The sequence below is a fragment of the Phyllostomus hastatus genome, unplaced genomic scaffold (genome assembly GCF_019186645.2).
Source record: "Phyllostomus hastatus isolate PE091 unplaced genomic scaffold, TTU_PhHast_1.1 phas_contig_86, whole genome shotgun sequence".
NCBI classification, from domain to species: domain Eukaryota; kingdom Metazoa; phylum Chordata; class Mammalia; order Chiroptera; family Phyllostomidae; genus Phyllostomus; species Phyllostomus hastatus.
Window position 1 is genome coordinate 33849050 of NW_025333977.1, and position 288358 is coordinate 34137407.

The window sequence follows — 288358 nt, forward strand, 5'->3', positions numbered from 1 at the left end:
TATATAGGTAAGGAACACGTTTTAAGTGATTGGGAGCCCTCGGAGTTTGTCAGAAGGGGAAGTGGCTGCTGTGGAACCCATGCGTTCCCCTCCATCTGTCCCTGCTGGGCTCTGATGGCCGCCCCCAACAGCCTGACTGACCAACTCTTCATTGCTGAGGCCACTTGGGCTTCCGGTGGCCACCTCCGCCAGACCCCACAGGTCTATGAACACGGGGCTGCTGGAGGGGCAGCACTGCTCACCCCACCTTTTCAGACCCCCGGGGTGCTTTCAACTGGGCTCTGGGGAGGCCCAGGAACCTCTCCCCCTGACTTGTTGGGCATATTATCCTCCCCATTTCTTTCCTAAAGATAAACTCTTTCCCTGGCCAGGCTTCAAGTTCATTTACGACAGGGGCTGGTCTCACCTAGCTTTATCCGCAGCCAATCCATCCCTCTGGTTCTGTGATTCTCACACTTGAGCGTGACCGGATGTCACCTGGAGGGCTGGCTGAAACAACCACTGGGCCCCACCCCCAGAGTCTGACTTAGCGTGGACCCCCAGGGATCTGCATTTCTAAAAATTCCCAGGTAATAATGCTGCTACCAGTCTGGGGACTGTGCTTAGCTTCTCCCAGAGACCTTTGAGGAGATGCCCTCCTCCTCAGAGTAGCTTCCCAGCCCCGACTGTGTGTGTGCAGCTTGAGTCCCCAAGCCCCTTGAGTCCCCATGCCCCTCAGAGCAGAGCTCAGCTGACGCTTTGGTGGAGGGGGTGGGAGGGGCAGGCGAGGCTTGTTAAAAACAAGACACCATGACACCAGGATCTTGTTAGCTGGATATATTTCATTTTTTTTTGTTTGTTTTTGTTTTTGTCACAGAACACTGTTTGCAGTAGAGGAAACGGGCATTGCAGTCTGGTGGTTAAACGGCTTGTTCACATAAACCAGTACTTGTTCATCCTTTAGCGCAAAAAGCCCAATGGCACGTACCCTATTGAAATCCAGGACATCTCCGACATTTTGTTTTTCTTTGTCATCTTTTTTTTGTTTTTAATACACGTTTTCAAGGTGTGTCCAAAAGAAGGCCACGTGGGCTCCTGGCCAGCGGAAGACAAGTGATGGGAACAGCTGTCGCACACTTGGACTGTCCCCTTCTCCGGGCTGGCAGCTGGTGTCTTCGTTTTTTCTCCAACTCATTTTTATTAAAAAAATAAAAAAATGCTCCAACTATTAGTTTTACAAAATCTCTAAGGGAAACACAAGAGCAAGGTGCTGAGGTAAAAAACACCTGAGGTAGCTTTTTTTTGTGTGTTTTTCTCGTTAAAAAAATCTGTAAATTTAACGCCCTGGGCCAACGACCTCATGTAAATTGCTATTTTCTTCCACATTTTTTTTTAAAAAGAAAGAAACCATTTTGCTGAAAATCGATGGCTTATACACCAAAATGTAAAAAGACAAAATATATTCTTTCTTTGCAGAATTTGTGTTTGGTTTGTCTGACGGGTTCCTGTTTTCCTCTTCCAAAATGCTAGGACAAGTACCACTGACTCTTGTTCTTTTGAGTAACCAAGTGTGAGCTGAGGCTGGTTTGTGTGTCGCTTTTGTTCCTTTTGTGCGATGTGATACTCAGAGCACTGCTTTGCCTGGGGGTAGGGGGTGCAGACAGAGTGGAACTGAGACAGAGGGGTGCGGGGATTAAAAAGAATGGGCATGGAGGGGAAGGGGGAAGGGTGCGGAGAAAGGACACGGGGGAAACAGAGACAGAATTACATAGCAGTATGCAAAAACCAGTTCAAAACCTGTGAAGCAAAGAGAAATGGCCGTGTGGGCTAGACAGGGATGAAGAGAGACACAGTTTCCTCTTCAGAGAGACGGTATCCCTTCTGTTGACATACACAGGTGATCCAGAACTGCTGTGAGCGCCTTTTTGCCGAGATTGCCCTCTGGGTGAATTTTGTGTGTGGGTGGCCTCGAAGCTCCTTACTAACCCATTGGACCTCCCAAAGAATGACTTTAGTCTTTAAAGTCTAGAAAAGCCTGCTTTCTCTTTACAAAGAAAAAAAAAATTAATACTTGATTAAAAATTGGAGTTAGTTGAGTTATTTGATATATTATTTCTAAAATATATTAACGCTGCAGGCACCCTGTGTAACCCACAGGCCACGTAGCTTAACATCTTTTGCCTTCTAATATGTACACACATGTACAGAGACAATTTCCCACAGAAAAAGAAAAGGGTGTGAATTTTGCTTTGCTTCGAACACATTCACCTATGTTAGTTCAACTAAAAGGGATAGCGTGGTGGGGGTTAAGGAGAGATCCGAGTGGATGGTGAAGTGGATGGCTGGGAAGCCTGCAGAGGCCCTGGGGGGTGGCAGGAGGCCGGCCGGTGGCCCCACTGACCTCCACCTCCCTCCCACCCCGCCCCTGGCCCCTCGGAGCCTCAGGGCCTCTGCAGAGTCCCCGGTGCCTCCGCAGACTTCTCGTTCCTCAGGATGGTCTTTGGTTTGCTCCCGATGTGGCTGGCTGTGTTTGGTCTCGTTCTGTCAGGTGTTGGAAGGGCTACATTCATCCGTGGTTGTGCTGGTGCCTGTGGGAGCCTCACTTGCTGCGCTGTGAGGCGACTCCCTGAGGATACTTCTGCTCCTGCTGCTTCACCTGTTGCACAATTTCCCTGATCTTGCGCTGTGCAGTCTGCAGTGGGGGGGGGGGGGGGGGTTGGGGACAGGGGAGAAGAAGGAACCCAGTTGTGAGGATAAGCGGTGGAGGTGGGGCTTGGGGAAAGGAGGAGGTAGGCTCACAAAGTGTCACCCACCCGCTGAACCCCTTCCTATGGGGGCCTTTTCTGCCTGGAAGGAATGTGGCAGAGTTCCTCCCCCCAAGGCTGCTAGGAAAGGATAAGCGGGTGGAGCCCCAAAAGCTTTCAGCAAATTGCTGGACAGACAGGCCAGGGAGCAGGAGTAGGAACCAGTGACCAGGACGCCCCCTGCCAACCACACACACTTCATCCTCCAGTGCTGCGCACATTTCCCCAGTGACCGGGGAGAATGTTAGGAATATGACAGTAAGTGAAATGGAGAAGCAGTGATAAGCTGCAGCACACCCTCCACCCTGAACAACTGAAGAAAACATGTGAACTCAAACTTGACCCCTCACCCCAGTCCAGCGTTCCCACTGCAGGGAGACCCCTGCACACAGAACTGCAGGAACCTGGAGGCTCAGACACACTCCAGGGAGCGGCTTTGCCAAGACAGTCAGGCCTCCCGGCAGAGGCACAGGCCTGGGAGGGCTCAGACGGACCTTCCGCATAAGCCTAGCTTAGCCTGCCTTTGCCAGCTTGAGGCAAGGACCAAGGGTGCCCTATCCCGAAACCCAACCATCGAAACCCATGGAAAAGCACTAGGCCACAGGGTACAGAGCCACTGGCCCTTCTGAATAAAGACAAGCAGCTGTGTGGAGGCCATGTCCTGATGGGGGGCCAGCTAAGGAACTCGAGGGTCTCTTGTGACAGCACTGATGCTGAATGGAGCTTTCGGCACCCAGGGTGGTTATCGGGGCTCAGCTGGGGAGCCCCAAGGGCGGGCCTTGCTGGTGTGTGTGGCTTCCAGCAGAGCAAGGCTGTGATCAAAGCCTGAGTAGGAGGGTGAGGGAGCCGAGATCTCACACCGGGGTGTTTCAGGGACTTGACTCCAAAGTTCAATACTCTTTTTCCAACTCCTCTAGCATGCCTGGGGCCAGCCGTGCACAGGAGGCCTGGAACAATCTCCCTGGCCCTGCGGGCTGTGCCTGAGGAGCCAGGGAGAGGTTCCACCTGTGGGGGGCAAGGTAGGGTGGTGGGGTGTGTGTGCAGGGGCTGTGGCCGCCCGACAGGCCACCAACAGCGCAGAAACGAACAGAGACTGGCAAGAAACACCAGGCCCTCACAGCACAGGTACCTGGCTAGCAAAGAAATGCCCGATGATTCTGACGATCACTTCCTCATTTTCATCTGGCGTTTGGTCACGAGGCACGATGACTTCTGCACTGGTTAGGTTCTGCAATTCATTCACCTGTGACGGGAGAGCATGGTTTGAACTGCTCACCTGTGCTTCAAGCTAGCACACCCCTGCCCTGGTCACCTGTGGCCACGCTAGTTTGGACCACGGGAGGCCCCATGACAGGGAGACAGAATCCAGCCCCTGAGTCCATGGAGCCGCTTCTGGGGCTGAACCCTCACTCTGGACATGCCGTCACTGTGGTTCCCGCACATGCTCACAGTGACCCCGGGCTTCCCAGTCACCCGGGGATGAAAACCTCGACTGGACATGCTCTTCCGGGTGCCACCTCTGAGCCGAAACACTGAACCTTCCTTTTGAAGGATGCTCTGCTCTCTTCCCTGCTCTTCATTTGCATTCTGGCCTGAGTCCTGCCTATGCTGCCCCCACCTCTGGGTTGTCATGTCCTCTCCCTGCCACTCCTGGGCCTGGGTCCACCTCTTTGTGAAGCCCCCTGCCCATGCTGACCTTGCCTCATCTACACCCCATCTCCTGCACTTGGGGGTCCCACCCCTGCCTCCCTGGGACGACACCTCCTGAGGGCCTGCACCATGGCTCCTGGCCCCGTCACAGCACTCAGCACGCCCACGCAGGGGGGACAGCTGACAGTCTCTGGACATGGAAGGACTCAGGATTCTACTCCCTGTGGCCTCATCTGCTTTCAGCTTGCCTAGAGCCCGGGGTGTGTGCTGGTGGGTGGGGGCCGCATTCCTGGACAGAGGGACTAACCGGCACGCCAAGCAACTTGACTCCTTTGTAAGGTACCTCATTATGTCTAGAAGTGGGCTTTGATTCCTCTAAGGGTTTTTATGTAAAGAGAAAACAGGGCACACACACTCACTCACTCACTCATTCACTCACTCAGGACCACAGAGAACTCCCAAATTCCTGCCCCCTGACACAGCCCCCTGCCCACCTGGGTCTGACGGGCGGCTCATTTTGAAAGGCTGCAGAGCTCATTCTCTGATGCTTTTCAAATTACCCTGTGGTATGACCCCCTCCAGGTTAAAAACCTTGATTGTTTTGTTAAAAACTGTTTCCTTCTCGCCCACCACCCCGCTGCTGAACTAGCTCCCCAGCAGCAGGTGTCCAGATGTGGAAACCACAGGAAGACTGGATCTGCGGGGAGGCGGGGGTGGGGGTGGGGGGTGTCTGAGCCCGGGGCAGCCGTGGGGAGGGTCTGAGGAGCAGAGAGGAGGACACCAGAGGCCGCGGGCCCGGAGCCTGTGTGTCAGTGGGGATGGTGATCTGCCAAGCGGGTGCACCCTGGGCGGGACCCCACTCCGGGTCAGCTTCCTGCTGATGTGTGTGGATGCAGAGCCAGCAGGAGGCAGCCTCCCCGTGTTCAGGGAGCAGCCACCACTCCAGCCCCAGCATGAGCCGAGCGAGGTGCAGGACCCTGGCGTCTTGGGCACACGCACTGGGCTCAGGCAGCAGCGTGGATCTGGGATCCCCGACTCCGGAGTGCTGCCGATTACACTGGTGTTCTTGAAGGGCCCCCCGCCTCGGAGGCCCAGGGGGGAGTCTGGCCAGGCAGGGCGACGGCCCGCAGACGAAGCCAGCTCAGAGCGCACTTACGGTTTTGCCGCCCTTGCCGATCACCCGGCCAGCTGTGGAAGAGGGCACTCTGATGTGGGCTTCCAGCTTCACCTCTTCTTTGGGGTTAAAGAAGTTTTCTTCCTTCAGTTTCCCAAAGATCCGCCCCTGGGCCTGAGAGCAAGATGTGACCGATGAACCTTGCAGCCACCTCGAGTCAGCAGTGCAGCTGCTGGAGTCACGAGCCCAGCAACGGCACGGCCCAGCCCCAGACTCACTCGGACCGGGGGCCGGGGCCATGTGCCCCGCTTTGGCTCGGGCACGTGCCTGGCAGTGCCAGCACTGTGCAAGGTGTGCAGGAGTACCTGAGCGTCTTCACGGTTTGCACACGCTCACACCTTTGGCAGCTGTCCATATGCTGGGGTGGGGGGTAGTGAGGGGCAGAACCGTGTGCCATTTCTGCATCCCTAGCACCTACAGACGCTTGCGTGAACGGATTCACTGGGGGAATCCTTAACTCCCTCCCAGCACGGTCTGCCCAAGCCTGGTTACTGCGGGATGGCGGTGAGGGCAGCGGGGATGGGACTCTATGAGCCTGATCTTGCTGCTCAGTGTCTAACTGCAAAGCCAGTGTAGCCAAGTGGTTACTGTTCTTAGGAAAAGAAAAAAAACAAACCCTAAAAAAACTGAGATACCATTTAAATTACCTAAAATTCACCATTTTAAAGAGTACACTTCAGTGTTTTGGTATATTCACTTCACTGTACAACCATCACCGCCCTCCAGGATGCTGCCGCCCCCTCCCCAGTAACAGCCGCTGTGCGCAGCGAGTCCCGGCCCTCCCCGCCCCGGCCCCGGCTGCCACTACTCTGCTCTCTGTCTGCCTGGACTCGCCCGTCCCGGACATCCCACACACGTGGGGCCACACGGTCCACGGCCTTTCCTGTCAGCCTCCTCTCGGTGTGACCTGCCCCGGCTCCCCCCCCCGCCGCTGTGGTGCGTATCAGGGTGCCGGTCCTTTCTCCGGCTGCGGAATAGTCTATCGTGCGGGTTACTGTTCTGGAGCGGTTCCGCGTGTTAGTTTCAGCTTCTCAAATTTTAAATATTTTTAATGATAAGGATTATCCTTTCATAAATATTTTTGTTAGGAAACTCAAGTCATAATTTTCCTTGGGGAGAGAAAAGGGCAAAAAAACCCAACCAAATAAAACCCCGGCGCGCCCGCCTCCCCTCGCAGCGTCTCTGCGCCCCCGCAGCCGGGAGGGCAGCCGTGGCCACAGGGGCCCGAGACACGCTTCCTCACAACCACGGCTGAGGGGGCAGTGAGTCGGAGGAGGCGCTGTTCGAACTGGGCGCAGGCAGACGACCCGCTGGTCCCCGGGAGAGAGGGGGTGGGGAGGGCTCCGAGCGGAGGGAACAGCCTGGAGCGCGGAGGCCAGGGTGCGTCTGAGACCAGGAAGTAGCAAAGAGCCTTGAACATGCCTCTGAGGTGGCTGCTGCCTGCAGAACGGCCCTCGGTTCCCGCCAACAGGCTGCCCTGTGCTGTGGCCTGCAGGGCTCAGGTAGCCCTTGGCACTGACCTTGAACTGGGCTTCGGGGGGCCCGGTGATGATGACCATCCTTTCGCTGACGTCTGGGCCTTCCGCCGGGGCGATCTGCAGGTCACAGGAAAGGACAATGCTGCTGCCTGGCTGCGGGCCCCAGCCCCTCTCGTCAGGGTGGCTGGCGCTCACGCTAGTAAGGGACTATGGGGCTCTGCCTCTGCTTCGTCTGACCCCTGCTGCCTCCACTCTGGGGCTCGGGAAGTCACGGCCAGTCACGGCCGTAGTGCTCAGGGCCCATTTTTGGAGTCTGGCCGCCCAGGGAGGGTTGGCAGCGGGTCAGTAGTTGCTGCCTGCCCCTGCCCCGAGCACCAGCAGGAACTGGCTGCCTTCCACCGAGGGAGTCAAAAGCTCTAGGAAAAGGGAGGTACAGACTGTGCCAACTGACCCAGGGCCCAGGGGGAGGAAGGCTCAGTCCACAGAGGCCTTAACGTGGAGGCGGCTCGCCGGAAAGGTAACTGTGCTCTACTTCTCGGCTCCCAGGGCGGTCGGCTGTGCGTGACAGGGAGCTGGGGCGGGGGCAGCTAGGAGGCAGGCTGAAAGGCTAATTCTCAATTCACGTTGACCCAGTCAATTCTGCCATCCTGTCCACTTCCCAGTGGCTCATGGCTGCCTGGCTCAGATGCTGCAAGAAACCCACCCCCCCTCTCAATTGTCCGGCATCCACCAGCCCAGACCCGAGGTCTGAGCACAGGGCGTGACTCTGGCTTCACAGCGGCACTCCACGGGCAAACCCTCCGAGGACCAGGAATGCAGACCCCGTTTTACGAGGGAAGCAGATGGCACCCAGAGAGGTGAGGTGACTGCCAAGATCACAGGGCTGAAGCAAGGCCAGGCATCGGGTACCCCTGGCTGGCAGTGTCGACAGGAATTTGTGTGGGGCTCTGGAGCCTGCGCACCAGATGCCGTGTGGCACAGGGAGCGATGGGAGCTCTGTGTTTGCCTGTAACCAGTGTCTCTCGGCGTGTGCACCTCCCAGCCTCGGCTCCCCCCACCCACATATTAGTTAGTTAGAAAGCTGTCCCCCTGCCTGTCGGCCTCAAACGTGCCACTGGTTGTGGCCTCGGACCCCTGGAGAGGCAGCCAGTTGGAATTCCCTGGAGTGAGACCTTGCTGCAGAGACAGATGCTTTCAGAAGCCTGCCAGGGTAAAGGGCATCTAGCAAGAACCAGGTCGACTTTAAAAAGCAGGAATCTTCTCTCACATACACTTGGCTCCTCTCCTCTTCCTTACCGCTCTAGGCAGAGGCAGAGGCTGAGGAAGGAGCGGGCTGTTAGCCCAGCAGAGCAGACACCCCGCACGCCACCAGGCTGCAGAGCCCAGCCTGTCCTCCTGGTCCAGCCCTGCTGTCTCTGCCCATCTCAGAGGTCACCAGCAAAGTGACAGACCACCACTTAACCTTTGAGGACATGAGGACTGGTAGGGAATGAGCCTGGTATGGCACCCAGGCAGCTGACACAGTGGGGAAACACGGGACCAGAAATCAGACAGCCTGGTCAAATCTCGGCGTTCACATTCACTAGCTCTGCGGCCTCTGCTACATCACTGGTGCCTCTGAACCCCGGTTCCTCAGACACAATGGTAAATGGAGGGCTACTGCTGCAGTTAGCGCCAGTAGGTGCTCAGTGTCCCACAGAGCAAGAGAATGTATACCCGAGAGCCAGTCCCGCCACCCACCTGCCTTGCTGTGTCCCCGTACCTCTCTAACGGTCCCTTAGGGGGAAAAGGGAGGATTTGATGAGACGGTCCCTCAAGTCCTTTTCAGTTGAAACCCTCTCATTCCATCTCCTGAGTGGTACCTCAGACCACAGGACTGAACACTGGGAAAGGCCTTTGGGGTGTGGCCAGCCCAGCGTCTTCCACGCCTTACCTGCCCCACCACGAGGGCGGGGCCAGCACAACTCGGGCCAGGGTCTCACCTGCAACCCCACCACTCCCCCCCCCGCAACACCTGAGGGCTCTCATCTAGACCATCCACTCTGCAGTTGGGATAAATGAGTCCTGGAAGGGGAAATGGTTTACCTAAATAAAATTCTTTTATGGTCTCACTGCGATCTTCGTTCTGCATTACTCAGAGTGTTTTGTTTTTGTTTTTTTTTTCTCCAGCACACTTGCTGTGGGAGAAATTCCAGCTCTTCTTGGAGAGAAAGTATAAGCCTTCTTTCTCTCCAAGTCATGAGACTTCTGGTGCAGAATTCCGGGCTGTCCCGTGGCAGCAAACTATTTTACGTAACAACGGAAACTCTGTTTCCGAAAGTGTTTCACGAGGCTTGGGACGTGCTCGGCATTCTGCCCCAGAGTCAGAGCTGATAGCTGGGCTTGGAGCCGGACCAGGGGCACATAATCCTCCCCTTTCAGCTTCTCTGACATTCTTCACATTGTGCTCGAGGAGGCAGGATGTGGATGCGTAAGGGCAGCTACGCCTGTGCCCACAACCATCCCCATGAATCAGGGGCCTTCCTTCCGAGCCTCCTGCGGCCTGGGGCTTCTCATCGGGCTGTGCCACCAGCCCCATATTTATCTATGTTTTATCACCTGTCGCTTTCAAAGAGGTTTGCACTCAAACTACTTTTTTTTCAGAGTTCAAGGGTTTGTGAAGTGGACACTAGTTAATAAAGCACCGAAGCGCTGAAACCTGCTCAGTATACAATTCTCCACTTACGCTCACTCCCTTAGTTGGGGAAAATCCCTCCGCCTCAGAGGGAGGACAATGGCAACCCAAGGAGAACTGGGATGGCTGATCTATTACACGAATGTTCTTTTCCTAATTCAGTTGTTAGTTGGACAGAAATAGTTCTGGAGGCCGACTTTTCAGCTGGTGCGGGACTGTCCCCGGAGGGCGCAGAAGCTGCCATCCTCCGAGGGCGGGACGAAAGGAGCAAGGGCCGAGGGTGGGGAGAAGGAAGGAGGTGGAAGGGGGGTTACAAAAGGCTGTTGAGAGCAGCTTTACCTTGATGGAGGCCCCCGCGAATCTCGCCAGCTGCTTAATGTGCGCCCCCTTCTTCCCGATGATGGCCCCCACGGCCTGGGTTGGGATGAAGAGATTCACGATCTCCTGCTCCGGGTACTGCAGGGGCAACACAAGACAGAAGACATTCCAGGAAGTTACCGCGCATCTCCTTTGAGCCACGTGGTGGGGTGTCCCCGGGGCCCAGAACATGGCCAGAAGGGTGCACGGGTTTTACTGCAGCCGAGGGCTCTGCGGGCGGGACGCTTCAAGGAGGAAGCAGAACACAAGCACGTGAGACACGACAATCCAAACGCAAGCTCCTCTAGAGCCTCTGCATGTGCTGGACACAGAACGTTCTCCATTCACAGGTTTTCTGTCACTCGCCCAAGTGTTTCACCCGTCTTCATCCAGGAAATCAACTAAACGTACAGGGCCTGAGCGTAGGGCGCAGAGCCGCTTTGTCAGAGGGAACGGGAAGCTGCCCGTCCGCCCTGCAGCCAGGAGTGGCACTTTCCCCAGAGTGGTACCGCATTCAAAATAAGGCGGCCACTAAACCTGCCCGGTGACAGCCCAGAGGGACACGGGCGAGGCCACAGGGACCTGTGCTGCAGGGGTACGCAGAAATAGAAGGACCCCCCCTTTGCTGGACCTGCTTCAAAGACCTTTGAAAACTCTGGCCTTCAGCCCAACACCAGCTCCCCGTCCGACCTGCAGGACTGTGAGCATCAGCGGGACCAGCAGGACTGTGAGCATCAGCGGGACCAGGACCGGGACTGGCCACCGCCTCGAAGACCCTCTAGTGCACTGGGGCGCTGGCCCGTCCAGTGTGCTTCTGGCCTGCCAGGTGTCATCCCCGGACGACCTGGCACCACAGGGCCCGGCGCCCACAGGCACTCACAGGCGCACGTTCGCCAGTCGGTCCACCCAGGACAGCATGGTGCCAGCCCCAGGGGCGAGGGAGAGGGGCGGGTGGGGCTGAAGGAGGGGCACTTACGGAGTGGTGATGCGGAAACGGGCCGAACTGGTGAGGGGGGTACAAGCTGGAGAAGTATCCAGAGTGTGTCTGCAGTGGGAGAGAAAGCGTCAGTCAGCGGTGCCCTGGGGGGCACTCACCAAACTCAGGGCAGCAAGATTGCTGCGCACAGCACAGCTCTCTGCACCGCCACCTGGCCAAGCTCTCACCCTGCTCCACCTGGCCCTGCACAGCACATGGGGCTGGGCAGTGTTGAGCGCTTCCAGCTGGGCCGTGCTTTGGACTCCTGGGAACTTACCCCGGAGCCAGTGCACACTCGGGCACGGCCCCCACTCACACCCACAGGGTCGGAGAGTGCCAGGGACACACCCAAGACTTACACAAAACACGCAAACACGCTCCTGGGCAGTCAGGCCAGCGAGCTCCATCAGAGTGTTTCAGAAGGAAGAGGGAGATCAAGAAAAGATAAACTCAGAGAGAGGCTGGGAGGAGAGAAAGAGAATGAATGAACGTATGGTGTGTGAGTGTGGGGGAGGGGCACAGGGACGGGAAGGCTGATGTGGATGGAAGAAAACAGAGCTATTAGGGAAGTTGCAATTAAGAAGGAGCTGCTTTCCTACTGAACACCTACTGTGCACTAGTCTGTGATAGATACTTTGTGTCTGTTATGAAACTCTCCTGACCCTGACTGTAGTCCGTAAAACAGGAATATGTCTGACTTTACATACATATTCCTATAGACTGGACACTGGCCAGAGTCCCAAAGTCTAGTCAACAGCATTTTACATAAGGCCAAGTACACGCTGCCACACCTGTCACCGGCTCTGAGCACCGATCCCTCAGGCCCGCCCTGCAAGGTAACCTCCAGGAAGATCGTCCTGACATCGGTAAGACACAGGCACAGCTTGGCAGTGAGGGGACCTAGCTCTCACCCGAGAGCCATGGAGCAAGTCTCGTGGGACCCTCCACCTCCTGAACCCCCAGTGGGACTCGGAGCTCTGGGCACAACTTCGCCTTATGACACATTGGGACAAAATGAAACTGTTCCCCGTTTTGAGCTTGGAGAGTGGACTGGCTTTGCAGGGAGAGAGATAAGCACTATTGGGTGTGTCTCCCAAGGGTGCTCTAGGTGCCTGGGGGGCAGCTTATGGAAGGAGGGAACCAACTCATTTCTGTAGGAGCCTTTGCTTTTTCAGACTTAGAGGCGGCAGCAGCACCTCCTGGCCACAAGAGGGGGCTATAAGACCAGCCTTCTCTCTTCCAAGTTTTGAAAGGAAGCTAAGTGACCAGGTTTGTCAGACTTGGTCCTGTTCTTCTAGAAGAGCATCAGCTCTGGACCCGTCTCTGTGCAGGTCCCTGTTCTTCGGGTTGTCCTGGGCCATGGAGGGTGGGTGGAGAATTCCTGCAGAGTTTCTGCTCAAAGCTCTACCTTGGGGAAAGGACATGCCTGCCCGCTTCCCACCAGGACAGCCTTTTCTTTAGCCCTTATAGCAGAAATAATTCTTCCCTGAATTGTAATTTGCTTTTTCCTCACAAAAACTCAAGTGAGGTCAAGAATACACAGGCCACAGTGTGGCTGCTATTCTGGATTCAAATACTAACAACATAAACACTATTACATTTAGATTTACTGCTTTGTATTCATGAATTCCTACAGCTGGAAAACTGAGTGCAGACAAGTTCATTCTACCTGAGGCGCTGCCATCTGTGTGCATAGGCTGGGTTTGGGAGTCGGAAGACTCAGAAGACCTGACATGGAAGCACTAGCTCTTTATAAGCTGGAATAATTTATTCAGCCTTGCTGAGCCCCATCCACAAATGGATTAAAATAATATTTAGATCTTATAATATTGTTGAGGATTCATTCAATCATCATGCATGCAAAAGATATTTGAGCATCTACTATGTGTGTAGCACTGTTCTAGGGGCTGGGACACTACTCAGACGGAGGTCACACTGCTGCCATGGGTCTTATGTTCTGCTGGGGAGGCAGACAAGGGCTGTGAAAAAAGTGAACAGGACGACGTGAGGAAGGGGAGCTGGGGCGATGAGGGGGAGGGGATGGCGGCGTTGGTTGGAGTGGTCCCGGAGGGCTCCTGGAGGAGGCAGCCTCTGAGGTAGGAAGAGGTGGAGCCTTGTGCAAGGCACTGGGGAGGGAACATTCGAAGCACAGTTCTTAGAGATCCAGAGCTAGGGCAGGGGTTGGTCTGTTTCAAAAACAGAAAGCAGGCCCTTAGAGCAGTAGCAGGAGTCCACATGGCAGGACGTGCTGGGGAGGCAGGCAGGGCGAGGTCACGCAGGGCCTTGTGGGCCTGGTTTGGACATGGATTTGACCCCAAGTACAAGGGATGCCACTGAAAGATGTGACGTGGCATTCAGTAAGGTCACAGGAATGAAGACTCTATCACCAGGCACTGTGTGGCTGAATGGATGAGTACTTACTTACACCAAACACATGGCTTATCAGGGCATACTTTCTATTTCCCACCCGCCCAAGCCTGCACGGCATCTACAACCTCGGGTGGGAAGGGCCTTTGCAAACATGCTTAGACAGAATGGTCAGAAGAATCACCTGTCAACAACTGAATAAATGTTCTCTTTAATGTTTCCCATTAAAGGTTGTAGCCATTTGAGGAACCAAGGTTGCAGGGAAGGGGGTTCAGAGTGGAACCCCCAACCCCAATATGGCAGTTGGGCTCCCTGTCTCAGTTTGAGGGTCCCAGCTGTTTTCTGACAGAGAAGGTACTTTATTTTTGAGTGTTTCAAAAGCATTACGACACTGGGGAAGGGGACAGGAGGGGCGACAGTGAAGGTGCCACTGCCAGGGGCACCCCACGCCCTGCCAACAGACAAGCAGCAGGGGAGCGGCCACTCCAATCCACAGTTCATTTCCCGATCTGAGTTTGGGGGAACCGGGGCCTGCTTTTCCTCTAGGCCTGACTGTGTGGGGCGGCAGAGGGGGGCGGGCAGCAGGTAGAGAAGCACATATCAAACACTCTTGTGAAAATTAAAGAGGGAATTAGAAACAGTTGGGCTGCTTTTCCCAGCAGAACTGTCGGGTCCTCAGTTCCAAACTGTTTCATATGACCACCTGCTGCATGACTTAGATGCTCCTCTGCGTCATGAAGAAATCGGGGGGAGGCAATGGAGAGGGCAGGGTCAGGCATACAAATCACGTTAGAAAATTTAAGTAGCTTTAGCATGAAGACAGAATCATGACATTCTGCAAAGGGGGCAGGTGCCCCCCCTGGGAACTGGGGACACACACACGGGACTGGGAAGGGTGGCAGAGTCGGCTGGAGGGGTCAAGGGTCGGGGTCATGGGCAGAGCTTTCCAAGACTCAGAAAGTGCACCGTTCTACCCTGGTTTGTCCGAGTCCCTCCTCACATTCCTGTTTTATCCACCTCTGTGCGCTCTCCTAGGATGACCTCCGGAGCTGACGGAACTGGTAACACAGCAGGAGGTAGAGCCAAGGTTTGAGTACAGATCCCCGTCTGATTTTGCAGCCTATGGTCTTGACCACCGCACCCAATACTGCTCACCTGAAACATTCCCAATTCCCCGGTCAGGCGGGGCCCACGGTGCACGTTATAAGAAAGCTCTAATACGTTTAGGTGTCAGGGCTCTGTTGAGTTTATGTAAATACATGAAAGGAAAACTAAAATTCCTTAAACATTTGTAGAGATAACGGCATGAAAGAGGGGAACAAGGCAAGCAAATGACCCCCGTGAATCACCTCAGGAAAGAGGGAGAATTCCTGCTTCAAGTCTGCCTGACTTCCTGGTGGGACTCAAGAAGACAGTGCTTGAGTAGACTGCGATGGGAAAACACCAACCAGAGAACCAGAATGATCTTGGAAATTAGAAACGTGATTAGTGAAGTAAAAACTCAACAGCACCATATAAACAGCAGAACAGACACCTCAGAAAAGCCAACTGGAGCCTTAGAAGATTAAGGCCTTCAAAACAGAAAGATGGAATTACAGACACGAAGGGAGTGCAAAGACCTACTATCCGTGACGTGGGAACTCCAGAGAGAGAGAGAGTGCAGTGGAGTTAGGAGAAGCAATATTAAAACTAACCACAGGAGCAAAAGATTTTCCCGAGCCGAAGAAAATCTTGAACCTGTAGATCGAAGGACTCAGATTCAGATTTCTGAATTCCAAGGGTAAAGGCAAAATAATACAAAAGGCAAACCTCTTACAGACGGAAAAAGCAGCTCACCTACAAAAGAACGAGAACGATGCTGGTTGTGCACTCACCTGAAAAACCAAATGCAGAATGTTTTCAAAGTTCCAAGGGAACCCTGACCCTAGCATTTCTAAATACCCAGTTGGACTTTCATTCATGAGTGAGGGGAAAAGAAAGGCATTTTCAGAATAGAAAGGTGTAAAAATTATACTACTTATGTATTATTCCTGAAAAAAAAATAGTTTGAGGGAGTATTCCAAACAAACAGAAACTAATAACTCAAAAAAATCAGAGGGTACGTAACGCAAGAAACTGTCTGCAGTGAGCAAAGAAACCAGTAAAAGTATATCGTTAATTCTAAATAACCGTGGATTATGAGATTGTGTATTCGTTAAGGAAAAAAGCTGATTTGGACTGAAATTCGAGATCATTTCTAGAATAAGATGGCCAAACACATTAATACACAAAACCTGTTAGAAATAAAGAATTTGATGAAATCATAATCATAGTGGCAGAACAGTAAACTGCTTTGAAAGTTGAAGTCACACAGAGAAAAAAAAACTTTCTGTAGAGGTTACGAGCCATAAACTGGACGCTTGCCTTTACTGCTGCAAACCCAGCTTTGAAGCCCAGCAGCAGACGGTGCCTCCTCCCAAATGCCCAGGATTTAAAAAAACTGATCGTGGATGAGCAAGGCCACAAAAACCAGAATGTTCCCATCACATTCTCTGCATACGAAGCACAGGAAACAATTGCAAGATAACAAAAAAGAAACACTTAACTGCTTAGAAACTTAAAGAAATGGAAAAAGTCCTAGCAAATCCAAGTTAGGAAAAAAAAAGAGAGAAAACACAAATATACAGCCATGGGTAAGAGAAGGTTTACAGTTATAATACAAATAAATGATGTAACAATAAATAAGTAACACAAGAAAAACTGTGTTTCACATGCTCACAACGGTAAACCTACTTTTGCCCACACCTGTACAGTGTGAGGAAGTGAAAGAGATACAACCACAAGTGTGGAGATTTAAAAGGCAGTGGTCTGCTCTGTACAACATGATGCCAATACATATAAAAAGACAGATGGAATGAATACTTTCATAGGAAAATATAAATCAACAAAACCATGTCAAAACCTATTAATAAATTGAAAAGCTTACTAGTGCTAGAGGCCCAGATGTTTCACGAAGTAGTCTTATCAAATCTTCAAGAAGCAGAAAACACCCACATATTCTCTCATTTTCCCACGCACAGTAAAAGGTAGTCATCCTTCCAATTCACTCTTGGAGGGATAAATAACCCCGCTGTTAAAACTGTCAAAGAGAACATAAAACCACAGTGATCGCAGTGTGGAACAAGACAGGTGGTGGAAGAGCGTCCAGGGGCCTTGAAGTGGGAATTCTGTGCATGACAAAGCTGACATTTCGAATCGAGTGATAAAATGGTATCTTACTCCATAAATGATTTCAGGAAAATTGGCTCTCTGTTTAGGGGAAAAAAGTCAGATCCCTATCTCAAAGTGTAAGTCAAAATAAATTCCCTTTGTGTTACAGACATAAATATAAGCAAAAATTCCCCCAAATCAGCCACTAAACAGTATTGTAAGACAACACAGGGGTGAAAGAAGGCTTCTTCCTTAGCATGACACTGAAAGCAAGAAGTCTGTCCATGAAGGGAAATATCACTTATCTAGCTACTTTAATTCTTAAAATCTCTGCATGAATTCTGTTGAAGGGAAATCTGTAAGAATTTAAATTGCATCTACCCTTTGATATAGTAATTCCAATCTTAGAGAATTTTCTTTTGCATATACTTACACACTTGTGCCAAGACTTATGTATACAGATACTCCTTTTGACACTCTGTAGCAGAGAAAAGCTGGACACAACCCAAACCTCTCAAAATCGTGTCCTGGTTAGAAAACTAGAGCAAAATTCATTCAATGGAATAGTAAGTAGCCATTGAAGAGAAACAGGTCTAGCAATGGAAAGATGCCCATAAAGAGTAAAGAAATAACTTGTAATTCACTGCGCATGACACGATCCCATTCATACATTTCAACAACACAACTGGAGGTACACTGAGAAAACATTTCAATATACGTGTAAACGTAGCAGCGCTGTACTTCTGGAGAGGGGCTGTTGGGTAAACTTGAGAAGAAAGGCTGAAGGGAAACATGTACATTTTACTTGATGCAATCATTTGTTTCAAAGTGTATTTATTTTAAATCACTACGGCACAGGACACCGCAGGTAACGCAAAGGGAAATGAGAAGTGGTTGGACATTTACAACACGACACGTGGTTAGCAGTTTTAGTGTGTGATCAGCTGTTACAGATCATTAAGAAAAAGGTGGGAAATAAAGATGATGACCCCTATTTTAGATGATTAGTTTTAGAAATGGTTTGCTTTATTATGCCTTTTCCCCACCATTTGTGTTGTTAGGGTGGAGAGAGGGTACCTGGCTTTATGTTACCTGCTGAGGCAGTATGCACATTTTTTTTTAAGATTTTATATTTTTAGAGAGAGAGGGAGGGAGAAAAATGTCAACGTGTGGTTGCCTCCTGAGCACCTCCTACTAGGGACCTGGTCCACAACCCAGGTGTGTGCCCTGATTGGGAATCAAACCAGCAACCCTTTGGCCGCAGGCCCAACCCACTGAGCCACACCAGCCAGGGCAGTATACACAGTCTTTCTGCTAAGAAGTGAGGTGGATTTCAATAACATGGAGTTGTACCACGCTTGGTCATTCTCAAATCTCACAGCAAAGATACAGGGACATGCACCTCCCACAGCTCTCAAGCTCCTGGGAGCAGCCACAGTCCTTCCTGACTCACCTCAAGCTCCTTCTAACACATACACACACACACCCCAGCTCCTTCACACACACACACCAGCTCCAACACACACATACCCCAGTTCCCTGTCACACACACGTACACACACCCCAGCTCCCTCTAACACCCCCCGCCCAGTTCCCTGTCTCTCTCTCTCTCACACACACAGCCCCCACCTCCCTCTTACATACCACACACACACAGCTCAATATTGGGCCCTATCCTTAGTTTAAGGGAAAACGGATATCACTCTAAATAAATGATACGAAGATTTAGAAATGACTCAGAAGATCTGCATATAAACAAGACTGCAGAAATGCGTAAGTTCTTGTGACTAAGGACACGGGTGCCAATTCAGGTCAGCATTTTGTTGGCAGAAGAGCAGAGGGGTCCACCCTGTCTCTCTACAGATACTCCTAGGAATTCTCCCTCTGCAAGGCCTGTACCCGAGACCCCCATTCAAAAAAAGGGGTGGCTAGGGTGATGTTCACCACCCTGGTTCTTCCCATTTAAACAATATAAACATTGGGAGAAAGAAAGTTTTGCTTCAAAAATAAGTTGTATGTATGGACAATTCAGAATTAAAAAAGCTGTCAAGTCCTCTGAACCCCAACTTGGTAATGTACTGATTCTGAACAATGCTTGGGAGCAGGAGCAACAAGTAGAAAACTGGTAAAATTCACATTTCTTGTTATTAATTGTAATTCAGACAATAAATGGTTATTGAGAACCCAGTAAATGCCAGGCACTGTGCTAAGTATTTTGAAACGAACACTGTGGATTATTTTCTTTTAAAAACTACCCACTATTAAAATATAATGCATCAGCATTGTAGATATAGGTGGGAAAGAGACACCCTAATACTTTAATAAATGAACAATATTCATGAAGATTTAATTTGAGCTAACAAATCCTTTTGGACAATAAATAGGCTTATCGTTAGTGAATTTGCTAGTGGTTTCTTTCCTAGACAAGACACACAGCATGTTTAAGAGCACCTGTGTAGAGGAGGGCTAGGCAACATTAACCTCTCTCTGAGGAAGAAGCCCTAGGAAGCGCTGGACTCTGCCCACAGTCATCTACGAGTATGGCCTCCAAGTTAGAGCTTTAGCAGAGCCACGCTGCTGCCTGGAGGTGCCTGGAGCAGAGCAAGCCCCTGAATGCTGAGCTACTTACAGCGAAGGGGTGGTAGGGGGGAGCGGGGGGAGCTCCTCGGGGCCCTGGTGGCGGAGGCAGCACGGACAGTCCTGTTGAAAAGATGCCAAGTGCGCTGAGGTTCAACCCCGGGATCAGATTGGCTTGTTGCTGGGAACAGAAATGGAGAAAAAGATGAGGGGAGGAGACCTGAGCCCCAGCTGGCCTGGGTCAACCTCCACCTCCGGTCTGGACGGCACCAGTGACTCCTGATGAGCTCCGCCCTGGCCCTGTGGACCCTCTCCCCACCCTGCTGCTGGGGTGGGCTCCCCAAACCTCAACTTGACCACTCCATTCCTTCGAAGTTCCTCTGCCATTCTTGAGAGTATCTACACATCTTAACAGCAAACAGGGCTCTTCCTGGGGACCCCAACCTGCCCTGTCCTGGTCCTCTCTCACCTCTGGGCTGTGCGCCCTTTGTCCACCCTGTGAGGAATGAGCTTCTCTCTCTCCTCACTTCACCTGAGCTTAGGTGTCTTCTTACCCAGGAAGCCTTCTCTCTCCCCAAAGGTTTCGGCTCGAATGCCCTTTTTGTGCTCTCCTGACATTCTGGTGTTTCTTTAAAAGAGCGCCCGTCCCACACATGCAGATCACCTGTGCAGGTGCTGCCCTGCCCCCTTCAGACCACAACTTCTTATGAACAGAGACTGCCTGACCTGGTGGTATGTGCTCAGTGCTGGGGCAGAGCAAGTGCTCAGTAAGTATTTGTGGAATGGAAATGCTTTAAACATGCTGGATTTCTAGTCTTTTTGTAACTCTGTCCGGGGAAGGAGCAGGCCCTTCATCGGGACAGCACGCATGCGTGTAACCTCCATCATCCAGATTCAGGCTGGTTCACAACTCTGGCTTGTGCCCCATTTAGTTGCCAGCTTCGTGGTCATCTTGCTGGTTTATTTCACATTTAAACATGGGGATGCTCATAGACTAGAGGCTAGGTGGTCCCCCCACCACTTTAAGGTTTTTTCATGAAGGTTGTGTAAAGGTTAGCTTATTCCTGCACCTTCTAATTTTCCCTTCCTTGTATTTGCCCTTTTCCTTTCCTAGATGGCAAGACCTGGTTTTACATTCCAAGATCTCTCAGTCGAGTGAAGACTGCCTCGCTGGGGCGAGTGCCCGCACTAACAGCTGTCTGGCTGGCTCCCTCCCGTTGCGCTTGTTCAACGTGGATGGCAGCTTGCTTTCTGTGAACTGGACTATTCTGCCAACTCACTGTCCTTTGTAAAGTCCCTGTACAGCCTGAACGCTGTCATCCTCTCGGATGAGCCTGACTGAACACTGTACTTCTGCCCCAGCTCTTTGGAAAGAGAATCATGATCTTCCTGTGAATGTGGGAAGATGCATCCAAAGGCTTTCTGCGGTTCTCGCTCTGGGCAGAAGTCAGAAGGGACTAAACTTCATTTCGGCCAGTGGCGCTTCAGTGATGGCCGCACAAGTGATGGCACTGAGGTCTGATGACACAGCCCTTCAAAGGCACAGAGGTGTGGTCACTCACTCTGGCCTGTGTCCACCTTGCCCACCCTCTGTCTCCCCATACTGCTTCTATTTTTTTAAATCTGTGGCTAGGGTCACCTAGTAACTTGCCTTCTTTTAGAACGTTTGATATAGTAGAGCCAGGATCCTCAACCTTTACCCAACGTAATATACAAAATCTAGTAGTTTCGTCGTTCACCTATCAACGTGTGGCTTTGGGACAGACTTGAATGAATCTCAGGCTCAGAGGACAACGATGGGAGCACCCAGACCCTTTTGGAGAAAGAGATGTTTATTGTAAGACGTCAAATGCCAAGAGATGATGATGAGATCACTGGATGATACTTCCACAGACAGACACACACGGATGGGGAGCGCAGGCCACGCTGGGGTCCTCTCCCCATCCTGTCTCTGGAGTGCCATGTGGTGAGGGCTGCTAGGGCGGGGGACACAGCCCTGACCCGAGGAAGGGAGCAGGGACCGTGGGATGTGCTGCAGTGAGGGAATGGGGTTTAGCCCACACAGCTCTGTCAGCACCCACTCCCCTGTGAAATGGCACCAGGCTTGCGATTTGCTGCAGGGCATCCACAGGGGCAGAGAAGTGGGTGGCGGTCCAGATGCAACAAAACAGGCCAGGAGCTGGTAACTGTCGAGGCTGAACTACGGACGTGTGAGGGCTTATCACAGCATCCTTCCCTCTTCAGTATATGTTAGAGAATCATTATCATAGAAAATAAAAACATTTACTGAGTGGAGCCTTGCCGATCGACAAATATTTTTAAGGCTTCTGATGCCAGACTGGGGTCTCCCTATTACCACGTGGGAACTAGATAGCAGTTAACAGGAAGAAACACTCTGTTAGGAGAATTAGGGCTGAGGTGGCTGACAACATGTATTGCACGGGTGGCAAACACAAGGCCCCCCACCTTGTTTTATCCACAGCCCGGCACCTTGTTTCTACCCGGCGGCACTGCCGAGCTCTTGCTTAACTGTTAAGGAGCAGTTACATTTACACAGCCCTAAAGTTACATTCGGCCCTTTGAAAGAGACCACCAGGCTGAAATGGCCCCCGGTGAAAATGAGTTTGACACTGCTGATTAATTGGGTCACCTAAAAGAGCAGATCAATAAGCAGGAAATAAAAATCAGAAGTTAATTTTAAAATATTTAATTTTTAAATTGGAAAGTGAAAAAAATCCCACTTTCCTAGCATACCGGCTATTTTTCTTTCTCTAGGTAGCCTTCCAGTCATTTTGACCCATACTACTTCACATAACTGTAACCCTAGTTACAAACTCTTTCATATATTCTTTTCTAACTGACACGATATGGTAGACAATTCCTCATTTTAAAATCTTCCAAGTTACGACTTTAATGGCTTCGCACTATTTTGTCCAGTGCATTTATCATAATTTACTAGTTGGTCTCCTGATTATTGTAATGCCCCTGCTCCAAGAAGGCAGGAATAAGTAACTGCCTACCTATTTTGAGGTGCTTCTTCACTATGTGAATGACAACTATTCTCAGAGAGGCTTGGGTTCCCCCCGAAAACACAGGTGAAAACCCACAGAAGGCAGCATCAGGCACTTACATTAACAGCCAGCATATCATTCTCGAAGGCCTCACGCAGCTTCTTCATAATCTCCGTCTCGGCGTGGGCACAGGCCGCGACCGTGCCCTTCACAGTGATGGTTCTCTCGGGGTTGTAAATGCTCAAGTCCTGCAAGCTGGCCACCGGGAGAGAAAGAGAAATTTCCTGTTTTCAAAAGGAAAAATAAATCCCAGAGGATCACAAACAAGTCTTGGTGGAAAAGGTGGGGGAGAAGACTGGCTTTCCTCATCAGATTCTGTGGTACGGAATACCTGCTATTTTACCTCAAATCTTTGCAGTGATTTAGATCCTGTCTGTAGTAAAATATGTTCGTAACTATTTATGTATTTGTTTTTGTGGAGATAGTTACATCACTTGTAATTACAGTCCCATTTTATAGAAAAGCAGACGAAAATGCCGAGAGTCTCCCTCACGGGGCACAATGAATCTGAATGAGTGGCTTACGATGAGATCGTTATCTTGGTCCCAGTCTCATGTTCGATTTTCTTCAGATTTCTGCCTTCTTTTCCAATAAGTCTTCCAACCAAGCCATTGTGGGCCAAGATTTTCAGAGGAATCTCTTCAGCTCTAAAAGAGACAATCAACAATTTAACATTTAAAGTGGACACAGCAGTTGCTGCCCAAGAGCTATTACCCTGTGTTTTTTAATTCTTACAAACAGAAGCTGTTTTGTTTAGGTACCAAGTGGTGATGGGCTTAAGAGGAGGACTTCCTTACTAATGCCAGTGCGTGGCTTCTCATTAACACAAGCCAAGTCATTATAATTATACTCCCTTGCTGTGATTGGGTGGCAATAAGTCCATGAGGTAGATATGGCCATTGAGGTACAAGTAGAATTCTGCTGGGTGACTTTAGGAAGGTTTTCTTTGCTCTTAAAAAGGAACAAAGGTTGATGACATTAGTCAGATGGCCGACTAGAAAGCTTCAGGTCCTCCTACCCCCACAGAGACACCAAGTTCATAACAAAAGACAAGTCGAAATACTTCTGTGAGAACCCTAGGGAGCAGCTGAGATGCTATAGCACCCAGGCTATTATAAAACCAAGAAGGGAGTCCAGAAAAAGGGGAAGGAAAATTGTGGTATTTGGTGAGCCTGTTCATGCTCCTTCTGCTACACAGCATAGTGAGGAGCAACTGAGAAGCAATTCTTCCTACCAGGGCTCCTCCCTTTAAAACAAAAAGACTGGACCATGAGCCCAATACTCTGGTTTGTCTGAGGGCTGCCCAAGAGATTGGTTTCTCTTACTCCTGAAGTGGAGTGCTGACTAGACTGGCTCCGAGTCTGGAAGGTGCTGAAAACAGAGGTAGAGTAGGTTAGGGCTGCAGTTACACAGTCAGAAGCCAGGGGGAGAAAGAGATCAAAGAAGGTTTAAGGGATCTAGAACCTGCAGCCCAGCTGATTAGTAAAGGTCTTCCCCTGAATGAAGCTAATATTCAGACCGAAGGGTGTTTTGTTTTTTTTTAAATGTCTAAATCCCAGTGAAGAAATTACAAGGACTAAAAAGAAATAGGGAAACATGGACTATTTGAAGAATCAAAATAAAACTCCAGAGACTGACCCGAAAGAAATGCAGACCTACGAACTACCTGACAAAGAATGTAAAATAACTCAATGACCTAAAAGAGAACACAAATGACTAAATGAAATCAGAAAAATGATGTGAACAGAATGAGAACCAATAATGAGACAGAAACTATAAAAAACAACCTAACAAATAATAAAGCTAAAGATTACAATAACTGAACTAAAAATTTCATTTAAAAGGTTCAACAACAGACATAAACAGGCAAAATAAAATATCCACAAATTTGGGAGACTAGTCATTTGAAATCATCAAGCCAGAGGAGAAAAAAAATGCAGAAAAGCAAAGAGAGGCTAAGAAACTTGGGAGATCCTATAAAATGGATTGGTGTATGTATCACAAGAATCCACAAAAAGAGAATGAAAGAGTGAAGAGCTTATTTGAAAAAAGAATGACAGAAAACTTTCCAAATCTAAGGAAAGAAATAAACATATAGATATAAGAAGCTCAAAAACTTCCAACTAGCGTAAATCCAAAGAGAACCACACTGAGGTACATTATAACCCCAGCATGTAAGGTCAAAACCAAAGGACAATCCTTTTTAAAAAACTGTTTTTTAAACTTATTTTTAGAGAGAAGGGAAGGGAGGGAGAAGGAGAGGGAGAGAAACATCAATTCATGAAAGAAACATCAATCGGATGCCTCTCACACACCCCCAACCGGGGACCGGCCCACAACCCAGGCATGTGCCCCAACTGGGAATCAAAATGGTGACCTTTCAGTTTCCAGCCTGGTGCCTGATCCACCGAGCCACACCAGCCAGGACACAAAAACAATCTTGATAGCAGCAAGATAAAAGTGATTAGTAACATACCCAGGAGTTTCCATATTATCGGTGGATTTCTCAGCAGAAACTTTGCAGGCCAGAAGAGAGTGGGATGATACATTCAAACTGCTAAAAGAAAAAACTGTCAACCACGAATACTGTTTCTGGCAAACTGTCCTTCGAAAATGAAGGAGAAATTAAGACTTTCCCAGATAAACAAAAGCTGAGGGAGTTTATTACTATTTGAACAGCTCTACAAGAAATGCCAAAGGGCATCCTTTAAATTAAAATGAAAAGACAGTAGATAGCAACACAAAGCCATATGAAAATATAAGATTCTCTAATAAAAATACACAAATACAGTAACCTGCACTATAGTAACTTTGATGCATAAAATTTAAATGACAAAAACAAAGGTAAATATGTTAATGGGTATACAATACATAAAAATTAAATTGTGCCATCAATAGTGAAGTAGAGGTAGAAGAAGGTACAAGGGGAATGGATAAATGGTGATGGAAGGAGACTTGACCTAGGGTAGTGAATACATAATACAATATACAAATGATGTACTACAGAATTATATACCTACATAGTTTTATTAACCAAAGCCACCCTAATATTCAATTAAAAAAAGTAGAGGGTGGAACTCTACTCCTTGTAAAGGAGTAGAGTTCCTAATGTAAATGAAGTTAAGTTGTTCTCAGATTAAAATAGAATGTTGTAATTTTAAGATGTCTTATATAACTGCAGTGATATATATATATATATATATATATATATATACACACACACACACACACACACATACATACACACCCTTACAAAATATACACAAAAGGAAATGAAAAGGAATCAAAGCATATCACTGAAAAAGAAAACACCCAGAAACGAAGACACAAAGGATGGCAGTAAGAAAGGAGAGGAGGGACAATAAAGCTACAAGACACAGAAAAACAAGTGAACAAAGTGGCAATTCTCAGTCTCCTCTATTAGTGTTCACTTTAAATGCTAAGGGATTAAACTCCCCAATCAAAACATAGCTGAATGATCAAAAATCTAAATAAAATCAAATCTCAAATCAACAATTTTATACCTCAAGAAAATAGAAAAATAAAGGAGACCCAAACTAATATGAAGAAAGCAATAATAAAGATTAGAACAGAAATGAGCAGAATAGAGACAAAAGAAAAAAATAAAACCAAGAGTTTGTTTTTCTGAAAAGGTAAACAAAATCGACAACTCAGCTAGGTGAACTAAGAAAAAAGAGAACACTCGTATAAAGTGAAAAAATAAAAGAGAGGACATCCCAACTGATGCCACAGAAACAAAAAGTGATTATACGAGAACACGCTCAACAGTCACACACCAACAAATTGTATAGCCTAGAAGAAACAAATAAATTCCCAGAAACAAAGAAACTACCAAGATCAAAACATGAACAGAAAATCTGAACAGACAAATAATGAGTAAGGAAACTGAGTAAATAATCAAAAACCTCCCAACATGGAAATGCCCAGGTTAGATGACTAAAATCAGTCTTTCTCCACCTCTTCCAAAAGACTGAAAAGAAGTGAACACGTCCAAGCTCATTCTATGAGGCCAGCTTTACTCTAATACTAAAGCCAAATGAGACACCTTCAACAAAAACAAAACAAACAAAAAACTACTGACCAACATTCCCAACAAGAATGTTGATGCAAAAATACCTGAAGAATGATCATCGGATTGAATTTGAAAGCATGTAAGAAGGATACACACAATGACCAAGTGGGATGTACTCCTGGAAGGCCAGGGTAGCTCAATATATAAAAATCAATCAATGTAATGCACCACAATAACAAAATGAGAAACAAAACCCACATGATCGCCTTGATAGAAAAAAAGCATTTGACAAAGTTTAACACCTTTTCATGTTAAAAACACTCAACAATCTAGGAACAGAATAAAACTACCTAAACATAATAAATGTCATTTGTGAAAACTCCACAATGAACTTTGTATTCAATGGTGAAAGACTGAAAGTTTTTCCTCTAAGATTAGGAACAAACAGGATGCCTGCTCTCACCACTTCCATTCAACATAGTAGTGGATGTCCCAGCCAGAGTAATTAGTTAAAGAAAAGAAATAACAGTATCTCAATTGGAAAGGAAGTAAAATTATCTCTATTCACAGATGACATGATCTTCTACATTAAAAATCCTAAAGATTCCACAAAAAGCTGTTAGAATACACTAATTCAACAATGTCATGGGATATTGTGTTTCTATCCACTAAAAATAAACAATCTGAAAGACAAATTAAACAAATAATTTCATTTATAATAGCATCATAAAGAAAAAAATATTTAGGAATAAACCTAACCAAGGAAGTAAAAGACTTATACACTAAAACTACAAGACACTGCTGGAAGAAATAAAAGACAAGAGAAAACAATGGAAAGATATCCTACATTCACGGACTGGAAGACTTAATACTGTTTCAATGTTCACCCTACCTAAAGTGCTACAGATGCAATGCAATCCCTATCAAAATCTCAGTGGCAATTTTTGCAGAAAGAGAAAAATTCATTCTAAAATTTGCATGGAATTTCAAGGGACCTTTAACAGTCAACCAATTTTGAAAAAGAACAATGCTGGAGAACTCATTTCAAATGTATTACAAAGCTATAGTAATCAAAACAGTGAGATGTTGGTATCAAGACAGACAAACCAATGAAATAGAGATCCTAGAAATAAACCCTCACATATATGGTCACATGATCTTTGGCATGTGTGACAAAGCAACACAATGGGGAAAAGACAGTTTTCTTCAACAAACAGTGTTGGGAAAACTGGATATGCATAAGAAAAAAAAATGAGGCTGGACCCTTATCTTACTCCATATACAAAAATTAACTGAAAATGTTTTAAAGACTTAAATGTAAAACTGAAAACTACAATATTCCTAGAGAAAACACATGGGGGAAGTTTCATGACACTGAACTTTGCAATGTTTTTTTTAAAAATATATTTTATTAATTATGCTATTACAGCTGTCCCATTTCCCCCCTTCATTCCCCTCCACCCTGCACACCCTCTCCCACCCACATTCCCTTCCTTTAGTTCCTATGACCCACATGTGTCATAAGTTCTCTAGCTTCTACATTTCCCATACTATTCTTGCCCTCCCCCTGTCTATTTTCTACCTACCATCTATGCTACTTATTCTCTATACCTTTTCCCCCCTCTCTCCTCCTCCCACTCCCCTGTTGCTAACACTCCATGTGATCTCCATTTATATGGTTCTGTTCCTGTTCTAGTTGTTTGCTAAGTTTCTTTTTGCCTTTGTTTTAGGTGCGGTTGTTAATAATTGTAGGTTTACTGTCATTTTACTATACATTTTTTTATCTTCTTTTTCTTAGATAAGTCTCTTTAACATTTCATAAAATAAGAGCTTGGTGATGATGAACTCCTTTAACTTGACCTTATCTGGGAAGCACTTTACCTGCCCTTCCATTCTAAATGAAAGCTTTGCTGCATAGAGCAATCTGGGATGTAGGTCCTTGTCCTTCATGACTTGGAATACTTCTTTCCAGCCCCTTCTTGCCTGCAAGGTTTCTTTTGAGAAATCAGCTGACAGTCTGATGGGAACTCCTTTGTAGGTTACTATCTCCTTGTCTCTTGCTGCTTCTAGGATTCTCTCCTTCATTTTTACTTTGGATAATATCATTATGATGTGCCTTGGTGTGTTCCTTCTTGGGTCCAACTTCTTTGGGACTCTCTGAGCTTTCTGGACTTCCTGGAAGTCTATTTCCTTGGCCAGAATGGGGAAGTTCTCCTTTATTATTTGTTCAAATAAGTTTTCCACTGGTTGCTCTTCCTCTTCCCCTTCTGGTACCCCAATAATTTGGATGTTGGAACATTTAAAGGTGTCCTGGAGGTTCCTAAGCCTCTCCTCATTTTTTTGAATTCTTATTTCTTCATTCTTTTCTGGTTGTTTTTTTTTCTTCCTTCTGGTCCACACCATTGATTTGAGTACCAGTTTCCTTCCCAACACTATTTGTTACCTGTGCATTTTCCTACATTTCTCTTATCGTAGCCTGAATTTGTTCATCTAATTTGCTACCAAAATCAACCAAATCTGTGAGCATCTTGACCACCAGTGCTTTGAACTGTGCATCTGATAGGTTGGATATCTCTTGGTCGCTTAAAAAAACTGGCTCTGGGGCTTTTAATTCTGTTTGAGCCATCTTTTTAAATTTTTTTCCTTTGGTCTGGATGCACCTGTTATGTACAAGGGGCGGAGCCTTAGGTGTTCACGAGGGTGGGGCACCTCAGTCGCTGGGTTGTGAGGTTGTATATGTGAGTGCGGGTCCGAGAGGGAACAATGGTGCTTGCTCCGCTCTTTGTGGGACCTCAGTCCCTTTCACTGCTTCCCCCGAGCAAACTGGGCCCCTCTGGTGTCAGTTCCCGTGTAGGTGGGCTTGTGCACACTGTGGGACCCTCTAAGGACCTCTCCTGAGAGGCTGGGAGTCCCTCCCTGCTCCTCAATCCCCACAGTGTCCTCAAACAGTGCCCCAAGGCTCTATTTCCCAGCACTGGGATCCTGGGTTGTGTGCAGTGCCTTGCTTCACAATCGCCACCTTGCTGGGTCTCCTGCTTGCCACCCCTCAGCTGGGGTCTGCCAGCTGCCACTTGCGCACTCAGGGTCCACCTGCTGCGGTTTTGCGTGCAGATGCCTCACGTGCCCGGTCCCAACGGTCTCCGCTCTCCATGTTGCAACCAGCGCCCAGCTGCCCGACTCCACCCCTCCTACCAGTCTGGATGAACATGTCTATTTTCCTGGCTGTCCGACTTCCATTCAGATCAATTTTCTGTCAGATCTGGTTGTTATCTTGTTTCTAAATTGTTGCTGACCTTATTTTGGTTATGCAATGAGGCACAGTGTGTCTACCTATGCCTCCATCTTGGCTAGAACACAATGGTTTCTTTTTTTAAAAATTTCTTTATTGACTTTTAAAGAGAGAGAGAGAGAGAAAAATATTGATGTGTTGCTCCATTTATTTATGCATTCATTGGTTGATTCCAGGGGGATCAAACCCACAACCTTGGAGTTTGGGACAATGCTTTAACCAACTGAGCTACCCAGCCAGGGCCTCAGTGGTAGATTCTTATATGTGTTTTGACCACAGACAGAACCCCCACCTTGGCGTATTCGGATGGGGCTCTAACCAACTGAGCTACTTAACCAGGACCTGCAGTGGTATCATTCTGGATATGATACCAAAGCATAAGCAATGAAAATAAAAAAGAAATAGGACTATATGAAACTTAAAAACTTTTCTGCATCAAAAAATATAAACAATAGTGAAAAGACAGTCTATGGAATGAAAGAAAATATTTGCAAATCATATATCTGATAGGGGATTAATATCCAGAATATATAAAGAACTCCTACAACTCAACAATAAAAAAATCAAATAATCTGTTTGAAAATGTGCAAAGGGCTTGACAGACATTTCTCCAAAATGATCTGCAAATGCCAAAAAACATAAAAAGGATGCTCAATGTCACCATCATAAAAGAAATGCAGACAGCCCTGGCTGGTATGGCTCAGTGGATTGAGTATCAGCCTGTGAACCAAAGGGTCACTGGTTTGATTCCCAGTCTAGGGCACATGCCTGGGTTGTTGGTCAGGTCCCCAGTAGGGGGCACACGAGAGGCAACCACACACTGATGTTTCTCTCCCTCTCTTTCTCTGTTCCTTCCCCTATATAGAATAAATAAAATCTTTTTAAAAATAGGATAGATGGCTTCTATTTAAAAAAAAATGCAAACAAAAACCCACAATGAGTTACTGTGAATACAAAATACTACCTCATTCCCATTAGTTTGGCTATCAAAATAACAGAAAATAATAAGTTTTTTTGTTGGTGAGAATGTAGAGAAATCAAAACCCTTGTGCACTGTTGGTAGGAGTGTAAGATGGTACAACTGCTATGGAAAATGGTATGGAGGCCTCACGAAAAAATTAAAATAGAACTACTATATGACCCAGCAATTCCCTTCTAGGTATTTATCCAAGAGAATTAGGAGCAAGGTCTCAAAGAGATCTTCACACCCATGGCAGTAACAGCACTTCACAATGGCTGAGAGGCGAAAGCGACCCAAATCAGCAATGGACGAGTGAATAGACAGAACGTGGTATATACCTACAATGAAACGTCATGCAGCCGTAAAAAGGGAGGAAATCCTGCCACATGCTACCATGTGGATGAATCTTAAGGGTATCGTGTAAAGTGAAAAAGCCAGTCACAAAAAGACAAATACTGTTCGATTCCACTTATCTGAGTTCTCTAAAGCAGTCAAATTCATGGGAACAAAAAGCAGAGTGGCGGCTACCAGGGTGGGGATGGAGGGAGTGGGGGAAACAGGAGTTGTTTAATGGCCACAGAGTTTCAGTTTCGCAAGATGAGAATGTTCTGGAGACCTGATTCACAACTATGTGAATATACTCAACACTACTGAACTAAACACATAAAAATGGTTAAGATGGTAAATTGCATGTTATGTTACCACGAAGAAAAAAAAAGAAGCTTTGTCTGTCAACTTCTGAATATTATTCTGTGGGGACACAAGGTCTGAAACCACTACAGCTATCTTGTCATCGCCAGGAAAGTAACAGACACCCCGAAGAAGGAAAAACAGAAAGAAAGTCACAGGCTTTGAGTCCACGATTCAACTGACCTTGGAGTTGCTCTACCCTTAGGACGTCTTATTACGTGGCATGATAATGGGTTCTTATTGCTTAAGCCACTTATGTTTTCTGTTACTGAAATCGAAAGGATCTAACAGATGCATTATTACTGCCTTAAAGTAAGGGGATGCAATTTTGGGAGGGCAGGCATTTCTGGGGGGTGGGGGGGTCAGTTTTGTTGAATGGCACGTAGAAAGTGCCTGGCACATAGTAATATTCGATAAATGAATAAAAAGAAAGTTTAGGATCCCTCTTCCCCTACATCCTCCACCTCTTACCGCCCTCAGGGCTCAGTTTACATGGCACTTACACAGGGAGACCTTCTTTGAAACCCCCAAACCTCCTGCTGTGGCCCCTAAAACCTTGATTAGGGCCTCCAGTAATAACCAGTCATTTCCCCACTGTGAGCACGCTCCATGGCTGTGCGTAACTACACACTGGTGGGGCTGTTCAGTGGACGCCTCTCCCAGCAGACCGTGAGCTCCATGAAAGCAGGAACCGGGTCTTGTTCACGACCGAAGCCTCGACCCCCGCACAGCGCCAAGCACACTGGACACTCGACACATGCATTTCCATGACATTCACGCTCCATCTTGGCTCTACACAAAAACTTAAAAATCCAATGTAGAAATCAGTCATTTTGATTATTTAGAATATTGAAAGTTGCTTGTACCCAGGTTGAAGGACCAAAGAGGGTGTTAATTTGTGAAGTTTGCAAGAACTTGGATGAGGGAGGGGCTTCTTAAAGTTAAGCCGTGGAATTTGGGTGGGCTTCAAAAGCCTGAAATAAAGTAAATAATTCCTAAGTGAAAGGTTAGAAACCTGAGAATAGATTTGTAGTGTTTTTCTTTTCAGGACTACTCCCACGTTTGTGGTTTTGGAACACTCCTATTTGACATTATTTCTGAATTAATTTTATATTCACTCCATCCCTCAGTGCTTCTCTGTAAAGCTGCCACCAATGCCCATAAGTGGATTTTGCCAATCTGACATGGAGCCTTTTTTATTACATTATCTATTCCGTTACCATTAATTCGTTTGTAATACAAAGAAAATTGCTTTTGTAAGAACTATATTTACTCTTCAAATTGGTACAACACTCAGGAATCCTAAGAAGTATTTTGTAAAAGAATAGAAAGTGAAGGACATGGAAGGGGAAAAAACGGAAGAATAAAAGCAGCCACTTGGATACCAATTTCTACTACTAATGGAAATGCAATCCAGTTTTTAAAGGGTGTAAGTGGTTTAGGAGCAAGTGACAAAAACCTTTCCCAGAACGGTAAATGATGGTTTTGATGATAATGTACCTTCTCTGTATCTCCACTACCCAATGCATTAGCCATACAGGGGACTGTTCAAATTTGAATAAATTTAAAAAAAATAGGTTCCATATCACACTAGCCACGTTTCAAGCACTCAATACCACCACATGACAAGTGGCTACTGCACTGAATGGTGCAGACGTGAAGCATTTCCATCACTGCATGACATTGGCAGCCCGGGTCTAGGTATCTCTACCAGTAATTATTACCAGTGAGTGACGAAAGCATTAGGATCACCAAGCGATATGTACAGGAGGAGAAACAGCCATATTATAAATACACAAGATCTGTTTCCCACTGTATTCTCTTTGGAAACAAATTCTTAAAAATAATCCTTCCCCCCTCCCTTTGCTTAGTAATAGAGTCAGAGCTTGTGAAAAATGTCTCGGGCTCAGTGAATGAGCACCTGCTCTTATTCTCTGTGGAGCGGTCCGGGCATCACGCACAAACTTACAGTTTGGTCTCGTCAGCCTCTTTCTGCATGATTTCGAGAATCATGCGGCATGCTTCAGAGGTCCCCTCTGGGGTGGCATGGATGGTGACGGGCTTCTCTGCAGCCCCCGAGTTTTCCTTCCTATGGATGTCTACCCTGTGGGGAAAGAATCAGGAGCCATAGCACAGCGTCATCTGGGATAGGATCCTAGTTAGTCCCGAGACAGCACCGCACCAGCCAACGCACAGCGAGGACCCAGACAGACAAGGGAGTGTCATCAGCATGTTTGCAACCAATGCCATTCTCCAAGAAGGCAGCAAGCAGCGCAGGGGGTCTTGTGCCAAACTTGAGTTCTTTGCAGCTCCATTTAGAAGGGAATATTTCAGACAGGCGTGCTGTGGGACAAAGGCACCCAGCCAACTTGGTAACGAAGTATTTTGTGTCATTTTCAAATGATCGTAGAAGTGGAGAGTAAAGTAAGCAGGATAATTCTGTACACTGGCACAGTGCAACTCTCTGAACTGATTGCAGTTTTTAAAAGCCATATGTTAATCCAAATCCAAACACCAAATTCAAGTGAGCTTTATATATTTGAGTGTAGATAGAAAACAGAGGTATGCCCTCTCTCTCTGCCTGAGTTTTGGTTTCCTAACTACTGACAGCCTCCCAAGCTCTTAAAGCTAATGGTTCAAAAGTTTGATGACTTGATCAGACTTCTTGGGGTAGTCATAGCTCTATTTGATTTGTTAACTTTCAAAATCACATAATTAATTGTATCCCCTTTTACTCTGACTGTTAGAAAGCCCAGAAGCCCAGATCCAAGTCTTTGACCTATTTCTAAAAAATGGGCACACACTTTGAGGACTAACCTCACTTCTATTTAAACTTGTTGCACTTTTAAAGCCACTTGAAACAATTTTTGGAACAAAAAGACATACAAATAAAAACCACTTTCCTAGTGAAGTGAACTTAGAGGGGGAAAAAACAGCTGACTTTAAAATACAAGGATCACCAGAGAGTACTTTCCCTCTCTCCTATCTCTTCATCTCATTCCTGTGATTATGAACTCTGGGACTCAAGCACATTTCCATATCGGGGGAGTAACTCAGACGCATTACAGAAAGTAGTGTTTGCTCTTTCATGTTACAAGACACTCAATGCATGACCCAAATGAAAGGCCCTAGGCATGTAGCTAACTAATATTTGTCAGTTATTTGGTGCTTTGCAATTTAAGTGCTTTCATCATGATTATTACATTCAATCTACCTGGCTATCCTAGTTCTCACAATAATCTTGGCTTACAGAAGAAGCAATTGATGGTCAGGGAGGAAAAAATTCAAGATCATAAAGCCATTAAGTGGTCAAACTTGAACATGGGTGTTTGTTTTGAAGTCCTGTGCTTTCTTTGCTACATCATGTGTGGTCATATGAACATACAAAAATCAACAACTCCACATGGCCTTTTAAGCACTATAATTCCCACTACCAGTTCAATCTCCCTAAACAGACAGGAAACTAAATATAGGGCAAATGTACTTTATTTCTTGCCACATATAGCAGTGATTCACCTACTTCCTTTATGTATGCAGCTATTTGTGAGTCTTCCTAGGTGTCCGCAAAGAATGGCTACCACCCAGCACTCTGACTGTGCAGAGGAGGTACGAGCTAAAATAAATGGGTTCTAGGATCCCACAAAGCTCCATACGTCTTCTGTTTTAGAAATAAATGCATTCAAAAGCATTAGTTTGCTTATAAGAGTAATTCTTTGTTGTGAGGTCATTAGTACCTTCTTCGTGAACCTTTAGTGTTTGGGGTATAAACTTTAGGCGACTGGCATGAAAGCTCATTAAAGGCCCCAGCTTTCTGTTAGTCTGTTAATAGTTCTGTTCCAAGAAGCCACTATCCCATACAGCACAGCCCCCCACTGCTGATGCAAGCAATAGCCACATGAGGATGGCTGGGACCCACCAGCACTCAGGAGACCCCTCAGAAGGAAGCAAAGGAAGCCCCGGAGGCACGTACCGGGACTGGGTCTGCTTAGTGATGTTCTTTATGGTCAAGCCCTCCTTTCCGATGATGGCACCAACAAACTGGGTGGGGACCAGGATCCGAAGCGGGAAATCAATCTGTCTGGCCTGAGAAGAGCCCCCAGGGGCGTGGCCTTGCTCCCTGGAAGAGTGGTCCCCACGCTGGGCTCGCTGAGGGGGCGAAGGGGAGCTCACCTCTTCATCCGGGATGTAGGAAATCTTGAAGGAGTAGTTCTCAAACTGATGCCCGCTTAGCTTCTCGATGGCTCTGAAATGCAGAAGGAACCGCGAGCTTCGTTAGAGAGCAACGTCAGAGAAGACCCTCCAGATCACTGGACTGGCTCATTTACTCTCCTGCACTGGCTGCCTGTGTGAACGCCCCTAATCCCTGCTGCAGATGCAGCGCTGAGCATGACAGATGCCACCTCCGCATCTGTCTCAGTGGGTCTCAGTGGTCGTCGCTGACAGTCAATCACAATCTACAGGTCTGGTCAGACTTGATACGCAGTTAAGCTTTCTGCTTTTTTCTCCACCCAAGGCAATCTCCTGCTTATCAAAGACTCTTTAATGCCAGTGTGAAATTATGACTTATTTTTATCATAATATATATTATTGAAAATCAAGATGCAAATAACTACCAATGAGAAAAAGTCCTAACATCTATCTCTTATTTTTCTTAAATATAAATCTATTACTTATAAAAATAAATTAATATCACATGTTCCTCTTCTAACCTTTAAAAAATTAATATACCAAACACTCTCCAAGTCATTCAATGTACTTCAATTTAATTTTTACTGGCTATATAACATTCTGTTGATTTACCATGTCTTTTGCAAATTATCTTCCATTGTTTTTTATATACATATATTTTTACTTATATAAAGGTCAGTCTTTTGCTATTATATTCAGTGTTGCCATGGGCATCTTTGCAACCACAACCTTGCACACAGGGTAAATTCCCGGTGGAGTTGCTGCATCAGAGAGCACGCAGGACTCTAACATTAAGTGTTTGTTACCCAGTGTCCTTCTGAGAAGATTTCAATACTTACTACCCTATAGCAGTTAAGAGAACATTGGTTTCCCTGAGTCCTCAAAAGCACAGAATATTATTAACTAAAAATACTTATTAATTTTCTAGGGAATGAATAATATCCTACTACTGCATTTTAAAATTTCACATGAGGTGGAATAACTTTTTTACATGTTTCCTGCAGCATGTGAAATGAATAACCCTATCATATTGGTCAATGTTTAGGGTTTGTGAATTTATTACAAAGCAGCAGCTTTTGATTTCAATAAAAGCAACAATGTAATATGCACAGATGCCCTGCCTACGTGGCAGCCGGACAAGAACTGTGAAGGTGAGTCACTGGTGTAGCTCCTGCTTACATATGCAAGCAGAAGTCAGGAGCAAAATGCATTATTGCCTTTTTCAACACAAAATTTACTTTTTGAAAACAGCATGAAAATGTGTTAAATAGTGTCTTCACGTGTGATGAAACCTTGAAAAGGAAATAAATCTGTTATCCTGGGATGTATAACCAAGGGTACGCCACATCCATAAAGCATAACCACATGTGACCATATTCTAGCGACAATGACCAGACAGGCACTTCAAGAACCTCCTTGAAAAAGGAACTAGGCTTTGGAAAAAACCTCAATTCCGTGTCTGTTAAGAGCCAAGCTCAAAGCTAACCACTACAGAAGCGCTGCCGTCACGAGAGGGGATGAGAAGTAAATGGGGACCGGAAGAAGAACCCCGGCCAGGCGCTCCTCGACAACCACCACCAGACACTGCTCCTGCTGTTGCTGTCACCGAGGGGGGGTTCCCCTTTTTATAGTACACAGAGGAAGAACTGATGCTCTGATATCCGTTCAGTTAATGTGGGTAAAAATAGGCTGTGCTTCTTTATCCTGGGGCCCGAAGGAAATTCCAGGTTAAAGTGGCTCCCGGTGGCTGGCAAAGCAGAGTCTCTCTAGGGGACAGGGTCATGCAGCTGGGGCTCTCGACTCCCAACTACATCCAGACACAGCTCCCACCTCAGTTTGGAGGCCACGCCTCAACATTTTTTTCAGGAGAGTTTCTGCACAATCAACAAACAGACATCCTGGTGCCAACGCCCAGGAGTTCCAGGGACGTGTCAAAGAGCTGCACCTTTTCAGAAAAGGTCTGTAAGCATGAGACTCAATGGAATTCAAAGACAACTCCCCAAAACATGGAAAAGGAAGCCCAGAGCCACTTACGTTTTTGCTTCTTCTCTTGTTGCGTACGTGACGTTGACAACGGCAGTTTCTGTGTCTGTGTTCACTAGGAAAGAGAGAAAAATTACATTGTCACAGGAAGAAAAGCTGCCACCCTCTGGCTCAACGTAGACAGACTTACTTTAGAGAAAAGAGGCACAAAAAAATTCACTGCCTCGACTCGAGAGTTCTACCGATCTCTATCTTTGTTCACGTGCATTCGTAGTCATTTGCAATCACTTGTATACATGACTCGAAGCTGTATTTTCACTTATTTTATAAACACTCTTGCATGGGTACACATATGTGTACATTATCTTTGTATTTTTTATTTTTAATGCCTATGTAAAATTGCAGTAACTGCAACATGATTTTTGCCTAACCATTCCTCGAACATTGACAAATGAGTCCCCATGTCTGCTATTCTAAAAAGTGTTGCTGGAAACCACCTTTGTTGGAAACATTGATTCGAGTTCTTCTGAATTACTTTTTTAGACCAAATACACAAGAAAAAAATAAATGGGTAAGAAAGCATAATACTTGTAATATGTATTTTCAAATTACTTTCCTAAAAGTTTATATCAATTTATTGTACTGTATCACTATTATGGTATAAGTTTTGTTAAATCTGTATTTAATTTTAAATAAGTGGATATAGAGAGTAATAACAAAGTATTTTAATTTTAATTCTTCATTCATTGATAAGATTGAATTACTACTTTTGTTTCTCTTTGAACTCCTTGGTTGTGTGAGTTAAACCTAGTAAGTGTGTACAATAAATAAAGAAAACTGATAATCCCAACTCATTTGGAGAAAGAGGAGATCACACATGCAAAAAATGGCTAATAAGAAATCACTCTTGTGAGTTGGCTTATCTTAGCTCAAAATCGCTTGCTTCTTCTCCCAAAGTCAGAAGTTAAAAATAAGTCCAGAAGAAGCAAGATAAAATGTTCTCACTCCAATTCAGTAAACTTAAAAGAAAAATATTGATTTTCCCTAAACAAGCTGACATGATTAAATCAAATCTTGCCTTTAAAGCATTTAAGCTATTGAGAGACCTAGTGTTAACAACATCAAGTTAAGGATAATTCAAGAAGACCACAATAAAGCTACTTTTCAATGTAATAACAAAACCCTATAGTATAGAGATTCTTAACCTTGGATCTACACTAGAGCTTCAGGAATTCTATAACCTGACCCTTCCCACACCACCCAAAGACTCAAATTTGTGGATATATTAATTTTTCTGGTTTATAATTTCTATGAGATTCTCAAAAAGGTTAAAGACCACTGTTAAAGATACTGTTTATCCATTAACTTCAAAGCAGCCACCACACCGCTGTGGGGAGGGAACGTGTAATCCTTACAAAGAATTGTCGCTACAGTCACATGTCGTAAGCATGAGCCCAGCCCTGGCCTTTGCCCGGGGAGGGCTCCAGCTGCTCTCCCACTCACCCAGGGCAGCTCTCGCAGAGCAAAACAGGGGGTGTGCAGCCTACAGCCGTCCACTCTCAGCGCTGACACAGAATGCGAAAGTGGTTTCCTCTTTGCTGCTTTCTAGTGCTACAAATAAGGCTGCAGACTCCCAAAAAGGGAGCGAGGGCTGGGTCTGAACTTCCTGAATAAAGCTATCTACTTAGGACTCTCAGATTCAGATTTTCTCACTCCTTAGCCATATTCGCTGTTCTTCTGAGATGTTTGTCTTCAGGGACTCAGACGGTGCTTTGACTCTTCAAAGAACTGAGCTCCATTCAAATAATGTATTTCATCAGACATAAAAGCTTTACAATAAAGTTTCTTAAAACTTCTGAGAATGTCTTCTTGCTGAACCAGGAATCAACTAGGAAACAGAACAAAACAGCAGCTCCACACCTCCCTCGGGCAGCGGTGAGGCAGGTGGACGGTGGGCACACATGCTCGGGGAGCCCCCAGAGACCAGATACAGTTCTTCCTCGCACGCCATTGTCTTGAATCTATAACACGGTCTTAGCTAGCAACTTTCACGGGTTCGTGTCTGTAAGGCCATCTTGCCTACTACACGCAATCCTGATCAGAATGTTTTCTTCTCCATACTGAGGGAAATGTGTAATAAGAACCAAGATACAGAATCTTTATAAATCATGTCTTCTCTCTGAGCTCTTTCCCTTCACCTTTGGGCACAGGCAGTCAGCAGCATGACACTGAATAATGATATTTTTAATATTCATGACGTGAAAAACATCTCAATAATCACTACGTGACAGCTATTATGTTAATTATCCTGGCAGATAGAACAGGCTGCATATGTGAAAACAGGTTCTCTGTGATTTTTCCTATGTGAACCTTACCCCTTCAGGTTATGCATGGCTCCACTGTCCACAAATACCTCACACAGATCACTTTGGGTGCCGACTGTTCAGTGATACAGAATGAGCAGGATTTATTCTTGCCCTTTTACACATGTGCAAACTGTGTCAGTGAGGTCAAGTGACTTTTCCAAGGGCTCACAGTAAGTGATTGGATTCACATTCTGCTTTTTAAGACAACACAAAAATAATCTTTACATATGTTACTACCTGTCATATCAGGACCTTGGAATCTCCTTTTCTGTGACTCTGAAAGAGCTACATAATACATCAGCAATAGGCACTCACTGTTTTCTTTTTAAAACCATGGTATTCCATGTCACAGAAGGTAAAAACAAGGGCAGCAGAAGAATACAAGGGGGAAACCCCCCAAAACCCCGCAAAGTGGACCCCTTGTAGTATAGGCTTCCCATGCTAGGTGGGTGTTGTAGGAACCCATCTGTATCATTGTACCAGCTGGCATTGTTGTGAGAGGCTGTGTTTGACTTCAGTGAATTATTTTTAACACGTTTGCCCATTTCATGACGGGTGATTTACACTGAGTGCACCTGCCTACACCACACTGAGTGTTCAGCAGTTTTGACCAAATGTGGCATGAACCCTCTGCCCCACCCTCCCTATTCACCCGATCTCACTCCAAGTGACTTTTTTTCTTTTCCTGGATGAAATAAAAGTCCTCAAAGGGAAACATTTTTGTGACATGGAAGAGGTGAAAGAAAAACAGCAGAAGCACTAAAAGGCATCAAAAGATGGGTTCGAAAACTGTTTTGAGTAGTGGAAAAAACATCTCTATAGGTGTACTGCATCAAATGGAGAGTACTTTGTAGGTGATTGAAGTTTAAACATGTAGAATACACAATTTTTTATAAATATACTCCCCCTTTGGGGGGGTTCTCCCATGTATTTTCTAGGTATTTATAACATTATTCCCAAGACAGTGGCTCTCAAACTTGAATGTACACAAAAACCACTTGGGAGTACTTGTTTAAAACACCGATTCCTGAACTCTTGCCCCAGAAAGTCTTACATTGTAGGTCTACGGTGAACCCTGGGAATATGCATTTCTAGAAGCACTCCAGCAGATTCTGGTGTAAGAGTCCTATTTATGGAGAAAAACTCACTCCAACACATGAGAGATCTGTTTTTCTTAGCCAGGAAGAAAGCTGTAACAGTGTAAATCCAATTGCTTCCACGCAGGTCGCAGGTCACATCATCCCAGCCCGACAGTGTGTGTCTAGGGCTTGAGCTCATGAGGGAGTATATTTTTTAAAGATTTTATTTATTTATTTTTAGAGAGGGGGGAAGAGAGGGAGAAAGAGCAGGAGAAAACCAGCAATGTGTGATTGCCTCTTGCACGCCCCCTACTGGGGACCTGCCCTGACTGGAAATTGAACCAGTAACCCTTTGGTTCGCAGGCCAGCCCTCAATCCCCTGAGCCACACCAGCAAGGGCACATTATGCAGTATTAAAAAATAGCCTGCCAAGTTATTATATATTCCTTGAAAAAACAAATTATATAGTTATGGATATACATATACACACACCTCTCACACACAGATATATGAACATATACTCTAAGAAGCTTGTTTCAAAGGAGTCTGGACTATTTCTTCCAGGAGTTGACCCAGCCTACAAGAAATAACACAACATTCCTCTCAAAATTTGGTAAGCTGATTTCCTCACTCATTACCTTGTTCGACATTTTCCACTGTCCCGTACTGAGCCAAAAGTCCATCCAATACCTGCAAAAGAGAGCTTCAGTGTGAGAGTGGGAAAACAAGATTGTATTTGCAAACATGGTACTGTGGTTACCCTGAGCAAATGAATTACAGTAAAACAGGGACGGTTATGGTAATAATATAACTGAATTGGTATTTCAGGTCTTCCACAAAAGCAATAAGAACTGAATAAATATGTGGGACTTTCATTTGCTTATTGACTCTCAAAATATCTATTTACTGCAATTATAGCAGAATTTCAGAATCTCAGTAACTGCCAGTCACGTCCATCACGATGGCTGGAACCTGTCTACTGGTCTTGAAATGAGAAGCAGAATAAAGTACAAAGCTCACTTTTCCTTGAAAACTTTCACCACCTTCCTTTCATTTTCTCTCAGGAATCTCCTTATTTTACAAAGCACTGGGGTGTGTATGTTTCAGTAATAAAAAGGTTTTTTTTTTTTTTAAGTAATGAAAATTTTAGACAGAATGTTCTCTTTTCTTTATGGTTATTTTGATTTCGTTTGGTTTGGGGAATAAAACACCAGGCAGTTTATTTTTAAATAATGCAATAAGGCCACTCCTCAGATTCTATCTTACTTCATTTTAAGGTAGCAATCTTATATGAAGTTTCGCAACTCAGAAAATGCATCTTAACTGTTATTCATAGCAATTAATTCAAACTAAACAAAAATACCTGCTCAAACTAACAAAGAACTTCCTATTTTTCTTGGTTTTCTGTGGATTTTATCTTTTTATAATCATAATTTGGAAAGGTAAAAATCTTTCTACAAACTCATGAGAGAAAAATCACAAAGCAGGTACACACTGGGTTTCACAGTTTGTTGGTGCCTGAGGAGACAGAACCTGAGAGAGCAAAGCGCATATCCTGCATGATGAAGGAGACAGATACAACCGCGAATTCATGGCAGATCATGCACATTAGGGTACTGAAAACAGTGGGACAAGTCTGAGGACCTCTAACTCCTAAATGTGAAAGGAAACTAAAAGATAGAGAAAATGCCTTGTTAGCCCATTAAAAAGGAAAGAAAGCAGGAAGACAGGAAAAACAGAAGTGACACTGGCTTACTTCCCACTGCAGGTGAGGAGGGATGTTTCGAATCTGAATTTTTCTGCTCCTGTAAAAATAAAAGCACAGACTATATAACACCTTCTCCAGGATATGAACTTTAAAAACAGGCTTCATGTGAGTTCACTTTCCCACTCTGCTCACAGAGGAATCAGCAATAGATTCCCACTGTGAATCATGACCATCATGTTTTAAGGTTTTCAGTTACTTTGTGGAAAAAGTTAAAAACAAATCCAAGAAGTCAGAACAAGCTAAACTGTTGAATGCCGATTTGCCTTTCCGATGTCCTACCACAGTGGTTAGAATTTAAATCGCCATACAGGTTCTAATATAGGTTTATCACCTTCCTCCTCAAAATGTATGGTGCTGCGATTGACCCCATTTCAAAAGGGACCTAAGCTCAAACATGATGGATGAAATCACATATATAATGTGCTTAAACAAGATCAGGTTCAGTCTACCCCTTATTTAACAGTGCACATCTTTTTTAAAAATTATTATTTTTGAATAGATAATAGTCATAATTCAAAAATTAGAATACTATAAAAAGGTACACTAAAGTCTTACTCCCACTCACCCCCAGAAATAAACACTTTTACTTGCTGCTTGTGCATCCTTTGGTTTCTTCATGCAAATGACAGCAAATACAAAACTGAATCTTATTTTTTCCTTTTCTTGCAGAAATGTTAGCATGTTCCACACACTGGTATCTTTTTTTCTCCCCACCTCATAGTAATACCTTAGAGATCTTTCTGTGTTGGTAGATAGAGAGCGTCCTCATTCTGTTTTATAACCTGAGTGTATTGAAGTGCATTTAACCCACCCCCACTGCCGAACATTTGGGTCTTCTGCTCTTTTATTCAGAGGATTTTTTGGGGTTTGTTTTTCTAGGATATCCTGCTGGTCTGATAACAGTGATTTAGATGGTTTCTTGTTTTTACTTAAGTATTACAATTAGATAGATTTAACATGCATGAGACCATGTTAGATCCTGGGAAGAAAACACAAATCAGCATTCAAATATGAGAGAGATCATTTTAATGGAAGGGCTTCACACAGAAATCCCCAAAATATCTGTTCTGGGGTTGCAAGAGAAGGAATATGATGACCACTTTTTCTTTTCTGTTGGTGTCGAGGGCACCAAATAGTGGCTATATAAGCCTGGTGTTTCTCCATGCTTTCACTTGGGCAATAGCTTCGGGAAGAAAGGCTACCATTCCTACAGAGAGGAAAAAGGAACGAGAAGGAGGTATAAGATACAGGAAATGGGGAAACATTGAAATAAATGAGGGGCTCCAGTGTTTCCAGACCTTTATTGAATAAGGGAGGCACCACTTGCATGGATCCCATGCACTACTTGACTATGACTATGGTATGACCTCTAATCTTGTATCAGGATAGGAAGGAGGAAGTAGAACTCATTTCTACCTCTATGCTATGAAGGCTCTATTCTGACACTGCTTTGGGCAAGAGTTGATAACAACACCGCTGACACCGCCCCACACAGTGGCTACATGGAATGCTCCAGAGAAGGTGTCAGAGGCCTACTTATTTATAGAAAAGGCATCAGAATTTGCAAGAAAACTGAATATTTCTAAAGAAAAATACTGCACCTCCAAGAATAAACACTGACTCCAGCAGCAAAGCAAGAATTTACTGGTAGAAAATTCTTCTACTGGAAGAAACTCATGCAACAGACACAAAGAGATCTGAACAAAGACAGCTACTCTGTTTGTAATAACAAGGATGACAAAAACTCTAAATTGTTACCAACGGGGAGATGAACAATTCATAGTACAGCCACAATATGGAACACCATACAGCTGTTAAAAAGAACAATAAAGACGTATGTGCTCTGCCATAAAGAACTCTGGAAAGCATAGATACAAGAAAAGAACTAACTATAGGTTAAGTTGATTCTGTCTTCTAAAGTGCACAAAGCAAAATTGTGTTACATGTAAGTGCGTGGAAAAAGGCAGCTACAAAGGCAGATTCGGTTGGTAAAAGGGGATATGTACTTTTTATTGAGCTACTTCTGTCTTATTTGCTTTTTTGAAAAATGAGAATGCATTCATGTCTTAATCTTGTTTAGAAAAATTAATGATTTAAAACTTAACTAGTGCTGTTTTAATGAATATAAAAGATTAAACCTGCTTAAATACAAAAAAAGAAAACCCAAACACCTTTTTTTTTTCATAATTAGATTTGGCGTTCTTCTTGAAATATGATTTGGCAGATTATTAATTGATTTGGCAAACCCCTTGTTCTAGTGCAAAAGTAGTCAAATCCTGCCCAGTCTGGATCATCCCAAATCCTAACTAAACGGGTCCAAAACCATGATGCTTGCCTGTAATATCTCATGTAGAGACCCCACACCACGCAATCAGTTCAGTAAGTAAATGGAATGTTCACTGAGCAGGATTCTAGGAACAATCATCTCTGAAAAGCTGGTGTGTAGCATCTCTAATCTTAGATCAGGATGGAGAAGAAGAAAAGGAACCTAGAACTAAACAAGGGAAATGGCAATCACTGTAGTACTACCTATTAAAATGGAGCCCCATCAGGTCACTTGGGAGACTATGCTGAGATTATCTTTCAGGATCAGCAGTGATCAGGATCTCTGCAATATATCTTCGAACTCCCGTGGCATCATTTGGATGACACACCTTCTCTTCAAGGTACTCAGGACACCTGCAAGGGACTTCTAGTGCACTTCAAAACCTAGTTCACTCTAGCAAACATTTCCAGGGTGTGTCCAGGCAGAACTGTTTCTTCTGCACTCATTAGCTTTTACAAAGCAGCTCAGTCTTTCCTGTAATTACTTATCTGATGACACTGCCCACCCCGCTGGTCTCCTCCAGGGCAGGCTCCTTGTTGACAGTGTCGGTGCAGCACAGGGGCGAGCACATAGGGTAGAAAAGGAGAACATGGAACCCAGTGGGCTGAGAAAAGCCCCGCCACTGCCCGCTACAGTCTGTTTATGGGGACGCCACCCAGGAAGGCAAACTGTCTCTCCTTTGCCAGGTAGTCAAGAGGAGAGGAAATGGAGTTCTTTCCCTATTTCCTTTAGAAAAAAAGAAAAATAAAACAGCATTTGGCTCAGTCTCTAACAACAAATGTAGATCTTTCTCCCTTTGAAATACATAAAATATGCCCTGCTTTTTTTTTTAAAGCCAAGCTTTTACAAAATAACTTAGGAAAGTAATTGGGTATAAGAAAATAATTATTTGTTCCTTTAAAAAAATAGAAAAGTATTATCGTTCCTTTATTTTCAAAGAAAATCAAGCTTCTCTAAATAGACATAAATGACATTTCTCATCCTCAGAGCTTCGGAACTCTTGAGCAATCTCTCCTGGCTGGGCTATCTTCTGTTTTGTGTTTCCCTTCTCTCCCCCAGCCATCCCACACTTGGCTGCCAGTGACTTTCTAAAGGCAAATATAACCAGTTACTCCTGTCTTTGGAGAATAGCTCCCTATCACCACACCCAAATTCCGTCTCATGACCGGGTTACTGCCCCCTTCTCCATCTCTTTGTCGTTAAAACAATTTTGCCCCATCAAACTGCTCAAACTGGGTGTGCCTACTCCTTCACCAACAATAGTGTATCATACCTATAGTTTACATGCGTGCCAGGCCTGAGCCTTCAATACTCTCTGTTATACCTTAAAAACAAGAATAAAGAGAGCAGTAGAGAGCATGAGTTTTGATTTTTTTCACTTAAAAAACATTTATTTGTTTATGTTTAGAGAGAGGGGAAGGGAGAAAGAGGAAGAGAAACATCAATGTGTGGTTGCCTCTTGTGCACCCCCTACTGGGAACCTGGGCCTGCAACCCAGGCACGTGCCCTGACTGGGAATCAAACTGGCGACCCTTTGGTTTGCAGGCCAGTGCTCAATCCACTGAGCCACACCAGCCAGGGCTGATTTCTTTCTTTCTTTCTTTTTTCCATTTTAAATGAAAGTAGAATAAAGCCTATAGTCAAGCAGAGAGTGTCCTTTAGTGTGGATGGATATATAGACTCCTTCCCCATGGCTTTGGGATTCAGGAACTCAGCATTTCCTGTTCTCCTGTTCAAGTAAGCTAAACTAAATGTTTTGGGTAGAAAAGGGCAAGAATCTTAGGCTCCACACTACCAGAAAAAGGAGAATCCAGTTAACCCTTGAACAGCATGAGTGTGAACTGCACAGGTCCCCTTACACACAGACTCTTTTTCCCCCCAATAAATATACAGTCAGACCTCTGTATCCCCAGAATTTGCGTTTGTGAATTCAATCAACCATGGATCAAAAATATGCTTTTTGATCTATGGTTGGGAATCCATGGATGCAGAGGGCCAACTGTATGTATTGTTCTATGCCGTTTTATATAAGGACTCGAGCATCCACAGATTTTGGTATCTGCAGGGATTCCTAGGACCAATCCTCTACAGATACCAAGGGACAACTGCAGTTAAGTTTTTAGTGAATAGAAGTCATATGTAGTTTTTTTGACTGTGTGAGTGTTGGCACCCAACCCCCATGTTTTTCAAGGGTCGACTGTATAGCCCCAGAGCCATTGTGCTTGTCCAGGGAGCTGGCACATCACTGATTCTGTATTCTGGTTAACTGCTGACTGGGGTATCCACATGCAGATTATCCAATTTTAAAGAGCTGCAAGACAAACTATACTTAGCCTTAGCTCACCTAACTTTAACTAATTTAAATTGTTGGTTTCCAAGGCTCTTCAACATAGAACTACATCAGGGTACTTTTTAATGAATATATGGTCTTTGTACTATAGATAGCCAGAGGAACCAGGTTCCACTTGAATGTATTTCAGATAAACTAGATGCCCACTGTTATGAATTTCAAGGGCCTGGCAGATATTATTTTCTGTGGTAGAATTTGTTGCTTAAAATAACTGGGCAATCAACCGGGAAATAAAAATCACAATCATTTGTTGAGAAATCTGTAATTCTGCAGAACCATTTTACCTATATTTTAAAAAGCGTAAAATGCCAGCATGCATATGGGGAAGATAATGCCACAGTTTTCAGGCATATGTTCAATTAGTCACAGGTCTGATCAGCCACCTTAAGAACTTTAACTCAAGCTTTGGCCATGCTGGGGGCCTGAGTAGAGAAACAAGTTAACATAAATCGTGGGAACCCAGCGCACAGAATCTCAAGTTGCGTTTAAAAATTAAGTCAGCTAAGGCTCAGAGGATCCCTGGATAAACTGCAAGAGAAGCAACAGAGACAGCAAAGAGATTCCTATGAGAGAGTGTTTGGGATTCAATGAGAGATTCTCCTCAACTAGGTCCCACTTGTTTCCATAGCAATTCAGAGCTCCATCAGGTGACACATAGAGAGAAATTACAGCATCATGGATGGATTGTGCATTACCTATAAGAGAGGCAAGTGTGCTGACTCCAAGGACTGTGGGAAAGTTGAGATGGAAACCACCAGAGCTCTGGGCCATACCTCTCCCTCTAGCACTACAGTCAGACTCCACTACAGCCCACGTCCTCATTAGTATGTGTTTGAGGCACTTTGTCTGTTACCCATTCCTCATTAGTTCTGAAAGTTCCCCTTAAAACTTCTGAACATTCTGTACAAGAGACATCCTGTGCTAAACTGAACTAGGACCTAGGGCTCCTCAGGGAAGCAAATGAATGACTGGTGATAGCCAAATCCAATCCTCTACTCAACTGTCTCTCAAAGTTCTTGTGTTCATTTGTCTTCTTCCCACCTCCCCCCACCTCGCCCAAACACGAGGCAGAGCACAGGGAATGATTACGAGTCAATAAAATAAACTGCTTACAAAATTATTAAGAACAATTGCCTCTGCCTCTATGGAATCTAAAATAAATTTAGTATAATAGTTATTAGAAAACTAAATGCTTCCAACACAAAAACTGTTGAAAAGTAAATAAAAGGAGTTTTTGTATTTTTTTTTTTGAGGAGGAAAAAAAACATGTAGTGAGAGTCCCATGAATATGATCAGTGTTGTGGGCCAAATCATAAAATGATTAAATCAGATACTACTGTGGAGGCTTGTTATAAAGGTTTTGAGCCAGGAGAATTGAGGTTATGAACCCAGGAATTTCCCTTGCTCTATAAATGCGTGTCCACAGAACCATAAATCCTCAAGCAGCTCCAACATGCTCCTGCGTTATGAGCATTCAGGCACAGGATCTCTTGAAAGTCCACAGCTTGAATGGCACAGAAGTCACAGAAATGACAAGAAGGGTCTGAGATGTTGTGCCTGTTTGCTTCCTATTCCCTCTCAAAGAGTCTACTAGCTCTTGAAAAAGCGCCTTGATTTTTAAGAGGTTGCTAACACAATTCCAGATTTCCCTTCTGAGAAATATCAGTGATTCTTAACTCTTATTGGAAGAGGTCGAAGGGGAAAAGGGAAAAGCCAGTGAGATTAGATGGTGATGAGATGTCCGTACGATGTCAGGTCAGGCTCCTAACTCCTGGGCAAGCTGGTAAGGAATTTCTCTCCTGGGTTGGGGTACAATAAATAGACTTTGCATAAAAAGACATCAAGTTCCACTCCAACTTCAGTATTCTACGCATCTTTTGGAGTGAGTATAAGACAAAGGTTAAAATCATCTGTTAAAAGGAATCAGGATGCTTGACTGTAGATTGAACACAAAACACTGGCCTAGTGAAGTAGGTAGCCAGATTTCTCAGAAATTCAGTATTTTAGCTGTTTAAAAAGGAAGTCAACATGTAAATTTTTCTCTTTGTAAGTTCATATCCAGTTTGTGGACAATCCCTATATATCATACCACCGTTCCCATGTGCTGTTCCTCTCCTTAACTCATTCTGTGACAATACAGAGAAAGAAACAGTCTTAGCTCTAGTTTTACCAGAATTTCTCCATGGGCTTCACGGAACACTCTCTCTTCTCAATCTCCCAAATTATTTTATTTGATGAAGTTAATGAAGTTTCAGAGGTACACCCCAAACACTTGTCACAGTGTTTTCAGCAGGAACTTTCCCCGAACCACCACTACTACAATACTTACGGTAATGCATGCTAAACATCTCACTAAGCCTTACCACGCCACCAGGAGCAGACATTGTTATCCCCATTTTTCAGATAGGTAACTGAGGACTTGATATGTTCCTCGTTTGAGTGTCACAGCTAGGGAATGATTATTTTTGACTTATGGTGTAAAAATTTAAATCCTCACTCTTAAAATCACTCTGGAATTGTCAATTCTGCAATAACAAAATTTATGTCTTATACATATATTTCAAGATGCGCTCCCTCTGGCAAATCCTAGGAAAATGGGTCCTAAGGATGAACTTCTAGCTTTCCCCTGTGTCAATACCACTGTAGACTCTCAGACCAAAAACGTCTCCAGGAAGAGTTAGTTTGGAAATTTCACCATGGTGGCTCACTCTTTGTTCCTCGAAAGAATTTACTGAAATATAAATGCCCCTGGGAGAGGGTAATAAAGGCATTAACTAGTAAACTCCTCCACAGGGTCATGTGACCCCTAGCTAACAGGCTCTCGTGGCCTGTGGCTGGAAGCTGAGCAGGCCTGCAAGCCGAGAAAGCCTGTGCCCCAATCCGGGCTGTGCTGAACCTCACGGGACAAGACACAGTGTGAGAACCCTCCCTAAAATATGGACTGCTGAATGGAGAAGAGGGGAGTGAATCACAGACAGGAAGACAAAGTCCTCAGAAAGCTAGGACATTCTTGTGCGCCTCCGTACAAACATGCATTTAGATTCAGAACGGTGAGATTCTGCAAGGTAAATCTCAGTCTTTGTGAGCCAAGAAATCTGCATGCCAGCTTCAAGCTTTTCTAGATCCAACCCAAGGAAGAACTGAAAGCATTTTCTTTAATGCTTATATGCTGCTGTGATGAAGATTCCAGTTACCAAAACCAAATTGTGTTTCGTAGAGAAGTTATTAATTACTCTTAGAAGGCCTTCATTTCAACTCATTATTAGTAATTAAGACTAACCAGGATAAGAACATTTTCACATCAAAATTTGAGCCCAGATATACATATAAACATGATGCAATACAAGTTTTGAGCATATAAATGCTTGCCTTGTGTGGCTCACGGTAAATACAAAATCATCTTTGTAAAGGCAAAGGGAGCCACGTGCCTAGCCAGCAACAACTGTGCCATCCTTTCAGCATCTCTTCCTGTCCAAATAATTGTTTTCTCTTTAGTTCTCCAAACTGCACTCAAATCTGTTCCCTCCCTCCCTCCCTTTTCTGCCTACCTGAGTCTTTTTCATTTCTTTTTTCCTCCTCAGCCCAAGTAGCATCTAGAACACAGCAGGTACCAGACAATCAGCAAATTCTCCAGGAGCATGTGTTACTGACAGCTGGCTCCTTTTTCCTGGCGCATTCCACCCCATATTCTCCCAACTGCACGAACAAGTGCCTATTGAAGACACTGACTGGTCTCTAACCAAGTCAATTTCTTTCACTCCAGTTATGCTCGAGCTCAATACAATGGGCTGCTGACTGGAAAACATAGGGGAAGACATTTCCTGACACAGAAGCCACTGCACACACTTCCTGTGATTCGATAGAATGACTCATGTGGAGGTGGTGTTTTCTTCCTGAAGACAAGAAGGACAGTGGCATGCCTTGACTAACTGAAGAACTACTTTCACAGTTAACGAACACTCAAGCCAGAAGCTGTGAGTCCTCACTGTTTGGGAATGAGTGATGAACAGACAGCATTTTACTTCTGAAAAGAAGACACTATTTCCAGCGGTTATGAAAGACTTTGATCTTACTCATTACAGTTGGGATGATAATCAAGGAGAATTAAATTCATCTCTAATAGAGCCCCTAGATTTCAAGTAAGCAGAGACAGGCAGGAGAGAGCCAGCCAAATTACACGCCTCATAAAGGAACTCCTTCCCCATGTGGTGGGAGATCAGAGAGCATTCACCATTATCTCACCCACGCTGAGGACTGGGCTGGCGTGAACAATCCAAACCACCCCAGACCCAAATGTTCTGCCTGGAGGTGAAATACTGGACATTTTATCTGACTGCTGGAGACCAGAGTGATTTCTAAGACTGATTCACTAAACACCTACTATATGCAAAGCACTTAGTTTTAGGTTCTGGGATACAGTAGTAACAAAAGACAAATGTCCTTACATTACTTACCATCTAGTAAACAAACAAACCAAGACAATATTGACCTCAGCAACCCTTAGAAGTCTCTAGTTAATTTCAATGAAACAAAAGAACAAACTTTGGAGCTGGTCCCTTGATACAATGAAATCTTCAAGGAAAAAGGCTTTCTCTGCTATTTCCTAGCTTGTATTTTTAGTTAGAAGTGAACCAAATATCTTTTAATACCTATTTCTGCACAGAATCCTTAAAATGTGATTGCAGGTAGTAAATAGCAACACTCAAGGCCTTGTTTCCAAGCTCCAGGAGAAGTTAAAGCTCGGGCAAGCATTTCTGTGTATGGCAGCAGTGAGACACCTGTATTCCCACAAAGGGGGGTAAAAGCTTTCCTTGTCACCCAGGTCTGCCCCTTGGCACTTAACCCCCTGAGGCTTCTTCTGCTACCTCATAGGGTGCTCTGGAGAAAACAAAAAGACCGTAAGAAGAGCTATTTTCAAAATTGGAAGAGGAGTCAGAAAAATAACTTCTCACACAACACCAATAAAAAAATAAAAGTAGTTCACAGGATACAAAGAAAAAAATCAATGAACATCTTTAATATCTCATAAACTGTTGTTGAAAAAAAAGGAAGATCATTAGCTCTCAGAACTAATGTTACATGATTTGAATACAATGAAATTCACTTTGCAAAACCTTGAAAACAGCCAACTTTAAAAACAGATGAGTGAATTGGGGGAAAATGGCATATAAATTATTCTTATTTGAAAAATAATTCATCATCTAAATGAAGATTCATCTTACAATCCCTTCACATCGATTCTGAAATGAGGCAAATTAGCAGGGAGTTAACTCCAAATACACAGATTGGATTCATAACCAATTTTAGGAGACTAGACTTCCACAGAGAAATTTTTCCAGGGGTGCTGACAGAAATGCTACATCCCTAAACTGTATCCTTCCTGAACAATGCACATCCTACCCCTGCCCCTGCATTCTAACCTAGTGACGAGTGCACAGCAGTTGCTCAGGAAGTCTGATGAAACAATGAGTGCACGTGACAGGGTTAACATCTCTGGCGCTGAAACATGGGATTCTTTCCAGCTGCTGATTCACACTCTCTTCTGAGTTCCCTGTCTTACAAAGACAGTAAACCAAGCATCTGTCTCAGTTGGTTTCTCACTTATCATCACTTCCTCTCAAGCCAGCACCAACAGCCGGGTGGGCCCCAGCAGAACCCATCCAGCAATGGGAAGTTGCACAGAGGAGTCAATACCTGACTTGAATAAAGGTGAACCTACCTGGCTCAGCAGGTGCCCAGAGGAGGTTGATTCCATTTCTTATCTCTTCTCCCTTCCCTGGAGGCACCCAGGGTTGCCTCCTACTTCAGGGACCCTGTTCCTTTCTTTGTAGGGAGCCAGGTCCTCAGCAGCATTAACTGAGGGAGGGAAGAGATTTAGCAGGTGCCCTCCCCTCAGCTGTTCACAGACTCCCAGCCTCCTTGCAATTTTGATGAACTTTTGCCCCCTTCTCTCATTGGTCTCTCGCCAAACCCCACGGAATTATGAGAAAGTACTCCAGTAAACTGCAGTGCACTCTACAAATGAGGGCATTAAGGTTATTTTGATAGAAGCACACCACTCTCAAACTCCCCTTGCTTCTCTCATTCCCAGCTTTGGTACTCATGTGCCCAGGAGAGCTGGCACCTGGGTTTCTTTTGTGAATGAACCCAGCTTTACCTCATGAGTCACCAGAAGGTGATCAATTAGAAGGCACTGCATGGAGCCAATATTGAACCAGCAGAGAAGCTACTATACTAAATCCTCTGTGGATTCCGCTAAAGACCTAGTTCAGGATAATTTCAGAAGCTGAGAAGTATGACTAGCAAACCAATAGATTATGCTTCATTTAAGAGCACCCTGATTATCGCACTTAATTCAGAGTGCTTTTGTTCTTTGGAGGAAAATACAAAATTTTTAATATTCAAGAAGCAAAGACACCTGTGTAAATGCAAACACCTTTATTTACTAATGTCTAAACAAAGCAAAAGGCCTTGCTTTCTTAGAGAACAATAATTTTAAAAATATATAAATTTAAATATATCCCCTGGATTTTCTAACTTGATAATTCTTCCCCACCCCTAATTACACAAAGGAGAAGAAGAGGGGGAGGAACAATGAGCTGAGAACCAGAAATCAGGGTTTGAATTCCAGCAGTACCTTGGGCAAGCTGTCAAAGACAGGTGCTGAGCCAGTCATTTAACCTCTCTGGTCAGTATCTCAGGCATTAGCCAATTCAGAGAAGTTAGCAGGCAGTTAAGTTAGGCAAGACTCTTTCCAAATCCAAGATTCACTTCATTTTGGCAGTAAAACAGAACTATCACAGAGAGAAGGTAAGGAGAAACAAGAAGGAAGCTAAGAAATTTGAAAACCTAGGTGATATGGGAAAATTTCTGGAAAAATATAATTATCCAAAACTCAATAAAAAGAAGCAAAAAGCCTGAACAGACCAATAACAGCAGATGAAATTGAAGCAGTAATCAAAAAACTCCCAACACACAAAAGTCCGGGTCCAGATGGTTTCACAGGAGAATTCTACAAAGCATTTAAGGAAGAGCTAGCCCCTATCCTCCACAGACTATTCCAAAAAATCCAGAATGATGAAAGACTCCCAAATTCTTTTTATGAAGCCAGCATCATCCTAATCCCAAAACCAGATAAAGACACAACAAAGAAAGAAAACTTAAGGCCAATATCACTGATGAACATAGATGCTAAAATCCTCAACAAAATATTGGCAAACCGCATCTAACAATACATTAAAAAGATCATACACCATGACCAAGTGGGATTCATCCCAGGGATGCAAGGATGGTTCAATATTCACAAATCAGTAAATGTAATACATCACATAAACAAAAGCAAAGACAAAAATCACATGATCATACCAATAGATGCAGAAAAAGCATTTGATAAGGTACAGCACCCATTTATGATAAAAACACTCAGCAAAGTCGGAATAATGGGAGCATTCCTAAACATAATAAAGGCCATATATGAGAGACCTACAGCCAACATCATACTCAATGGGCAAAAACTAAAATCTTTTCCACTAAGATCAGGAACAAGAGAAGGTTGTCCACTTTCACCATTTTTATTCAATATAGTATTGGAAGTTTTAGCCACAGCGATCAGACAAGAAAAGGAAATATAAGGCATCCAAATCAGAAAGGATGAAACAAAACTGTCATTGTTTGCAGATGACATGATAGTGTACGTAGAAAATCCTATAGACTCTACCAAAAAACTGCTTGACCTAATAAATGAATTTGGCAAAACAGCAGGATACAAAGTCAATATCCAGAAATCAAAGGCATTTTTGTATACCAACAATGAAACAACAGAAGCAGAAATCAAGAAAAAAATCCCATTTGATATAGCAAAAAGAAAAATAAAATACCTAGAAATAAATCTAATCAAGGAAGTAAAAGACCTGTATACAGAAAACTACACAACACTGAAGAAAGAAATTAAGAAAGACACAAACAAATGGAAACATATACCGTGTTCATGGATTGGAAGAATTAACATTATCAAAATGCCCATACTACCCAAAGCAATGTACAGATTCAATGCAATACCTATTAAAGTACCAATGTCATATTTTACAGACATAGAACAAACATTTCAAAAATTTGTATGGAACCATTAAATGACCCTGAATAGCTGCTGCAATTTTGAGAAAGAAAAACAAAGCAGGAGGGATCACAATACCTGATATCAAACTGTATTACAAGTCCACTGTAATCAAAACAGCCTACTACTGGCATAAGAACAGACATATGGACCAATGGAACAGAACAGAGAGCCCAGAAATAAGCCCAAGTCTCTATGGCCAATTAATATTCGACAAAGGGGGCAGCAACATAAAATGGAGTAAAACAGTCTCTTCAACAAATGGTGTTGGGGGACCTGGACAGCTACATGCAAAAAACCAAAACCCGAGCACCAACTTACATCATACACAAAAATAAAGTCAAGGTGGATAAAAGACTTAAATATAAGCCATGTCATCATTAAAGTCCTAGAGGAGAACATAGGCAGGAAAATCTCAGATATTTCACGCAGAAACTTTTTTACTGGTATGTCCCCCAGAGCAAGGGACATAAAGGAAAAAATAAACAAATGGGATCTCATCAAAATAAAAAGCTTCTGCACAGCTAAAGGAAACAGTATTAAAATAAAAAGAGAACCAACTGTATGGGAAAACATATTTGCCAATGATACCTCAGACAAGGGTTTAATCTCCAAAATATATAAAGAACTTACACGACTCCACTCTAAGAAGACAAGCAACCTAATTAAAAAATGGGCAAAGGACTTGAACAGACACTTCTCCAAGGAGGACATATGGAGGATCCAGAGACACATGAAAAGATGCTCAATATCGCTAGCTATTAGAAAGATGCAAATTAAAACCACAATGAGATACCACTTTACACCAGTCAGAATGGCCATCATAAACATAGCAACAAACAACAAGTGTTGGAGAGGTTGTGGAGAAAAGGGGACCCCAGTGCACTTTTGGTGGGATTGCAGACTGATACAACCACTATGGAAAACAGTATGGAATTTTCTCAAAAAACTAAAAATGGATCTGCCTTTTGACCCAGCAATTCCACTGCTAGGATTATATCCTAAGAACCCTGAAACACCAATCCAAAAGAACCTATGCACCCCAATGTTCATAGCAGCACAATTTACAATAGCCAAGTGCTGGAAGCAACCTAGATGCCCATCAGTAAATGAATGGATCAAAAAACTGTAGTACATTTACACAATGGGATTCTATGCAGCAGAAAGAAAAAAGGAGCTCCTACCCTTTGCAAAAGCATGGATGCAACTGGAAAGCATTATGCTAAGCGAAATAAGCCAGGCGGTGAAAGACAAATACCATATGATCTCACTTTTAACAGGAACCTAAAGAACAAAACAAAGAAACAAGCAAAATATAACCAAAGACACTGAAATAGAGAACAGTCTGACAGTGTTCAGAGGGGAGAGGAGAGGGAGTTTCAGGGGAATTTCAGGGGAAAAGGGGAAGGGTTTACAGGAAGAAGTATAAAGGACACATGGATAAAAACTAGGGGCAGGTGGAAATGGGAGGGAGGAAGGAAGGGCTGGGTGGGTGGGTTGGGATGGGAGTAAAAGATAGAAAATTGTACTGCAACAACAATTAAACCAAAAAATATTTAAAAAATAAGTTAAAAAATTAAAATAGTGACAATAAAAAAAAGAAGGAAGAATAGAGACTGAATTTTTAAAAAGTCATCTCAAGAAATCTTACCTTTTCTTTGGGTCACAATTTTTTAAATTTCTCCAAAGCCTTTATTTTTTAAAAATTTTTTACTGTATTTTATTGATTATGCTACTATCCTGATTTTTCCCCCTTTGCCTCCCTCCACCCAGTACCCCCTATTCCCTCAGGCAATCCCTACACCATTGCTCATGTCCATGGGTTCGGTGTGTAAGTTCTTCGGCTACTCTATTTCCTATATTGTACTTTACATTCACGTGGCTATTCTGTAACTGCCTATTTGTATTTCTTAATTCCCTCACCTCTTCACCCACTCCCCCCCCCCAAATCTGGCAACTTCTGTTAACTAACTTTTTTCTTTTAAGAGTCTCTCTTTATCTTTAACCTTTGGCCTTTTAATTATGATGTGTCTTGAAGTGGGCCTCTTTGTATCCATCATAATTGGGATTCTCTGTGCTTCCTGGGTTTGCACATCTATTTCCTTCACCAAATTAAGGAAGTTTTCTTTCACTATTTTTTCCAGATAGATTTCCAATTTCTTGCTCTTTCTCTTCTCCTTCTGGCACCTCTGTGAGGTGAACATTGGACCTCTTAAAGTTGTTCCAGAGGCTGTTTATACTATCCTTATTTTCTTGGATTCTTTTTCCTTCTTGTTGTTCTGTGTGGTTGTTTTTTGCTTCCTTATGTTCCAAATCATTGGTTTGATTTTCAGCTTCATCCACTCCACTGTTGTTTCTCTGTAAATTGTTATTTATTTCAATTAATGTGTCCTTCCTTTCTGATTGGGTCTTTTTTATGCTGCTGAGGTCCTCACTAAGTTCCTTAGGCATCCTTATAACTAGTGTTTTGAACTCTGCATCTGATAGATTGCTTATCTCCATTTCCTTCAGCTCTTTTTCTGGAGTTTTGATCTGTACTTTCATTTGGGCCATGTTTCCCTGTCTCAACTTGGCAGCCTTCCTGTGTTTGTTTCTATGTATTAGGTAGAGCTGCTTTGACTCTGTATCTTGATAGTGTGGCCTAATGTAGTAAGTGTACTGTAGGATCCAGTGGCACAGCCTTCCCTATCACCCAAGCTGGGTACTCAAGGTGCATCCTTTGTGTGGGCTGAGCACACCCTTCTCTTGTAGTTGAGCCTTGGCTGCTGCTGGCAGATCAATGCGAGGGATTTACCCAGGCCAGTCAGCTGCAAGGGCTGGCTGGGGTCACAATTTTTAGGTTAGATGGCAAAGTTCATAGTATTTTATAACTGGGTGGCTTACAATCCAAAAATAGTGAGTCTATGACTTTACCTATGATAAAACCCATCTCTACAGCCACACTTTATCCCATTTCTTTCTTTTTCTATCTTACTGCAAAAAGCTTTGTTTATACTTTCATTACCACTGAAGTTACTCAAGGTACGTGGGTTTTGAGGCATAATGTTATTTCACAAAATTTACTATGAATGGAGGGCATGACACAGCCAAGTAGGAGCCTGTCCATTTCCTATAGGTATATGTAGGTCTTGGCATGTAACCGAATGAGGAGACTATAATTGCCTCCAAAGAATTCCATTCATGTCATAAACTGGAGGATCAAAGCTTATGTTTCCACTACACAGAAACAGAGCTCTGGCCCATAATTCATATATTGGTTAAACAGTATTTTAGTGATACTCTACTTACTACTGCAACCTTGATCTAAATAACTCTGTAAAGACGGCATTTATATTTTTAAAGTAAACATGCTTTATAGCAGCCGATAAGAGAAAGTTAGGACATGGTACATGCATTGGAAAAGCAGCAGTGTTCAGCTTTATTTAATGGAAACACCACTAGAGAACTGTGCAGGGCTTTCAATGGTCTAGGCAACAGTGAGTAAGAGAGACTTCAATGGCAGAGGGGGTGGGGGTGTGTGGTAGATATCAGGATGAAGAGTGTTTATATTACATGGCACTCTTCTTAGTGATTTTGAAAATCTCCGCAAATTTGTACACTTATATCTACCACTCAACTGGCTTCTTAAAACAAATATTTTAGAAATAAGTACTATGTATTCTTTGCACAAAGTTCAAAAGGTATCAAAATAAAATATGGTAGGAAAATTCACCCTTCTACACCTATCCTTCAGCCCTCCAATTCTTTTTTTTAAAAAGATTTTATTTATTTATTTCTAGGCAGAGGAGAAGGGAGGGAGAAAGAAAGGGAGAAAAACATTGATGTAAGAGAAGCACTGATTGGCTGCCTCTCACAGGCTCCCTACTGGGGACCTGGCCCAAAAGTCAGGCATGTGCCCTGACTGGGAATCCAATGGCGGCTTTCTGCTCCGTGGTCACTGCCCAACCCCCAAAACCACACCAGTGAGGGTGGCCCTCCAATTCTTGACACCAGCTTTTTAATTATTACAGAGTGTTCTAAACAAAAGCAAAATACAATTATTAATGGTCTGTGTATATGCTTTTTTCACTTGGAGATTGTTTCATATCCACACACAAGAGCTATAGCATTCTTTTCAACAGTGATATAATATTCAATTTTATGAATGTACCACAATTAATTCAACTGGTACCCTACTGAGGGGCATATGATGTTTCTAATCTGCAGCTATTTCCAGAAAACCAAAAGCATTGGAATGGATGTCTGTCTGCCTATCGATCTAATTTTGCACACGTGCGAGTGTATTTTGGAAGATAATCTCACAGAAATGGAATAACTGGGTCAGAGGACTATACATCAGTAATGTCAGCATACAAATACAGTGTTGTTTCCCCACATGTCTGGAAACCCAGTTATCAAATTTTGACTTCTGCCCATTTATAGGTAAAAAATACAACCTTATTTGCATTTTAATTATGAACGAGGTTGATCATTTTTCACGTTAAAGAACCAACTCCACGTCAACCACCCTGGAAAACTCCACAGAATCCTTCCCTGCTTTTATTCAATATGGTCTCAGGTGACTCCAAGTTTGATTAATTTCCTTCATTTCATTTGTTTGACAACCCCCTGCTGAGCACTCACGATGCTGGACACCAGAGCGACAGGTGAAAAGTGCGTTCCCCATCATGAGGTGCTCACATCTGAACACTGCCAAGCAAGCAGTCAGGGCACCCTGTGTGCCATACTGCCACGACACAGGCCTGCGCCACACTGGAGGGTAGCAGGTGGCCAGAGAGACAGAAGGAAAACCTGGCAGGGCCCCCAGGGAAGGCAATGCCTCAGCTGAGTCCTGAGCAGGAGGAGGCAGAATGGGCCGGGTGAACAAAGGTAAGGGTTGAGAGCACAGAGGGGTCCAGACAGGCCTCTTCTTAGAAGCCTCTAAGTCAAGGGGATGAGGTGCACAAAGACATTGCGCCAGGGCACCTGGTGTGGGAGAAGGGGAGATGGTTCCACGGAAGGTCAAGGGAGCAGACTGGAGAGGCCGGCAGGAGTGAGATTAGGAAGTTGAGAATCCTTTTGCCAGGCCCCAAATGGAATCAGTGAACCCCACCAGGGTCCGTGAACACCAGCGAAACACTGGGAGACACGTACACATAGCCCAGCATTCACCCTTCCTTCAGAAGCTTTTTTCCTCTATGGACGTCCCTTCTCAGAGAAGAGAGCCCTGTGGCTCTGAGTGTGTGGGTGCAAGTATAATTCTGCCCAGTGGCTGTGCGCACCCCACCACTGGGGCAGTCTACTGAATCCCTCACCTGCCTTCTGCACAGGGCTGCCAGCGCCACGTCACCAACACGTTAAGTGCCTCTTTGTCTTAACGCATCTCACCAACTACTATTGTAATACTTTTCTGTTCCCAGAAGGTATTTTCCACGCCTTGAGTGCAACAGATAGATTTACTAAAACTAGTAAGAGAGTTTTAGGTTAGTGGAAGACATGACTGAATGACAGGGTTGTTTTAAAACAAATACACTAGAATTTTTATCTTTTAAATCTACCTGAAAAATGCCTCCAAAGTAATGCCCTGTTTACTTACTGCAATCATGATTCCTCTGCCTAACATATTTTTGGAATTCTCTTATTGATATTTTCTGCCACATCTATCCAATCAACACTGATTTAACTGATTTGCCTTTAGTCTGTACTGCAATCTCATGAACATGCTCGGTGCTGACACAGAACATGCCCCTCTTCCTCCTCTTTCTATAACCAACAGAAACAAAACAAAACTCAGAGGCCTCCTGATGCTTCTGCTGACAGCAAAGAACACAGCTCCATGGGGAAGAGGCTGCCTTGTTCGCCTCTTTAGGTGCTAGGACTGCTGGGCTGGCCACCATGCCCATGTCACCAACCTCTTATCATAAAGGACTCACCCCCACTTTCCTCCAGGGAGGTTTGAGAGGTGCAGTACCAAGGAGAATAACACCCCGGCTGTCCCGAGCTCCCTGCTCTGGTTAGGAGAGGGCATTTTCTCATGCTGGGACATGGCGGGCAGGCAACCACATCAGTGATCATCAGAAGGGAGTCCGGGGGCATTCTTCATTTCCAGGTCATGTCTGGTTAACATTAGTTGCCAGAATCCAAATTTCATGTCAACTGAGGGTAGTCTGCCCAGCTTGGCAGGGTCAGTGCCCTCACAGCCCCGAGCTAGTGCCTTGTTTGTTGCATTTATCACAACCCTCTGTTTCAATCTCTGCTGCCGAGCCAGACTCTGCAGCCCTGTGATTTGCTCATCCCACCATCTAGCGCTCCGCACGCTCCAGGGATGATTATACACAAGTAAACAGACTGCAGGCGTGGCTGCTCTCTAAGACCATGTAATCAGGCCCTCAATTCAACCCACTCTGGTCAGGCCAGATCATCTGAACATGAAGGGACTGACCACTCTCTCTCTGACCAGGGTCCTTGCAGCCCTTCGATGGAGACAGAGCTCTGAGAGAAAGCTCTTTCCCCAAAGGTTTGATAACACTCACCCCCCAGACTATTGGGAGGTCATGGACAGAAAGTCAGGCCAGGTATCAGGACTGCTGGCGTGGGGCCACCACTCAGGTATGTGACCGTGGCAGGTTACTTAATTTCTCTGGGGCCAGAAGGCCTCTTTCTATAGCCACCCCCCGCCCCCCGCCCCAGTGTGGAGAAGTGTCCAGTCCTGCCGGCTGTCTTCCATCAAGGACAGAACTGATGCCTATTCCTCCTGCAGAAATATGTACCAGGACTAACTTGTCTAGGCAAAAACAGAAAACAAAAATAACAACAAAAAGAAAACCTCTGAAGAAGGTTTTCTGTGCTATGAGTGGTTTATTCTGATAATAAAATGCAGAGAAGTTTTAGAAATCTTCATTCAATGACACAGACAGACAGACTTTAATCTGTGAGCCGAGAAAAATAGTTTGAAAAGGCTGGAAGAAAAGAACCCCATGGCTAAGAGTTTGTGAAAACACCTACAGACAAAAGTTCTAAGGGGAAGACTGTGGATCAGCGGGATCACGGGAGGTGGAGAGTGAGCTCTGAAGCTTCGCAATGGCAGAGAACTGACTGGCTCAAGGGCGGATGGTGCAGACTGCGGCTGCAGGAGGGGACACGGAGGAACCCGAGCGACACTGAAGTCAACGGAGGGCAAGGAGACCCATTTATGCCCCAGGCCCGTGCCAATGCGGACAGCCTAGAGTTTCTGGATGTGAAGCAGGGACCACCAAGATTTGTTAGAAATTACAAGGTAAAAAACCCTGGTCTTGGGTGGCAGAGAGAAGGAACAGGAATGACATTTCCCATCCCCTTCACTGACAGTTGCATACAAGCTGCAAAGGCAAAGGGGTGATGTGGGCAGAAGCCCCGCCAAGCTGCCAACCAGTCTCCGCCTTTCCAACGACTCAGGCAGGGAGGCCAGGGAGACAGGACACCACAACCTGCTGCCCAACGTACTGCCAACGATGAACACTGGGGCAGACTTTACTATTATTACAAGGCATTTCACACACATCATCTCATTTAATTCTCACGGGGGTCAGTGGCCAGAAGAGAATTTAAGTAACTTGTCCATGTCTTTCAGCTGTGATGCAATTATAGAAATCCATAGGCCAATTACAGAAGTTTCATGAATACTGTTGTGAAACTTGTGAATTTGCAGGGATTCCAAGGACCACAGTGCCCATGCAAGGGACAGTTATTGTGTCGGATGCTTTACGAACACCAACTGCAGTGTCTGAAAGAGCCCCACGCTGGCTTCCCCCTGGCCCAGACAATCAATACCCGACTCCTACTTGCTGTGTCCATGAAAGGGGGCTAAGTACTGTCTCCACTTTGCAGCTGAGGAACTTAAGGTGAAGCCAGGAATTAGAACACAGGTCTGTCTCACACCCAGATCACTAGTCCTTTCATCCTGGCAGTGCATTTAGGGGGCACGTGAGATGCAGGGTTCCATGTAATGGCTGCAGGAAGCAAGCAAACACAGCATTTTTTTAAAAATGCACATTTCACTTATTTCTAATATTTCTTTTTACATCAAGAAAAAGTTCTCAGTTTGGGGCTGGACAGTCTTTAATACCTCTGCAATACTAATCTTCCTCCCCTTTTAAATTTATTTTAATTTTTTAGAGAGAGGAAGGGAGGGAAAGAGAGGAGAGAAACACTGACGTAAGAAACACTGATTGGTCATGTCCCAAGTGGGGAAAGAGCCCTGAACTGGGAATCAGACCCTCGACCTTTCTGTTTAGGGAACAAAGCTCCAACCGAATGAACCACACTGGCCGCAGCTTTCCTCCCTCTTTTAAAGAAAGGTGATGGGCTTAGAAGCTTCCAAGTAGCAACAGTAGCTAGAATTTAGTAACTTTGTTTTCAGTGTACTTTATTTTTATGGTTATTGTTTATTTCTTGCAAATGGTACTGGTTTTCCATTTATATAATGATACAAATTTTCTTTTTAATATATTAGGTTAAAGTTTTTCAAGGGGGATCGTTTTTGAAAAGAGAATATTAAGTAGAGATATCAGTGCAGGCGGTAGAGAGAGCACATGCAGAAAACATGAGAGCAGTACACATGTGGCTGAAATCTGGAAATGCTGCTCTGTTGTACTGCCCTTCAGAACACAAGTGCTTTTGCCAAGTTTTGAACCAGTGGTCCTTTGTGGGTAGAGCAAATGGGACAAGTAATGTTCTCCAGAACCCTCAGATCTGAAGCTGCAAGGTTCCTAGCTGGGCACATCCCAAACATGATCTCCTGCCTGGACTACAATGAATATCATAGGCTGGCCGTTGGTTACATGAACAGGTGTCAGGAGTAGATATTACCAGGTGTGTGACCTGGGTAGGGTCAGCAAACTATGGCCTGTGGGCTACATCCAGCCCAAAGCCTACTTTTGCAAATAAAGCTTTATTGAAACATTCATTTGTTTACATATTCTCTATAGCCACTTTCCTACTACAATGGCAGGGTTGAGTGGTTGTAACAGAAGCCACATGGGCCACAAAGCCTAAGATATTTACTAACTGACCCTTAACCCTTAACAAAAAAAATTGGTGACCTTTGCACTAGAAGGACAGGCATCGAAATTGAGAAGATCAGGGCCAAGGAAAAGTGTGAATGTAGTTTGGCTGGAGCAATAACTTTAGCAGAAATTAAGTCAGAAACTCCTTTCTAGAATAGGCAGATGGATAGAAAGAAGTATGAGTGGAAAACTGAGAGCAAAGTCCATGACCAAAACTTTAGAGCTCTGGCTGGTGTAGCTCAGTGGACTGAGCATAGACCTGCGAACCAAAGGGTCACTGGTTCAATTCCCAGTCAGGGCACATGCCTGGGTTGCAGGCCAGGTCCCCTGTACAGGGCAGGTAAGAGGCAACCACACACTGATGTTTCTTTCCCTCTCTTCCCCTCTCTCTAAAAATAAATAAATAAAATCTTAGGAAAGAAAAGAAAAAAAAAAAAAAAGCAAATACCCTGGCTGGTGTGGCTCAGTGGAATGAACGCTGGCCTGCAAACCAAAAGGTCACCGGTTCACTTCCCAGTAAAGGCACATGCCTGGGTTGCGGGCCGGGTCCCCAGTGGGGGATGCACAAGAGGCAATCACATATTGATATTTCTCTCCCTCTCTCTCTCCCTCTCTCTAAACATAAATAAATGAAATCTTAAAAAAAAAAAAAACCTTGAGAAACAAAGAAGATGAATGAGGAGGGGTGGGATAACCCACAGATATGGTCTTGCATCTTTAGAGTCAAGAGCCACCCCTTTAGTGGGCTTTTCTGGGCTTCCCAGGCCTGCCCAACAAGCTGCCCTTTGCAGTTTAAAGAAGTCATGTCCCTGAGAAGCCAGGGCCCGAATCGTGCCTCCGGGTAGTGCTCAGTGCAGACCACGACGGGATCCCGACGGTCAGAGCTGACTCTGGGTGGGGAGAAGACAGAACACACTATGTCTACACAAAGGCAACAGGGCACATCCAATGGGGAGACAGATGAGTACTAAGTTGGGACAACGGCAGAGGCCTTATCTAACAGGGTTTTCACCGTGAAGAGTCCGCACTAGTGCAGTAGGCTCTGGGAGATCTTTGCAGGCATTTGAGCAGGGCAGTCACGTGTAATTCCAGTTATTTGCTGTGACAAATACAAGATACTACCGATCTTTGACTAGCAACAATATAAAAGGCAAAAGGACGGGGTTTGCTAGAATGAAAGTGTTAATAAGATGGCTGCCACTAGCAGTGAGAGAATCTGCTGTAGACACAGGCTCAAAACCACCAGCTCATGTGCTTCACTGCATTTGCATGGACATTCCTGTGAGCTCAGCAGGAAGCAGGCAGCGATGACCTTGAAGTGACTAGGAGCTTTGCCTGGAGAGTGAAGGTTGGAGCACAAAGGAGTAAGTCTTGATAGAGAAACTCAAATGAGAAGCTGTATTGGATCCACGGAGCACTAACACATACTTAAACTTGGGGTCAGGGGTGGGGAGTGGATGATTTGTGGGGGTTTTTGCCAACCTGCACAGTGTGAATACTCTCACCATGACTAATTTGAAGTGACTAATGTGATGTCACCAAATGGAAGTTGGGAAGAGATGCCCGCCATAGACTCCGGTGAGCGGAGGAGCTATAGCGGCCTCCAGAAAAGCAGTGGAACTCCGGTGTGATGCTCACAGCATGCCTCACCTGGAGGGTGGGAAAGACACTGACAGCCCCTCAGAAGCCATGCTGCTGAAACCCCTCCTCCCACCCAGCTATGCAGAGACTGCGCTCACAGCTGCTCTTCTCAGAGGTTTCTTTTTGAAGAACCTGTTTCAGATCTCAGAATAACTTCAGAATGTCCTGCAGATCAGGACACCGAGACCCAGGGTTTCAGAAAAGCTCACCTGGGGGCTACCTGGAAGGGCTGAAATTACACTTTGCAGGGTCAGAAGCAAACTCGGAAAGTGAACAGGCAGCAACTGTGCAGTGAGAAGGTACAAATGGCCAAGCGACACCAAGGTGCAACAGACACAGGGCCGGAAAACTACCCCAGGGGGAGTCTGGTCACAGGAGAGAAAAACAAAGGTCTCCAGGGAAGCTGTGCACCTGTATTTGTGTGTGAATTTCACCAGTTAATGTCACATGTGCAGGGAGAAGCTCATATTCTCTCCTTCCAAGTGGTTTCTTTCCTCTCTCTTAATATTACTGCTAGGGTTAAAACTTTAAACTTTGCTATCTCCTTACCTCAGCCAGTGATTTATAAATTTTATTGGAAATCTATTCTCTAAAAACTGTATTTTCATGCTGGTTTCCTCCAGACTAATAAAATGCTGTTTATCTATCTAGATCTCAAGTAGGTCTCTCCTGCACCTGTCTTCCTCCTCCCTCTCTGCCCACTCCCCTCCCTCCTTCGCCTTCATCTGAAAGGACACGAACACCGCCCAGTGAGTTCCCTCTGTCATCAGAACTGGCAGACCCTGGGGAAAATTCACCCACGTCAGCATTCTTCCCGACTCTTCCTGCTCACAGAGAACGCTCCTCTGGCAAGTCAGGGCAGCCTTCGGTCTGTTTGTGTGGTGCTTTTCTCCTGGGTGGCAGACAGACCCTGCCTCCCTCCTATTTGCCAACCCCTCACCGCTAACCAGCTTCTCTGGCAGCCCTCAGAAACTTCCAGGTGCTGTGTGTGTGGACACCCATCTTGTAGGGGGTGAAACTGAGGCACAAAAAGAGGCAATCACTGTCAGGACATGCCACAGGAGTGAGGTATGAAATAAGAGGGATTCACAGGTTATTTTCAAAAGCCAAAGAAGAGGATCGTGCAACAAGAACTGGATCATACCTTACACGGGCATTGCCTCCCTTCACCAGCCAGTTGTGCAATGGCCCTCTAACGAGGGGCAACACAGACAGATTTAAGTTTTCAATATGATGTCATTCTGTGCTTGCTGGAGGCAGCCCAGTGAGCAGGGAAGTAGGTGACAGGTGGCAGGGTGGAAACGGAACTGAGGTGAGAGGCTTGTATGATGCAGACAGGAATATCAAACTAAGAATAATCGACCTGGTCAAGGGTGCACGGACTCCAGGAAACAACCCTCGGCTCCATTCACGCGCAGCTCACTGGGAAACGGCAGGAACGACCTCTTTCCGTCAGGGCTGGCGGGGCTAGAACTCAGGCCGGCGGCTGCGTAACTGTGTAAATCCATGTATATGTGTGTATGCGCATATACAGTAGGTAGCCCCCCTGATTCCCCACCGTTTCACTTTCTGTGGTTTTGGTGACTCCTGGTCAACTGCGATCTGAAAAAATTAAATGGGAAACTCCCAAGATAAACGATTCCTAAGTTTTCCATTGTGTGCCATTCTGAGAAGTGGGAGGAGATTGCAGACGCTCCTGCTCTGTCCCGTCCAGTGAGCACATCATCCCCCTGCCCGGCACACCCTTGCTTCCCGCCCCTGGTCACGTGGCAGCGGTACGGTTATCAGCTCGACTGGCATGGTATCGCAGTGCTTGTGTTCAAGAGACCCTTATATTGGTTAGCAATGGCCCCAAATCACCAGAGTAGTGATGCTGGCCATTCAGATTTGCCGAAGAGAAGCCCCAACGTGCTCCCTCCCTTTCAGTGAAAAGGTGAGAAAGTGTACAGTAAGATTTTGAGAAGACAGAGGCCACATTCACATACGTGTTATTACACGTAGTCTATTGTTATAATTGTTCTATCTTACTATTAGTTGTTATTAACCTCTTACTGTGCCCAGTTTATCAATTAATCTTTATCACAGGCATGGAAGTATGGGGACAACCACAGCACGTATATGGTCCAGTACCATTCGTGGCTTCAGGCATCCACTGGGGGGTCCTAGAACATACTCCCTCTGTGGATAAGGGAGGACTACTGTACATTATACACAAATTATTACACATAATTATGTGATCATAATTGAGTTACAAGAACCTACTGTGTCAGGGTATTTTCGAGACCAGGCTTTTATTATAAAGGAAAACTGTTAGCCATAAAAACATTATGTTCCCTCTTTCCCAAAGACATATGTTGTTTGTCTTGCTTCTGCTAATTAACAGTTGAAAATTGTTGAAATGTTTCTTGTTGGCTAAACGGGAGAGAAGACAATGACATCGATGGAGACTTACACATCTTGAGAATTAGGGTCCGCTGAGGCTTATGTGGCACAAGGGGAGGGTCTGCGGACGTGTTCACGATGCCACCAAATCTCACCAACCGCAGCCCCTGCCAGGGGCACATTCAAAACTGTGCAAGCAACTAAATTTTTATCCTTAGGAAATGATGATATGGGATTATATTTTCTTTTTAAAAATATTTTATTTATTTTTATAGAGAGGGGAGGGAGGGAGAGAATATCAATGTGTGGTTGCCTCTCGCATGCCCCCTACTGGGGACCTGGCCCACAACCCAGTCATGTGCTCTGAGTGGGAACTGAACCAGCAACCTTTTGGTTTGCAGGCCAGCACTCAATCCACTGAGCCACACCAGCCAGGGCGGGATCATATTTTCAACACTTAGAATTTCCTGCCTGGCTCCATGGCCATCTGCAGGCAAAAGCTTATCAGGTAAAGTTGTCCTCACAGAGTACTAGGGCTGGGAAGGTCCTTGGGAGACCCCTTCATTTCATAAATAAAGGACACTGCGTCCCAGGGAAGTGATTTGTCCGAACATACACAGTAGTTTGTTTGTTTTTTTTTATGAGAAGCCACATCTTCTAAAGTATGCCCACCCTACATCTCTGTTGGCAGCGCCCACCCCAGTCACTCCTTTATAGACAGGAGCAAGTCCTGGTGTGCCAGGGACCGCGCCGGCCACCTCAGGAGGATCTGCCTGTCTTTGATATGCCCAGCTGGGAGCATATCAAAGGTGAATGCCACCCGGTTTGCTCCCTGCTGGAGCTCCCAAGCAAGTGAGGGTCCCATGGCACTAACAACAGATGAGCACAGGATGGGGTGGAAACCATCCTTGAAGAATGTACAGGGAACTCTGAAAGCTCAGAGGAGGGGCCGTAACCAGCCTTGAGAGAGGGGGTAGAACCTGACCTGCATCTTGAAGGAAGAGTCGGCGTTATCCGGGTAAAGAACGGGAGCAAAGGGCATCCATCCTGAAGAGAAAACAGCATGAGCGAGGTCGGGAGGCAACACCAGGTAAGCTAAGCAGGTTCAGGCCGGGCAATCCTAGAGAAACCAAAGGGGCCAAACCAAGCTAGGAGCCAAGCTACGTGCAGATAAACAAACCCCTGTAACTCTAAGTGAGGCTGCAGTGAGCACAAGGTCAAAGCAAACACGTGCTGGAGCCAAGGAGTCCTAAGTGGGCACAAGGACCGGGCGGGAGCAAACAGGTTGGGGGAGGCCGGAAGAGGCAGCGAGCCTCTCAGAGAGCAAAGGAGCAGAAGAGCTGGGCTGAGGCCCGAGGAGGCGAAACAGGCAGACACAGAGTCGGTCTCCAGCATCACCCTCTGGGCTCTCCTTGCCCAGTGCAGCCATCTGAGGTCCAAGGACTAAGCTGGCTTGGGCCGTCAGCCACGAGTCTTGTTTCCCTTGAGTTGTGGGCCCTCCAGGACTGTACCTGGACATGTAGGGAGACCAGAGCCTAAACTATTAACAAAACTAAGTCCTAGTAAGATTTTATAACTGCTCTCCTTTTCTCCCTCTCTCCCTGGACCTGGGCTTTTGCCCTGATAGAGGTTGACAACATAGCCTGGAGGTTAAGATCTGAGCCAGGGTTCTGCATTCAAACCCTACCCAGTCATTTACTGCCTGGGTGACCCTTGACAAAGCTGCTTTAACCTCCCTGACTCAGGTGACTCGTGAACTCTCAGAATTGTTAGATTAGATGAGAATGGACAGAAGGTCTTTTAACGGTGCCTGGGAGTATTCTGTGACCGGTACTCTTGAGTTCTATTTAAAAGGTAAGCTGGGCCATTGCCCTGGCCGACTGGCTCAGTGGGTTGGAGTGTCATCCCATACACCAGAAAGGTTGTGGGTTTGATCCCCAGTCAGGGCAAACACCTAGGTTGTGGGTCCAATCCCCAGTTGGAGCATATGTGGGCGGCAACCGATAGATGTTTTCTCTCTCACATTGATGTGTTGTTTTTTTTTACTCCACCCCTCTAAAATCAATTTTTTAAAAACCCTTGGTTGAGAACAAAAAAAAAAAAAAGAAAAAGAAAGGTAAGTTGGGTCATCTTTTAAAGGAACTTTGATATCAGGCTAGACTTTGTGGCAGACTGTAGTTTCCAAAGACGATGGCAACAAAACCACCCACATGCTTTTGTGATGTGACTATCACACCCCTCCCATTGAGAAATAGGCTTCTGTGTTCCCTCCCTTTGAATCCAAACAGGTTTTTGACCACAGCAACAGGGGCAGTGTGTGGCTTCTGAAGCTAGGCCATGCCCGGCCTCTCTTAGAAATGCTGTTTCTTGGAACCCAGCCACCACGCTGTGAGGAAGCACAAGCAACCACATGGAGAGACCACTGTTCCGGCTGACAGCTCCAGCTGAGGTCCCAGACAGCAGCCAGCATCAAATCGCCGAAGATATGAACAAGCGAGCCCTCAAATATCAGGCCACCCGAGCCTTTGAATCTTCCCAGCAGAGGCCCAGACATCACAGAACAGAGACAAGCTGATCCCCTGCGCCCTTCCAAATTCCTGAGCCAGAGAGTGATCTGGGAGTCCCAAAATTGGTGGTCGTTTTATGTCACTTAGTTTGGGTCTGTTGCACAGCAATAGATTATCATTGTAATTGTTTTAAGGCAGTAGGGGGCCATGGAAAATTTGAGGGTGGTGCAAAAGCAAGATCAAGGTTTCCAGGTCAGAAGGCTAACCCGACTGCAGAAGGTTGAGGCGGAGGGCAGAGGGACCTAGCAGGAGAGCTCTGGTGCAATGTGGTGGCCCTGTGTGATAGAAGCCTGAATGTGGGGGTGGGCTGGAGTGGGGGGTTGTTTAGGGGGACACTTCGATGTAAGGGTTGAGGGAAAGAGTTCAAATGGCTCCAAGGTTTGAACTGATGGTGAAGCCCCTGACAAAATTGGGTTGATCTAAAGGGGAGACTCACTTTTTTTTCAGGTTGGTAGTTAGGGGAGAGGAGAGAAAGTGGACTCCACTCTTAAGTATGTGAAATCTGCACGATGTCAGGATAATCTGAGAAGCGTCATGCGAGTAGTTAGAAACTCAGGACTAGAAGCTGAACACTGGTTTTGGTTAAAATCTTTAAAAATGGGTGTGATTACCTTGAGATTATGCTGAGAAAAGGTCTTAACCTCCACCTACACTTAGGGGAAGAGCAGACAAGAAGGACCAGTTTGGGTCAGTCACAGAGGCAGAACTCTGGGAGTATAATGTCACAACCATGTTTTGGAAAGATGTGATCACTGTTAGTGCCAAATGCTGCAGAGGTCAAAGAAACAAAATACTGACAAAAGGGACCAAAGCCAAAAAGGGGATCAGGAAGGGACCCAGGGTCCAAAAAGGGCATTTCCCCCTCTGACCAAAAGTGGAATCAGACACACAAGCCAAAGCTGCAATAAGACAAAGCCTGCTTAGTACATCGGTCTCTAGACTACATTCAGGTAGACAATTCCCAGTGTGTCTGGAAAGGGGAAGTGGACAGACACTGTTAAAATGAGATGGTGGAATTCGCACTCCTCAGGTTCTAACGTGGTTACAGCTACACCTGCCACTCATCTACCTCACAAAGATAACGCACAGATCAGACTCCTGTAATATGCTTTGCGTTCCCTGGCACGTAGTAGATCCAATACCTATCTTTCAGCATTCAAGAGGAACTGCTCCTAGCAGGTGTTGAACTCCAGAGCATTCCTGTGAGGTAAATATTATCACTGGAGGAGGAAACAGAGGCCACACAGCAAGTCAAAAGCCAAGGCAAGATTAGAACAGGGCCTGCTTTCCGTGTGGCGAAGGCCAGTTGGCTGGATTCCCCTCGTGTCAGTCATAGATACTTTGATCTGCGCCACGGAAGAGGCTTGTTTCTGGGGAGGTTGTGAAAACAGATTCATTAATGACCATAAGGTTCTCTGAAACTTATTGACGGGGGGGGGGGGATATGGAAAAAGGTGCAGCCACCCAGATTGTAGAAACAATCAAATACATTCCAGGAACAGTGGGGATTCTATGAACGGCAAGGGAGATTAGGGCACTGGGGAAATCAGTCTGGGTGGTAAGGAGCGGGGAAGGGCCTCGGAGAGGTGGCCCTGGGCCAGCTGTGCCACACACGGCTTCCCTCTGCCTCCCCACCCTGGGCAGCAGACACAACATGAAGGGGCTGGGGGGCAGCCCGTGGGCTACTCCCAGGTTGAATTGATGAGCAACAGAACAGGACCGTGGGGCAGAGGGGATCTGGATCGGAGCACCTGGGGGTCCCCAGAAATGGTGGCGAGGGGTGATGCTTTGGGAAATATGTTCCTTGAAGTCCTGAAGAAGAAACAGCATTGCAATTCTTCTAGGGCTGTATCTACCTTTTCCTAAAACTTCAACTTCTTAATAAAAGTAAAAAAGCAACAAAAACACTGTTTGAGTTGTAGTTAGGCCCTTATTATAACTTAACAGGGATGGAGTTCAAGATAAATGAAGCGGACCTGGGGAAGATAACTGGCATTTAGTGAGTGCCTACCATTCAGCTACCTCTTTTAGTATTTACGACCCCCTCAGGAGGTAGTGGCCACCCGATTTTACAGATTTTACAGGGCCGAGAGGAGAGGCTCAGGGAGGTCAATCCTTCCCCGGAGGCCATGCAGCCAGTTTACAGGAGAGCCGGGGCCTGAGCCCCGCCAGGCTCACTGTAGAGCTCCGGTTCGTTTCTGTGCACTGCACCGCCTACTTCCCAGGAGCCTCGAGCTCAGCGTCAGTCAGGTCTAAACTAATGATATTTATTGTGCCGCCACCCCAGAGACGACTGCACCACCATAAAATGGGAGAATGTGTAGGGAGAGGCACTTACTCGTGTTTACAATTCACACAGATGCAGTGCCCGGGACCAATCCCAGTGGATGAGAGGCAAAGTTACTGTCACTCCTCCCCTCTCCCAGGAGCCCTCACTCCACACTCTCACTCCACTCTGGCTATCCAATGGACCCCCTCGCTGCGCTGGGGTCCCCCCCACCCACAATCCTTTCATCAAGTACTATCCTTCTCCATTCCTTCAGAGCTTTAACTCAGTTGGCAAGAGCTGTTACGATAACTAGATAAACCAATCCCTGCTAAGTTGGTAGTGAATATACTGTCCCTTCTAGGATGTGGGGTTTCACTCAGTTAAGATGTGTTTTGGCACCAGAGGGTACAGAAGAGTAACCACAGTGGTGGGCATGCCAAGCATTCTGGAAGACTGACAGAGGAGACAGCTTCTGGGCCTTTGGGCATCTCCCCAGAAAATAAATCAATCAGCTAGGTACCTTTACCAATAACCACTGATGGTTTCACTATTAGGCAGATTAATTCTCTTAATAAAGCAGATACTCTTGTTATGCCCATTTTACAGAGAGGAAATAGTCACAGAGAGGTTCAGTACCCTCTCTAAATCACACAGCTAACCAGCAGCAGGCGCAGGATTTACACCCAGGCCATCTGGACCCTGAGTCATGCTCTGAACTCCTGCCCTCATTCGACAGGTTAAAAACCAGAATTTATTTATGAGAAAGTGTGTATTTATTCTGACATGTTTAAACTTTGCTCATCTTCAAAGTACTATTTGATGCAATACACCTATCGAGATGTTTTTCCCACTGCTCAAAACAGTTTTTGAACTTGTTGATTTTCATGCCTTTTAGTACTCCTATTGTTTTTTGTTTGACCTCTTCCACATCAGCAAAACTTTTCCCTTTGAGGACTTTTTTCATCCAGGGAAACAAAAAAAAGTCACTCGGAGTGACCCTGAGTGAATAGGGAGGGTGGGGAATGGGGGTCATGCTGTTTTTAGTCAAAAGCTGCTGAACACTCAGCTGCATGTGGGCAAGTGCTTGTAAATCACCCACCATGACATGGGCAAATGTGTTGAAAGAGCCTACAAAAAAATTCACTGAAGCGAAATGCAGCCTCTCACGACACCAGCTGGTGCGCTGATACAGATGGGTTCCTAGAACACTCACCTAGTGGGGGAAGCCTGTACTACAAGAAGCCTGCTCTCTAGGAGATAATTCCAGTGTTTTTTTTGGTCCCCCCTCATATTTCTCAAAGTGTGATTTGCAAACCCTAGAGATTCCCAGGACCCTTTCATGGGTTCCATAGGGCTAAAACTGTTTTCCTAATACCACCAAAATGTTACTTCCTTTTTTCCACTGTGCTGATACTTGCATAGATGGTGAAAAAGCAATAGTGGGCAAAACTGCTAGAACCTTAGCACGAATCAAGGCAATGGCAGCAAAGCACACTGGGAGTTACAATATTCTCAGTGTTATACATTCTCAGTAAAGCAGTCCTTGATAAGCAGGAAAAATCACTAATTTTTCAAAATCTTGACCTTGCAATACGGATCTTTTAAAAACTGTCTGTGTGACAAAATGGAAAGTATGCATGAAGCACGTCTGCATGCTGAAGTAAGATGTCTCATGGAAAGGCATCTGTGTGACTGCTGGGGCTGTACGCTTACATGGCCACTTGCTTCACGGATACTATTTTTATTTGACAACTATGGTTGTTCAGAACTGGGCATTTGACATTCTTAAAAATGAATGAGGTGAGCCTATTACTTCAAGAAAAACAACTGACAGTATTTGTTACTAAAGATGAAGTATGACCTCTCAAGCAAAAATCCAGTTTGGAAAACATGTATTTACCATCAGGAGCTTGTAGCGCCCATGTTTAAAGACTGCTGGGAGGAGACTGGTCATGACGGGGATGACTGCAACACTTTTGATACTGTGCAATGCAACATGCCTGTATTTGGAAGATCTAACTAGTTCAGTGAGCCAATATTTTCTATGTATGATGTTGATGTTACAGAATCCTGCATTAGTAAAAACTGTATGATGTTACAAAATCCTGCATTAGTAAAAATGCAGGATTCTAATGTAACAACAGAATGAAGTTCATTCATACAGTTTCAGATACTATATGGCAACTAGCCTTTAAAAGCTACTAATTGTCATCCAGGCTGACATGGCTCAGTGGATTGAGCATCGTCCTGAGAACCAAAAGGTAGCTGGTTTGATACCCAGTCAGGGCACATGCCTAGGCTGTGGGTCAGGTCCCCAGTTGCCGATATGTGAAAAGTAACTTGGCTGATGTCTCTTTCCCTCTTCCTCCCTCCCTTCCTCTCTCTCTGGAAAACAAACAAACAAACAAACAAACACCTACGACTGTATTTTGCCATGTATAATGCACTCCTGTGTTTGCCGAGCACCTATACTGCACAACCACATTTTTGGCCTGAACTTTCAGGACAAAGTTTTTTGGTTTTAATTTTCTTCCAATTATTTATTTATATTTAGATACTTATTTTCTGTATTATAAAGAAATTTTAACATTTATTTTCGAACTTATGCTACAAGAAATTTTATGTAACAAATAATACAAAACATAAGAGCAGACACAAGGCATTTCAGGCACTACCCATGTATAATGCTCATCCTTATTTTCCCCTAAAATTTGGGCAAACAGTGCACATTGTCCAGGGCAAAATATGTAACTGTCAAGTTTTGGTGTAGTATCAAAGAATACCCATAATTATCTGAAAAGGCTATTAAAATACTCTTCTAACTACATATCTGGGTAAGCCCAGATTTTCCTCTAATACTTTAACCCAAATAATAAATTACATCAGGTTGAATACAGAAGCAGATATGCAAATCCAAACGCTCCCTCTTGAGCAAGGCATAAAGATTTGCAAAAACAAAAGCGTAAACTATACCACTTTTCTCACTTAGTTTTGGCTTTATAAAACAGTTATTTTTAATCAAGTGTTATTTACATTAACATGCAAATGTTTCACAACTGTTATGAAGTCAATTAACAAATACTTTCAAACTTTCTTAGTTTTAACATGGCAAATATCAAAAGCTCTCTGGAGTCCTCAACAGTGAGTAAGAGCATAAAGGGGTCCAGAGGCAAGGGTTTGAAAACCGCTGCCGGGCAGCATGAAATGCAGAAGGGAAGCCAAAGGAACACACTGTGCCGCCGCCGCATCTGTCTCCAGGTGAGAGGGAACCGTGAGTAGCCGCCATGAATTCAAGGGCTTCTCAGCAAGTCAAGTCAGGGCTCAACTTCTCCTTAGGCTTTGTGGCTCAGAGCACTGGGTTCTGATACTTGCTGACGTGGTTCGTCTGGGAGTGGGAGGCCTCGCAAGCCAGAAGCCTGTCTGAATTCTCGCACTTTGCTCAGTACTTGGCACACAGAGTGAAAATCAAAAAAGACCTGTTCGGTTAACGAAATGGATGAACTCCCTACCTCGCACTACTAGCAACCTGACTGACTCCTCCAGGGGAAGACCACCGGCCAACGAAAATGGAGAGTACAGGTTTTTTTAGTGTTTCTCAGTACGTTATTCAACAGACATTTTGATTCACTACCAAGCCCTTGTCGGTTAGATTGGTGTGAATCCCGAAACCGTAGAAGTAGGAGCCAATCCAAGACATGCTCTCCCTGCACCCTCCCTGCACCGCAAGGGGCCTCCCGTGCACTCTGGCCTCTCTCTGTGATACCAGGGACACGGGCTCTCTAAAACTAATGAAATGCTTTTAAGCAGCCAGATTGGAAGAAAAAAGTTTTTAATAAAAATGCAGAGCATATAAAGCCAACTGCTACATGATCGAGGACTTCGTAATTCAATTAGGGAAAAAGCTTCTTCTCCAAATTTAATGTAAGCAATGGGTGGGAATAAAGGATGTTGAGTCAGCTAATCCCCTGTGTACCAATAGACAATGCAACATGTATAAATTATGAAAAAATTTCACACAGCTCAGGATGTTACAGCTTCTTTCTGGAATGCTGCTACTGTCCTGCTAATCCCTCGCCCACAACTGCTCTCTTACCCTGTCATTCACCTGCCTCTTCCCTCCCTTCTGCCTTCCCTAGTTCTGCTGCTTCCCACCTCTATTCGCGTAGGAACTAAGGATTAATAATGCTGATAGGCATGAGACATTCACAGCCTTGTAAGGTGCTGCCAAGGAATGTGACCTTTTTTCCTTATCTATACAGAGTTTGGAAATCACCTATTCTAATTTCCTCCTTTTACTAGAGGGGAAACTGAGAGAAATAATATTGTGACTGAAATGTTATATTTTGTCACTTTATTTGTTTCAGGAAAACTGGTGCCAAGGAAGACGGGTTGGCTATAGGTAAATGGGGGGAAGAAACAGAGGAATGGTTAAGAAGAGTGTCGGCATTCATTCAACACCATTTACTGAGCATCTACTATATGCAGGGTACCACAGGCCCTTTGCTAGCACAGGCAGAGAGAGAAAGCCCTAAGTATGTATTTAAACATTTAACAGATATGAAAGCAGAGCAGAAAAAAGGAAGCAGAAAGAAACACAGAAAAGAAAGCAAAATAAATACAGTAGTCTAGGAAAATTAAAAACAACAACAAAGAAAAACCCTGGCAAGACTCTCTGTGAAAGCAACAAGAAAGAAACAGAGGAAAACCTAACACATGTATTCTGATTAAAGAAAAAAATGTAGTATCTCACTGCATGCAAAACTGAGTAAAGCCTAGGCAATTCGTTCATAATGCAATTTAAGGACTTGTTTAGAAAGGGTGTGTGCATTTATTAGTGGGAAAGGATTTCTGATGACAATTGAAATATTGGATGACAATTCAAGTATTTTTCGGAAAACTCTCTTAACCCCTTCACTTTGCCACAAGAGGGTGCACAATTCCTTATTATTAAAGTAACCAAGGAAAACCTTAAATTCCTCCATGCAGCTGCCCACCTCTGCTGGGCACCTCTCCCCCCAGCCCAGAGCCTCAGGTGTAAGAAGCACCTGCACATTCAGGTGTGTTATCTCCGTTCACGACAATACCTCATGTAATTCTAACAATGGATCTGTGAAGACTGGTAGGGGGAAAAGTGTAACCCTGTTTTAGAGATGAGGAAACACAGAGTCAGTGAAGTGACTTGCCTAAGGGCAGGGAGATGATAATGTTACTAGAACTCAAACTGAAACTAATAGTCTTCTGATTCCCAAATCCCACATACATTCTTATTTACCGATAAGAGCAAAATCAAAACCCATCCTGCAGTCGTTCAGTGCCTGTATCCATCCATTTTACATTTTCTCAGCAAAGAGTTATATGCTGGGCAGATGAGGAGGCTCTGCTCAACTTCCCAGCCGTTAAAGGCTCTTTTCTAAAAAGTGTGTGTTAACACCTGGCAATTACTTTTACAGGTTTCCAATGAGGTGTGAAGTGTGCTGACACTGGTCCACAGTACCCAACCTATGGCAGCACCCACATGGACGAGAGTCATTTTAACACATTGCGTACCGCTCACGAGGTTTCTGGTGTTTCACGTGCCATCTGTTAAGGACCACTCACGAGTTTTCTCGTGTTTTGTGCACCATCTATTATGGACTTTAGATGTCAACACACTGTCTTGTCCACATCGAATGAAGCAATCTCATTGGTGGAAACCGTGCAGGTCAATCTATAAAAAACTATATAATTGCACAAACCCATAAAGCATTGCAGTTACATTGTATTTTGGTCATTCGAATAGTCTTTGTCTTCAAGTTCCTGGCACTTTTAGGAATGCCCTCTCTCAGAAAAAGGAAGGAAACCAATGAAACTGATACACTTCCGGAAGTATTTAACGATAATTTATCAGATATTCCTAGTGAGATCGAAGATGCGGATGACTATTTTGATGATTCTGGAGACGATTCTACTGATTCTACTGACAGTGAAATTACTAGACCTGTGAGGAAGTGCAAGGTGGCAGTGCTTTCAAGTGATTCCGACACTGACGAAGCTACTGATAACTGTTGGTCTGAAACTGACACACCACCATGCTTACAAACGTTTGAAGGTCATACTGGGGTCACTACATTTCCATCTCAGTGTGACTCTGTACTCTCTGTGACCAATCTCTTTTTTGGTGATGAATTGTTTGAGAAGTTGTGCAAAGAGCTGTCCAACTATCACAATCAAACCGCAATGAAACGCAAAACATCTAGAACACTAACGTGGTCTCCATTTACACAGAAGGACATCAAGAAATTCCTTGGCCTAGTTATTCTGATGGGTCAAACAAGAAAAGATAGCTTTTAAAAGACTATTGGTCAACAGATCCTTTGATATGTACCCCTATATTTCCACAGACAATAAGTCGCCATAGATTTGAGCAAATATGGACATTCTGGCATTTCAATGATAATGTCAAAATGGACAGTCGAGCGGGGAGACTTTTCAAGATCCAACCTGTGCTGGATTATTTCCTGCATAAATTTCGAACAATATACAAACCAAAGCAACAGCTGTCTTTGGACGAGGGAATGATTCCATGGAGAAGACGTTTAAAATTTCCTACATACAACCCAGCGAAGATAACAAAATACGGTTTACTTGTTCAGATGGTGTGCGAGAGTGACACCAGCTATATCTGCAACATGGAGATATACACTGCTGAAGGAAAGAAATTGCAAGAAACTGTTCTTTCAGTCCTTGGACCCTATCTTGGCATATGGCCCTGTATTTACCAGGATAATTATTACAATGCTACATCTACTGCTGAATTGCTGCTACGGAACAAAATTAGAGTCTGTGGGACTATTAGGGAGAGTAGAGGTTTACCGCCAAATTTGAAAATGGAAACATCAAGAATGAAGAAAGGTGACATAATATTTTCCAGAAAAGGCGATATTCTTCTAGCACGGAAAGACAAGCGGGTTGTCTGAATGATATCAACGATCCATGACACTTCTGTCTCGACAACAGGAAAAAAATAATAGAAAAATGGGAGAGAATATTGTAAAACCTACCTGCATCAAGGAATACAATGCCCACATGAAAGGCACTGACCATGCAGATCAATTCCTTTCGGGTTGTTGCAGTCTAAGGAAAACAATGAAATGGACCAAAAAAGTAGTGCTGTACCTTATAAAACTGTGGACTTTTCAATCCATTTAGAGTGTACAACATCCTCAATCCACAAGCAAAAATGAAGTATAAACAGTTTCTCCTATCAGTGGCAAGAGATTGGATAATGGATGAGAATAATGAAGGCTCTCTGGAACCAGAGACAAATCTGCCCAGCCCTTTCCCTGGGGGTGCAAGGAGAGCACTTCGTAAAGATCCACCCAAAAGGTTGTCAGGTGATATGAAGCAGCATGAACCTACATGTATTCCAGCGAGTGGAAAGAAAAAATTCCCTACGAGAGCCTGCAGAGTTTGTGCCGCCCATGGAAAAAGGAGCGAATTTAGATAGTTAAGTAAATTTTGTTTGGTCCCTCTTCATAGAGGAAAATGTTTTACGCAGTACCATACGTTAAAAAAGTACAAGGAACTTTAATTGTTTAATTAGTTGTTTGTTTCTGTAAATAAAAATGTTTTAATTATTGAAAAACAACACCTGAAGTGCATTATGATCTGTAGTTATGATGATTTAAATAACGTGCAGTTTGCCCAAAAACATGTGGTCCCTGGTGTATGTCTTAGAGATTTCTATGCGGTACGCAATGTGTTAAGTGTTGCTTACAACACGGAAATCAACTGTACACTCAACTTTGGACAAATGTTAGGAGATTCAGGCTAAAATATTACTCCAAAGACCTTCTTTTATGAGAGACAGTACTGCACAGTGGTTAAGGATGTGAACTTGGCAGCCAGACTACCTGAGTTCAAATCCAGGTTTTGTCACTTACTGTGGGACCTTTGACAATCCCTGGACTCCCATGAGTCTCCGGCTCCCTCTACTGAATGGAGAGAAGGGCAGGGCCTACCCCGGAGTGTAATAGTGAGGATACAGCCACTACGCCCAAGCACACACACACTCACAGAGTAAACTTTCAAGTGAAAAACAAAACAAAAACAAAACAGTGCTTAATCTAAAAGGGCAGACAAAAATATTAATTATAGTGATTATTAAAGAAAACCATTTTATGTGCTTTATGTCACAGTAAAACTGTATTTTATGAAAATATATACCCTTGAAAAGTACATTTAAATCCCTTAAGAATCTATGTGTACAGTAAATTATACCTTAAAGAATTTAGAGCATAAAATACAAATTGCTAAGGAGTATATGGCTCTCATATCTTTGCTGTTTGACACTGTTTCTCAGACCTACAGTAAATCTGATGCCAAGTCTGGGTCCAGAAAGACAGGCTGACTGCGGAGCTCCTCTGGGAGGAGGTGGGCCTTCCGCCGGGGAGGGGACGCTCTCTGTCCTGGGAACCTGGAGACTCTGCTACCAATCCACAGCCGTAGCTCCTCAATCCCTCTAAAAATCCACCTTTTCTCTTTCCTTCCTACTACCATGGCCGCAATTCATCTTCTTCCCATCGTGGACTCCTAACTGCCACGGAAGTGGGGCTCATCAAGCGTGTTTGAATGAGGGCCTAAGTGGGGCTGGGAACAGTGACACCAAAGGAGAAAGCTGCAAAGGTGCGGTGGTGGCAGGCGGGGGGGCGGGTGGAGGAGGGAGCGGGTGGCGATATTAGTTCACAAACGGGATACATGCACTTTGTTCACAGACCTCCTAGCTCAGCCCTAACTTGGTAACATGCTAGGACACTCCATGCTAATTTGATATGTTAAGTGTCTTCCCTCTCTCTCAGAATGTTTTCCTAGTGGCTGTGTCACAGATCCACGGGGACCCTGGATCACCTCTTTCCAGTCTGGGTCAGTTTAGCATGTCAAACTCACGAGATCATTAAGTCTGGCTGCTCCTGCACCTGGTGGAAGCCGCTCTGGTACCTCTGGGTCTAAAATGGCACTGGGCCTAGCCTCACTAGAGGTCACGTGGGCTCAGAGGTGGGGTGGCCCGCACCTTCACAGTTCTGAGTGCCTTCTAGATCCTTCCAAGGGCCCCCCAACAGACCTCTTCCCATTCCAAACATCACACGCCTTTTGAGACTGCCCTCTCAATTCTTGTTTAGTTTGGACATCTCCCTTGCCTAACTCCTGTGGGGCAGAGATAAATCCATGGCTACATACCAATGAAAGGCAAATACCTTTACAGCTTTGACCTCAGATTTTATTTTATGTCCCCACGGGCTCTGGTGCCCCTTCTGGGGACAAGACTTCACATACACATGTGCAAGATCACTTCCTACCTGTATGACTGCGGTATTTACTGCACCCAATGAAGGACTGCATTGCCTCCTAGGTTCCCCCTGGAGTGCTGCCACCTGATTATCCAAGGTGGCTGTTAATTTTATAGTAAAGGAGACTCCTCTGTATCTTGCTCACAACCAGAAATTCCCAATAAGGGGCACTGAGAGAGGAATCAGTCACCTGATGGCTGAACTCTTAGGGTTTCATTTAGGCTTCACTGAGAGCCTGCAAGGTTGGGCTGCACAAAGTTGGGGACGTGCCTGAGTTTGGCTTCTAGGAGACTGTAATAAGATTCTTCCTTTTGACCCTGATATGCAAAACTGTGCAATCAGAACTGGGTGGCAAATCCATGCTAGGAAGGGCCATGATCTCAGCCATCAAAATTAGAACTAGAAGAGCCCTCCCCAAATGCAGGCAGGACAGCTCAGTCATAAATACTTCCTACACAGGGCTTTTGATACTTCTCTTGGGATTACGATTTACAAGCCAAGTCTCTCCATGAAAATAGCTATCCTTAGTGTTGAACATTAATTTTTATTTCTTTTTACATAGTGCTTTGATAGGTTCTAAATATATTTTCTCTTTCCATGATGTTTACATCCCTCACATTCTTAGAGGCTGTTATCATATCCCCTTTAATCATCTTTTGGCCAAGCTATACATACTCAGCTCCTTTTATCTGTCCCATGTCCTTCCTTCCAGCAGTGTTGGCTCCTCTTTCAATTCCTTCTAATCTGCCTACATCTTTCTGGAACTGATGCACACCCTCCCTTAAAGAACATTTGAGGCCCTCCCTGTTTCCTAAGAGTTCTCCAAAGACTCCAGTAGTAAAAAGGACATTGGCCCAGAAAGTAGAAGTGGCAGTTCGAATCCTGGCTCTGCTCCAAGCCTCAGCTGTCCCTTCTATAAAAGGGCAGTGACACCTCTTCTGATTTGACCAACAGAACATAACATTTAATTTTGCAGATTGCAAAATACTGTGCATGAGGACTGTGTGCATACATTACTCATATCATTTTAAAAGCATAAAGAAAGAAAAATAAGATTGGAAACGAGTATGTCAAGTAATAGTTGTTAAACCTTGTGGTGGCATCAGAAATAATGGTTACATTAATCTGTGTACTTGGCGCTTTTTAATTTAAGCAATTACTCATTGTTCATTCAGTAAAGATATACACTGAAGCTCTACCAAATGTGAGACAACAGGCTGGATATATGGGAGAACATAAAACAAGGACTCCAAGAAGTTATCATTATCATTCCGAGTTCTTAGGGACTTACTGCTTGGTTTGAATCACATAATTATCAGAAAGTTATTAAGGTCTGGCTGCTATACCTTTTAAATTTTTATTTTTGTTTATTCTTAGAGAAAGGGGGTGGGAGGAAGAAAACATTGATGTGTAAGAGAAACATTGATTGGTTGCCTCTCACATGCATCCCAACTGGGAACCGAGCCCGCAACCCAGGCATGTGTCCTGAGCGGGAATCAAACCGCCGACCTTGCACTTTGCAGGATGACACCCAGCCCACTGAGCTACACTGGTTAGGGCTGCTGCTGTACCTTTAAAAATATTTTTTCATGGTATAGTAATTGACATATAACAGCTGTACTTTGGATTATGCTTTCTATTATAACATTGAGGTGATTTTTATTCCTTTCTTTAAAATAGATAATAAGAAATAGGGGCTGGGTGAGGATTAAAAAAAATAGATAATAAGAAATAAAATTATGAGGTCAAATGGTGTGCTCATATTTAAACCTCTAATTTCCAAACAGTTTCCCAGAAAGGGTGCACTAATTTATACCCTCACCACCAATGTACGAGTGTCTCTTACCATACCATGGCCATCGTCGGGCATTATCTTTTTTCCCATCTACTGAACTGGTTTTTGAAATCATAAACAAAAACATGATAAATTCCAAAATATATTTATTTCTACCAACACTTGGTATCTATTTTTATGTCACTTTAAGTGTTCATTCAACAGGGTCTTTGAGTGTCTATTACTGGTTAGACCATAAAGATGGACCCCAGGGCTCATAATCCAGTGTAAAAGATTAACACCAGTACATACAGAACACAGTGGGAAGTGATTCTTCCTTGAGAAGTACTTGTAAAGCACACAAACAACACAGACAAGGAAGCCAGGAGAGCAGCAGGGAGGCTGGAACAAAGCGGTGACACTGACACAAGTTGGGTTCTGAAGGATGAGCACGTCTTCACCAGAGAAGGGAGAAGGAAGAAGCGCAATCAGGCAGGGAACCAGCCATTGGTCTTTGCAGCCACTATACTGCTCTCCCAGGAAATGTTTTATTATGTGAAGTTTTAGCAATGCAGATGCAAGCCTCCTGGGTAGCTTCATTATTTTCACCTCCCTCTACCCTGTGCAGTTGTGTTTCTGTCCATGCAAAAAGCAGTCAGCATATCTTCCTGCTCCTTCGCCCAACAACCAAGGGTGCAAGATTCCTGCTGCTTCCCTCACAGAGGACACAGAGTCTCAGAAGTGGGTAGGAAGCCGGTTAGTTGAATACAAACTTTAAACATTGGACCGTGGAGCTTTAAGAGGATCTTTAACTCTTCAAGATCCTTAAATAGTTTCTCAACTATTGAGTAGGTGGGAGGGTATATAAAGTAGAGGAATAACTTTCCTTTCTACTCCTAGAAAAACAATTGGACCTATGCAAAATCTAGTTTAAAAATACATTAAAAACATATTAATGGCGTCAGATCATTTTCTTTTGTTAAATTTTATTTTAATCATTGTTCAAGTGCAGTTTTCTGCCTTTTACTCCCATCCCAGCCCACCCACCCATCCCTCCCCATTTCCCTCCCATTACCACCCCCTTGATTTTGTCCATGTACCCTTTAAATTTGTTACTGTAAACCCTTCCCATTCTCCCCTGAAATTCCCTAGATCATTTTCAAATAATAAAAATACTCCTAAAAAGCTGCCATTTTACGTGTTTTCACATGTCATTAGTGGCAAATATACATACTCTTATCTGGGATTTAACAGTTCTAAAAAACAAACTCTTGTGGAAGATGGTTTCAGCAGCACACTTTTACAAAGGGAGGGAGTGCGAGAGAGTATGCTAGGTTAAAAGCCTCTAACTTATCCCAGAATTTTCAAAGCCAAAACACCTCTCCAGGCCACTAATCCTCTGGTGTTTAAATTGCAGAGGATTTAAATAGAACTGGCAGAAAATCACATACAAAGGGCCTTTGGTCTTTTATAAATTAGAAAATGGCTTTTGAATTACTTTGTCAATTATTTTCTTTTAAATTTAAGCCCTTCAAATTGTGCCCAATGGCTCAAGTATCTCCCCAAAGGCTTTGTTATCAAAAGGCAAATAGATCTCCCCCTGAATCTAAAAGCCTGGCTTTCTCCTAGCTCCCCAGGAATCACCACCACCTGCTGGAAAGCAGCTGAGCTTGGCCAGGAGCAGACACTCTGAGGCTGAGCCCATGATGGGGACAGCTTCTCTGGCCAGGGAGCTCTGGCCAGAGAAGCAACCATGTGGAACTACGGTTTCTGCCCAGCTCCACGATGCAGCCCTGATCCTAGCCAAGGCTCCAGGCCACGATTCACAGATCATGCATGTGCTCAGATATGGAAAAGTATGTCACTTCATCTGTATGCATGGACAAAGAATGGTGACTGTGGCAGGCCGAGGGGGTATAGGGAAGATAAATGATAATGGGCAAAAATATAATAAAAAGTAAAATAAAGATTTTTTAAAGGAAAGCATAAAAAAGCCCTGGCTGGTGTAACTCAGTGGATTGAGCGCGGGCTGCGAACCAAAGGGTCGCCAGTTCGATTCCCAGTCAGGGCACTTGCCTGGGTTGCAGGCCAGATCCCCAGTGGGGGACATGTGAGAGGCAACCACACATTTCATTGATGTTTCTCCCTCCCTTCCCCCTCTCTAAAAATAAACAAATAAAATCTTTAAAAAAATGAAAGCATAAAAAAAATAAGATATCACCAGATTTTATCAATTTGGGATTTTTTTTTCTATCTTTCTTTTATTTTTTCAATTGTCAAAAAACAAATGGGACCCTCAGAGACATATGCCCACACAATTTTCACTGGCTTGAAAAATAAATCTCTTGTTTTGTTTGTAAATTTAGAATAGATGTTACACAAGGTGAAAAATAAGACATTTGCCTGTTAATTAACTCATTCATCATTTAATCAACAACCCCCTACTATGTGCTAGACACTGTGCTGGGTCGAGGATGCGAAGGGAGCAATACACACGCAGTTCCTGCTCACAGCACATGCAGTCCCGTGCAGACCAAGCCCGTTTCTCCTTGGCACTCAGTTTCTGTGCGCTGGGTTTCTGGCAGAACTGCACCAGGCTATTATATCAATCTGATACGTTCACTGTCAGGTCTCTTCACCTACCAGCCTTAGCAGTACTGCTGCTTGAAGTCTTTTTTCAGTTTTATACTAAGTTAAAATTAAATGCCCATTCTGTGTCAAATATCAAATGAACCCATTTTCTGTATATTATTGAACATAATCCTTTGAGCTAGTTAGTTTATCACCGCTTTTTCACACGTGAGGAAACCAAGCTCAGAACCACTGGCGACTTGCCTAAAGTCTTATACCTATTACAGAGCCAGGATGTAAAACCTGGTTCTGCTGGACCAGAACTTAAGTTCTTGACTGCTTAGGAACTGTTCTACTAAGGGCACAGGGGCACAATGCTCCCATGTCCTCTTAGAGGTATGTCCAGAAAGCTACTGGTTTGCAGACATCTTCCCAGACCACCGATGATTGATTTTATAAACCCAACAGTAGCATATGGAGAATACCCTGCTGCCAGCAGAAGCACAATTTTGAAGCTACTGGTTATAAAGTTTGATTTTTATTAAACTTCTTTTATTAAACTCCCACAGCTAACTTCATTTCTTTCCTCTCAGGATCCATGGGCTAATGTGTCTGACTGATAAACACACAAGAGAAAGAACTGGTATCGATAGTGAGCGGCACCTGAACCCTGAATCACTATTCTTTGTCACTATCAGAAAACCTGGAATTCCCCCTGAACAACATTCCTGGGCCCCTGGGAGTGCAGATAAGGTGGACTCACAAGCCAGAACAGGAAGCTGTGGGAAGGGTGACAACAAGAACCGGTCATTAGGATGACAAAAATAACAACAGAGCCCACTTCTTGAGCACGGTGACCTGTCCACTCACACAGGGCCCTGTACCCAGACGGGTCTTCTTGCACTTGGTTATTAAGGAATTCTTCATAATTTTGACTGTGAATATGTGTTTTGTCACTGAAGTCAAGTGGGACCGGGGAGCTTGTGTGAGAGCAGAGGAGACAGGTACAATGTGCATGCTGCCACTCCTTCTCACCCCATTTGCACAGCACGCTCAGGATGCCCTCTGAGCACAGAATTCATGAGAACCCACCATGTGTAGGATTTCAGCAAGACTCAGGGCAAGTACAAGCAAGGTAAGCATGTGATGTCTACACTGAATAAATGAAGGTGCAGCCCCACGAAGACACACTTTCCCATGGAACCAGAACTTGCTTTGAATGTTGGAAGAAGTCAACGGCATTCTAAGAAACATGAACAACCAAGGAGCCCCATTATATGCCTTCTTACTCATGTTACCTTCCCATGCTGGCCAACCACTCACAGCAAAGAGGATGCAAAAGGAAAGGAAAAGATAGTTCCTTTTACATTATCCCCAGTGTTAGTTAAGCTGAAGGTTAATGCTGGTGGAATGTGCTCACATTGAATGAAATAAAAACAGCTGCGTTGGTTTGCTGCACCATTTCCACTCTTCCAGGAAGAACAATGTATGAGGCACAAAATGCAAATATTGTAGTTTTTGTCATTCTGCATATGAGCTAAATGCTCTTATATTTGCATTTTAAACTAGCATTGTAAAATATAAAGGTGAACAGTAACATTTGTAAGAATTAAAAATTTTAAACTTTCCTTTCCTTAGAATGACATAAAAATATACCAAGTCAGGGTAGAGAACATGAAAGAAATTTTAAAAAGCTTTATTTTTTACCGACTTGAACAACACGTTTCCCCTGCTTTTTGAACAAGGACCCCACATTTTCATTCTGTGACAGGCCCCGCAAATCACAGAGAGGCCTTGTGGCAGCAGTGGACAAAAGGGCTAAATGATGGTTAGTTCATGGCCTGCTTCCAGTCGAGCTTCCAATCGAAAGGTAGACGACTAATTCAATAACGAAGCAAAAACAATGCATGGAGTTCCAATTCTGGTGAAATCAACTAATCAACAACACACACAACTTTCTTCCACCATCTGCAACAACCAAGGAAGTCACTGAAAAGCAAGGCTCTTCAGACCGAAATGCAGAAAAGAGGTTTTTACATCAAGTCAGTCACTGGTGCTTTCCAGGTCCAAGGCTGTGCCTCAGGCTTCCCTGGGAGGGCAGAACATGCAGCCTGGACAACTGGTTTGACGGATACGTATTCAGTGCAACCGTCCGTGTGACTGACCAGCCTCGGAATCCAGCAGCGACACTGGTGACGTGCACCTGTCCTATTTGTCACTTTAGAGGAAAGAGATAACTCTTTATGTTTGGTGGATGTTTTAAGATTTAATAAGCACAAGCACTTTCGTATACGAGCTTATTTTATCCCTACCATAGCCATGGAAGGGACTCGGCCAAAACAGCTTTAATAAAAGTTTTACCGTCAGTATTTCAATGATAAAAAGTCATGCTGCTTTTAATGTTCTTGACCTGGATAGTGGTTACACAGGTATCCAATTTAGATTCATTCATTAAACCTCACATGTGTTTTGTGTACTTTTGTGTATGATATAGTCTGCATTAAAAAAAAGAACAGCCCTGGCTGGCGTAGCTCAGTGGATTGAGCGCGGGCTGCAAACCAAAGTGTTGCAGGTTCGATTCCCAGTCAGGGTACATGCCTGGGTTGCAGGCCATGATCCCCAGCAACCACACATTGATGTTTCTCTCTCTTTCTCCCTCCCTTCCCTCTCTAAAAATAAATAAATAACATCTTAAAAAAAAGAGAAAAGTTTCTTATTTAAAAAAAAAAGAACGAAAGGTAAATAAATGTTCACTACAGGAAATGACAAAAGAAAGTTAAAATCTCCTATAACTGCATCAAGAGAAACCATTAACAACTTGATACTTTCCCTTCTTTATTCTTATAGAACTGAAATGCTTTCTGTAACGTTTTGCCTTTTTCTTCAACACACTGTATTTTTACACAGCATGAAAAATTGAAAAAAAATCAACACAGTATTTCTTAACAAAGATAAACCCTAGTTTCTGTAACCAACTGCCTATTGATGGATACTTAGGTTGTTTCTAATTTCTTCCCCAAATCACCAGAGAGTGCTTATCTCTCTTCTACAGAAAAGGAGCAGCTCTCGGAGGCTGATGCCCTGATTTGCTACACTTGCTACACGCAGAACCAGGAGAGGCTGCGGCTCACTGGGCGGGGAGGCTTGTTCCTCTCCTCTCCATAGGCTGCTCTGTGTCTCCTCCCATCACAAGGGTTCCACTTGACAAATCAAAGGGGAAAACAGTGAGAGACAATCCACCCCTAACCCTTTCCCATGATCTATGTCTCAACCCTAAAAAGGGTCACAATCCACTCAGTTCAGGAAGGATGTGTTTCTCTGGTGCCCGGTGTGAGAGGAAGAGCCCCCTGGCTGTCCCTCTGAGGTGTGCGGACAGGCCTGGCTACTTGGGAGGCTAGGCAGGGAGAATAAACTTTTCAGAGGTGCAAAGGTTGCAGGGTTCGAGGTTAGGAGGGAGGTTCTATAAATATTTACTGAACAAAACCCTGCCTGTTAACTGGTGACAGAGCAAGGTGTGGTTTTCCTTCCCGCCCCCGGAGATGCCTGGGAAAGCTGGTCAGACAAACTAGTGAGAAATGCAGCCCAGCCAAGATGGAACAGAGAGACACAAGAATGCCTAATATGATTCAGGAAATGAGTCCAAACATCTTCTGTCCTCTCCCCCGAGCCCCCACAACTCCCACCCCTAGTCACTGAGGCCGGAAACCATAGAGGAGAAGACACTCATAAACAAAATACTGACCACAAAAATGAGAGCCCAGAGTTGCTGGCCAAACAAATGGCTCTGGCCACAGTACACAGTTTAGCTGTTTCCCAACAGGTTGAAATATCATTGGCATCATTTAACACTGCAAAAGCCACTCTGCGGAAACAAAAATCCTGAGCTGTGGGGAGGCTGGACACAGAGAAAATGTCCCAGATTACCTGTGGGTTGGTGGGTGGCCTGCAAGTTCTCTTTCTGGCACGGCCATGTCCATTCCTTTATAATCCTTGTTACCTGAAGTAGCCAAGAGCCTAGCTCTGACATGACGACTTTCCTTCAGGTAGAACCACAGCCAAACCACCCTGGGCTCAAGAGAATCGATCCTACCACCTAAGGACCCCGGAAACAGTGATTCCAAAACCTACTGGAAAACACAAAAATGTTGACACCTTACTGAGAAACCCTAACCCCTACCCAGCCCCCAAAATAAGCCCATTTTTTTCATTTAACTTGAAATACAGTCTATGTGACGAATTTTGCTTGGGGACATCCTGAGTCAGTGGGGGCCAGCCAAAGAAACAGGAAGTCACTTTCCAGAGCTGCGGAAACCACAGTGCACCTGGCTGCTCACAGGGACCGTGGACATAAAACCTGCTGGTCCCAAACATCAGCGTGCCCAAGGGCAGGCGCTCCCAATAGCAGGCACTGCTCTGCCCCAGGTGGAGCTGCTTCTCACCTGGGCAGCTCCATGTCCTCCCGGTAACAGCAGGATCAATCTACTTAACGATGATTCATTATTTTCCTGCGTAACACTGGAGAAACCAGCTCGGGTATGGTTTCTAGTCTTTCTAGCACTGGATCCAAACTCACACTGAATGTTCTTTCCTCCTGGATTAAAAAAAGCCAGCTCCTACAAACATGGATATGAGGCATAATCTGATTTATAGGCCTTGTGGGCCTTCTGTGAGGTACAGCAAAAATAGAGATAAAGTCAACAAGAAGCACACATCTTATTATGCTGGCAAGATACTTATTTATAACTTCTATTTAAATGATAGATTCTTGGAGGTAGGGATTCCCGCTGATATTACCTGAAATAATTCATAGAAGAGCAGAAAATACTCTCATGTTTGGAAGTAGGACCAGAAAAGGACCTCTCTAATGTTTTCAGTTGAAAAGCCACATCTGACCATGCTAGGTTTGAGTGCAGGCTCTTTTTCATGCCTGGCCTGCCTTCTTTCGGAAGTGTGATTGGGCAAAAAAGCAAAACAGAAAACAAACAAAAGCCAAAACCAGGTAAAACCAAGACACAAGCCACAGACCTAGAAAAGAGCAAAATGAAAAATTTCCCAGTCACTAAGCGTTGAAGATAATTATCTAGTTGTAAATCAATGGCATCACTATGTTTGAATTTTCTAGGATTCTCATTCTTCCAAAATTAATTACCCACTTATTTATAGCTTCTAAATTTTTACCGACGTCTAGCAATTTATAAGTAGATACTCTTTGACTTTGAAGAAATTTAGATTCTAAGATGTTAACATATTTAAAAGCTATGGTAATAAGTAATATCCTGACATCACTTCTCACTATCCTTAAGTTTTGGTTCAGTCACCAACTCTGGGCTTGGAGGTTCGCTGTTCTAGGTGCTTTGTTTTTAGAGGATTTTAAAAAATAGTATGTGGACAGCTCCGGCCAGTGTGGCTCAGTTGGTTGGGCATCATCTCACAAACCAAAAGGTCACCAGTTTGATTCCTGATCAGGGCACATGCCTGGGCTGTGTGCTGGGTCCCTGGTCAGGGCAAGTACGGAAAGCAACCAATTAATGTTTTTCTCTCACATTGATGTTTCTCTCCCTTTCTCTTTCCCCCTCCCTCTAAAATTAAAAATTAAAAAAATATGCGGACCTGACTAGTTTCTTTAATAGGTTGGGATGTTCCAAATGTGGTGACAAAAGTTTCCCGGCTATCACTTTTTTAGGGGATCCTATTCAGTCTGTCCTTGGCAGCAGCAAAAAAAAAAAAAAAAAAAAAAAGAGAGGAAAGAATAATGGGCTGGCACCACAGACACACTGTCAGGTGTAGGATCACTGCCTGCCTGTGTTCAGTGTGATTGTGAGCAGGTACTATTGTGCCCTAACACCAGAAGCAACGACTGGCCAACAGAAAATATGTCACAAAGCCTGCTGCTGCTACTACCGCAGGAAGTCAAACAGCAACCTTTTCAAGTACCAGTTCACTTTCCTGTCAATAATAGGTTATGTAGAAGCTCTCCTTCAAGGTAGAGAATTTGTTTCATTTCCAGAAACTCCTAACCAGCAAATTCTAGACCAGCAGTACGAAGTAGTAAGGCACAATATGTAACAATCAATAGAAGCTGATCTAGAATATACCAGCTGTTGTCCCCCAGCTGAGAAGAAGAAAGTAGAAGCATAGAAAGAATCTGAGGGGTCTGCTGATGACAGGGGTTATGGCCTTTTTTGACTGAACCTTTTTTGTAAAACACCTAATATAAAGCTGAACTCTGAAAAAAATACACCATGAGGCTTCCCCCAACCTCCCCACATAGCCTGCACCGTGGCAACCCTGTGTCAGAGGGTCTGGCTGTCCTGACGTAATTGAAAAACCAACCTGGTAAGTCCCACTTTGTGAAAACTGTTCCTCAAAAGTTGCTGACACAAAGAACTCCAATGTCACCAATAATCTCCGAAATTCCTTAAGACCCTCTTACCTCTCCTACAGCCATTAAAGTTATTTTAAAATATGTATAGTAATTTAAGAACGTCTCCCGTTTCCTGCTTGATTGTATTGGGAATGGTGATGTAACTTAAACGTGTACATGCCAAGGCTGCATTGTAAATGGTTAATTACCTGCTAGTTTATTTATTAGACTCTTGGCCTTAAAACAAAGAAATGCCAGGAGGGAAAGAAACCCCAAGAAGTTGGGGGTCATCACTTGAAAATCCAATTCACTTAGCAATATTAAAATGCATAATCAATTACTGATTAGACACTAATGATTATAATGAATGCTGGAGTCTATGGCTCAAACAGTCAATTAGGGTCGATACAAGAAGTACAGACACTTAGTGAATGGGCTCATCACTCTTCTAATGGAGACGGGTCCCTGCTCCTCAGACCCTGGGATGGTCCATCCCGGAATCTCTGTGGTAACCCTTGGGCCACGCCCCCCTCACAGGTGTGTATTGAAAAGCTCTGAAAACTAGTAATACTCTAAACACAGGTTCATCTTTTATAACTGTTGCTTCTTCCTCTCGGTAACTTTGAGAAAAAACAACAACTTAAGGTTGTTTTACTAACCAGTGTGGGGAAAAAAAAACAGGGCTTACAATTGAATTTGTAATTAGCCAGGATATAATCTCTCACTGAAAGGCAAAGGCACTGTTACAATTAGCAAAGTTGCAGTGCAGCAAAAAGGTCCCTGGTATCAGGCCAAGAACATGAACTGGCCTGGCTCAGATAGGAAAGAGCCTGTTCCTGAGATAAATCAGGCAAGGACACATCTTCAACAAAAATGAAAACTACACCAAAAGCAACAATGGCATCTTGGCTTTTGGTCCTTCTGCTGATTTAATATGTCACTATAAACTCTTTAAAAGTAGGGATGATATCGTAGGCCAGTTGTTTTAAACTGTAGCCCACATCGGCGCTCCCTGGAGGACAGAACACACAGGCTGCAGGACCCACTTCCAGACTTTCTGATACAACAGCTCTGGAGTGAGCCTGAGAGTCTGCACATCTAACTAAGTTCCTAGTTGATGGTAAGGGGACCCCTGGTTGATGGTAAGGGGACCACACTTCTCCTGGCCTTTGACACTGGGAGTTTATTATCTGTTGATCCTTAATCCACGTATTATATAAACCTCTCTGGATGTTGAGACATTCCGAAAAATTCCTCTAGCCTAGGAACCATACCACCTGTGATAACATGTATCCTGTCTCCTAGAGGTTCAAGTTTTAGAATAAGAGGCACCTGGGTTCGAGTCTTGGCTCTTTCCCTTACTACACTGTAAGTCTTTGGGCAAATAAATCTCTAAGACACTGTTTCCTCATCTGTAAAATGGGAATCACTAGAATACCTACAAGTCACAGTGTAGTCGTGAGAATTCAATGGATCAGTAACACATCTAAAGCTCTTAGCCCAAAGTCTAACCCATAGAGAACTCAGTAATTGTCCATGCTCTCAATGTCTAGTTCTCTCTGAGGGTTTCTAGAATTTTCTACTCAGGTCACCTATAATCCAGGAACTCTTCCTCCACTGCCAACTCCAACCTACCCAGACTTTTCAACCAGATGCCAAGACAGAAAAGAGAGCATCCTCCTCGGAAAACATCATTCACAGTCCTCTCGGGTCTCCTGGTCCTCCTGCCACCCTTATACCTACCTCTGCTCCAACCCAGACCTCCACAGACGCTGGTGTACAAACCCCACCTGGTGTCCTTTCACCTGAAGTCCCCCAGGCCTCTAAAGTCTTTCACCACTGTTCAAAAAACAATGTTTCAGAATAAAGAGAAACAAGGTGTGGGCCATCATTAATTCAGCCAACCAAACTATCATACCACCTGAATGCATGCTTTTCCTTTGAAGTTTATATAATTCAGTGCATATTCTTCCCTCTTTAAAATTCTGTTTCATTTTTATAACACTTTTGTTATAAAATATAGAAAAAAAATTAGACAATTAAGACCAGAAGTGATTTTATGACAAGATAACCACTGTTAATAATCCGATGCAATTACAGTTGCGTACAGATTTATAAAAATGGGATCGCACTGTTTATTACTGTTCTGAAATCTTTCTCATTAGCATATTGCACAACTCTTTAAAGATTCTTCTACAACATTAATTTTAATGGCTGCGAAGGGTTTCGTGGCATGGCTGGGCAATAATTTACTTAACCCCTGGAGCCTTTTTCCCCTCACACACGCTGCATGTGTTTAGGGTCCGGCAGAATGAAAATGAAAAGGAATACTGACCACTGCTGCTCTCTACCACTAGGCCATGTCACGGGGACAGGACTGCTGGGCTGATAAAGCTAAAGACATTATGACCCAGCCCTGGCCGGGTGGTTCATTTGTTGCAGGATCATCCCATACACCAAAAGGTTGCAGGTTCAAGCCCCGGTTGGGGAGTGTACTGGGGCAACTGATCAATGTTTCTCTCTCACATCAATGTCTCTGTCTCTCTCTCTCTCCTCCTCCCCTGCCCCTACTCTCTTCCTTCGTCTCTCTCTCTCTCAAATCAACAAACATATCCTCAGGTGAGGATTTTTTAAAAAGAAGTCATAATGTTATCCAATAAACTTGCAGACTGACTTTCTTAATCAAGAAAAACCAGTTAAATTAATTAATTAAAAATACTTCTATTCATTTTCTGCATTCTAATACTGGAGAGCAGGTGGTCCACAAACTCCTTCCCTTACTCTCATGTAGCTAAAACAGTTTGTTTTAATGAGAAATTTAATCTTGTCAATGAAATTAAATCAGAATATACTTCATATACCGTATTTTTGGGACTATAAGCGCACTCCCCTCACCCCATTTTGGAGAAATAATGGTTGTTAATGCTGCTGTTGAGTTCTGTTTACATTTACATTGGTGAAATATTATGTTATTTATGCTATTAAATATTTTATCATATTTTTTGCTTCAAAAAAATTTTTCCCTATTTTTCTCCTCTAAAGCCTAGGTGTATCTTATGGTCTGAAAAATATGTTACATTCCTCAGAGTCTAAGGATAATAAGAACATTTAAAATTTTTTCTAAACTAAAAAAGAGGGAGAATTAAGACTTATATAAACCATTCACTACACTTCAATTCTGCATTCACTCCAGGGAGAGGGCAGGGGCTGAGAGAGGTGGTAGAAGACAAATCCAGACCTCACACAGTACATTTTAACCAGTTAATGCTGTTGGAGAACCAAAGACCCTGTGTGAGGGGGAAGTCCAACTCCTTCTGTTTACATTGTGCCTCTCAAAGTGCCCTCGTAAACTGATGGCTTGCGTTGCCTTTCCAACCTGAGCACTCACCTCAGGAAGCACAGAGAGCCTGGGCTCCCACCGCCAGCTGAGTCACTGCCACTCGGAGGGCTGACAAGTGCCTGCAGGGGCGCAGTGCGTGGGGAAAGGGACCTTCTGCCCTGCCACCCAGCCCCTCCCAGCCTGTGCCTCCTGCTTCTCATGTCTCACTAACTGCTTCAAAGCATATGTCTTCCTTCCCAGCTTGGGAAGATCGACATTACTAGGAAAGACCAAGAGATTATATACATTATCTAGAAAAAATAGCCTCATATGTCCCTTATGGAATATTAAATTATTTAGCACTTCCCGGGGAGGTCCTAAGGGTCTGCCACTGTGTTGTACGTACAAAAGGCAACTGCCCAACCCAAAGTGAACAGCAGGGCACAGCCGATCCTCTCCCTCTGCTACCCAGACATTTCCTCTTGATGTCCCAGTGCCTCAAATGTAAAACTTGATCTTCTCAAAACCATCTCCCTCTTTTGATTTCCGTATGATACTTAATAAAACAACAGCGCCATCCTTCTCTCCCCAGGTCAGGATCGCCAGGCTGTCTCTGATTATTCCTCTTCCTTACCTTTGCTAGGCTTGCATATCCAGCCACTAACTCACCAAGGCCTGTTTCTTCTCTCTTCACAGTACTTCTTCCATCTATCCGCCTCTTGCTTTCAGCTTCCTCAGCCAATATCCTAGTTCAGGCCCTTATTACCCAAACACCTAAACATCAATCTCTTAAACAGCCTCCCCACCAACGAGTCCACTCAGTCCCTGACCACCCGTTTTCATCAAACCTCTCTGCTGGTCAGACACTCGGGCGGCTACAGGTGAAAACCTGAATGTCTCCGTCCAGCACTCATGACACTCCATGGCTCCAGCCATACCTCTGGCCTAGCAAAACAGGTCTGCTCTATCCCTGGGGCAGGCTTATAAATCACGCTCATATTTCCAACCCACTTCCTGCACTTGAAATGTCCTTCCCAGCTTCCCACTCTCCTCTTCCCTGCATTTTATTCAGACTTAAGCGTCTAGTTCAAAACTAACTGCTTCTATGAGACCATCCAAAAAACTGATTTCTCCTCTGTACCTTTTCAGTCACTTAAAAAACAGTTATCCAGTTCTAATGAATCACTAGGAATAATCCAGATGCTGAGTATAAGGAGATAAAAAAAAAAAACAACCTACCACAACAACACAGACATGGCTCCTGTTTTTATATTTTTCTCTATCCATGAGTCATGTCTTCATCAATTATGTGTGAACCTTTGAGAAGCTGTATCTCACACATTTAAAAAAAAAAAATCCTTGAGCCCTGGCTGGTGTAGCTCAATGGATTGAGAATGGGCCTGTGAAGAAAAGGGCTGCAGGTTCAATTCCCAGTCAGGGCACATGCCTGGGTTGCAGGCCGTGCTCCCAGAGGGGGACACATGAGAGGCAACTACACATTAATGTTTCTCTCCCTCTTTCTCCCTCCATTCCCTTCTCTCTAAAAATAATTTTTAAAAAATCTTAAAAAAAAAATCCTTGAGCACTCCTAGCACAGTGTCAGGCGCATGGCAAATGCTAAGTAAATGTTTGCTGATTAATTTTTAATTAGTGTTTATAGATCCAATCTATCCACATATACACACCCTTGTCCTGCCTGTGACAGCAGCTACTTGTGCATCCAAGCTAACTGGCTCGTATCTGAAGGGGCTAACCTCTATTAACACTGTGCTCCAAAAACAACTGGGCTAACTGGCCTCCTGACCAAGAACAATAATTTTCATTCCCACAGAGAAAGCGAGCAGTTCCCTTAAGTGCTAAGAGCGCTTTTGTGAAACCCTGACGCAACAGCAAAGGCACACTTCTGAATGGCAACAGGAGATGATGGCACAGGTGGTCTTTGCCTTCTGTGTTTAGGTAACAAAACATGAGTTTGGTCAAAAATTCCCACTCATCTAACACTTTTGGTATTCTTTATAGATTCGCAATCATTTTATTCACAAAAGTGTAGAAGATATGCAAAAGATCTGTCAAGCAGCCAAAAGATGCATTAATTCAGCAAATATTTTCCAAACACCAAGAAGCAGCAACAGGCTTTAGTAGGAAACGCACGGGTTTTGGAAATAAGAAAACCTGGTTTGATTCTGAGATTTACCTCTAACTAGCTGTGTGAAAATGCATCTGACTTTGCTCAGCTTGGGTTTCCTTCTCCTTAAAACAAGGACAAAGCAACCTACCTCACAGGGTTGCTTTGAGGATTAAATGAGATAATGCTACAAAGTACCCAGCACAGGCAGCTGCAGTAGGTGGTAAGCTGCTGCCGTGGTTGAGGGAGAACAGCAGGCAGCAGCATCCGCAGTGCTGGGCGTTGTGATTAATTTAATTAGCACTGCTGCATCTCCAACGAGACAAGATGGAGGGAGACCCTGACTTAGTGAGAGAACGAGGATGAGCATACAGGATGGGGCAAAAGTACGTTTCACAGTCTTTCACAAGGAAAATAAAAAAGAACACAAGAATATACTCTGAGTTTCACGTACTCACAACCCAACCGTAAACCTACTTTTGCATCCTCCCCAAATGTATAAAACTATCTTATGCCCTGAAACTCTATGTCATTGAAATCTAAGTTATGTGGAGACTCAGTTGCATTCTTCACATCAGCAACATTACCTTGGAGCATTTATGAAGTAAAACACGTATCTCCAGCTACTCTCATGGCACAATCACCTGGCGCTTTCTACAATTCAAACCACTTTGGGGGACACAGGACAGTGGTGGTGAAACGCTTGGCTGCACTTCAGAGCACTTTCACCTATTTTGACTTGAACTAAACAGCTTATAAACACCCAGAAAGCCATTCTTGTTCCAAAAATCCAAAGCTGGTTCTTTGAAGAAAGTAATGGGGAGAACCCAAACCCAGTGTAAGAATTCAGCTCCCATGCAAGCCACTGTAAAGAAGACACACCTAGCAAACAGTAGATGCACAAACGTTCCATTACAATGAACCTGTACGTCCAGTGTAACGCAATACCTGGGATATCGATATAATAAATGTTTCTAAGAATAAGAGTTCCAGTCTCCAAAATCACAGAAGGAAATACAAATGCCCAGTTTCGATCTCTCCTCACAACAAACCGTGCCTGAAGAAGGTACTGAAAGAGAAGCTGGCATTTACTCACAAACACACGCCAGTGTGAAAATCACCCCATTTTCTCCCCTGTCTCAGGTGGGTGGGTGGGTGCAAGTTATACTTGTGTGGGTTTCAAGTTCATATAGGAAGTCAAGGATAAATGCTATTCCTTAGTATCTTGCTAAAAAAAAATTAGTTCCCCTCTCAAGAAGAGATGAAGTACTTTAGCACTCAAACCCCACTGAAGGGCAGCGAGAATTAAAAGACAAAGAAATATAAAGGGCAAAATAAGAGAGAAAAGAGGTAAGAACATTCTCCACCTTCCTGAAGAGTGGCCACTGTTCCTTCCAAGGCGTCTGCAGCAGGACCTGAGACGAGCAGGGAAGGCCGAAAAGGCTGCAGACGACCCGACCAGAATTTCATGCTCACTGGTACCTGTGACTTAGAGCCAGTACCCAGGCTTCCAAGCCCCAGAAGTCACCCACAAATCAGCAAATGAGACAAGTGCTACAATACCATTTCTCATGAGCAAGAACGCTGGTGATATCACTACAATGATTTTTTTTGTAGTTAACAACAGAGAAAATACAAAATCTGTTTTAACATATTATGAAATTTTCAAACGCACAAAAGTAGAGTGTGATGAACCTCCCTTTAACAGTTACCAACCCATGGACACTCTTGTTTCGTTTATACTCTATCCACTGTATTATTTTCAAGCTAAACCCAGAGATCACAGCATTTTATTTGGGAGTTTTCAAGTAGGTATCTCTAAAACATAAAGACTTTAAAAAAATATCACAATGTCACCATCATACATTAACAGTGAAAATTCCTCTGTCTTATTAATATGCTGTCAGTGTTCATACCTATCCCAGTCACCTCATAACTTCATCACCTTTTTACAGTTGGTTAAAAATACCGAATGCTCACCATGGAAAGAAACTTAGAGATCACAAGCCCAACTTCTCCCCAGTGTGACCAAATCCCCTGAGAGTAGCCGCTCAGCTGTGCCGCTCCTCAGTGCTCATCTTGTGGGAGACCGAATCACAAGGTCATGGAACCGTTATCACTATCTACCTTCAGGACCCTTTCACCTCCCGGAAAAGAAACCTGTGCCCATGAGCAGTCACTCCTCATCTTCCCTTCCCCAGCCCTGGAAAAATACCAGTCTGTTTTCTCTCTCTGTGGGTTTTGCCTTTTCTAGACATTGTTACTCCACTCTCACGCTGTTTCAAAATTGTTTGGGGGGCTGCTCCCAGACCCCCACCTCAACCAAGACAGAAATGGTCCTGGAAGGGTACTAGGGGTACCCAACACTCAGAACAAAATTCCCTAACAGGGGGCTCCCCTTTCTCCCCTAATTTGGGAGCAGAAGGATCAGCTGTTTCTTTTCCTTTAGCTGTTGGGAAGCTCAGAGTTGAATCTGTGACGAAACCTTTAGAACGTGTGGCATACTACATACATCTCTCTGACCAAACTTTCCATCTGTCCTCACTTTGGCATTCTACCTTAATTTTCCTTTTGGTTTGATCATTTTAATATGAACAAACCCCCCTCATATTTCAAGAATTTTTACACTTTACCTCAAATACTTTTCTGGAAGAAGGAAAGATTTAAATGCATAATATTTCTCTCCAGATATTTCAGTACTATCCTAGAATGTCCTAAAAGCCTAGGAAAATCTGTCCCATTTGGCCACGATTACCGTATTTCACCATGTATAGCGTGCACCCATGGTTTAGTGCTGCCCATTATAATGCACACCCTTATTTTTCCATTAAAAATTTGGGCAAAAGTGCGCCTTATACACGAAAAAAATACAGTATTTTCTCTTTGATGATGGAAACTTAGGCTGGTATTCCCAAAAATATGGTCCTAGGATTCCTACTAAAGGACGTGAATGCAGAAAACGTGACTTGAGTGAGGCTATGTACACACACAAGAAAGCGTACTTGTGGGTGGGGGCAGAATCTGTGAAGAAACGTTGGTCAGCCAATGGTTTTGAGAACTAAACATAACAGAGTTGGGTGACAGAGGAAATACAGAGGAAGAGGAAAAGAGACCTGGCAGGTACACTCTGAGATCCTGGGCCAGTGCCTCAGTCACAATATATTACTGCATTTACTGGGAGGGGGTGTGTGTGTGTTACTGCCGAGAACAAGCACTGCAGCTTTACTGCTAGAAGTGTGACATGCTCTCCTTATTCCAAGTGCTGGCTACTTAGCACATTTTACTTGGTGGTGTTGGTTGTTTTGCTCTTGCCAAAAGAAAAATATCCTGTACCAACTAACATTATGATCCAGGCTTTCCCAAGGAAAAGTTGCCTGGGAGGACCTCACAGGCAGAGGACATTAATCCTTCCCTTGACAGAGTTCAACAAAACTCTTCCTGCACCCAGGAATGCAATGATTAATGAACTAATTTCAACCCAAGTTTTGTTTATATGTTTTAACCATAAACATTAAGTCAAATATTTCCATTGCAACAAAATCATTTTGGTTTGGATTTAAACACTACTGTATGATACACCATGCAAACATATTTCAGAACATGAAGGCACAACTTAGCAAAATAACATTTCCTGCATTAAATCTAAGGGGGCAAACAGTGGAAAGTGTGTTCTAGGGTACATGGCTAGGCTACTTGACAGCTAGAGCAAGGGACTGGGGTTTCCTTTCCCATAAGATAAACAGCGATACCTATCCCACCTTGCTCTGTGGTTTCACAAAAGCTTGCATGAAAAAAATTTCACTTGTCTGTTTTGTTTGGGGGGGGAACAGATATTAGGTTTTAACATATGACAGAAAGGCACAAATGTGGGAAATACCACATCTGAGAGCAAGCATGTTTTTCATAGTATTTGAATAGGGGTCAAGTACCTAGAAAAAGCTTCGATTTAATAAGAAAGGTGAACATGATAATATAACTTGTATGAGCTGTATTCTATTTCAGTTAGTGCTCTAGGAGACAGCAGCCTCTGGGAGGGGGACAAAGTTGGGGCAATTTGAGATGCACAAAAGCTATTTTCATAATAAAAGCGATGAGATGGATTTTATCCAAGTCCTTTAGAGAACACAGAACACAGACTGATCTGTGCCAGCTCTTCTCACCACCACCAAACTCTCCCATCTTCAAAATGACAACCTCCTGGTTTCCCCAACAATGTAATGGCAAGATATTTACTTTTTTTTTATTATTATTATTAAAGACTTCTCTTCCTAGATACAGTTCTCAGTGCTGGATGCACAAAGAATCACCTGAACAGCTTTTACAGCCAGCTAAGCCCTCTCTGCCACCACTCAAGACTATAATTTAACTGGCCTGAGATTGTGCCCAGGCACTGACAGATATGTTTAAAAAGCCACTGGGGACAGTGACTATATCGTGGACCAGGGTCGAGAGTCAGTGGTCTATACAGATGCCTCAAAATAAGCTTCTCCTTCCTTCAAGGCTGAGTCTCCTCCATATAATGTACCAAAATGGTTCTGCCTTAGTAAAACTGTAGTCATTTAACCACTGCAGATACACCTCCAATATTTTGCATTTTTCCTATGACTTAGTATTTATGGTTATATTCGGCATTATATGCATAATGTAGCTATCATGTTTGTGTTTGTTACTATGGCTGTGCCTAAGGCTACACACTCGTGTTATTTCCCTTGTTTGATTTATTAGATGATCTGAGACTGCTTATCACGTGAGAGTCACTATGTTCAAAGCCTGTGGAAACTGTAAAGATGAAGAGTCACTCTCATCGCTATACCTGCTGTCAAGAACTTAAAAGCCAAAATGGAGATAAGGCAGGTACAAATAACAATGTAAGTTAGAATATAAAACTGTAACAGACATTCAGGACGTACTGACCACTCTCAGCTGTAGTGCTCAAAGATATAATATTTCTGAAGACATATATCAAACTATTAACAGAGGTTATCTCTAAGAAGTGGGATTAACGACTCTGTTAGGTTTTTCTGTTTTCCCAAGTCTTTTTCAAGGAGCACATGATGAAAAATACTCTCTCAAGCAGGTAGGATCAGTTTAAAGAATGGGAAAGTGATAGGTAGAGAAGGGGCATAAGCAAAGACAAAGCAGCAAATGTGTCTGGGAATGTGAGTAGCCCTGTTTTGCTTTAACTTGGCGTGCAGGGCAGAGAAAGGAGGAGGTAAAATGGGAGAGATTGGAGCAATATGGCAAAGGCCTTGAATGTCATGGGTGGAGGGGGTGGGGATTTAGAATCAGCCACTGGGAGCCCCTGACAGTTTTCAAGTGTTATTTTTAAAATCATTATAAAAATAATATTTTTTTCCTCAAAAAATCCTACTATACCCTATTGTAAAAATAATTGCAAAAGACTAAAAACCACAAAGTAAATAAACGTTATCACCAGGAAGCAGCTCATCTGAAGGAGAAAACCACGGTGAATATTTTGGCACATTTCCTTTTGATCTTTGCTCTGTGTGTACAGTTATGGAAGATTTTTGAGCAGGAGTGCAACATCATCAGGGCTGTGCTTTAGGAAGGCTAGGCTGCAAGATGGCCTAAATGTTAACACAAGGTGGAGTGTCTGGGAATGGAAGTGACCAGGTGAGGCTTCCTTACACACACTGACAGCTTCTCCTGCTGTTTCTGCACCTGCACGAGGCAGAAGCAGAACACAGTCTGATTATTTAGGGCAGACCCACAGACAGACCCTAAGGGGCAAGTGGCGTCTAACCTGGAAGGCCAAAGCGTAGGGGTCAGCATTCCTAGTAATATTCAGCAAAGCCAGAAGACCTTGATGGAGGTGGAGACACTGATCTGCAAAGCACCAGCAGATTTCCTGGAAGGGAGGTCTTATCTCAGGAAGGGAGATTGTTTCCTAGGACTGGAGAAAGCTTTCCTAGATACCATCCTCATCATGTACAATTCCCAGTAGGGGAATACCTAAAAATAGGCAATTACCGAATCTAGTATGTGATAACTAGATTACGATAAAACAGTCCAGGCTATGACAGCTCCTGCCTATTAGTCAGAAATCATGTTGACTCTGAGATTACAGCCTCAAGAAGGGGCTGACCTATGTCAGGCTTTACTTGCCAAGTCAGTTCTCACAGCACTCGGCCATGCCCCCTCCTTGCAGACAATGGGGCTCTGTGCAGGAGCAGAGGCCAAAAAATGAGAAGAAAATTTGCATGCCTCTTCTACCCTCACGAGGTGTTTATTATTTTGCTTCCAAATAGGCTGAGTTCTCCCTTCTCCTTCTTCCCTTTGCTAATTTTAACTCAATTTCAAATTAATATTTTTCATGAGATAACTTACTGAAGTCCCAGTCCCTCCTACTCCTGTTTATGACTTAGGAATGAACGTGAGCACAAAACATCTCGTGATGGCCTCAAAATAGAAAGCAGGTTTAAAGTTTTATTTTTCTGTCCCAAAGCTGCCAAAGCTCTGGCATGTTTTAACTTCTGCTCTACACACTGTTTTCTCCTTCTCTCCCTCCCTCCTGTCCAGCTATATTTAGTAAAGCCCAAATAAAAGGGATACAGGCAAAGCAAAATTAAATATAGTATCTTTGAATCGGTAAACCTTGGAGTTAGTCTATACGGCAGCAGTTAAGAAAGCAAAGCTCGTATGAACACATGCAGGAGATGCACTGTCCTCCAAAGGTGATCTGCAGCCCCACCTGGTGCGCCAAGTGGCGGGGGCACCCAGAAGGGCACCCGCACCGTCTCACCTTCCTCAGTCTCTGATCACTCCTTGCCCTTCTTGCTCCCACCTTTTCTCACCCGCCACGTTCACCGCCACCCCCACCTCCCTGCTCTCCATTTCTAGATGTCAATGTTCAGAAGCACACCACTGTAACTGCTGTGCTGTCTACATTTTACCTCAGTTGATTATTTAAAACTGGCCTGAGGCTCGTTGACTGTAGGAAATTCTACGGGACTTGAGGACAAGGGAAACATTCTGGTTCAGGTTTTCTGATAGGGATAATGAGTCTATGGTGGCAATGAGGTTTTTGAGAAAAACGTGTCCACAAGGCAGCAATAAACCTAAAATCGGAACATTCCAAAGGAGGGAAGAGGGTGGGATTGAGGAGCACAGATTGTGGGCCCAAAGCCAAAGGCACAGAAGTCAGGAAAGAGGTTCTAAGAACCTCCTGGCTGGGTAGCACAGCTGTCCTTCACAGAGTGTTCTCACCTAAATGTATCCAATCACAGCCACCAAACTAATTCTATTCCACCATCAACAAGGAAGCTACTATCGAGTGTAATCTGAAGAACAATAAAGATAGTACACTATCTATATAATATAGCTAGAAAAAATGTATTTGCTACCACATCAAGGCAAAACAACTGTACATTTAAAAATATTTTGAGTGTAATGTTCTAAAACGAGAGTTATCAAACTATGGCCCGCGGGCCAAATCCAGCCTATCACCTTTTTTTATACAGTCTACAAGCTAAGAATGTTTTCCACTTATTTTTTACTTAAAAAATTTTAATCTATTGATTTGAGAACAAGAAAGATATAGAGAAACACTGATTTTTGTTGTTCTACCCATTTATACATTCTTTGATTGATTCTTGTGTATGTCCTGACCAAGGGTCAAACCCACAACCTTAGTATACTGGGATGATGCTACACAACTGAGCTACCCAGCCAGGATCCATTTCTTAAGTGGTTAAAAAAAAATCAGAAGAAAACTATTCCATGACACATAAAAATATATGAAATTCAAATTTCAATGTCTGTAAGTAACATTTTACTGAAATACAGTCATGCTCATTTATTTACATATTGCCTACGGATGCTTTTGCAGAGAGAAAAGTAGATATGAAGGAGATCATATGGCCTACAAAGACAAAAAATGTTACTGTCTGGTCCTTTACATAAAAATTTTGCACACCCCTGGTCTAGAGACATAAATGGAGTGTGAAAAATACTGTTCACTTGTTTCATACTTTACAGTTTTTCCAGCTACACTCATACTTACTACTTCTATCTTCACTCCAATCCTATGACTGGATAAACAGGAATTATTTACTCTCCCCTCTTTACAAATGAGGACACAGAAGTTTAAAAACAGATTTGCCCAAGGTCACATTGCTGATAAGTGGTTAGGCCAGGGTTAGACTCCAATTTTCTGACCTATATCCAGAGGTGTTCACATCACACAACCCTGTCCTTTTGGAGGCCTGCCAATTGTGGCTACCCAAGTCTTTTAAACATTCTCTCCATACTGGAGAGTTCGCCCTAGTGTAAAATTCCTCTTTCCTAAAATAGGAACCAAAACACTGTACTTCTCAGCCCCACTTCCTGCTAGGCGAGAGACACATGAGTGGACTCGGTGGTTTCCCATCTTGGCAGAAGCTACCTGATGATGGCAAAGGCAGCGGCTCACTTGGCCAACCAGTTCTATGGGATTCCTGGAAGCTCGACCTGGAGCCTGTTTCTTCAGCAGGCCTAACAGTTCTGGGCTCTATATACATACCCCGAGGCAGTCTTTTCTGCTTAATTAAGCAACTGTGGGTTCTACTTTCCAGAACTAAGATCACAAACCAAGAGAACTTAAAAGTTCAGATGAAATCCTTATAATGCTATCGTGGTCCCTAAAAAATTCCTGGGACAACTTCCCACCACCTTTTCCATCTTCCAAAATACAATTCAATTTCCCTAAGATATCATCAGATGTCACTCTTTAAAAAAAGGATTATATAATTAAATAAATAAAATTAGAAAACACTGAATTAAACATTTCTTTGCTGCAGGACTTCTCAGAGCCTTGATACGTGTGTGTGCTACATAAATCTCCAAGGAAGTATGCAACATTTAAAAAATTTATTGGGCCACTGAGCCATTTTCTATATATCATCTCAATGGGATGGTAACACATTTTGATAAATAATGATTAACATATTCTCTACCTAGAAAAAAGTATAGGTCTAAAATATGAAAAAAAAATAAGGCTGCCAAAATGTGGAATCCAATTCTGGAGAGTGTTACTATAAAAATTAAAAAGACTTCCATATACTTTTGAAGCTGGTATATATCATTACAACCTTTTTGGAAAGCAATTTGTCAATAATTAGAAAGTGTCCTAATATCTATATTCTTTGACTCAGCAATTCCACTTCTAGGAATTTATAAAAAAAAAAAATCACTTGAAACATAGACAAATGCCAGGTCCTCAGTTCTTATGTCCACTTTTGTCATTTAGGAAGAAGGAAATCCACAAGCTCTGATGTGAAAAAACACACAAGGGGCTGCTCTATCGCTACACTCAGGTGAGAGGAAAAGGACTTCCTCATGGCTGAGGGAAAAGAGACAAAGTCGCTTTTATGTTCTCAGTGGTATCATGACACTATCTAAATGTTTATTTAGCTCTTTACCTTCTGCAGAAAACGGAAGGAGGAAAATGGAAAACTTTCCCAAGAGTATCTCTATTGTTAATTAAAACATCCTAGGCCAGACCCACAGCACCCCCGTTAAGTGAAGCGGGGAGAGGAGGCCTGGCTGGCACAGGCATGTAGCTGAGGCCGCTGCAAGGACGAAGGCAAACCACAAACCTCCGGGCCAGATTTTTCACTCCAGGATCCAGTTGACTTGATAAACACCAAGACAATGATGATAACTGTATGCTAAGTATTTATTTTTTTAAGTTAATTTAAATACTTAAAAGAATCATTTAATATTAGTTAACTACAGTTATTTATTGTGTTTGTATTCTTGTATGTATTTAACATATATAAAGAAATAACAGAAATTTTAAGTGGAAGATTGAAGGGACCTTCAAATTTGCAATTTATAGGTTCAGATCATGTGACTAAGGCAGCAATGCCCCCTCGTGGTGGAGCACCACACTTTCACTTTGAGGCTTTTGATAGATCAATAAGCATCTGTAAAAGGTTGAATCCACAAAAATAAAGTTATAAAGAGACAGCAAACATTTCTAAAGAACCAGTGACTCTTGTCCTGGCTGGTGTGGCTCAGCGGACTGAGCAGCAGCCTGCAAACCAAAGGGTTGCCGGTTCGATTCCCATTTGGGGCACATGCCTGTGTCGTGGGCCAGGTCTCCGGTTGGGGGCATGTGGGAAGCAACCACACATCAATGTTTCTCTCCCTTTCTTTCCCTCCTTTCCCCTCTCTCTAAAAATAAATAAAATCTTTAAAAAAATAGAACCAGTAACTCCTCAATACAAAGTACATGACCAAACAAGGGTATTCAGTTTTATGGCCACTATTTGATTTGCTCTCCAGTCCACTTCACAGATAGAGAAACCAGGGCCTCAAAAGATTAGAAATTATTTTGTTTCAGTCACAAAGCCAAATGAGCCCAGAGGACTATGTCTCTGCCACGGCAAAGACCACAAGCTAAGAATGAATAGGCCATCGTTTTACATTTTCTCTATGACAAAGTGCAACTGCCTATAGCAGCAGCCACGACATTCCCCACCACCACAGCCCCCCCCCCCCAACAAAGGTCAGCCTCTGTGGACTAGAGGCCCACACAAACTGCGGAAGGTCCAGCTACGCCCAGAAGGGGAATGACTCTCCTCTCCACGTCCCTCAGTAAATAGAATAGGGAGACTGTCTCCCTCTTGGGCTCAAATGCCAAGAGAATCCATGTCTCGTAAGAAGGGATGTGGTAGTGGGTGTATAATTAACATCCGAGAATGAAGCTTATATCTTTGTTCTGCAGGAGCACACCCACCCACAGAGTTAGGATTCAGGACTGGTCAAGGAGGACCAGCCAACCCCAAGGAACATATCTAGTGATTTACAGGAAACACTCTAGTTGTCTCAGGGAAAATGGGATGTGGTAAGAGAGGCAAAACCAAAGAACAGAGACCATCATGTTGGTGTGGGCAGTAGTAGTGGTTTATATTTGCAAAATATTTTCACAAATACTTCATTTGCTCCTTTGGATATGACCCTGTAGAAAAGGACCTTTATTCCAAGGTTACAGATTAAGAAGAAGACTCTAAGAAGTGGCTTGTTTGTATTACCTAGCAACTTAACTGATTCAAGACTCACCCTGAAGTTTTCTGTCTGCCCCACACCCGTGGCACCCAAGGGGAGGTGGCTTAATTAGCAGCAAATAGAAATTAGGAGAGGAAGAGGAGCTCCTATAGGCAGGCACAGTCACAGCAGCAGAAGGAGCCTGGTACAGATGACACTGTAGAAAGACTTTTCAAAATCCAAGAAAACATCACAGAAATTAAAAAGCAAAGAAGCCTGAGACCATGAAGAATAGGAACAAACAAGCCTACCAAGCTTGAAAAGAGCCTAAGGTAACCACTGTATCTCAATCAAATACACTATATTCTGTTTATGAAGCAGGAAAGTGAGAAATCCCTTTTAGAAAGCCTGCTACCCAAAACTGCTATAACATTTGCTTAAGGACATAAAGTTTCCACTTTCCAAAAACCTTCTGGATAACCAAGGTTCTGGCTGAGTCTCTTTCTCAACAATTTCAATCCATTACTCAATCTTCTTCTCTTCTTCCTGTGCTTTCATTTTTTCCTTCTGTTTACTTATGGTTTGCATAGGTACTCTTGTAGTTGGAGTTTTTAAGATGGTACATTTCAAACCCTATAAGCTTATTTGCATTGCAAAACTCATCCTTGGTAATGAAAACAAACAAACAATAGAACTGAAAAGATAGCTTACAACGGACATATTTTTGAGACTCTTAGCAGCTCACATTGCAGCCCAGACCCTCAGGAAATGCCCCTTCTTCCTAGGGGTGGTCCCTGTGGCTAGAACGGATTGATCAGGAGTACGCATCTGTTCCAAATAGAGCCAAGCAGAGGCATCCCCATAGCAATTCCTTTTGCTTAAGCTAGCCTGATTCTGTTTCTATTACTTGGAACCAAAAGGTTCTCCATCATATTTATTTTCTGCTTCCCAATACTAAATTGTTTGCTCTACAAGGGCAGAGATCTTTGTCTATTTTATTCACTGTCATATCCCAAGTGCCTGCAACAATGCCTGGCTTCATAGCAGATACTCAAAAATGTTTGCTGAATAAGGAATATTGTGAGCGTTTCTTCTCTTTCCCCATCATGAGTTTTATTCCGTGTACACATTTGATTTGCTTAAAAGAGAAGGCTAAGCCCTGCAGAGTTTGGTCTTCCCCACGCTTCCACACAGTATGTGAAAGATTTTCAAATTCATCTTTTCCCAAATATCTATTCCCCATGCTTCTGACTCTTAAAGATTCTCACCTTCTCCTTACATCAGCACTTTAGTACTACATCTGTTATATATAGTGTACGGTGTTACTGTCATCATAATGGGGTAATCCCTACATTTCCTTTTCTTCGCTTCTCTTTTATCCTTCCAAATGTCTGCTCTCAATAATGTCACTGGCCAAGCCAGCTATTCACAAATGGGCAGAAGGCCTCAGTCCTGCTTCACAAACTCCAGGATTTAAACAATGCCAGCGAGGGAATAAAGAGGCCTGATGGCCCCATCACGGTACCGGTCAGGTTCCCAAGAGCAGCAAAACATGTGACTGCTACCCAGGGGCAAGACAATGTCAAGACACCTCCAAATCCCTTCTCTGGGGACCTGGAAAGTGCATACAGCTGGCCAAATCTTTATACCTCCCAGATGCGGCTCCAGCTCCTGTAACTGTGCCCTTTTACTGCTCTGTGATTAGTAAGAGACAACAGGCCCATTTCTCTATATTGTTAAGGGAAAACCATCCCTATTATAACACCAACGCTGCAGAACTTGGGTGTTTGGCTAAACTGATCTACTTTATTTCCAAGTAATTTAAAAAGCAGAAGTAGAAATAAAATAAATTATTCCCACATAAAGTTCAAGTCCAGATTACAAACTCAAATGGAGACATAATGAAGATAACTTTTCAAAGTAGAAAATTTCACCAAATATAGGCATTTTAAAGTCAGTGTTTATATCTAAAAATCACTTAGTTAAAACAAAACAAAATAGACTTTAGGTAAGTTTAAATTCCCAACATAAAAACCAAGTTAGACCAGGGAGGGGCTTATTTACAAGGCAGAAATAAACAATGAATATCATTACAGATGGATCAAGGAGCAACTGGCCTTATCTCAACAAGTTCTTACAATTCCTTTTATCACCTCTTCTTATGCCATGTTCTCTTTCTTGTTTTAATTTTTTAATGTAACTCCTTAGACTTAAATATTTACAATTTTTCTCATGTTATGACTGTTCATTAGGTCAATCTTACTTTCTTGTAGCCCAAGCACTCTGAAGATAGGCACTCTAAAAGGGCTTTGTCATACATTTAACGTGTGGAGCACACTCTTGTCAGTGTTCTGACAAGGGCGAATCCTTTCTCAGCTCCATTCACCATCTCAGAATTCTTCTCACTTCTGGCCCTCCCTTCCAGGAAGCCCTGACTGTGCTGATTAAGGGGAAAAACAAATCTCTTTTGGTACGCTGGGGTGAGAGCTGCTTGCCGCTCTCCATCTCTCCTTCATACAGCGCAGAACACAGTTTTCTGGAGGAGCTCCAGAATGTGTGCTTTCTAGAGGAGTGAAGAACTGTGGTAGCATCCTTACTCCAGTTTGCACAGCTGAGGAGAGTGGAGGGTCCAGAGCAGAAGGGAGGCAAGCAGGGAGCCTGTTACATGAGGCTCACGTGATATCAATGATACTCACCAGGTTGCAAATGTCCTCTTGTTTCCCTCCACATTGCAGACTCACAAACTTAAAAAAGTAAAAGTGACTTCAAGGAGTAACTACTGGGCAAAGTCCTGCCTTCCCACAGATGAATACCTGTGTCTCACACAGAATACGTGATGGCTTTGAGGGAGCTTGGGTTCAAATCTTGGCCCCACCACTTATTACCTGGGTCAACTCAAGCAAGGTAGTAAAGTTCTATGCCTCAGTTTCTCCATCTGTAAAATAGCATAATAACAGTACTGACTGCAAATAATTGTGTAGCTGTTACATGAGATAAACACGTAAAGCATTTAGAACAGTACTAGGCATACAGGAGATCAACAAATGATGGTAGTAATAGCTGTTGATGTGACTGCTATTACCAGTTGTTTTCTAAAGGAGTTCCAAGAATGGCAATGCCTTCGTTCAACAAACATTTTAATGAGCATGTACCATGTCTGTCATGTATATGATGCTGCACAATGGAGATATAGATATGATCGGCACCGTCCAACAGCATCCAATCAAATGGCACAATACATCACAAAATGGTAAGATCTATTACAGAGAATATGTATAGGATCTTGAGAAGCAAGAAGCCTGAAGAAGGTGGGAGAGGGACAATGAGCCAAATCTCACAGGGCAGACTGCAGTGCACCGAGGGAAGAGGACAGGGACAGTCAATCCAGACAGGTTGGGGAACAGCAAAATGCCAGACTAACAAGCTTACCAAAGGCAAGTGTATGAAAGGCCTAACTAAACTGAACCTGAGCCTAAGATAAATGCAGACCCTTGACTACAGGACAAAGGACGGACCGGAGTGAGGGAAGAAAAGGAGAAGGAGGCTGATTGGCAATTATTGCAGTAGTAAAAAACCCCAAACTGGGCAAAGATAAATGAAAAACTCTAAAGAGTCTCCAGAAAGGATGGTGTAGAGAGAACAGATCCCCCACCCCCAAAATTGAGAAATTAAAATGACAGGTCTTAGTTACTGATTAGAGGCAGAGGATTGGAGATGGAAAAAGTAAAGTGAGCGCCAGGCTACTGACTGGAACAACAGGGGGGATAGTGGTGCAGCTGGGATCCAGGGAGAGGAGGCTTTAGGGAAAGGATGCTGTCTGTGCTCAGTTTTTTAAAAAATTGATTTGAGAGAGAGAAGAAGGAGAGGGAGGGGAAGGGGATGGGGGAGAGAGACTGAGAGACATCAATTTGTTGTTCCACTTATTTATGCATTCATTGGTTGATTCTTCTCTATGCTCTCGCCAGGATCAAACCTGCAACGTGACATATCAGGACAAAGCTCTAACCAGCTGAGCTGCCTGGCAAGGGCCCATGCTCAGTTTAGAACACATTGAGTTGAGGTACCTGTTGAACATGCAGATGGAGGCATCCAGTAAGAGAGAAGTCAGAGATAAGGGCATGCATCTGTGAATTTGGGTGAGGCTGGAGACAGAGATGAGCCATCACTGCTCGGGACAGTCAAAGCCACAGAGAGAGGGGGTGGAGGTGACTAGGATGAATTGGTTAGGGAGACAGGAGGACCAGGGAGGAAAAGAAAGCAAATACCACAGCCACCAACATTTTCTCAGAACTATGACACTGTTTTCATCCTCATCAGGATGGTCAGTGAAAACTTTTTCAAACATTCCAGTGTTCTTTATTTATATACCACCTGTTTCATAAATATTTGTTGTAGCTATGGTAAACACATACCAAAAAAGGCAGTAAAATAAAGTGAAACAAATAAATCAGAGCAAGAAAATAGGAAATCAGATTAGGAGGTCAAGACAGCAGGTTGGGAGAGAATAGAATTAGGATACAATTATGCATGCCAAAGGGGACTACAGTTTCCACAGTAGACTTGCTAGTTTGGCTCTGAGCTTCCTAGTGGCCAAAGTAAAAATAGAGATAGTCATGTTACTTCCGTAAGAAGAAACTATGCTCTTCATCAGGACTAACTGATTTGGCCAAGAACATCCAGTTAAAAGGTAAATAAATCCCACTCTACCAAGATGCTTCAACATGCAAATACTCTTCTGCATAATTAGATCCCCATTATCGGGGTGGAGGGGTCGAAAGAGAACTGGACCAGGACTCAGGATACCTCATTATTATAATACTAACTCTTCCACTGATTGCAGATCTAAAGCAGATCGTTTAAATTCTTTGTGCCTCATTTTCTGAACTATAAAGTAAGTCCTTTCAGTTGCTATAGCTTTTTTTTTTTTGCTTTGACATGACATTCTGATTCTTCAGCAAATATTAATGGACACGAAAGGAGAAAAAGAAAAAAATCTACTGAAATTACATAAAGAACAATGGGGACTGCAAAAGAAATCTATAAAACAGCCACAATTTTCTGAACATGAAAAGAAAAAGCCACAGTCATCAGTTAAATAGAAACTTCAAGATGGTGGCATGAGTAAACATGGCTCACCTCCTCACACAACCACATCAAAATTACAACTAAAATATAGAACAACCATCACTCAGAACCATCAGAAATCGGGTTGAATGGAAGTCTCACAACTACGGAATTTAAAAAACCACATCCATCCAGACCAGTAGGAGGGGCAGACATGTGAAACAGGCTGGTCCCACATCCATGTGTGGTGGACAAAAAATTCGGGAGGTATATCTCAGGAGCCAGGAGTCCCAGCCCCCACAGTAGACCCCCAGTCCAGGGTTCCAGTGCCAGGAAGATCAGTCCCCACAACTTCTGGCTGCCAAAACCAGTGGGGATTGAGTTGGTGGAAAAAACAGCTGGAGTCCCAAGCAGTTCCTCTTAAAGAACCCACACACAGACTTACACAGACTCACTCCCCCTAAGCCCTAACACCAGGGTAGAAGCTTGAAAGGCACCAGTGCCATACAGGGAAGAACTGAAGTACCTGGTATCAAGACAAGAGCTAGGGGACAGCTTTCTCTCAGAGAGAAAGGTGAGAAGAGGCTACTATCCCTACTCTGAACCCTGCCCCCACAGAGCCAGAGGCAGCAAGCTGGTGCCATATCTGAGACTCCATAAACCTGGCTAACATCATTTTTCCTGCCCTGGAGATCCCCAGAGACTCCAAATCACCCACCTTATGGACCCACCCAACCTGCTTTTCCATATGAATGGCTGGTCTTGGCCCATGCTCCACAATTTATTAAATCCTCTCAAACAAGCAATAGCCAGCCTCAGTGAGCCCCCAGCCCCTGTACCTGTTAAGTGGCTGCAGGTCTGGCACTAGCAGCAGCCAGCTTGGCTTCACCTGGGAATCCCTAAGCCCAGCACAAGTAGCAGCCATCTCAAACTTTTGATAGCTCAGACAGGGTAGTCCAGGGCAAAACACAGGTGGGGGCTGACCTTGGCCTGCACCACATGGGAAACCACAGAGCCCAAGCACCCAGTGTACAGCTACAGACCACAATGGAATACCACCACCCTGCTCCTGCACAGCTGATCCTCCCCAGAGGGCAGAGGGTGGTGGTCAGTGGTCAAGGCAGCCAGTCCTTGCAACTGAATGGCCCAGGTAGATCCCTCCCATTGACCTGTCAATAGCAATCAAGGCTCAACTACAAGAGGACGGTGTACTCAGCTCACACAAAGGGTGTACCTTGAGTACCCAGCTTGGATGATAGGGGAGGCTGTGCCACTGGACCTTACGGGACACCTACTACATTAGGCCACACTACCAAGACAGGGAGTATAGCAGCTCTGCCTAATATACAGAAACACAGGGAGGCTCCCAAAATGAAGAGACAATGAAACATGGCCCAAATGAAAGAAAGATCAAAACTCCAGAAAAAGAACTAAACAAAATAGAGACAAGTAATCTATCAGATGCAGAGTTCAAACACTGGTTAAACGAATGCTCAAGGAACTTAGGACCTCAACAGCATAATCAGAATTGAAAGATACACTAATTAAAATAAAGAACAATTTACAGTGAAATAACAATAGAGTGGATGAAGCTGAGAATCAAATCAATGACTTGGAACATAAGGAAGCAAAAAAGAACCAATCAGAATAACAAGAAGAAAAAAGAATACAAAAAATGAGGATAGTGTAAGCAGCCTCCCAGACAACTTCAAGCATTCCAACATTTGCATCATATGGGGTACCTGAAGAAGAGAAAAAGCAAGAAACTGGAAATCTGTTTGAAAAAATAATGAAAGAAAACTTCCTTATATGGTCAAGGAAATAGACATGCAATCCAGGAATGGCAGTCCCAAACAAGATGGATGCAAACAGGCCTACACCAATATACATCATAATTCAATTTATAAAGGTTAAAGATAAAGAGAGAATCTTAAAAACAGCAAAAGCAGTTTGTTACCTACAAGGGAATTCCCATAAGACTGTCAGCTGATTTCTCAAAAGAAACTTTGCAGCAGGCTAGAAGGACTGGCAAGAAATATTCAGAGTTATAAAAACCAGGGACCTACAGCCAAGATTGTTATACCCAGCAAAGATATAATTTAGAATCAAAGGGCAGATAAAGAACTTCCCAAACAAGAAAAAACTAAAGGAGTTCTTATCACCAAACCATTATTATATGAAATGTAAAGGGATTTATTTAAGAAAAGAAGATCAAGACTATGAACAATAAAATGGCAATAAATGCATATCTATCAAGAACTTAATCTAAAAACAAGCTAAGCAAACAAGAAGACAGAATGATGGATACAAAGAGTGTTTCGATGGTTGACAGATGGGAGGAGGGTGTGGAAGAATGGGTGAAGAAGAGGTGAGAGGATTAAAGAGTGCAAATAACTAGTTACAGAATAGCCAATGGGGATGTGAAGGACAGCATAGGAAATGGAGTAGCCAAAGAACCTACGTGTGACCCATGGACATGAACAATGGTGTGGGGATTGCCTGAGGGATGAGCGGTGTGCTGGGTGGGGAGGGGGAAGGAGAAACCTGGGACAACTATAATAGCATAATCAGTATAACTAAAAAACTGAACTAAAATAAAATAAGTGCTTTCACTGAACCAGGGTCAACCAACACATAGTATGTGTGCTATCGCTCTCCAATCCAGCACACCATGACAGACATTGCCAGCTAGTTAATCACAGGACTTTTCTTCTGCTGAATCCTGAGAAGACCTCGAAATCCTGCTCAGCACTGTTCCAGGTAACTAACCACCAACCAACCAACACGGGTATTCTGACCCTAGAGTAGGGGTGTCAAACTCATTTTCACCGGGGGTCAAATCAGCCTCAAGGTTGCCTCCAAAGGGCTGAAATAATTTTAGGACTGTATAAATGTAACTCCTCCTTAAATGTTAAGGAGTTGAAACTACATTCGGCCCTTTGAAGACAACCACAAGGCTGATGTGGCCCCCGGTGACAATGAGTTTGACACCCCTGTCCTAGAGGTTCTCGAGAGCACCTCCAGCACTATTGTGCTATCGCACACACCACCATACTATAGTCACGGTGCCTGTCACGTTAGGTGGATCCTCTGTGAATGAGAAAGGCTGGGCTGGGAGATTTGGCTGCAGCTGCTAAGGTAGGCAGATATGGAACAGAGCTCTGTTTGCAGATACTTTTAAACATCTAAAAATATGTGGATATATTAACATTAAAACTCACATAAGTCAAAATATGCTACTGATTAAAATGAAATACTGCCAAAGGATCTACCAGAGGAAATCTAAGAAAGGCATAGCAGCAAGTACCAAACTGAAAATCTTTAGAAGCAACTTAAATTTCAAAGGAGTTTCCTTTTCTTTTACTTGAAAATTTGTGTACGAGCATTTCTACAACAGTAGAGAGAATAAATAGTACAACAAACCTATAGGCACTCATCACCCGGCTTCAACAACCATTAACATTTTGCCATTTGTGCTCACAGGATGGAACTTTAAAAGGCGAGTCTTCTGGGGCAAGCGCTCAATACAGTGTCCCCTGAAAACACACTCCTGTACTTGAGACAAGGTGTGGACACACACACCCACACAAACAGGAACTTCCAGGCAATGTGGAGAAACCAGGGGGAGTGAGGTCTGTCTACTTAGCTTCCTGCTACTCAGGGTGGGTCCCTGCTCAGCAGCATCAGTATCACCTGGGAGCTTGTTAACACTGCAAAGTTTCAGGACCCATTCCAAACTTATTGAGTCATCATTTGCACTTTAACAAAATCCCCAGGTAATTAGTCTACCAGGCGTACCCAACTGCAGCCTAGAGGCTGCATGCGGCTCAGGGTGGCTATGAATGCGGCCAAACACAAAATCGTAAACTTACTTAAAACATTATGAGATTTCTTTGTGATTATATGTCATGATGTATTTAATGTGTGGCCCAAGACAACTCTTCTTCTTCTAGTGTGGCTCAGAGATGCCAAAAGGTTGGACACCCTGATACACACTGAGGTTTAAGAAGCACTAGTCCACTCTCGACCACCATAACCATCCCCGGCAAAGCCTTGCTTAATTAACTGGTTTCAAGGAGCTGGGCAAGGAACTGAGGTGTGAAAAACAGTGTCATCTTACTTGGGAGGACAATTTGCCATTAACTAGTCGAACTTAAAGGTATGCAATTTACGACCTAGCAATTCCACTTTTCAATACCGACATTAGAGAAACAGTCATATATATGTATGCTTAAGTAGAATAATACGGAGATGTCTATCACAGCACTGTTTGGGACTGAAAACAACCTAACTGTCTACCAATAGGTGAATGGTGAAGCCAACCAGTACAGTACAGAACAGCAAGCAGAGCTTCGAGGGAATGCACCAACCAGGTCATGCAAAGCTCTCCTAGATGTGCTGAGGTTCAAAAAGCAAGCTGCAGAATGTTCCACTTCGTAGAACAACATTTGTTTAGAACAAAAGAAAAACACATGCAACATTATGTATTCTCCCCACCCCCACCTCTGCATGCATGTGTCAAGGAAGAGAAGAGATCAGAAGGACAGATACCGGAAAGAAGAGTGGCTTACATCTGGGACTGGAACAAGGGGACTGGGATTATCATGTTTTATCTATTTGCCTATTTTGCAAAAGGAGAGTGAATTCATGTATCAGTTGTGGGGTGAATTTTTTTTTAAGTAGAAAAAATATGGTCAGAGTAAGGTTACAGAAAGATGGATAAAAAGTTTAAGGACCTTTGACAAACTGTATAGGTCATTTTCACTTTCAACACATGCATTCAGCTGGTATGGGCATATTTTGCACTATTTAAAAATGTCTTTCAAAGTAGGATGCTTGCATTTCTGTGTATTTTTGTATTCCCTTCATTTGTCTATGAGCTAAGTGAGAACAAGTTCTATATGTGATTGTTTCTGTTGCTGTGCATTCCGGGTTCCTAGTTCAACAAATGATGATGCACTCTAGCTAAATGAGTAACTTACCAACCTATGTATAATAATAGCCAAAAAAAATTCCCTAAGAGGTAGGCAGAGCATGCACTGTCCTCATTATAAAGCTGAAGAAACAGGCTCATAAGGTAGATAAATGTGCCTAGGGCTCTTAAGCTAGTAAGTGGCAAAACCAGACCTCAGCTCTCACTTTGGGATTCTAAGTCCTCTGCCCTTTCAGTTATACCATATTTGCCATGCTTAAATATGATACTTACCTACATGCTTAGGCAATTTTTTAGACAGATGCAGGCTGAAAACTCTCAGGAGAAATCTTAGAATTCAAATAATGTATACACTTTTGGAATCTCATGTCTATTTATTTTGAGTTTCTTTTCTTTTCCCATACGTTGCCTTGAACAGCCCAAGGAGAGTAAAAAAAATAATTATACTACCCTATTCCAAACACAAAGTAGAAAAATGATGAATTCTAGCTGCTCTTACAATTGTTTTTTTTTAAAGGTGGCTGTTCTAATTTATATGGAAAAACAAACAATATAAAAGTAGATGGATAATATGTACCCATCTCTCAGCTGTAACAATTATCGCAGCCCATTAGGGAAACCCTAGCAGCAAAGTAAATAGTGTTATGGAGTTGGGGGGGAAAAGGAGAATCTGTCTGTCCCTAATGAGGGAAGGCTGTTTGAGGTGACAAGATACCAGGAAGCTCTTCATGTGAAATACTGTATTTTGCCATGTATGCTTTTTCGCCCAAATTTTTGAGGGAAAAATAAGGGTGTATATTATACTTGGGTAGTTCCTGAAATACCTTGTATCTGTTCTTGTGGTTTGTAATTATTTGTTACATGAAATTACTTGTGCCATAATATGTTAAAAAATAAATGCTAAAATTCCTTTATAATATAAAAACCAAATATCTAAATATAAATAAATAAATAATTGAATTTAAAAAATTAAAACAAAATACTTTTTGCTCCTGAAACTTTGGGCCAACAATATGGGTGTACATTATACACAGCAAAACACAGTGTTCTCAATCTGACTCTGTGAAGTTAAATTTTTTTAAGTGTGCAGTTAACGAGGGTAAAAGCTCACAGTAGTCCTTGGATGTCAAGACAACACAAATGACTTTGTGATCCCTTTAAGCTCTGTGACTAGAGAGAAACCACTCTGGACCAACGTGTGTGCCTCTATTTATAGCAGCAAGCACCAAGTCTTATGGGAAAAGCTCCTAAACCATTTAAAAATCAAGCTATTTTAAGTATCTCACAACTTTCTAAGAATTTTGTTTGTTTGTTTTAACATTGTTCCCAAAACTTGGGTCATAAATCATGTGTGTGCACACACATGCATCTGTGCCTGTTTGGGGGACATGTGTAAAATGAGGTTAGTGGGTTTGAAGCAGGAAAGGCTCTATGAAGAGCTCCGACCAGGGATGCAATTGTGGGGTGAGGTCCTGGGTGTTCATAGCATGACTAAGAAATGAATTAGTTGCCAAGCAAATTTTTTTTTTAGAACTGGGCAGAATGTACATATTGTTAAAAAATATGAATCAAGCACAGCTCATTTCAAATATTAGACATATTTCCCATAACCACTGAAAACATATATGTACTAACTTCGGGATCTTACTAAATTTAAACCCTGACTCAGTAGAGTAAGACAAGTCCTTCCTTCTTTAGGGGAGGGAAGAGTGGAAGGGGTGCCCCAATAGACAGGACTGCAAAAAGCACCCCTCTGTGTGCCAGAAGCTTCATGTGCCAAGAACTTTTTAATGACATGGATAATTATTAGCCCTCCCCACTTTCTTTCTGATGAGTAAAAAATCAGTTGAAGACGTTTAACATCTGCTTAAGGTCCCAGCTAATTTCCAGCACTGGTCTGCGTGATGCTAAAGTCGACTCCTTCTCTGCTTGACCACACTGGCGCTCAGTGAGGCCAGTGGCACCGAGCGTTTGCTTCAGATAGTTCTGAAACACATTTTATTGACCGTCTCTGCTGGGAATTAACCTTTTCATCATGGCTTTCTAGAATGTGCCGTGTCTAAAAGTTCATGTTCATTTATATAGAAAGTTATATTACTACCCACTAATTTTGAAAAAGCCTCCACTACCCTGTGGCACTTACAAGGTGGTCATCAAAAAATGGTTATTCCTAGTAATTTTATTCCATCACCAGAAACTCAGAATGTAAATTAATGGGCAGAGCTACTGGTCTTGTCTGAAAATAGCTGCATGACTAACTGTGTCCACACCGTGACTAGAGTATGTCAGAGCACAGGACTTGTGGGTTGCAGGGCAGCCTCCACGGAGGAGGACCAGGACCCTAGGTTGACGCATGGGAGATGGAAGTCACTGGCTTTCCAGCTCGGTCACCAAAGAGCACCCACTTGATATTTTTACCAAAAGTCTCGTTGTGATCGTTGTTTTAAATCCTGTCTTAAGGGACACATATGAAGAAGTTATGCAGTAGGGATTAACCACCTGTCAGCTCTGGGCCTTGTGTCATCAAGTTACAGGCTTGACTCAATTAGTAGTTGTAATTAATTACATAATTTTTGGTTCAAGTTTAATTCCACTAAAATGTCATGGCAAAACTAGGCCACTTAGGAAGGTTTATGGATAAAAGGATAACGGTCAGCTTAAAGGTTGTTATATATGTGATTCAGATCTGAAACACATGAGATATCTGTAAACCAAGAGAGGACCCTCTTGCTCCACGAACAGCAAGAAAAGTAAATGTGCCCTTCACATATGCAGGTTTCTGATCATTTGGACTCTCACTGAAAACAGCCTCTGTTCCGGGATGGACATGGAAGGCCCAGTTTCACCCTGGGCCTCAGCGAGGAGCATGTGGTGGGCCTCTCCAGGGCTGCACAGGGCTCTGCACAGGGGGAGAACTTAAGGTGCAGGGAGAGGGATTGGGGGGAGCCCCAGGGACACTGTGATTGCCAAGGTCAGCAAATGGAGCTCTCATCCTTGAGGACAGGACAAAGAGTTCCCAGAGATTCAAACCAGCAGATGATTAGAAACTCAAGGACATAAACCTGTCACTTGGTCCCTCTAACTACAGGCCACTGCTTCTGCAACTGGATCTTGGTTTTTGTCACTTTATGTCAAAACACCTCAACTTCCAAGATCTGGTTGACTAAAGTGGCTAATATCTGTTTGTGCCCAAACAATAGCCCAGCAATGCTCCCCATCTATGATGCATGCATAGTCTTCCTGGGGATTCACACTGGTGAGCTCAGGGTACAGAATGAATACCGTTCCTTCTCAAGGAATAGTATTCCATGCAAAGTTTTAAAATATTTTGAATATTTTAATATTACGGCAAACAACTATATGGTGGGGTGCACCGCAAGAAACACAGACTTGTTAACAGAAGACCAGTGTTATGTTCAGAGAGATTTGTGTCCACTTTGGTGGACACCTCCCGATCCCTAGGGAAATGCTGCTAGAACTGTTTGAGGAGCATGGCCTGCTGGATCTCTGGGCTGTTCCCGGAGACTTTCCCTGTCCCGTGAACGCTGCTCGAACAATCCCCTGCTATTTATCATCACCAAACCCTGCCACAGTAGTGGGGAGAGTGACTGGTACTAGGGACTAATGTGAAGTGGTATAACTGTATCTACAGGAGTAGGTCTTTGAGTGAGAACAAGTTGGGGTGAGGAAAAACTGCTAGGAGAAAGAACTCTGAGGTACAGTGAGACATGCAGAAATATCACCAGTGCAGCAGGCACCAGAAACAGGTTCACTAACCACCTGCTATGTGCTTGGGAATACACAGGTAAGACACAACCCTTGCCTGTGAGGTGACATCAGGATGACTTAAGGTCCTGACATTTCAGTGACCTGCTATCAGTTAAATGTGTATATTCTAAACCCGACTTTATTTTTTTAGGTAAAATAATGATACACCTATGCTTTCAATTTACAGTGGACATGACTGTGAGGAGCCTCACACAGAGGCTTAGGATTAAAGGTCTTTATACTCCAACATCTACACTCATTTTATTGTGTCAATAACAAGTGTAAGAAAAAATAAGAATTCTACTTGAACAAGCAAACTTCTTAAAGGTAAAAAAAGAATTAAAAAAAAATTTCCCAGGGCTGTAGAGTCTGCTATGAAAGCAATTTCTAGATTGAATGGGTCACTGAACTAGATCAGAGGTTTCTTTCATTCAAATACGCTGTAACAAATTTAACCACTAAAGAAAATGTTCTAGATCCTCTCCTAAATGCTAGTATATTCAGAGACTAATAAGACACATGCCCTGCCTTCCAGAATTCAGTCTTGGGCAGCACAGTGGTTCGCAAATATTTTTTCATTACTGCTCCTAACAAGCCTAACTAGATTATGTGTTCTAATTGCCACACTCCAAGAAATTTTAATACCAGAGATACACTATATAATCTGTTTACATACTGTGGCCCTTCGAAAGGCTCCAAATCATTATAATATCTAAGACAGGGGTGTCAAACTCATTTTCACCGGCGGCCACATCAGCCTGATGGTTGCCTTCAACGGGCCAAAATAATTTTAGGACTGTATAGATGTAACTACTCCTTAACTGTTAAGGAGTTGTAATTACATCTGGCCCTTTGAAGGCAACCTCAAGGCTGCTGTGTCACACTGTTCCCCACCCACTAAGAACAAATTTCACTCCCTTAGGGGCAACAAGGACCCACTGAGGATTCATGGTCTAGGGCAGATGTTCATGTAAGCCCCATAGATATCTGAAGGGTATGTACACACACGCATGCACACACACATACTTTTTGAAATCAAATTCTTAAAGGACTCCATAGTAAATATTTTAGGTTTTATGTGCTACATACTGTCTCTTTTTCCTTATTTTTTTGTTTTGTTTTACAACCCTTTAGAAATACAAAAACCCTTCTTAGTTCAAAGGCACCCTATACCAAAACAGGCTTGTGCGTTGTTTACTGACTCCTGATTTAGAGGGTTAACAGCTAACATTTTTTGAGATCTTACCATTTACAAAAAAGTAATTGTTTGTAGAACGGTGGCTGCCAGACCCTGAGTGGAGAGGAAGGGGGAGTTACTGTTTAATGGGCACAAGCTTCAGTTCTGCGAGATAAAGCATTCTGGAGAGGAGGATGGTGGGGATGGTGGCACACTGACGTGAATGGACTGAATACCGCTGAACTGCATGTACACTTAAAGATGTTAAGGTGATAAATTTTATGTTATGTGTATTGTAACACAATAAAAATTTGTTACATTAACTGTTTAACTTTCATATAATACTCAGTAAAAAAACATATAAAGGACCTGGCTGGCATAGCTCAGTGGATTGAGCGCAGGCTGAGAACCAAAGTGTCACAGGTTCAATTCCCAGTCAGGGTACATGCCTGGGTTGCAGGCCACGGCCCCTAGCAACCACACACTAATGTTTCTCTCTCTCTCTTTCTCCCTCCCTTCCCTCTCTAAAAATAAATAAATAAAATCTTTTAAAAACCCATATAAAGTAGATGAATGAAGATGTTTCACAGCTGAAGAATGGGAGTCTACAAGAGCTTTCACAACTTGCCTGAGCTACAAAGCTAGCAGTTGCAGTGCTGAGATTTTAGTCCTAGTCTGTGGGTTTAAAGGACTGAGCTCTTTGTCATTCTCACCATCAAGCACTCCTTTTATTTATTTTCTTCCACAGATGCCATACTGCCAAAGATTTTATCTGCTAAACAAGCATCAGTTACAAATAATTTATTTTGCTTCTTAAACAATTATTCAAAGATACATACTGACAAACTAAGCTTCAGATCCCTCCACAGATTGGCCCATTCTTAAAAGATAAACTCTGAACTGGTACGATTTCAGCCAAATGGCAAAGAAATTTGGATTACAGTTAAGATTTTTCTTTAGATAAATGTAAGGTCCAAGGACCACTCATGTCTATTTCTAGAATAGTGCCCAATATTTAGACATGCAAAGAACCACTCACCCTCTCGGTTGCGTTTAGGAGACCCCATATATCTGGAAAACTATTGAAGGCAGATAGAATCAAGATTCTCCTTCATTGCTCAAACTTTATGATTTCATGACTCAATATAGTTATTCCAGTGGTATTCATTCAGTCAACCAACCATAATTCTCAAGATGTTACAGCACAGGATGTTAGTGTGTTGTTCTACAAAAACACACACAGTAAAATGAAAGAGGAACCTAAAGTTTAGTGGGATATGAAGTCCACAATTTGGCAAAACAACAAAAAGAGGCTTCAAAAGATTTTCAGTGAGTTAGGGAAAGAATCTCAACCAGTTGTTGAAACAGAGTCCCACATGGACTGCAAAAAGCAAAAAAACTGCTATGGCTGCCTGTTTATAACCGTTCCCTCAGGGCAATGCCTGTGACCTCCCTGGGCTTGCAGCACAGGCCTAGAGTACCTCACCCCCTTGGCCATCTCGACTGTCACAGCCACACGACCTAGGCCAGGCCAACCAGGTGTCTTCCCCGGGATTTTTCTCATTTAAACTAGAGGCAGGGGTGGTGGCAGGGCAGAGGACTCAGTTTTCTATCAGACCACAGGTGGTAAAGACATCCACAGACTGGCACTGACCATGGCACTACCTTCCATGGACAAAAAGTCCATCTTCGGGAAGAGAAAAATGGAACCAGCACTCAAAGACAAACGGCTGGAGAAAGAGTGGAGGAGCCGAACCACTGCGTTCAAGCCCTTGGTTCTGAACATCCTTATAGCTCACTCCATCCAGGTCATCCCGCAGTTTAGTTAAGAAAAGGAAAAAAACAAAACAAAACATTACAGCCCTCCCCACTCCAGCTTTTGCTTAAACTAGATGAAGTGAGCTTCAAAAACTTGTGACCAAAAATCTTAATGCAGGGCTGAGGCTGTTGACTGACCTGGAAGGATAAAATGATTGTGTCCTCCAGAGAAAGCAGCTGAGGGTAACCAGCCCCTCAGCTCACCCTGGACTGGCTCCTCATCCTTCCTCCACCTCAAGTTGTCATCTGAGAAACGAGGTTAAACGTCTGTGCACCAGGTACGTTCCAATCCCTCCAATGGACAGGTTCAATACTTAAGCATTTTTGTTTTCAGACAGAAGTGAGCTTCTCCAAAACCACTAAGTAGAATTATTTTTATCATGAAACCCCCTTGACATTTTATAGAGCAGCCAGCACCAGGTGTGGAAAAGTGACAGGAATTCAGGCTATACATAACAAAGAGCTTTAAGAGAACGTTGAAGAACATAATCCCTTCAAATAGCTCCTGTAAAGTCTTGCATCACAAAGAGGATATCAAGAAAAAAATTTCACTTTCTTCCAACCCAGCCACTAGCCCAATCACCCTTTATCTGGTTGATTTTATATCATAGTTTTCTTACCTTTTCTTCCTATGATTTATTTTTTATCGAACTTATTGGTGTGACATTAGTCAATAAAATTATATAGGTTTCAGGTGTACAATTCCATAATACATCATCTGTATATTGTCGTGTGTTCACCACCCCAAGTAAAGTCTCCATCACCATTCACCCCCTCCCTGATTATCTTCTTCTACATCCCCTCACTCCCTGTCCCTCTGGTAATCACCATACTGTTGTCTGTGTCGATGAGTTGGGTTTTTTAATTTTTTTTTGCTTAATCCCTTCACCGTTTTCACCCAGCCCCCCACCCCCTCCCCTCTGACGGCTGTCAGTCTGTTTTCTGTGACTATGAGTCTGTTTCTATTTTGTTTATTAGTTTATTTTGTTCATTAGATTCCACATCTACGTGAAATCATATGGTGTTTGTCTTTCCCTGACTGGCTTATTTCACTTAGCATAATACTCTCTAGGTCCATCCACTGTCGCAAAAGGTAATATTTCCTTTTTTTCACGGCCAAATAGTATTCCATTGTGTAAGTGTGCCACAGCCTTTTAAAAAAGATTTTTATGTATTTATTTTTAGAGAGAAGGGAAGGGAAAAAGAGGAGAGAAACATCAATGTGTGGTTGTCCCTCATGTGCCCCCTACTGGGAACCTGGTCCGCAACCCAGGCAAGTGCCCTTACTGGGTATTGAACCAGCAACCTTTTGGTTCCCAGGCCAGTGCTCAATCCACTCAGCACAGCAGCCACAGCCATACCACAACTTTTTTAATCCACTCATCTACTGACAGGCATTTGGCTGCTCCCAAATCTTGGCCATTGTAAATAATGCTGCAATGACAACAGGGATGCTAATATTCTTTCAAATTAGTGTTTTGGGTCTCTTCAGACATATTCCCAGAAGTGGAATCACTGAGTCCTAAGGCAGTTCCATTTTTAATTCTTTGATGTATCTATATGCTTTCCACAGTGGCTGCACCAATCTGCATTCCCATCAATGGTGCACTCGTAGTGTTCCCCTTTCTCTGCATCTTCACCAGCACTTGCTGTTTGCTGATTTCCTGATGATGGCCATTCTGACAGCTGTGAGGTGATCTGCACTTCCCCGATGACCAGTGACATTGAGCATTCTTTCATATGTCTACTGGCCATCTGTATGTTCCCCTTGGGGAAGTGTCTACTCAGGCCCTTTGCCCATTTTTTAATTGGATTGCTTTCTTTTTTGGGGGGAGGGGAGTTTTATAAGTTCTTTATAAATTTTGGATATTAACTTCTTACCAAATGTATCACTGGCAAATACATTCTCCCATTCAATGAGCTGTCTTTTCATTTTGTTGATGGTTTCCTTTGCTGTGCAAAAATCTCTGTGTGATGGTGGAGAGGTGGACACCCTGGGTCTTCTCTTCTTGCTGATCCTAGTTATCTGTACAGGCAAACCTCAGACATACTGTTCCAGACCCTCTTCCCGTGATTTTAATGATTTTTTCCCATATGAAACTAGCTGAAGCCATTCACCAGTAAGTCTGCTCAATTTTACCTAAGACTGGGGGGATATGAACAGAAACAATATGCAACTAAATTAGTTACCAGGTACAAGAAAAACTGGTGATTTGCCTTAAAAATCAGAAAATTAATATACAAGTAGAATATTTGAAAAAGATTATTTTTTTAGATATCTAAGGTTATTATTTCAGACTTTAGTTAAAAAGAAGGTAAATAAAAATTACTCTCCAACTAAAGACTGGGTAAAAACAAACTGCCCACATAACGTTTTTCACTATTTTAAGGACAGTTCTGAATAACTCTAAAAGTCCCCTTTTCATCGCTGGTAGTTAAGGCAGGGGAAGAGATTCTGCCATGAGACACAGTTAATTCAAAGTCAGTCTACACGTCTCTAAAGCAGGGGTGGTTCCCAGAGAACAGCTCCACCCCAGACCTGGTGGTAAGTGCTCTCCTGGCGATGGTCCTTTTTCCTGCAGGACTGTAAGCTCCGGGGAAGCAGGTGGTGGAACTGTACCGGTGCCCTGCTATGCTTTTAGGACCTGCTCGTGTCTGGCACAACACAGGTGATCAATACATGTTCAGTGAATGAGTAAATAAAGAGACCAATAAATAAATCCAACTGCACATTCTACTTCCAGTGCTGATGAAAGTTCTCGAGAAGCCGACAAGAATGAAAATAGAGAATGTAGAAGTTCTTCTTTCTCTTCCTTAAATTCAAACTAATCCAGCGAGTCTGTGGGGGGCATGCGTCCTCTGTGCCAGGCTCTGGACTAGTAGCTGCTGTCACTGGAAGACGACACAGCCTCTAACCGAGGTTTGTATCAGAGTGAACTGGCATCACCTGGGGGCCCAGCTTGGCTAGGACCTACCCACCCACCTGGAGGTTCATCATTAGTAGGACTGTAAAAGTAGGAAGAAAGGAGAGGAAGAAAGGAGAGAAAATCACAGAAAACTTAATAAAACGGTGACTTTTAAATGCACTGAAGTATCCTAATGAGACATTAAAAGCTGATAGTATCATTCAACCTATTATTCCTGTAACATTGTTTCTATAGAGATTCTAACAGGGATGCAATAGTTCCAGGAACAAGCATCCACGTTCCTAACTCTCCTTCTCTCCCTCAGAGCTTTGCGCAGGCAGAGGTGGTCAGAAAGAGAAGAGCGGCTCTGACAATGGGGGCTCGTTCTCCTGGGATGGGAAAATAACAGAAGGTGTGCTATTCCTACAGATGCTATGGACCATTCGAGTATTTGAAGATGGGAATGGCTGCATCTTTCATTTTGAACCTCATTAAACCCAGATGTACCTTCCCATACTGAATTTCACTTCAGTGAAGATATTGCCATTTCTGCATCTGCTTGAATATATGAACACAGACAAATCACTCATCAAATTACAGTCAATCCTATTAAAAAGCAAATCAACACTTTAATGGTTTCAGATAATATCAAATTATGATCCCCTCCTGACACAGTTGATACAGAGAAGAAAAAGTCTAACTAATTTTGGAATCGAGCACCTGAATACTCAATTTGGTATTCTCCCCAATACAAAAGTTAAAAAGAGGGAGAGAGAGAGAGATTGCACATGCATTCTTTTAGCACAGATGTTTTCAAAGAATATAAACAAAACTAAGTTCTTTCATCTTCCCATTCATTCACACATGGAACACAATTATGTGTCAGATACCACATTAGCCTCAGGAAATAATAGAGGGAAAGGGACACACAAAGAGGACACACCTTCAAGTAGTAACACCAAGTCGTATTCTGTTTCATCTCTGGACTTGTTAAAGTCTAACTGAATGGCTGAGTAGAGTAAGAAGAAACAATACACTCCAAGTCCTATCCCATAATAAACTAGAGTTAGAGTAGAAGTTAACAATAGATTAAGAGCCACGACCACTTAGAACCACACAGGTGCAATGAAAACGAGGAGAGTGTCTGGTCACCCCACAGCATCCCTGAAGAACGAGTAGCATCACACTCCAACCGAGAGATCCTGAACCACCTAAGACCCTCTCATAAGCAGCCCACAGCTCTTCCTCCTCAGTCCCAGCTAGAACACTCTATTGTCCCAACTCACAAGAGCAAAGAGAATTGTTCGGCTCTTTAGTCAGGGGTATCATAAACATGGCTCAAATGTTACCAAATTGTTCAGATCTCAGCAGTATAGGGGGGGAAATTACAAACCAGGTCAGCTAGTGATCTTATTACAGCCTTCTTGAATTAGAGATAATCTTTCAGTTGTTCTACATTTTCAAACAGCATAATGACATGTGTTCCTATATTAAGAAGAGTGGTATGGCACACAAGACTACACACAAGTGTTGTAGTAAAACGGATGTTAAGTTTGGATCTAAGGTTTGTTACCTTTCTTGCTGGTGGCCTTGGGAGAGTGAAAACCTCCCTGAACTTCAGTGTCCTCTCATGAGGAGTGAAGTTGCCACCACTTGCCTCACAGGGCCGTTGAGAGATGGGCAATAATCCACATGAAGCAACTAGCCTAGTTAGCAGCCTGTGTGTTTCATGCCAGGCTGTCTGTTTCTCCTCTCACCCCATGTATCTGCATGCTGCCCACACATGGCATGCAGAGTGTGGTAAAGGTAAGCCTCAGCCTGTCAATCAGTCTGTGTGCTTAATAAAAGCAAAACTCTGTAAACACGAGCCTACTTGTGAAACCTAAGGGGAAGGATTAACTTGGTACCAAACTACTTGCTCCAAAGCCAAAAAAGAAACAACTTTTAAATATAGCTCGGGTAAGAGAGAACCCTTTCGACAGATCACTGAAAATAAAAATAACTTGGAAGGAACAGTCCCATCCTTGAAACAGTGATAAAGAAACTGATCTCTGATGCCACAATTGCTCAGTCAAAAGCACTGCAAGGAACAGTTCCTGTCTCTGGGCCTGATGTCGAAGCAGGTTCAGGACCCTAAAATACAGCTCCGGAATCCGACAGCGCTGCGGAGTTCTGGTCCAGCGTAGAGAGCAGCAGGCAAGTCGGACAGATTAAACTGCTTACTAGATTTTCAGACAAGCCCCAGACAAGCATTGGTCAGAACACGTTCTGCAGAACTGATCTGCCCTCACACTGAAGGTGTGCCTGGCTCCTTACCCTCACGCAGGCAGTGGTTCCTAAACCGTACTTCTCTGCTAATGACTCGAAGACTCGAATTCTAGAGCAGGCAGGAAGATTGAAGACAAACCCATCAACATCCTCACGTCACTGATGCGAAAACTAAAGTTCGGATGGGAGGGCCCCAGAGCTGGCTGCCGGGGCCAGAACTGGAACCCTGGTCAGCACTCCCTCCATCGGACCTGACAGGCTGGTCAGAGTTCGTGAGCAGCCAGACTTCTCGTCCTACTGGAGTGTTTTTTGTTGAAAGTCTTGGCTTTATTTGGCAGTCACTTCTTCCCAAACTGAAACTCTGCACCTACTGAGCACTAATTCCCCAGTCCCTGGCAACCACCATTCTACTTTCTGCCTCTATAAATCTGACTACCCTAGGTGCTTCATATAAGTGAAGTCATACAGTATTTTTTTTTTGACTGGCTTGTCTTATTTAGCATAGTCTTTAAGGTTCATCCATATTGCAGCATGTTTCAGAATTTCCTTCATTTTATTTTATTTACTTTTTATTCTCACCTGAGGACATTTTTGCATTGCTTTTAGAGAGAGAGGAAGGGAGGGAGAGAATCATTGATGCAAAAGAGGAGCATCGATTGGTAACCTCCTATACGCACCCTGTCTGGTGATTGAAACCACAACCTACATATGTGTCCTGACCAGGAATTGAACCTGAAACCTTTAGGTTACGGGACAACACTCCAACCAACTGAGCTACACCGGCCAGGACTCTTTCCTTTTAAGGGTCAAATAATATATTCCATTGTATGACTACACCACATTTTGTTTGTATCACTCCCAATGATGGACATTTGAGTTGCTTCCACATTTTTACTATTGTGAATACTGCTGCTATGAAAATGTGCTTACAAATACCTTTTTGAGTCCCTATTTCATTAATTTTGAGTACAGGAATATACCCAGAAGGAAACTGCTCAATCATATGGTGTATCAGTGCAATTTCTAAATGTGTCTTGAAGTAAATAAAAAACTCATCCTGGCTAATTCTAAAAATAATGAAAAAATTTGAATGTTTTGTTCCTGAACTTAGCTTCACTTAAAAACAAATTTTATGAGCCCTGGCTGGTGTGGTTCAGTGGACTGAGTGCCAGCCTATGAACCAAGGGGTCAGTGGTTCGATTCCCAGTCAGGGCACACGCCTGGGTTGTGGGCCAGGTCCTCAGTAGGGGGCATGCAAGAGGCAACCACACATTGCTGTTTCTCTCCCTTTCTTTCTCCCTCCCTTCCTCTGTCTTAAAAAAAAAAAACACCCAAAACCCTAAATTAAAAAGCTTAACTTAAAAAAAACATATTGTGAGAAATATTTGAGAGTCTGTGTGAGGTAGAGGAAAAAGCAGAGCAATGAATGAGAAGGATGACTTTGTATTAATGTCCAATGTAACAGTGGACAAGCTTTTCGACTTCTCCGGGCATGAATTTCCACAGGGGAGAGAGTGATCTAGATAAGCCTTAAAGGATTATCTGGGTTTCTGTGGGTTCTATGAATCTATGGAAAAGCTTTCTCAGAGGATTACTATATTCCTTAATAATTTCTTATTTTATTTCTGTTTGAATTACCAAGCATATTAGAGCTTAAAGAACTGTTTCTAGTTAAAAGAACTTAGTGTATGAGTTTTGGGGGCAAGAGTTTTGAGACAAGAGTTTCGGAAGCAATGAGAAAAACTCCTAAGCTAGGAAAAAAAATCACAGAGACTAATTTAATATAATAGGCAATAATTTTCTCTAGTAGTACATTTATATGGTAATTGCCTTAGAATCCCTAGTGCAGTACCTGTATGATCTGAGTCACTGTGAACTTGCGGTTATTTTATGGCACTTGATATAAAACTATTATATGCACACTGAGCTCAGTATCAACAGGACATCTCTGCCAAGAAAAGTTTGCTGCAATAGTTTGGTCCTAACAACACTTCAGTTACTGAGCAACATACCAAGATCCCCAACTGACAGTGCATGCTGGGTCCAAATGCAGGCCTGGCTACAGGTGAGGCAACAACAACACACACTACACCTCAGCCACTCACTCTTGGGCCTTTCCTCACAACCCGGACTGTAGATATTAATCTCTTCCCCAAGAAGGATTTGCTGGGCGAGCAAACACTCCCCAGCCTGTCTCCCCCAGCTTCCCAGAACTCTTATGCGCTTTAGTACCCGCCACGAAGCAGGCTTTCTACTCCTGAGGCAAGAAGGGCAAGATACAGAAAGAATTCCTCATGTCTGTTTCACCAATCAGTATTGCAACTACTTAAAGAAACTTCTATGGAAAGATTCCTATGCAGGGTACAATGATCTATACTAACCTATTCAATCCTTACAATTCTGTGAGTTAGGTGTGTTCAGGCTCATGTCAGGAAAGGAGATGGAAGCTCAGAGAACTGTGCTGTCAAGAGCCACACTGGAGGTTAGGAGCCCAGCCAGGTTGGACTGGGTCTTCTGACCCCAAGGCCAGTGCTCCTTCCATTATACCATTTGCCCATGCTCTCACAAGTCTACAACAACTTTGCCACCCCAAAGAAAACATCTGAAGTTCCTCTCTTTAAAAGTGGGTTCTGCCCCAGCTGGTGTGGCTCAGTGGATTGAGTGCTGGCCTGGAAGCCAAAGGGTCACCAGTTGGGCACAGGAGAGGCAATCACACATTGATGTTTCTTCTCTCCCTTTCTTTCCCCCTTCCTTCTTCCCCTCTCTCTAAAAACAAATAAGTAAAATATAAATAATAAAAATAAAAGCAGGTCCTAATAATTTAACAATTAATGTATGGCTTTTTGGTCAAGTGTGAAGTATACAGATCACACATTCTCTTACCTTTATTTCTGCTGATAGGCAGAATTTTGAAGAAACTAAAGCCAAAAGGAGAAATCTTAGATTAGTCTTTTCAACAAAAGATGCTTTTCTACAACAGACACACTCATACTACCAACACCTCTGACACCTGCAGACAGTGACTGGGCGCCAGTGTTCCACTGGCCTCCAGGCTCACTCCTAAGAAGCCTACTGCGGGGGAAAGGCTTCCTCCATTCAGTACCTCCTTGGACGTTTTAAAAGACTTACACTATCCAAATCTTTCCTCTCCAAATTCTAGTGCAAACAGTGTTAATTAATACTAATTATATAAGATTCATGAAATTGTGTTTCCTGTGACTACATGCATTTTTATACAGCACGGAGACCCCTTGGGGAGGTATTAAGTTGTGCACTACATTTACACAGATTTTATTGGACTTGGAGCATAACTTTATTATTTTAATGGCCATGGAGACTTAGAATATTTGTTGTTGTTGACTTTATGACACTGTATTGGTCCCATCTATGATTTATTTGATGCCAAGACCTTGACCAGGAAGTTAACACCCAAATAGGACATTGTTCCTGTGGGAAATACCACTGGTTTTGAAACACCTACTTTTATGGGAGATGTTTTATTAATGCAATGCCATGAAAAGTGGGAACTGCCTGCTCAGTAGAACCTGATTAAGCAAAATATAAAAGTAAGTTGTTTTCTTTATCCAACTTTTAGGAAAAAGAAGCATTATTTTGGATTTATTTTTTTAAGCAAGCTGCAGAGAATAATGTGGAATAAGTCCCAAATTCCTGTCCTACCCCCTACACATCAGTGGTTCTCAACTCGGGCTGCACATCTGCACCACATGAGGGAACTTAAGAAATAGCTACATGAGGCCCCACCCCAGACCCACCCCAGACCCACCCCAGATGGACCCAGTCAGAATTTCTAGAGGTGTACTCAGGTTCTGCATTTTTTTAAAGTTCTCCAAGTAATTATAATATGTATCTAGGATTCAGAACAGCTGCCCTATACCAGTGGCTCTTGAACTTCAAAGTACATTAGAAATCATCTAAAGGCCCTGTTAAAACACAAATTGTTGGGTCCCAGCTGAGAATTTCTGATTCACTAAGTCTGAGGCAGGGTTTTGAAAAGTCTGCATTTCTAACAAGTTGCCAGGTGATGCTGATGGCCCAAGGGCCACCCTGAGAACCACTGCCCTGCACTTTCTCTAGCTGAACACTGAGTTATTCTAAATTAATTTCATTAAAAATATATTAGATTACTCCTTGATATGGAGTGCTCTAAGATTCTGGAACAATTTTCAACAGTGTGAGCCAAAGAAAAGGATTTTCTGCTTAACCATCAATTAAAACAGGTAATGTAAGTTTACCAGAATGCATCACTCCCTGAAAACTGTAGTTACAGCCATTAGTAAGCCCCTCCCATATAACAGCTGGGCACACACCACGAGGAAGTTATTCTTTCCTCCCAGAACAATGAACAGATAGACTATCAAACAGGACTGCTGTGCACACAAGTGACTATGGAGTCAGACCATGACAGCTGAGGTAACTATGAGAACCTGGGGGCAGGTGGGGGGGGGGAGGTCAGTGGAGCTTACACAGGAGGGGCCTTCCAGCAGGATCTCCAAGGGGACCACACAGCTGCCACCTTCCCACTGTCCACAACAAATTTTACAACACACACTCCCTGCCCCTCAAGGGTGTATCTTGCCCCAGGGCACCTTGCCCCAGGGCATTATGGGAGTGATCAGGAAATACAGACAAATAAAACTTTCAGGCTGGAAGCAGGTTCTGTGGTTTATCTACCTTTGAACTTTTTATAACAATTAGCCCAACACTTCACATACAGGTGGTGCTGAATGCCTAGGTAGGAGTAAGTGATGAAAAAAATATACCTAGAAGGTAAACCTAATGCACCCCTGGGGGTCAGGATCAGACCACCAGTTTTTTTTCTCCCTAAGGAGCAACCCCATTCCAGGCTTAAGGCACCACAGGCATTTAAGAAGTGATCTCGAGTAACCAGAATATGGTAACACATTAAGCTGGTGCTGGGATAGTAAGAGTGAGAAGCAGCAGTTTTCCTACGGTTTGTTTCTGCAGATTTGGAAAGAGTAGGAAGAGAAGACTTCTCAGAGCCTAGCTCCTTCATGCAGACACCCCACTGTACCCTACACTGGGGCAATCAAATAGTAAGTATTGCCCCAATGTAGTATTGCTCAAGTATTGCCCTTCCAAGTTGAAATAACTTGAGTTCCTTCTAAGCCTCAAAAACATTTCTTGAATTATTTGGACTTTATTTGACATTCAACAAGTGATTCAGCTGAGGCAATTAATTGAGAGCTGGAAAGCAGTTAATTTCAAAATCCAGATGCAACATCCAGGTACCAACTAGGTAGAGAATCCCTCTTACACACCCCACCAGACTGAAGCACAATCAACGAAGCTTAGATCTCTAAAGACCCTGACAGAGAGAATGTGTACAAGTCAAAGCTTTTCTCAAGATGAAAACACCTACAAACACTGTTGTTAGAACTGAAATAAATGCAGAAAGTGACACGCCGAAAGCACCCCGTGAAGTGCCAGTGTAGCAGGGATGGCAGATCATTTGTTCTGTGAGAAAATACATCAAAACGTTTAACTATGGAGAGGTCAACAATCTTCTCTGAGCGTTCAAAAAGGGAGAGCGGTGGGAGCAGGGTCATCCACGTTACACTCTGCTTGACAAGAGAAATTTTAATATTATATCTACCCCACTGTTTTTTAAGCAATGTGAAGAGCATCTATCTTTCTTAAAGAGCAGGCATTCCTAACAGAGTCTAACATGGTGTAAGTCTCACCTATACATGTTCAAAAAGAAGCAAAAGAACTTGTCACTTCCCTAAACTATGATGTCATCAGAACCTTTCAGAGAAAAAGTTAAGTGGGTTATGGGAATACGTAATGCAAGTAAGTAAGCACTGAGATTCAAAAAAAACTTAAAGACGTGACTACTGAAATACTGTATTTGACTAAAGTCAAAGTAATTTAGGACATTCTATAGGCAAAAAGTCAATAGGTTTGTAAGAGTTTGGCAAAATGCTCATACAGAATGAATCACTCAACATCAACATGGATATGCCTAACATCGAAAACTACAAAATGCTATCAAATTTCTTCAATAAATAAATGTATAATAAAGGTGTGAGGTCCTGATGTTTTTACATTTTTAATAGGGGAAAAATTCACCTTGTTTGATATCAAAGTGACACTGCATTTTGCCTGAGAAAGATTTACTAAATAGCACATTTCTTAGAAAACCAGTGACTTTAAAGAAGAGTAAATATATTCTCCTCTTGTAGACCATTGCTAACCACAGTGTGGCACAATTCTGGAGAAATCAGACCTCACCCAGTTACAAAAATAGCCAAAAGGACTCTTTCTGCTGGCAGAAAAAGTGACAAACGTCTTTATTGATACAAGAGCAATCTCCTAAGTTTTTCATTAGACATTAAAAAACCCAGCTCTTTCAGATAAGGCTCAAAGGCAAAAAATTTAACTGTGTTTTATAAAAGGGGAAGGAACTGAAATCATTCTTTAGGGGAAAGAACAGAAAGAGGTGAAGAAGAAAAATAAAAATGGAACTCAGGTTAAACACCAACTACGCAACGCTATCTAAGGACTTCCAGCAACCTGGGCTTCAGTTCCCTAATCTACGCATGAGGACAGCAGTACTTGCACTCCTCACCCTATAAGGGGCTGTGAAAATTAAATAAGGTTTATAGAAGGATTTGGTAATCCATAATTGTTATTACTATTGTTTTATAAGGAATTCCAGTTTTACTCCAAATGGGCTGATCATAAATATTAATTGAAGGAGATTATTCTTTTCAGTAGAAGCCCCAAATCAACCAAGTCTCTGGTCTGCTGACTTTTCCTGATTGACTTAAACCCTAGATGGCTCCCAATGATTCCCATCCTCCTGACACTCACCTTTTGACTAATCCCTTCCCAGTGAATGTCTCATGGCTAAGAAACAAAATAGGGCCAATGTGCAACTCGGTGACCAGGTCGTACAAGGCAGAGCGGTGTCACACTCACTGGGATTTCCTGCTCAGGGACGCCTGCTGTCATGCTGTGAGCAGACCTATGGCGAAGCCCAAGTGTGAGGCGCTGGGACCTCCAGCCAACAGCCAGAGAGAGAAACTGAGGCCTGCCAATAACCGCCTGAGCGAGCCTGGTAACAGATCTCCCAGCCCCAGCTGAGTCTTCAGATGACCGCAGTCCCAGATGGTGACCTGACTGCAATGTCGTAAAAGATGGTGAGCTAGAACAACCTGGCTAAACTACTGCCACGTTTCTGGCCCTCAGGAAAAGTGCGAGATAATGAAGGTTTGTTGTTTTAAATGGCTAAGTTTGGGGTCAGTTACTCTGCAGCAACAGATTACTAATATAAAACATCTGACAGCATCTTGTTTTGCAATTAACATTTAAGATCAGTCACACTTCCTTGGTTATAAAATATCTTACCCATTGGTCAATCCTGTCATTTTTACACTTGCATTTCTTTTTATAATAACTACCAATGCTGTCTGCTTAAACTGGTCATATTTAATTTACTATGTAAAACACACACACACACACACACACACACACACACACACCTTGAGTCTGATTCTTGTAGCCACCCATTATCTTGCATTAGGGATAGCTGTTTTTGTTTATTTCAATAGGTTTTTCTGCTGTGGTTCCCAGATTTTTCAAGCAATTTGGGTTATGGAAAGAAATATCTAGAGGGAAAATTATATTTTCACGTAATCATACTGAATCTAATAATCAGATTAACCTACCCTTAAATTTTTTAAAATGACTGATTTACAAAACCTGTTCTGGTTCCACCAAAGTTGAATCTCTGCTTTCCAAACTCACTTTGCAGCCCCGTGCAACTGCTCTTTGCAGCTCAGCTCATGTTTTAAAGAACCTTCATCCCCAACATGCCCATGAAGGTTTTATTCCACTTAGGCCAAAGATTTAGTGAAAGGTTTGAAAAAACCCATCCATAAAGGAGCCAAATCTTTGAACTAGTATTCTTCCCACCACCTGCCCCATTTCAAAATAAAAAAGAAAAGAAAAAAAGAGGGAAAGAAATAAAAGTAAATTATGAAGACCTTATTATGACTTTAATTTTAATTCGTCCAAAAATACTTAATGAACAGCTATGTCTACTATTCAAGGCATCCAAAGAAAGAGCTGGCTACTTCTGTGGAATTGACAACCATTTAGATCCATCACAAACAGATCTAAAGGGGGAGCCAATAGAAAACCGGAATCCCTACACTCCATGCGCCACTTGACTGTGCCTTTCCAGAGACGACTTGCTAGCTTACCAGTCTTACAGGCACGTGCTTACAGCAGTTACTAATGAACTATTTCATTCTGCATGTTAAATTACAGGACAAAGAGATGAATTTTTAAAATGTTAATTCCAACTGTCAGAGTAGTTTTGTTTTTTTTTTTAAAGATCTGAGGCAATTGGCAGTTTTCATTTATTTTGGCCTTACTAAGCATTTACTGAACCCAAAAGCCAAGAAGTGAAATCTGTATGTCCTTCAATTTCCTCAACTTAAATACAGAAAAAGTACAATGACCAAAACACTTTCCGAACATGTTTAAAAAGCAGTTTTTCACCACTGAATTTCCCACCAAGTATACTCTATGCTTTTAAGACTACCTGCCTTGTATCATATGTTGATTTACAGGCAGAACTTCAAGTTCTTAGTTTTAAAAAAATGTTTGCTGGACATATGAGAATCCTATTTTCTTAGGAAATGGTTTAAAAATTATCTATAGTTGTTGGCCCAGGATTTAATTAGAGAAGGTGTAATCCACACCTGTGAAAACAGAGGCTTACTTTTTTCTCACAAACATACACCATGAAATATTAATACTATACACAAACTTTTAAGATTGGCGCATATTCAGTAAACGTACATTTTATTTTACAAAAGAATTTCAGATAGCTGAATATAACAAAAACACAGTAAGATCGTTACATGAAGATGAAACTACAGGGCACTCTGGAAAGGAGAAAATAGTTATTCCAGAAAACTAGACCAAGGATAGTTGTTGCAACTGAGACCTGATTTTAATTCTGAGCTCCCAAAAAGCTATCATCACTAGATAAGAGACACACTAGTTTATCCAGTTTATCGAGGACTTCTCCCTCTGGCTCAGAGATAAGCCTTAAGCGAAGAGATACTAAACATAATGGAAAGTATCTTCAACAGTATCTTGTAGAAGACGCACTCCTCTGTGGCAGAGCCTGGAAACTGGAAACCCACGGGCCGATTCAACCCATCTTCTTTGGCATTCACAGGTTCCCTAAAATTTTCTGAATTGTTGCCAATATTTAACATAAAAACTCTGAGTTTTGGCTTCTCTTGAAAAATCAAATTTGGGAACACTGACCCTACATTTCCACCTGGCAACAACTGGCTGGTGCTGACTGACAGCTACCCCGTCCTGTATTCCACAGAATCCCCTCACCACCACTCACGCAATCTGCAGGCACCTAAGTGTGGACCCCTGTAAACACATGGTGGTCTCTTACAACAGGCTGACTACAGAATGTGGGTCCACAACATGAAATCATCAGTCTCTGAGGACCAGCCTGCAGGAAGCTAGAGCAGAGTGCACAAGAGCATGGAGCAGAGCTAAGAGGGGACATTCATTCCTTTTCTCTCCCCGCCCCCACCTCCTTCCATCCCTTTTTCTATATCAGAGCCACCCAAGAGACTCTTTAAACAATACAGAAGCCAAAGTCTAAGGAATTTAAAGACTGGCCCCAAGAGTCCTTGGGCACAGGTTGGGAAATAACTGATACATTTCTGAACAAGACTCATGCACATGGGACTGACTGATACTGAACAACTGTGTGTTACAGTATCACGGCTCATGTCCCTGCTGATGTGTTGGGCATCCATAATAACCAGTTGAAAATACAGGGTCCAGCAGATGTAACACCTGCTTGAGTGTGGTTGGTAGGGTAATAATATGGGTGTTACAATTTATAGTTTTAATTTGAACATTTCACCTAAAATGTCATATGGTGTGCTTGAGTATGATAGTGTTATGTTACAGAATTATATACTTATGATTTTGTAACAAAAGATTTTGCAATAAAAAAGAGGCGTTATTTGTGCCAGACCCTGTATTTTGAAGATTCCCCCCTGTAAAACTCCAACACAGGTCCCATCACTCTACAAAGGCAGTTGACTCAATGGTTCTGGCAAGAGCTGGAGTACGATCACAGGCCAAGGAGTTCCCTGGAAAGTTCCTGAGGGACAAATATTCTGTGCTGTTGGTTGTAGAAAAATCCATAGATTTAGTGGTCTGGCATGCAGTTGGCAAAGCAAACATTTGTTACTAAAGCAAAAAGTCACAGGAGATGGAAGGCCATTCGAAGGAAGTAGATTCAGGAGTAACAGAGGCGGGGTCTAAAGAGGGAGTTTTAGATCTGTGAAAATGACCAGGGAGTGGACTCAAGGCCTAGAATTATCTACTTTAGGAGTAATAGTTTCAAACTGTTTTTCAAAGCAGCAAACCCCAAATCCTAGACCAAACTCCAATATATAAAACAGCAATGAATGAATGCAGCTGTCTCCTGACCGAAAGGTGGATAAGAAGCCAGGATCTCCTGGGTGGACAGCGTCCACTCTCTTCCCATAAATCTGGCATCTCCTCAGAATCCTCAGGCTTTGTGGAACATATTGTTAAGAGCAGTGCCACAGAAAATAAAAGACAGAATTTGGGCCTGGAAATTTTTAAGGCAGATATCAACACCTTGACCATAGTTGTTATATATGAACTAAAGCCAGAAAACATTTTTAGTATCAAAATTATTGTTTTGAAATCACTGCTGAAGTAGACACCATTAATACAAACCATTAATACAAAAATCAATGAACCAAAGAGCTAACTCTTCGCTGGCAAACCTCTTAAGATGTAGAAAGAATTGTATTAGAACCAACCACCTGTTCCCAGTCTTTAATAACCCTTAAAACAAAGCCCACTTTAAATGTATGTCCCTTATAAAACTAAATCCCTGACATCATTTCAAATAATTCAGCCACCGAAACCTTTGCATCTCAAATATTTTGTGGGGGGAAAAAAGTAAACTTAAAAGATGCTAACTAAAAAATTTAAAGAGTATTAATCAACTAGTAGTTTGTTCTTTATTCCTTAAAGGGGAGACTAAGTCCAACATTTTTAAATATCTGAGCTTAAAACTTGATTTCTAAAGAGCCTTGAGTTCATCTTTAACAAAGACAACTCAGCGAGTTCTAAAAAGCTGAGTTTACAAATTCAGTGTCCATGATTTGAAGACATCACTATCCGTTTGAAAAGAAAGGGGAAAGAGTACAGCTGGATCCAGGAGAAAGAGGCCAGATTATTTACACATCCACCAATTTTTTTTCCTATCCTTCAATGATTAAAAAAAAAAAAAAAGAAAAAGATTTGTTTTCCCGTCAACAAAGAATAAATACAAATTGCACTGCAGGGGGGAGACAAAGGCCCTTCAGCACTGGGAAAATCCTTCCAAAATTTCCAATCATTCACAAAAACCTACAAAGTTTGACCCCACAACCAGTAAGGAACGCATGTCTGCTTCCCATGCCGAGTGTGTGTACGCCACAGAACCCATACATTCCAACACATTGAGCAAGCACACACAAGCCTCCCGGCTTCCCCAAACCCAGCCAGCGAGGGGGCACGGGCGGAGGCAGGCCTGCACACCAGGCACCTTCCATCCCTGCCCCGCCACCATCCAACTACAAAGGGGAAGGAGAATAACAGAGAGGGGAAGTGGCCAGTGTGGGGCCTCATAGAAAGAAATGCAAAACCTTTTGTGGGGCAGGCCAGCCACATACTCCTGGAGTTTTTACACATCAAAGAAAAGAACAACTTGTGTGCGATTCCCAGTCCTGCTGCCACTACTGGAATCCCTGACAGGCTTCCACATACCATCAACGAGTACCAGTCTCTCCCATGTGCTCTGGAATGAGAGAGAGAATGCACGAGCTGCATGCGAAATCCAGTCAGTCACCTACGCTTCTACGGACACCTGCCTCCTTCCCTCCTTTCCCTTCCCCTTCCCCCTCCCTCCTTCTCTCCTTCCGTTCCTCCTTCCTTCCTTCCTTAATAATTGAAGAGGCTAAACTGAATTTTTTCAGTGTGAAACTGTTTCATCATCTACCCTGACTCAAAAAAGGTGCATAAACATTTTACTCCAAAACCTTATCCATATAATAAAGGAAAACATCCATTTCCAAATATGCATTATTAAAACCACAAAGATCAGGAGGGACTAAAGTGAAAGGTCTCCTTGATACACATACGAACTAAACAGCCTATCCTCAGATGAGCTTTGCAAATTATCATCTGTTTCATGAATTGGTTGGAGGTTAACCTGTCCACAAAAATCACCATTCACATCCATACTTTTTCCTTGGTTTTCTGAAGAGAGAGTGAAGAGAAGATATAATGTGGTAACATGGGTGTCTTTTCTGATAATATTTTAAACTCTATTAGAGGTTCTTGACTGAGAAAAGCCATTATTTTTAAACTCTTAATAAATTTCATAAAATTATTTTCTTACCAAAAAAGCACAACCTCTATACTTAGAAGCAAACTCTTGTATAACTCATTTCACTGGTAATTTGTATCTTAAATCCTATTTACTAATTAAAAAGTCATGAATGCACTGTTAAGTATTATGTCAAAAAGAACATATAAATCTTTTTACTTTCTGTGTTGTCACTGACTTTTTAATGTGTCAAAAAGATTTTTAATTTTCTAATGTCAATAAGATGAACCATGTTATTAAAGGTAATTTGCAAGAATCCCTTCTTTTCCTTCTCTAAACCCTAGTCATTTTTAAAATACACAGATAAAAATGAAAGCATGTCAGATTTTGTGCATCATTCTGTGTCCTAAACAAAAAGGCTTTTAGTGTTTGTTTTTTTTTCCAGGAGTTAAAAAAATATCTGGGCCAGCCCTGGCTGGTGTGGCTCAGTGGATTGAGCACGGGCTGCGAACCAAAGCATCGCAGGTTTGATTCCCAGTCGGGGTGCATGCCTGGGTTGCAGGCCATGGCCCCCAGCAAGCGCACACTGATGTTTCCCTCTCTCTCTCTCTCTCTCTCTCTCCCTCTCTCTCTCTCTCTTTCTCCCTCCCTTCCCTCTCTAAAAATAAGTAAATAAAATCTTAAAAAAAAAAAATCTGGGCCAAAAGGACAAATACAGACACTACCCCAATACTGCATATGTATATATGTTGTTATACTTAATTTCAGTCACAATGATTTTTTAAAAACATCTTATCTTTATATAACTCCTAATACTTCTTCGTAGGACTACTTCAAGAAAGCTTCTTCGAACTATGACCAGCACTTTTAGTTGTCTTCCCATTACACTACATTAAAAATACACTAAACTTCAGTGTCTTATCTTCTTCTGCATATCGGTAGTATATATGTAAGTTTCATCTCTTATTGGAGTTAGGAAAAATACACAAAGTTACTCTATGTACAGACTAGCAAACTTCCTCCTTCACTGCTAGGGTGCTGCTACTGGATTCAAATTAGGTGGACAGCCAGAGTAATACGACCACTGCTTCTCAAAAGCAGGTTTGGTCAGGTGGAAGAAGCGGCTTTGGAGTTTGAAGCTTCACAGTCGTATTTGTAAAAGGGACGAAATACAAGTCTCTCCAGGCTGTTGTGAGACTAAAATATGTAGCAGGCCTAGTGCAGTGCCCACTACGCCAGTTACCCTTCTTCCTTCTCCCCATCTTCTGAGTCAGAGTTCCCCAGAACATGCAACACCCCACTCCGAGCTGTAGGAACTTAAAGAAATGGAAATGCCTGGGGCGTTGGAAATAATCTTCTTTCACCTACTTTTTTTTCTTGATAATTCCTTCCTCCCTCCCCTCACCACTACCATAAACAGGAGTGTGCACCAAAGTTAAAGGAAACAGGAGGATAAAAACAGAAAAATTTTACAGTTAAGGGGAAATGGAATGTACTTCACACGCTGTATTATTTACTATATGTTTTTGAGTGATCCCCTCATTAATGAGGAACTCTGAGAAAACTTCATGGATGCCATCCTGTCAATACCTCTCCCAGCTGTCGCCACAGGAGAGGCCAAAGGCTGCATTTTATCCGGACAGTGAAGCAGAGAGAGACACCAAATCTGGAGAAAGACTTGGTAGCCCCCGGGAAAACACTTAAACGGAAACACAGTTCTGCCCTCCGGCAATGGGCTGCCTGAAACCTCTGCAGAACCCACCCTCAACTTTCATTTACCACATGGCACTTTCATTTACCACATGGCACTTTCATTTACCAGCACTACCTGGGTGATCTGTGTGACTCAGGCGTTGAAAGAAACGCCTTTCTTGGCAATGTCCTGTTTCATAACACAAGGAAAGCAACCCTGAAAACACCAACGTGAGAACAAAGCCCAGCCTGCTTAGCTAGGCACACCCCCAACTTCTGAGGGCGGCCATAGTGATGGGAGCAGGTGATCCTGCTGGTAACTTTTAAGGTACCTCTTTTTCCAATCACTTATTTCCTAGAAAACTGTAGCAAAGTACAGATCATGCAGACTGATGGAAGAGTAAGATCATCGCAAAGGGTCATTCACAAACAAACCTATTTCCATAACTCTTGAATGGTATCCTTTGAGTCTTACAACACTTTCAGGTGATTTATTTAATTTAAGAAAAGTAAATGTAGGTGAAGCACGACTGAAACACAGAAGACCAAGTTCCAGCCCTCTCTCTACTATTTAAGTCCACGTGGCCTTAAGCAAATTATCACATTTCTCTCAGAATGAGCTTCCTCATCTGAAAAAAAGGGGGTTATATTAATTGTCCCATCTTCTTCACATAATTATTACTTGAAATAAATGAAATAATGTGTGAAAAAGGTTGGGACATCATTAGTACTATATAAATAAATGTAAGATGCAGCAGGGACTTAAAAATACATCTACCTCCCTGAGTCGATACTACTATTTATCCATCAACACATGGAATCATGAAACAACCTTTCTGATCACATTTAGAACAAAAATTAAAAATCCAAACTTCCCCCTATGGCAAATTCTGCCATGTTTGTACACATTTTTTAATATAAGAAAAATTGAAAATATCATTCTTATTGCCATGGTCCCATATGCATCTTCCTGGTCACTAGGTACAGCATTTCTTATAGGTTAAGTATTAGAAAGACTAAAGCATGTATCAGAACTCTTTATTTTCATAATGGAAAGATTCTAACTAAATGTTCTTATTTTAAGAAATAAAGTGTAGAACAGATAAATAATCAGGAAATCCAGGAATAAACAAACAAAATGTATCCCAAAACTGCAAGCTTGTTATTTAGTGAGAACCACCGACTTGTCCATTAAGTGGTGGACAGCTGCTGAGCTTCTGGACTTCACTGTCTGCTATTAATGCAAAAGCATCCCTTTTCTCTGGCCGACTTGCTCTACACCTCAGTATGCCAGTAAACTTGAGCCAAACTGAAGAAACAGTTGATACAAGGCCCCCTCCTCTTTGGAATCCAAAGCAACAGAATCTTTCTTCGAAAGAAAATAATTTTTCTTCACTATTTTATGGAAAGACCAGACTAAAGTCCATCATCCAAACAGGAAAAGTAAAACCTTAAAAATAATACTTTGAGCACTCTGCAATTTTGCTGCCCAAAATAGAACCCATATAGTCCATGTCACCAAAATGAAAATTACAAGTCTGTAAGCATGAAGTCAAATTATAAAGTAAAACATTTTTTTTATTTTAATGGTGATAATGGGAGGAAAGACTATTAACTGATGGGTATTTCTTGCTTATTTGCTATTATGTTTCCTTCAATGACAGTGTTTTAAATGACTGCCCAAACTCATTTGAACTTGAATTTAAGTGTAGAAAGGATAAACCTTAACTAATAAATTATTTGGGCATGTTTTATTCAGAATTGTCTCATCCTTCAAATTAAGAAATTAACCATAACTTTCAAGAGGTTATGCTTTTCACTAAAAGTTTTAGGAAATTGGTTAAAAAATTGGCTTAGCCAAACCCCACACTCTCTTCTTTAACACCAAAAAGAACATTGAAGATGCTTTGGTAGTATGTAAATAGAATTTTCAGAAAAATTTTTGAAATGTATTATTTAACTTCTTTAAAATCCTCCAAAGGCACCATTAATAAATACTATGGTTTTTTCAAATGAAATTGATTTTTCTCAGAGTACTTTTGTTTCGCAAAATAATATATTGCCTTCCCTGGTACAGAATTTCTAAATAAAAATGTTCTTTCAAATCTTGAATTTTCTAACACTTAAAAAATGGCTTGGAGATTAGCAGAGCCTCCGCAGGCTCACATGGCTAACTCTATCAGTGAGAGGGGACACCCACGCAAGAAGAAGGGATGGCCCTCCCAGCAGCAGGCTCACTGAAGGAGCCATCACAGTGCCAGTGCCCTGGCTTCCACGAGGTTAACCTCCCATAAGTTATGAATCACTCAAAACATGCATCATTGGATTTGATTCCCTTTGCCACAAGGTTCAAACACCTATTGATTTTCATTTGCCTTTTCAGGACTAAAATCCAGAGCGGTTGTTGCTCAATTAAAGATTTCCTCCCCTCCCCTCTTGACACCATCTGTCCCCCACAACACACCCCACTGAATCACAGAGATGACACACTTAGCTCAAATAATATCCTCTAACCACTCTGACCGATTGCTCATCTACTTTTGAGGATTTCATTAGCAGACTTGGAAGAGTGATTCAGCAATCAACAGCAAGTATTTATAAAGTTGAAAAGTATCAAATATGTATAAATAGTTCCTGTAGAAATCTGACTTTCATAGCTTTTGTGACTTAATAAATGTGCTCAAGTTGTTTTCCTGTGAATAAAAATTCACATTTCAACATTTACATCCCGCAGCTTAAAAATCAGAGCAACCTCCATAAAAATAAACATTTACTCAAAACAACAGTGAAATGTTAATTTGGATATGCAATTAGTTATAAATTTTCTAATTTTTTTTTAAACTTCTTTCTTCTTTGATAATATATTGTACTTTAGATCATTGTGTATGAAAGGCATTGAACAAATACACTAATCTTCTCATCTTCTCTATATAAATGATAATAACAGGATAACCTAAAAAACAACTCTGAGACCATCCTTTACTGGTCATCTTACACTCAGTCATAATCAGTCAAAAGTATCTTACACACAGTCATAATCAGTCAAAAGTAAAAAATAATTATTGTTTTTGAAAATACAATTTGGCAAATGTACTACATACCACCATATCACCTTTTAGAACTAATATTTAGGTATTTAGTCATTGAACACTTTTATAAATTGCTATAAAAGTTTAAAATTGATATGAATTTGAAAAACTGAAAAATCAGGCAGTATATAAAATCTATTTTTATTTGTAGATTTCAATTGTTTTTAATATTTAACTAAATAACATAAAAACATCAAATAACCAGTCATTTAAAAAACATAAAGTGCAATTTTAAACATGATATTACTTGAGTTATCAAGTAATTTTTTTCTTTATTGCTTCTATTTTAATTTTAATAGTTATCTCTTAAAGGTCACAAAAATGTAATTCTCTCTAATGCTACCTAGACCCACATGAAAAAAATTATTCATCTTTTTTAAAATGGGAAACTAAACATCCAACTCAAAGCCAAATCAAAAGTAACCTGACAGTTTGACACAAATTTTACCTTAATATATGGCATATTCATACATGGAACCTATATAATTAAATCCAGCCATTAAAGTCTAATTCAACAAATTTTTGATATGGGAGACTACCATGTGATTTTAACCTCTTAAAGTCTTTTTTGTTACTACAAAATTAAAAATTGATGTAGCAAAAGCCTTTGTTGGAAGGCTTGAGGTTGGGTGGCTTCTTTTTTTCCTTTTTGGTATTTAATTCAACTATACACAATGTAGTACATACAAGCAAAATACAATTGAGATACTGTTTCCTTTAACATTCCTATAGGAGACCAAATTCATTTGCATTGGAGAGAACACAATTACTGATTTTTAAGTCATGAAAGACAAATTCATAGCTTTTTCCTACACTACCTCCCAGTCTTCACACCATCGCAGTGAAGGCACGTCTAGCACCACTCAGTTACTTCCTACAAGTGGGCTGAAATTGCATTTTTCAGAGTTTTGTTTCTCACAGAATCATTCAACTTTAGTTACAAAGCACATTCAGGTTAGAGAATGTCTTAGCTGCAAACAATTTACGCAGTGTGTGTGTGTGTGTGTGTGCGCGCACACATGTGTAGGTGCACATATCTACATGCACACAAAACTCAACTCTCATCAACATCGGGAAAGAAATTTCTCTCAAGGAAATTTCCGTAACTTTCAGCAGGACTTTAAAGACCTTACTGGTTTTCTCCTTGTTACAAAATCTTTGTTTCATATATACTACCAAGAAATATGGATACAAAAGAGAGATCCAAAGATTTTTATTCAATGGACCCTGAAACCAACTTAGAAAGAGAAATAGATGGTGTGTACATGGCATACATTACAGTAAGTTGGATTTAATAAGCATGAAACACATATGGCAAAAGAAAAAAAGAGTTTTCTGTTTCTGAGTGACCTGACAAAACAATGCCATGTAGTCTGTCTGCTACAGCAGCACACAGAAAATGATGCTAGAAATCATAAGTTAACAAAAGATCCAATTGGTAGGTAAATGGCACGCCAATAATTTCATAACTGAAGATAAAAACATCTCCTCCCAAAGTATCATTAGCTTTAAAAAAATCTATTTGGAATATAGACATTAAAACTGATTCTGGAGAACACAAAGAAATCAGAACCATATAAAGAAAACAAGCACTCACTTGAATGATTATTTAAGTAAGCAAGCAAGGAAGATAAATTGTTTTCTTCACATTTTCACTTCAACTAACACAAAAACCACATATAGAACTGACTTCACACTGACAAATTTACTCCTAACTTGTTAATTTTCATTGAAATGCAACAAATGAGCACCCAAACAGCCACCCTACAACATAAAAGCTTTGGTTTCACATGCCACAGCACCCTGCTTTCTGAGAGCCAGCACGGTGGCAGTGCCCTCCCTGTACGTGAGGACACAAAGCTGCCTCATCCCAGGGGTCTGGGCTCAGTACACACCACCAGGCATTAGCTCTCTCTCCCTTCTTAGCCTGCAGTGCAAGTAACTAATTTCTGCATTTTAAACTAATAAAGGAAAGGGAAAAAAAGATTAGAACCATCCAATCAGAAATGATGTAACCCCCTACAGCAACAGCTTATGCATACATTTGGCATGTCAGACATCTTCCTCACAGTGAATCATGCACAGAGCACTGTAATCTGCCTCCTAGGTATTTCATGTTGCCCACGTGTTCAAAGAAGTCCTGTGCTATTAGGGCTGTATAGGTCCTAGATTGCTCTTTATTTAATTCACACTGAAAACTTGGGATATGCTCTTAATTCTGACCTCTTCTAAAAACACCACAAAATTATTTAAATGACACTACAGCTAACAAATAACCTCTGTCTTCTGAATGAAAAAGTAGTATGTTTGTGTGAAGTTGTAAGAGATGTTAGTAACTTTAGATAAACCAGTATTCCACTTATAGTGCAATGTGAAATGAGACACCAACTCACAAAAGTTAAAGCAGCAGTGAGTTTTACTAATTATAACCCCCAAAAAGGACTCAAAACAGCTATAGAGTCAATAGAATTAGGCATTTACAGAAACGTAGCTCATCAAATATTTGGGGGTGGTTTTTTCAAACTTTTTAAAATATATTCAAATTTTCAAGTGTTGTCCAATTAATAATTTAAATTTAAAACAAATACTTCAGATATCAGAAACCTACAACCTGAATTTCTCAAGCAAAAGAAAATATTTAAAGTATGCAAATTTAGAATACTTAATTGAAAAACGAATCAGTTACAATTACATCTTTTCCTAGAGAGAACTAGCTTAATACTGCACATGAAACTGCAAATCATAACTTTTACCTCTTTTTAAAAAGATATTAAGTTTCCTGATATGCCACAGAATCATTTGCAAACAAAAGATATTCTGTTGCTTCCTTCTGATAAAACATATCCGCAAATGTGCACACCATTTTTAAAAACCTTTTAATAAAACACTTAGGTATTTATTAAATTTGGATAGTTTGTTTTAAAATCTATTCAAACCCTGGCAAAAAATCATGTAAATGGTTTTTCTGGGTGTCAGATTTTAAAGGTGGTAAATCAAAGGCTTCAATGAGTCTCTCTTCACTTCAGCTACTTCATGATTAATGGTAAAGAAATGTAAGTGACTGAGATAGGAACTAAGTTACAACACATAGGAGGAAAAAAAATATCTAGAATGAGTAATAAAGGGCCCAAATTTAAAGTCCACAGTAAACTTTAAAACAAAGATGTTCTCCTTCATTCTCTCCTCATGGACAGATATTTCTCATGTAAGCAAATCACAGGAGATTTCCAACCTCCACAAACGTTTTTACTCCTTCATTAACAACAGTGCACTTAAATATAACTATAGATTTCACAGTGATATTTGTTTAGCCTCAAACACATCTTAAAAGCAACAGCAGCAACAACAAAATGCTCAGAAGCAATGTTCAGCAGTCTCAGCGACTACAAAAGTCTGGCTTTAACTGCCACCCAATCCAAACAAGCCTCTTTCTTTTGAGTGCTATGCAAAATATTGACCCCTTACTAAATTATTGTATTATTCAACATTAAGCTATCTAAAAAAAGAAAACTAATTAATCGCGAAGTTTAGTTAAGCAATTTAGCTGACACAGTAAATATTTACTCTCAACATCTCACAGGAAGTCTTGACAGGCGTGCGTTGCCATTGTGCTGGGGGTAGGGGTGGGAGGCAGGTTTTGATAAACAAGTGGAACAGCCCCTGCGAATTTAACACAGACAGCACTAGACCCCCCCACCCCCACCCCAATAAGGCACCAGATTCTTTTCCAAGGCCAGTAAACACCTTATATAATGAAAGTAAAAATATATATATGTAATTTCTAAACTATGTTAACTCCACTAACAAAACAAACAGAAGCCTTTTTACAAAACTACAAAAGCACATTTTTAAAAACTTGAGTGTATTATTTTACTTATACGTAAAACCAATCACAAAATAACTAAGCAAAATATATTTACCTGAGCTTTTTAGAGACTGAGTAATCAACTTCCATGATTTTCCCATGCAATTCCACTTTACCTTTAAAACAGAAATTAAAGCACTCAGAACCTTCCCGGTGTGAAACCAGCGGGGGTCTAGCAGGGGCAGGCACTGAACTCCACGCTCGGGCTCCGCCTTCGGGAGTCCTCAAGGGGTCTCCTACCCGGCTCCAGCTGGGCAAACTTGGTTCCCAGTGGGAAGAAACACAGGAGTCTCGAGTCTCGGGTGAAGTGGAAAAGAAAGGGTGTGAGCCCGGACCCGACCCCAGGTATAGCTGTGGGTGGCATTACCGGAAAAACAAATTTAATAAAGAGCGGCGCCAATTTGAAAGGATGAGCTCATTTGAAACTCAAGCTGCAGGGCTGGCGCGGCCCCGCTTCTTTCGGCCCCCCACCGCTCCATTCCGCTAACCCGGGTCCCGAAGCCTCCGCTGCGCTCCCCTCCCAGCCCTCTCCTCCCCGGAGCCCCTAGAAGACGCGCAGAAGCCCCCTGGGCTTCGCCGCTGCAAGAACCTAGTCCCCGCCGGCTTCTGGGTGTCACCTTGGCCTCGCCACCGCCCCGCCCCCACTCCGCGCGCCGGTGGGGAAGGGGCTCCGGCCGGAGTTCCGGGGGTGCAGGCTCGTGGTCTGGGGGCGAGCGCGGCTCCAGGCGGTGCGGGTACGAGAGGGAGAGTTGGTGAGTGCGCGCGCGCGCGCGCGGGTGTGTGTGTCGCTCTCCGTCTCCCGTCTGGGCTCCAGCGCGCTCGCGGGGCCCCCCGGTCTCCTCTTTCCCGGTTCTCAGCCCGGGCCCCCACCGAGTTGAGACAGGGCACCTCGTAAAAAGGTGCTTCTGGCCGAGCGGGAGGCGGGGGGACAGGCGGCGGAAAGCCCCCAGCCTCGAGTTCTTCTCAATAAAATCGGACAAAAAATTCAGAGAAAAATAGGAGCGCTTGAGAGACGAGCGAGAAGGAACTGAGGTTCGGGAGAGAACCGAGAGAGATGTGCCGTCGTACAGGGGATGGGGTTTGGGGAGCCTCGAAACCTCGGAGGGGGACACCAGGGTGGCGCCAAGGGGGTGCCGAAAGTGGGGGACCGCGGGACTAGGTGGGGAGGGGGCTCGAAAGGAGAGTGCGGCTCTGGGGACGCCAGAGGGCGAGAGGTCCTGGGCACGAGGCACGGCAAGGGATAAGGTCTGATCAAGCGAGGAGACGTACGATCTGGGGGTCCCGGACAAAGGGGGTAACGGGAAGGTCAATGAAGAGGGGGACGGGGCTCTCTAAAGATGGGGGGTGGGGGAACTCTGGGGAGCAGCTCGGAGAGCCAGGGGAACGAGGGTGCTCCCAGAGAGCAAGCGAGCCTCAGGGACCCTCGGAGCCGCACAGGGGTCGCCCTCCGGCTGCGGCTCGGAGGGCAAGGGGTGAGTCCGGAGCTGTGGGGGGAGGGGAGCGGCGGTCAGAGTTGAGGGTCTGGTGCGTGGAAGTGAGCATGCGGGCGCGGGAGCCCCCGCCGGGCGCCGCCCGCCGGGCTCGGCCTCCCTCCGGGCGCCGTCCCGGCCTGAGCAGGGAGAGGCGGGGGGAGGGGGACAGCACCGAGTGCTCACCCGAGAGGGTCTCGATGGCGCGGATGGCCCAGTTCTGGTCGGGGTAGTCTACGAAGGCGTAGCCGGACTTAAGCAGGACCTGTCCCGCCAGGGGCAGCTTCCTGTCCCCGAAGAGCTGCCGGAGGTCGTCGGCGGTGACGGCGGGGCTCAGGTTCCCGATGTAAAGCTTGTTCATCATCCGCGTCTTCCCCGAGAGCCCGCGGCTCCCCCAGCCCGGTACCCGGCGCTCCTCGCCTCCGCCGCTGCCCTCGTCTCTCCTCCTCCTCCTCCGCCCCCCCTCCCCGCCCTCCGCCCGCCCGCCACCCACCCCCACCCTCAGCCTGGCTCCCCCCACCGCGGCCGCCCGGCCCGCCCGGGGGCAGAGGCATAGGCGGAGGCGGGGACTCAGCGCGGCTCCCTCCTCGGGGCAGAGTCCCGGGCCGGGCGGCGGAGCGCGGACAAAGCGCTCTCTCTGCCTCCCTCTCTCTCCCTCTCTAGGCGGTGGCGGGAGGAGGAGCAGCGGCGGGCGGGCGGCGGCAGCGCACCCCGCTCGTGTCTGTGTGAGAGTTTGTACCGGCGTGTGCGCAGCCGAGAGTGAGCGAGCGAGCGCCCCCTCCCCGCCCCGCGCTGTGCGCCCCTAGCCTCGCGCCGCGAGCGCTCCGCGCGCCTCCCCGGGCTCCTACCCTGCGCCGAGCTGGCGGAAGCGGGTCGCGGCCGCGGCCCCGGGCTCCTGAGCACCAGCACCCCGGCGGGCGCGGAGGGGAAGGCGCACCGCGGGCGCGGGTGGGAGTGCGCGGGCGAGCGGCTGGGAGCCATTGGCGTGGGAGGGAGAAGGGCTGTGAGAGAGCGTGGAAAGGGGTGTGCGCAAGGTGGACCGGATGTGAGAGCGCGGCTGCCAGGGCCAGCGGGAAGGTGTGTCTCGGAGGTGAGAGGCGAGGACAGGCTGGGAGACAACAACTTTCTCGCGGCGAGTTAGTCGGGTCTAGCGCCCTGCGCGTTCTCGGGCGGAGCGCTTGTTCCGAGAGCCGCTCCCCGCCCGGCTCTCCCGGGCCACTCGGCAGCGCGGGTGGTCGAGGGATCGCAGACAGGAGTCGGGACGCTTAGGGCCCGGGAATGGTCGGGCCCTCACGTACTCTGCACCCCGCGGAAGTTCTCTGGTCCTGGGCCTCAGTTTCCCGGCCCGTGTGCGGAGACGGAAAGCCAGAGCGGAGTCACATCCCCTCCGCCTGCACCCGGTGCGCCGGGAACCTCGAGGCGGGCTGCAGCCTGACGTTAGCAGCTGCTCTCTATTCTGGGAAGTGCCTGAGGCTTCCCGAGCGGCCGCTGCGAAGCCAGGTGGCGGCGGGGAGGCGAGTGGGGAGCGGGAAGGGGCTGCACCCGGGAGCGCGGCGCTCCCTGCAAGACTGGGTTCGGTCCCAAAGCCGGAGCAGTAGGAGGCGAGGGTGGCTGGAAGCCGAGGCGCTCTGGCTGTGGAGGAAGGAGTTCCCGGAGCATTGGGAAGGGCCCGGGGAGGAAAGAGGTCCTTGCAAGCGGAGGAAACAACGTGACCGACGGAAGAGGCAGGGTTGGGACGAGAGCTGCCCGAGCTGAGGGGATAGGGAAGGAGCCAGACAGGCTGGGGACCGTTCGCGAGTTCCGGGGCTCGGCTGAAAGTCTGCGGGTTAGAGTCTAGTCCCAGTCAGGAAATGAAATATTACAGGAAAAGAGGAAAAATTGGCAGGATTCAGAGGTGAAGGGGGCAGAAGAAGATTCCAAGATCTAGACTTGTGGGGGCCTTAGGAGAGGTAGTTTGACAGGAGAAATGGGGGGAGGGTTAGGGCCTTGGGGGGGGGTCTGTTGGTGGAGAAGCCACAAATGTAGGAATGGAACGGGTTCGAGGCTTCTAGCTGAGTTGTGAAGTACTGCCTTTCCCAAGCTTTCTTGAAGAAGGGGTGGAAGGAACACGGTTGTTGTTTTTGGTTTTGTTTTGTGTTTTTTTTAAGAAAGAAAGCGACAGAAAAACACGTTCCCCGTCCCTTCAAGACCGACCCTGTGAACCTGGACTTTGTATTGTCCACAAATACCCCCAGGTGATTCTTGTGCGGAAACACACTGGCAGGTGCAAGGCCTACCTGCTTAGGACTCCGATCGTCCTCCCTTCTGCCCCCAGCTGTGTATCCTGGAATGTTCTAGCATGTCTGAGCCTAAGTTTCTTTATCTACAAAAACAGGCTAAAACAACCAAACCTTAGCAGGATTGTCATAAGGACTACATGAAGGAGCAGTGTGTTGAGACACAATGGCACACACTTAGTGCTTAGTGGTTTTTGTTTTGTTTTGTTTGTTTTCCTTCTCCCAGAAACTCATGAGCTTTAAAATATTTTCTTTTGGGGAAGATTAGTATCCAGAAAATGAAACAATGTATTTATTCTCACCTAGATACTTGCAGTTGCTTGAATTTCGGGTTTCATCTCAAATATTCACATACTTCCTCGCTCCAGAAAGGAATTGGATTTTACTGTTCCTGGAGTGGGGAACCTCCATTTTTCCCTAAGCTGATAGATAAGCTAGGCATCATGCTTCCCTACTAAAACATAGCGGAGAATCACAAATGAAAACTAGGCGTGCATAAATTTCAGCATGCTGGGAGGTAACATCAGATTTCTTATACAAATGCCCTCCTTGGAATGGTCACCTTTGCATTTGCTCATTTTATTTCCACTAATTCAGAGCTCTAGAAGAGCAACAGTGGTGGGAATAATTGGTCTCATTCTTCTCTGAAAGGCTAGTAAAACTGTGTCTGTTGTAAAATATTTTCAAATAGGTCAATTTCTTGGATCTACTGCAAAGCCGCAGACACTTCAGCACGGGTTCTCTGGTGGGCAGCAAGCACCTCAGGGTTCTTGGCAGAGGTGGCTTCTGGTGAACTCTTCTACCCTGTTTCACCAGGTTGCTTTCAAACTTTTTTCCTAAGAAATAACTGCTCTTTGCTGTAGTTTGTATATTTTACCCTGCTGGTGGTGTGCAAACTGTGGTGCTGTGGAAAGGTTTGAATGGTAAGGGTGGCAGACAAGTTTCCCCAAGTTTCTGACGTGTAACATCCACATAGTTCCTTCTAGAATAGAGAGGAGGGTAGGGACAGCCTCCAATATCAAAACCAAAAATCAAGAGGCCATTTCCCCTGCCAGACAAAACTTTATTTTCTACCTACTTTCTCTTGCATTCCCCTAACTCTTACCTCTGTTCCAAAGAAGAAATGGAGATTTGATCTGGACTAAATTTAAACCTAATGAGCCAAGGTTTTATAAATGTTCAACAGAGGTCAGATTTTGGAGAAAATCTTGCAGTGGGCATATTACTTTTTAAAGCGTGTATTAACTGATCTTTTCCTCAAGAGTGTCAAAGGTAGTAGGTTCCTCTTGGTTTCCCAATGATTCTTCTCAACAGAATGGTGGTATGGTAGCTGGGGAAAGATTTGTTAATGTCACTTTGCAGGTAGGAAGACTGGAAGACTGAGGCCTAGAAAAGTAGAACAGTTTTCTCATGGTTATACAGAGGGCTTGAAACATGACTAGCAAACACATTTTAGCTAACCAAAAGCCAATAAAATAGTAAGGCTTCATCTTGGACTTCCATGATCAAGACATTTCTGTCTGGCCAGGGCAACTTCTGATAGCATAACCTCTTGAATCTGCAAAATCATGCTGGAAATGTTTTTGTTGAACTAATGCTAGTGGTCATTATGGCCAATCTTTCTAGATAATATAAGGCATGGTAAGGAAAATGAAGCTTATTTGCGGAGCTGTTTAGGAAAAAACAGTATTGGGTGTTGTCAGCTGCTGGCTGCTCGCTGCAAATGATTCAGTAGTAGGGTGACCTCCTTGCCACTTTTACTTGAGTTGGCAAAAGAGAAATTGACCTTAGCTGAGTTTATTCAGCTCTCTGAGCTTCAGATTCCTCATTTGTAAAAGCCCAGCCAACTTACTCACTGTGAATTCCATCCCCTAGGATGGGGGACATGGCCCGGGCTGCCAGATGCACACAGCACCCTGGCATGACCTGCCGCCTCTGCTTCTCTGCTGGAGCCAGCTACCTTTCCTGTATCTGCCATTCAATAAACAGTATCTGTGCCCCACAACGCAAATGCACTTTACATGTTTTCCAAATACTGGGCCATCTCAGAGCTCTGCCCTATTGCACATGCTGCTCCCTTTCCCTAGAGTGCATTTCTTCCCCTGATAAACTCCTGCCTCCTCCTCTGATTTGACCCCAGGATATACACAGCCCTTTACTTGTACAGATAAAATATATCTTGCTTAGTGGTGAAGGTTGCATGATTTCATGAATATACTAAAAACTAGTGAAGTGTACATTTACATGGGTGAATTTTACGGTATGTGAATTAAATGTCGTTTTTAAAAGTTGCATGAGAAAAGAAAATCTTCTCTTCCCTACTATATGGTAAATTTCTGGAGAAATAAGGGTCTGTGTTTTTTATCCTTTGGTCAGTGTCAAACCTGGCGTAATAATAGGTGCTCAGGTAGAATTTGTTGATTAAACAATGATCATCTGAGGTTTGCTATAAGAACTAAATGAAGATGTTACGCTATTTTGCACAATGCTTGACATGTAGCAGGAGGAAATTTTCACTTTTCTCTCCTTATTCATTCATTTATTAATGGCATTTTGTAATGTTAGGCACTGAGGTTACAGAAGTGGATAAACATGGTCCTGCTCTCGAGGAGTTTATGATCAGTGGGGAAGGCAGACTAATAAACTGATTATAGCATTAGAGGTGCCAGAGTGGACTGTGAACAGAAGAGAGACCACTTCATTCAGTCTAAAGTCAGGGAGGGGATTGTGGAAGAAATGATGTTGGAAATAGGTTTTGAAGGGTAAGTCGGAGTTTGCTAAGATAGGAGAGGAAACACAAGAAAATACATCCTAGGCAGAAAGAATAGCACATGCAAAGATACAGTGACGTGAAATAGCATAGGCTCCACAATCAAATCAAATCCAAATGTGGATTCATAAGTAAGTTTGAGAAAAAGGGAACTAAGAAAATAATGCAAAAATTTTTTTTTCAGAATTAAAGAAATGGATCTCCAGATTGAAGGGGTTCACTGAAGTTCCAGAAGAAAAGATCCAAAGCAAAAGCATATCATGGTGAAGTTTAGAACTCAATCAAATTATAAAAGCATCTGGGAGAAAATAGGTCACATAAAAATGATTTGGAAAGCAAATGGGAATGTGTTTTTCTAAAACATAAAGGAATCTGGGAGGTAGTAGAGCAATGCCTTCAAAACTGAATGGAAATTATTTTCAAGCTAGAATTCTAAACCTAGTTAGACCATCAGTTAAGAAGACGAGAAGGTCCCTGTCCCCATGGAACAGCCTTCTCCTCCTGTCATCTGTTATTCTTCTGAGTCATTGAAACTGAAGGTTCCAGAGCAAGGGTTTGTGGATCCCTGGGTAGGTCACAGGCCTCTGCTGGCCAGTGTCTTTTGCACCATTTCCTACTCTGTACCATACAGCCCATTTCAAACCTCCAATCCTTTTCCTCCCCCCCCCCATTATTCACAATATGTTTGTTTATTTGCTCAATCCTGGAATACATGTATTTTTAGAATAACTAACCCATGCCTCTGTAAAAAAGCAAATATACCGGAGAACAACAGCAACAACAAAAGACATGAAGGGTTTAAACATTTCCCCATTTCAGGGAAACTACTGGAGGATAAATGCCAGCAAAGCCAGAGACGAGGAAGACCTGAGATTAGGTCCGGAATGCCAGCAGTGCAGCCATCCAGAGAGCAGCCAGCACAGATTAGAGAAGGACAGCTGGCTAGGAAAGAGATGACTTCAAGAAACAAAAAGGGGAGGGGAACTCACATAAATGCATAGTAATTATTTCTGAGAGAATGGCAGGCATCTTGGAAACTGGGTGGAAAATCACAGGTATAGGAAACACTAGGCAGATGGAAAAACAAGGAAACCTTTAACTCTAGGAAAAACACATGGTCACACATGAAAGTAGCAATGGTCATAGACGCAACCATAAAAATATTCGAACAGTCATAATGTAAACATGATGTATTATTCAACCTGCATAGAGAGAACTTCAATCTCAACCAGAAAAACAACAACAACAAACCATTAGAAAAACGGGAAATGAATGAGCTAATTCACCGAAGACGAAACTCACGTGGACAGCAAGCTTCACTCATGAGGAATTGGGGAAATTAGAATCATTTACAGAGTGACAAAAACATTTAAAATTCTGTTAATACAAGGAATTGGTGAAGAAGGTGTGGAGCATCAGAAACAGCCGTCCACTGCTGGGCGAGAGTACACAGTGCAATTACTCTGAGGAGCGATTTGTCAGTATCAAGTAAAATTGGAGATGGAGGCCCTTAGCGCTCCCTGGCCATCGTTCTTCCTTCCTGTGGATGGCCTTCTCCTATCATGCCGTCTCTCCTCACACCCTTCTATTGCTCTTCATCTACCCGAGGGGTCAGCTGATAACCTTGCCTTGTATTTCACTAAGAAAATACAAGCGATTAGAAGAGCGCTTCAACAAATCCCAACTTTATCTGGCCACACACCTGCATCCGTACCCATAGACTGTCTTGTTTCCTGTGACTGCGGGTGATCCTGCACAGGAAAAAACTGATGACTTCAGAGAAAATGAAGAAACATGCATACGCTCTGACCTGGCAATTTCTCCTCAGAAGAAATTCTACATTTGTACAAGGCAACAGACAAGGTTTGTGGTGGCACTAGGATAACGAAAAGTGGAACCTAAATGTCCATCAGCAAGAGAATGGGTAAAAATAAATTGTGGAATAGTCACAAATGGAATATCCATCAGGTCAGAGTATGCACATTTATTCAGGTTCTCTAGAGTCATCAGTTTCTAGATGAAGTAAATGAAATAGGCTACATGTATCAATGTTAAGAACCAACACATCATTATGAATGACAAGTTACATTGTAGAAGGATGTGTTGATATTTATATAAAGTCTGAAAACATGCAAAACAATGACATGGCTGATATGGACATATTTGTGTGGTATAAATGTATGAAAACATGCACAGGAATCACAAAGCTCAGATCTGAGATCATGGTCATCATAGGAAAGCCCCAAATTTCAGGTCATGGTCACCTCCAGGAGAGAAAAGGGAGTGGGAGTTGGAGAGGCACACGTGGAATTTTCATTCTAACTACTTGTTTTTGCTTTTAAAGCTGCATGGTAGGTGTTAACTTTTTCCCCCCTCCTCAGTAGCAACATTTTTATTACTCTATCTGGCAGGGGATGATTCTCAAACAAGATTGAGCATCATAACCATCAAAAGAACTTTAAAAGTACAAATTTCTCAAGGACTATCACTAGGAGTCCTGAACCCCAAACTTCAGAGCTAGGACCCAAGAATCTAAACGTAAAAAAAAAGGCTTTTTTAAAGTTTATATATGTGTGTGTGTATATATACTTATATTTATGCATATATATTTTATAATAAACATTTAACATGTATAAATATTAAATATATAAATTGCATGTAACTATATCTTATGCATAACATGTTTTGTATAGAATATATACCTATAAAATGTTAGACTTACAGGAAAGTTGCAAAAATAGTACAAAGAAGTCCTTTATAATGTTTACCCAGACTCCCTAAATGATGACATTTTACCATATTTGTTTTATCCTTTTCACTGCTTCTTTGAACAGTTTGAAAGTAAACTGAAGACAGGATGCCCCTTTATGCCTAAGTACTTCGTTAATATATAGTAAAAGAGAGAGAGAGAACTTTATATAATCCCAGTATAAGGATCAAAACTAGGAAATAAACATAAACACTATTACCTAATCTACAAACCTATTCAGATTTCACCAGTTGTGTCAGTGTCATAGCAAAAGGAAACCCCAAATCAGTTTTTAGCTTTTGTTTTGTCTCTATTCCCTTTTAATCCGGGCAGTTCCTTAGTTGGTCTTGTTTTCACGACATTGACATTGCTAATGAAAGCACAATACAAATTTGGTAGAATGCCCCTCAGTTTGGGTTTGTCTGACGTTTCCTCCTGATTAGATTTAGGTTACAGATTTTCTTGGAGGAATACCACAGAAGTGATATTGTGTGTTGTATTTGGAGGCACACAACGCTGATTTGTCCTATTACCAACTCTGGTGATACTAACTTTGCTCACTTGCTAGTGGCTGGTTAGTGCCAGGTTTTTCTTTACTACAAAGTTACTATCTCTCAGAGAGCCACTTTGAAATTATGTAAACACTGTTACTCCTCAAAATTTCAATCATTAGTTTTAGTATCTACTGTTGATTCTTGCAGAAATTAATTATTATTATGATGTTTGCCAAATGGTGGCGCTAATTTTGCCACTCCTTTCATATTAGCTTGCTTTCTACTGTAAGGAAGAGCTTCCCCTTCTTCATTTATTATACCAATGTGGATTAAGGAATTCTTATTTGATTCAAAGTGTTACAAACTTTTATGATCACCAAGAGCTGGGAAATAGATTATGTCTGTAAATACGTGAAGATTAATACCTGTCTATATTTAGCTATTACTACATTAAAAATCACAAGTTCGCACTACCACCTGACTGCAGTGAAACACTGGGGGCTCATTCTTCCCTCCCCACTGTCCATGTTTGCAGCTTTCCTTCAATAGCGAGAGACCTGCTCCCATCACCCACAGTGTATGGACTTACTTGCTCAGTCTGAGAATACACAGAATTGCTAACCCATACTTCTGCAGAAACAGAAGACTCAACCAGATTCCTTACTATTATCTAATATTAGTTGCGAGTTCTTTTGCATTTAGCCTGAGGGCGCATGATCCAAATATACTGTTCAAAATTATTTGAGTTTTACTTCCCCCTTTAGTGTTGGTTATGTTATTCATTTGAAATTTGATTAGTTCATGTTTGTTTTTTAAATTTTAGTTTTTCTCTCATTTTTGTTGATTTTATTTATTTTTCTCTTTTTCTTGTTGTTGAGTCTATAAAACATTAACATGGTTTCAAAACACAGAAAGTACAGCCAGACGTGATTTCTATCCCCTCCCATTCCTGTAATTCTATCCAACGCATTCCCAACCAACCCCCGAGGGTAACCAATCTTAGTAGTTTCTAGTTTATCTTTCCTGTTTCTTTTTGTATAAATGAATGTATACATGTATGTTTTTTTATTTCCCCCTTTCCACACACAAGAAAGGTAGCATATTGCAGTTACTCTATTGCATTTTGATTTCTTCACTTAACAATATATCCTGAAAATCACTCCATATCACATAGAAATCTTATTTTAATAACTGCATAATACTCATATGTCACACATATATGCACATCAGTGGCTTCCAAAATCTTTTCACTTATAAAAACAAGCCCTGCCCTGGCTGGTGTTGCTCAGTGGATTGAGCACCAGCCTGCAAACCAAAAGGTCACCGGTTCAATTCCCAGTGAGGGCACATGCCTGGGTTGTGGCCAGATCCCCAGATCAGGGTGTATGAGAGACAACCACACATTGATGTTTCTTTCCCTCTTTCTCCCTCCCATCCCCTCTCTCTAAAAATAAATAAATAAAATCTTTTTAAAAATGATGATGCTTGAATAACCTTTATGTGTATATTTTTGTATTGTTGGAGATTATCTTTAGGATACATTCTTAGGAATGGGATTGCTAGGTCAAAAGATTATACGTGTGTATGTGTGTGTGTTTTAAATACATATTGTGAAATTCCCCTTCATAAAGACTATACCAATTTGCATTCCCACTGCTTGTTTCCCTACAGCCTGTCAACCAGGTGTGTGATTGTAGTTTTTAATTTCTGCCAATCTGACAGGTGAGAAAAGGTGTCTTGATGTAGTTTTAATTTGTATTTCCCTTATGAGTGAAGAGAAACTGCTTTTCATATGCTTAAGGGTCATATTTATTTAATTTTTTTTGTACATTTACTGTTCATATCTTGTCAATTCTTCTGTTTGGTTTTGATCTGTTTTTCTCCTCAATTTTTATGAGTTACTTAAGTATTAGGGATATAAGCCCTTTATTTATGAACATGTTACAAATATTTTCTCCCAAGTTTTGTCTCTTTTCCATGCAAAAGTTGTTTTTTTAATGTAGTCAAGTTTATCAATCTTTCATTCCATTTGATTTTGAGTTATAGTGAGAAAGCTTTCCTGTATACTCAGGTTAGAGAAATTTATTTTTTAAAAATAGCACTTGTGTGGTTTCATTTGTATATTTAGATCCCTGGTTAATTTGGAATTTATTCTTGAGTGTGGTTATGAAGTATGGATCTAATTTTACCTTTTTGTCCAAATAGCTAACTAATTATTCCAGTACTATGTATTAAAAAATCCTTTTAGCTCAGATATTTTGAGATGCCACCTTTATCACATGCTAGAGTTTCCTATGAACTTGGTTCTATTTCTCTCCTTTCTTTTCTCCTGGTCTGTCTCCTCACATGCTCACACCCCAGTGTTTAATTATAAAGGCTTTATAGTATGTTGTAATGTTTGGTATGCCTAGTCTCCCTCATATCTTTTTTTTTGTTGTTTTTTGGTGTTTTCCTGGCTATTCTTGCAAGTTTGTTTTTCCACTAGCTCATCTAGCTCCATAAAAAGTTGTTGGTATTTTACTGAGATTACGTTACATTATGAATTAACTTAGGGATAACAGACATCTTTATGATGTTGAATCTTCCTATCTAAGAACAAAGGCTGTCATTCCATTCACCAGACTCATTCAACAAAAACTACTGGGATCAACCACGTCAGAAAGAGGGAGATGTGGGAGAGCCAAGTATCACTGACCTCAATGGACAGCCAATAGATTATGGCTAAAACTGATAAATCAAGGAATGGTATAAGCAAATTAGTTAGACATACATAGATAAATATCATGGAGAAGAGCTACAAGAGTGAGAGGACTTTTGCTTTTTAATGAGACTTTTAGTCAGGATCCTGGCTGGAAACAGATGGCACGTGCAATCAGAGTGACTGAGAGATAAAATACTCTAAAATACTGTTTAGAGATGTGAGTGGGGTTAAAGAACATCAACAAGGACTGGCGGGGCACCCTGCCACTAGCAGCAACAAGGAGCCATTAGCACCTCTGGGCCCAAAGAGTGATGGGAGGGACAGTTTAAAGGAACCAGAGCCTCAGGAGATGACTCCCTGCAGAAACCTTGCACTGGGGTGAAACTTAGTCACTGTTCATTGCAGCATAACAGATTGGGAGCTGAGGGAGTAAATATCATCTCACTCTCCTCCCCCTCCTGCCAGTGCCCCCTAATGGCTGAACCAAAGCAGAAGGCAGAGGACAGATTGTGCCATTGGCACCGGGCAGCCTCCAGCACACACCAGGGCCGGGGAGGGTGTCGAGTGGGTTTGGAGGGGTACATGGAAGATATCTAAGCATTACTATATACACGTAAGTAAATGTATAGCCTATAATAAAACAATAGAGTAACAATAAAAAGCAAGTTTAGTCAGTGAATCCATGGTCTGACAGAACATGAATCATAGTAAAGGCTGAAAAGTGGTAAATGCCTCAAGAGAGATTGGGGATGTGCACAGGGAGGAAATCCTGATGGATTCTCTGGAAGGGGCCACAAACATTCAGTCCAAAACAGTTGTGTCAGCAGAAACACCATCAGCCTCTTGTTTTACAATTAAATGTCCATTATCAGTACACTGGCCTCTCAAACTCTGCACGTAAGTAAGCACCCCCACCATGCCCACAGGCCATGGTTTCTTATTTATACTGCATCTGGGTTTTTTGGACACAGAAGGGACATTGTATCCTTTCTCTGTCCTTTGCCACCTTGCATTGTGCACTGCTCCTCTGAGACAGGAAAGCACTGTGGTAAGTGGTGTACTCTAGTCAGTAGACCCAGAATTTAATTCTCTAATTTTCAGTTACTAGCTGTATGACCTTAAAAAAGTTACTCAGCATCTCAGAGTCTCAATTCCGTTTTGTAGAAGGAGAATAATACCTATGTTATGGACTTGATCTAAGAGTTAAAGATGCCATGTGTTGAGACCTGGCACCAGGCCTGTCACTCAGCAGGTGGCAGGTGAGGAGATTACTGCTCTGCTGCAGACTGCTGGGCTTTCCCTCCCCTACTGAGGTTCTTGACTTGGAGCGTGTTAGTGTCACTGAAGCAGGAGTTGCTTTCCTGACAACTGCCTGAAACAGGAACAATTTCTAGACATAGTTGTAAAGGACCTTACCAGTAATCTCATCCATCTTCCCAGTGGCTGCAGGAGATTCTGCCACAGACTGGCTAACAGATGGTTATCCCAACTCTGCTCACACCAGCACAGAGCTCTTCCCCTCCAGAAGCTACCTGTTATCAGAAGATTGATTGATTGGAAGAAAGTTTTTCCTTGAATTGAGCTGAAATCAGTTTTCCCCACTAATTATAGACTCAGAACCATTAGAGGTAAAAAAAATTTTTAAGATCCGTAAGTCCATCGGTTTATTTTGTGAATTAGGAATCTGAGACTTAGAGAGGGAAGGTGAGGCACTATTCTTCACGGTAATGCTGCGTGCAGCTACTTGGAACAGTCTCCTTCCCTGCCATGTTAGCAATCAGTGTGGCCTCCAGTTCTTTCAAAGCTCCCCATTCCCTCAACTCCCTCATCCCCCCACAACCCCACCATGAACGGTCTGCTCTTTACCATTCTGATCACTCACCTTTGCAAATGCAAGTTGGTGATGTCCAGAAGTAAACCTGATTCTTGTTGTGGCCTGGCCCCAGCAGAGTCAAACAAGATTATCTGTGATTCAGGTGCAGGGCAACGTATTGCCACGGAACCCAGAAAGACCAAGAATTTGACTAGACAAAACCAACAGGTCATTTATGTAAATGGAGCTAGTCATGGTGGTTCACTCTTCTCCGAGCCCACTTTGCTGGACACTTAGAATATGTCTCACATATTTTTTGAAATATCTGTGCCAGATCCAGAAAAGGTGCTCAGTAATATTTACTAAAATAGACTTAATTTTACCTTTTTCCTCTAATGAACACCAATAAAGAAGGGGGGTGGGCTAGAAATAGGAGAAGATGTCAAAGTAAGAAATAGACCTTTCTCTCAAAACAAGAGTTGTTAAAGTATTGGACTTATCACGACTTCAAAATATGAGGTCTGCCCAGAAAAAGTCCAGCCACTGTTAACAAGTACAGTTTGTGCAACATCGATGTAACCTGGCAGCCAAGGAGAGTGGACTGGAATGTGTATGTGTGAACAATGACAACTTCACTGTACTAGTCAGTGGGGGCGGCAGACACCCTTGAGTGAGCATGTATGCTGTGTGGCCATCTCATTCAAAATGATTGAGCAAATAGAGCAATGGATCTACATTAGATTTTGTGTTAAGCTTGAACATTCCTCCACAGAAACTATTTGGAAGATTCAGAAGGCTACAGCTATGGGCAACTGGTGATTGGCAGCTTCATCACAATGATATGCCTGCTCATATATCACATCTCATACAGAGGTTTTTGGAGAAACATCAGATCACCCAGGTGACTCAGTCCTGTGCCCTGTGACTTCTGGCTTTTCCCAAAATTAAAATCACCTTAGGAAGGGAAGAGATTGATAAAGAGACCATCAATGATATTCAGGAAAATTTGACAGGGCAGCCAGCTGGTGGCGTTTGGGAGAACTATATGAGGTCCCAAGGCGTCTATTTTGAAGGGGGCTGAGGTGTCATTGTTCTATGTACAACATTTCTTGTATCTTGTATCTTCTTCAATAAATGTCTCTATTTTTCATATTGCATGGCTGGGTACTTTCTGGACAGACCTCATAAACCTGAACAAAAGTTTTAACCGTCCAGCATTATTGGCATTTTCTGGTAATGCTGACAGAAAAGGCACAATAAAGAGCGGCATGGAATAAGACATAATAACACTGGAGAGTCCTTTTGTTCAGAGCCAGAGAAATTATTTCTGATTCTCACAATACTTCTGTTAAGGGAAAGGAGGAGGCATGGCTGAAAACATTACTGTATTACTCAACTGAAAAGGCCTCAGGGAAGTTACATGTTTTTTATGAAATTGCTGTAATTTACCAACATACTTAATAAGATGTTATTTGCCTCAGTAATCTGTTTTAAGATCAGTACTACATCTGGTCATTGGTTTCTGAGGTTTTCGTTTCTGAATCTTAAAAACCAATGAACATTGATATTAGAATGAGTAGACCAAACTCTAGTTTTAATGGAAGACATCTATTTCTATATCCAAGGTACCTCTGTTTTCTTTCATTTACCTATGTAACTTTTTTCCATTTTAGACAAATTGGATATATGCCCTCCTGGACTATATATTTTTTAAAAGATCACCCTCCTTTATATGAAAGACATTTTTAGCAGTCATACCAGAAGTGGTCTTCAGAAGCAGCTGATCTGATTAGCTAATTACTGTCAAAAAGAACAGCTAAATATGTACCATGCCCAAACAAAAATTGTTGTTTTTGTCAGAAGTTTGCCATTATTCAGATGGACAGTTTTAAATAACACACATGCAGCTGCTTATAGGCAATTTTTTATGGTTGTTGCTATTTTAAAAAGAACAACTAAACATGGGACTATTAGCAGTCCTCACCAGATCAATGAAATAAACAAACAGCTAACTCCTGCCACTCCCTCCGAGGGAATTTATCCTGGGCTCCAGAGAGACTGAAAGATTAAATGTAAAGGCAGGCAGGGCATCCGTGAGCACATTTTCACTGTGCTGCAGTCTGGAAAGGGAGTTCCTGCAGCTTCATAAAATACCAATTTGGTTTTGGTTCGGTAGAGTAAGTGTACTTTGTGGCTTTGAATTATTTTTTAAAAGACTAGTTTATAAAATCTTATCACTGCCTTTAATATTTTTTTTTGTCTTACAGGCAAAACATTTTTTCTGTGATAAGACATCATCAAATTAATAATGAAGTCAGTGGGAAATGTGATTCAATTCTAAAAACTGATGTTATAATCAGCCCTGTTTAAGCTTTTCATCTGGTCTGTCTTTTCTGGGAGGGCAAGGATAAGTAAGGTAGAGGTAGGTAGTTACTGTATCTACAAGGTCTGTAATATTATTCAATTTAGAAGTTCTCTGGCTTTTTGAATCCAGCAGTAAGGGATTATAAATTGTCCCACTCAGTTACTCCCCAAAACTGTTGCCAAAAACAAAAGGTACAGAAACTGGTGGCAAAGATGCTGTTCTTGATGAGAGACAAAAGCAGACTTTCTGAAGTAAGTTATTAACTCATATCAAAACCAAAAGAATGGCCACCATCACGTGGTAGACATAAATATGACAAGGAAAAGGCACAGCTTTAGAAATAGAAAACCTAGTTTTCAGCCTTTCTTCACTCTTACAATCATGGAGCAAATCGTTTCATCTCCAAGTCTCAATGACGTGCTGAAGGCAAAGTGCTGGATCTAAACATCTTCTGGGGGTGTCTTTCAGCATAAGATCTATGAACAGAATTCTTCTTGGGAAAGTAGCTGTCTTCGTTTCAGGAAATACCATGTTATGCCCCTAGGGTGGAAGGGCTGGCTAGGGCTCAGGCAACAAAAAGGACCAAAGAGCTGTACTTGCAGAAGCAGGAAATTAATTTTTCTTGGGGGCCAGGGTGGGGGAAAGGTGCTCTGTATAGGATGAGGCAATGAGAAGAGGACAGGGAAGGACTAGGAAATTGTTGGTATAAAGGCCCCACATGGGGTAAAGCCAGTGAGAAACCTCCCACAGGGAATGATCAAAGGACGTTTATGAAGCAGGAAGTCTGAAATGTACTTTTAAGTGCTTCATGGTATAAAGGGCAATGTGACCCTTCCCCAAGACCTCCACATCTTAGTGGTAATTTGAACATGGTAATATTCTGTGTGTGTCAGTTTTTGTTGGAAGAGGAGCGAGGAACCAGCTCCTGCTTTGGAGAGCAGACACGTTCTCAGAAAAGCCGTTGCTGGGAGGCAGTGAGTCCTCCAAGATGCATGCATTCCACAGGGAGCAGAAGGCATGGTTGGGCTGTGGACCTGGGCTGGGCCCAGTGGGGCTCAGGCATGATGGGGCCGGTGGAGCCCAGCTGACATGTGGTTGACCCTGACGATGGGGCTCCGCAGGCTGCCCTCTGAGCACCAGTGCCAGCTTTGTCTTCATTGGTTTTTTCCTTTTCACACGAGTGTCAGTTTAAGGGATGGTATCCAAGTCCCATAGGATCTACCTCTTCCTCCCCAATGTTTTGTTTAGAACACAAGGCATTTTCCCAAATATCAGTTTTCCTTTCAATATGTTTCTTAAACTCCTTTGTATTGTTCTTAAATTATTTTCTAGCTTGAGCTCATTTGGTCATTTGTTCCTTTTCCTTTTTCTTAGAAGTGAACTGACAGAGATTCTGGTTCATTTCCTAGTCCTCTCTATTTTTCTTTACCTGGAAATCTCTCAAAATTACTTGCAACATTTCCTTAGTGTTGCAGTTTGCTTTCTATAAGCATTATTCTATAGCACATCCATGTTTAATATATGTAATAAAAATTAGCTCATCTTTCCTATCCAAAACATTTTATCCAACTCAAATTTTTTTAAAGAATTATATGGATGTACTCCCACATTCAGTTCTATTCTATGACAGTGTCACATTTTCACCCTAAGTGAAAACACCCACTTTGGAGTTGCATCTAGAAGCATTAATAATGCCTTCTAAAGATTATGCCAGTGCAAAAATAAACTGGTGTTACCTTTTCATCAAGTGATTTGGCAATATAGTACTTATCAAGAGCTTTCAAAATGTTTATACTTTTCAGCTCAGTGATCACACTTCTAGGAATCTTTCCACTGGAAATAACTAGAAATGTGGTCAAAGATTTATGTATGTTTATTGCTACATTATTTATTTGAGATAATAACAAATTGCAAACAACCTCAATGCCCAGCAAAAGGAAAATAAATTGTTACATCCATTTGACAAAAATTATGCAGCAATTAATAACTAAGCTTTTCCCTGAAACTGGCAGTCAGTTAAAAATATTTGGATAAACCATTCTGAGTGTCCCTGACTTCTAGAATGGAAAACAGGAGTACCTTGGATTCCACTGGAATTTAACCAACTAAAGGGCAGGGTGGAGTGTAGGGTGGAGTGTGTGTGTGTGTGTGTGTGTGCCTCATCCTAGGGGCACAGCCCCAGGTGTTTTCATCTTTTCAAGTCTGCAGGCCTCTAGAATCCATATTTTTACCAAGGTTTCCCTGTGATTCTGACAGAAGCACAGCCTGAGATCCCCTGGCCCTCCCCACCAAGCACAGCACCACCAAAAGGGCCTGAACTCTAACAAGAATTGGGGAGAGGAGCAGAAAAAACATTTTGTTCTTTAAAAAATGTTTACTATTTGGGAAATGCATTTTAAAAGATAGAATAAAAACATACTGTGTTATTCTAAATTTGTGGGGAAAATCAATATATGCTTAAAAAAATAAACACTGAAATATTTACAGGGTTTAAACCTAGGTGATGGAATTGTGGATGATTTGCAGGGAACTATTAGGAACCATGACTCAGGGAAGTGACGTAATCTGCCCAAGTTCTCACAGCCAGCACAGTGTTGGAATGAAGATTCAAACCCATGTCCTTGACTATAAAGTCTGTGCTTTAACAGATGCTGAATATTACTTAAACTGTAACAAAGTACAAATACAGTAACCTAAGGGTGGTAGATTGAATTATTGGTCCCAATTATTTACTACTCTGTAGGAGTGTTTTACACTCACACCCTTGCCTCATGGTGGATAGAATGTGTTCGAGGGCGTGAATGTTGAAGGGGAAGGCTTCAAATGGGCGAACACGGTTGGGCCTTTTCACTCGTCCTCCTGCCTTTTGCCATGGAAATAACCTGCTTCAGGTCACCTCTGGTCCAAGGAGAGTGACAAATACTAGTATATGGAGCAAACATAGACCCAACCTGCTACTTAAAGCTTAAATCTCAGCCAATCTTAAGATATTTAGCAAGTGAAAGATGTCTGTATTAACAAAACTGAGTCTCTTGATCACGTCAGAGTCCAAATGTGGTTATGCTGATTGCATGGGTTATACAGGTTTTCACCTGGTAAAGTATACAACAAGTCCTTTTATTTGATACAAAGTACCTCATTGTTTGGTATGAGAGCTGGCATCCAGTGAAGAGGGAGAAATTCACATAAAAATCCATGGAATTCTGAGAAAAAAGGAACAGAAACCCCAAATCTCTTAACTCTAGTGTTGGAAAAAAAGTTGATGTGGGCCAAGACCGGAAAGACCGGAGTAGGGGTGAAAGACAAGGATGAGAGAAGAAATAGGCTGCTCTCCAGAATTCAAGCGGAAGTTCTTTTCTTCGGGGGCGTGGGAATGCATTCTGCCCGTCCTGAGGCCAACAGCAAGGGTGTGGATGGGAAGGGTAACAGGCTCTTGGCTCAACAACCTTAGGATTTGGAGCTAAGAGGCCCTGGGACCATGTCACTGTGGGCACCTGTGTGGGCTTTGAAGAGCCATCATTCAGTCTGTGAACTGTACCCTTGGAGTCCACCCACTGGTCCCACATTTATAACTACCTCTGCTTTTTTTGGTAAAAATTAGATCATAATTCTTTTACTTAACTATATTTTGTGGTATACCGTGAACTATTTTCCAAATCATCAAATGTATTCTTCTAGAATTTAGTTTGTAATAGCTACGGAATATTCCTTTCTATGGTCCTGCATCCTAGGGCATCTGCTTATTCTGGATAAAAATTCTGACAGATAGAAATGCTTTCTCCCATGTTCTACCTTCCATAGTTAAAAAAAAAATGTTAAAACTGTTTAAAAAAAATGAATCAATACTCAAAGCAAACATGCTAAATAAAATTACCAGAAGGAAGTTAATGAAGAAAAAAATCTAAGAAACTTATTTCAATCAAAACAATGAAATAAGAAATACATTTAAATGAGATTCTCTAAATATTTATTAATATTTAGTAGGAGATATTTAGGCCCTAGCCAGGTAGCTCAGTTGTTTGCAGCATCATCACAATATGCCAGAATTCCTGGTTCAATCTCCAGTCAGGGCACATACAAGAATCAACAATAACTGCATAAATAAATGGAACAACAAAATCAATCTCTCTCTCTATATCTATCTATCTATCTTCCCCCCTTCCTCTCTTTGTCTCTCTAAAATTAATCAATAAAAAGCAAACACGTACAAGCAAGCATACTAAGATATAAAATGTTTATATTTTTTTCATAAGTCCCAATCCTGAAAATTTATCCTAAGCATATGATTCAAAACAAGAATAGACCCTAGAGTGTCTGGCTGAGCAGCTCCCAGCAGATTTAATCTCCCCACAGAGTACTAATTGCACGATTGGACCCAGAGGGTGGTGCTGTTAAAGGTCATTTTACAGAACTGTTACCTTTTCATTTTGTTGGCAGTTTCCTTGCTGTACAGGAGCTTTTTACTTTGATGTAGTCCCATTTGTTTATTTTTGCTTTTTACCTTGCTTTTGGAGTCAAATTCCAAAAATCACTGTCAAGACCCATGTCAAGGAGCTTACCCCCTGTGTTTCCTATAAGAGTTTTATGATTGAAGTCTTACGTTCAAGTCTTTAACCAATTTTGAGTTGATTTTTGTGTATGGTGAAACACGGTGGTCCAGTTTCATTCTTCTTCATGTGACTGTCCAGTTTGCCCAACACCATTCATTTATTGAAGAGACTCTCCTTTTTCAAACGTATTCTTGGTTCCTTTGTTATATATTAATTAAATATAAATGCATGAGTGTATTTTGCATTCTTTATTTCTGACTGTTCCTTTTTTATGGTTTGTGTGTCATTTTTCATACTGTTGAGTATCCTTATAGTCATTACTCTAAACTCTCTGTCTGATAAACTCTTACCTCCATTTCATCTAGTTCTTCTTCTGGAGAATTCTCTTCTTTCATTTGGGGTCTGTTTCTTTACCTTCCCATTTTGGCTGCCTCTTTGAGTTTGTTTCTGTGTATTAGGTATGAGGCAGGAGATAGGAAGGAGGAAACTCGGGAGGTGCCCCAGGGCTAAGATAAATGACGTCGATACAGGACAGAGACCCTGTTCTAAGACCAGTTGTTCCTGCTTCCTGGAAGAGCACTGAGTCATGGTGACTCGTGACTGTACCTGCACAGAAGATGCTACATGACCCCTGCATCATTATAATAGCATTATAATAAATTAACATTGTGTGATCCCCTTCTCTGGTGGCCAATCAAGGAAAATCATGGGAGACCACATGTGCAGTAGCTTTAAAGCAATACAACTACTTGTACATGAGCAATAAAAGCCCACCAAAACTAGCCGGGAAGGATCCATTCTATAAGAATAGAATTCCTTCAGCCCATGAGGTCAACCTCTGCTCAGAGTTGGCTCACTCCCGAGTTCTGTGGAGTGTACTATCACTTAATAAATCTGCTCTCTCTATGCTATAAACTCTGTGTGTTCAGTTCAATTCTTTGTCTGTGATCACCAAGAACCTGGTTACCTGTGCCCACGTGTGACAGATCCGTAAGACTCTGGTTCACACCTAAGTCAAACCTGGCCTGTAACTGGCCCTGGGCAACCTGTTCAGAGCTATCAGTGATCCACAGCGTGTGTTTCCCTCTGCTGCCCCTGTTTGTGTGCAGAAAGAACCAGGCTGCACACCAAGGCCAGCTTTTACCAGCCCTGGATCTGGGGGATGGTCAGCTACAGTCTCAGCTCCCAGAGATCCGCCTCTGCCTGCAGGCTTTCTTTTAGGTTTACAGAGTGAAAGTCTTCCAGCTATACTCCTCAGCAGCAGGGTTTAAGCACCATAAGGTGAGGCAGAATAATTTCTGTGGGTGGGGCTATTGCTTCCCCTCAGGCTGATGCCACTTGGAGGGGAGTGCTCTGCCTGAGAAAGATGACTCCTGAAATATGGGGAATGCCTCATCGCAGGGATCCTGGTGGCTGTTCCTTCAGTTCTCTCCCTGGAGCCACCAGCCCCAGACTCTCATTAAGCATCTCTGTTCCACTCTGCTCAGTGGAGCCCAGGGTAAGTGGCTGCAAATGGAATTTTGTGCACTGATCCTTTAAGAGGTTCTCTATGTCTCCAGGTGTCTGTACCTGGTGGACAGAAGCCCTACTTCTTTTCACAGACATATGTTATTTGGGTTCCTTTCCTGGTTCTGGTGCTGTAGGCTGGGGAGCCCAACTTGGGGTTTAGACCCAACATTTCTCAGGGGGAACCCCCCCAGCCACTGAAATATCCCTCCAGCCTTTCAGCTGCCACCCATGGGAGCCCAGCCAGCCCTCTTGCACCTCCTCCGCACTCCCTACCTGTCTCGTTGTGGTGATGTGGCTTCTTCCGTCTGTCCTCCAACTAGTCTTCAGTTGGTTATTCAAAATGGTTTCTCTACAGTTTAGTTGTAATTTCATTTTGGTCCTGGGAAGAGGTTAGTGTAACATCTACTTACTCCTCTGTCATCTTGGGTCTCCTATCCTTCATTTTGTTAATGTGGTATATCACATTTTCTGATTTGTGCATGTTGAACCATTCTTGCTCCCAGCAAGAATCCCGATTTATCTCTGGGATAAGAATCCCAGATTGTGGTATGTAATCCTTTTAATTATTGTTGCATTCATTTTGCTGATATTTTGTCGAGGATTTTTACATCTATGTTCATCAGTGATATTGGCCTGTAATTTTCTTATAGTGTCCTTGCCTGGTTTTGGTATCACAGCAATGCTGACCTTATTAAATAAGTTTGGAAGTGCTCCCTTCTCCTCTAATTTTTTTTTTGATAACAGTTTGAAAAGGATTCGTATTAATTTTTTAAATGTCTGTTAGAATTCACCAGTGAAGCCATCTGGTCCTGGACTTTTGATTGTTGAAAGGTTTTTGATTACTGTGATATCTCCTTACTAGTAATCAGTCTGTTCAAATTTCCTTTTTTTTTTCATTTTCACCAATAACTTTATTGATTTGGATATTTTGAGTATGTTGGCTAGATTTTCTATTCATGATTCAGTCTTGGTAGATTGTGTGTTTCTAGGACTTTATCCATTTCCTCTAGGTTATCCAATTTGCTGGCATATACAGGGTGAGGCAAAGTAGGTTTACAGTTGTGAGTGTGTGAGACAGTTTATTCTTGTATTACATTTTATTAGTTATTGTATTATTTTCCATACAAACAACTGTAAACCTACTTTTGCCCCACACTGTAATTGTTCATAGTAAAAACATTTTTTAAATGTTAAAAATGTTTGTCAACCAAGAATTATATATCCACCAACAATATGCTTCAATAATAAAAATGAAAAGATAACTTTTCCAGATTTAAAAGAGTAAGATAATTTTTTTGCCAGCAGGGCCACACTACTAGAAATCATAAAGTTCTTCAGGCTGAAGGGAAATGGAAACTCATCTGCAAGGAGGAATGAAAAGCATTAGAAATGGTAAATATCTCCATAAATATAAAAGATTATTTTTTCTTCTAATTTCCTTGACATAAACAAGGCTGTTTAAAACCAACTTATAACACTTTCTAGTGGTATTTACACTGTATACAGAAGTTACACATGTGACAAACATTGCATAAAGGATGATGGGGCCGGTGGGTAAACAGACCTATGTAGTTTCAAGGTCCTACCTCTAAATTAGGATGTTAAAAGTTAAGCATGCCTACTTTAACCCCTGTAATAAACACTAAAACAATGCAGAAAACAGTAAAAAGTCAATAAATAAAAGTATTCTAATATCTAAGAGATAGAAAAAGATGAACAGATAAACATAAAACTGAAGGAATTAACCAAAACAGACCCTTAAGTGATCTCCCTTTGCCCCTAAGACCAAAGTCACGAGGCCTGCATGGCCTGGCCCTGCCAGCTTTGCTGGCCTCCTTTCTTCAGCACACTGCCTTTCTCTTCTTCCCTCCATTCTCCCTCTCCCTCTGTCTCCCTTCCGCACTGTCTCTTTCCAGGGACACCTTTCCCACTGTGCTTTCACCTGGTGAACTCTTCATTCTTCAGGTCTCAGCAAGGTGACACTTTCTTCAGAAGGCCTTTCTGGGCTAGGTTCTCCCTGCTGTGTGGTGGTCAATTGTACCCCAAACACTCTTCAGCATTTCATTCATCTGGCTCTACTGAAATTTTTGGTTCAATACTTCTGTTTCCCTAGGTTGACCACCATGAAGGCAGGGACATAGCCTGTTTTGCTCACCATTCTATGCCATAGCCAAGAACAGTGTTCAACAGATCGTAAATGCTCAGTAAACATTTGTCAAGTGACTAAAAGAGTGACTAAGTGAATAAAAAAAGAAGGAAAATATTGGTTTGTCTACATGGGAGAGAGAATCCCTTTGCTGGGGAGATATTCCCACAAAACAGAGCAGCGAGAGGAGCTGAGGGAACAAGTCTGTCAGAAGCACTGAGGCAGTGCAAGCTGGCATGAAAGAGGGTGAAGGTGTACCACTGTGTGAAGAAACACAGAACAGTGGTAGTATGCTGCCTTTAATTTTTTTAACTTTATTTATTGATGTTTAGAGAAAGAGAGAAAGGAGAGAGAGAGAAACATTAATTTGTTATTCTACTTATTTATTCTTTTATTGGTTGATTCTTGTATGTACCCTGACTGGGGATCAAACCTGCAACCTTGGGATATTGGGATAATGCTCTAACCAACTGAGCCACCCAGCCAGGGTGTGCCTTTGGTATGAAATAGGCATAGTGTAGTCTTTGAAAGGTGTATAAGAAATTTGTAATAACAAGTTTCTTTGTGGAGGGAGGAAAACCTTTTCAATTTGTGCAATGTTTATATATTGCTCATTTAAAATAAATAAAATTAAAAACAAAAATGATTTATTATGGGAATAGACTTTATGTGCAGTGCTAGCCATAATTGGGGGGAAAAACCACAGCCTACATGTCCATATTAGGATTCTTAAGAGGAACAGAACCAATAGTGTGTGTATGTAAATAGATTTATTGTATTATAAGGAACTGGCTCACACAATTATGGAGGCTAACATAACAAGTCCCAAGATCTCCAGGGTGAGTCAGCAAGCTGGAGACCCAGGAAGGGCCAATGTTTCCGTTTGAATCCAAAGGCAGGAAAAAGACTGTGTCCCAGTCAGAATGCAGTCAGACAGAAGGAATTCTCTCTGCCTCTATATTAGAAAGAATTTTGTCTCTGAGGGTAAGGTCAGCCTTTTTGTTCTATTTAGCCTGTCACCAGATTGGATGAGGGCCACCCACATTCAAGGGGGAAATCTGCTTTACTCAGTCTACCCATTGAAATGTTAACCTCGCCCAATCACAACAACACTTAGAATAATGTTTGACCAAATATCTGGGTATACCACAGTCCATAATATTGACACATAAAACTACCCATCATAATGGCACACAGTGGCATAAGGGATATAAGGCAGCCATTAAAGTGCTAATTTTGAAGGCTAGGGAAAACAAGCATGGTTGGAAACTAAGTGGAAAAAATAAAGCTTGGATCACTAGATTCTGTCTACAAGTGCAACTGTAAAATCGTGTATACATGGATAAGGAATGGGAGGGAATAGGAAGAAATAAAAACAGTTTTTGTGCTAAACTGATGATGTTATGGGAAAGACATTTCCCTACATTTCTCTTTTAATTTTTAATCCTAGATATAGGGTTTACAAGAAGATGGAGCCAAGAATAAGAAACAGTGCCTGACATATTTTCTGCACTCAGGAATGAATGAATGGATGAATGAATGATAGCTACTGTCTTCTGTTGGATTTCCAGAAGGAGACCATGAGACAAGGATTTGAGTGCAAGCAGTTTATTTGGGAGGTGATCACTGGTAGGGGTGTGGGGAAAGAGGGTCAGGGAAGGGAAAGATGCCAGTGTAAGGTGTTCTAATGGGAAGGTACCACTTGGAGATGATGGAGGCACAATCCATTGGAGAGCTGTGAGAGAATATAGAATAGGCTTCAGTTTGTCTCACTCAGAGGATAAGAAAGAAGGAATTGTAATCTACCAACTTCCATTCATCATTTGTTAAGAGGACTGCACCTGGGGACATTACCTCCTTGGTATTTCCAGCCTGCCCTAAGCAAGGGCTGATCACACTTCTGTGGCTGGAGAAAGCCCTCAGGCAGAGAGGCCCAGGTGCTTGCAGTGAGGAGCTGTTGGTTATATAGGCACAATGAGCACCGCAGGCCTGCGGGTAAGGACACAGAGGGCACCTGCCATGTTTGCTGTTATTGAACACCTACTGTGGTTCAGGCACTCAGAGAACCTTGTCTATAATACCTACAACAGTTTCATGGAATGAGCATTATTAGTTCCATATTTCAGGTGAAGACACTGAAGCTCAGGGAGATTGTAACTTGGCCAGAGTCATGCAGGACAAGGTACAGAGTCAAGTACTTGAAACTACAAGCCTAAGATTTTTTTTTTCACTTCCTTTTGCTGCCTCCCCGTAAACTCAGAACTGGAAACTTCCTCGATACACTCAGCAACAAAACTAAAATGGTGATGCTTTAAAGCTAACAATTCAGTAAGATCAGCAATAAAACACCACAATGTGTGTCCAATCGTGCAATCAGTAAGTACCAAAATCTTTAAAAGAAAGAGGAAGTCAGTCCGGGAAGGAGGGTGTCTGCTCTGGTGGGAGCACCAATAGCAGCTAAGACTCAGGCCAGTCTAAGCCCACATTTACCACTTTCCCAGAGATTAAAGAAGACATTATGATTGTGGAAGGAAATTTATAGGTGCTTTATAAAGACAGATCTGCCTTTGCCACACCCCCAAAACATCCTTTAGTTGCCTTCAGTATAATTCCCTTAGTAGAGCATACAGGTGCTTTAAGACTTAGCCCCTGCTAACCTCCCCATGCTCGTTTTCTACATCTTCTCTGTGTTCATCATCTTAAACCACTTGTAGCCCCCAAATCAGCCCAGCTCTGTCCCAGCCCTGAGCACATGTAAGGACTGTTCCTGCTACCCAGACTTCTCTTTTCCCCTTTTCTACCTGGCCGATTTCTGTTCATTGTTCGAGCTTAGTCACTAGCTAGTGTAGTGAAGTTTTCGAATCTTTTAAAAACCATAAAAACCATATCCCTAAGTGGTATACATATCACTTAGGAGTGTATGTTTATATATTGATTAAATAAATTGATTAAAATTGATCAGTAGTATAAAATGATGAAGAGAAAAATATAGCAGCAAGTTCAAGTTTAACTACTGGACATAATGATTAACGAACCAGGTTATGTGCAGCTTTATTAAGAACCTCACTAGTCTTTCTGCCTATCATCCACATCATCAAAGCTGGAGGCTTGGGATTGGTGAGAGACCAACACAGGTTGCAGCTTGTTGCTGCTCTTCCTAATTGGCAGCCTCTCCGCCTTCAGGCCCAGCACCAGATGCAGAGACAGCTGATTCCATCGACTGCTCAACCAGCTCTCCTATTATGTCAGGTCTAAGTCCTAAAATAAACCTCTTCTGTCATCCAAAATGGTCCTGCTTTCCATGTCAAACTCTGAAGGCCCTCTCCTGTTTCTTTTTTTTCCCTAGCAATTCATTTATCCTGCATAATTTTTCAGTCTAGATTTTGAATTTTGCTGATTGTGTCCTTGTAGCATCACTTACCCTGATCCTCTGTCCCTTTTATTTTCTGTAAACTGGTAGTTAGATCTGGAGGCTCGACCAGATTGAGGTTTGATTTGGGGGAAGGGAAGGGGCAAGATGTAAACAGCAGTTGTATATTTCTATCAGGAGCAAATAATGTTCAGTTGCCTCTATGACGTTAGCAGTCATTGGTGATCAATACAGAGATCCATTATTCTTTGTTGATTGCAGAATGGCAGTATTACATCATTCTTCATTTATTAGCTGAAATACTTCTATAAAGAGAAAATTCTTGTCAACTGTTTATTTACTCCAAGGTACAATTCATGACAGAAAAGCAAGATAAATGCTTGCTTTTTCCCCTTTTAATTACCAGAGTTCAAAATAATGATTTAGTTTCCTAGCATCTTCAAACAGTGACTAGTAAGCTTATTTTTTTCAAGGATTATTATGAACCTTTTAACGTATTTCGGTATTTCAAACAATTGCATGATTCTTATGGACATTTTTGGGCAATTGTCCCATTTTGAGGCAGTGGGTGCCTCTTCAAGTTGGTTCTTGGGCCATTTTAACATACCCTCGTAGCTTCCAATGGCTTTCTTATTTTCTGACATATTCCAGGTTCAATTTACATATGTCCTGCCCCAGATGTGGAATCAATCATTTCTCTGGGTAAGGTGCTCACTGATGCTCAGTTGGGCTGCATTTCAAGGCCTTTTCAATAAACAGCGAGGAAATGCTTTTTTTATTAAATGATAAAATACATCATGAGTTTATAGTGATATTTCCAATTCAACTTCAGGGTTACAGGATTTTTACTTAACCTCATCTGTCTTAGTCTATTTCTACTTTTTTTCTCAACACTGAAAAACCAATGTAATCATTCTTTTACTTTATCCCACAAGGCACACACCACAATCTTAGAATAACAGGACTGACACTAACACAAACATGGTAATTACTGAAAGCAGTTTAAGATTTTTTTCCAGTTTTTTGTCCTTAGGGTACATCCCACTAAGAATATACAATCAAATTACAGCATTTTAAAGTCATTTGAAACAATTCATATTTGTATGGTTATGCCACCAACTCAATATACAGTTAGGTTTATTTATTTAATTTTGCTTTTGATTTTTAGGGATTGCTTTTCAAAATTACACATTTTATGATTATATAAAGCGTTTGTATGACCCCATAGTCAAGTGGATCAAACAAGATCTACTCAGAGTTTTAGCTTCTGTCCATGTTTCTTCTAGCTTTTCCTTCCCTGTACTGTACCATACACACTTCTTTGTTGCCTTTTTCATTTCCTCATATATCTGGTGTGTCACTCCACAGTAACATATAAATGTAGTCCTTGTGTCCCTTTACACCTCATGGGGTTCCATTGTAGGTATGTACAGTTAATCCCACCAGTTCCATCTTGATGGATATTCTTTTTTTAAGTATATTTTATTGATTATGCTGTTACAGTTGTCCCAATTTTTTTCTCCCCTTTATCCCGCCTCCATCCTGCACCCCTCTACCTTCCTGCATTCCCCTCCCTTAGTTCATGTCCATGGGTCGTACATATAAGATCTTTAGCTTCTCTCTTTCCTGTACTATTCTTAACCTCCCCTTCTATTTTATGCCTACCAATTATGCTTCTTATTCCCTGTAACTCTCCCCCATCTCCCCCTCCCCACTAATAACCCTCCAGGTGATCTCCATTTCTGTGATTCTGTTCCTGTTCTAGTTGTTTGCTTAGTTTTTGTTTTTTAGGTTCAGTTGTTGATAGTTATGAGTTTGTTGTCAGATATTTTATTGATTTATATCCTATATTGAATTATTTCTAGTCTTTTGTTATAAATAATTAAATAACTGACCTTTAAAAATAGTTGGTTAAAATGTTGGAACTATATGTAACCAAGTTTGTTGGTTGTCTTCAGAGAAAACAGTAAGCAGGTTATATGGAACTAGAAACGAGGTTCTGGTTTGAGACATTTTTCAAATCACAAACTTTCTCAATGTTTTTGTATTATTTATTTGAAATTTCTCTGTATTATATTTAAATATTAATAGTATCTAATACAAACTTTGTTAGGCTTTTTTTCTCATGCATAGCAGGAACATATTTTTTGTGAAATCTTTGTTTCTTATATGTATTTCATTAGGTCACAATGTAAAATGTATTTCTTATTGTGAGTCACAGTCAAAAGGCACACAATTAAAAGAGGATGGAATATCCATAAGCATTGATGATTAAGGTGGTTTTAAAAAAAAATTCCTCAACGCTTACTTTTCTGAAGCTACAGGCACCAACCCTTCCAGCCTGAGAGGTGTGTCCGCGTTCCGGCTCCAGGCTTGGTGTCCTCACGTCAGCCCTTCCAGCCTGCACGACCTTACGCACTTCTCCCCACCCTACACTCTGACAGCCTGGCTGTGGCAGCCTCTTGACGTCACTATCCTTGTCACCTATGTCATCTCGTCACCTCTGTAGCTGATGAAGTGAAGGAAGGCCCTCTCCCCCAAGGTTGAATGGCCAGTAAGACACCACAGTCCCACCCCTTTGCTTCTTTTAGCATGTTGTCTAGTGATAACTGCTTATTAAGCCATTCATCTCCCCATCCTTAAAACTATTCTCTCAAAGATGCTCTCCACTAGCTACTGCCATATCTTTCTCTGATAAAGTCACAGTCAAATTTCATTGTCTCCACATTTTCACCCTTGTTCATTTGACAGCCCACTACACTCACTTTGCTCCCATGATTCCACCTGCCATGGTCACCACTGCCTGTGTACTTGTCAAATTCTGTGACTCTGTGGAGTTGTCAAGCAGCTTGAATGCTCTCTGCGGCACTGACATCACTTACCACCCTCTTCTCTGAACCCTTCTCTTGCCTGGGCCTCCATAATAACATTCGACTTTTCTCTGGCAATTCTTTCTGAGTCTCCTTTTCATGTCTCTTAGATGTGAGTGTGCCCTATTTATTATGGCTTATTGTATTTTTCTTTCAAATACAAAGGGGATACATATTCGTTGGAACAAGTCAATAAATAGAACTGTATATAGGAAAGCCAACTATATCCTTTTCTGCATTTAGAACTAATTTAGGATTCTAAAGTTATGAAAAATTTTAATTTTGTATTAATTTAAAGGCTTACCTGAGTAATCCCTGATTCTGTGACTTAAATAAGTGTGGGTATATTGCAGAGAACGCTGAGGGGAGAGAGGCCATTTAGGAGGTCGTTACTGTGTCCCGGTGAGAGGGCAGGGTGGCTTGTGCAGGGGAGTTAGCAGTGAGGATGGTGAAACAGATCCATTCATAACATATTTACTTTCTAATTATATTTTATTGATTATGCTATCATAGTTGTCCCAGTGTTCCTCCCTTTGCCTCCTCCACCCAGCACACCCCTCTCCCTCAGGCAATTCCCCCACCGTTGTTCATGTCCATGGGTCATGTGTATACGTTCTTTGGCTACTCCATTTTCTATACTATTTCTAAATATCCTGCTGTCTATTTTCTACCGACTAATTTGTACTTCTTAATCCCCTCACCTCTTCACCCATTCCTCCATACTCCCCTCCCATCTGGCAACCATCAAAACCTTCCCCTATCCATGATTTTGTCTCTGTTTTTTTATGGTTTTTTTTTAGATTCAATTGTTGATAAATATGTATTTATTGCCATTTTATTGTTCATAGTTTTGACCTTCTTTTTCTTTAAAAGTCCCTTTAACATTTCATATAACAATGGTTTGCTGATGATGAATTCCTTTAGTTCTTTCTTATCTGAGTTATTTATCTGCGCTTTGATCCTTTTTTAATCACTTTTAATTATTATTCTATTACAGTTGTCCCAATTTTCCCCCTTTGTTCTCCTCTGCCCATCCCACTCCCTGCCCCCACAGTTAATTCCCACACTGTTGTCCACGCCTGTGGGTCATTCATACATGTTCTTTGTCTAGTCCCTTCCCCTTCTCTCCACCAGTATCCCCCTTCCCCCTCCCTTCTCATGCCCTTTGGTTCTATATGATACCTTTGCTGGGTAGGACAATCTTGGCTGTAGGTTCCTGCTTTTCATGACTTTGAATATCTCTTGCCAGTCCCTTCCAGCCTGCAAAATTTCTTTTGAGAAATCAGCTGACAGCCTTATGGGTACTCCCCTGTAGGTAACTAACTTCTTTTCTCTTGCTGCTTTTAAGATCCTCTCATTATCTTTAACTTTTGGCATTTTAATTATGATGTGTCTTGGAGTGGGCCTCTTTGCATCCATCTTGTTTGGGACTCTATGTGCTTCCTGGACTTGCATGTCTATTTCCTTCACCACATTAGGGAGGTTTTTTTCATTATTTTTTCAAATAGATTTCCAATTCCTTGTTCTTTCTCTTCTCCTTCTGGCACCCCTAGGATGCAAGTGTTGAAATGCTTAAAGTTGTCCCAGAAGCTGCTTACTCTATCCTCATTTTTTTCAAATTCTTTTTTCTTCTTGTTGTTCTAGTTGGTTGCTTATTGCTTCCTTGGTTCCAAATTACTGATTTGATTCTTGGCTTCATCCATTCTACTTTTGTTTCCCTGTAAATTGTTCTTTATTTCAATTAGTGTATCCTTCATTTCTGATTGGATCTTTTTTATGCTGTTGATGTTCTCACTACGTTCCTTGAGCGTCCTTATAGCCAGTGTTCTGAACTCAGCATCTGATAGATTGTTTATCACCAAGATAAGAACTAAAAGAACTTTTTTTTTAGTTCTTTTTCTGGAGTTTTGATTTTTTTTTTTCATTTGGGCCATGTTTGTCTGCTCATTTAGGCAGCTTCCTGTGTTTCTTGCTATGCATTAGGTAGAGCTACTATGACTCCCTATCTTGGTAGTATGGCCTAATGTATTAGGAGTCCTGTAGGGTCCTGTGGCACAACCTCCCCTATCACCGAAGCTGGGTACTCAAGATGCGCCCTTTGTGTGGGCTGAGTACACCCTCCTCTGGTAGCTGAGCCTTGATTGCTGTTGGCAGGTCAGTGGGAGGGACTTACCCAGGCCAGTTAGATGCAAGGACTGGCTGTGATCACTGACCACCAGCCTCCGCATCCATGGAGGATCAGCTTGTGGTGGCAGGGTGGTGGTGCTATGACATGATCTGTAGCTGTCCACTGGGTGCTCAGGCTCTGGGGTTTCCTGGGTGGTACAGGCCAAGGTCAGCCCCACCTGTGTTCTGCCAATGGCCACCCTGCCTGAGCTATACAGCAATCTGAGTTGGCTGCTATTTGTGCTGGGCTTGGAGATTCCCAGGTGAAGCCAAACTGTGAATCAAGGCTGGCTGCTGCTAGTGCCAGTCCTGATCCCTTAGCAAGAGGTACACAGGCTGGAGGCTCACTAAGGCCAGCTATTGATTGTTTGATAGGATTTAGGAAGTTGCGAAGCATGAGCCAGGACCAGGCATGTAGGATCAGTCTATTCCATGTCTCTACCCCTCCTAGCAGTCTGGATGGATATGGTTTCTTTATTTCCATATTTGTCAGACTTCCATTTAGCTCTATTTCTGATGGTTCTGAGTGATGGTTGTTCTATATTGTAGTTGTAATTTTGATGAGGTTGTGCAAGGAGGTGAGCCATGCTTACTTATGCTGCCATCTTGACCAGAAGTCCATTCATGGTATATGTAATTCTTTTCACCCTTGCCCAAAAATACATTTATTGATTTTAGAGAGAGAAGGAGAGAGAGAGAAAAAAAAAGAAACAGTGATGTGAGAGAGAAACATGGATCAGTTGCCTCCCATATGTGCCCCAACTGGGAACTGAATCTGCAACCCAGGTATGTGCCCTGACCGGGAATCAAACCCATGACCTTTCAGCGTACATGATGACACTCCAATCAACCAAGCCACATGGGCTAGGGGTCACTGTACATTTAGAAGATGGAATCAGTAGGATTGAATGTTTGATGGGATAAGGGAAGTGGGGGGAAGGAGTCAAGCATGCTCTCCTGGTTTTCAGGTAAAACATGTAGGAGGATGAGGATGACACAAACTGAAACACGATATGGGAGGAGGAGCTGGTTTGGGGAAGAAGTTGTCAGTTCAATTTGCGCATGTTGAGTTCTAAATGCCAGGGAGATATCTGAGGAGGAAGTCCTTCGGCCACATGGATACATGAACTTGGAGTTGGGAATTCAGAGAAAGGAGTTATCTGCTTATTATGGACAATGGGAGCCATAGTCACAAATGAACTTCTGTCAGAAGACAGTGTACAGTGAGAGGAGAAAGTGACCCAGGATGGAACCCAGATGGGCTGAGCATGACAATGTGATCAGGAGAAGGAGGAGACTACTAGAATAACCATCAATGCTTTCTTGTCACCATCTGCTACTCTCCATCGCAACCAGTTGGTTCTGGCTGCTTATAATGGGCTAGAATGCACTGTGCTAAGCACTGAAGATATTAAGGCTAATTCATTTTATTTAAAATAGTTTCTCCTATAGACCAGCAGAGGAAAATAATATGTCAATAGGTAAGTGCATACTTAAATAGAGTTCTGAACCCTGGCCCATGGGACATATTAATCAAACCTTTTTATCTTTTGTATTTCTGATGCTTTAACATCTGAGGCCTTGCTGACTCTGGAAGGACTGCTCCTTCCAGGACTAGCCAATTCCTAGAGACAGTAAAGAGCTTCAGGCAGTAGTCCAGTTCCCAGGGCTATCCTCCAGCCTGTGCTCCTCACAAGCAACTGGGTGTTGAAGTTGGTACCAGTAGGAATCTGGTATATCACTCATATAGTACTTAGATTCACTGTTTGGGTCAGTGGATTTGGTTTCTCAGTAAAGAAGAGGTGGTGCCTTCTAGATAGAAGTAGGCATGTCCAGAGGGACCAGTAGGAATCTGGAGGTTGATGGGATTATGTATCATGGGGTTAAGAGCTCCAGGGTCATAATCCTTCAGATAATATAGAGTTCCTGGCCTATTTATAGTATAGTCCTTGAGGTCCTCCAAGAACTGAGACCACACAGGTTATTCTCCAATCTAGCTGCTAACAAGAAGCAAATATACATTGGTACCACCCACCCACATATGGAGGCTTTACGCATCACTCAAGACTACCACTTGGCAGGTGGAATGACTAAACAGGTAGGGCCCAGTGTAGTTCATGGTCAGTAGTGGGTCAGGATCAGGAGAACAACCCCATGTCCCTTATCCCCTACCTGCCGGAAAACCAAGAACATGATTTCTCAGATTTCTCCACAAACTTTATCTTATGTTTCTACAAGTAGTCAAATCCTCAGAGGAAAAAAAAAAAAAGACAAAACCCAAACCAGGCCATCTAGAAGAACCTCAAATTAGTTGTCTAGCAGAAGATGGTGTATTTGCAAGAGGTGTCTCTAGCTACTGTTCTACCTTTATCAGACACATGCAAGGTGCTAAGAACTAAGGGGACCTCTTTATCCCCTGACCCCCAAACCATCCGTTCTGGACAGGAAGTCCTTGTTGATCCCAAAAACTGTACCTGATTTTTTTCCCTCTCAGGTTCTCTTTCTGTGTAAGGGGGATCCATGAAGGATTGTGGGGTGGCGTTCCTCAATACCAAAACATAAACTGAGAGAAATAAAGGGAGAGTGCAAATAAAATGGATCTCATAATGAAAAGTGTTTATTTAAAAGAACTGCTTATACTTTTAAAAATGTGGAAGGAGAAGCCATAACGTTTTTTGAAAGGTTATCTGTAGGAGGAGGGAGGAACAGAGTGGAGAAGAGGTTAGAAGCTAGCCTTGTTTGCAGTTTTGACTTAGCAACTATGTAAATATTTTATGTAATTATAAAACAAAATTAAGATTTAAAAACAATCTCTTAAAAATTGAAAGAAAAGTAAAACAAACCTAACTGTGAATCAAGTTAGTGGCAAAGCCACTCAGAGGGGATCTATTTCAAGTGAGTTTAAACAGTAATTTGATTGCTTATCCCAGTAGTATATGCCCTAAAGACAAAAAGAATTGCTCAAAAAATTTTTAAATTGTTTATGGCAATCATATTTTTGGTAGTAGTGTTGGTATTGTGTTTGAGACTCAAATGTGTACTGTGGGGTGGAGACAATGAACTAGTGATGTGATACTCTAGTATCATTCCCAATGTCACTGAGAACCAGGATTCTTAGCGTGGGAAAAAGAAAATACAGATGTAAGTAGAAGTTAAGTATAAACCTTCAATTTGAATTGGAAGTATCATAAACTCATGATGAATTTACCTTAGAAAAAAAGTATTTTCACCCTGGCTGGTGTAGCTCAGTGGATTGAGCGCGGGCTGCGAACCAAAGTGTCGCAGGTTCAATTCCCAGTCAGGGTACATGCCTGGGTTGCAGGCCACGACCCCCAGCAACCACACATTGGTGTTCCTCTCTCTCTCTCTCTCTTTCTCCCTCCCTTCCCTCTCTAAAAATAAATAAATAAAATCTTTAAAAAAAAAGTACTTTCTAGTTCTGTCCATTTCAAAGGCCTAAACACATAAGTAAAAATGAACACACTGGAACCCAGACTGTGATCTTAAAGTACCACAGTCGTATTTTCCACTAAAAGGAACTATGATTCTTTGGGAAGCCTGTTACACCAAACAGAAAGAGAGTTATCAGCCCTGGCTGGTGTAGCTCAGTGGATTGAGCATGGGCTGTGAACCAAAGTGTCGCTGGTTCAATTCCCAGCCAGGGCACATGCCTGGGTGAGGGCCAGGTCCCCGGGGCGGGGGAGGGTGTGAGAGGCAACCACACATTGATTTTTGGCTCCCTCTCTTTCTCCCTGCCTTCCCCTTTCTCTGAAAATAAATAAATAAAACTTTAAAATGAGAGAGAGTTATCAAACTCCAATGAGGTCCCCAATGGGCTTAGAGGCCAATTTTCAGAGTCTCCCACTGGGCAAAGATGGGGTAATTTGTGTATATAAATATTTTTAAATCTGTACCAGTTCACAATGATACTAAAAAATTAACTGGTTACCGTTGGAAGATGCACGTGGGCAATTCACTATTTTCAGAAATATTCTGTTTTTCCTTTATATACTATACAATTGGGTAACTAAATAATAGATAAGAGGCTTTCTTTATAAAAATATTCCAGCCAAAACATAAAAAAACTTCTGATGAACATACACAGGCTATGAATGTCAACATTTGGAAGTCCTGCTGAGTTAATGGATCTAGTTATTGATGTTCACCACCTCGTAACATCACCAATAGAGACAACTAGACATGGTGTGCCTCTTAAGGGAAGGTCACAATACCACCTATGAAGCTGTTGTGCCAGAAAGATTTAAACATGACCAGGCCTCTATATCCAATTACCAATTTACAGGGGGGAAATCGCTGGAGCAAAGAAAAATATGTTAAATGGCACCATGGGAATGCAGTCAGCAAATTATAGATTGTGATAAGCTCTTCAGGACAAATGAGCCTTTTTCTTAAATAAATTTCAAGGAGAAAAGAGAAGTGGAGGAAGAACCTAGAATGAAAGAGAATTAAGAGACATGCCAACAAATCACAATGTAGAGGTCTTTTTTTAAAATTATGATTCAAGCAACTTGTAAAGCATACTCATATACACACAAGCATAATATTTGAGATGATTGCAAACTGAACAATGGTTGACTATTTAATGGCATTAAGAAATTACTTATCATTTTTCTAGATATTGTGCTTTTTTCTTTAAGAAATAGCGTACTTGCCCTGGCCTATGGGGCTCAGTTGGTTGGAGTGTCATGCTGTAACCAAAAGGTTGTGGCTTCAATTTCCAATCAGGGCACATACCTAGGTTGTGGGTTTGGTCCCTGGCCCAGGCACAAAGGATGCCCAGTCCAGGTACATATGGGAGGCAACCAACTGATGCTTCTCCCTCATGAGAGAGAGCAATGTTTCTCTCTCTCCCCTCTGTCCCTCTCTCTCTTAAAAGCAATTAAAAAATATCCTTAGATGAGGATAAAAAAATAAATAAAAATTCAAAATAGCATTTTTCAAAATGCTAAAAAAATGAGTTCTCAAGCTTTCATAAAGCATACTAAATACTTATAAATAAGATATTTGGGATTTTCTTTGAAATAACACAGGAAGGGAGCAAGTAGCTGGACAAATAGACGACGTAAGCATGGCTATGAGCTGATCATTGTTAAAGATGGCAATGAGCACTTGGGAGCTCCTCATACTACTGCGTCTTCCTTTTATATAGGTTTCAGTTTTCCAATAATGAAAAGTTAGCCAAAAGGAAAAAAGGAGTTACCAACATTGCAAGATTCCACAGAGAGGTCAAATAAAATGTTAGCTAAGAAGATTACATTTATTTTGGCAAATAAGGTGCCCTTGGTAGCTTTTTCAGAGCAGTTTCATGGAATAGTGAGGACAGAAGACAATTTGCACTAGGTTAAGAAGTGAATAATTTAGAATGCCTTTATGCCTTTGAGTTAGGAAAGAATTCTTCACTCCCTCTCCCTTTCTACATTTACAATTACGGAAAATTCCAAACCAAGAATAAAATAAAGCAAGGCTAGAATAATGAACCTCCATGTACCTATTACTCAGCTACAATAATTGTCGACATTTTGCTAATATTGTTTCATCTGCACTCTTCCACCATTCTTATGAACCAATTTAGAGGAAATACCAGATATCATTTTATTTCACTTGTAAATAACCCAGTATTCATTTCTAATTGATAAAGACATCTGTCTAATTAACATAAAACCATTAGCACACTTAACAAAATTAACAAGGTATAAAAAGCACACGTCATGAAGAAAAAGTTTATATATGTAACATTTAAGATTTAAAAATTCTGTTTGACAAAGATTATCACAAAAAGGGAAAAGATAGACTAAAAAAAGACAAATGCATATAACAGACAAAGGTTAAAGAGCCACAAAAAAATCAATAAGAATCCAATAGAAAACAATCCAACAGAAAATTAGTCAAAGAATAGGACATAACTTGCAGAGGAAGAAATTCAAGCAATCAACAAACACGAAAAAAATGCTCACTTCCCTAATAATCAGGAAGAGGCAAATTAAGGCCACCATGAGATGCCATTTTATATTTTAACATAGACAAAATTTAATCTGATAAAGCCATTTGTTGGCAAAAATATAGACAAATGGGCATTCTTAGGTCCTGCTAGTGGGAGTATAAACTGAACAGCTGTTGAAGAGAAATTTAGAAATATCTGCCAAAGCTGAAAAGTGCACACCCTATGGCCCAGCAATCCCCTCACTAGATGCAGAGCCCATAAAAACTTTGCATATTTGCATAAGAATGTTTGTTGACTCATTGTTTGCAATAGAAGAAAATGGGAACAACCTACATGTCCAACAGTAAAGGGATAGATAAATAAATTGTGCTTTATTCATGTGATAGAATATTAAATAGAAGTTAAAAATGTGCCAACCTCAAAAAAGCATATTGAGTCAAGAACACAAAATGTAGGAAAAATATAAAGTATCACATCAACTATATACAGTTTGTAAACTGTAAAATAACTGTATACATTGTTTATGAAGACATATACAGATAAAATGTTAGTGTATAAATATGTATGGGGATGATGGATGCCAATTTCAAGGTACCAGTTATTTTTGTGAAAAAAAGAAGTTCGCATAAGGGGCTTCAACTATATCTGCAATATTTTTTTTTAAGATCTAAGATTAAGGCCTAAAAATCTGAAAGATTAAGAGCTAACTGGGCACATGGATGTTTATTATAATTTTACTGTATACTTTTCCATATGCTTGAAATATTGCTAAAAGGAAAAACAGGTGAATAGGGAAACGAGGAATTGGAAGCAGTGAGGATTTTGCTCCCACGTCAAAGAGGGGAGGATAATAGCTAGAAAAGGAAGAAGGGCCAAACTCCTCATGGAGTCACAGGTTTTGAAACGCTGGCAGATTAAAGTCCAAACCAGGCCTTTTCATTTCTCATTATCCCCCTCCAGTTTGACAAATAATATTTGGCAAATAAGTAAGCACGCTAAGACTTTTGCTGAATGGATGAAAGGAGTTAACAGCCAGAATTGCTTCCAAAGAAACAGTTGGCATCAATAAGATATATAGTCGAACATTCCTTTTTAACAAGGTGGCTCAGAATTTCCTGAATAGATTCCTCTGGGAACAATTGTTTCCCTCTCTTAAAAAGCCATATCCTCTGACTAAATGGGGATTTTTGCCGCGCTTGCTAGCACGGATTACAATTCAGCATTCTTTCTTGATTAACACCTAACATAATTACATATCTTTTTTAAAACAGCTGTATCGAATATAATTTATAATAATAAAATTCAGCCATTGTGAAGGTATAATTCAATGACATCTAATAAATTTATAGTTGTACAATTATCACCATACTCTAGTTTTTAAATATTTCTATTACACCAAGAAATAATCTTATGCTCATTTGCAGTTAATCTCCCCCCCCAACCAGCACCCCCAGGTTTTCCATCTGTTTCTATAAATTTGCCTCTTCTGGGCATTTCATGTAGATGGAATCGTAATATGCAGTGTTTGTGTCTGGCTTCTTTCACTTAGTGTTTTTTGAGGTGTATCCATGTTTAAGCATGCATTCTAATTTGAATTACCATCCTTTTTATTGCCAAATAGTATTTGCTCATATCAATATAACATATTTTGTTTATCTCTTCATCAAGTGATGAACACTTAGGTTGTTTCCACTTTTGGGTTACATGAAGAATGCTGCTACAAACATTTGCATCCCTGTCTTTTGTATGAGTATGTCTTTATTTCTCTTGGGTAGATTCCTAGGAGTCGATTGGCTGGGTTGTATGACAAGTCTATCTTTTTAAGAAACTGTTAAAGTGTTTTCCAAAGTGGCATTTTACATTTCTACTTGCAAGGTATAAGGGTTCCAGTTTTTTCACTTCCTCACCTACACTTGTTGCTGCCTGTCTTTATAATTATTGCCATTCTAGTGGGTGTGAAGTGGTATCTCACTGTGGTTTTAATTTGCATTTCCCTAATAACTAGTGGTGTTGAGCATATTTTCTTGTGTTTATTAGACTCTTGTCAGTCTTTTTGGTAAAAATACTCAAGTTTTTTTGCCCATTTTTCAAATTAAGTATGTCATTTTACTATTGAAATGTAAGAACTCTTTATATATTCTGGATACAAAGTATTCAGCAGACATGTGATTTGCAAATATTTCCTCCCAGCCCATGGCTTGTTTTTCAATTTTCTATATGGTATCTTTTGATACTACAGAAGTCAACCTAAATTACTAGAGGTATTTAAATTTTAAATTGAAGCAAAACTTCACAGTATAAGATAAAAATTTATATTTTTCTGTTCTATTTTCATACATCTGGAATTGCAGCTTAAACAGTTTCTATTATTTACAATAGTAATACAATTTTTTTTACTTGATTTGGAATCAAAGAGATTTATTTTTAAAAAAACCACAAAACTCTAATGGGATAAGTAAAGGCACACATGAATACAGACAAGATAAATCTTGCTTGAGAAGGATCGATACAGCCAAGACAACACTTTTTCAAAGTGAATATATAGATCCAATTCAAGAAACAGTTGTAGTACCTGTTATGTATTATTATTATTTTTGATGCTGGAACAAAATACAAGTAAGACATAATCTTCAGTCTTAAGAAATGTATGAGTATTAAGACACTGGAGTTAAGAATTAGCTTCGGTTTCTACCTCATGTCATACACTGTAATAAGCCTCAAAGTGAATCTTCAATCATTCACTCTGTTTTGGTTGTATGATTACATAAAAAAGTCACCCAAAACTCAGTGGTGTAAAACAACAGTGATTTATTTTGCTTTCAGCTCTTCACCTCTGAGTGTGACGTTTCCTTCCCGCTTTTCATGTGACTTTTATTATGGTGGGGTAATTTCTGTCTAGTCCTAGTTCACTGAGTGACCTTTTCATTAAAGGGTGTTGAATTCTGTCAAGTGCTTTTCCTGCATCAATTGAGATGATAATGTGAGTTTTTGACTGAATTCAATTAATGTGATGTATTATATTGATTGATTGCATGTGTTGAACCATCCTTGCCTTTCAAGAATAAATTCCACTTGTTCATAGAGTATAATCATTCTAATATGCTGCTGGATTCAGTTTGCTAGTATTTTGAGGATTTTTGCATCAATGCATACAAGGGACATTAGCCTGTAGTTTTCTTTCCCTGTGGGGTGTTTGTCTGGCTTTGATATCAGGGTAATTCTGGCTTCCTAAAATGAGTTTGGAAGTGTTCCTTCCTCTTAATTTTTGGAAAAGTTTGAGAAGGACTGGTGTTCAAAGTAGGTTAATTTGGCCTTTTAAAGAAGTGGAGAGTATCATGTTGGACTGCTGTGAATATTTAAAACTGAATGAAAGGGGGAAAAAACACCTTTAGGCAATCAAACGTGACTTGCCCTTCCCAGTCTTTTCTGTCCCACTGTAAATGGGCCAGCAGGCCTGAGTTAGGATGACACCTTCACTCCAATAGCATCATGGCTGAAAGGCTTCTGTTCCTTGCTCTTCTCTAGAAACTGTTCATGTCACTCCTTCACCTTGTTCTGAGCAAAAAGTTGAATTCTACATTAATCACTCACTTTGCCTCAGACTGAACACTGAGGAGCTTTGGTCATTTCCAAATTTCAAATCTAACTCAAATGATGAAAAATAGAGTCCTTGAGAAAACTTTGAGAGAAAATTCAGAATAAGACTTCCAGAAATTATCAGAACTGTGGTTTATTCCTAAATATCCCTGGGGGGCCCTGGCCAGTGTGACTCAGTTGGTTAGAGCAGTAACCTGTAATGGAAAGGTTGAGGGTTCAATTTCTGGTCAGGGCACATACCTAGGTTGCAGGTTCAATCCCTGGTCTAGGCACCTATGATCCCTGGTTTGCTGGTGTATGGATGTAGCCAATCAATGCTTCTCTCCCATCAATGTTTCTCTCTCCCTTCCTTGCTTTTAAAAAGCAATTAAAAAAATGTCCTCGGGTGAGGATAAAAAAATATATGTATATTAAAAAAAATAAATGTCCCTAGGAGGTGTGAGATGCTCCTGTAGAAGCCAAATATGACCAGACATTGATGCAGAACCATTGAGGGGAAAGTGCTGTGGAAAGCTGTTGTAGCTACACCATCTGTGAGTCTGCAGCTAAACACCCAGTGGGGCCGCTGTTGATATCAGGGTAGCATTTGAGAAGATGAGTTGTTCGTGAGCAGAGAAGAACGAGGGCAAACAGGGACCTGCCGTGACCTCTGCCTTTCACTGTCTCTCATCAGTGGTAAGTGGCTGATAATTCACCTCTACCTTCCAAATATTGTACAGTTTCCTCTTTGGGTCAATTCTAACTGGGAACCACACAGGGAAGGGGATGCTAAGAATCATAGTTCCTAGTTTAACCATGTTGACAATAGCACAATCTAACACAGATTCATAGTCTGAACATATAAATAACTACAAATCAATAAGAAAACCACAATATAATACAGTTTAAAAATGAATGAGACACTGACACAGGTACTCTCAAAAAAGATATTTAAATGGCCAATAAGAATCAGGAAAATACAAATTAAAACCCCAATGATCTACCACCTTATACCCATCATAATACCCAATGATAGTGAAAATATTTTGAAAGTGGAATTCTTATATATAGCTAGTGGGAATGTACATTGGTTCGACTACTTTGGAAAAGCGTTTTGCAGATCTGCTAAAGCTAAATACGTATATATCTTATAACCTAGTAACTCTACTCTAGTTACATAACCAAGTGAAATAGGGGCAAATGTCTGCCAAAAAGATATATTCAAGAATGTTCATATCAGCCTCATTTATGATAGTTTCAAATTGGTACCCCCAATAAAGTAATTATTACTTACTAATAAGGTAAGTGGGTACCACTGAAAAGGAGAATGGGCAAATAAATAGTGGTATGTGCACAAAATGGAATACTATGCAGTAATGAAAAAGAATGAAGTACTGTACATGCAAAAACACAGCTAAATCTCACTAATAAATTGAGTGGAAAGCCAGTTCCAGAGTACAAAACAGGAGAACTGCAGTGATGAGAGAACAGCGGTAACCTCTGCGCTGACTGGGGGCCTGGGCAGACTTCTGGAGTGCTGGAAATGTCCCATGCTGATCTGCATGGTAGTCACATGAGCATCCGCATTGGCACAAATGCGCTGATGTGTACTTATGTTCTCTACTGTATGTATTTTATATCCCAATAAAAAAAAATTGAAAAGGAATCTTTATCAGTAAAACATTCTAGGCAAATACTACTGGAATTGCCATCCCAGACTGAGTTGGATTATAGCTATGGGAGGAAGGCAGAACCCTGATGAAGTCCATCCGATTTTGTATTAGGAAGGTGTGTGGGGTTGGCGCGGATCGAATGAACTTTCAGGTGCTGTTGAGTACTGCACTGCTGTTAGAGGGCGCTGAGGTGAGTGCGGGTCCGGTGGATGTCCCTGTGTCTACAGACAGGGTCTGGATGGTCTGAAGCATCTTCTTGAGCAATGCCATCGCAGAACGCCGCCCTCAGGGGAGCTCACCCCGAGTGCGGCGGAGCCAATTGTTCTGGTCCAACAGGCTACTCTGCTCTTGGCATCCGTAAGAGCAAGCCCCAGGCAGCTCTGGACTTTAGCAGGTACACCTCCATCTAGATTTCTGCCAGCTGCACCTTCTTGGTCCTCCCAGATGGATATGCCGAAGGAGGATGGCTATAAATTATTCCAGCAGAAGGATGGATTCTTGGGGGAAGTTACCTTATGCTGCCCAACCCTCCAACATAGGTCTTCTCTGAGGAGGACAGCACTGATGGTGTTTGCTGACCGATGTGTGGAGGGTGTGAAAGCAGAGAGCCCACTCAGCCTGCCAATATCAGGCCACCCAAAATTACCTTTCTACACCTGTGAGGCAGCCTTCATAGTAAGTCCTGTTCCCTCTTAGGGCAAGCTGACTTTAGCTAAACCTGAGAAGAAACGTGTGAGTGAGGCGCCCCGGCTGGAATCCTTTCGTTCAGGATAAACATCAGTGTTGAGAGTATCAGTCTCCCTCAAGAAAGCTTGTTTGGGACGGGTGGGGCAAAGACCCTGATGGAAGTAAATGGATTTCTTTAGTTGGTTTTGGTTCCTAAAACACTGTAGCTAGTGTTAGGTACCTTTCCTCTCGCGAAAGCTGTTAGGGTAGCAAAATTTTGGTCAAAGCGCAGTCAGTTGCAGGAATCTCGGGCATACTTTGTTTATGGCTTCATATATTGTGCTTCCCACCCCCTTAACATTATATTGTAAACATTTCCAACATTCTTCAAAAAAATCCTTTTGAATGGCTGCAAAATTACCGATCCTCATTTCTCTGTTTTTGGATATTTCCTTTGATTCTAACATTTTTCTATATAAATAATTCTGTAATGAAAACCTTCTGATTTGGGAAAGGCAAACCTGTTTGTGTTTAGGGTTGATTCCTAAGACTGGAATGACCACATCAAAGAGTGTGAGCATTTTAAATGTCTTGATTCTGATTGCTTATCAAAAATGGTGTGCACCTGGCTGGTGTGTCTCAGTGGATTGAGTGCCAGCCTGTGAACCAAAGGGTGGCCATTTGGATTCCCAGGGAGGGCACATGCCTGGGCTGCAGGCCATGTTCCCATTAGGGGGCACATGAGAGACAACCACACATTGATGTTTCTCTTCCTCTCTTTCTCCCTCCCTTCCCTTCTGTCTAGAAATAAATAAATAAAATCTCTTTTTTAAAATGATGTACAAATTTACCCTCTGGGACAGATCTTAAATTGTGTCCTGGGCATTGGTGTCCTTATGTAAGCTCCTGTTGGGCATGAGTGGGGCCATTGACCTCTGCACTGCTCTTGCTAGTTCCTTCCCATGTATCTAACTGTTGTCTTGAGTTTGGTTCTAATTCAGTGAACCCCCTGTCCCCAGGATGCTGCTAGCCCCTACTCTAAGTATCAATCTTCATTGCCAAGACGGCTGCTTCTACACCCAAACACCTTGTAGTTGATGGACCAACAATTCCATGTGGCCCAGCCTCCTGGATCTAGTGATTTGTATCTAAGACTAACCACATATGAGCCAGGATCTCCCTCAAAGTAATGCTCCCTCTGCTTAAGCCCCACTTATCTACAGCTTATTTTTTAAGAGCAAAGGTTATCAGGTACACCTCAGTTCAGACATCTACTTTGCAAGTCCTGGATTTGTGTTCTTGAATCTCAGTTCCCTCCTCTGTAAACTGAAATAATAAGATGTAGTGACCTTTATTATTATTATTGCTTTGCTAGAACAAGAATGTACAGGCATATCCATAGGACAATGAAGAGTTTTCAATGTTTTAAAAACTATATGTCTGTCTTAAATAAGGCCACGAAGGCCAACTGAAAAGTCAAATCCACCTGCTTTTTGCCTGTGTAATATCAATTTAATTGAAATCATCCTGCTAACTTAAAAAAAAAACTCTGACAGTTAAACATCTCTGATTTAAAAATTGAAAAATAAATAGCTTGTTAGGTATTTGGCAGATAAATGATTTTTTTTACATGATAAGCTTTACTCTGGGAAACAATAAAAATTTAAAGCTGCTCTCACTTTGTGTCCATCAGTCTTCTTCCTCCAAGGTCCGGGACAAGTCCCACGTCACTCCTGAGATATTCTCAGGCAACATCTTAATCATGCCTTGCATTATTTTCTCATGTATTTTGTATAATACATGCACATTTTTTGTCCCTGAGAAGATTGTAAACCACTTGTATTTATCCCCCAAGCCTAGGGCCAAACCCTCAGTAGGCGCTCAGTTGTTGAGCTGTGATAGGAGAGAGCGTAGTGCACAGACAGGCTCTCAGTGCTCGATGCGCGTGTCGCTGGCGAGTGTGCCCCTGTAGGACAGGGGCAGGGCATTTTGGGAGACTTGACTTCCTACGTATCTGTACCTTCCAATCCATGCACACAGTATGTTTCTCTATTTAGTTAAGTTTTCTTTGATTTCTTTCATTAGCATTTTATAATGATTCTGTTCATAGTATTTAAATTCCATTATTGTCAGAAAACATCTTTTGTATGATGTCAGTTCTTTTATGTGGTTGATGGTGTTTGTAAGTTACATGTTCTTGGTGATTTTCTGTCCACTCGTTCTACGGGTTACTAAGAAGGGAGTGTTTTGGGTTTGTCCTCATCTCCTTTTGGTTCTATCAGTTTTTGCTTCTATTATTTTGAAGCTCTGTTGTTAAATAATAAAGCTTTAGGATTGTTATGTCTTCTGGATGAATCGACTCTTGTCACTATGTAACATCCCTCTTTGTGCCTGGTAAGTGTCCTTGCTTTGACGTCTGTTTTGTCGGATGTTAATACAGCTACTTCAGCTTTCTTTTCATTGTATTTGCATGGGGCACCTTTATCTATCCTTTTACTGTTAACCCACCCATATCATCTCACTTAAAGTGAGTTTTCCTATGGACAGCATATAGTTGGATCTTGTTATCTTATTTAATCTGCCAATCTGTCTTTTAATGAGTGTGCTCAGACTATTTATCTGTAGTCTGATTACTGATGTATTTGGATTTAGGGCTACCATTTTACTGCTTACTTTCTCTTTGTGCCCTCTTCTGTTCTGTTTTGTCCTTTCATGACTTTTATTTTTATATATTTGATTTTTTTAGGATTCCTTTTAAATTAAATCCATTGTTTGTTTGTTTGTTTGTTTTTGCTACATCTCTACACAGTCTTTTTCTTTTTTACCAGTTGCTCTGGTGATTACAATACATATGCTACCTGTTATGCAGTATCTGAAAGCAACTATTTCATGTATTTTGCCCAGTTTTATGGTTGTGTACAGTGAGAGGACTGGTTGAAGATCAGTTTCTGTCATGGCTAGAAACATAAATCCTCACCTCTCAGCCGATTTAATGTTTCTAACCCTGGAAGATGATGGAAATGGTCTACGTCATGGTTTCTGTGTGGTTACAGGACTATATATTTATCACAACTCAGTGACACCTTAGTACTCAATTTTTACTAAACATGGGTAAATTTTAGTGTATGTAAATTATACCTCAATAAAGCTCATAAAAAGACAAAAAGAGACTTTGAGATAAAGCGATAATACTATAGCCATTTCAAGTACACCAATAAGGAAATGCTCTTACCACTCCGATTACAAAATAAGTCAGTAGGAATGCAACCAGCTCCCCGTGTCTCCCTCCTCCCCGGAAGAGCCAACCACTGTCTTGGACTCTGTGTTTATTATGTTCATGTTTGTTTTTCTCATCTTACTTCATCTGTATGTGTCATCTTTATATGTATGTCTCTCAATAAATGTTACTGTTTTCCCTGCCTTTAAGCTTGACATAAGTGTTTCATCCATCTAGCTACTTTTAAGTGACACAAGAATAAACAGGCAAACCCACAAAGGTAAGTATATTTATACAATATAACTTCTAGCCTTGGGGCTGTATGGAAATGCACAAAGTTTACCAGACTCTACATTTTGAACCAACTACCTTGGAAGAGAAAGCCAAGGACATCATTGTCATTTATTTCTCTGCCCAAGGGGGAAAATATTAGTGAACATTCACTCTTGGCAAGTGGCATGAAAGGCAGTTTGCAAGCCTGGCACTGCTCCAGCAGCTGTAGTAAAGACTCATGCACCAAGGGGTGGCGAGGGTTCAGCCGCTGCCACTGCCCTGAGTCAGCGGGCCTGCCGGGGCCTGGTGTCAGCAGTTTCCGGTCCGAGAGTGACTTGCTGGACACAGTCCTGCTTTCTGCTGGGTGGAAGCGAGTGTCTCAGGGAAATCGAGTCCAGCTCTCAGATAGACCATTAACTGTAAATATTATTAATCCCTTAATATGGGTCATAAATATCTGTAAGCCCTTCCCTTTGTAACTTCTTTGTGTGAGATCCAGCGCACATGCCCTACCCATCCTGCAAGGCACAGACTTACATGATATCCCCACAAGCTCCAGTTCTCCCAATTCAGAATGATGGCTGCTTCTGTTGGCTTTCGTCTGTGCCTCTTTTATCACTGTCCACATGTGCTGTATTTATTTCAGTACCTCTCTCAAATACAGTCTGTTAAAGTCAGTCTGTGTATGCCAATTTCTCTTTGTCTCTGTCCACTTGCCCCCGCCTCTTACCTTCACTCTCAGTGACTAGTAAAATATCCAACACAGTAACAGTTTACTGAACAAATAAATGAATGAATGGCTTTAACAGATATTAACCATTTGTTTCTCTTCATCATACCAAATTTAAAACCACGGAACCACTTTGCTCAGGAAACAACTCTGGATAACATTTGTATTCCCTAGTTCATCTACAAATCCACATTTTTGGTCCACGTAACCTTTCAAGAAAAAGCCAGACACTGCCATCACTAGCAAGACCACAGCTCATAAACACAGCCTGATCCTTCAGAATGAGCCCCCGCTTTTTATTGAATGTATTGGGGTGACACTGGTTAACAAAATTATATAGGTTTCAGTTTTATTTTCTCATAACCTTTGCTTGTTCTAAGCAGAGTTTCACTTTCTTTTCTATTGTTCTTTTGAGCTATAACAAGCCTCTCATCTGTCCATTTCTCGATTTCCCAACAGGTCAGTGTTACCACTAGCAGGGTGGTTAAATTCCACAAAATGCCACACAGCTGAGCCAAAATTTCTAACCAGAAACAAGAGGGACATCACACAGATGAGCCTGTTTTCAAGGTTCCCAGACCTCATGAAATTCACAAGCAGACACTAACCTCTGAAAGTTAAGGAAAAATTTAGTCAGAAAAAGTGATGAAAAGCATGTCTACATAAGCGCACGCGTGCGCACACACACACACACACACACACAAAACCTCCTCCCCCACACACTTTGTTTTTTTGCACATTTTTCTTTTTACTTCAGGCTGAGCGTAATACATTTCTGTATTGTCCAGTGAAATCAGTTCCTTCATTTGCAACATGTGGAATTTCCATTAATAAGTAAATAAGGGAGGAACAACATTAATTTGTTCATACTTTATTTTTTGAAAGGTATTTTTGTCAATACTTTTTTAAAGATTTTATTTATTTTTGTTTTTAGAGAGAGGGGAAGGGAGGGAGAGAAACATCATTGAGGCTTGTGCCCTGACTGGGAATCGAACCGGTGACCTTTAGGTTCTCATGCAAAAATCCTTTAAAAATCTTATTAAAATAAAAAGAACTATAAATAAACCCACAGGAGACTCTCCTCTGTTCTCAGTTTTTTCCCTCAGCAACAACCACCAACACCTATTCTAACTTTTAGTATTTCTTCTAGTACATATCTGTTTCTAAATAACACACATATTATTTCTTACTTCCTCAGTTTTAGTCATTATTCATTTCTTGTTATGGAAGTTGAGATCTTAACACCCTTTACTTATACATTCACCCTCTTCTTCCTCCCCATTTTCTCATTATAGGTATATACAATTTTCAGTGTACTAATATGCAGTGTTTACCTTGTTTTGACTGTTATTGTCCTTTGTCCCGCCTCCCCAACTTTACTCAGGTATGACTGACAAATAAAAACTGTATTTTTGAGGTATATAATGTGATGTTTTCTTTTTTTTGTTATTCAAAGCATCTTTATCTTTACTTCATTTTAAATCTTTGATATGTGAAATAAAACATACATTGAGGAAAGTGCTTAAAACATATGCACAGTTTAACATAGTGGTAATGTGAACATTAGTATAGTCATCATACAGATCAAGAAATAACATCACCAGCATGTCGGAAGCCCCTCCCGCTTTACTTCCTCATCACAACCCTTTCTGTTATTGCCTAAGGTGAACACTCTCCTCACTTAACGAGACTCACTTCCCTGTTTTCCTATGTGGTTTCACCACCTAAGCATGCACACCTAAAATTTGTACGTACTTTCAGTCTGTCTGTCTTTTGAATTTTCCTTGAATGGATTCATACTGTGTGCATTTCTGGTGCCTTACTCTTTTTGCTAAACATTGTAATATTTGTTGAATATTGCTGTAGTTGATTTATTTTCATTCATGATTTAGAAATCCTTATCTATTATTCTACCCTATTACATTTTTAAGTTATACCTTTCCAGAAAATATATTTAATCCTAGGATCTGTTGCTTGGCCAAAAATTAATCAACTATAATTATTCTGTATAAACTACAAGATTTATTGATTTCTTTTGCTGATCTCTTCAGTTTTTAAAAAATTTGTTATACATACAATGAAGTACACGAACTTGAAGTGCATAGCTTGATGAATTTTTACAAATGTACATTTCTAACCACAGCTAGGATCAAATTATGAAACTTTCTAGCCCCTAAAGAGGCGTCCTCATGCCCTGTCCAGTCCATACGCACCTCCTACAGGTATTGACCATTCTGATTTCTGTCATTATAAATTATTGTTTCCTTTTGTTGGACTTCATATAAGTGAAATTGTACAGTAAATTTTCTATTGTATCTTTCTTTGAATATGTTTTGGTATTTCATTTGGTTGGCTTTTGTAGTATAGTTTTTCATTGTATGAATATATCACAATTTGTTTATGCATTCTGGATTATAATAAATAAAACTTCTCTGAGCAATCTTAAACATGTATTTTTGTGTGTATATGTACTTATTCATCTTAAAAACATACATTGATAGGGAATTGCTGGGTAACAAGGCAGCTGTATGTTTAACTCTATCAAAATTGTTTTCCAAATAGCTTTACAAGTGTTTGTAACACTTTGCACTCCAAATGGCCATGCCTGACTATTCCAGTTTCTTCATATCATCCTCAACACAGGGTTGTCAGTCTTTTTATTTACTTATTTTAAAAATATTTATTTTTAGAGAGGGGGGAGGGAGGGAGAAAGAGAGGGATGGAAACATGGATGTGCAAGAGAAATGTTCATCAGTTGCTTCTCGCATGCCCCCAACTGGGGACTTGGCCTGCAACTTAGGCATGTGCCCTGATGGGGAATTGAACTAGCAACCTTTCAGTTTGCAGGCTGGCACTCAATCCACTGAGCCACACTAACCAGGACTGTTGTCAATCGTCTTAAAATTTTAACCAGGGGTTGGCAAACTTTTTCTGTCACTGGCCAAATAGGAAATAAGTTAGACTTCATGGAGCAACCATTTAACTCTGCTGTTGTAGTACAAACCAGTCATTGCCAATAAGTAAACAAATGGGCATGTTTGTGTTGGCTGATCATTAGTCTAAAAAGTCTTTTCCATCACACCTATCTAACAGCCAATGGGTAGAAGAGAGGAAAAGTGGAAGGCATTTTTCTTTTCTTTAAGAGTATGGCCCACAATTACACTTATCATTTTAACTCCCAATTTATTGGGCAGAATTTTGTCACATGACCAGTTTACAAGAAAGCAGGGGAATTACTTAGCTTGGTCTTCTATAATCACCTAAAAGTCTCAGGGGTTCTATTTATTTTATTTTTTCTGATTTTTAGAGAAAGAGAGCAAGAGAGAGAGAGAGAGAAAGAGAGACAGAAACATCAATTTGTTGTTCCACTTGTTAATGCAGTCATTGGTTGATTCTTGTATGTGCCCTAACTGGATCGAACCTGCAACCAACAATATCAGGTTGGGATATCAGGACAATGCTGTAACCAACTGAGCAGCCTGGACAGAACTCGGGTTCTATTAAAAGAAGAAAGGGAGAATGGATATTGATAGTGATGTTTTCATATACATATTCAATATGAAATGATTACCAATAGGTTAATCAGGCTAACATACATTGCCTCATATAGTTACATGTGTGGTGAGAACACTTGCAATTACTCTTTTAGCAATTTGCAAGTATATAGCACATTATTAAAATGGCAGTCACCTTGCCGTACATTAGGTCCCCAGAACTTACTTATCTTATAAGTGAAGATTTACATGTTTTGACCAACATCTTCCTTTCCCCTGATCCCCAGCCATGGATAACTATCATTCTACTCTCTGTTACTGTGTTACTATGAGTTCAACATTTTAAGATTCCACATATAAGTGATACCATACAGTATATGTCCTTTTGTGTCTAGCTTACTTCACTTAACATAGTATCTTCCAGGTTCACCCAGGTTGTTGCAAATGGAAGGATTTCCTTTGTTCTCATGGCTGAATAACGTTTTCTTTGTCTATTCAACTTTCTTTGTCAATGAACAGTTGAATGTTCATTGAAATGAACACTTAGATCATTTCCATATCTTTGACTACTGTGAAGGTGGAAGTACAGATATCTCTGTGAGGTAGTGATTTTATGTCCTTTGGATATGTATACAGGAGTAGGTCTCTATTCTGTTCCACTGGTGTATGCTTCTGTTTTATGCCAGAATTATACTGTTTTGATTACTATAGTTTTATAATATAATTTGAAGTCAGGAAGTGTGATACTTCCATCTTTGTACTTGCTCAAAATCGCTTTAGCTATTCAGGGTCTTTTGTGTTTCCATATGAATATTAGGATATTTTTATTTCTGTGGAACATGCCATTGGAATTTTGATAGGGATTGCTTTAAATCTGTAGATCACTTGATAGTAGTTTTTGTAGCATGAACATTTTAACAATATTAATTCTTTTGATTTATGAACATGGAATATCTTTCCATTTATTTGTGTCTTGTTCAATTTCTTTCATCAAAGTCTTATACTTTTCAGGATGCAAATTTTCACCTCCTTGGATAAATTTATTTCTAAGCATTTTATTGATTTTGATGCAATTGTAAATGATTTTTTCTTTACTTCTTTTAGAGATAGTTTCTTTTTAATGTATAGAATTGCAACTGATTTTTGTATGATGATTTTATATCCTGCAACTTTATTGAATTCATTTATTTTTCCCTATCATTTTATTGTAGAGTATTTAGGTTTACTATATATAATATCATAAAATCTGCTGACACAATTTTACCTCTTGCTCTCCAATTTCCATGTATATATCTCTCTAATTGCTCTGGCTAGGACATACAGAATGATATTGAGCAGGAGTGGTGATAGTGGGCACCCTGTCTTGTTCCCAATCTTAGAGGAAAAGGTTTAATCTTTCACTGTTGAGTATGGTGTTAACTGGGGGCTTGTCGTATATTGCCTCTAGTATATTGAGGAGCATTCCTGCTATACTTAGTTTGTTGACTTTTTATCATGAAAGGATGGTGAATTTTGTCAAGTGCATCTTCTGCATCTCTTGAGGTGATCATTTTTTTACTATGTTCTCCAATTGTAGCTTTTTAAAAAATTGAGATATAATTGGCATATAATATTGTATGAGTTTAAGGCATATAGTGTGCTGGTTTGATACATTTGTATTTCACAATATGATTACCACCATAGCATTACCTAGCACCTCTATCATGTCACAAATTATCATTTCTTTTTCTATGGTGGAAACAATTAAGATCTTGTCTTTTAGCAACTCTGAAGTTCATTTAATACATTATTGTTGTTTATGAGCACTGTGCTGTGTATTAGATCTCCAGGAATTTTTTATCTACTAGTTGCAAGTTTTTACTTGTAAAAAACACATCCCCCAATCCTACCACCTCCGGTAACCACCATTCTACTGTTTTTACAAGTTCAGTTGTTTTTTTTTAGGTTCCACATATAAGTGATATCACACAGCAGGGGTCCCCACCTTCCCAGCGGTGGAGTGGCACCAGTCTGTGGCCCGTTAGAAATCAGGCAGCACAACAGGAGGTGAGCTTGAATGTAATGCCCTTGCGTCATCTGGAAACCATCCCCCCACCCCACTCCAGTAGGTAGAAAAATTGTCTTCCACAAAACCGGTCCCTGGCACCTGGGGAACCGCTGTTGTACAGTATTTGAGTTTCTTGGTCTGTTGCAGTGGTGGTGGCAGGCTTTCTGTATTTCTCATGACTGACTAATATTCATATACATGTATCATGTATATATATATATATATATATATATATATATATATATATATATCTCACATTTCCTTTATCCACTCATCTGTTGACAGATACTTCAGACATTTGGGTTGTATCTGTATCTTGGCCATTGGGAATGATGATGTTGATCACTGGCGTGCTTTTTCAGTGGGTGAGGGAGTGTGGACTGGTCATTTTCATTTATTTTTACAGAGAGGGGAGAGAAACATCAATGTGTGGTTGCCTCTTGTGTTCCCCCTACTGGGGACCTGGCCTGCAACTCAGGCATGTGCCCTGACTGGGAATTGAACAGAGGACCCTTTGGTTCGCAGTCCCACGTTCAATCCACTGGTCTACACCAGTCAGGTACCACTTTTATCTTAAAAAAGTCAGCAGGTTGATAATTAGAGGTCTTTCTTTTGTTTTCCAGTAGATGGTGCTATAGCACAAATTTTGGTTTTTTCTCACCTGCTCTAGTCGTTTGGGACTGGGGATGAAAGGAGCGTTGGGGATCACTGCCTAGGTGACCTGAGTAGTGCTCCTCCTTGCTGTTTCCTGGTCGATTGGATCTCAGGCACCACCACCCTGGGTTGGGCATGTAGCTGGTGCGGGGCGGAAGGAGGTGGGGAGGACGGGCTGCCATCTTGTTTCTTACTGCTGCAGGCAAGGTGAGCTCTAGCCTGAGTCCACAGACCTGTCTCTACTGCTGCTTCCACTTCTGCAGCCACGGGGAGGGGTGCTTAGGGAGCTGGATTGAGTGTCCACGCTGTTTCTGCCCCTCTGACCCTCTGCTGGGTTGTAGTGTGAGGACCGCACCCTAAGTACTCCACTGATTGCATTATCTGGGACCAAGCTGGCAGGGGAGTTCTGCGGACACCTTCCCTGTCCTTCCTCCTGTCCCCACTGCCCCCACTTTCAGATTTACCAATATATGGATCTCTCTTGTGTCTTTGCGTTGAGAGAAGAACTTTTGTTGGATTATAGGTATCTGCCTGGTTGTAAATTCAAGAGGAGATGCAAAGGGGCCTTCTCACTCCATCATGATGCTTGCGTCCTTTATTTGTACTGTGTCTTAAATAATTTTCTTTCCTCCAAATTCCCTGGTATGTCTACAGCTTATCTTATTGCCAATCTCCTGAAATGATCTAATTTTTAATTATCACCTATAATTTCCACCTCTTTGATTTTCTGTATTCTATTAACCTTTCTGCGAGTTTTCTTCAACTTTACCTTTTACTGAACTTGTGTTTCATTCATTCATCATATTTTAATTTCAAAGGGCTCTATCTTGTTTCTTATTGTTCTTACTTCCAGATATATTCCTGGATCATAAATATATTTTATTATTCTAATGCTATTAATGATTTTAAAATATTTTTCTTCTGTTCCTTGTATGGTCCCTCTTTTAAACAATCCTCCCACCATAGTTTAATTTTTTAATTGAAGCATAGCTTACTGAAATGTAATATAGAATGATTATAGAGCTTCATGAATTTTATACATGATTAGACTCATATAACCAAATCCAGATCAAGATATAGGATATTTCATTAACACAAAAAGCTCCCTCATTACCTATGCCAGGTAATTGGTAATTGTATCCAACCACCTAAGAAGTGATTACTCTTATGATTCCTATCAACAACCAGTTTATTTTGCTTGTTGTTGAACTCCCTATCCATGGGGACATATAGTATGAACTCTTCTGAATCTGGTTTATTTCAGTCAACAACATTATGTCTGTGAGATTCATCCATGTAATCAAATGTATCAGTTGTTAATTATATTTTATTGCTGCCTCGTATTTTATTGTATAAACATACCACAATTTATTTATTCATTTCTGTTGAAAGATTTGTGACTTGTTTCCAGTTTGGGTCTATTGCAATTAAAGTTACTTACAAACATTCCTGTACATGTTTATTATAGATGTAAGCATTCAGTTCTGTGGTATATGTGTCCAGGAGTAAAATTCCTAGGTTATAGGGTTTATGAAGGTTTAGCTTAAAAATATACTGTCAAATAGTTTTCAAAGTAGCTGGTATAACTTTATACTTCTGCCAGCAATGTATGAAAGTTCCAGGTGCTCCACGTCATGGTCAACACTTGTTATTGTCAATTTAAAAATTTTAGTCATTCTAGTGGGTATATAGTAATACTTCATTGCAGCTTTAATTTCGTTGCTCAACTAATTAGCTATTTGCATATTCTTTTTTCACATGAAATTGCTGTTCAAAGATTTTGCATATTTTTAGAAAACTGGGTTGTGTATTTATTATTTATTCTTAGTAACAAATTTCCTCAAGACATATTGGTTTAAAACACCAGTAAAAATTATTTTCTCAGTTTCTGTAGAACAGGAATTCTGGAGTGGCACAGATGGGAAGCTTTGGCTTGGGGTTTCTCATGAATTTGTAATCAAGAGCTTAACTAGGGCTGCAGTTATCTTTGGGCTTGAGTAGGGTTGGAGGATCCACTTCCAGTGGCCCACTCATGGCTGGCAAATTGGTGCTGGCTGTTGGTAGGAGGCCACAGTTCTTGCCATGTGACTCTTCATAGGATTGCTTCACTTTCCTCATTGCTGGCCTTACTCAGAGCAAGTGACCCAAGAGAGAGCAAGGCAGAATACTTACTGCTTCCTTTTGATGGCTAGAAGTTCTTAGAAACTTCATTAAGGTAAAATTCATCTATCTAAAGTATACGATTTAATATCTTTTGTATATTCACAAAGTTATACAATCATCACAGTCAGTTTTAGAATATTTTCATCATTCTCAGGGCAAAAAAAACCCCACATCTATTCCCAGGCACTTCCTAATCCTCCTGAAAACTCCTAGCCCTAGGAAACCACTAGTCTACTTTCTCTGTATCTAAAATTACATGTTTTGCACATTTTGCATACATTAAGACAGCGAATCAAAGCTGTTCTACCTAATACACAGAAACAAACACAGGGAGGCTGCCAGAATGAGGAGACAAAGAAACATGGCCCAAATGAAAGGACATAACAAAACTCCAGAAAAAGAACTGCATGAAACAGAGATAACCAATCTAGTAGATGCAGAGTTCAAAACACTGGTGATCAGGATGCTCAAAGAATGCATTGAGTATGATGACAACAAAAAAAGACCCAGGAAGAAGTGAAAGTTACACTAAGTGAAATAAAGAAAAATTTACAGGGAATCAACAGTGGAGGGAATGAAGCTGGGATTCAAATCAACAATTTGGAACATACGGAAGAAACAAACATTCAACCAGAATAGCAAGAAGAGAAAAGAATTTTTAAAAAGTGAGGATAGTGTAAGGAGCCTCTGGAACATCTCCAAATGTAATCATAATTAACATGCCAAAAGTTAAAGAAAAAGAGAATCTTAAAAGCAGCAAGACCAAAGGAGAGAGTTATCCACAAAGGAGTTCCCATAAGACTATCAGCTAATTTCTCAAAAGAAACTTTGTAGGCAGTAAGAGACTGGCAAGAAGTATTCAAAGTGATGAAATTCAAGGAACTACAACCTAGATTACTTTTCCCAGCAAAGCTATCATTTAGAATGGAAGGGCAGATAAAGTGCTTCCCAGGCAAGGTAAAACTAAAGGAGTTCATCATCACCAAGCCATTATTACATGAAATGTTAAAGGGACTTATTTAAGAAAAAGAAGATCAAAACTCTGAACATTAAAATAGCAACAAATTCACAACTATCAACCGCTGACTCTAAAAACAAAACAAAACAAAACAAAACACCCTAAGCAAACCACCAGAACAGGAACAGAATCATAGATGTGGAGTTCATTTGGAAGTTTATCAGCTGGGACGGGGAAAGGGAGAATGGGGGAAAAGGTACAGGAAATAAGAAGCATAATTGGTAGGTACAAAATGGGGGGGGTTAAGAATAATACAGGAAATGGAGAAGCCAAAGAATTTAATGTACAATCCAGGGACATGAACTAAAGGGAGGGATTGATCGCTAGAGGGAAGGGGGAACTGCACAAATGGGGACAATAAGGGAAAAATTGGGACAACTATAATAGCATAATCAATAGAATATATTTAAAAAGTAAAATAAAATCAGTAAATTAAAAAAAGAATGTATATAACGACCTGCATTCCTGATTATAGAATCATACAAAATACTTTCACTGCCCTAAAACAACTCTGTGGACTGCCTATTCATCTCTCCCGCCAAGCCCCAACCCCTGGCAACCACTGGTCTTTTTACCATCTTCATAGTTTTTCCTTTTCCAGAATGTCATATAGTTGGAATTATAGGATATACATCCTTTTCAAATTGGCTTCATTCAGTTGGTAATGTGCATTTAAATTTCCTCCATGTCTTTTCATGGCTTGATAACTCATTTCTTCTTAGTGCTAAAAAATATTTCTTTGTCTAGATGTATCACAGTTTATTTATTCATTTAACCAATGAAAAATATCTTGGTTGCTTCCATGTTTTTGGCAGTTGGGAATAAAGCAGCTATAAACATTTGTGTACAGGTTTTTATTTGGACATAAGTTTCCAACTTCTTTGGATAAATCTAAGGAGCATGATTACTGGGTTATGTGAGTATTTTTAGTTTTGTAAGAAGTGTCTTCCAAATCGCCGCACCATTTTGCTTCTCACCAGCAGTGAATGAGAATTTCTGTTGCTTCAAAGTATCATTAACACTTGACATTGTGTTTTGCATTCTAGCCATTCCAATAGGTAGGTGTATAGCATAGTCATATGTTACTATTGCTTTAATTTGCATTTCCTATGACATGTGTAGCAGCTTTTTATATGCTAATTTGCCTTTTGTATATCTTCTTTGGTGAAGGTGTCTCTTATTGGCCTGCCCTATTTTTATATATATTTTAAAAAGATTTTATTTTTAGAGAGAGGGGAAGGGAGGGAGGATGAGAGGGAGAGAAACATCGATGTGTGGTTGCCTCTCGTGAGCCCCCTACTGGGACCTGGCCCACAAGCCAGGCATGTGCCCTGACTGGGAATTGAACCGGCAACCCTTTGGTTTGCAGGCCGGCACTCAATCCACTGAGCCACACCAGCCAAGACATTTGGCCCATTTTTTAATCAGGTAGTTCATTTTCTTAATGCTAAATTTTAAGAATTCTTTGTATATTTTGGATAATAGTCCTTTATTAGATATGTCTTTTGTAAATATTTTCTCCCAGTCTGCAGCTTGCTTCTCAGTATCTTGACATTGTCCTTCCCTCTAAAGTGCTTCATTTAATAATTCTTGCAAGGCAATATGTACTGGCAACCAATTCCCTCAATTTGTCTAACAAAGTATTTCACTTTTGAGGGGTAATTTTACAAGGCACAGAATTCTAATTTGTTTTTTTCCCTCTCAACCCTTTAAATATTTCACATACTTTTTTTCTTGCTTTCATGGTTTCTGAGAAGTCAAATGAAAACTCTTAGGTTTGCTCCTCCATAGGTAAGGTGTGGTTTCTTCTCTGGCTGCTTTCAGGAATTTTTCATCTTTGTTATTTGTAATTTGAGAACATGCCTGTGTTTTGTGGGTCGGGATGGATGGGTGGGGTTATCCTGTTTGGTGTTCTCCGAGATTCCAGGATCTGTGGTTTGGTGTCTTAGTCTGTTCAGGCTGTCACAGAATACCATAACCCAGGTGGCTTTTAAACAGCACATTTATCGCACTTCTGGAGGCTGGGAAGTCCAAGATCAAGACATTGGCAGACTCAATGTCCTGTAAGGATCCACTTTCTGGTTCATAGCCCTTTCATCTTTCTGCTGTGTACTCATCCTGTGGTGGAAGGAGAAAGGGAGCTCTCTGGTGTCTCTTTTATATGGGTATTAATCCCATTAATGAGGGACCCATTCTCATGACCTAATCATCTCCCAAAGGCCCAATCTCCAAATTTTATCACTTTAGGAACTAGGTTTCAACACCTGATTCTGGGGGGAACACAAACATTACCCGTAACAGTCTGATATTAAGAAAATCCTGTCATTGTTTCAAATCCTTTTCTGTTCTTTTGGCATTACCATTACCTTTGTTGGTTTCTGTAGTCACCTTATAGTCTTTGGATATGTTTCTTAAATTATTTTAGAGGGGTAATCAATGTGTGGTTGCCTTTCATGCGCCCTCCACTGGGGACCCAGGAATGTGCTGACTGGCAAACTGGCAACCCCCTGGTTTGCAAGCTGGCACTCAATCCACTGGGCCACACCAGCCAGGACGGAGATTATATAACCTCTTCAGTTTTAGCAGTTTCTATTGAGAATTCCCTGAGCACTGATACTTTCCTCAGCTATCTTATTAATAAGCTCATTAAAACCTTTAGCATTTTTGTTATAATTTACATACTCCTCAAACTGGTTTTTGCCTTTTAATATGCTTTTAGTATTTTTTGACATGTGGACAGGATGCACTGAATAAATGGAATTGCTGTAAATGGGCCTTTAGTAATGTGATGAGGTGTGGGCAGAGGTGGTCTAGATGCCTGAGTGGGTCTGTCTTTTAGTGTGCCCATACCGCTGCAATGTAAACTGCAAGTGCTTCTCAGTCCCCCCACCAGCACCACTGACCCCTTAGGTAGAACCGGATGGCAAGAGGGGGGCTGGAATTGGGTATTTCCCTCATCCCAGCTGTTAGACTCTTGATAAAACCCATGTGTTAGGCTCTGGTTGGTTTCTTGAGGGGAGATCTTGTTAAAATCGGAGCATTGTGGTGAATTCCAGTGGTTCCTTTCGCCTTCCCAGAAGAGCAGCACAAGAAAACCTCTTTCCAACACTTGAGAAATTAGTTGAGCCCTTGAATGCAAAACTCAAGACGTGCGAGGATCCTCCTGTGACTGGATCCCCTTGGAGATTTTGACTGACCTGTCCACATTGAGCCTCCAGCAACTCAAGTAACTTAGGTTTTCCTACTCTGGCGCTCGTTTTTCCAGACTTTTTTTTTTGTTTATGGGTTTTTTCTCCAGTAACTTGTGATTCAATTTTGTTTCTCCAATTTAGGGAGCAGTGGTTTGCCATGTGACCTCACCTCTCTTACGGGTTTAAAAAGAGCTTTTGATTTATTAGTTTGTTCAGCTTTTTACTTCTTGGTGTGACTGGAGTGGTGACTTGCAAGCTCCTCACATGCTGGACTGAAAACCAGAAGTTATCTGATAACTTTTCATTCAAATACATTGAGACCAAAGACAAGAATTATATGTAAATACAATTTTTTAAGATAACCCATAGACAATCTTTTGGGGGGAAGAGATATAGATATTATGAATTAACATTTTTAGCTTTAATAAAAAAATGCACCTACTGAGAAAAATCAACATAATCAAGGAGACCGTAAACCTTTATCGACTCGGGAAATTTAAAAATTTTAGGATGCTTACATTTTAAAGCATGTTTTAAAACAAACAGTAATAAAAAAAGGTCAAGCAGGCAGTTAAGCAAAATTAGGGAACTGGTCTTGTGACTCAAATGAATGTAACATAATGACACACAGTTCTAAGTTGTCTCCATGTTGCCTCCTTTCCTCCTTTCCCCAAGTGGCTAATCAGGGTTTCTAAACCAGGTTACTAAAGTTCCCTCCAGCTTCTAATCTTCACAAGTTGCAGGGGGAGGTCACTAAACAATGTTTGGGCTTACACTTCAAGGCAAGACAGCCACTGAGGGATTTCAAAGCAAAGATGTAACATGATACAACTTACCTTTAAGACTTTCACTGGTAAGTGGAGAATGAATTGAGACAAGAGATGGCTCCAAACTAGGTATCACAAATGGCGGAGCATTGTATCAGTAAAGATGCTAGTTGTTTCAAAACAGAAGTGTCTTGTTTTAAAGCACAATGGGTAGTCTGCACACTTTGCAGGAAGGGATTATCAGGATTGAAGGGTTTAACAGCCAGTCATACTACAAAGGCAAATTTAGTGAGGTCATCACTGCCAAGTCTGGACACAACTTGCTCCACTGCTGCCATTAGAGCTAGAACGCGCCCCCCTCCCTTTCACATCCCACCTTGCTGTTATCTTTGAGGCACCATTATTCCTTCTACCCAGATTTTCTGCAGTCCCTACCTTTTGGGGTTAGTTTGGAAGCATTTGATTGACCAAGACTAGGCCACATGCATATGCTCGAGATGCAAAGGAGACTGGGTAAACAAGTATTTGGGATTTTCAGCATCTATAGTGTTGGGTAGGCCCTGCCTTGCAAGATTCAATTGTTTGGAAAATTATCCCAAACAAAGGCATGTCTGCATGCTCAGAAGGGGAAGGCACCTCCAGCACAAGAATGGGAAACTTGGTCCACAGTAGGCTTAATCACCGACTTCACTTTATGCCCTTTGCATTCTCCCTAAGTGAAAGCAGTCCATTTACTCATCCTGACCTTGTCCTTGGCAGCAGTTTGCCTACTGGAACCTAACAGATGTTGAGAGGATTGCAACGTGATCGAACTTGGTCTCAAGCTTCTGCACACAATTGAGGAATGTACCACCAGTTTACCAACTTCGAGACCAAGACTTGTGGAAGCGACTGACACCTGCAATGATTTTAATCCAACCTGATGTAGATGAAGCAACCCCTCGTCTTGCAGCTAAGAGCCTGGCTGAGATGAACAGCTAAATACTTACTGTATGCTTCTGAGTTTTTATGGTCCATCATGCAATAGCTGGTGATACACTTTGAAAGTATTGTAAGGAGCCCCACAAAGGTAATGAAAGTTGGCAAGTATTGAGTTGGCCAAAGTTTGTTAGGTTTTTCGTTAAGATGGCTCTAAGTAGCACTTAGTTGTCTAACTTCATTCAAAACTTTTCTGACAGCTGTTGTACCAATCTGCATTTTTTAAAAAAAATCGATGCATTTCTGCATAACCACTTTTTTTTGAAGATGGAAGAAAACGCCTTTTCAGCATACCGTTTTATTAGTTCAGGAAAGGTAAAAACGGAAACATTTAAGATTTATGTAGTGTATGGAGATGGTTAGGGTGAGGGTTAAAAAGCTGTTTTGCAAAATTTCATGCTGGAAATTTCTCACTGGATGATGCTCCAAGTCAGGTAGACCAGATGACATTGATAGTGATAAACTCAAGTCACAGAGAACATCACATGGGAGATGGCTGACATACTCGAAGTACCCAAACCAAGTTATCAGTGAAAATGAAAAATGTGTTTTCTTACAGAAACTAGATGGACATTTTGGCCAACCCAATATAAGAAAGCTCAAACAATGGGAACAAGGAATGTTCCAGATGTGAATGTCTTATTATCCATCTGTACTAAATTCTGAGAAGTGACCATTTAGACTGTATGCATTACCCTTTTTAAAATCCTGTTTTATAGACATGATCATAAACCTAGCAACATTGTCATCTCACCCAAGAACCCACTCCTCTATCTTCCATACTAGAATTAAATTACCTGTATACGTTACTGTCATTACTAGATTTGAGAACTCATTTATTTATTAGTTTGGTACTCATACCTGAGCCTTTTACGTAATTGTCACTTTCCCTTAACGCTACCAATGGTTCCCCATTTGATGAGTAAATGCAAAAATAAAATCATAACTGATGTGGCCCCATTACCTAGGTCATCTTAGACCCAACACCTTTTTAATCATTGATGTACCTTAAGATTTGAGCAAGTAAATTCCTACTCCTGTATGCAATATTCCTTCCCAATATACATATGGCTCACTCACCCTTCAGTTTCTTTTCAAATGTCCTATTAAATACAGCCTTACCTGAACAATTTATAATACTATCCTTTTCTGCCTTACATTTCCCCATAGTACCTTCTGCCCATTGCTATAACCCCAGACTTAGAAACAGCATTAACACAACTCTTAAGTGGTGAATATATAAAGTTAAAACTGAATAGTTAAAGACAGATGGCATCTGTCAACTGCTTAGAGATCTATCTAGGTAAACTTCTAATTTAGTTTTCCTATGGAATGTCAAAATCTATGGTACAGTCCCATCATCACATCTTGTAAGTGGGGAGTTTAGCAAGCAGCAGTGAACGGAATGGATAATGGAAGACCATTGTGCTGTGTCTTGGGATGCTCTGAAAAAATTAAACTCAAAGGTACAAGCAAAGATATTAAGTACTGGATAACCCAGATTTTCAAATATTTGAGCCAAGTGCTTTCCCTATCAAATTTGAAAACATTTTACTGGGGAGGATAAATTAGTCGACTCCTGGAAAGTGACACATATTGGTTATTTCTGAGCCTTAAAAGTGTTCATAGTCTACAACTTAAGTCCATTTTAGGATTTATGGAGACTAGAAGTTAACAGGAACACTGTTACTTAATATATTTTAAGGGCATCTTTATGATATGAATACCAAGAAGCTGAAGTATATGCATGTAGAACTACAAAAAGATAACTTTGTTAAACCTAACGTTTGCCCCATCCTTTATTTGTAATAGGAACTACTACCCACTTCACAGTGGAAGCTCAATGTTACTACCTATTGCAGTTATATTCCCCTTAACTATTTTTTCACATTGGAGCTGGTCATTACTACTGGCAAGTTAAGGTCCTCAGGGGTGAGAATAAATATTTAGCCTAAGTGAATGGACATCCAAATGACATTACCAACATTCCCATCCTCACTGCTGCGAAGCCAGCACCTATACAGAGAGAACATACACTGTCTAGATGTCCATGAACTTGTTCTGTTTTAGACCAAAGAAAGATACATAGTGCTTAGTTATAACTGGGAAGATGTTACCCATTAGGCTCACCTGAGTGTCTTTAATATTAGGCACTCAAGCTGGCTTAGTGGTTAGAGTCTCAACTGTAAACCAGGCTCAGAAAATCCTATTACCCAGTTACCCTAAGCACTCACCCAGAGTTTTGGTCAGTGATGTTCTTGATTCACATCGAGTTGAACTGCAAATCAGTGTCCACTATTTCCACAAGTCTGAGTATTTTCCTGCAATAGTTACATGAGTAGGTTTTGGAAATGTCTTAGCAAAACCAGTAAGGTTCACCATATACACAGGTCGTTTATTTTATGATTTCTGGTCCCTTTTCCAAAGGGCTGTCCATGAATTCTCTATTGTGCTAGGTCTATGTTCATGAGTGCTAGATTTTAGGGTATATACACTCTAGTAAAACCATAGTGTGTTGACCAAAGCAAAACTGCTGGTATATTCACTCGTAGATAAATCCAGTTCTTTTCATCCTCAAAATCCATTCCTATAAAATTTGCTAAAATCCTGTTTATTCTTGGTGGAAACTTTTTGGAGTCTAAATCAGAATTTGATGCCCCCCCCCCCCCACAGCATTGTTAAGTTCAAATACTAATGAGAATGAGGGTTGAGAATTATCTTGAGGCATACTTTCCCCATGCAAAGTAACAAGTTATGAACATTTCAGAGGGCTTGGGGTTCTCCAAGGTCTCCAAAAACTATGCCAACCGTCGGGACCCTAGCTTGTTCCCTAAATAACGTGCGTTCACAAGACCATATATGGTATTACAGTATTTAACTATTTTGACTCAGTAATTTTCCAAATCACTTCAATGTATTTGGTTTCAGTCATCTTAGCCCTGCAGCTACAAAACAATATATTGATAATATTGGCATAGAAAAATCCTGGGTTCCTTTGAATTTAGGCAAGTATACCAAGACTAATTTATCCTATCCCTAAATTATCTATTATCATTTAACCCATGGCCATGACATTTTGTCTGTTTAAAATCATCTATGTTAGTAGTTAAACCAAAGGATCACAAAGCTGATATGGAACCAGATGATTACCAGAAGAAATACTTATCTGCCTTCCTACACCAGAAAGGAGTCTCACCCCACTGATAAAAAATAGGGCAGCTCATGGAGACCTGTGCCAGATCAGATGCCCACTGACCAAGTCCTACTGCTTTGGTGCTTCTAGCTTACCCATTCTGCCACCTAGCAAGACACCTGTAAGCAGCACTACACCCCTTTGCATATACTTTTATCACAAAACTAGGCTTTCTCAACCTTTAACCTATCCCTTATAACCCAACCTCTTCTGGACCACATTCTACAATTCAAAGTGCATAACCACACAAGGGGCCAATTCTTATTTCCAAACTAGTTATGATTACATTTTAAAAATCTACCAGGAACAGATTTACTTAGTTCCGGATGCTTAATAGAAATACAAACATGCAGGGGTGGGACTGAATGTGTATATAACAGCTACCAAAAGTACAAGAGGTATACATGTGAGACACTCGGCCCAGTCAAGTCTAACAAATTAATGCCTGCAGATATTGTCTATTTTCCATTAATGTTTTTAGTCATCCAGTTACCCTAATTAGAGGCAGAATGGCATCATAATTATCAGTGCTAACTGGATGCCCAGGTCCTGATCACAACAGTGCACCTTTTAATTGCTATTTGACTCAAGGTAAAATACATTACGATTGCTACAAACTAAATGAACACATATCAGAAAGTACTTTATAAAGTACCTTGGACACAGTAAATATGTAAGTACTGGCATAACCATTTATTGCGTTTTGCAGGCACTGAATTTTCACCAATATCAAGGCAAGACCAACCACCATCAAAAGGTAAATATGGCAAGTTTCAGATGGTTAGCCTTTTTAAAGCAATATTTTTAAATTAAATTATGTACACTGTTTATAAGGACAATGCTACTGTACTTCGTAAAAATACAGTATGAACACCACTTTTCTATGCACTGGGGAATTAAAAAACTCACGTAACTTCATCGTGATGGTCTAGAACCAAACCTGCAGTGCCTCTGAGATATGCCCGTACTGTAAAAGGTGCAGGCCAACAAAGTTACCCTATATATAGCAAATTCCTTCAAACAGGCCATGCAAGTAACTGAAATTCAGAAGGGGGGGGTGGGGGGAGGGGGAGAGAAAAGGAAAAACAAACAAAAAAACCCCCCACCATACAGAAAACATGTATTTCAGGCATTCCAAACAAGCATGAAGACTAGACTAGAGTTATTTAATACCTCCCAGATGAAATGAATCACCCCAACATCTAAGTTACTTGCTCTTAACATATTTCCCAAAAATATACAATTCATGCTTGGGGGTGTTTTTGAAAACCAGCACCAAAAATACACCTCAGTCCAAGGGATACTGCACAAAGGACTTAAAAACTATGTATTGATTTTAAGCAACAAAGTTAAAATAAACAAAATCTTCTTTGTAAACTCAGTTGTACCAGCCTTTTACTTTTCATTTGCATTTATTTAACACAGTTCTCAAAACATTTGAGTGAAATTGGGCCTCCTCTGTTAAGCAAAGGATCTGAAAATAATATTTAAAAAATGAACAGGCAAGTCTTCAGTTCATCCACAACACAGTAGTGTTCCCTTCTCTTTTCCTGAACTCTGAAGCACCCAGTTTTTTTTTAATATAGTCTAAAAGCTAGAACGAGAGTACATTTGTGGTGGAATGTATTGTCACTTACTGATAACCAGTTGAAATACCATTATCCCCTTAAAACAGCTTTAAGAAATAGCCTTTTAAAGTCATACATTGTGTAACTCTTTTCTTACTCCCTGCTATAAACAATACAGATTATATAAAGGCTGACAAATCCACATTTATATAAGCATTAAGCATTTGCTGTTATTGAAAGATCATTAGTTCTAATACTAGCAGTACTGAGTTACAGAGCATAATTTTTAACACTTACTTGCAGGTATATTAAGTATGGTATGTTTTATGGACTGAAGAAAAATGGGCATTTTTGGTCTTCAAATTTACTGCTGACAACCTAATCTGAACAGTTCTGCTAAGCACTGATATGTTAGAAAGAAAAGTAAAAATCAAACTTTATTGTTGCTTTTTGCCATTTGGTAGCATTTTACACACAGGCTTCGATCTTCAGAATACCCTGGATTCAGTAGAAAAACCTTTTAAATGAAGTTTTATACAATAGAAACTTCTCAGCAGTCAAAATTTAGACTGTAAAAAAATACATGCAAAACATACTTTTCTGAAAACACTTAACTTTGAACAAAGCACCGAACTACACAAATGCAGAATGAGAACAGCATTTCAACTCCACCAAAAGTAGTCATCATAAAAGGTGTAAAAGTCACCTAACTTCACTAGGCACTGTTCACTTTTTAAACAGGAGACAATAAAAAATATTGTCCACAAACAATATCCAAACTCTAGGGCAGGTGTCAGAAAGTCTTCCACTTCATGCTTTAATAGCGACCTGGGATTTGAAAAAGAAAGAAAAGGTATCAACAATGAAAACTGATTATCAAGTATATTTAATGTTTAGAATTTTAGACTGCTCTGCCATTCAGTCATTCCTATGTACCAGATTCACTTCTGAGAAAATAGAGTAAGACTTTCACATAAGAGTCACACTAGAAATGAAAACCAATGTGAAACAATAGGTAAGTATAACAATATAAGCTAAGGCTTCAAGTCACTCAGATGTTTCCAAACTGTGCAAAAATTACAAGCACTCCTCAGAAAAAGAAAAGCTACAAATGGTGACAGAATATACATTTACTATTTCAATTAGCAACAAGATCCCACGGGGCTGTTTTCAGACTTTGTGGAACCCCAAACCTAGTTTGGGGACACACCCACCCACAGAACTACTTATATGTTAATCCTTTCTCAGCAAAAGAAACAGTTACTGTGCTGTGGCCTGATAAGTTAGGGCAAGCCACACAATTACATTATACAAACTAAAATATATCAAGACAAAAACTTACGAGGTGAGTATGATCGAGATCTGGAACGGGATCTGTATCCTCCACGACTATAGTAAGGAGAAGGTGACCGCCTTCTGTAAACAAATGTCAAGACCATCTAAGACTCCACAGATCACAAATTAAATACAAAGATGATACACAATCTCTTTATCAGTGCCTGAAACAAGAAGGCCATCAATGACCTTCAAAAATTTTGTGTTAGTCATGGGACTTCAAGGTCTTTTTCAGTCCTGAGAATGAAGCACAGTACCAGGTCCAGTAACAATCACTCAAAACTATCAGAAGTCAATACTCCTTGCTATATTCTCTCTACAAGATGCTCTGCTAACCCATTTTAAATCCTATTCAGTTAAATATTAAAGAAAAAAATGCCTTTCCACTAGTTGTAACCAAAACCTCATGAACCACACCCAAAAAACAAATGCCAGTGCAACCAAGTGATTCCATTTTGTAAAAGACTGACTAAAGTGCTCACATGCTTATTCCAAGATGCTTATAAAAAGCCAACAAAGAAAATGTAGTATACGAGGATGGGTATCAGGAATAAAGACTAAAAATATGGGTTTATGCCAATGACCTTAATCTGTACCATCATTATCTCGTTAAATAAATATAAAATGGTGCCACTGAATAAAAGCCCAATTAATTTCTGTAAACACACAAAGCAATGGACACATCACTTGGCTTCAGTTACAATACAGTATTTTATAAACTTCATGCAATCCAATTGTGTGCAGTGCCACTTACAATTTAACTACCAAAACACCTGTACCAAAGTGGCTTCATGTGAGCCATTTGTACCATACAGTTTTTAAATCAGGACATACCTGTAAATCTGATCCCTGTCTTGAGCAGCTCTCCATCCTCCTCCTCCTCCACCTCCTCCTCTGTGAAGGCAGAAATGCATTTACTTTATGAGTTTTTAAAAAAAAAACACAATTCATGCAGTAAAACTAAAACATGCAAAAAGGAAATCTAGTTTCTTATAAAAGTAAAATGCTAACTACAAATTGGCATAGAGCTCTCTCTGGTGGTTAAAATGAGTATCATTAGAACAAAGAACTTTTCTAAGTAAGTGCTCAAGTTAATTAAAATAAAAATCAAGCCTACCACTGTAACTTTCTCAGCTCCCACAAATCAATCCCTTAAAGTGCCATTTAATGCAAAAGTACTTGCTGTTAGCAATAAAATGCTGGAGAATGTCATTGAGAGGACCCTTAAAGACTCATTTCCATAGATAATGAGTAATAAAACACATCAATAACCATCAACTTCTTACAACATTACCAAATAGCATGCAAAAAGATATCCACACTCCAACACCACATCACATTAGGTACCATGGATTACTACTGCAGTTAACACTTACTACACAATTTACATTTTGACAAGTAAGGCAAGGTCTAAATTACCTGCTGTTGCTAAAATAAGGGAAACTTGTACTTCATTTTTTATCTTTGAAAGTATTCTAAAAAAGATCTTTTGTTTTTCAAGCATGATAGACATTTTCCTAATAAGCCCCTAAAAATTTGTCAGTAGTTTAGTAACGAACAAACTTACCATCTTAAGACTGAATTATTATTATTTTCATGGACTCTCCAGAGAATCAGTTTTTCTGCCTTTTAGTATATAACACACGACATATACAAAAAAATTGCTTCATAAAACATTAACTTTTAAAATACAACTTTATGCTATAAAAAGGGGAAGGGACATTGAAGTATGGCCTCTAATTCCATTTCCATTGTCATGCTTGAAATACACATGTTGTTTAAAAAGACACAAAACCTTAAAATCTAGTTTAAACTCTAGTTCTGGTATCTTGATATAAAATGTAATGCTTTTATGAAAAGCTACAAAGTATAGTGCTGCTTTAAATTATGTTGCAACAGATATTCAGAAGAGCGGATGCTTCCTTCAAGTTTTTGGCAACTGAAAACTGATGTTATGGTTACCTTACCTGTATGATCTGCTATAGTAGTCCCGATCATCATAGCCTCGATCATATCCTCTGTCATAGTAATCACGACGGCGTGAGCTGCCACTGTGAATAACAATGTATCTTCATCAAATATCAAATGGCCTTCCCTATCTTTCTAGATATGACTTTGGCTGTTAAAAACTGTTCAGATATTTAACAGCAGCAGAGGCATGCCATGTTCAGCTGGATCTTAAGGGTAATACGATCTACACAGACAAGCTTTGTGGACATGAATGAAAAACTGCTTCAAGTGTAACGTTTATTCTCTTCTCCTGGGCAAAAAAATTCATAGGCCTGCATATGAATTAACTGAAAAAAATGAGTATTACTTCCATTGAATTCTCACTGATAGTGAATAAATAATGGCCCTTCTCTTCCCTTCTAACAATGTACATAAATATATTTTATTAACTTGCTTTTTCCACTTTAGCCAATGCCACATTTTCCCTAGCAGGGGTATCCAACCTTTCGGCTTCCCTGAGCCACACATTAAATACACTACAACACCTAACCACAAAAAAATCTCGTTAACTAAATTTACAATTTTGCGTTGGGCTGTAGGTTGGAAACCCATGTAGGCACATGAGAATATGATTTCAAGAGTGGGAAAACGTTTAGCCTATTAGAAACAGGACAATTAATGGTACAATCCTGTGTGTATGGTACAATTATAAGAGCCTTCTATTTAAATTAAGCAATGAATTCAATTGAAAGCTGTAACATACACACTGATAAGAATGAAGACAAAAGAGAACTATCTTATTAGCCTATTTGAATTAAGCAACGAATTCAATTTAAAGCTGTAACATACACACTGATAAGAATGACGACAAAACAAAAGAGAACTATCTTATTATCAGTTCATTGTAAAAACTGAAGTCCGTTTTCCATTCTGCTTATGGAAATAAAAAAAATAGAAAGTGCATCTGAGTAGGAGTTATACAAACTTGATTTTATGGGTAAAATGGTCTAATCAGAAATATTTAATTACCCAGCAAAGACAAATATTTGATATTCTTCTACGATAAAGTGGGATTTGGTCTACGTAATGGTGTTCATCAGAATTTGTGGCACAAATGGAATGTTTCCTCTGAACATCAAATACAGTTTGAGCCAGTTAAGAGAAACAAAAGAGAGAGAGAAAAAAGGATTTTTATACTGTGGCAAAATTAGATGAAATGGCCAAGATTTCCCTGCAGTACATGTATTTCTTGGAGAAAGTGAACACACTGACTAGTCAATCAAATTTTTTACCTTCAAAATAAACTTACTAGGTAGGTCTCCCCATGTAAATTCCTGGTGTTGGGGTATGTGGTCTTTTTGTTATAGAGAAATCAACTCTGATTCTACGTCCATCAAGCTCCATTCCATTGGCACGCTCTTTTGCCTTCAAAAAGTACATTAAGTTGTTATATACATCCTGGACAAAGTCACAAACTACCCAATAGCTTTAAGTAAAGTTGGACTGGATGTTTCAGTTAGATGCATTAAATTAACACTGGTAGAACATTATGGTCTCAACTTTTAAGTTGTTTCTCCTATTAAGTTTTTAAAAGCTAGCCCTAAAAATTCAGAAGAGTTTATCCAAAAAGGTACAAAGGCCAATTTAAAACACGAAACACTTGAATTATGCTAACAAATTTATAATGCTTCTAGCTCTAAAGCAGTGTGTATCTGGCAAACTATATGATCCATGAGCTAAGACTTGAAACAACTGGGAAGAAAATTTCATAAATGAAAATTACATTTTCAGTATTAAAGTAGAGGAAGGAGCGGGACACCCGTCCTAAATCATTCATTCCTTCAAATCTCTTGAATATCAGCCATCCATTGTAATTACTTGCATTTAGTTTTCCATTCCTCCTTTAGTAGTTCAGTTCAATGGTTTTAAAAAAATTAGTATAGTTTTCATAAATAACCACACAATTTTATCTAGAGCTGAACCCCCAACCTCAACATTGACCTCAGATGGTTTTTCATTGTTTCCTAAGCTTTCCTCTTCCTTATATATCCCTTGGAGATGACATAAGCTATCAATCTGTATGCATATAAAGCCGAAATACTTAAAATTCGGCCCAGACTCATGCATTAAACTTTTACTTTCAGTCTACATAGTAAAAAAAAATTTACTTCCTAATTCTTCCTTAAGTCAATTAACATCTAAATATGAAATCACTTTGTCAACATATATGAACTTTTTTCTCAGTTGAAACTATTGTTTTTAAATGTCCTTCATTTTAGAAAGTTGCTCAATGTAAATAAACACTGATCGAATACTCTAAAGATATTAACATTCTCGTATTTTTGATACCTATATTTAGACACCCCCCCACACACATCTGGAAATAGTCATATGCATCAACATTTACTTCAAAATAATGTGGTGGGACTGAGCTGGAGTAAAGTTAAAAGCAGTACTCTAATCTATTCCCAAAAGAAATGTACTTTAATTCAATGTACAGCTTACACATCCTATTTACAATATAAAAACAAAAATCGTTCTTACCCAAGTACTTGATTTAGTACTTGAGCATTCACAACACGACCACTATTTTACAAGGTACATATACGCTTTTACTTACTTCCTTGGCATCATCTACATTTTCAAAATAAACAAAGGCAAATCCTCTTGAACGTCTAGACTGCTGGTCATATACAATAGACACATCAGCAATGGGGCCATATTTAGAGAATACTTCTCTTAGATCTCTTTCTGTAGTGTACAAGCTCAATCCAAATACGCCAAGGCAACAGTTGGGATCGGGATTTGCCTAGAAATAGAAAAATGGATTTTCAACTTTTTAAAAAGATTTTACTTATTTATTTTTTAGAGAGGGAAGGGAGGGGGGAGAGGGAGAGAGAGAGGGAGAGAGGGAGGGAGAGGGGGAGGGAGGGAGGGAGGGGGGAGAGAGAGGGAGAGAGAGGGAGAGAGAGACAGAGAGAGACAGAGACACACAGAAACATCAATGTGCGGTTGCTGGGGACCACGGCCTGCAACCCAGGCATGTGCCCTGACTGGGAACCAAACCTACAACACTGGTTCGCAGCCCACGCTCAACCCACTGAGCTGGGCCAGCCAGGGCTTGATCTTCAACTTTTACTAGAAAGGGAACCACACAAATTAGCCAAAAAACGTCACTACCAATAAAAGTATTGGGTTCGCCAAAAAGCCCGTATGGTTTTTCCCACGAAAGATACTCTTTTCACTTATACCAATAACTTTATTGATTTGGGTATTTTGAGTATGTCAACTACCTCCTGCTACTACTGGCTTCTAGTGGGGAGAGGCCAGGGGTGCTGCTAAATATCTTCCAATGCACAAAACAGCCCTACACTACAGCAAAGAATTATTTGGACAAAATATCAACAAGTACAAATCCACAAACCACTTTTGATCATTCACAACACCATCTCCATACACTTCACAAACTCTCTTTTACTTTTCTACCTTTCTTGAAGTAAAAATGTGTAATACATTGAAAAGACTGCGTTATCATCTTCCATCTTCAGTATTAAAGTAGAGGAACAAAAACTCACCAATTTTTTAACTTTTTTTTTAAAGTGCACACTGATACAGCAGCTGTCACAATGCAATCTACCAAAATTGTTTTGAATGAAGTTAGAGAATTAAATGCTACTTGAGCCATTATACAACAACAAAAAAAAACAACCAAACTAACTTTTGGGCCAACCCATTAGATAATAAAGAGATTAAAACACTTTGCAAGCGATTCACTTTCTAGGAATTTATTCCAAGAAATATCCACACATTCAGTTTGTACACAAATAATCAGAATAGCATTATCTCTACAAGCAAGAGAAATAAATGATAAACTATTAAAATGCTGATTTAAGATATACTGCCCATACAATGGAATACTTAAAATGGCCAAAGGCACAAGGCATGCTCAATTCTATTTTTAGAAACATTACATACACAAGCTGTTCATATATACAAACAAATGAAGTCAAAGATGTGTACTAAACTGTTTTAACAAACATTTAAGCAGCTCACTTTGATTATCCTAATAAAGAAAAACGAGCCACATCTTGCTGACATCCCAGTTGCCATAATTTTACCTCAAGCTTTTCTTTATTCCACATTCATTTACTATAAATTCCATTGCACTCTCAAAAACAAGCACAGGCCTAACAAAACCATTTAGATCATACAATGAAATCACAACATAAACACACTAAATGCCACCTCATTCAGAACCTCTCATGGAGGACAATAAAAAGCCTAAACACCTGAAAGAAATTTACTTACAATTATATGGGAAAGTCAGAAAAGCATTACATAAAAGGTATTAAACCCAGAAAACCTGAGTAACATCACTACAGAACAGACACACACAAAACAATCTAATATACTCATAATAGTAACGCACAAGGGACTTTTTAAAATTTCATTTCATTGGCAAGTTACCAATATGAAATTGTTACACTTAAATGTTAACTAAGTTTTGGCTGATGTGGCTCAATGGACTGAGTGCTGGCCTGTCAACCGAGATCACGGGTTCAATTCCCAGTCAGGCCACAACCCTGGACTGCTGGACAGGTCCCCAGTTGTGGAAGTACAAGAGGAAACCGATTGATATATTTCTAGCACACTGGTGTTTCTTGCTCTCTTTCTCCCTCCCTTCCCTTCTCTAAAATCTAAAAGTAAATAAAAAACAACTTATAGACAAATAAAGTAACCTATTGTCCAAATGTAGACCATTACATGGGAAACATCCTTTGAGTAAAAAATTATTTTTGTTAAGAGAGGAATCCATTTGTTGTTCCACTTACTTATACATCCATATGTTGATTCTTCTCTGTACCCTGATCAGAGATCAAACCTGCAAACTTGGCACATCTGTACAATGCTCTATCTAACCAGCTGAGCTACCTGAGCTGGGAGATAGATACCTTTTAAAAAGACTATCTCAAAACACTAAAAAGCCTCAAAAGGTAACCCACATATTATTCAGTGCCAATGCTCCACTGTCAAATAAAATCAGTTCTAACTTCACCCCCCCATGCAGAGAAAACTTTATTATTAAATAAGATGGTTCTAGAAGTCCATAGCTTCAAAAACAAAGTTATTTTTCATCTTACCCGATTCCCGACATGACGCCTCCGAGTAGACATGGGAGAATGACTGTGGCTATGACGTCTTCGATAATCTCGACTGTAAGATCTGCTACGGGATCGTCTATGGGAACGAGACCGAGATCGTGACCTTGTATAATGCCTTCGAGAACTTCTTCTGGATCTAGACCTGCAAAACAAAGGCCTCAAGGTCATGACTAAAATAGCTGACAAGATATGGCTTTGAATTCTTTCCATATAGTCTACTCTAGAGTTAAACTTCAGAGGACAGAACACAATCCAGGCATATACTAACATGGTAACAAGTGAAATCATTTTTTTTTTTTGCTGTCAATTCAACTGTTCTAGGAAGAGTTCCAAAACAACTAGCTTTCTTCCAACATTTCTTAAAATAACGAAACAATTTCAATTATTTTTCGAAAATCAGAAAACATACATTTTATACTTCTTTGATTTGTGCCTCCCCTCCCCCTCAGAATACACCATCCCGTTTTTTTTTCTGCTTCTCCCATTATGCCCGCACTATTCACTTAATACAAAGATCACCAGCAGTTTTCCCCCAGCAGTGTTGTTCTTCACTAGAGCAACCATATGACTTGCCATCTAAACCAGTAAGGACACATTGTAAAAGAAAAGAGATGCTGTTAATTATGCCTGACAACAGGCATAATAAACCAGGGCTATTCTGCGCAAACCAGGATGTATGGGCTACTCTTGACCGACATTTTAAAACTAGTGAGCTGCATCATCATTTTTTAAATACATACATGTATAAAATACTAGACTACACCTATTTATCAAAAATTGCAGTTACTGAAAGACATGTTCTGCAGTGTATTTGCCATACTAATAAGCAGTTTACTTAAACTCATAATGAATCCTCACAACAATTCTGAAGAACTAGTACTAGTACTAACTTGCCTTCATAGATAAGCAAGCTAAAGTAGAAAAAGGTTAAGTAATCTGCCCAAGCCAGAAAAAAACAGAGGTAAGATTCAAAGCCTAACTGAAAAGCCCAGGCTCTTAACCACTTAAGTGTTCAGTCTCCCAAAACTTTCAATTACGTTCGTTTCTAGCCCTAGCATTATATAGGCCAACAAATGATCTAACCCTCTCTATCTTCCTAGTTTACAAAGCTCAAACCAATTTCAAAGCTAAGAGAGTAACAGAAGGAAATCCCAAGACAGTCTTTCTTACCTAGATTCAGATCTGGACCTGGACTTTGATCTGGAACGCCTGGAATCTTCCTTGGAGCGAGACCTTGCAGGGGTATGCCTTGCAGATTTCCCAGATCCATGAGCACTTCCACTTCTGGAAGCAGAACGGGATTCCTACACGTAGATGTCAAAAGTTTAATTTGTATACTTTCTGGGCAACTTTAAAAACAAATAAGCTGCTGTAAGATAAATGGTGAGGGAAAGCAATCCCCTTCCAAGATAAGAAAACATAGGTAAGGGCAGGAACTGAATATACCTGGTGTAACAATCACATTGCTCCAATTGACATAAGTCAATTAACTTTAACTTTCACCTTTTTTGGAGCAGGGATAAGAGTTAATTGACCCCACTCTCTCCAGAAAGGGGTGTCAAAGCCAAGCAGCTGAGGGACTGCCCAAGGACTGTTTAGGGAGTGTTATGCCATAAAGACTAGGGTGAGAAAGAACCTTATTAATAACTATGACACCTATACTTTAAACCTATTTCAATCAAGTTACCACCAATAAAAACAAAGCCCTATGAAATCATAAAACTTACTTTTAAAATGCTTTTCACTTTAAAATAAGACCTCAACCTTCCAGATTATGTTTATTATTCAGTGGGAAAAGAGACAAGGACAACCTTTTTCAAGTACTAGAGAAATGTAGAAGCCTAGTGGAAAGCAAGGACCAGCTTGAAGAACATTAGACCCTGTTCCATCTAACCGTGGTGGGAGGCTCTGTAAGATCCTCAAAGGAACCAGAAGGAGCTACAGCAGAAAGGCAGTGGATTATGCAAAGGAGTAGAGAGGGTGTCAGAGAACTATAGCTTCCTCAAGTTAAGAGATGAGCCAGGGCAAGCTGAAAATAAGTTTAAAAATCTATCTAAAGTACATATTAATACCAGAACATTAAATAAGACACTAATAATCTAGACTCAGAAAGGTAATTCAGGAATTATACACAAAAAACAAAGTCCAGGTATATACTCCATACCCACAGCTCTCCCAATCAAAACTAGGACTAGCCAGTAAAGTGGCACAAAAAGGAAGATCTTGCTCTCTCAAAACAAGCAAAAAACAAATAAAAACCACCTTTACTAATGAAATAAGTAAATAGGATAACTAGTAGTTCACCAATGGTCAACTCATCAGCAGGAAAGGCATACATATGTAATTAAACAATGAAGCCAGAGAAACATTCTGCCAAGGTGCAGAAACAGAAAACTGGAATAAAGAATACTCACACTGATAGCTAACTAAGGTATCATACCAAGCAAGACAACCTTCAAATTAGCCAATCTTAGGGAAATTAAAGGGTATACAGTCCAGTGAGTTTTTCCACCCAAGAAAGAGTAAAATATGGCCAGACTCAAAAGAAACCAACATTAGCGTACAGTTGAAAATCAATGTTGAAACTGCTGAATAAAAGTCATTATAAAGAGACCCCCCTTTATGGTAGAACTTTGGAATATTTTGGTCATTCTTGGGGGAAAAAAACAAAAAAACAAAAAACAGAAGACAGGATTATTTTTAAATTACAGTCCCAAACACATTAGACTATGTTCTGGATTTAGAGAGTAAGTTTGGAGGAGCCTTCCTATGACGCCCGGAGAAAAAAAAGGATATGCAACACAGAAAAGACAAAATAAAATTTGAAGAAGATTAGAGTAAGAAACAGCTGGTAAAATGAGATCTGGTCTCTAGGCCAGAAACAACTTTAAAAACTTGCCAACATTTCAAAGTCTTTATAAAACATTGTATGATGTGACATAAAATATGGAACTTTCCACCATGTTGAGATTTAAAAATGAAAACGGGGGCGGAACAGGGGAAATGGTTCTCTGGGCAAAGATGATACTCCAAACAAAGTAGTTTTCAAAAATGTGAGTACTATTTCTACCACAGGCAAAAACTAATCTAGGAGAAGAGATATTAACAGGGACCCAAAAGTTCCTAAATACCTTTGTTTATCCCACTGTTAGATTACATCATGGAACAATTATAACCTTTAATGGAAACCAGATAAAGTACAACTTGCTCTGTAAGAGAGAGCTCAATATAATAAAAAAAGATTACCAACAAAGCTATTGTAGTTAAGGGAAACCAGCCAGACTAGGGATCTGAGTAGAAAGGAAGGGAGTAGAGTGTCAAGATCACCTCCCCTTTTTAAGCCTCTTGCTTCATTCAACAGAAGAGCCTCCTTTCAAGCTGAGATACTTTTCACTACTGAGAGAGAGAAGAGATTGTTCTAATCCTTACGGGGATTTCCCCCATGAAACTCTAACAGATCTAGTGTCAAAGATACAGTAGCTGTCAGACTATAAGACTTCTCAATCTCTGAAACTGGTTATATGCAGGTATCTTGTGATCATTTCTTACACCAGGAATCCCTGCGAAAACACCAGAATGCAAAGATTTTCCCTTCTATACTAATACTTAGCTAGGCTAGTACCTAAAACAATGCCTCTACCTACTCTTCTCATCAGGGATATTCTTCAAAAAGTTAAACCCCTTTGTTGGCCATTAGCTGATTTGGAAATACATGCAAATTTAGCCTGTCTAGAAGAAAGGAGACTTAAAATCATTAGCCAAGTCTAAAAGCATATAGTTAACTTTAAACCTTAATCCACAGGCAGATCTGTAAAGCCAGCTGGGAAAACCATCTACACACAAGGAAAATTTCAAGTCCACTCTCAGCTCACAAAGCCAGAGTCGCCAACACATTAAAACCCTACCCAAAAAGTACTACTTTGGACATCAGTACCTCAAGGAAAAGGATCATGAAACTAAGATGAGCATTGATTAAAATAAAGACAAAGGCTCACTAAAAACTGCTCAAGGAACTCAGTTCTTATAGATTGAAGCTTTGTCATAAACTTACATGCCACCTACAACCAAACTCAGCTGTCCAACAAAATTCCTTCACCTTCCTCTTCTGAGAAGGCAGGATTATCTTACAAAAACTTTTTGAAAGAGGTGATAGAAGTAGGAATAACCATCCAAATGCTAGTTTTTTTGTGTGTATTATTTAAAAACCTGGATGCTGTCAAGAAGACTTAAAACTGGTTCTTGTAAACCTGCACAGCATTTAAAACACCAAGTCTCCATACTGGAGCTGATTTTACTAAGTCTAGAGTTGGGTATCTACATTCCTTAAAAGGACCGTATGTGTTTACGATGCTAGATAAGTTTCACTGATTTAGTAAACTTCTGAAGTTTTATGCCATCTTACCTATCTGGTTTTTCTTGGCACAAGTGTCTCCTGTAACCTTGTTTCTGTTACCTCTGCCCCACTTGCCCGCCCTCTAAAGCACTGATTAGCCCTCCTGGGGTGTGTACCTTACTGCCCAGAACAAGAGGCCTGCCCCCCCCCCCATACTTCCTCATTTGGCTTAGGGAGTGGGGGTGAGGGGTACAGGAAAGGAAAACCTCTGGCCACAGGACACAAAACCACCAAATGGGTATAGGATGGTCTAATTGTTTATTTTCATCTTTTCTCTACCTTAGGCTATGTAATCAAACGCTAAACTCCCTTCTACCTCTGTGAAGACTAGCTAAGTTTTTCTCTTTGGGACCCCAAGGACCTTTCAAGGTCTCCTAATATAAGAATCCACGGGCATGGATAGAAATATCCTTTTCACATCACTTTTACCTCAACTCTGCCTAATCTCATTCAGAATACAAAATTACCATTAAGTATGTATGCAGCAAAACATTTTTTACAAAGCAGTAACAGGGCAAAGCAAATGCTGGAAACTGTCTACTATAAATGGAAATAATTTTCTTCTTGCAAGATAAATAAAAACCATAAAAAGGTCAATTTCACAATGACAATAGTCCCTAAAGTCTCAGAAAATGGATCCCTCTAGAAATGAAACTTAAGTCACTTTCCCCCATGAGTGGTAGATTTGACAACTCCCAGAGGAAGGTTTTCCTTAAATTTTAATTTTTATTAATTTACTGGGGTGACATTGGTTAATAAAATTGTGTTTCAGGTGAGAGGAAAAGTTTTTTAGGCTCTTCATTTCCGAAATAATAACCTTGGCATCCCCAATAGGGTAAAGACTGCTATTGGTTGGCTACCATTGAGTATTCCTTGGAAGTATACTTGACCCATCCAAACGAAGGGTAACAACATTACAATTACCTGACTACTCCAATTCAGCGAAAACAAAACAACAAAGGAAAATGACATAACATCTGAATTTATTCTCCCAAAAGGCAACGGGAGTGGGAAACTAGAATAAAGCTACTTTATAACCTACACTTATGTCATTTTAATAGCTAAGTGTTAACAGCAGAAAATGAGAAAATGAACAAAGCACCTGCTGCTATGGCCACTTTGAGTTAGATATCCTGTTCACTTGCATGTGTGTCCCACCTTATTCGAAAGGAAGCCACTAGATTTTTAGCAATAACCCTTGTCATTCAGCTGGAACAAGCAAAAGAATTAGAAGTCATTCTTATGAATCTATCACACGCACATCTTAAAGTTAAGACCTAAGTGGTCATAGCTTTCCACTATTGCCATCTGGAAAGAAATTAATGTTCTCATAAGTGCCCAAAGTACCCTGTTCAATTCTTTGCTTGGATTTTAAGTGTTTGGTTTTATAACCATCCTGCTGACATTCTTTAGGAAAACTGACAACACCCTACTATATAAGGTGGGGCAAAAGATTTAGTTGTTCATATGGAAAATATTAGAAAATAACGCAGGAGAATAAACCGTGTTTCATGTACTCATAACTGTAAACCTACCTTTGCCCCACCTTATACAGCTCACTACCAAAGAACAAGGATCAGTACATTGTACAAATCCAGGGGTGGTGTGGGGGAGGGGTGGCAGAGACCACCAGTTCCAACTCTGGAGGTCCCTCACTCATGCTCCAGGATCAGCAGAGCTAGAAACACACAAAAAAACCTAAAGGGAACATCATGAAGTCAACTGTTACCCATGCTGGAGAACTCATTCCTGCCTGATATTTGACTACAAAGGGTTATTTTTTAAAATTGCATTTCAAAAATTTAACTAAGAAGTTAAATTAGAATTACCTAATTTAAACGTTTCCCCTGGAAGGCACTTCTTTACCCTGTATATATTTTCTTCTATTAAACAAATAATGCATGCATGTTTAGCAAAATATACAGGGACACATAAACAGACTAGTAATTACTTAGCGTAGTGCTTTCTGATTCCAGATTACTTCTTATCTTAACTTCATTTTTATTTCTTTTCTTCATTCTTCCGTTTCAAATTCTGACTTCTTTCATCTTCCCCACTTCACACAAATTGCTCAATATTCTACAAGTGGGACTTCTGGTCTGATAATTAGCATGCATTCTTTCTTTTATTTTTTTCAAATTTCAGCTTCACTTATTCCTGAGCTTCAAATACTCATTTATAAAACTTGTCAAATGACGACTTCCGCATTTTCCTTCTTCAACATTAACCTTAATAGAAAAAGAACAGGATGAAGAATATTTTAAAACTCCAGGATAAAATCCAGTGCCAAAACTGAAACTAGAAAAAAAAAAAATCCCTTGTTTTGGATTTTTAAAAAAACCTAGAATATGCAGCTCAAAAAACTGAAACTATAGTTTTCCTATTTTGGTAATCAACCTCATTTGTCTACTCCAAAATAGCTTTATCATGCTTAAGTTGAATGTGAAGTGCGCAACTGAACATTTACTGTTCATCTAACAATTTAAAAACTAATTACATTTCACACTTCTTATTCATCAATAGAAAATGTTAAGTGTCAAAAGCACAACTCTAGTTTAAAAAGTGACACATTAATACAGAAGTGCAAGAAAGGAAAGCACGGACAATTCATTTGTACAATGATGACAGGGCTCAGTTGGAGCAGTTTACAAACTGTGACTTGTGTGGGTTAAGATCAAGAAATGTATTTAATTTCACACATTTTATACCACATTTCTAAAGAGCTCTATAGAAAGGCAATGTCAGGGAATCTGAAATTTGGACCACAGGGAAGTGTTCAACCTATCCCTCCCTATCAAGTTGCTCTAGTGAGACTACATTTTTAAAGGTCCAACTACTCAAATTTAGAACTAAAACCAAATCAACCAACTACTATATTTGAATAGCTATCAAGGAAAACAACTAGAGTGCAACACTGGTGTTTTCAAATAATATAAACTCTCCCCCCTTCAATGAACAACTATTTAAAATCTTCTGCAGTCCAAAAGAGAAATTCTACTTTTAAAGGTGGCAAATATGGGAAAAAATAGCAGCTCACCTCCTGAATTACTAAAAAGATTTAATATCAATCAAGTATAATAGTGTCTAACACCTTAAACAAAATAAATACGGTCTTCATAAAACATCCTAGTTTCCCTCTAGTTCACCTTATGACCTTTTTGATTTCACTGTCAACAATTTCCTCTCATTTTATTTTCTTCCTGGGGGGAAAAAAATGAAAGCTTTCTTTAAATAAGTTAAGTCTTTATACCCATCTGGGCATAAAGACAGCTATGGCTATTGTGGGAAGTGCTGTGATGTCTTTTACTTTTCAATATAGTTTTAAAAATTCAATATTTATTTAATCCAGGAAAATTTTCAAATAACTTTATTTAAGGGAGTCAGTAATTTCTTTTCTTTTAATATCCATCACTAAAATGTAATGGGAAATGTTTGCTGGCAGCACAAATGTAATCGTGGAATCAGAATGCCCAAGCAGGTTTCCTCTTATGGGCTCCTAAAGAGTATGTACAGATACAGGACTTAGATGCAGAAGGTACTAGAATTGAGGCCAAAGATCTAGGTATCACAACTTTTCAATATGGACTCCTCCCTACTGTTACTTCATCACCCCCCTTCCCAACATTCTTTCTTTTATATTTGAACTTCAAAACACTCAACTAAATAACGTAAATGAGATTTATTATTTCAACTCAGCTAAGTGGTCACTTTATAAAACCAAAAACCCAACCATTGAGCTAATAGTTAAGAGATCCTCAGAAATAAGCAGAAACTTGTCCTATCATCAATACAATTTGTTAAAATGATTCTAGGGATTACAACGGGAATTCATATGTAAAAAAAAAAAGGGTACAAACTCATTAGGCTGATTACAAGGTAATAAATACTTTAAAAATTGGGAGGGAGCAAATCAATCCTGCCACAGAGATCAATACTCCTATTTCACATTTTCCTGTAGCCACTCTACCAGATGGTTGGGTGGACAGAAAAATCCCGACACTGAGAACACGCTCTGAAAAAATCCCCACCACCTGACATACCTAAATCAGCCATACCTCTATGCTTCTAAGAGTTCTCTTGCAAAAATAGTACACTGAATGTACATTCAAAAACATTTCAGTACTTTCCAGCAATAGCAAGTATGATTTTTGACTTTCAGAAGACTACCTTTTCAGCTAATACCTAAGCACAAAAGTCTATGTAAAAACAGGGTCTTTATTATCTCACCCTGTCATATTAGACAACCTCTATTAATAAAAACTAGCAACCATAAACTCCAAAACCCAATTCAAGCAAAGATTTGGGGGAACCTGAAGACTTACTTGTTGTATTTAAGAACTTCCCCCTGGTTTGCAGCTTAAAAACAAAACTGACAATAATACCTAATTCGATGTACCCCCGCCACTAACCTTGGTAAAAACACTTATCAGCCACCACCCCATCCATCATCATATGTTGTGAGAAAACACAATTTATGTGTAAAAACTGACCAACATAAGACAATGCTAAGACTCAAAAGATCTACACAATTGTAGCTCTCTTCTTGGGCAAAAATGTTTAAGGTCAACTATAAAAATATCAATAATTATTACTTAGGTTTGGGGTTTGATATACCATAAGGGAAAAGGCTGTACAAGGCAAATTTAATTTACACCATTTCTCACCATCTGAATTCCTTTTCTTTTTTCTTTTTTTTTACCAAAACCAGTAGTACTTACCTTATAATCACTTGGAATTTCAGTTTGAAAATGCCACCTTCCAGTTTCAGACAATATCCACAATATTAAAGCATTTAATTAACCCAGTTCAAGAGACTCATACCTAATCACTCACAATGAAATAAATAAAACGATGCAAAACTATTTCTTCCTGCTCCACGTAAATTAATTTTATTAAGGGAATTTGATGCAATGACTACAATTCTCTAGGAAACAGACGAAGATATTCCAGTTTTTAAAGTTAGAATTTGGAGTTGGGGCTAAGAAATAGTACAAAAAGAATCCTTGATTAAGCAGAAAAGAAAAATGCAGAATCTGAAAGGCAGTCTGATGGGATGGTATCCAGATGGTATTCATTTCTACAGAAAATAAGACTTAAGTCCCTAGATCGCAAACACATTACTTCTTTAAAAATAGTCAATATTCTACCAAATTTTGACTTACATAACTGCTATGAGTGCCTCTTATGGCAAAGGTGTCAGCCTCTTTCCGTAAGTAAATAAAACACAGCATTTAAAATGTGGACAATTTTTTGAAATTCTGGGAAGAGACGTTAATTTGAAGAAAAAAAATTTTCCTTCTATATGGGTTTGGTCAGACCAGGAAAGTCAACTCTAATTGGACACATTTCTTGAATTTATATTAACTTTGACACAAAAAATCCAAGGTCGAGGTTTTGTAAAAGGTCGACTCTGCCATAAAACTGCCACACAAACCACAAACATTCAAGGACGTACCCTACCAATGCACTTAAAATTAAGGCAAGGGGACACACTAAACCAGTCCTAAGAGAATTCATTTTTTACCGCGCACACACACAACCATTCTGTTTAGAATAGAACAACTTCCAATACCTAAAATGTTGGGGGGAAATTTCTAGAGTTACTTTGGAATATGAGTGTCTCTATCAGAGATTTAGATAAAAATAAAGAGTGAGATAACAGCTGACCCGAGATTTGTATTAGTGATTTACAAGACCAGTCAGGAATGTTTGAGCGTCTAGAGTGGAATGAATTTTTCAGGCTCCAGAGGCTAGTGGCTTGTCAAAGATTAGCGCTGTGAACACCAATTTTTCACTACTTTCAAGGCACTTTGAAAAGAAGTTTTTAGCCCAGCAAACCTGACTGCTCTACCTACCTAGTCCTTTTTTATGGCATTTTAACTGTTCCACTAACCTTTATGGTTTGCCAAGCTGTCTTTGGGAGTCCAAACACATGTTTACTTTAGGTCTATTCTAACAATTTGTTTTGAAACCACCAGCTGGAAAGCAACAACATACAAACACCAAACCAAACGAAATGAAAGTATCCCATGACTTCAAAGTTTGGAAATCCCTCCCAGGAAAAGTCTGGACTTCTAAGAAAAAACAAAAACACTAATTACTGTATGTAGCTTGCAGTTATTTTATAGCTTTCTCTTCCATATTCTGTGTGACAGCGTTGTGAAAAACACTAGGATATACATCCTATTACATGAAAATACATCCCTTAAAAAAAAAAAAAAAACCCTAATGAATGAGATGACACTCCTTGAGTTGTCTCAAACCAGGACCTATATAGTAATTACAACTATTTCCCCCTTATATGTTATACTAATTTATTTTCCTTTGAGCATTTTTTCATCTCCTCGAACACACCACAAGTAACTTATTCAGGTATATTGAACCAGGAGCTCTCTAGTCAGAAACCAGTCATTTTGTAGTCCCTAAACTGTGTGCAAAAGTACCCAATAATTGGTTTTAGTATAGAAGAGAGGCCTCGTAAGTTCAAACCAAGTTGCACAGTAAATTCACTAAAATACCACGAACTAATGTCGTGGTATTTTAGTGAATACCACGACAAACGAACTAATATCGTTTATTCTTAAACCACCCCAAATCTGGTTTTTTGCGAGTTCGGTAAGGTATTTGTATAGATTTGCCTGATAATTACTGAGACTTTCAAGGTGACTCTACCCGAAAAACCTAACAAGTAACAAACTGTAAAAACACCCCAACTATTCCCATCAGGTTAAAAAAATCAACTTGTATAGTGCTTTTTATCACTGAGAATCTAACAAAGTCTCCGTAACCTCCAAATACGGAAGACACTGGCAATCCTTGCATTGTTTCACCTTCATTAGAACCTACACCACGCAACCAAGCTTTACATCATGCTGCTTAAAACCTAGGAACTGTTCTATCTCTGCAATTTAATCAACCCTCACCGAACTCCACACCTGGGACGTGGAGGAAAAAGAAAAAAAAAAAAAGGCACAAGTCGTGGCCCACAGAATTACAATACCTTAAAACAAAGGAAATAACCGCGCCATAAAATCATTGCCCGCCAATTTCTCCAACACACTCTAGCGGAAAAATATTCTGTAGAACAAGAAAATCGCGAAACCTCGTCATCTATTCCATTTTGGATACTCTGATAACGAGCCTGGGTACTCTGGAAACCCTCTCGTTATCAAAGAAAAAAACACTCCATTTAAACCTAACACAAAGCCCGCGCTCGCAATCCCCTCAAACTAACGGGCGGAGAATTTAATCTACCTCAAATTATTCCTCCCCAACCTAAAAGCCTCAAGAACACACTCAACTTCACCCTTTGGGGGGCCCATAAGACGATCCTTTCCTAACCTCAACACCCGTGAAAGACCCCAAAGAACGATGCCTTTTTTTTTATAACCCTCAAGTAGCCTTGAGAGGCGCGAGCCCAGACCGCGAGAACGCGCGGCTCTGCCGCCATTTTGTGCCTCTGGCAGCGCGCCCAGCCCGCCAGCCCAAGATGGCTGCGGCGAGGCTCTGCAGGAGAGCAACGGCGAAATAAGATACCGTTCCCCTCCCCCAACACCGAGGGGACGCAGCGGCCATTTTTAATCCCCCCTTACAACGGAAAAAACCGTCAACTCCGGTACGAAGCCATATAAACCTGCTTGCAGCCTCTTCACGACGAAAAACACTATCCACAAAGGCTTTTTCAACCCGACTCCCATCCTCCCGGCCTCAAGCTTCGGAGCCAAAATCGCCCGTCTCCCGGTCCGAGGTCGACGGGTCTGGAAACAGATGGAAGAAACTGGGACCACACAGCCGCCCCTGCAGCACCTCCACGTACCCGCTCGCCGTAGTTCTGCTCTCCGCTGTCGCTCATGACTCGTAGGTGCTGCCGCCGCTCGGTTCGAAGTGCTTCAACCGAAGATGCCAATCTCCTGATTCTTCTTTATAGAGGTTCCACAGCAGCCTGCCAGAGCACACTATTTCCCACGCCGCTAGGAAGCCAACTGCTCCGCACCACCTCCACACGGGATCTGTGGCTCCCGGACGTGACGCAGCGTCTTTAACCCGGCTCCACCCCCACCCAGAACGCGCGCTTTCTTGGCCCCTCCCCTCCGCCCTCGTTTTCCCTTTCAGTAACCGCGCCTCACTGACCGGATGTGACATCACACCGTCTCTCGCGGGGCGCTACCCCCTTGCTTGTTTATGTGAGGCGGGAAAGTAAGCACACTGACCTTTTTGGTGGTTGCCGCGGGGCGCCTTGAGGCCAGCCGGTAACCCCTGACTCTTTTGTGGAACTTTCCAGGGAAAGCATCGTGGTCAGGGGAAGGAAGAAGGAGATGCCCCCCCGTTTTTCCCATCTTTCATTTCTTTTTTTCGCTTTATTAATTTATATTTTTGTACCTTCTTTTGGCTGGAGAAGGCAGTTTTCCATGCACCTGGGTTCAGCACTTTGCATTTATTTAGTATTAATTGTAGATCTTTCCTTCTTGAATAAACGTTTCATTTGAGTATGTATTAAAAGCCAAAGCACTTGACCAAATTTTGATGCACTAAAGTCAGACATAATCTCCGTTCTGAAGAAGTTTGTGGTCTTATAAGGAGTCTGGTAAACGCACATTTGTAAACTATGACAAATAGTTATATGTTCGGCTTATGACGTAGTGGTTAGACAATCATCTCCTTTACAAAGTGTGCCTCCTGACATTTCCAGGACCCAGCTGCACCATACGTAGTTATTACCATATTATTGACTATGTTCCTTATGCTGTTCTATACGTCCCCTTGACTATTTTGTAACTACCAGTTTGAACTTCTTAACCCTCTCACCTTTTCACCCAGTCCCCAAGCCCTCGCCCCTCTGGCAACCATCAGTCTATTCTCTGTCTCTATGAGTCTGTATCGATTTTGTTCATTTTCTTCTTTAGATTCCACATATAAGTGAAATTCCTTTTCGTTGCTGAATAATATTCCACTGTATAAATACATCACATTTTAATTATTTCATCAGTTATTTTTATTAATATTTAATCAGTTGATAGATTTTTGGGTGGTTTCCATTTTTTAACTATTATGAATAACGCTGCTGTGAATATTCATGGACAAGTTTTTGTATCAACTTATATTTTCCGTTAGTTCTTTGGAAATATATTTAGGAGTGAAATTGCTAGGTTGTATGGTAACACTGTATAACTTTTTGAGGAACTGCCGTCTAATTCTAGCCACTCTAATGGATGTGAAGTCGTATTTCACTGTGGTTTTGATTTACATTTCCATAATAATGAAGTTGAACATCTTTTCATGTGTGGGTTTTGTCTTGTTTTGTTTTATTTTGCTTTTGCCATTTGTAGATCTTCTTTGGAGAAATGTTTATTCAGAAACCTTGCCCATTTGTTAGTTGGGTTATTAATCTTTATTATTGAGTTGAAAGAATTGGTGATTAGATTCTTGCTTGGTTTAAAATAGTCATCTGGAACAGCATCAGTATTTAAGGTAACTGAGATCCAGAGATTTGGTGATGAATCAAGATCTCTTTTACATGTTATCCAGAGCCAACCTCATATACTTTCATGGTGTCAGTTAGGGACCCATATGCTTATGGTTTCCAAATTGATATTTACAGCATTGAACACCATCATCAGCTTTATGCTGAAATTTCAGTTGCCTACTGGAGTATTTATTTTATTTGTCTGTTTATTTTTCTTTTTAGGTTTCACATGTAAGTGAAATCATATGGTATTTGTCCTCTGTCTGACTGATTTCACTTAGCTTAATACCCTATAGGTCCATCCATGCTGTATCAAATGGTAAGATTTCATTCTTTATTTGGCCAAATAATATTCCACTGTATATGTGTTATTGGAATATACCTGGATATTTCAGAGTCTTATAAAAATTAACATGTCCAATTTGAAATTAAAATAATTTTAATATTCTACCTCTCTTCTGCTCTCTAAATGACTCTGCTAAAACTTTTTTCTCTCTTCCTCCCATTATCAATTCTACTTCCTTTATTTTAAAAGTGTACTTGGCTGGTGTGGCTCAGTGGATTGTGCTGACCTGCGAACTGAACGGCACATGTCTGGGTTGCAGGCCAGGTCCCTCAATTAAGGGCATGCAAGAGGCAACCACACAATGATGTTTCTTTCCCTCTCTTTCTCCCTCCCTTCCCCTCTCTCTAAAAATAAATAAATAAAATATTTTTAAAAATTCATTTTTTCTTCTCTATCTCCCCTACCCCTATCACCATTTATCAGGGCCTCATCAACTCACTTATCTGGAGAATAAGCGTCTTAGAAACTAAATTGAGCCCTGGCTGGTGTGGCTCAGTGGATTGAGTGCCGGCCTGTGAACCAAAGGGTCGATGGTTGGATTCCCAGTCAGGGCACATCCCAGGTCCCCAGTGGGCCATGCTCAAGAGGCAACCACACATTGTCATAATTATTTCTGTGATTTTGGTTTTCATGTCTGTCTTCCCCACTAGACTGTAAGTTCCTTGAGGACAGGGGGCTTGTTGAGAGAATGAAGGAAAGCAAAGTATGAATTTAGAGTTGATAGAGCAGAATAGATATAGAACAGAATTTAGAATAATTGCCTTTATAAGTTCCTGACTGATTTGCTGAAAGCAGGGAAGATTGTCCTGGAAAAGACATGGAAGTCAGGCTGGAGGGCTTATGTGTCATTCACATTTGTATCTTCAGCACCTAGAACAGGGTCAGACTATTGAATGAGTGGCCACTCGGGGTGTGTACTATAAATATGAGGTGATGAGGACTGGACTCCCATGGCAATAGGAATGGAAAGTAAACAGCAATTGGATCAACTCTTAAGAGAGCAGACCTCACTGGTCTTAATGATGGGAAATCAGTTGGTCCTCAATATCCATGGGTTCCACATCCATGGATTCAACCAATAACAGATCAGAAATATTCCCAAAAATGTTATATTGCTGCTGACACATAGTTAGACCTATGGCGGTTGTGTCTGTATTGAACACATGCAGACTTTTTTCCTTGTCATTATTTCCTAAATACAGTCTGACAATACCGTCTGACAACTATTTACATAGTATTTACATTGTATTAGGTATTATAAGTAATCTAGAGATTATTTAAAGTATATAGGAAGCTATGCATAGGTTATATGTGTTTGTCATTTTATATAAGGGACTTGAGTATCCTCAGATTTTGGTATCTGCAGAGGATCCTGGAACCACCATATCCTGTGGATATGGAAGAACTACTGTATGAGTGGATAAAGGAAAATAAATAGTAAAAAATAACCATAAAAGTTTTCTGGGTAGGGGAGGTATATGCAGAAAAAAGCAATGTGGTTTGTCGTGAATATTCTCTGGGGTTTATTCCCACAGCTTAGAAAAAAGCCAGAGGCTGCCTCCAAATTTGATTATTGATTACAGAATGTAGACTCTCTCCCCCAACACCTCTTCCTTGTTCAGCATCTGTCCTGGAATTTACTAGTTCATTCTTTCTTCTGTTTCTTGTTTTATTTTTGCTCATTTTGTCATTCAATAACCTGGAGAAGGCAACAAAGGGCAGATCACAGAGGACCCTTCCATGCTTTTCTAAGGAGTTTATTTAGCAGGCAATAGGGAGGTAGTGAGGGGTTAAAAAAGGTGAGTTGTGCTGGCTGGCGTAGCTCAGTGGATTGAGCACGGGCTGCGAACCAAAATGTCGCAGGTTCAATTCCCAGCCAGGGTACATGCCTGGGTTGCAGGCTATAACCCCCAGCAACCGCACATTGATGTTTTTCTCTCTCTCCTCTCCCCTTTCCTTCCCTCTCTAAAAATAAATAAATAAAATCTTTAAAAAAAACCACCTAAAAAAGGGGAGTTATATGGTCATTTCTAGGTTTTGGAAAAGTGGTGGCAGTGTGGAGCATAAATCTGAGGAGCGATGTGGGCGAGGAAAACTGGAGACGGGGCATATGAGGAACAAGGCCACTGCCGTGAGCATACCTAGCAAGGGTCCATGAAAGCCGAGATCTAAACACTGTGCTTTGTACACCGAGAGGAAGAGCTTCTTTTTTCAAGTTCAAACAAAACATCATTTGGGCCAGTAACAGATAAGCCAGGACACCAGTTCCTAGACTCTTTTTTAAAAATTATTTTTTTGAGGTATAATGGACATAACATAATTTTCAGGTGTTTAATGCAGTGATCTTATATTTGTATATATTACAAAATGATCACTACAGTTAGGTCTAGTTAATACCCATCACCATACACAGTTACAAAAATTTTTTTTCTTGTGATGAGAACTTTCAAGATCTACTCTTCTAGCTATTTTTAACTATGTAATACAGTATTATTAACTATAGTCACTATGTTGTATGTTACATCCCCATGACTTACTAATTTTATAACTGGAAATTTGTACTTTTTGACTCCCCTTTACCCATTTTGTCTACCCTCACTTAAGCAACTATCAACCTGTTCTGTAAATCCATGAGCTCAGTTTTTTGTTTTGTTTTGTTTTGTTTTATTAGATTCCACATGTAAGTGAGATCATATGGTATTTATCATTTTTTTGCCTGACTTATTTTGTTTAGCATAATACCCTCAAGGCCCATCCATGTTGTTGCACTGGCAAGATTTTTTTTATGGTTGAGTAATATTCCATTATATATAATATTCCATTTAAATACACATTTATCCATCGATGAATGTTTAGGTTGTTTTCATGTTTTGGCTATTGTAAATAATGCTGCAATGAACATGGAGGCACATCTCTTTCTCTTTTTATGTGTTAATTATAGTTGACATTCAATATTATTTTATATTAGTTTCACATGAACATGATGGTGGTTAGACATTTATATAATTTATGAAGTGATTCCCCAATAAGTCTAGTATCCACCTGGCACCATACATAGTTATTAAAATATTACTGACTATACACCCTATGCTGTACTTTATATCTCTATGACTATATTTTGTAACTACTAGTTTGTACTTCATAATACCTTCACCACCTTTTTCACTCACCCCCAACCCACCTCCTTTCAGGCAACTATTAGTTTTTTTTCTGTATCTTGAGCTTGTTTTTATTTTGCTTGTTCATTTAGTTTTTCTTTAGATTCCCCAGTCAGTCCCAATCCTTCCTGACTAGTCCAAGAAGTCCCTATGGAAGCGAATCTCACCTGCTTCCTCCTTGTGCAGGACCATGGGTTTTGGTGGCTCTGACTTAGGCTGCATGGCTTGTCTCTCAGTGTCTTAGGAGACTCTGGGACTGTCGCTCGTTTACTGATGAAGACATTAAGGTCCCAAACTGGTTACTAGTATACTGAGAAATTTTGTTTATGAAGTCGTTCTTTACCCACCAGTTACAAAGATATTCTATATGTTCTTCTATTTATTTTTTTCATCTATCACATTCAGGTTGAGTTCCATCTAAAGCCCACTTTTGTGGCTGGTGTGAGACATAGGTCATTTTATTCTTTTCCATTTGGTTATCGCCAGTTTTTCCAATACAGTTTTGATCAGTGACAGATTACATATGTGATGGTGAATCCATAAGATTATAATGGAGCTGAAACATTCCTGTTGTCAAGTGACATCGTAAGCCATCAGAATGTAGTGATGCTGGTGTAAACAAGCCTACTTCACTGCCATCTTATAAAACTATAGCACATACAATTATGTGAAGTATACAATACTTTATATAATAAGTGAATATGCTATTGGTTTATATATTTACTATGCTATTTACCATTTTTTAGTGTGTACTCTTTCTACTGATTAAAATTTTTGCTGTACAGAAAGAGAGAAGGAACCCCTACCCTTTCGACAGCACGGATGGGTCTGGAGAGCATTATGCTAAGTGAAATAAGCCCTGCAGTGAAAGAGAAATACCATATGATCTTACCTATAAAGCGGAACCTAATCAACAAAACAAACAAGGGAGCAAAATAGAACCAGTGACATGGAAATAATGAACAAACCAACAATGACTAGAGGAGAGGGAGAAGGAGGACAAGGGAAAGAAGGGGAAAGGTCAAGTCAAGGAACATGCATAAAGGACACCTGGACAAAGACAATGGGGGTGGGGGTGGGGAGAGGATTGAATGTGAGAGGTGGGGGTTGGGTAGGGCAGCAGGGAGTAATGGGGGAAAAGTGGGGACAATTGTAATTGAACAACAATAAAAAAAATTTCAACACACACACACACACACACACACAAAGCAGATAAAAAGCAAAATAATAAAACTAAATATAACAAAGTTTCCCAAAACAAAAAAAATAAAAAGAATTTAAAAGTTTGCTGTAAAACAGTATGCCATGTTACACCATCGGCAGCCTCATGCAGCTGTCTCTTGATTGCATCATTTTCTTGTGCTTGATTTAATCTCCCATTGTTTTGTTCATTGTAACCCCTAAGCATTCGCATATTACACAATTGCCCAGCAACCCATTTCTCAGAACATATCCCCGTCATTGAACAATGCTTGACTGTGTTAGGTATTAATATTGCAAAAATAACTTTTTATTTAATCAATAACTTTGTGGTGCTGCTTTTATTGTTTATTAAATTCCCACATATACATGTTGATCTCTAAGTTATCCTGTTTCTAGGGTTTATCTGATTGTGCTTGCAACAATACTGCTTTTTAAAAAGAAATTATTAATAAGAGCAAGTCTTTAAAACTGGTATGACAAGTCCCCCTTTGTGATTTTGAAATGTCAACTGGCTGGTTGTTCAATCAAAACTGACCCAGGTGTTGTATGGGTATTTTGTAGACGTGATTAAATTCCTTTACTCTGTTGACTTTGTAAGGAAAATGATCTTAGATAAATTGGGTGGGCCTGATACAATCAGTTTAAAGGCCTTGAAAGCAGAGGTGAGGTTTCCTTAAAGAAGAAATTTTTCCTGTGGACTGCAGTTTCAGGCTGTGTCTGCAAGTTCCTGCCTGCTTTTTCTGACAGCCTGTCCTCTGATTTCAGACTTGCCTAGGCTGCCCCCATAATCATATGAGCAAAATTCTTGTAATAAATTTCTTTATATAGATCTCCTACTGGTTCTTTTTCTTTGGTTTAATTTTGACTGAGATATCCTCTTTATGCTTTTTTTAAAAAAAAGATTGACTTAATTATTTGTAAATCTTTATTCTCTAAATAAATTATAGCGATGTATATTGAGTTTTTAAAAAATTCATGTGAAATTTTGATTTTTGATTGCATCAAATTTATTGGTTAACTTGGAGGGAATTGACATCTTTATAATACTGCCTTTCATTCCAAGAGTATTGCTCTGCATTTGTTCAAGTCACCTTCTATATTCTTCATAAAAGTTTTTTTTCACAAGACATTAATGCCCAAATACTTTACTTATTTTGGTAATTATGAATAGTATTTTATTTTAACTTATATTTTTAGTAGGTTATTGATGGTGTGAGAGATGCTATTTTTTTGTATGTTGATTTTATATGCAGAGGACTTACTGAAATTAGTTCTCATAGTTTGTATCTAGATGCTATTGCTGTTTCTAGATAGGTGATACATTCATTTGCAAATAATGATAGTTTTATCTCTTTCCAATTTTTATACCTCTATCTCTTGTTATTTCTTGATATGAAGTAGAAGGAGGAATCTGTAGATTTAAAGAAATGGGAACATTGTAGTGGATTTCTCTTTTGCAATCTGTCCATCTACCCTCTAGCTATGTCCTGAAAGGACCCAGAAGATGATTCTCTCACTAAAGCACAGAGAAATACTTTCATGAAATGACCACCAACTTTAAAAAATAGACCTGTAGGGACTGTTCTTTGACAGTAGAAAGTTTCTGTGGGTAATATAAGGTAGAGGTTGGCTAATATGCCCAATTTGGACCAATTAAACAAATGACGACTAGTCAAGGCATTCCTGGAATGATTGGAGTTGTTCTGGAAGTTGTGGCCGTCCACAGGACTCAGATTCAGCCCTATTAACATTTAAACGAGATTAGATCATTTCCACCAGGTGGTGACATACCTCAACCACAACAGATATGCTTGGAAAGCACTGGATCTGGATCTAGGGAGCCATACTAGTTTGGCTCACCCCAAGCATTTCATTAGCTTCTCGATAACATGTTCCTGCATTTTTGGCAACTGATGTTTTGGACAATTGTGTTTTGTTGGAGTTTTACCATAGAAATTTACCGGATGTGGTCAGTGGCATGATCCCTGTATTGTCTTTCTGATTCAGAGAGTGAGAGTTACTATAGTAGGAATGTCAAGTGGAAGCCCCTGGAATTCTTTCCTATCAAATACACTAAAATTTTATAGAACCACAGACATTAGTGCCAACATCAAAGACTTCTGAGACAAAAAGATGGTTAACCCTATCTTAGATCCATTTAACTCACAGGTTTGACAGTGCAAAAGGCAAATGAGTGTTGGAGAATGATAGTGGATTGTCTTATTTTAAAGTTAATTAGGTGATGATCCCAATTGAATTTGGTATTCCAGTTAGGGTCTCCTTTTGGGGGAAATAAGCATGAGTCCTGGTAACTGGTATGTAGCTATCGATCTAACAAATTATATTTATTCTTGATTCCAACAACCGAAAACATCTTCTTCCTAGAAGGAACCCCAGAACAACTTCATCCTCTGCCATCAAGATTAGGTCAATTCTCTGGCTCTGTGCTACAGGAACCTTTATGGTTTCATCAGTCCACACTATTCCACTACACTGATGACATTCGGATGCAATGACTCATAGAACTGGGAGCTTTTACCCTAGATGCCTTTGTGAAAAACAATTATACCAGAGGGTGGGAGAAGAATTCCGTAAAACTCTAATGGCGTGTCATCTCAGCGACATTTCTGGGACCAGTTGGTTTCTCTCCAAACGGAAGGACTAATGGTTGTACTACTAAGAAAAAGCCATAATTCATGGTGGGTTGTTGACCAGTAATGTCAAGTCTGGTGGTGAAAGTTCATGAAAAACTATAGTAAACCTCAAATAGGCAGATGTAATTTAGTTTTCTTAAGTATTCAAGTCTTAGAATAAAGGTTTGATCTTGCTGCTGGCTCTACATAAAGATAACAATGGGTATTTGAGAAAGAAAATTATATATATCAATTATGGCCTTGGATTCAGTTGCACAAATGAGCACTTTAATACCCTCTGTCATTTCCATGTACATATCTGTATATTTTAGACTAATTTTTCTCTTTGTTCTCCCTTTTCCTCAATATTTTATATAGAAAAAGATGCTTGTTAATTTTACCATTTAAAGGATAGTGGATAAATTTTCAAGATGGAATCTAAGAGAACTAAAAGACAGATGAGCATCATCCTAAGATGATCCTGGGTGCAATAATTGAGACTTTGGTTTAACTACTTGTAAGAGGGTTAAAGATATAAGAGGTAGTTGCATTATGTTAGATGTTATTGTTTTCAAGGTAGTGTATGTTTGGGATGAAACATATAGGTTGATTTGGGGGAGCCAAGAGGGTAAACTGTGGTGGAATTTATGTCTCCTGTGGCCACTTAACATCTGATTCATTGCCTGTGTTTGGGGAAATTGCCACATGCAGCAGAGTCCAATGCTATTATAGAAGTCATGGATCCCAGATGCCTGGTTTCCCTGCAGCCACTGCCCTCAGGGCTTCTGTAAATCAGTGCTGCAGCCCAGGCTGGAGGAAGCTAAGAGCCCCTCTGTGTATAGTTGGAGACCCTGGTGACAGGCCCTGTAAACCAGAATTGTTCCAGGAAAGGATTAACTTATCAGCCTGTGAAGCTTCCTGGAGACATGGGGCAGCAGGGAGGCCCCTCAGGGCTAGTGAGGACTTAGAGCCTCGAGGGAATGGCAGGGAAAGTCCAGCACTTCCAGAAAAGTGCAGCTGAAAGAGCTCGGAGCCTGTGCAGGCTCCCAGGTTCACAAGGCCCTTTTCTCTAAATAGGTGGCCAGCACCTCTCCCTGCTCTGTGAGCATTACCCAGCGGGGTCTCATCCCTGGGTCCACAGGGCTATCAGGGGAGATCCACTGAGAATGTAGCGTTTTGTTCATCCCAGATCAGTTTCCCTGGGTTCTAGGCACTCTGCCTCTGGGAGAGAAAAAGGGAAAGAGGGAGGGGAATGGGGATCCATTGTTTTTAAACCTGTACAGAGTATTTGACTTTCTGTTCTTCACATGTGTGTATGTGTGTACGTGTGTCTTCCCTTCATCAATTGGTACAGATTTTAATAAAACCATTTAAAGGAAAAAAAAAAGTCTTTACATCGGAAGTTAGTGATACAAAGGAACAATACTGTAGAGCATACATTCCGGAAATGGGTAGAGACCGCAGCAGCAGCTCCATGCAGTTAGCAGAAGCAGAGAGTAGCAGTTCTAATTGTCCTGAATCAGTAGGGCTGGTGGTTACCAGCCGTGATGCCTGTGTTCAATGGCAGCAGCTGTGGTATCTCTGCCAGACCAGTTCTATGGTATCATTTTGAGATATGTCCTGGCTGCTCAGCCTCGCTAGGCTTTGTTCTCAGCATTTCTGAAGATTCTGAGATTGTCCCAGATCTTTCAAGTAAGTTTCATAATCAGTGTCTGTTGTTTGCAAATCAGATCTTGATTAATAAAATCTTGAACATATTAACATGTTTTCATTGTTTCATTTACCTTTATTTTTGTTCATCTTTATTTTTCTCAGTAGATGCTAAATTGCTCATAAAGAATTATCTTGCTGGTATAAAGAAAAAAGGCATTAAAAATATGAAACCAAATATGCTAAGTGTGGTTCCCTCAGAGTAGTGGTAGTATGAGAAGAAGGTTCCTAGTTCTTTACATTTAACAGAATTTTCCCAATTTTCACCATGGGAATGCATTATTTGGTAAAGAAATAAAATCTATTAAAATATGAGAAACAAAACAAAAGCAAAGAGCTTTATCTAAACCTTTTACTGCTTAAAATAGTCATGGTCTTGTAAAGCTTTTACCTTTACTAGAAATATCTTCCTCGTCCAGCTCAGAAATTTTAATTCTTTTTTTTGTTTCTTAAATTTCTATTTATTTTTTAAATATATTTTATTGATCATGCTATTACAGTTGTCCCATTTTCCCCCTTCACTCCCCTCCCCTCTGCCCACCCCTCCCACTCACATTCCACCCCTTTAGTTCATGTCCATGTGTCATAAGTTCTTTAGCTTCTCCATTTCCCACCATTCCTGCCCTCCCCCTGTCTATTTTCTATCTATTATCCATGCTACTCATTCTCTATATCTTTTCCCCTTCTTTCCTCCTCCCACTTCCCTGTTGCTAACCCTCCATGTGATCTCCATTTCTGTGGTTCTGCTCCTGTTCTCTTCGTTTGCTTAGTTTGCTTTTGTTTTAGGTATGGTTGTTACTGTGAGTTTGATGTCTTTTTTTACTGTTCATATTTTTTATCTTCTTTTTCTTAGATAAGTCCCTTTAACATTTCATATAATAAGGGCTTGGTGATGATGAACTTCTTTACCTTGACCTTATCTGAGAAGCACTTTATCTCCCCTTCCATTCTAAATGAAAGCTTTGCTGGATAGAGTAATTTTGGATGTAGGTCCCTGCCTTTCATGACTTGGAATACTTCTTTCCAGCCCCTTCTTGCCTGCAAGATCTCTTTTGAGAAATCAGCTGACATTCTGATGGGAACTCCTTTGTAGGTAACTGTCCCCTTATCTCTTGTTGCTTCTAGAATTCTCTCCTTCATTTTTATCTTGGGTAATGTAATTATGATGTGCTTTGGCATGTTCCTTCTTGGGTCCAACCTCTTTGGGACTCTCTGAGCTTTCTGGACTTCCTGGAAGTCTATTTCCCTTGCCAGATTGGGGAAGTTCTCCTTTATTATTTGTTCAAATAACTTTACCACTTGTTGTGTTTCCTCTTCCCCTTCTGGTACCCCTATAATTCGGATGGATATTGGAATGTTTAAAGGTGCCCTGGAGGTCCCTAAGCCTCTCCTCATTTTTTTGAATTCTTGTTTCTTCATTCTTTTCTGTTTGGTTGTTCCTTTCCTCCTTCCAGTCCCTTCCATTGATTTGAAACCTAGTTTTCTTTCCATCACTATTGGTTCCCTGTGCATTTTCCTTCATTTCTCTTATTGTAGTCTGCATTTGTTCATCTAATTTATGATCAAAGTCAACCAATTCTGTGAGCATCCTGATCACCAGTGCTTTGAACTGTGCATCTGATAGGTTGGCTATTTCCCGGTCGCTTAAAAAAATTGGCTCTGGGGCTTTTAACTCTGTTTGAGCCATCTTTTTAATTTAATTTAATTTAATTTAATTTTTTTCCTTTGGTCTGGTTGCGCCTGTTATGTATGAGGGGTGGAGCCTTCGGTGTTCACCAGGGCGGGGCACCTCAATGGCTGGGTTGTGGCGTTGATGTGGGGGCGGCGTCCCAGAAGGGACAATGATGCCCCCTCCGCTCTTACAAGGACTTCAGTCCTCTTTGTCACTTCCTACAAGCAAATTGGGCCCTTCTGGTGCTGGCTCCCGGGCGGGTAGGGTTGTGTACTTTCTCGGACTCTGTGGATTTCTCCAAGGAGCTTCCTGTGAAGCTGAGAGAATCTCCCGGCCTCAACTTCCACAGGTGTTTTCAGTCGGTGCCTTTAGGCTTTGCTTCCCGGCGCTGGGTCCCTGGGTTGCACAGTCTGTGTCACTGCCTGTTTTCACTTAGTTTGTCTGCATGCAAATGTGTGGCTGTGGACAGCCAGCTGCCTTGCGCGCCTCACTGGGTCTGCTCCTTGCCTCCCAAGCCCAGGGTCTGCCACCGGTCCGTCAGCTGCCCCTGTGCTTCTAGGGTCTGCCAACTGCCATCTGCTCCCCGTGTGCCTGCATCTGCCAGCCACCACTTTTTCGTGCCGGGACCCCTCGACCCCTCTCCATAGGCCTCCGGCTCCACCCCTCCTTACCTGTCTGGATGAATGGTATTCAGACTTTTGTTTGGTTCATTTCTCTCTGTTCTGGTTGTTTTTTGTTTGTAAATTCTTGTTGTCCTTAGTTTTGGTTGCGCGAGGAGGTACAGTGTGACCACCTATGTCTCCATCTTGGCTGGAAGCAAAAAATTTTAATTCTTATCTAAGCTAGAATACCTGGTGTTTCTTGATTTTGTTCCTTTATCCAGCCTCTCTGCAAGTGACAAATACTCTTTCCCTTTTCAGAACACCAATAATTTAGCTTAAACTTTACTGTAATAATATTGAGAAATTATTGAACAGTTACCATGTTCCTACTTGCCCTGGTAGAGACTCGCTTAGTTAAAAAGCTGAAGTTTTGCTTCCATCCAGTGTAAATGTTTACAGGCTGATACCTGCCCATTTTAGCTTTTCCTGTTCAGCCACTTCTTGTTTTTTTTTTCTATAGATTAGTTTTTTATAGATTAGTTAAATCTGCACAGATCTTAACTGCACAGCTTGATAAATTTTCACATGATGAACTCATGTGGATGATCAACACCCAGATCAAGAAGTAGAATATTCCAGCCCTGTGGCAGCCCCTATAGAAGCTCCCTTAAACTCCTTCCAATCACTGCCCCCAAAAGTAACCACTTCTTATGTCTAGCACCATAGATTAGTTTTTCCTGCTTTTGAATGTTACAGAAACTGAATCATATGCTAGGTATTCTTTTACTCTTCTGCTCAACATTTTATTTGTGAGGTTTTTCCAGGTTTGTTGCATGTTGAATTTTGTTTATTCAGTCTTTTTATTGTGTGCTTTGTCATTGTATAAATATGCCATACTTTATCTATTCTACTCTTGATGGACATTTGGGTTGTTTCCAACTCTAGGCTAATGTGAATAGTGCTGGTATATCCTCGTAGGCTTTTAATTTTTCTCAGCCAGCTCATAGGATGATGTGCATGTCTTACTGTCATTCTATAATCAAAGTATGGAGCAACAATGCCATGTCATGCCCAGTCTTCTGGTTTTACCACCAACATATTGCATAAAACCACTCAGCTGCTCTTAGTCTATATATGCATATGCATGTGTGTGTGATTTTTCTCTTTACAAATTGAAATCACACTATATATGCAGTTCTCTATTCTGTTGATTTCATGTAACTTTATATTGTTAGCAGTTTCCCATTTTATGAAAATTCTTACAAAACATAAGTTTTAATGGAGATATACCATTCTGTTTTATGGCTGTGCCATCATTTATTTAACATTTAGGTTGTCTCTAGTTCTTTTCCAGATTAATAATCTATGGGTATTGAATATAAATCTTGAATATAAATCTTTGTTTCTTTTGCATGTTTGCTTGGAATGTTACTGAGAATTCTCCATATGGCAAGAGTAATATCGTGTGTAGTTTAGGGTAGAGGCACACTACATGTCTTTCTTATGACATAGCTGACTTTATTCCACTAATATCTTTACCTTAGAAATGAGAACAGTTTTCCACTTACTGGACCCTCTGGATCCAGTAAGCTTGTCCAGCTTAGTCTCTTTACCTTTGTCCCTAAGAAATGCACAGGTGTGCACGACCAGCCCCTCCAATCTGTAACAACTCCAGAGCCTCCCTCTCTGTTTCGTTACAGGTTACAGTGTAGAGGAGGGCAGGCAGGAGAATTGCTTCCTCATGCAAGGATAATCAGGCAGGAGCAGGCGATATGAGCGGGAGAGTGGCGGGAAAGGCAAGGGACAGACAGGCTGCAGAGTCATGATTTGCCCCATTTTTGATACGTCTTCATAACTGTTTGGCAGAGGGTTCCAGGTATCCCTGAGATAGCTGCTGTTTTCAGCATCCCTTCATTTGTGCTGCACAGTCCATGCCTTCCAGCTTCCTTAGAAACCTAGTTACATTCATTCAACAAATATTTTCTGTGCACCTACTATGAGCCAGATATAGCTATAGTCTCTGGATCTGTACATATACAAGTGAATAAAACAAAGTCACTGCCATCATGGAGCACACAATGTAGTTGGGGGGGTGGAAATAAACATATGATTAAAGAAATCATCTATAATATGTCAAGTCATAAGTGTTATGAAGAAAAGTAAACAGAGTGTAAGGGATGGAGAGAGCCACTTTTAATCCACAAACACATTCAAGTCTTTCCTGGTGAAATAGAATTCCATTTCATTTTGTAACTGCAGTTCACTCTCACTTCCTTTACAGAAAGGCTCCTTAAAAAAGACATCTATACTTGCTTTTCTTACTTCCTCATCTTTCAATCACGCAATAAACTGCGGCATCAAACCCAGGAGGTTCAGCTCTGATCTCTCCCCCTGAGCCCCGCTCCTGCTCCTCCATTGCCTATCCAGTTGGCAGTTATTTTGGCTCCTTTCTCTTCCTTGCTTTCCCTTTTGCCACATCCAAATCAAGGACTGGATCAGTATACTTCCTAAACATCTTTCACTTTACCCTCATTGTCACTGCCTATATTGGTTTACTAGGGCTGCCATAACAAAGTACCACACAGTGGTCTGATGAAACAACAGAATTTATTGTCTCACAGCCCTGGAGGCCAGAAGTCCAAAACCAAGATGTTGGCAGGGATGCTTCCTTCTGAGGGTTGAGAGGGAAGATCTGTGCCAGACCTCTCTCTCCTTGGCTTGTAGGTGGCTCTTCATGTTCACATGGTGGTCTCCCTGTCTCTTCACTTCATCTTCCCTCAGTATTTGAAATTAGGATTTCAACATATTAATTTTGGGGGGGGATGCACAATTCAACCCCAAACACTGCTCTGTTCTAACCTTTGTTATTTCTTACCTGTATCATTTCTTTAGTCTCCAGCATGGTCTTGTTTCAACTCAGCCTCCACCCTGCTGCCAGAGGATCACATAAAACCTGCTGTGGCTATCAGAATAAGTCCAAGCTCCTTGCCATGTCCACCAGGCTTTTTGTGTTCTGGCTCCCGCATCCTTCCCAGTCTTCTCACCACTCATGTAATATTGTTGCAGCCATCAGGAACCCTGTATCATTATTGCCACGCCCTTGAACTTGGCTATGTGTGGTTCCTCCTGCCTGGGATGGTCTCTCATAGGGTCTTTAGGCCAGCTCCAGCATCCCCTTCTATGAAAAACCTTCCCTAACACCTCCAGTCTGAGTTTGGTGTTGTTCCTCCATAAACTATGTCCCCTCTGCCATTCCTCTCTACTGTACATTTATTTACTAGTTTATCTCCCTTGCAAGATCTGGACCACCAGGGCCTCTAGTGCAATACCTGGTACACCAAAGGCCCTCAATACACATTTGCTGAACACATGAGTAAGGGAACAAATTAATCCTGTTTGGAAAATTGCAGTGTCATAGTGAGTAGGCTAGCTGGTAACAACAAAAATTACACAAAGGAGGAGCAAAAAATTATTCAAAGGAGAGGTGTGGTTCATAACTCTCACTCTTGAAGGGAAACTATTTCAGTTGCTGTCACTGCTCTGAGGGAAATTCAGCTACTACACTATTTGTCCGGTAACATGACCAGCAAGAAAGTAATTGCAGTGTTTGGAGCAACAGGTAAGAAAAACTCCTCACTATGAAGTGCATCCTGACTTGGTTTACTTTCCTGTCTTGTTTTAAAGTCAGAGCCTGCCAGTGTGGGCTGAACAAAGAGCCCTCTGGAGGAATGAAGAAAAGTGTCCTGTTGCTTGATTTTCTGATGTGGTAAAGGGGCTGGGTGATTTGATTTTATTTGTCAGAAATGATCTCAGTGGGACATGGACAACTGACATAGTCTCAATCCTGTGCTGACTTGTTGGTATCTTTCATTTTAATATAAGCTATATGCTGGAGACTTTTCTCCATGCACTTCCTGACAAGTAAGAGGAGCAAGTGTGAGAGGCCCGTGGGTTTGCAGGGGATGTCTCATGCCTGACCAATACCCCAGCGATTCTGAAACGGGGGAGTGGGTGGAGGTTAGGAGAATGTGCTGAGTGAGTTTTCTCACGGGGACAGCTGTGCGGACCTTAACTGCCATCTCTGCTTTCAGTCTTGCCTCCTTGATAATCTGTTCTTTATAGCCAGAGCCATCTTTGCAAAATGTTCATCTATTCAGGCCATTCCTATGAATAGGAATCTGTTCCCATTTCAGCCTCTTGATGATCCATTTGAAACTATCAGGTGATGACGTGCCTCTGCTCAACACCCTCCAACACCCCCACCCCATCTCACTCCAAGAAAAATGCAAAGTCCAGCTAATGGACCCCCATCTTCTACCCTCCCCTTTTCTTACTGTGCCTTTTCCTCAAGCACACTGCCACCTTAATTCCTTTGCACTGGCTGCCCCTTTAACCTAGAATAATCTTCCTCCAGTTACCCTCACAGCTTTCTCCCTCATGTCCCCCAAGCCTCTGATCAAATGTCACCGTCTCCGTAAGCACTTTCCAGAACTTCACATGTACCATTGCAACTCCACCCCACCCTGCTGCTGTGTGGCTGCCCTGCCTGCTTGATTTCTCTCCACACTAGAATAAGTATAAGCTCTATGAACAAAGGAATTTTGTCTGAAAAGAGGAAAGGATTAAAGCAGAAAGAAGAGAGAAATATATTTGCAAAAACCAATAGCCAGTTATGACAGAAGCCAAAAAACTTATATGTATGACCCTGGACATGAACTAAGGTGGGGGAATGATGGTGGGAGGGGAGATACAGGGAGGAGGCGAATAAAGGGGAGAAAAAAAATGGGGCCACTATAATAACATAATCAATGAAATATATTAAAATTTAAAGTAAAGAAATGGAGATCACATGGAGGGTTATTGGTGGGGATAGGGAGGGGGGAGAATAGGGGGAAAGGTACAGAGAATAAGAAGTGTAATTGGTAGTTACAAAATAGACAGGGGGTGTTAAGAATAGTATAGGAAATGGAGAAGCCAAGGAACTTATATGTACGACCCATGGATGTGAACTAAGGGGGCAGAGGAGGGAATGCTGGAGAGAATGGGAGCACTGGGTAGAAAGGTGTAAAGGGGAGAAAAAAATGGGACAACTGTAATAGCATAATCAATAAAATATACTTTAAAAATATAAAAGAAAAAAGGTAAATGGGACATGGGGATGACTGTATAAGGCATTAGGGTGAAGGTGAGAATATTGTTTTTTTCTGAAAGAAATAAGAAGCCTTTAAAAGATTTTGAGCAGAGGAGAGATCAAAATGACTTCTATGTTAAAAGGATCATTTTAGCTTCTGTTTTGCAAAGAGAGTGCAGGGGGCAAGGGCTGAAGCAGGAAAACCTTTTAAGAAGCTGCTGCCCTAACCCAGCCTAGATGACCATGGCTTTCACGGGTCTGGTAGCAATGAGGTGGTGGGAAGTGATCACATTCCAGATGTATTTTAAGGAAAGCTAAAACAGGGTTCACTGACGGACCAGATAACAGGCGAGAAGAGAGGAGTAAGCAATGACTTCAGAGTGCTCAGAGCAGCTGGAAGAACACGTTGTGCGATCACTGAAATGAGGGAGACTGTGGTGGGAGCAGGTCAAAAAAGGCCAGGGGCTCTGTTTTAGTCTCAAACTTGAGTTGCTGCCTAGACATCCAGAGTACGCAGTTGAATGAGAGTCTTGGGAGTGGCTCTTAAAAGAATCAGATTAGATGTGTCAGAGTTGAAGAAAGTTGTTTCCTACTTTACTAAGGGAGTGGACGGATTACTTTATTGCCCAGGTCTTGTCCCTACTTCAGTTACCATGGAGTTCTGGGTGTGTTTGGGAGTTTGAGGTAGGATTGCCCAATTTAGTAGATAAAAATATAAGATGCCTAGTTAAATTTGACAGGGACATGTGTTAACTCTTACCTTTGTATGCGTTTGCACATCAGACTCTGAACAGTGCTTGCCATTCAAATGCACCTGTAGACAAAAAGGGGGTTCTATGGAAAGTTACCTCCCAGGGTCATCTGATCACAAATCTCTAACTGGTCAGGTCATGGTGGGTAGGCATGCCCAGGCACATAACTTCTTTAGTAAAAGGCTTATCTTTGCCTAAAGCTAGTCCTGTCCATTGCTTCTTTGCATCTAGGTGCTTCTTTAACATGCCTTTGAAATAAGCCTTAACCACCCTCAGGAGAGCACATAATCTTGTTAACTATCCTGTAATCCAATTCCTGCTTTGCTTTCTGCCACCTTGTATCTTCCTATGTTCTCTCCTTAATTTCAAGTGCATAAAAGAAACTGCAAAACTGTTATTCTGTAGAGTATTTGAGATCTTGCTCCCTGGCATATGTCATCAGTTGGCTCAAATAATATTCTTTCTTTCTTTCTTTCTTTCTTTCTTTCTTTCTTTCTTTCTTTCTTTCTTTCTTTCTTTCTTTCTTTCTTATTTTTAAAAAGAGGAAGGGAGGGAGAAAGAGATGGAAAGAAACATCCATGTGTGATAGATACATTGATAGGTTGCCTCTCACATGCGCCCAACTGGGGAGCTGGTCTCCTACCCAGGCATGTGCCCTGACTAAAAATTGAACTGGCAACCTTTCAGTTAGCAGGTCTGCACTCAATCCTCTGACCCACACCGGCCAGGGGAGCTTAAATAATTTCATTATATGTATGAGAGCTCAAACTCATAAAAATTCACTATAGCTTCGGCTGTTTCTTATGTTGGCACTGTCTGCAACATGGAATCACCTGGTAGGGAACTGGACCCAAGAGAGAACGGTCCAGAACAAGCAAAGAAGCTCTGGGACAACTGAGGTTGTCTAGAATGGATACTCTGGGGCTGCTTTTATGGGTTCATAGGTTTATGTCATGCTTTGCTATTTTAAAGGAACCGGGCCAAAATGGATAAATTCCTCTCCTGGTTTCTGTCTTAGTAAAACATTAAAAGTGACAGTGGTTAAGAGAGCCAGTCCTGGTTTAGGTCCAGTTCCTCTTATTCTTTCATACAGGTCCAGGCAGGACTGTTCACCTCCAAAGGTATGAGTTAAGAGCACAGAGGTTTCACTCTTTTCATCTTTCTTTCTTTCTTTCTCTCTCTCTTTCTTTCTTTCTTTCTTTCTTTCTTTCTTTCTTTCTTTCTTTCATTCATTCACTCATTCATTCCTCCCCTGAACTTGTCAGGTTTTGTACATGGCCCATTTTCATCCACAGTTCAACATGTAGATGTTGAAAACTTGGAGTTTGCCAGAGAATAGTCTCAGCACATGGTTGGGAAACAGGGATGAAGAGTAAGCAGTTTCTGTCCTCAAGGAGAACCTAGTTTAGTAGGAGGGTTGTAAGGAAATAATTACTATAGTCGATGATATGGACTGAATTGTTTCTCCCCCCAGAATAATTCATATATCCTAGCCCTAATTTTTGTACCTCTCTAAATATGACTGTATATGCCAGTAGGGCTTTCCTGAGGTAATTACATTAAAGTAAGGCCATAATAGTGGTCCCTAACCCTATGGAACTGGTGTCCTTTTAAGAAGAGGAAATTTTCGTACACACAGAGACAGACAGGAGGGGCTAAAGTGCACAAAGCAAAGACTGTGTGAAGACACAGAAGGCTGTCCATCTGCAAACCAAAGGGAGACATCTCAGGAAAAACATTCACAGCAACACCTTCATCTTGGGCTTCCAGCCTCCAGAACAGTGAGAAAATAGATTTCAATTGTTTAAGCCACAATCTGTGGAATTTTGTTATGGCAGGCTTAACAAGTTAATAGAGCCAACAAATATTTTGTATTGAATTTTTATTTTTATAGATGTGCATATAATAGTTTTAAGTCTACCTATAAGTCTTACAAAGAAACCCAGCGGACCCTGCCCTACCCTTTCCACATTTAACTCTTCTGTTTCTACTGGCGTTTGTCTCCATATTTCCCAATAATGTGGTATTAGGCTGTTCCTTGATTTTTCAGGTTAGATATTATTCATTGTCTGTAGCTCCCCTATATCCCCAGCCCCAAGCAGTACTTCCTGTTTCTCACCCTCCCCATATAATTTATAACAATTTGTGTTTTTCATATTGATGATGGACTAATAATGGACTCTTATTATGACTATGTAATTATTGTTCATACTTGAGCCATTGTAGTGTGCACTTTCTTTTCTCATATAATTTATTGTTTTCCCTAAAATTAATAATTGTCTTTATTTTTTATTTGTTTCATTTTATTTGTACGTATCACTCATTTTTTCCTTTAATCTGTCTGTTCTGTTTTTTTTTTTCTTTCCACGGAGGACTTCCTCTTGGAATGCTATATTTTTCTATTTCAGTCTTTCTAGGATTCTCTCCCCTATTATTCTAATAATTCTCTTTGCCTTTCTCCTGGGTTTGGTTTCTGTTTCCTGGGCTCCTCTTGTTTGCTTTACTTTGTCTTTTTGCTGGAGCACAGCTTCCAGCAGCTTACAGAGAAAGAGTACATAGGAGTTAAATTTTTGAGATCTTGAGTTTCTGAAAATGTCTTCATGAAGAATGATTAGAATCAATTGATCATTTGGCTAAGTTTAAAATTCTAAACAGAAATTAATCCCCCCTCGCCCCCTCCCCCACCCAAATAGCATTACTCCATTGCTTCCAGTGTTATAAAGAAATCTGGTGCTATTTTTATCCCCCACCTTTGAATTAACTACCCTTCTACCAAAGTTTGTAAGGTTTTTTTATTCCCAGTGTTCTGAAACACCACAATTATGTAAATAATAATGTGGGACTTTATTTATGCATTGTGCTGGGTACTCAGTGGCCCCTTAGCCTGGAAGGTCATGAGAAAGCCTTGAACTCTGGAGAATTATCTTCTTTGATAATTCCATATGTCTATTTTCTGGAATTCCCCTGGCTCCATCTTCTACGATCTCTTTTCTGGTTCCCATTTCTATGGGTTTTTTTCCTTCTAATCCTAAGATATTTCTCCAATTTTTTCTATTGAAAACTTATTTTTGCTATAATAGTTTAAATTTCTGAGAGCTTCATCTTCTCTTCCGGATGCTCTCTCTCCTTTTCTCCTGCTTCCCGCTCCCTTTTTGTTGGTGCGGCATGCAGATGGAGTGTTCTGAATGCAAAACCTTTTCCAGTCTCTGAAAATATTAATACTTTAAAATTCTCTTCACTGTATTGTTTGTTTCCTTATATTATTATATTTGTATTATTTTGTTTATTTTGGTTTTGTTGGAGGCTTTCTTCAAATATCTGGTGACCTTTGGCTGTCTGTTCGTATTTACTACTAGAGGACTAAACTTCAGCTGAAATCCTTGGGCAAAAGCAGAGCTCATTGAATTGCAGACCCTGTAGGGTTATCGGTGGTATATCAGTTGGGATTCCACAGGAAACAAGTGCCACACTCTTTCAGAAAAGCCAAAGAAAAAAATGGTGGAAAGGGAAGAGACCAGTAAGGAGCAAGTAAGCAACAGGAGGAAGAAGCAGAAGGTAAGAGAGATGACCAAAGCCCAGGGAGAGTAGCAAAGATGACCGAAACCTGCCCTTGGGTCTCCTGCTGATGCCTCTCATTGGCCAGACCTAACCTGAGAGCAAGTGAGCCTATTGATGGGGTCCACACAGGTAAGCCTCCCAGGGCATTAAGCAGGTGAAGGTAGATCTGAAGGCACAAAAAACATATTCAAGACAGGTATGCAACCAATTTGATAGAGGATCCCAAATGTCAGTAACTCAGCACAGTGCCTGGCGTATATCAGAGAGCATTCAGTATATACAAGTAGAGCAGATAAATTAGGCAAGTAATGGTCATATCATTGATGGCCTTAAATGCCATAAAAAGAAACTTAGCAAGTTTTCAACTGTGAAAAAAAATATAAAATAGGAAGCTCTTTTGAAAGTAAAATTGTGTGAAGAACCTCAAAATAAAATCTGTAATCAGATAAAAGTACATTTCCCAGTTGAATCTGGGCGGAGGGTCTGGCACCCCACTCCTTTGGCCTCCTTGTTGCCTCAGGGCTCTCCCATTCTTTCTTTTCACTGTGGATTCTGCAAAGGTGCCTCTGGCGAGGCTGCAGGAAATCTATTTTGAAAACCACTCTTGCAAGCCATGGGGATGCAGCCTGAAACAGTTACCACAACAGCTGTATTCTGAATAATGGGGCTTCCTGTCTAACTGTTCTGTAGTGAACATTCTTCCTGATTTTTCCTCTGTCTCTTCTTCCCCAATACTGCAGGAGCTCAGGGTGGCTCTGTGGCCAAGGCCATTTTGGAGAGCAACAAGTTTGCTGTGAGAGCTCTGACCAGGGATGTGACTCGACCCAGCGCATTGGTGCTCCGTGACCTTGGCGCTGAAGTGGTAAAAGGGGACCTGAATGATGAAGCATCAGTGGAGGCTGCCTTAAAAGATGCCTATGGGGCCTTTGTGGTGACCAACTTCTGGGACCATCTCAGCAAAGAGAAAGAAGTGTGTCAGGTGGGGACACCTTTGAGCATCTCTTCTTACCCTGGCTTCTGTGCCCTCCCTTGAAGGGGATAGGCCCTCAGTCTGGGCAAAATCACAAACATCACTCCACAACATCTCACTGGTATTTATGAAATATAGGTACTTCCAGTGCTTGTTAGAGATGGCTTTCATTGTAAAATCAGTGTTATGCAGCACACACCCACACTCAAGACCTCAGAGATTGGAGAGTGACTGCGTACCAGAGCCAGTCATTAAATGCTCCCCATTTGTTTGCAGATGACATACGAAGGGTACCCCACAAATTAAGGTAACTCTGAAGCGAAGAGGGAAGAACAAAAATGTCATGAGTATATTTATGCTCTGGCAGAGAATCTGGGGAGAAATCAGTAATGGGTACATGGAAAAGGAGCTGAACAAACAAGTAAACAAACCCACAATGATTAACATGAGGGAAAATAAAATTTTGTAGAAAAAAATAAATGCAACCATAGAATGTTACATGGTTCAACGTCAGCTGTGTGTAAGCACCGAGAATTGATCTATCCCGAAACTATGATATCAGGAATACACATATGTGTGTGACAGTGGTGATGGACTGTGTGTGAGAGAGAGAAAGAGAGGGAAAGGGGAGTGCTAAAACGAGACCTCATCTTTCATAGTAGGAATTTAGTAGGTGATATCTTAAATGGAAAAAATCAAGAATTAGCAGTGCAAACGTGTTGTTTAGAGATGAACAGCAAAAACAGATGAAAGTGGTTACTTCTAGAGAGTAGTTATCAGCATGGGGGCTCAGAGAACATCTTTGTCATTATAAGTTCTACCCCCACCATGATGGTACTATTTGAAATTACATATAGGTATAAATTGGAAAAATATGAAGATTAGATTTGAAAAATGTAATGCATGGGATCAGTCCCTTGCAGAAATGGCACAATTAAAAATATTAAGAACAGAATTGAGCCATTTCAGGAGTGTCTGTTAAATTAATTATACCATTTACAGCTTGTCTTTTAGTGATAAACTTTGGAAGGGCTTATTTTAGGAACTCTGGGTTCTAGTTCTGATATTCACTCAATGTGAAGTCCAGGGGCACTGAGTCACTTCTCTGCTTCACTTTCCGCATCTACTAAACCAGATTAACTTTATCTTCTCTGCTTGCTACATGGGGCTTTGTCAGGAAAAGGAAAAGAAGAAACCAGTGGAGAGAGAGGGGGAGAGAGAGATGAAGGTGCTTTGGGCATTTTGGAACTAAAATACAAAAAAGAGAATGTGTGTGTGTCTCTTCATTATGCTCTCAATTTTGAAATGGTGTGCAGACATAATTCATTCCCAGAAAACATTATTACACTATATATTGTTTTCTCAGGCATCCCTGAGCCTCATATATAAATAAACGTGGCAGCTGATCACAAAGATACTGATAGCTCAGGGGAAGGGACCAAATCTTCCTGACTGTTCCCACCAGGCTGCCTCTTGGCCTCTGATGAAGTCCAGCATTTTGACACGGTGGAGCCTCTGCCCCCTAGTGCTGGTGGCCTCTCAGATGGTAACTTGAATATATTTTGATGCTGAAAGAGCTTCCTCTCTAAGGAAAACAATAAGAAAAAGAGGGGGTAAGGGAAGCCAGCACTTGCCCTCTTGTCCATCCATATGCAGAAACAGTGATCTACATAAAGAATTTACATTTCTCTCTCAGGGAAAGTCGGTGGCGGATATCGCCAAGCGCCTGGGTCTGAAGCATGTGGTGTACAGTGGCCTGGAGAATGTCAAGCGCCTGACTGGTGGGAAGTTGGAAGTTGAGCACTTTGATGGGAAGGGAGAGGTAGAGGAATATTTCTGGTCCATTGATGTTCCTATGACCAGCGTCCGCTTGGCAGCTTACTTTGAAAACTTCCTCACCATGTGGAAGGCTGTGAAAGCCTCTGATGGAGATTACTACACATTGGGTAAGTGGTAGTTTGCAGTGAAAGTAACCAGACACCTGCTGTCCTTCCTTCCCCCGCCCTCTTGCCCTTCCCTCCCCCATTTCAGTGGACATCTATCATTTGAGTGCCTCCTGCGTGCTTAACCTCTGTGTGAAGTGCTGAGAGGGAGACCGCATGGTTTTTTACTTCACAGAGGACTGCTTCTTGGGCTGGAAACACAAAGGATTTCACTTCCAGTCTTAGCAGTCTGATGCTCTTTGTATAAGTAATTAGCTATGTGACCTCCAGACTTAGTTTCCTCATGTCTAATGGAAAAATTGGACAAGATGACTTCTAAAGGCCCTTCTAGCTCATCCATCTGAACTTTCGTGGCAACAGGAAAGCCATTCTTCTCTTGACCTGCGTCCCATGATCAGAGTCTCTAGAGGGGCCCTGACTCCCCAGAGAAAGAGTCTGATTCTGTAGGTCTGGGCTGGGGCCTGGAAGATTATAGTTTTAACAAGGATTGCTAGTAATTCCAATGCTTCCAGTCCACTGGCTGGAATTCCCCTGCCCTTTGGAGGCATTTTCTTTGCCCAGAGTGCGAGGTTGCTCTGTGGATTGGAGGGACAATGGGAGCATCAACAGCACAAATTCAGTCTTTTTTCCTTGGCACATAGTTGAGACTTATCAGAGGCATAACTAGTGGCAGTCACAGTCAACCCGGAGCACCTGCCATACTACAGACGACCTGAGTAGTAGTTCAACAGGTTACTAGATAAATGTATAAATGTGACACACTGCTTTTTACTCCCACTTCCTTTCTTCCTACACCCTCACCAGGTTTCAGAAGCCAGCTCACTGACATTTCCCAGGCCCCGAAATAGGACATTGGAGTCATCAGTTAAATTGGCCTGGGTAAAGAGGTGATGCCCTAAATTACTTCTGGTGCCCGGTTCCATAGCAGGCCCCAAAGTCTGTATAGCCCAGTCTTAGGTATTCCTGAGTCTCAGGTATCGCTCTCCATTGTAGAAATAGCTAACGCTTACTAAGGGCCCGGCACTGCACTATTCACCTTCATTTTACAGATGAAGAAACTGAGGCAAGATACATTAGGTAACTTTCCAAAGATCACAAATAAGGCAGCACCAGGACATGGAGTGTGGCAGTCTGGGTCTAGAACCATGTTCATAACCATTGTCTCATGGCTGCTTTTAATCTCATCCCAAGACCCTCAATTCTCAAACAAAAACAGACTTCAAAGGCAGAACAGGCTTAGCTCTGAGGGCCTTAAAAAGCACAAACTGCTTTACAAATATAAAATACAATTATAATTTAACCTGAGCAGGTAATTTGCCTACCAAGAAATTGAGGTGCAAAGCTAACTTAGCTACAAAAGACTAAGTATGAAATTTAGTCCCCGACTGCTAATCCCGAAGTCACTTTTACAATGGACTGAAATTCACAGACCTTGATTCTTGTCCTGGCTGGTTGCTTCCTAGCTGTGAGGCAGCGGGTGAGTCAGCGGGTGAGTCAATAGGCTTTGTTTCTTCATTTAAAAAAAGAGAGTTCTGGGGCTAGACCATGTCCACTTTAGGTTCCAGCCTCAGGATTCTGGGATTCTGGGGATCTGCGAGAGGCTATATCACACTGTAGGAGGGGAACAGGTTTTGGAGTGACATGTGAGGGTTTGAACCCACTTCTGGCAAGTACCTGATACTCCTATGTTTCAAAGCTGTTTTTAAGATTGAACCAGCCAATATTTTTGTTTGTTCCTCCTTTCATCCATTCAATAAATACTTGAGGGCTTTCTGTGTGCCAGTCATTTACTGGGGAATCAGAATCAGTAATAAATAGTTCAGAACAAATAGCTCTGCCCTCGTGAAGCTCTTTTTGGGTGAAGGAGATGGATTACAAACATAATAGATGAGTAAGGCATATTGTATGTTAAGAAGTAAGTACCATGTAAAAAAATAGGTCAGGGTAAGGTATATGTGGAGTGCTAGCAGTAGGGTGATGGCATGTGAAATTTAAACAGGCTGACCAGTGGGCCTCTTTGGGAAGGTGACATCTGAGTACCTTCTGCTAGAGCTAGGTGGTGGGCTGTGTGAGTTCTCAGGAGAAGAACACTTTGGGAAAAGAGAGCAGCTCGTGTGGCTGAAACAGAGCAAGTAAGGGAGAATAGGAGGAGGTGAGGCCAGAGTTAGCAAAGGTCTGGTCCCGTAAGGCATTGCCTTGTCTTTTAAGGAACAGAGGGCCATTGGAGGGCATGGGCAGACATGGTGTGAGCTGACTTTAGTTTTACAGGTTCACAGAGAGACCATGGGAAGGCAAGAATGGCAACAAGGAGACCAACCATGCAATAATCAAAGTCAAAGACAGTGGTCCAAGGTGGCTTGGACCAGGGTGGTAGCAGTATAGATGGTGACAAGTGGTCAGATTCTGGACATGGGACTTCCAAAAAACCCAAAAAGATATGGGATGTAAGAGAAGTGTCGAACTGACTCCAAGATTTTTGACTTGGAGAGACTGGAATGGTAGAGTCGCCATTAACTGAGATGGGGAGTTCTGCAGGAGGAACAAGTTGTTGGGGGACATAGGAATTCATTTGGGGGCACATTGAGTTTAACATGTCTATTAAACAGTCAAGTAAGGATGTTGAGTAGGAAGTTGAACAAATAGAGTCTGGAATTCGGCAGAGATGTCTTGGTTGGAGACATGACTAACCATACTTTGCACACAGCAGATTCTTGGTAAGTGGTTGCCTTTTTTAAAAAAACAGTACTCAGGCATTATGGTATCATTCTCAAACAAAACATTGTAACTAATTGTGCATAGATTATGGCCACTCAGTGTTACATTGCTTTCCTATACCTTTTGTTTAAGTGGTTGAGTAATTCAACTTGGTGAGGATGTGATGTAATTAGCTATTTTTACCTTTTTTTTTTTTAACTAGCACTGCCTATGGGGGACATACCAATGGATGGCATCTCCGTTGCTGATGTTGGAGCAGTTGTCTCTAGCATTTTTAATTCTCCAGCAGAGTTTTTAGGCAAAGCTGTGGGTCTCAGTGCAGAAGCATTAACAGTACAGCAATATGCTGATGTTTTGTCCAAGACTCTGGGGAAAGAAGTCCGAGATGCAAAGGTGAGTTCTTAGGAGACATACACACGATCACAAGAGTCCACCTTGGGTCACGCCCCACTGACTTACAAATTCTGGTAGACTTTCTATGAGTTTAGGCAGGCTTCAGCTTAGGCTGTCAGAGGAAACTGAAAAGAATTTCAGTTCCACAAATCTATCTTATATTAGTGCACTTGAATCCCACCTATGTGGCTTCATTTCTTTGACTTAGGGCTAATCAGCTCGTTAAACTAAAATTGCTGTCGGGTGGCAAGAATTTAGAATCTGAAGACCGAGGTACAACATTTTCGTATACACCACCCAGCTCTGCTCCTGTAAGCAGTTACACCGATCACGCCAGTCTGCCAGAGCTCCCTGGTGTAGCGCAAGGTACTTAGCCTCTCTGTGCCTCAGCTTCCTCATCTGTGAAGTGGGATAATAGCATCTACCTCAGGGTGTTCTTGTGAAAATTAGAGAGAATATATTTAAGGGTCTTAGCATAGGGTTTGGCACATATATCAGGTACCGGTTGCTATATACCAAGTACCTATTATGTACCTGGTGCTGTCTTTGAGGAGTTTATAGCAAAGTCAGGGTGAAAACGTTAATGCAAGTGACGTCACAGTGATCAGTACAAGATGGAACACCATAGGTGCTTAGTTGTGTTGTCCACACTACGGTGACCACAGAAGGGTAGGAGAAGGCTTTGTGGAAAAAGTGGTTCTGAAGTGGTCCTTGAGGCTGGGCAAGACTGTGCCTAGGTGGAAGGAACAATGGGGCTGGCTAAATTCTAGAATTTTAAATCCTCCCCTGGCTGGATCCACATGAATGAACCCGAGGCAGTATGAGGAAGGGAAGTAAATCCTGACTCTGTCCTTATCTGTCTGTGGAATCTTGGTAAGTTACTTAACCTTTCCAGCCTCAGTTTCTTCATATGCTAAAAAAGTTATTATAGGTCTCTAATAGGATTGTTATCAGGATGAAATGAGGTATAAATGGCAGCCACTTTGTAAATACTAAGCCCTCAATAACTGATCTTGGTAGAAATTGGGTGGGAATGGCCTGGCTGGAGCATGGATAGGACAGACCTTTTACAGAAAAGTGAGGAGCTGATGATAATATGCATTACCAGCCATTTCTCCAAAGCAGGTGTTGGTAAAAGGAAGGAGAACAGGGCTTCTGGGAAGGAAGTGTGTGTTCCTGTGTGCCCCGCAGAGACCCTCAGGGCTGAAAGGAGGACCCATACTTCTTTCAAGCTGGCAGGCCTTGAGTAACCTGGCTCTTTGCCTCTCTTGGCTGCACTCTCTTATCTGTAAAATGAGAGTCTTGTTTGGATGATTTCTAAGGTCCTACCCAGCACCAACATCTCTCTAGTGCAGAGTCTGCAAATTAGGACCCACCGCCTGCTTTTTTAAATAAAGATTTATTGGAACACAGCCACACCATTGTTTATATATTGTCTACAGCTGTTTTCATGATATAACGATAGAGTTGAGTAGTTGTGACAGAGCCCATATGACCTGCAAAGCCTTAAATGTTTATACCTAGCCCTTTAAGAAAAACTTTGTTGACCTCTGCTCTAGGATGTTTCCTGGAGTTAGAGATAGAAAGCTGGTTGTTGTTTTCATCTGCAACTCTTGGTCCAGTAAGTCTTGAGTCTTAAGGAGGTATCTAAATTCCCAATTCAGCATCAGGAACTGGAGCTGAGAGAAGGCTAAGAAAAAAATTTTGGAAACTATTGTAGGTGTTTTTAATGAAGAAAATAAGTTACCCCCAAACCCAAGAAGACAGTCAATCACTGAAAAGATGGACTCATGAGAGGATCTACAAAGCCACTTTTACCTGGGTTCAAACACACTTCTCAGGCTCTGGCCCCTCTCCCAGGGCATACACATTTGGGTCTTATATTCCCTTTGTTTCATGGGGTTTGAAGTCTGTAAGAAGATGGGGAGAAAGGTGAAGGGGTGTGAGCATATGGTGTGTGTGATCATTCTCAAGGACTGGGTATGCTTTTTTTTTCACATCTTAATATTATTCTTTTCTTTTTAAAATTATATTTTACTGATTATGCTAATACAGTTGTCCTAATTTTTCTCCTTTGCCCCCCTCCACACAGCACCTACCACTTCCTCAGGCAATCCTCCCACCATTGTCATGTCCATGGGTCATGTGTATGGGTTCTTTGGCTGCTCCATTTCCTGTGCTGCACTTTATATCCTCATGGCTATTCTGTAACTACCTGTTTGCACTTCTTAATAACTTCACCTTTTCACCCATTCCACCACAACCCCTTCCCATCTGGCAACCATCAAAATGTTCTCTGTACCCATGATTCTGTCTCTTCTTCTTGTTTGCTTAGTTTGTTTTTCAGATTCAGTTTTGACAGGTATCTACTTATTGACATTTTATTGTTCATAGTTCTGATCTTCTTCTCTTAAATAAGTCCCTTTATCATTTCATATAATAATGGTTTGGTGATGATGAACTCCTTTAGTTTTTTCTTGTCTGGGAAGCTCTTTATCTGCCCTTCAATTTTAATGATAGCTTTGCTGGGTAGAGCAATCTTGGCTGTAGGTCTCTGCTTTTCATGACTTTGAATACTTCTTGTCAATCCCTTCTAGCCTGCAAAGTTTCTCTTGGGAAATCAGCCGACAAGTCTTATGAAACTCCCCTGTAGGTAACTATCTGCTTTTTTCCTGCTGCCTTTAATCTCCCTTTATCTTTAACCTTTAGCCTTTACTTGTGATGTGTCTTGGAGTGGGCCTCTTTGCATCCATCTTGTTTGGGACTCTGTCCTGGACTTGCATGTCTCTTTCCTTCACCATACTAGAGAAGCTTTCTTTCATTATTTTTTCAAATAGATTTCCAATTTCTTGCTTTTTCTCTTTTCTTTCTTGCACTCCTATGATGCTAATATTAGATTTTTAGAAGTTGTCCTAGAGGCTGCTTACTCTATCCTTGTTTTTTTTGTATCATTTTTTCTCCTTTTTGTTCTGGTTGGTTGTTTTTTGCTTCCTTATGTTCCAAATCCTTGATTTGATTCTTGGCTTCATTCACTCTACTGTTGTTTCCCTGTAAATTGTTCTTTATTTCAGTTAGTGTATCCTTCATTTTTGACTGGATCTTTTTTATGACGTTGAGGTCCTCACTAAGTTCCTTGAGCATCCTTTATAATGAGTGTTTTGAGCTCTGCATCTGATAGATCACTTATTTCAATTTCAGTTAGCTCATTTTCTGGAGTTTTGATCTGTTCTTTCATTTGGGCCTTGTTTCTTTGTCTCCTCATTTTGACAGCCTCCCTGTGTTTGTTTCTATGTATTAGGTAGAGCTGCTTTGACTCTGTGTCTTGGTATTGTGGCCTAATGTAGTCGGTGTCCTGTAGGGTCCAGTGGCACAGCCTACACTATCACCCAAGCTGGGTACTTGAGATGTGCCCTTTGTGTGGGCTGAGTACATCCTCCTCTTGCAGTTGAGCCTTGATTGCTATTGGCAGGTCAATGGGAGGGATCTACCTGGGCCAGTCAACTGCAAGGACTGGATGCCTTGACCACTGACCACCACCCTCTGCCCTCTGTGGAGGATCAGCTGTGCAGGAGCAGGGTGGTGGTGTTCCATTGTGGTCTGTAGCTGTACACTGGGTGCTCGGGCTCTGTGGTTTCCCATGTGGTGCAGGCCAAGGTCAGCCCCCACCTGTGTTTTTCCCAGGACTACCCTGTCTGAGCTATCAAAAGTTTGAGATGGCTGCTACTTGTGCTGAGCTTAGAGATTCCCAGGTGAAGCCAAGCTGGCTGCTGCTAGTGCCAGACCTGCAGCCACTTAACAGGTACAGGGGCTGGGGACTCACTGAGGCTGGCTATTGCTTGTTTGAGAGGACTTAATAAATTGTGGAGCATGGGCCAAGACCAGCCATTCACATGGAAAAGCAGGTTGGGTGGGTCCATAAGGTGGGTGATTTGGAGTCTCTGGGGATCTCCAGGGCAGGGAAATGATGTTAGCCAGGTTTATGGAATCTCAGATATGGCACCAGCCTGCTGCCTCTGTGGCTCTGTGAGGACAGGGTTCAGACAGTGGCCTCTGCCTGCCTTTCTGTCTGGGAAAAATCTGTCCCCCAGCTCTCACCTTCATGCCAGGTACTTCAGTTCTTCCCTGTATGGCACTTGTGCCTTTCAAGCTGCTACCCTGGTGTTAGAGCTCAGAGGAAGTGAGTCTAAGTAAGTCCGTGTATGGGTTCTTTAAGAGGAACTGCTTGGGACTCCAGCTGTTTTTTCCACCAACTCAATCCCCACTGGTTTTGGTAGCCAGAAGTTGTGGGGACTGATCTTCTTGGCACTGGAACCCTGGCCTGGGGGTCTACTGTGGGGCTGGGACTCCTGGCTCCTGAGATATACCTCCCGAATTTTTGTCCACCACACATGGATGTGGGACCAGCCTGTTTCACATGTCTGCCCCTCCTACTGGTCTGGATGGATGTGGTTTTTTAAATTCCGTAGTTGTGAGACTTCCATTCTATTCGATTTCTGAGTAATCGTTGTTCTGTATTTTAGGTGTAATTTTGATGTGGTTGTGTGAGGAGGTGAGCCGTGTTTACCCATGTCGCCATCTTGAATAGTTTCTATTTAACTGATGACTGTGGCATTTTCTCTTTCATGTTCAGAAAATTGTGGCTGTTTTATAAATTTCTTCTTCAGCCCTCATTGTTCTTTATGTAATTTCAGTAAATTTTTCTCTTTTTCTCCTTTTGTGTCCATTAATATTTGCTGAAGAATCAGAATGCCATCTCAAAACAAAAAAGCTACAGCAACTGAAAGGACTTAAACTTTATAGTTCAGAAAATGAGGCACAAAGAATTTAAATGATCTGCTTTAGATCTGCAATCAGTGGAAGAGTTAGTATTATAATAACAAGGTATCCTGAGTCCTGGTCCAGTTCTCTTTCTACCCCTCCACCCCAATAATGGGGATCTAATTATGCAGAAGAGTATTTGCATGTTGAAGCAGCTTGGTAGAGTGGGATTTATTCACCTTTTAACTGGATGTTCTTGGCCAAATCAGTTAGTCCTGATGAAGAGCATAGTTTCTTCTTATGGAGGTAACCTGATTATCTCTATTTTTACTTTGGCCACTAGGAAGCTCAGAGCCAAACTAGCAAGTCTACTGTGGAAACTGTAGTCCCCTTTGGCATGCATAATTGTATCCTAATTCTATTCTCCCCCAACCTGCTGTCTTGACCTTCTAACCTGATTTCCTATTTTCTTGCTCTGATTTATTTGTTTCATTTTATTTTACTGCTTTTTGCATGTATTTATCATAAGCTACAACAATTATTTATGAAACAGGTGGTATATAAATAAAGAACACCAGAATGTTTGAAAAAGTTGTCACTGACCATCCTGATGAGGATGAAAACAGTGTCATAGTTCTGAGAAAATGTTGGTGGCTGTGGTATTTGCTTTCTTTTCCTCCCTGGTCCTCCTGTCTCCCTAACCAATTCATCCTAGTCACCTCCACCCCCCTCTCTCTGTGGCTTTGACTGTCCCAAGCAGTGATGGCTCATCTCTGTCTCCAGCCTCACCCAAATTCACAGATGCACGCCCTTATCTCTGACTTCTCTCTTATTGGATGGCTCCATCTGAATGTTCAACAGGTACCTCAACTCAACGTGTTCCAAACAGCACGGGCCCTTGCCAGGCAGCTCAGCTGGTCAGAGCTTGTAGTTGAGCCTTGGTTCCTCTTGGCAGGTCAATGGAAGGATTTACCTGGGCCAGTCAGCTGCAAGACTGGATGTGACCACTGACCACCAACCTCTGCCCTATGTGGAGGTTTCTTTAATTCCATAGTTGTCAGACTTCCATTCAACTCATTTTCTGATGGTTCTGAGTGATGGCTGTTCTATGATTTCATTGTACTTTTGATGTGGCTTTGCGAGGCGGTGAGCCATGTTTACCTGTGCCGCCATCTGTTGTGGACACTCGGCATAGTTTTGGATGGCTCAGGGCCTTCCAAGCATCTCTCTCTCAGTCACAAGCCTGATCCCTGACTATTCTTGATATATCAAATCGTTTCACAATTCAGCAGAAACTTTTCTCACACCAAAAGTCCTAAGGCATTAAAATCTGGGAGTTCTACAGAATGGTTAATGCTGTTCTTAGTGACTAGTCAGATTTGAAGGCGCTGCGCAGGGTTCCTGAGTAGGGAAATGCTTAGGCCCCGTGATGCTCTGGGAAAGGATGCATGTGGCCACAAGGTGGCGCTCTAGCCTCAGCAGTCTGACTTTTTCCCCACTCTGGTCAGAAGCAGGCCATTTGCAGAAGTGCTTCAGTGAGTCCACGGCCCTGAACAAATTCCATTCAGGAACTCTGGTCTGGCTGAAAAATGTCTGCCCAACCCCAAAAGGAACATGGTCCTCTCAGAAAGTGAGACGCAACAAGACAAATCTCTTTCCTTCAAAAATCTGCAGAAAAGAATCTTTTATTTTCCTAAGGGATAGTAGTTACCAGTTACAGGATGAAGGAGTGACGCGAGGAGACAGACACCTCCGAAGTCATCTTCCGTGCTGCTCATGTGGTCTCCTTACTGAACACTTCATTTTCTCCTGATTTCAACATAACAAATGCTTATTTCAGAAAACACAGAAAATTATAAAAAAGAAAACAAACATCACATACTTTAGTTTATCGGAGATAGCAACTGTTAAGACTTGCCACATTTTCTTCTAGTCTTTTTCCAGTATATATATGTTTATATCTAGCTTTCTTATTTAACATTGTATTACCAGCACTTTCCATTTTGCTAAAGTTCTTCAAAAACATTAATTTTAATAGCTGCATAATATCCTTAAAGAAGATAGACTATCACTTATTTTGCCACTCCTTTTTTTTTGCATGTGTAAGTTATTCTTGAATTTTTTATTGTTGTAAGTGACATATATCAATCATTGTTTTATATGAGTTGCTTGTCACATTTTTCTGAGACCAAATCGCAAGGTTCGGTCTCAGAAAAGGTTCGGTCTCAGGAATAGCAAGGTTCGAGTTTACCTCTGGGGGCCAAAGACAGATTACACTGGATCCAATAGTTGGGAATGGTTTTTGCTAATTCAGATGGGGGGCTATTGATCTAGTTAGTGTCTGAGGGACTCGGGGCAGGTTCTGTGGAAGGTGACGGAAGGCAGCACAGTGAGTATGTGACGTGCCTGGCAGAGTCTGGGATGGCTGAAGTCGAGGTGCTCATTTCTAGCCAAGGAGGGAAATGAGGGCGAAGGGACCTCAGCCCGGAGGAAGGGACAGAGAGCCTGGTGCCAGGGTGAGCGGGAGCCTTGACGCTGCGTGGACGGCCAGGCGGGAGGGCTGAGGGGCTGCTGAGGGGATCCCTCGAGGAAATGGATGTGAAAGCTGCTCAGGTGAAGGGGGCACAGATCCACAGTACCTTTTCCAAAATGCCTGGGGCCAGAAGCAATTCAGCTTCCAGAAGCTTTCCGCTTTCAGACAGGTTATGTTCTATATCTACCATGTAAAATCAGCGTCAGGGGCGGGGGCAGGAGCCTGCAATCAAACACCTCAATATCTCTGCAGAAAAATACATGACTATTTCCACTAAGTGGGATCACTAAAGATCATAACTAGCTTCACATAAGTTCAGATCAGCAGTAGTTCAGAAAAGTCCGTTTGCTGTCAAATTGCTTATTTAAGAAACTTGAGAGTTTCTTGGGTTTTGGAGTTCAGCTAAAGAACTATGGACCTATCTCATCATTAAGGTGAATAATTTGTTCTCAAACTATTTTCAATGAGAGCTAAAACATTTCCTTTTTTTAAAAAAAAATAACATATTTTTTAAAACTTGTTCTTCAAAGATCACCCCAGAAGCTTATGAGAAGCTGGGATTTCCCGGAGCGAAGGAAATGGCCGACATGTTTCGATTCTATCACATGAAGCCAGACCGTGATGTCCAGCTCACCCACCGACTAAACCCCAAAGTCAAAAGCTTCAGCCAGTTTATCTCGGAGAACCAGGGAGCCGTCAAGGGCATTTAAGCTATTCAGACAGCCCCTGACCACGCAAATGTCTCCTCCGTGATTCTGGTCCTCTTCACAGCACATCTCCATTTTAGAACAGAAAGGTTAGAATGCAACAGAAAGGTTTGCGACACTGAAGGCTTCCCCGAAGTTCTCTCTTAAGTAGGAAACGTGGAAACAGCGACTGAACATAGTAATTTGAGTCACATCTAACTTTCCAGCTACTGATAGGTTGGGACACCTGTGTGGTTAGGTAAGAAGCCCCAAACCACCCAGCACCAGCGCCTCCCAACAGCCAGGTCCCCCCAGCCCCCCACGGGTCTGGCTGGAGGAGCCTGGAGCACCTTCCCCCACACAAACCCGGGGGCGGCCACTCAGCCTTCTCCCGCCCAGTGACCCTGAGCCCTGGCTCTGCAACTCCCCTCGGCAGCTCCAGCCGTTTTTCAAGTGGGTTGTCACATTCTTAGTGAACTTTTAAGTAATTTAAATTTCTCAAAAATCTTTTCAGGGAAACTTCCGGGGAGCACGACATCCAATGAACAAGCACAAGTGTTAGAGACTCTAAAGTTCAGTTTTACTTCAAGGTTGACAGTTCCTTCTCTGGTTCATTCACTAAATCATCTATTGAATCATTCAATTATTCATCTATCCATTCCCCTATTCTTCATTTAGGCTTTTCACAACTTTATTTTTAGTTCCAGTGCTGATGGTGCATTTGCAGACTTCTCTCCCCTCCGCTGTGTTTTCTTATCAGACTGGTCCACGCTTCAAAGGCCGCCACGGCTCCTATTCAGCTTGTGGTTGGCTTCGTGTCATGCTAGGGCAAGGGGGCTATCTACCCATTTAGGTGAAAGCAAAACCCAGAGGCTCTGCAGTGGGTGAAGGCAGGGCTTGAGGGAAGAGCTGGGGAAAGGTAAGGAAGTGGAAAGAGGAGTCGATGGGAGGGCCCTGTAGTATCTTTGCATATCTCTGGCTGAGCGTTTTCTACACTGCATTGTAACTGCCTTATTTACTAGTCTTCCTCTTGGCTGTGAGTGACTTGTGCTCCTACCTATCCTGGTGCTTGGTGCATGACAGGAGATCAATAAATGTTGGTTTTCTAAATGAATGAATAAAGTTAATCGATCATATCATTGCAAGAAAAGGGAAATCAATAGGTATCTAGAGTGGAGAGTGGTAAGAACCAGCCACTGGTACTTACAGGGCAAGGGGCCATCCACTTGGCGGGGGAGGCAGGCAGGTAGCAACTGGGGCTGGGAGCAGCAGAGCGAGGGTGGCATGGCGGTGCCTGGGGAATAGGACACGGGGGCTGAGGATTTGACTCAGAGGAGAAGGAGTCTTGGAGATGCCAAATATTAGTCTTTTTTGGTCTTGTAAGGCATCAGGTGGTACACTTGTGTGAAATCAAATATTTTGAAGTTATTGCAGACAAATTTTGATCCTTGGGAGGAAATTGCAGTCCAAGTGCATTTGAAGACCACTCTCCTTTTCAAACCCTGCAAGCAGTAAATTCAATGCAACTCAAGCTTTCATCATGCCTGGGAAACAGGTCTGGGTAAATTTCTAAAAAGGGAAAAGCAAAACAAAACCCTAAACTAAAAATAGGTGGTTTATTACTCCTCTGGGTGGGCCAGGCAGGAGGAAGGGCTGCTGTTTCCTAAGTAAACCTCAGCATCCCCTAAATGGGGGGCTGTCTGCAGGCTGGCAGGTCTCCTGGCCTCCTTGTGTGTTCGTTGGATGGCTGGTTGGTTCAGTAGCCCTGGGCCAGCCCTGCCATTGTTCCTACAAAGCACAAGAAGCTCTTTCTGAGTTTAGAAGTGAAGCTTTCAGGGGCCTATCCGAAATGCAACTGTGTCTTTTAAAGGGCCCAGTTTGCATCCCCACCTCACTTGACCAATAAGGGGAAGAACGGGGGACATTAGTCTAAAACATTTTATATTTGTTGACTGTAGACATGGGGTGTCACCACCGTCTTCTCCTCTCTCCCACTGACAGCCTCCAGGCCCAGGGAGAGAGAGGCTTCCGGTTGGAGTGGCTCAGAGGAGACACGCAGGCACTTGAGAGAGGCATAGAAAGTGGAAATGGGGCTGTGAACCACTGTGAACAAAACCACCCTCTGCTGTCCAGGGAATGGGTTGGGTGGGGGTGGGGCCGGGGGCGGTGGAAAAGAAGGGATGCAGGAGACCTCCCGGTGATTCTAGAAATGTTCCTAGAAACCCACGCTGTGAGGTCAGATCGGGATCTGGTCAGATGGGAGTCCTGCCCTGCCCCTGACTGGCTTTGTGAACCTGGGCCAGTCACTTGACTTCTGTGGGCTTTGGTTTCCCCATCCTCCCACGCGGCTGCTGGGAAGACTCAAAAACTAAAGGTATGAAAAGCACTTTGGACAGTCTTTAGTAGATAGTAAGTGCTCAGTAAACAGTAGCTGTAATTATTATTGAGAATAATTCCTGCCCTTGCTGCCTTCACACAGCACCCCAACCTCGGAGGTGCCGTGGACTGCTCCCGAGGTCTGTCCAACACCATCTGCTCACCCACTGGTGGCCTCAAGTGCTTGGCGTTCCCAGGTTCCTCATGTCCTGACTGCCCTCTGCTGGTGGGCCTCGTCCCTGCCCATCTTCCTGTGCCCGCCACTAGATGGCAGGACGAACCTAGCATGAGAACCGGTCACACGGACCTCACCCCTGGTAGATTCCTCAGGGGCCTTCCAGAATAAGGCTCATGCCACGGCCCTTCAGTCTCTCTTTCAGGCTCTCTCAGTCACCCTCCACGGTCATTTCATTGAACATGTTCTGGGCACCTTCCCTGTGCCTGGCACTGCAGGATTACGTGCCTTCTCTGTGCCTAATTTGGGATTAAGGAAAGGAAAAGAAGAGACAAGGTACTATTTAAAACTCCAGCACTGGCCCAACCCACCGCAGAGGGAGCCCCCTACCCCAGGCCAATGGCAAGCGTGCTGCGGAAATGCCCCCAGGCGCCTGCCCCTGGAGCATTGGGCACACTACTCTCCAGCCTGGGAGCCGAGGCAGAGACTGCGGGTGGGGGCTCCTGCAGCTGGCTCTCCACCATCATCCTCTCTTCTGCTCAGGAGACCCTTCCAACTCTGGAGTCCCATCAAGTGTGCACAAGGGGCAGAGACAAACTCGCTAAAAGGAATTCGGGGCACTGTTAGGAAAAGGAAGTGCATGCTGGGCAGGCCCCAGTGTCCACTCTCCAAAGCAGCTGTTCTTTGGCAAAGGAGTCAACTTCTGGACTCCTCGCAGGAGCGAACAGGAAGGCAGCAGCATGGCTTTTAATACACCCTAGAGGATAAGGTTTTACAGTATTCTGGAAGGCCGCTCAGCAGTCTGTTGCAAGAGTATTAAAAATGTGTGTGCTCTTTGACTTGGCAATACTACCTTTAGGAAGCTATTTTAAGTAAATAAACACAAATATAGATAAAAATATAAAATTTCCAGGATTTTATATGGAAATGTTGTTCATGAGAGTAAAAAAAAGAAATGGAAATAAGCTAAATATTCTTCATTAAAGGAATGGATAATTAAATTACTGAGTAGTTATAGAATTCCCTTAAATTTTAAGTTCTTTAAAACTATCATTGTTAAAGAATTTTTTACTGAAAAAATAAGCTTATTGTGTTTTAAGTGAAAAACGTTGGATGTAAAATAGCATTATACCTGGCTTAGTTCCAGTTGTGTAAAGTATATGTGTGCATAGTGAAATATTGAGAGGAAATGCACCAAGATGAGATTTTGGTTGATTTCCACTTTCTCCTAGTAAGTTTCCCCTTTCCCGCAGCTTTCCATAATGAAAATAGGTCAATTAGATGTTGAAATTTATGTAAAAAGATCTCTTTATAATTTAACAAATATCATAGATTGTCCTAATTCTTCCTTATGTGATGGCAACTATAATAATCATCACTTAAGAGTGTTTGCTGTGCACTAGCACCATGCTAGATATGTGTAAAAACTTTTACTGAGTCTTTGTACCAACACTGTAAACAAGATTATCTCCTCATTTTACAGATAAAGAAGCAGACTTCAGAGAGTTTAGTAATTTGCCCAAAATCACGTAATTAGTAAGTGACAAAGACAGAATTTAAATTCAAGTCTCCAAAGTGATCCTTCCACCATTTCAGAACTTCAGTCAGTGCAATTCTCAAGTTATGAAAGGGCTGGGCCATCGAATGCACTTGGAATTTAGTTGTTCAGATGTGAGACATATTATCTCTTAGAAACACTGTAGAGATGAGATGCCAACCTACGTAAAGATAGGCCCTCCAGCCCAGGATGGATAGCTCAGTGGGTTAGAGCATTGTCCTGATACACCAAAGGTGCAGGTTCGATCCCCAGTCAGGGGCACACGTAAGAGTCAACCAGTGAATGCATCAGTAAGTAGAGTAGAACAACAACTTGATGTTTCTCTCTCTCTCTTTCCTTCCTTCCCTCTCTCTCACAGGGGTGTCAAACTCATTTTCACTGGGGGCCACAACAGCCTCATGGTTGCCTTCAAAGGACCGAATGTAACTTTAGGACTGTATAAATGTAACTACCCCCTAACTAGGGGGCAAGGAGCTCGGCACTGCCGCTGGGTAGAAACAAGGTGCCAGGATGGAGGGCCGGATTCAGCCTGCGGGCCTTGTGTTTGCCACCTGTGCTCTAAAATCAATCAATGGATAAAAAGATCAACCCTCCAAAAGCTGGAGAAACTACTCCTACTCATATGCTGTGAAAACACTGATTTCAATAAGATGTTTTCTGCAAACATGTTTCTTGCAAACCCTTTCTCCCAGATGCACACACAGAGAATAATGAAACTGATGTTGGAGTGAGGAAAAGGCAGTAAGTATGTGGGCAAGTCAGAGGGAGGAAAAGCCATATATGGGTACAAAAAAAGAAAGCAGAGCCGAAGTGTGCTCAGGGCGAAGCCTTGGGGTCTTAATGGCTTAGTGGGAATGCATCCAGCACAGGGGTGATGGGTTGAGTGTAAAGAAGTCCTGTACGGAAACCTGGGAGCCCGTAGGAGGTCATCGGGGTGTCACATCTAAATGTTTTCAAGAGCCAGGCAGGTAACTGAATGAAGCAGGCCAGATGGAGCACAACAGGGGACAGTGGGGACCATGGCAATGAGAGATTTCATGATCCACCTACAGGTACTGAGTTAAAATGTAACAGAAACACAGTGACACCAAACATAAATTGCCTCAGCTGTTCCTAAAAGGATGGTTTTCTGATCCTAATGTTTAACAGCAAATCTTCCAATTTTGTGGAAGGGTAGGGACCCGATGGGCCTGTGAGGACTGTGGCTGGAGGGCTTGATCGGGATGAGGCAGAGCAACAAGCCCCAGGGTCCTCTGCTTTGGAAACCGGGAGGATGCTGGGTGAGGGCTGCGGGGCGGAGGAGCCCAGTGGCAGTAGCTGCTCTGATTCGTACGTTATTACCGACGAAGCATTCCCTCACTGCTTCTAGCAGGAGTCGGGCCATGGGAAAGAGAAAGAAGAAAGGAACCAACATTTGCTGGAAGCTGCCCTTTTTCATAGTTATCATTTCATTTAGACCTTATTATCTCTCTGAAGAGTTGGCGTATGTGGCAGACTAGCTAGATGTTTACCAAACCTGTTCCCTCGTCTTCCTGGGCACACACCTGGAACTCATTTCTAAGTGTTCTTCGCAATTAACTGCAGCCATGTCACTGTGGTGTAGACACTAGTGTGTGAGTGGAAGTGACATGTGCCATTTCTAGGCCTCGCATAAAGCTCTTCCACTCCCCGCACTCCTCCATCATCGCCCCCCTACCTTTGGATTGCTGCCTACGAGCCGGAGAACCTTGAACGCCATGTTTAGAAAGTGGTGGAGCCGGACAAAGAAAGCACTCAGGCGCTTAACTGCCCTCTCGGAGAAGAGCAGCCGCAGGTTAGGAACACGTGTTCTAGACTTCAGGCGAATCAGAAATAAACTTCCATAATGTTACGGCCAATTACCTTTTTGGCGTGTTTATTATAGCAGCTGGCATTGCTTTAACCTATATGGTGTTTTTATGCCTATTTAGAGAGAAGCAAATTGAAACTCAGAGAGGCCAAATAATTTGCCCGAGGTCACACAGCTGAAAATGAATGAATCTGAACCCAGGTTAATCCAGCTCTCAGGCCTAGGCTCTTTCTATAACAACATACTGTTTCCAAGGTAACCAACACATTCTCTGGGGCCTAATTTGTGATTTCTTGTCCTATTGTAACCAACTCCACCCACCCCCAAATCTAACGGGTGCCTCCAACACGCAAGCAAGCAGGAAGGGAGCGCATAGTGGGAGTGGGGGACCCAAGCACTCACCCTGCTCTCAAGTTGCAAAGGGGGAAATGCACGAGCAGCTCCCAGGTCTGTCTCCTATGAGAGCAGAGCGGGACCTGTCAATCAGGGGGAAGCTTTTGGATTCCCAGTGGTGCTCTTGGTTGGCCCCCTTGTTCTTTTACATCTGTGTCCCGCCGCTCAGGGCTCTGGCTTGAACTCTGTGAACTGCTCAGAGAGGCTCTTGCTACCTCTTTGTTCAAACAGACAATAGTTGCAAAAACAAAGAGGAAAATCAGATGCAGGTGAAAGTTTATTTTTAACATTTCCAAGGCCAAATGGGGATTTAACATAAAAATCAGAGCCCTCACTTCCGTCTGCTCTCTCCCAAAGCGGCTTGGGTGCTTTTGGCTGGCCAGGACTCCAACACACTTGGATCCCTTCCAAGCAAATGCACCACTTGATGAGGTAGACAGTTTAGTCTTTCTGGGGCCTTCTTTTGGCCAGAAATAGACATTCTGTTTGGAGATGGTGTTAAATTTGGGCCCACAGAGTGTGATTGGCTTAGGAAGGCATGCTGCTCTGGCCACCGAAAATATGTGAGGTCTCTTGACATTTTAGTCAAATCAGTCAGAAACATAATAGAAAAATGTGTAATAAAGTGAGAATTGTTGGAAACCATTAGGCAGAAAGCTCCACTGGGCATCGGGGGTGGGATGAACTCGGAGGTTCATCTGAGAAACAGCAAGGACCACCAGGACCAGGAGCCAGTCTTCAGGGCGCACCCACATTGTGCAGAGTACTTGACTATGGTATTTCATCATCCTACCATCTGTGGAGGTAAGAGTCATTGTCAGCTGTGTTTGATCAATAAGGGAAAAGCTCTAAAAGTAATGAGTCAGCCCATTGATTGCAGAACACACCTGAGATTATTTCACACCAAAGTCATTTTCCCCCATTGTCCCATAGTGTGGAGGAGCATTAGTGTTCTTTTCCCTGATTTGCCACCTGCCAGGGGGAGACAGAACGTGCAGAAATGGCCCTGTGCTTTCTCTCCCTTCAGAACCGCAGCAGTGGCAGTGCCCCTGCAGAAATGAAGGCACGAGAAGCTGTGCATTCAGAGTAGCCATGGTTGTAACAAAATGTTTCAAGAAAACAAATCAAAACAAAGATGCAATGACTAGCTCTTCTTTCTGTGCTTTACTTTAAGTCTAATTGGCTTTCTGATATAGAATGACATTCCTTTCTTTTAAAGATTTTATTTATTTATTTTTAAGGAAATAGCAAGGGAAGGAAAAAGAGAGGGAGAGAAACATTAGCATGTGGTTGCCTCTCACAGGCCACCAACTGGGGACCTGGCCTGCAACCCAGGCATGTGCCCTGACTGGGCATCAAACCAGCAACTCCTTGGTTTGTAGGCCAGCACTCAATCCACTGAGCCACACCAGTCAAGGACTAGAATGACATTCCTTTCTGATTCAGTTCTTCCCCTGGCAGGTCTTCAGAAAAGTGTGGATTGAGGAAGAAAGAAGTGGGGAGAGCAAATGGTCCCAAGAGCTAAGAACTGCCTTTCTTCTTTCAGGACACTTGAATATGTGAATATGCCTTCCTCTTGCTTGTATCTAAATTTTATGGGTTTTGTGTGTGTGTGAAACAGAAAAGATGGGGTGACCATTGAAGGGAAGGGAAGAGCAGAGCAGGGAAGCACAGGGTGAGGAGGTGGACTGAAAGAGGATGACTGAGGAGGGCCAAGGGTTACTTTTAAATCCAGTTCCACCAGAAGGATCCCGCTGCCTGAAGCAAAGCTGACAGCTTGGGGATGATGGTCCCATTACTGTTATATCCAAGTTTCCTTCTTGACTCCCCCGTCTCCTCTCTGCTCCAAGCCTCCTCAGACTGGTCCGTCCACGGCCCTCCTGGTGCTTATCCCTTTCCTAGAAGAACAGGCCCTCATTGAAAGTTACCAAGTTGGTTCTCCCTAAATCCTCATCTTCAGCTAGCCCCTCTCCCCGCAATACTGCCCTGTGTTACTCCTTTATCATCACCAGCAACTTCTGTGAAGCTCAACCAGGGCAAAATCACGGCCAGATCTTTTGTAAACCAACTTCTCCTTTCTTTCTTCCCATTTTTAACAAGGTGGTTACCAGTGTCCAGGAGCCCAGGGTTGGGGTCAACATTGATCCTTTCCTGTGAGCTCTCGTGGTTATCCTTCACAAGTCTTATCTGTCCTTCCTTCCACATGCCTCTCGCATTTCTTACTTTCTCCTCTTTATCTCCACCGCCATCCTAGCCCAGAGTCTTGCATCTGCCTCTTGGCTGGTCTCTCTATGCACACTTTCCTCTCTGAACTATCATTCCACCCCATCCGTTTATTCACTCATTCATCAGAAGAACATTTATTGAGTTCCCACTAAGTGCCAGACAATGTACTAGACACCAGATGCACCAGTGAATAAGACAAACATGGTCCAGAGGGAGGGGGGCAGGTGATTATTAGGCAACTACAGTGTCTCGGGGTGAGTGTGGTGAGGGACAAAGCACAGGCTGCTAGGGAAGCCCTCGGCTGGGGCCTGGTCCAGAAGGGGGAAGGTACTGGGGAGGCCTGCGAGCTCCTGCCAGGCTCATCATCACAAAATAACACTCGTATCCTGTTTCAACTAAAATTGGCCTCCTATTGCTTTTGTTCCTTCAGGTTTGCAGTGGACTGAATGTGTCCCCTCTACATTCCTATGTTGAAATCCTACCCCCCAATGTGATGGTATTAGGAGGTAAGGCCTTTCGGAGATGATGAGGTATGAAGGTGAAGCCTCAGAAACGGGATCAGTGCCCTTATAAAGGAGGCTTCAGAGAGTTCTCCTGCCCCTTTCTGCCAGATGAGGCCACAGTAAGACAGCGGTCTGCAGCCCAGAAGAGGGTCCCCACCAGAACCTGACCGTGCTGGCCGTGAGATCTCAGACTTCCCGCCGCCAGAACTGTGAGCAACAGATACATGTTGTTTATAAGCCACCCAGCCTACGATCCTTTGTCACAGCAGCCTGGACAGACTAAGACAAGGGTCAGAGTTTATGACCTGGGAGTCCAAGCCTTTGCTCTTCCATCCAGCCTCACCCCCAATGACTCGCCAATGGTAGACGTAATAGTAGTGATAATAAAAATAGTAATAACAGCAAAACTTCATTAAGATTACTTCTTCCCCAGGCCCTCCTCTAAGTGCTTCTCCTATGTCCACTCTTCACAGAATTCTCCGTGAAGGAGGTACTATTGCTATAACCACCTACAGATGAGGAAACTGAGGCCTGGGCAGGCTAAATGGCAGGATCTGCATTCGAATTCTAGTGGAGTGGCCAGGCCTGACACATAGGGCCTTAGCACCATTGTATGTCGATAAAGCTCAGCCATGTGGATTCAAGATTGTCTACCATGCACCCTAAATTCTCCCCGAGGTCCTTTTTCTCTGGTTCTTTCTCTCCTGGGAGTGTTCTTCTCTTCCCTTAGCCAACATTGTGTCTTTCTCAGAGCCTGCCCGCTGTGGAAAAGGAGCTGGGTCCAGACGCAGGTTCTCTGTTCGAGTCCCAGTGCTCAGCTGTCAAATCCCTTTTTCTCCCTGACTCTCAGCTCTCCCATCTCTACAATAGGCATATCACTGCCCTTCTCACAGGGCCTTGCTAAGTATGATGTGAGAATAATGTGTGTGAGTACGCCTTGCAAACTCTAAAGTCCTAAACAAATGGAATCAACATCATTTTTCCTCTTGTTTCCC

General features: G+C 41.9%; 3 protein-coding genes across 6 annotated transcripts; 1 reads left to right on the forward strand and 2 right to left on the reverse strand.

Annotated features, from left to right (window-relative positions):
- Window positions 1-801: 801 nt before the first annotated feature.
- On the reverse strand, window positions 802-154742 carry IGF2BP2 (insulin like growth factor 2 mRNA binding protein 2). Of its 3 annotated transcripts, none has more exons than XM_045851529.1 (17): window positions 154476-154742; window positions 152876-152936; window positions 42642-42690; window positions 41524-41575; window positions 37492-37555; window positions 35240-35512; window positions 33239-33373; window positions 24773-24850; window positions 22821-22943; window positions 22356-22491; window positions 19278-19406; window positions 11093-11161; window positions 10099-10215; window positions 7128-7202; window positions 5590-5721; window positions 3913-4026; window positions 802-2671 (listed from the first exon to the last, which is right to left on the reverse strand). In XM_045851529.1, exons 1-17 carry the CDS (start codon window positions 154651-154653, stop codon window positions 2579-2581), a joined length of 1878 nt encoding a protein of 625 aa, XP_045707485.1. In that variant the 5' UTR covers window positions 154654-154742; the 3' UTR covers window positions 802-2578. The 3 variants fall into 3 exon arrangements, with proteins under 3 accessions (XP_045707485.1, XP_045707484.1, XP_045707486.1); XM_045851528.1 differs by having other exon boundaries at window positions 24773-24853; XM_045851530.1 differs by lacking the exon at window positions 24773-24850.
- Window positions 154743-220971: 66229 nt separating this feature from the next.
- TRA2B (transformer 2 beta homolog) lies at window positions 220972-242096 on the reverse strand. 2 transcript variants are annotated; one of them, XM_045851454.1, is made up of 9 exons: window positions 241895-242096; window positions 230856-230989; window positions 229665-229827; window positions 227144-227332; window positions 225833-225948; window positions 224541-224624; window positions 223408-223467; window positions 222581-222654; window positions 221064-222066 (listed from the first exon to the last, which is right to left on the reverse strand). In XM_045851454.1, exons 1-9 carry the CDS (start codon window positions 241928-241930, stop codon window positions 222056-222058), a joined length of 867 nt encoding a protein of 288 aa, XP_045707410.1. In that variant the 5' UTR covers window positions 241931-242096; the 3' UTR covers window positions 221064-222055. The 2 variants fall into 2 exon arrangements, with proteins under 2 accessions (XP_045707411.1, XP_045707410.1); XM_045851455.1 differs by lacking the exon at window positions 230856-230989 and having other exon boundaries at window positions 220972-222066.
- A 16255-nt stretch (window positions 242097-258351) lies between these two features.
- On the forward strand, window positions 258352-279422 carry LOC123826726 (nmrA-like family domain-containing protein 1). The gene is made up of 5 exons (XM_045850738.1): window positions 258352-258484; window positions 265047-265285; window positions 266973-267222; window positions 270137-270327; window positions 278149-279422. Exons 1-5 carry the CDS (start codon window positions 258445-258447, stop codon window positions 278326-278328), a joined length of 900 nt encoding a protein of 299 aa, XP_045706694.1. The 5' UTR covers window positions 258352-258444; the 3' UTR covers window positions 278329-279422.
- The last annotated feature ends 8936 nt before the right edge of the window (window positions 279423-288358 follow it).

Excerpts from the sequence above, each read along its gene's own strand:
- IGF2BP2 (XM_045851528.1), bottom strand. The coding sequence starts at position 154,653 with ATGATGAACAAGCTTTACATCGGGAACCTGAGCCCCGCCGTCACCGCC. Across the intron at positions 7,203-10,098 it reads TCGCGGGGGCCTCCATCAAG|ATCGCCCCGGCGGAAGGCCC; the intron begins GTAAAGCTGCTC and ends TGTGACCTGCAG. Across the intron at positions 5,722-7,127 it reads CCCCCGAAGCCCAGTTCAAG|GCCCAGGGGCGGATCTTTGG; the intron begins GTCAGTGCCAAG and ends TCTTGCTCTCAG.
- TRA2B (XM_045851454.1), bottom strand. The coding sequence starts at position 241,930 with ATGAGCGACAGCGGAGAGCAGAACTACGGCGAGCGG. Across the intron at positions 230,990-241,894 it reads AGCAGAACTACGGCGAGCGG|GAATCCCGTTCTGCTTCCAG; the intron begins GTACGTGGAGGT and ends ATCTACGTGTAG. Across the intron at positions 229,828-230,855 it reads AGGTCCAGATCTGAATCTAG|GTCTAGATCCAGAAGAAGTT; the intron begins GTAAGAAAGACT and ends TTTGTTTTGCAG.
- LOC123826726 (XM_045850738.1), top strand. The coding sequence starts at position 258,445 with ATGACCAGCAAGAAAGTAATTGCAGTGTTTGGAGCAACAG. Across the intron at positions 258,485-265,046 it reads TGCAGTGTTTGGAGCAACAG|GAGCTCAGGGTGGCTCTGTG; the intron begins GTAAGAAAAACT and ends CCAATACTGCAG. Across the intron at positions 267,223-270,136 it reads TGGAGATTACTACACATTGG|CACTGCCTATGGGGGACATA; the intron begins GTAAGTGGTAGT and ends TTTTTTAACTAG.